The 285,987-nt window shown below is 43.3% G+C and overlaps 13 protein-coding genes and 2 long non-coding RNA genes across 49 annotated transcripts in view; 12 read left to right on the top strand and 3 right to left on the bottom strand.

Moving 5' to 3' along the window:
* Positions 1-8,568: 8,568 nt before the first annotated feature.
* On the top strand, positions 8,569-55,293 carry LOC125717743 (calsenilin-like). 5 transcript variants are annotated; one of them, XM_048990991.1, is made up of 9 exons: positions 8,569-8,656; positions 21,882-22,056; positions 46,213-46,337; positions 46,504-46,573; positions 49,429-49,499; positions 49,717-49,824; positions 49,938-50,042; positions 50,284-50,346; positions 50,873-55,293. In XM_048990991.1, exons 1-9 carry the CDS (start codon positions 8,651-8,653, stop codon positions 50,918-50,920), a joined length of 771 nt encoding a protein of 256 aa, XP_048846948.1. In that variant the 5' UTR covers positions 8,569-8,650; the 3' UTR covers positions 50,921-55,293. The 5 variants fall into 5 exon arrangements, with proteins under 5 accessions (XP_048846948.1, XP_048846956.1, XP_048846971.1 ...); XM_048991014.1 differs by lacking the exons at positions 8,569-8,656; positions 21,882-22,056 and adding exons at positions 38,103-38,158; positions 42,977-43,041 and having other exon boundaries at positions 46,217-46,337; XM_048990999.1 differs by lacking the exons at positions 8,569-8,656; positions 21,882-22,056 and adding an exon at positions 36,704-38,158.
* Positions 55,294-56,740: 1,447 nt separating this feature from the next.
* On the top strand, positions 56,741-80,937 carry LOC125717488 (solute carrier family 23 member 2-like). Of its 7 annotated transcripts, none has more exons than XM_048990494.1 (16): positions 56,741-57,013; positions 64,103-64,146; positions 67,114-67,313; positions 68,604-68,699; positions 70,065-70,181; positions 70,694-70,851; positions 73,699-73,787; positions 74,226-74,293; positions 74,529-74,710; positions 75,273-75,393; positions 75,539-75,695; positions 75,785-75,932; positions 76,394-76,499; positions 76,764-77,031; positions 77,341-77,436; positions 77,688-80,937. In XM_048990494.1, exons 2-16 carry the CDS (start codon positions 64,134-64,136, stop codon positions 77,945-77,947), a joined length of 2,079 nt encoding a protein of 692 aa, XP_048846451.1. In that variant the 5' UTR covers positions 56,741-57,013; positions 64,103-64,133; the 3' UTR covers positions 77,948-80,937. The 7 variants fall into 7 exon arrangements, with proteins under 7 accessions (XP_048846451.1, XP_048846477.1, XP_048846442.1 ...); XM_048990485.1 differs by lacking the exon at positions 56,741-57,013 and adding an exon at positions 57,058-57,507; XM_048990502.1 differs by lacking the exon at positions 56,741-57,013 and adding an exon at positions 57,569-57,663.
* Positions 80,938-83,234: 2,297 nt separating this feature from the next.
* LOC125717616 (ras association domain-containing protein 2-like) lies at positions 83,235-94,575 on the top strand. Of its 2 annotated transcripts, none has more exons than XM_048990764.1 (10): positions 83,235-83,402; positions 86,656-86,738; positions 86,975-87,050; positions 87,511-87,662; positions 88,395-88,489; positions 88,628-88,773; positions 89,236-89,389; positions 89,632-89,753; positions 89,850-89,947; positions 91,847-94,575. In XM_048990764.1, the coding sequence occupies exons 1-10, from the start codon at positions 83,250-83,252 to the stop codon at positions 91,914-91,916; spliced, it is 1,149 nt and encodes a 382-aa protein (XP_048846721.1). In that variant the 5' UTR covers positions 83,235-83,249; the 3' UTR covers positions 91,917-94,575. The 2 variants fall into 2 exon arrangements, with proteins under 2 accessions (XP_048846721.1, XP_048846722.1); XM_048990765.1 differs by lacking the exon at positions 83,235-83,402 and adding an exon at positions 85,703-86,053.
* Positions 94,576-95,488: 913 nt separating this feature from the next.
* On the top strand, positions 95,489-98,519 carry sprn2 (shadow of prion protein 2). Its single transcript, XM_048991092.1, has 2 exons — positions 95,489-95,676; positions 97,260-98,519. Exons 1-2 carry the CDS (start codon positions 95,491-95,493, stop codon positions 97,785-97,787), a joined length of 714 nt encoding a protein of 237 aa, XP_048847049.1. The 5' UTR covers positions 95,489-95,490; the 3' UTR covers positions 97,788-98,519.
* A 1,909-nt stretch (positions 98,520-100,428) lies between these two features.
* Positions 100,429-101,911, top strand: LOC125717905 (uncharacterized). The gene is made up of 3 exons (XR_007384693.1): positions 100,429-100,632; positions 101,245-101,362; positions 101,875-101,911. It is a non-coding gene; the product is annotated as an uncharacterized LOC125717905 (long non-coding RNA).
* Positions 101,912-102,656: 745 nt separating this feature from the next.
* On the bottom strand, positions 102,657-108,857 carry LOC125717543 (prisilkin-39-like). Its single transcript, XM_048990600.1, has 2 exons — positions 108,612-108,857; positions 102,657-107,032 (listed from the first exon to the last, which is right to left on the bottom strand). The coding sequence occupies exon 2, from the start codon at positions 107,023-107,025 to the stop codon at positions 105,451-105,453; it is 1,575 nt and encodes a 524-aa protein (XP_048846557.1). The 5' UTR covers positions 107,026-107,032; positions 108,612-108,857; the 3' UTR covers positions 102,657-105,450.
* Positions 108,858-112,248: 3,391 nt separating this feature from the next.
* On the top strand, positions 112,249-134,978 carry LOC125717090 (histone-lysine N-methyltransferase NSD3-like). Of its 4 annotated transcripts, none has more exons than XM_048990073.1 (23): positions 112,249-112,617; positions 118,109-119,121; positions 119,305-119,455; positions 119,544-119,698; positions 120,494-121,033; positions 121,185-121,299; positions 121,379-121,479; positions 121,643-121,688; positions 121,944-122,074; positions 122,280-122,399; positions 122,476-122,602; positions 122,779-122,976; positions 124,405-124,584; positions 126,555-126,704; positions 127,995-128,151; positions 128,846-129,048; positions 129,182-129,294; positions 129,552-129,821; positions 129,957-130,073; positions 130,269-130,410; positions 130,600-130,706; positions 131,427-131,631; positions 131,712-134,978. In XM_048990073.1, the coding sequence occupies exons 2-23, from the start codon at positions 118,153-118,155 to the stop codon at positions 131,945-131,947; spliced, it is 4,533 nt and encodes a 1,510-aa protein (XP_048846030.1). In that variant the 5' UTR covers positions 112,249-112,617; positions 118,109-118,152; the 3' UTR covers positions 131,948-134,978. The 4 variants fall into 4 exon arrangements, with proteins under 4 accessions (XP_048846030.1, XP_048846038.1, XP_048846021.1 ...); XM_048990081.1 differs by having other exon boundaries at positions 119,302-119,455; positions 126,681-126,704; XM_048990064.1 differs by having other exon boundaries at positions 119,302-119,455.
* Positions 134,979-135,978: 1,000 nt separating this feature from the next.
* plpp5 (phospholipid phosphatase 5) lies at positions 135,979-141,922 on the top strand. 3 transcript variants are annotated; one of them, XM_048990940.1, is made up of 8 exons: positions 135,979-136,281; positions 136,891-137,008; positions 137,176-137,284; positions 137,664-137,754; positions 139,305-139,368; positions 139,819-139,943; positions 140,584-140,754; positions 140,844-141,922. In XM_048990940.1, exons 2-8 carry the CDS (start codon positions 136,941-136,943, stop codon positions 141,011-141,013), a joined length of 798 nt encoding a protein of 265 aa, XP_048846897.1. In that variant the 5' UTR covers positions 135,979-136,281; positions 136,891-136,940; the 3' UTR covers positions 141,014-141,922. The 3 variants fall into 3 exon arrangements, with proteins under 3 accessions (XP_048846897.1, XP_048846887.1, XP_048846907.1); XM_048990930.1 differs by having other exon boundaries at positions 135,980-136,258; XM_048990950.1 differs by having other exon boundaries at positions 136,259-136,374.
* Positions 141,923-143,203: 1,281 nt separating this feature from the next.
* Positions 143,204-159,921, top strand: ddhd2 (DDHD domain containing 2). 12 transcript variants are annotated; one of them, XM_048990292.1, is made up of 21 exons: positions 143,206-143,540; positions 144,316-144,429; positions 144,558-145,185; positions 146,972-147,164; positions 147,875-148,068; positions 148,292-148,381; positions 149,759-149,879; positions 150,196-150,285; positions 150,476-150,617; positions 151,419-151,627; positions 151,869-151,936; positions 152,227-152,349; positions 152,444-152,539; positions 152,766-152,924; positions 153,082-153,108; positions 153,921-154,076; positions 155,818-155,920; positions 156,023-156,187; positions 156,538-156,633; positions 157,946-158,120; positions 158,308-159,921. In XM_048990292.1, the coding sequence occupies exons 3-21, from the start codon at positions 145,042-145,044 to the stop codon at positions 158,387-158,389; spliced, it is 2,433 nt and encodes an 810-aa protein (XP_048846249.1). In that variant the 5' UTR covers positions 143,206-143,540; positions 144,316-144,429; positions 144,558-145,041; the 3' UTR covers positions 158,390-159,921. The 12 variants fall into 12 exon arrangements, with proteins under 12 accessions (XP_048846302.1, XP_048846249.1, XP_048846258.1 ...); XM_048990275.1 differs by lacking the exon at positions 143,206-143,540 and having other exon boundaries at positions 143,547-144,429; positions 144,558-144,680; positions 144,951-145,185; XM_048990301.1 differs by lacking the exon at positions 144,316-144,429 and having other exon boundaries at positions 144,951-145,185.
* A 490-nt stretch (positions 159,922-160,411) lies between these two features.
* Positions 160,412-190,530, top strand: LOC125717513 (transforming acidic coiled-coil-containing protein 1-like). 4 transcript variants are annotated; one of them, XM_048990550.1, is made up of 14 exons: positions 160,412-160,513; positions 172,562-172,758; positions 173,856-173,959; positions 178,974-179,886; positions 181,751-181,805; positions 182,709-182,859; positions 184,215-184,264; positions 186,174-186,308; positions 186,531-186,607; positions 186,713-186,756; positions 187,050-187,210; positions 187,312-187,418; positions 188,636-188,756; positions 188,959-190,530. In XM_048990550.1, the coding sequence occupies exons 2-14, from the start codon at positions 172,595-172,597 to the stop codon at positions 189,025-189,027; spliced, it is 2,151 nt and encodes a 716-aa protein (XP_048846507.1). In that variant the 5' UTR covers positions 160,412-160,513; positions 172,562-172,594; the 3' UTR covers positions 189,028-190,530. The 4 variants fall into 4 exon arrangements, with proteins under 4 accessions (XP_048846507.1, XP_048846517.1, XP_048846525.1 ...); XM_048990560.1 differs by lacking the exon at positions 160,412-160,513 and adding an exon at positions 160,524-160,717; XM_048990542.1 differs by lacking the exon at positions 160,412-160,513 and adding an exon at positions 162,762-163,047.
* Positions 166,941-169,048, top strand: LOC125717910 (uncharacterized). The gene is made up of 2 exons (XR_007384695.1): positions 166,941-167,629; positions 167,985-169,048. It is a non-coding gene; the product is annotated as an uncharacterized LOC125717910 (long non-coding RNA).
* Positions 190,531-200,580: 10,050 nt separating the features above from the next.
* On the top strand, positions 200,581-227,832 carry plekha2 (pleckstrin homology domain containing A2). Of its 2 annotated transcripts, XM_048990688.1 has the most exons (13): positions 200,582-200,785; positions 205,571-205,657; positions 206,387-206,550; positions 213,459-213,515; positions 213,775-213,823; positions 214,625-214,722; positions 221,564-221,695; positions 223,114-223,242; positions 223,379-223,447; positions 224,286-224,356; positions 224,469-224,532; positions 225,993-226,070; positions 226,414-227,832. In XM_048990688.1, exons 3-13 carry the CDS (start codon positions 206,410-206,412, stop codon positions 226,765-226,767), a joined length of 1,242 nt encoding a protein of 413 aa, XP_048846645.1. In that variant the 5' UTR covers positions 200,582-200,785; positions 205,571-205,657; positions 206,387-206,409; the 3' UTR covers positions 226,768-227,832. The 2 variants fall into 2 exon arrangements, with proteins under 2 accessions (XP_048846652.1, XP_048846645.1); XM_048990695.1 differs by lacking the exon at positions 205,571-205,657 and having other exon boundaries at positions 200,581-200,785.
* A 1,006-nt stretch (positions 227,833-228,838) lies between these two features.
* tm2d2 (TM2 domain containing 2) lies at positions 228,839-234,759 on the top strand. Its single transcript, XM_048991106.1, has 4 exons — positions 228,839-229,397; positions 229,579-229,666; positions 231,456-231,571; positions 233,283-234,759. Exons 1-4 carry the CDS (start codon positions 229,156-229,158, stop codon positions 233,494-233,496), a joined length of 660 nt encoding a protein of 219 aa, XP_048847063.1. The 5' UTR covers positions 228,839-229,155; the 3' UTR covers positions 233,497-234,759.
* On the bottom strand, positions 234,164-250,805 carry htra4 (HtrA serine peptidase 4). 2 transcript variants are annotated; one of them, XM_048990666.1, is made up of 9 exons: positions 249,164-250,799; positions 241,687-241,786; positions 240,204-240,408; positions 238,699-238,893; positions 238,520-238,552; positions 237,563-237,677; positions 237,410-237,467; positions 237,138-237,233; positions 234,164-235,601 (listed from the first exon to the last, which is right to left on the bottom strand). In XM_048990666.1, the coding sequence occupies exons 1-9, from the start codon at positions 249,582-249,584 to the stop codon at positions 235,436-235,438; spliced, it is 1,389 nt and encodes a 462-aa protein (XP_048846623.1). In that variant the 5' UTR covers positions 249,585-250,799; the 3' UTR covers positions 234,164-235,435. The 2 variants fall into 2 exon arrangements, with proteins under 2 accessions (XP_048846623.1, XP_048846633.1); XM_048990676.1 differs by having other exon boundaries at positions 235,459-235,704; positions 249,164-250,805.
* Positions 250,806-284,438: 33,633 nt separating this feature from the next.
* The window catches only part of LOC125717586 (uncharacterized), a 3,096-nt gene continuing 1,547 nt past the window's right edge, over positions 284,439-285,987 (bottom strand). For all 3 annotated transcript variants that reach the window (XM_048990717.1, XM_048990726.1, XM_048990709.1), the window contains 3 exons: positions 285,771-285,938; positions 285,567-285,662; positions 284,439-285,381 (listed from right to left, as the gene is read on the bottom strand). In XM_048990717.1, the coding sequence (XP_048846674.1) occupies positions 285,073-285,381; positions 285,567-285,662; positions 285,771-285,938 (573 nt within the window). In that variant the 3' untranslated portion in view covers positions 284,439-285,072. The remainder of the gene's footprint in view (positions 285,382-285,566; positions 285,663-285,770; positions 285,939-285,987) is intronic.

Below are 285,987 nucleotides of genomic sequence, written 5' to 3'. Positions count from 1 at the left end.
ATCTGTGGCTGCAGTCAAAACAACTATAAATGGCAAAAGTCTCGTATTTTGTTTGGTTACTTACAGTTAAGGTTAGGGCTGGGTGGGGGTTAAGGTCGTCATGTTGGCATTAGGGTTTTGCCCATAGATTGAATGAAGAGTCCCCACAAAGACATAATTACAAACCTGTGTGTGTGTGTGCGTGTGTGTGTGTGCGTGTGTGCGTGTGTGTGTGTGTGTGTGTGTGTGTGTGTGTGTGAGCGCACGTGCCTTGTAAGCCTTTCTTTTGTATTCGGGGTTTAGCATGTGGATATCAAAGTATACTGTGCTTGTAATTGTAATCATAGTTTTCATATATTCTTGTGCTCCTCTTCTGACTTCACTTCAGTAGCAGTACGAAGAGATATATGGGTTTCATGTGGAAGAAACTTACCTAAGAGGTTTACTGCACTCACATACTTTGAACAGAAGAGAAAGAGGAATGAAGGACAGGGACAGTGGATTAATGGTGACAGATGCCTAAGGCCAGGTCAGCATGCAGTGTTACATGGAGTGGATTAGTGGGGCAGCTGGCAGATCAAGCATGCAGTACTGGACCAGTGAGCAGACGTGCTTCTGGAGCTACACTGAGGAGGCGGCTGGCTGCTGCATCCCTAATAGATCTTCCTGATGGACGGCCATTGTGAGAGCGCCGCTAAAATACACACCTCTGACAACTGGATAAACCACCACCGCCACTACGACTTCTAATAATAATAATGATGATGATGATGATGATGATGATGAGGATGATGAGTATAATATTGTATAGATAATAAGGGGGAGGTGCGTTACTCAGCATGCTCACCCTCCATGCCTGGGATCAGCAGATCACTGGTTTGAGCTCCAGCCTCGGCAGAACAGTCACATGTCTGTGGGCCCTTGAGCGAGGCCCTTAACCCCCAGCTCCAGGGGCGCTGCTCATTAGCTGAATCTGCACTGTGACCCCCCCCCCCCCCCAAGCTATGGCAAGCGAGATGGGGTCGCCAAAGAAAGCATTCTAATGTACCTGTACTTATGCAAATGGGAAATGAAGAATGTTTGTTTATTGTTGTTCGTATTATGAGAAAGTGGAATAGGAGGATGATGGAGAAGCCGGTTATTATCCACCAGCCGAGACCTGGAGTCTCCCAGTCGTATAACAATCTGCTCACACGGCCTGTGACTTTAATGCATGTAGGTCTGCTTGAATACATCCCCGTTTATGTACAATTTAAAGGCTCAGTGTCCTGTTACCGATTCACACGTTACACGTGCAGCGGTCAGATGCCGAGCTTTGCAGTGACTACTTTTATCATCCCCCATTGATAAATGTCCAAAATAAAATATTATCTGCTACACAGGTTTTTGTTTTTTTTTTAATCACCACAAATTATATGTTAAGATTACATTTTTGTATTTTGTCATTCTGAGCACAGACTCTGATAAAGTAGATGACTTCTGGGGAAAACGCAATAAAGGCTGGGAGATGAATTGACAGATGCATATGAGAGATCAGTATGCACTTGTGTCATGCATTTTTAGCAGAAAAAATCTGTGGCACTAGTACAATAATATTTAGCATGACATTTCCAGCTTACTGATGTCTTAGTCTTTAATCCAGTCCCTGCTCCAGCTTGATTGAGGTTAAAATAACACCAGGCTGGTTTTTAAAGATGTAGTTTTATTTAGCTAATAATAGTTTGGTACACTCCGGTTTCCCCACACAGTCCAAAAACATGCTGAAGCTAATTGGAGTTGCTAAATTGCCCGTAGGTGTGCATGCGTGAGTGAATGGTGTGTGAGTGTGCCCTGCGATGGGCTGGCCCCCCATCCAGGGTTGTTCCCTGCCTCGTGCCCATTGCTTCTGGGATAGAAGCGACCCCCCGCGACCCAGTAGGATAAGCGGTTTGGAAAATGGATGGATGGATGGATAGTTTGCTACACTGACTTACACGTTCCTATTCAGATATACAGTTCCTCATGAAAGTTCTGAAACCATAATGTAGTTAAGGTCCATTTATTTACTCTCGAATCTTCATCTAATCAAAACCCTTATTTTTCATATGCAGCAATGACGTTATTTGGATGAATCAGTGCTGGGCTCCAGAAGCATATCTCAGACAGCATAGGGCTCTAGGTGCGAGAACTGTCTTTGTTAACTCACATTGGTATAATTCCAAGTATGTGAAGCATGTGAAAAAAACAAATCTGCTGCTTGGATACAGAGCCCAAAGCTGTACTAACGGCCATGTGATTTCTCGTATGAGATTGCCATAGTTGTGATTGGCCAATCAGATGCTGTGTGTTAGGTCACGCCCTCATCTGGTTTCAAAACTAATGCCTCACTGCATTCATACTGATCTCTGGTGAGATCTCTGGTGACCAAGCAAAGCTTCCTGTCCAGCAGCAGCCGTCTGACCTCACCTCTGTGGAAATGTGATCATGAGAAACCGCAGCAGCCCCACAGTGCTGTGTCTCCCTTTGTGGGCTGTGGGGCGAAGACATCGGTGGGCTCTCTCAATCCGTCTGACTATGTCGGCTTCGGTATGGATGTAATTATTCCCCAGAAAAAGTATGTTGTCTCTGAAATGACAAGCCATGGAACACAAGGCATATGAAAACACTCCTCGGTAAGAGGAAGATACCCCAATGGGGATGAAGGGAGCCGATCAGAGCCAAAGAAGGATCAGGAGAGGAAGATCAGGGAGGGGAACCTTTAAGGAATCCCTCAAGACCTGTTTCTTCCAGGAAAACCTCAATAAACTCATCCAACCACTGACCTGCTCAGTCTCCATCTCTTAGCCATCGATTATGTGTTGTTATGAATACTGGACGCTGTCTTGCATTTCTCTCAGCAGCATGGCAGAACGGTCTAAGGTGCTGGTCTAAGACATTGGAGGTGCAGGTTTGAATTCCACTACTGCTACACCTGTCTGCCTCACTTTGCTTTGGACAAAAGCTTCTGCTAAATAAGTAAATGTGGTAGGAACCTAATCTTCATTGCGTTTTTAATCAGAATAGCTCTCCTGTAAGGTTTCCTTTCCATTGGTGCCCTACATTGTGTAGCTCTTGCTCTGATGCTGACATCCGTTTTTTACTGGTCATGCATAGGAACCTCCCTATCTGCCCTTATCTCTACTGGGGTCCTTGACAGCTGAATGCTTTATACCTCGCTTGTCCTCTGCTTCGGACAAAGGTATTTGTTAATTAAATGAATTTAAATACACCAGTGAAGGAAGAGAAGTATCTCTAAAGACGTCTAATGTCTAATGTGCAGAAAACCGGCTCACCTGTTTAATCAGTCTAACATACACAATGTCATGTTTTCCGCTACTCTTTGCCGGAGGCTGCAGATCCCTCCTTTCCATGTTCAGCGACCCCTACTGGACAGCTTGCCTAATTACAATAATCATTTATAACATCAGCAAACTCCCCACAAATGGGGAGAGACAGAGATGCATGGGTGGAGATTTGGGGGGGGGGGCAGTGAGGCACAGTGGGAGCTGTACCCTCCGAGTAAAATTGAGTCAAAATTGCAATTAATTGGCATTAGGTAGATTGTGCTTTAAGTGTTTTACCTGGCTATCTAACAGGTATTATGCACAAATTTAGCAATTGTTTCTTTGGTCAGTTGTTTGAATGCAGTTGTTTACCATCAAGGCTCAGTAAATCAATAGTTTTGCAAGATTATAATTGTGTCGCATGCTGGCATTATGCAACTTTGCATATTTCTTTGTTGATACACTATAGGTAGACAAAACAATAGCTTATGTGTGTATCAAACATGTGCGTTAACACACAGGGTAAACGAGAATGACCGCTAGTGACCCCTCCTTACTGCCCCTCTGTACTCCCAGGCTGCTGGGACCCAAAGTCTCTCTTTTTTGACTTCTGCACAGCCAACAGTTTATACAACTGAATAAACGCCAACAGTTTGTTGCTGCGTATGAAATTACCCAACTCTGGATTAGCTCTGACCCGAGACAGAGGTGTGAAATGTCAAGATGAAGGAGGCTGGTAGGTTGAGCAAAGTGTTGCGGAAAGTTTGCTCAATCGTGGATTTTGTGGTGGTGCAGCGAGGATAAATAAAATGCACTCCATCTGAGTAACAAGGCTCATACAATCCAAAGGCTGAGTGTGCTGACGCTTTAGATGCTCCTCGGCCTTTACGGCCGCTGGCTTCCACAGTGCTTCCAGTTTCTATGTGCCAAACTCCACCTGGTCCGTAGGGCACTAATCCAACTAAACTATGCTGAATTACATACCTTCTCTCCTTCTACTTTAATCACCTGCATTGTACTGTACACTCCCCAATTAAGTTATATTTTGAGGCTGGGGATCACATGAACGTATAATGGATAAGTGATTGGATGATGGACGGAAAAATCGATCTATGTAACATCAAGTTTATAAATAAAAATTAGCTCCCAGTACAAAAAAATGACTTAAGATTCAATAGCTGCCTAAACAAGGTAAGTATCATCAGGTATGTAAATCAACAGGTAACAAGCTAACCATTCAAATACAATCACCATGCTGATGTCTGGATGGCTATTTAATTTTTGTTAATCTTCTGAATACAATTTAGGCATTAGTGCAATACGTCGCGCCAGGATCTAAAGAGAGCTCAGAGGTCTTCAGGACGAGTGCCGAGTGCTCATTAGGGTTATAAAAGCATCACAATATATTTCGGGGTTCATTCGTATACTGAAGCCGAATAATGCACAAATTAACATAAATTTAGGACCACAGTGATGCCTACATGTGGCAGTCTTTTAAAATGGTGTCAGAGGGTAGCAAGAAAATTAAGGATCGTCCTAATGAATGAACCCGAGGGCAATATTTAAAGATATTCAGGCCTTCTCTATTGTGACTGTTCTCCTTGTATTATTTTTGTCAAGCATATTGGGGGGTATGTTATCATGGTTTCATTGAGGAAACTATTTGTTCATAGTCATTGCAACATTGTGAACTGGATAACTTAATGAGATCCCTTAGAAGCTGCACCAAAAGTGGGTATTGAAAAATAACAATGATTTTTAGATCACTGGGTCACATTTTAATTTATGTAACAAAGAACGGATTAAATTGCATGCTTTGTGCGCAGGGATTTCTGGGACATGGAGTTTCTGGGAAATGCAAGAAAGTGTGGGCTGTATCTATGTATTATTCAGGATAGTCAAGTACTGCATATTTCTAGTAGCCTGTTCTCAGTCTTTGATAAGTATTTACATTTTCTACCATTTAACCCATTCACAGCCATATCGTGTATTATTCCACATTACCTTAGTAAGGCAGTTACTATCAGTTACTATCAGCTTCCCTCATTTAGTGACGCTAACATGGATAGCTAATAAATTCATACATGATATTTATAATGAACTATGCTTGTATTCATGATGAACCAATTGTCCAGTCCATTAAAAATCTTTAGTGCTTATGAAAATGAATATTAACGCATTGGGGACCTTCCGATCTTAAGTGCACAGTCTTAAATTATTTATGAGCATCTTTAGACAATGAACTGGAAAACATGAATGAATTCAAAAGGTATAATTTAATGACCAGTTCTAAATCTGTATTTTTAATAACAAATTACAGTTTCAAGAGAGTTAAAGGTTACAAGTTCCGATACGGAGGTAATGAGGTCCTTAAAAACATTACAGACTCACACAGTCACATTTTCTCCTTCTGAAATCGAAGTCCATCATATTATTTAGTTTGAAAAGAATCCACTAATTCCACTGTCTTAAAATACACTTTTGTATGGTATCTGCATGCATTGCATGGTATAAGGAAGAAACAGCTAGTGTTGCAGCTTCTTAATGTACATGTTTGTGTGTGTATGAATCGTGGGGTTTACACACTTTCAATGAAGAATTATGAGGTCTTTCTCCTCCAGGGACCTCAAACGCTGCTCTAGCTGAAGCTACGTGGGATAAAAATAACCACATGCTCTGCGGAGGCGAGACAGACCAGTCAGCTGAGCCAAAACCCAGAGACAGACAGACCGACGTGTGGAAAGTATTGCTCATAATAATATCGCTCTAATACCAGGAAACCATTTGGCACGATGCGCCTTCAAGTCATGCTGCGTACCAATTTAGGGATGTCATCACACAGGAAAAAGGAGATCCTTTATTCTTTGTTTTATAAATCTCGTGAACGTGTGTATATCCTTTATTTGGTTATTTCGCTAATGGACACATCAATTATGGGTCGTGTTGACACCCAATTTCCCCATCTGCAATAATGATGAATAGGATTTATGTGCTAAGTGAGACGTCTGTTGCCTAACTGATTCCCTCTGTTTCCCTCTGTCTGCTGCCCAAGGCAATACCGAAACCCAGCTGCTTCTGTGCAACACCCTTCTCACATTTTCTCTTAGTTCGCTGTTCAGTCCCTTTCCCTCTCTCATTTTCACTAATCTCGCCATTATGCTCTCTCTCTCTCTCTCTCTCTCTCTCTCTCTCTCTCCCTCTCTCTCTCTCGCGTCTCTTCCTTTCACTTCGGCTTAGCGTCTCTCTCCCGCTTTTCTTCATCTCCGTCTCTCTCCTTCTAAGCATCTCTGCCTCCTCTACTTAGCAACAGTTTCCATGACTACATACCCCCCCCCCACAATAAGCCACTGACAATCCCTTAAGTTATGTCTGATTCCTAATGCATAATTTCTCGGAAAACATTTTCTGAAATTATTTGGTGCCAACGCGTTTTATACAATACTGTAATAGAAAACATCACATAAACAGATTACAAAAGAATAATTTCCACCCCACTACTTGAAAAATAGGCATTTACCCTTCTGTTTTAATAAAGTTGGCTGTGCATGTCAAGAAGGAATGTTTCGGTATTAGAACTATTATTAGAATGTATAAATAAAATCGACTTAGGACTCAAAAGAATCCCGATTGCGCTGCAATATTCCTTTTTTGTTATACCAGGAATATTATTGAAAACTTAGGTAAGCTATTTGTGCACAGTTTTTTTTTCTAATAAATTCTTCCAATAGGCCTCAATGCAATCAATGGTCGGTTGAACTGGAACTTGTGAGCAGAATGAAATGGACACAAGGGCTGCTTGCCCGCAAGACGAGGCGATAGTCAAGAACTGACCTGGGTACTCCGCGACAGCAGGGGAGCAGAACCGTCCAGTTATCGTGCAGTTTTGCTGCATGCTACATATGCTGCAGTTGTTCTACAGAAAACCCGCTTGACTAAAAGTAGCATCAAGAAGCACATACGGTGTTGTCATACGGTTATTTTATGACAGAGGGTCACGGAGCGTCACTCTTCGTATCTAGGTGCGTCTCTGCAACTCTTCCCACTCAGCACTGGAGACACGGGCAATACTGACAGACGATGAAAGCGGTGATTCACATTTGTTCACGGAAATAGCGGATGACTTTAACAAAAGTGCTTCTCTGGTAGATCGTTACTGTGAATGTTCAAAACATTCTATAGAACTCATATAATTATCCTTCTGACCCGCTTCTTTCCAGGTCGTTTTGGGTAGATTTATCTTCCAGTCCTATTAAGTAGTAAGAATAATTGTAATATCATTATTATATTTTTTTGTTCATAAAAGTAATTAATATAATCAACCTTAAGTGTGGGCGTGCAGATTAGTACATCTAACAAAGAAATAGCTGGAACTAGCCCGATGAGGGACAGGGCAGTCATTTCCAGCACAATTAGATGTATATTCTCTTAACAGTTTAAAAACGTTCTTCATATCTTGTAATAAATACATAGTTGCATTTATAAACTGGAAGTTTAAAAAAATCAAATATTTCGTGTTAGTTATGTTTTCATTTAGTACACATATATAAAAATCCTTATGACAATGCCTTGAATGAATGGATTTTGCAACTGATGGACGAGCAGACCTAAAGTAATTATGGTAGAGATGACAAATTATGAATATTTGATTTGTTTTTAAATGATTTTGCTTTCATACGAGAAACAGTTATGGAAGAATTTGAGTGTGACATGAATACCCATGGACCCATCTTACATCTTACAATACCTTGTATGTGACTTCTCATTTTAATAGATTATTTTCTGTATTCGTTACCTGTTAACATTAGTTCATCTTCTGTAGCATTTCCCCATTTTAGCCACTATATTTAGCCCCAGGGTCTCTCAAAAATGATGCTAACATGTTTAGGGGATTTCAAAATTATTTTAATTGCCATTCTACAAGATCTTCACGCCTTTGATGGTATTTTCTTTTTATTTGGAGTTGCTCGGAAAAAAATGAAATGAACGAAACAAGCAACTCCGCCATGTGCATTAACCGAATACCAACATAGATACCGGTTTTGATATTTTGTTTTGGTTGTGCTATAGCGTCAAACCGAGATTGCTCGACTTACAAAAAACATTAAATTAAATCAGTTTCATTTGCGTTAATCGATGGTCAACTTTTATGTGTGTTTCATTAGCAAGTCTATAGTACATGCTGTGCTGATTGGGAATCCAGCAAGACGAAGGAGGGAATCCCCCCCTTCTAGCTTTCCCTATAGAGCGAGGTAGTGAAAAGCCGGGCCATTTAATCGCGTTCCAGCAGAGAAGAGCGGGGTCGATCTAGAGATCGTGAGAAGTCAGCGCAGTCTTCGGCTTTCACGCAAGAAGGTATCGCCGAAAACAACATGCAGGTAAATATTACATGAGCAATAGTAACAATAGAAATTCCTGAAATGTACACGATATCGGGATTTTTAATATAAACGTTTGAATACTATGGTTCAATCCTTATCATTAGACAGCTTTTAAATAGTCTTTAAACAAAGATTAAAATGAATCTGTATTCATTTGGATAGGTACATTACTGATAATCGACTGTCTCATTTAAAGTTCGGTTCGCTTCATTATTTTGGTTCTTTTGACTGAGTTTCATTTAGTTAAAACTGCTTTTGTTGTTATGACAATGCTTTGGATAGGATTCGGTTTCCTTGATTAAGGTCTGTCCTATATCGTTATGCATGATCCTGTTTGCATGCAATTTAAGTTCGCATCTGTTTGGAGATCCAGCATTGTAGTCCTTGTTAGGTTATATCATTGCAACGCGTGTTATATAGGTTACAGTTATTTAGAGATTCAACGCTGTTAATCTTGTATGTTTTTGCGATTTTTTTGGACACCTTTCAGAAACATTCTGGGGTTCCGTTTTAGTGTTATTTGGCGCGTTTGCCCCCTTCTCTCATGGCGGGTGCACGGCTCCCTTCAGCAGCTGTTTCGGATGCTTAAGGAGGTCACTACGGGCAGCCAGCCCCGCGCTGACACTTCAGCGTTTTGGTGCATCACGGAACGTCTCAGTACGCGGATCCGCCTGATCCGCTGCTCCCGATGCACCGAAGACCACCCACTTGTTTATTCCTTCATTCCTTCAAAAGGCAAATTCGTTTATGTGTCAATTAAAGGTTATGAGCCCCAACTTCCTCGCCGCATTTCTTACAGCGACCGCTATTCCTAAACTGGTTGTTTTACTCTATTTTGTGATTCATGATTCCATTCTGATTAATGTCGACTTTGCATGGTAACACATCTAATTTCTGATTTCACTAATTACTGCACGCTCTGAATTCCAGCGGATTGTTTCAGTAGTTTGGCCAGATCTTACTTTTCTAAATATTTTGACTTTTTTTTTTTTTAGCAAAACATGAACTAGTCAAATAACCTGAATAAAACACATTTATGTAATGAATATTTACATTAGATATACATTTATACTGCTTCTCATTTGAGGAGTTTACATTCCAATTAAAATGTAATTTAGAGGTTTGAAGGATGAGGTCTGTTTAATTGGTCTAAAAATAATTATGGTTTATTACCCAATTTGATATTTCTAACGTTAGTATCATAATCCAATGGCCCAATTAAGACTAATGATTTAGAAATAATGAATTAATAATCGCGGTCAAATACATCACTCTTTATTTGTTTAATAATCTGATAAACAGTGGTTTCAGTGATGAGGTAGGCATGAAGTCGTGAGAAATATTTACCTTAGAAAAACAGTTTGAAACTCAAGCTGAATAAAGCGAATGGATATTATTTAATGTTGACTTAATCGTGTTCACCCAGGCCACAGCCTGAGAGATCGATGCTGGTAGGAGGAAGGGACTGGTGACTTTACCTGGTTAGTATAGTAAGCGAGAGGCGCCATTTGGACAAGCATCGCCGTGCTTTTTTTATGTCTTTACGCAGGTGGATTCTAAAGTTGTCAAAACCCGAAAAACCCTCACGTGGGATGTTCTGTTTCAGACGCTGGAGTGGATTCACAGGAGAGGGTAACTCAGTCTGTAGGTGTTGGATATATATGGAGGGCTTTTGGTCTGTAATCACGTGATGAGAACTTGAAAACTGCTACTATAACTATATGTATACTTGTAACAGATAAAAAACACGTTCTCTCTCTCTTTCTCTCTCTCTCACTCTCTCTCTCTCTCTCACTCTCTCTCTCTCTCTCTCTCTCTTTCGAGATATATATATATATATATATATATATATATATATATATATATATATATATAACCCCCCCCCCCCCATATGATGTGTGGGGTATATTTCCTACCAGTTTTTCTTGACGGTTTTACTGTGGTTTCATCACTGATTTGTCATTTAGTGCAGCTGTTGAAAAGTGGCCAGTGCCTCTGAATCAGGTCTGGCTGTAGTAAAGGTGCCTGTGAGCCTGTGAACCTACTGCCCTCCTGTCTGTGCAACAGTCACCTTTCTGTGAGCCGGGAACATTATGATGCGCGTTAAGGTCTATCCTGCAAAGCAAGTCATACATGAAATGGTGTGAGGCACTTTCTGTCTGCTCATGGCTTTTGAACAATTGCATATGTAATTCAATTGTGTGATTCAATACATTTTTTTACCTAAATAAGAGTAGTAAGATATTCGTTCGAAGATATTCAGTGCAGTGGTAGACCAAACCCCCCGCAACCCAGTAGGATACGCAGTTTGGAAAATGGATGGATGGATGGTAGACCAAACCCAAACTGCATATGGAAACAGTCTGAGTGAGGCATTTGGTGACATGCTTGGAAATGTGCACAGAGGCTCGGTGAGTAGAAATGTTGCTTTGAATTCCACCCCCGCGCTCTGTGTCTGAGGTTTGCATGTTGTCCTTGTGTTTGTGCAGGTTTAGACTCATAGTCAAAAAACACAGGGGTGCAATGGTGTGTCTGAATTATCCTGCCCTATATGCCTGGCTCTAGGCCGACCTTGTGTTTGGACAGGCGGTTATCAAAGATGGATCAATGGACCATGTATCTGGGTTGTGTAAAGGAAATGGGACAGACTCTACATACTGGTGTAGAGCTTAGCGATCATGCGTGTCGCTCCTGCTCCAGGGCGGCCAACTTTGGTCATCTGGCTGGCATGAGATTTTCAATTCGAGACAAGTCTGCACACATATTACATGTATATAATTTTTCTTACCTTGTAAGTAGTCTGGAAGGTCTCCAAACTACCCCAATGCTTTAAGTGTAGCTAATTTTAGGTTTATAATGGAATAATACAGATTTGCAGTAAGATTTCTTGCATGAGCAAGAGAGTCTGAATGCGTGAGTGTCACTCCAGATGCATGAGAGTTGGCAACCCTGTTACTCTATAACTCAGATTAAACCTCAGCTGGTCCCATTTGGTCAAATATTCATTCATTCATTCATTCATTTGAATACTGACCCCTTTGAGATGTAATTTTGTCACAGGTAGCTCATCCAGTCAATCAATCACATAGTAACAATCCTGGTTCATACAGTCATGTATTACTGTGTGATCAGCTCGCTGGGGCCAATAGGTGGATCCGAGTGAAATGTACGTGAAGTAGGTTATGGGGGGGGGAAGGGGGGGGACACAAACCTCATACCCGCAGCGGTGCAGCCAGGGTCGATGCATGAGGCGTGATACCGCCTATGGTGTTTGTTTGGATTTGTGAAATATGAGTCAGACGAAATGAACAATGCCTAAAACAATTCAATATATGCTTCTGACAGCTCCGTATTATTCAAAATTATACATTGGCGAATGTGAATGCTATATGCTGCGTAGTCATGCATATGAAAGACAGTGTGTGCTGCGTTATTTTCTGATCGAATCCACAAGTACCTCGTTATTATCACGTTATTGTTCCCAACAACAATAGTCTGACGCGGTGGAAGCACCCTGCAGGTCGACGGCAGGTCCCTGGGAGACAGACGAGCCCTCGTTAATAATTAGGCAGGAGCAGAGGTTAAGTGAGACCCTTGCCTCCTGGGGACAGGAAGATGGAGCAGGTTGGATGCTCGCTGTGACGGCGCACAGACCTAAAGGCCCAACAGCCCCATCGCTATTTTTAACGGTCGCCTGTTTTGTGCTGGGAATAATGGCTTTATTGTAGGCCTGCCGGCGGGATGCGTTTTGAAGGTGCTACGCTCTGGGCACCAGTGCTGAAGGTGTGAATCTCTCACTGGACGCCAGCTGCGCCTTACCTCAGCGGTGTATCATGAATACAATCGATGTCAGCTTGAATGAGACACCTGAAGAGGTTTTTAAATAACTTGAAGAGAGACAATCCATCAGCAGAAGAGCATTACCCCCCCCCCCCAGGAATATTAAGTGATAGACGTTCTTTTGGAATAAATAGTTGTCAATGTGCTCTCTTTTTGAACACTAACGCTATTGTGCACAGCCGACTTCCTGAATGAACTCGGGAATGGATGCGCCCACAGCTCCCATAGTGTCCATTTAGTGTCTATGGTGGAGCTTCTGTGTTACTGCGCTCAATGGGGAGCGTTTTCACTTTGCGCTCAGGGACGAACAGACTGTAAATCAGCACATAGACGAGCTCCTGGATGAAAACAGACACACAAATGCTACTAAGCTCGCCAATTTCAGCATAGAGCTTTTCCTGTGTCTTTTTCAAGACAAGTCACGATTATCATGATTGATCGGTACAAGAGGCTGATATAAAATGCATTGTCCAGTTTTATACTGTTTGCCGTAAAGTGGTACATTTCAGAACTGTATTGCAGGCAGAACATCTGCGGCAGTGTGTTGAGCCCTCTGCATTTATTGCCCAGTTCTGGAACACTGCCATGTGGTCTGAAGTCAGCTGTTTCTTCTCTGCTATTGTTGGTTTGCTTGAGGATCCTTACCTTAGCAGGTATTTTCCTATTCATAGGAAAAGTTACCTTGCAGCACTTCCAAAGCAGCTTGCATTGTGGGAATTGAATTTACTGACATCTGGCCACATGTTTGGTTCTTTAACCTCCCAGTGCTTCGATTCCGTTAAATATGAGACGTGACAGGATGTGTGTATGCAAGATAGGACCTGACCCAATCACATGCTGACACTCAGGTGGGCCAGACCCCCTGAACAGTTTCACATGAACACGCAGAGCAGCAGGCCGCCCACTTGCAGATGCTCGGTGACGACACGTAGGCCTCACCTCTTGCCATGAAATGAAGGTGCATGCTTTAGCGCAGTCACACAGTGTCATTATGGCACGTTTACCGCAGTCGCTATTTGGATGCGGTTCCAGTGCTGTGTGGGTCTGCTTCCTTTTTTTGTGTTTCTCCTCCTTTTGCCTGTATATTTTTTCTGTATGTGGTGCCCTTGGTCAAAATTCCAAAATCAGATCTTCGTCTTGATCTCCTAACACTGCTGAGATTGTATTTCAGATGATTTCACATCATCTACAGCCTTTGCTGTAGTAATATCTGCTGTTCTTCCCTATGGAGGCCAGAGGCAGGGTCTGCCCCTTTCAGGAGAGCAGGCCTGGAGCAGACCCGCTGCTCACCATCTTCCCAGTCCACCACTCTCCCTCATCTCCCTGACCTGCCACTCACCCTCCCCCAGCCCACCACTCATCATCTACCAGGCCCGCCACTCACCCTCATCTCCCTGACCTGCCACTCACCCTCCCCCAGCCCACCACTCATCATCTACCAGGCCCGCCACTCACCCTCATCTCCCTGACCTGCCACTCACCCTCCCCCAGCCCACCACTCATCATCTCCCCGGCCTGCCACTCTCCGTCATTTTCCCAGCCCGCCACTCACCCTCATCTCCCGAGCCCGCCACTCACCCTCATCTCCCCAGCCCGCCACTCACCATCTCCCCGGCCCACCAATCACCATCTCCCCGGCCCACCACTCACCATCTCCCCAGCCCACCACTCACCATCTCCCCGGCCCGCCACTCTCCCTCGTCTCCCCAACCCGCCTCTGTCCCTTGTCTCCCTGGTACACCACTCACCCTCTCACCCTCATCACTTCAGTTGTCCAGTAGCTCAGCCACTTCTCTCCTTTGTCTACTCGGCTTGTCACTCTCCCTCGTGTCTCCAGCCACCACTCTTCCTCATCTCCCCGGCTCACTGTTCGCCCCCATCTCCCCAGCCTACCACACTCCTTTGTCTCCCCAGCCCATTGCGGTCCCTCATCTCCCCTTCCCACAGCTCACCCTCCCATCGTCATCACTTCAGTTGTCTGGTAGTCCAACCATCACTCTCCCTCGTCTCTCGGGCCTGCCGCTCTCCTCCATCTCCACTTCCCGCCACTCGCCCCCATCTTCTCAGTTGGTCTGACAAGATTGTTTTCTGTCATATGACTCACCCGTGGGATCCGTAGCTCTGTGGCTGGAGCCGCCTGCTGCGTCTGGGGGGTATAGGATTACAGTATGTACAGTGCAGTGAGTCAGGAGCCCTTGGAGTGGAGCTGACGGTATCTCTGCAGGCATCACTCTGCCTCTGTGCCATGTTTATGAGCACGCGTGCCATCGGTTGTTTTCTGACAGTTAACCCTCATACAGTCACCATCTCTTCCAATGTCCTGCCTCAGGAACCCCCCCCCCCCCCCCCGGCAGCGAGGCCAGTAGCAGTGTGGGTAGCAGTGCCATGCGCATCTGAGGTCTTTTACCCGCTGATGAAATGGGGGGCCATTGATAATGGGAGTCTGAAGCTGGGTGGACGAGCCCTGTCCTGTGGTGGGAAAAGCAGGTTTTTAGTCCACCCCCGTTTCGCTGTCTGACAGGGTGGGGTTTGACAGAGAAGTAAGTTGGCATGGGCATGGGGGAGGGGGCGTTATTATTATGTCATTGCTGAGTGTGCATTTTTATCAAATGTGACATGCATGTTTCAAAAATCCATTTCTACAGCTCGTCATTTTCCCAGAACTTCACGCATTAAAAGCACAGGGATGGTAAAACATTGTGGGATGTTTTGAAATATCCTGCTGCCTGCTGTCCTCTGAGTCGGAGGGAGGACAGGCACAGTCAGAAGTACACCCGGGGATATTTTGGTGTTTTGGTTTTTCCTGATGTTTTTTTTTTTTTTTTTTTGCTGTCTTTTTGACCAACAAAATCATGGCACCCCAGTGCCATGTAGGAGGTGGATAAGACCCTGGATCCCCACTCTCGCTGTCCCTGTGGCAGACGTCCCGCCTCTCCCAGAAGTTCCAACATTCTCCCATAAAGTGACAGCAGCTGTCATGACACTCCTGAATGATGCACAGTGTCCCGGAATTGTGGCGCTCAGCTATTCAGTGGCAGTCAGTTTAGCTGGCAAGAAGTTACTGCTGTAACATTATACCAACATTATACAAGCGTAATTCAACACAACAAGCATAACAGCTGATAATGCATGACAATAAATAACAGGAAATAGCACCACCATTGACAAACACTTATCGTGTTAACTCTACATGTTAAAGATGGAGGTAGAACCTGGGGAATTAGAGCATCAGTACATTCATCGTAGCAGCTTTCGCTGTGTAATTAGCTGCTGGTGAGTATCCTAATTGCCTGCAGGTGAGAACCATCCTTGAGACTTGTGGCCCAAATGCTTACGATCTGCTTAAGGTCTGATTCCATCTGCCAGAAGGGAGGTGGGAGTGGTCAGTGCAGAGTCACCGGAGTCCAACAACGGCAAGCGTTAAATAATTGACTGGCCCATATACAGCACCGCTTCTGGGCGGAAACGAAAAACTCCACACCGAGGGTGAATCAGCACAAGCTGTTGAAGGCCAGCTGGGTTCATGGCATGCAGGAGTCACGGTCCTGTAGTGATAGCGAGAGGTTTGCAAGTGTGGGTCTTTACACTTGGGGGGGAAGGGTGGACCACCTGTATTTTGACCCAAGCCATGGATACACACGCCAACACATATTAACACCAGACTAATCCACTTCAAGATCCATTAAGACCCCTCTAATAAGACACAAACAGTATAATTGCATTCCCACACACTGGCACTTGCAGAACGCATCTATGGCACGGAGTTATTTCAGCCACCAGAGGTGCCTGGGCAGATGTGTCGCCGGGCGGCCGCCAGCTGACCCCATTCCTCGTCCCCCGCCCTCTGCACTCGCTCTCCATGGTGACCGTTTCGCCACTGCGGGCCGTTTGGACAGCGCTTTCGTCTGACATGTCCATCAGCAGGATCTTCTCGAACTCGCATCCTATCACAGAGAGGGCAAGTTTTTCCACACCTACTTTGGAGGGAACAAAATCTAAGAAATAGGATTATAGAAATAATTCTTTAGAAAATGCAGTGCAAAACAGATTTTAAAAAACAATAAACAAATCTCTATATGACTCCTATTCACACCTGAAATGTCCTGACCTGGCAGTGTGGAAATGTCACCATCTGTGCTGACATTTCCCAGTTCGGTCGTCTCCCATTGGACCTTCATGCGTCTGTCCAGCAAGGACTCGCTGCCACTAGCCCACAGCCATGTCACCTGTGACGCCACCATACCCCCCCCCCCTCAAAGAGGCCCTCCCCACACCAAGCCAGCCGAACATAAGTCACAGAAACAGCTGCATAATTGTTTCTATAGCTGGTGATTTTGGTGCCTGACCGGTTTTATATTAAGCTTATGGTGCTGGTTAAGAATATGACTTTGGTTTTGCCAGATTGGTTCTAGTTTATGAGATATTCAATAGTCCATTAATTAACGCAACACATTTGAAAAGCATTCAAGATTTGCGAGAATATTTTTATTTTAGTTACAACTAGTAAGTAAACAGCCTAACACCATATAAAAAAGAAATGAAAAATATCTAACGGTGACAGGGAAAAGTTATGTATGATTTAATTCGTTAATACAATATCAATTAGTTATTAATTGTTATTAATGTCAATGCTTCACAAAACACTGTTTATGCGATTTCCTGTTATGTGTGTCATCAGGACAATCATGTTGGAGACTCCAACAGTCATCTGCCATCACGTGTATGTCCCCTCTGCCTTGATATCTCTCCTCCATCACCTTCATATCCTGGTGGAACCTCTTGCCTTGTTCCTCGCCAAAGTCTCCATGGTTATCTGTTTAAATGGCTATGGAGATAGTGCATCTTCATGCTAATATTAACTCCCAAACTTCTGAAGTTAGCAAGCATATCTTGCACCAGTTCATCATACTTGTCTGCTCTGTCATTACTCAAGTACTGTAGTTCTTCACAACAGAGACAAAACTCTTCCAGGCCGAAGGCTCAGTGTCATACACGCATTTGGCAAATGCAGGCTATTCTTGATGAAGTCATCATTTTTACATGTATTTACTTACTTCTTAAAACAGAACTTTTTGGGTATAAACCAAGACTGGGTTGACAAACTTATACTGTAGTTGACTTCTTTCCTCTGCAAATTCACAGTTGAATTCTGTCTTCAGAAAGTCGCTTTTACAACACTGTAGGCCTACAAATTGAAATACACAATCATTATATGGGATATTTCATTACCTAAGACACTGTTAAAGAGTCAAAAGACAGACCAAAAGCTATTGCATTTCTTATCACACACAAGTCTGATTGAGTGAAAGCATTATTTTCATGGATGTCCATTATCTCAAAAACTAGAACCAATTCAGCAAAACTAATTGGATTTTTGAATTCAGCACCTTCAAAATACCATAAATCCATTCAGAAAGCCTTGGGACCTGAATGAATGAGACTGTAGCTGCTAACATATTTTAGTTGGTAGTAAATTGTTATGCTCTGGTAACACATCTAACATTGCTGCTTAGTTATTAGTTCTATTTTTGATGAATGCTTAGTTTAATTACATTTTAAAACATCTTCGAGGTTGGCTGCTTTGTTTAATTAGATGTGTGGATGTTTAAAGCAGGCTGGTGCGATAGCTAAGTGGGTAGTGCTGTTGCTTTACATCTCTGGGGAGTGTTCTGACCCCGACTCTCCTGTGTATGTGGGGGTGGGGTCATATATATATATATATATATATATACCAGTTTCCTGGTCCCCATAAGGGAAAATTCTATTTTATAGAAATCCATGACTGCGATGAAAAAACTAAAAATGCAAAAACTCTTTGTCACGATCGTCCGGGAAGCGGGCGAACGCGCTGGCAGGCGAGCAGGCAGGAAGCAGGCGAGCAGGCGTAAGCAGGGTGAACGGGGATTTATTATAATAACGCGGACTGGGGAACATGGCACGCCGACTGACATCACGTAACATCAATGATGGACAAAGGACTCGGGTAAGACACGGACTGAAATACACAGGACTGATTGAAAATAAGCAGACACAGCTGGGTACAATCCGGGAAACACACGTGGGTAAGCAGGGGGCGTGGCACACAGGAGGAGCCGACGAGCAGGTCATGACACTCTTGTATTTTGTTTGGTTACTTGTGGTTATGCTTAGGGCAGGGTGGGAGTTAAGGTAGTCAAAGTTAGCATTAGCATTCTTTCTATAGAAATGAATGAGCGACCCCCAAAAAAGATATGATTGCATGGCTGTGTGTGTGTGGAGTTTGCATGCCTCGAGTGGATCTGTATATGTGCCCTTCAACGCATTGGTATCCCATCCAGGCTGCAGCCCTGCCTTGTTTTCTGTTCAGCCTGGGTCGGTACCCCTGACAAAGAGCGTTCATAGATAGATCTTTAAAACAAAAGCAGCATGATGCAGCCTGAGCGCTGCCTTCGCTGGCTCTGGCATATTGGCCAGGTGTGGTTTGAGCGTGTGGCTGGTGTCCGCCAGGCCTCGGCCTGTCCTTCACACTGCCGCTCAGCCCTCTGTGAGATCAGCCTTCACTTTCCGTTTGGAGGGAAGGATCAGATCTGCCTCCGCTGCTCTGTGTTTATTTATGAGGAGCGGCTGCTTGCCCCTCTGCTGCTGCTGCTGGATTTATAACTGCATGCCCCCCCCCCCCTCTTCGCTTTTTAGCTGTCACCTAGGCCTTATTCCAGAGCCCGTCAGCCCCCTAAACACAGCTGGATGGCCAGAATCGATGGCGAATACGTCACCCAGTCTCCCTCACTGCTTTTTTCCGTATATAAGTAATGCACAGTATTATCGACATGAACATTGAAATAATACAACCCCCCCCACTCTCTCCTTTTATATGTTGATACCCAGCTGGTCTTGCCTGAGCATAATTATTTTCCGTTCTACATTTAACTATTTTTTCTCTTCTGTACACATGAAAGGGTTTTCTGATTAAAGGGTGTATATGTTTGCTCCCCCCCCCCCTCCCGGGGGGCTATTATGTAACACTGCCCATTTGCTCCATCACTGTAGAAAGTGCAAAAATAGTTACAGAGGCTTATTTTAGGTAAAGTGGGTTTTATGTAATTTTTACGTTTTTCATTTTCCCCTGAGGCCATCCGTCTTCGTCTCTTTGCTCACACTCACTGGGCCACAGTAGAGAGACACTCATGGTTTTCCTCCATTAGTTAAATATTTAAATATAAATACATATTTAAAAAGCTGGAATTCTGAATGTTTGAAGGCCATTAGTATTTCCTCAGCCAACTCCCTGCCCCACTCTGACTCTCCCACCCGCCTCCAACCCCTCTCTGACTCTCTCGTCTGCTTTTCTCTCTGTTCCGTCTTTCCTGAATGCCTCCTGGCTCTGCTCTGACTCTCCCGTCCACCTCCCGGCTCAGCTCTGACTCTCCCACCTACCTCCGGCCCCTCTCTGACTCTCACGTCCTCCTCCTGGCTCTGCTCTGACTCTCCCATCCATCTCCCGGCTCTGCTCTGACTCTCTCATCCACCTCCCAGCTCTGCTCTATCTCTCTCATCCACCTCCCAGTTCTGCTATGACTCTCCCGTCCACCTCCAGCCCCACTCTGACTCTCTCACTCGCCTTTCACGTCTTCTTTGACTCTCCCGTCTGCTTCCTGGCTCTGTTATGACTCTCCCATCCACCTCCTGGCTCTGCTCTGACTCTCCTGCCCACCTCCCAGATCTGCTCTGACTCTCCCTTCCACATCCTGATTTTGTTCTGACTCTCTCGTTCGCCTCCCAGTTCCGCTCTGACTCTATGGTGTGTCTCTCGGCGCTACTCTGACTCTCCTAAATCTCTGTTGTCTTTGACACCATGGACTCAGTGCTCACCCACACGAATAGAGCAGCACCTTTGTTGGGGCATGACTACTGGTCAATATCCCTTTTATCCAGAATACTGTTACTGAGTGGTTTCCACTGCGCACGGATTTGCGAGGTAATCCAGTTTAATTATGCAGATGACTGCACAGCTTTTCAATAAGCAAATTGAGGTGTGCGTTTTCTGACACTAGGTAGTCTTTCACGACCCAAGCCTTATTGTTGCATGGTGTACAGCCAAATGTCTCACACCTGTATTGAATAATAAGTGTGACCCTTTTACTGTGTATATGATGCCTCTCGACATTTCCTATGCATCTTGCCTTGCTTTTTGAAGTACCTGGTGGGCACAGAAATCCTGCATACTGTATCCAAGGACACATTTTATAATACAAGTATTGCCATTTAAAGCACAATTTACACCTTCTGGTTTGAGTTGTCCATGAAATCCAAAAATCAGATTTTTTTTTGGCCACCTGCAGAAGGCCTCGGAGCCAGAAGGAGCCCATCCTCAGGCATCATTGTGGACATAGAGTATTATTGTATTATAACGGATTATTCTTCCCAGTTACCAGTGTTCGGGCCAGTTGTGATCTTTAATTAAAGATGTTTTTTAGAAGTGTGAATTATTAAGTGCAGCCTGACCTGATTGACTTTGGCTCAGGGATCAGATGGGACAGACAGTGTAATAGGCTGCTCACTTTTTAATTTTTTCAAACACAGACACCAGGACACACACCTGCCCCTCGCATGCACATCCTCAGCCACACTGTCCTGCAAAGGCTTGTCCGCAGGGGCTGTGATGAACGGACAGATATTACTGGATGTTTGATAATCCAAATTTCGTATTTTGTTCTCAGAATAAATACAGACGCTCCCCGGGTTATAATGGTCCGTGTTACGATATTTCTACTTTTCTTTTATCAGCCATTCTTGCAGTCACTCTCTATCTATATATAGTACCACCACAAAATCAGCCCCATATATTACAATATATTAGATGCTTGAAACTAGAGGATCGTGCCCTTTACTTTGCTAACGGCAGACAGGAGGGTGTAGTATTTGAGCTGCTGAGATAATGTCTAGTGCTGGGCTAGCCGAGATCAGATGGATGGAAAATCTGCAGATACGGCTGCAAAAACAAGCTTGTTAGGTCATAGACATTCTGCGATGGCCTTGGAGTGTGTTACCTCTGCAACAGAAGGATTCCCCCACTGTGATCCACTATTTTGACACGCTTCCTGATCTTTGGTAATCCTCAAGGCTTCCTACACGCCCTCCCTGACTGGTCTGTATGCCATATTTTACCCCTTGTTGCACATTTGCTCTCTGCCTTTGGTCTATAGAAAATGTGGTTTAATGGCTCTTTTGGAAAGTAATTTTTCTCACAGTGTGAAAGCTGCCCCGGCCTAGAGAGGCAGCCACTTGTTTTCAGGTTTTCGAATAACCTGCCAGTCTCCCCTAAGCAGCGTGACCTGCCTCCCCCGCTCTCTTTAGACCTAGATAAGCGTTTCCTCTCTACACCTTCTGTCTCTCTCCTCTCCAGGGCCAAAGTAAGGTGGTGGACGGCAGCCTGCAGGGCGGCGCTAATGGCATGGAGCCCGGTCCTGCGGGACAGAAGGGAAGCGGGAAGTGGCAGAGGCCCCGGTTCACCCGCAAAGCCCTCATGAGGTGCTGCTTGGTGAAGTGGATCCTGGCCAGTACTGCCCCTCAGGGGCCAGGTAAAGGGGGGCAGTGGGCAACACAGGGTCCTCTGTTTATGCAGAACGTCTGGGTGAGACGGAAGTGAGGTCTCTCTTCTCTGGTGTTAAGTGTCCATATCTGTCAATCTAGTATCAGTGTTTTGACCCTTTTTGCATGATTTTTGCTGACTGCCTGGGTTGTGTCTGAGCTTCCTGTTTATGGTGGAACAGAACTCTACCCCTGCGGTGTTTTGGCAGAAGAAATTATGTGAAATTTTAGGTCATGGCTATGCCTCTTTGAGTCACCTGCATAGACTCACAGAGACGAGTCACACTGCCCTTAGCGAAATGAGCTGGAGAGCGGTGACTGATAGAGCGTAAACACATACAATTTAAATGTCAAAATGGTTTGTTTTCAGACATTAAAAACAAGCTCTACTTAGTGCCTTAATTACATATTGCCGTAGTTCTAATTAAGAAGATACCAGCTGTGGTAGTCGAAAGTATTGATTTTCGCCGATTTGCTCTGTTACGTGTCTTTACGATGTGTTTACCCTTATGCTCAAATCTTCCTTTTGTTTTAAAAAACAGGGTTTCTGTATTTTATTGTCACTGTCGCTGGTGGCTGTATTGTGAAGCGAAGGCTGACATATTGAACTAGTCCCAGTAGACCTTGTTCATTAACGTGACCGGTCAAATAATTAGCTTTCTGGCGCCATCTACTGTTTGTTAACGGAGCACGCAAATAATTGCTTAGGCAGTTACAGTGTTTTCTGCAGCAGCGTTAGGATTCCGCCCCCCCACCCCCCCAGACTACTCATGTTTGTTTCATCTTCTAAAAAATTCAAGCAAATAGCCTATACCATTTTAAAGTTGTGATTAATCGCGATTAATACTGTGTTTCCGTTCATGTATAAACATAATAACCCGCATAAAAGTATGATGGTATGTGATATTGTGGGAATTACCTTCATCGTATTGATTTGGGGGAGGGGGGGGGGGTGCAACCTTGTGCCCTCGTGCCCCCAAGATAAGTGCTCTGTGATGTTTAGATCCTGTCTTGGTACAGGAAGCACACCTTAATGAGTGAGTAATGGTGTCAATATAGGGATGGACATGCAGCCTGAAACAGACTGAGCCTTTGGTTTTATTTCCCCGCACGGCTTGTCTGTTACCCTTGTTACCTGTACATTTTATTTTTTGCCCCGTTGCATCTGAGAGAAATAGCCAGCAGGTTGGCATAGGAAGAAGTCAAAATAACTAAAGTGAGGTGGTGGACGGCAGCCTGCAGGGCGGCGCTAATGGCAAGGAGCCCGGTCCTGCGGGACAGAAGGGAAGCGGGAAGTGGCAGAGGCCCCAGTTCACCCGCAAAGCCCTCATGAGGTGCTGCTTGGTGAAGTGGATCCTGGCCAGTACTGCTAATTGTACCATATAGCTGTAGGTAAATGTATCTTTTAGTCTAATTTAAGGTACAGAAATGGATTCTGAAGAACATCCTCAAGGTACAAACAACATTAATGTACCCCAGTGGTACACAACTGTTCCTCAGAGGCCATTTCTGTATGTTGAAAGGTACAATTACCAACAGCTAGGGTACCCTTGTGGGTACTGCCCCATTGACAAGCAAAGGGTACAAATACTCAGTGTGGGAAGCTGGAGGGATGTGACCAGAAACATCCACATCACACAACCACCATTCAAAACTTACAGTTCTGTTTTTGTGACTTTCACTGGAAAGACTTATTGGCCAGTCAAGGGTGATGACCTCTGCCAGTGAGACCCAGGCTCAACGTCACCTGCAGGGGGAGCTCAACACCAGGCAGGAGTTTGAGTCCTGATGACAGGATGGTTCCAGCAGCAGTTTTGCGAGAGGGGGGCGATTGGGAAGGCCAGCCTGAGCTGTGGTTCTACCCCCCTCCATTGTGGCTAGGCTGCCCCCAGTGGACCACTGATCCCCCTGTGTCACGGAGCTTGTGAATGGGAGTTTCTCGATTGGCTGGATTATCCTTAGACTTTGAGGTAATGAGAGACGTGCAGTATTGATCAGAGTCCCATGACCGTATTCATCAGAAGGGTGGGCTGAAGTTGCTCCGCTGTTCCTTCAGGCTTGCCCTGCAAGGTAGCATCCCTGGTCTATCCTCAGCCTGTCTCCTGTATGTCCCTTTTCTCTCCACAGAATGTCTTTGTTCTGTCCCTCATCTATCGGCGGTCTGTCCCCAGTCTGTCCTGTACCTGTCCCCTGTCTGTCCCCAACCTATTCTTTTTATATCCCCTGCATATTCCCTGTCTGTCCTTTACCTGTACCTGGTCTGTGACCTGTATGTCTCCTATTTGCCTCTAGTCTGTTGGTGGTCTGTCCCTAATCTGTCCTTGGTCCATCCTCATTCTGTCCCTGATCTATGCCCTGTATGTATGCTGCCTGTCCCCTGCCTGTCCCTGGTCTGTTGGTTATCTGTCCCCAGTATGTCCTGTGCCTGTCGCCTGTCTGTCCCCAGTCTGTGCCCTGTATGTCCCCTGTCTGTCTGTGGTCAGCCCCAATCTGTCTACTGTCTGTCCCCAGCCTGTGCCCTGTATGTCCCCTGTCTGTCTGTGGTCAGCCCCAATCTGTCTACTGTCTGTCCCCAGTCTGTGCCCTGTATGTCCCCTGTCTGTCTGTGGTCAGCCCCAATCTGTCTACTGTCTGTCTCCAGTCTGTGCCGTGAATCTCCCCTGTGTGTCCCTGGTCTGTTGGTGGTCTGTCTTTGTTGACCCTTTTTTTGTCCTGCCTACGTATTTTAATAAGTTCATTTTTTTATTTCACTGATAACTGTCAGGAATCTTTTGTGATGAGTCTGCGGTCTCATGGGTTAATATTCTTAGGAGCCTTATCAAGACTTAAAGTAATTAAAAGAGGTTCCTGAGAGGTTGGCAGAGAAAATGGATTTTTAATTGGTCTTATTACATGTGGGATAATGTCCATAAGCCTAGTGGAGATTTTCATGTGCCTGATTTGCCTGGTCTTATGGGGATTTCTCAGCTGAGTCACTGTCTCTAATTACTGAAATATGCATCGTTTAATTTGGATCTCTTCCCTGACAGGAGCGTTTCCTTGCCTGTGAGCTCATTCCTTCATGTTTCAGAGTGGGTGTGTTTATTTCCTCCGTTTGTGCACCTCTGTCTATCTCTTCACTTCTGCCGAGATCTCGCTCAGCCTTTCTCTCCATCTCAGTGCCCACTCTCATACCTCTATCTCTCACTCCTTTCTGTTCCTTCCTGTTTTGTTCTTGTGTATTGGGTTTTGTTGTTGCGCGACAACAGGCCGCAGTACCTTAAGCTCCTCACCTGAGATACCGTGTATCAGGGTCACGTTCTATCCGGCCCATTTCAGTAGCACTACTTCAGGAGAAGCTTCATTTTGTCTGTAGTTGTAATATGGGAGTATGGAGCACTGGAAGGTACTTTTAATGAAGAATCAAAAAACGAAATAAAAAAAAAATTTTTGGTCTGAACAGAACCAATATTTTCACATTTCTGATCTTGTGCTCCCTAAACCAGTAAGTGCAAAATTACAAACCTTTTGTATACATCTGTAAAGGCCAAATTGACTTTTTAAGGTGTTTGAGTTTTATTTATAGGTCTGTCTTTGATATCTTTAGGCACACAGAGACTGGTTGATGTTAATACTTAATGCTTAAACATGTCTGAGGTATCTAGCTAACATTTGCCATCTGGCTTTTCCCCTGGTTTAATTAGGTAGCCTAATGAGAACAGTATTTTTTAGCATAATTAGCTTTAATGTCTAGAAACCGTTTATAGCAAACAAATGTACTTCTGTTGATCCGTGAATTGTGCAGTGATGGTGGTCAAAAAAGGTGGAATCTAACTCATGTCGCTTTACAATCAGCGGTTCAGAAGCACCTCCTGCCTGTAAATGATACATTGAATGAAAGCTTGAGAGATGTGCTGAGTTTGGAGATTAAGACAACTAACAAATTCAAGGTCTCGTTAAGTTGTCAGCTGCACAGAACAGAAAAATAACATCTTATGAATTACAGATATTTTAAATTAATGCTCCATTCCGGAACAATTTAAAATAATCATTATTTTTTATTACTTCTGAGATACTGTTCATTTGATGTGTCAATGGGCCTTTTCTGGATGTATTTTTTCATGCTTTTCCATGCTCCAAAAACAAAGAGCAGTGTTAAACTCATGCAGAGTCTCTGAGGTTCAAAATAGCAAACTCAGGTGGATGTAACATCTCAGAAAAGCCTTAAGCTGTGGGAGGGGGGCTGCCTCTCGTCCTCATGCACTCTTTCAGGGTTTAGGTTGATCTTTTTGCTCTGGCTCACCACCCTGTGCTCCCCTTCTGAGGCTCCGCTCTTGCCACTAAACCCCACAAAGTACCGCAGCCAAACCAGATCTTGAATACCTGAACAGAATTCTGCCTGGTGCTGACCTGTACTCTGTGAGTGCCGCTCATACTTCATACAATTCTGCTAAGCTGTTCATCAGTGTTTCTAGGACAGGGAGCGGATTGCATTCTTAGGGGAAAAATGATACAATGTCACTGTTGTTGCTAGTGTGAGGGATGTAGGTTTGTTTACAACATAGTAAATTCAGCTTGGGAGTAGCAAATTAGCATAAGCTTTAAAAGAAAACATGAGTCAGGGGGTTTATGATTCGTGATGCTATGTGCGCCTGGCTATCATGCCCAACTGGCATCAAGTTATTGTAATTTACCTTAGTTATACTTCTGATTGTGGTGCAAGGTGAAGTGTCATTGTCGGGGTCTGTCCCTACCATGTCTGTCATGTCCCCGTTTGGCCAGCAGATGTCGCTGCCCATCTCATTAACTTTCCTATTCCCAGTCATAATGTGTGGATAATTAGTTCATTGATCACACCTGCCCCCCATGTAACCCTCGTTATCCATGCCCTCACCCTGATCCTTTGTCAGTCATTGTAGGATTGTTACTGTCAATGCTCTGTATTGGTTCCGGCATGTAGTTTGTTTCTGTGTTGTTCGTTATAGTTTTACCAGATTCGTCCCTGTGACCAGGTCAGACTTCTCCTCCCTGCCTCCTGTTTAGACCCTTCGTGATCCTATGGTTCATACTTCTGTTTGAGTGTTTGTTCATATAATAAAATCCCCTTCAGTTTATCCTAAGCTGCAAATGGATCATCACTCCTTCCTCACACTCATGACAATTACTATTAAACCATCTTTCCCATTCTAATCACGTGTCACATCACTTCAGTGACAATGCAATGAAACAATATAAACAGTAAAGATGTAACAGCTTATATTTTAGAAAAGGCAATGATATGCAGAGGTAGCTGAAGATACCTCTTTTGAAAGCTTGAAAGTAGTGTGAAATTTAATATTCATTGTATTTTTACTTTTCGTCTCGGGGCTTATCTTCAATGCTTGAGATAATGTTCTCTTTATCATAACCAAAGTGCGCCCCCGTGTGGACACTGTTAGTCATTACAGAGGAGCAAACGCTCCTGTCCATGCCTGCTTGGTCATGTGAGGAGGCTCAGTAGTGACTAGCTTTCTGTGTCATTTGCAAATGAATCTGTTCATTTAAATATGTTCAAATATGTTAAACATTCAACCCTGAACATTCATGGAGCACACTGGAGACTGTACCAAATCCGCTTTTATAAATCTATAAGTCTGTAATATACTTTAATTCAGTTCAAGATTTCAAATTTAATGCTTATTGGTCATGTGTGACTTCTGCATTGGAACTGTTATTGGTTCAGCACGGTATACAGATGCAGTATGCAAATAAATAATAGATGTACATTAGAAAAGTGCTCAATAGCGTGAGTAACAATTATACACATTACATTTATCATTTATTAAGCTGACGCTTTTGTCAAAAGCTACTTACGATTGAGAAGGCAGAGTCAGCCAGTCCTGGGAACAGTTGGGGTTAGAATCCTTGCACAAGGGTCCAGTGGTGACATCATTGCCAAGAACAGGATTTCCGACGACCTTCCAGTTCTCGACACTTAACCCGTAGAGCCGCACATTGTCCCACAGTACAGGTTGCATAAAGTGCAGGTGCACATAGTGGAGGACTGGTCTGCATTTAGCTACTGATGATGTTGACACCGGGGGCGGCATGGTGGTGCAGTGGTTAGCACTGTTGCCTCACACCTCTCGGACCCGGGTTCGAGTCTCTGCCTGGGTCACATGTGTGTGGAGTTTGCATGTTCTCCCCATGTCGTCGTGGGGTTTCCTCTGGGTTTTCTGGTTTCCCCCCACAGTCCAAAAACATACTGAGGCTAATTGGAGTTGCTAAATTGCCCCTATGCATGTGTGAGACTGAATGGTGTGTGAGTGTGCCCTGCGATGGACTGGCCCCCCATCCTGGGTTGTTCCCTGCCTCGTGCCCATTGCTTCCGGGATAGGCTCCGGACCCCCTGCGACCCAGTAGGATAAGCGGTTTGGAAAATGGATGGATGGACGTAGACGCCTCTGGGGTTGAAACTGGTAGTCAGCATTTGATAATGTTTTACATTAACTGCACTTTCATATTGCATTCAGAAAACATTCATTATCAGCATGTAAGTACATCCTAACATAACTTAATAGCTTCAATATACATTAATAACTAACATTATATGATAATGACATTGTAATCATAAAATCTTGTAATGTTTGTTATTAATATATATTAAAGCTGTTAAAGCATTTTAGGATACTTAGGATAAGGTGTACTTACATGCTGTTGGTGAATGTTCTATGAATGCCTTATGAAGGTGCATTGAATGTTTTACGAATGCATTATAAAGGCATTATGAAGGTGCAGGTAATGTAAACATTACCCAATGTCCTTTGGTTAACCACTCAAGACTATGTAATTTGGTTTTCAGCTGTAAATTGTAGTATTACATCCGATACAGCATAAACATCCTAGTCTGATCCGTAATGGAGCCAATCCAATGTCATACAATACATTTCAATAATATTTCATATTATTATAATATTTCAAATTTAAATAGCACATTGCAGTACTGAGCTGCCACATGGCAGTGATCGGCAGCTCTACAGTATATCAGGCTGCCTACAGTCACATGATGTTATTTATACATCTCCCTTTGTTGCCATGGAGCTCATGCTGTTTAATGGGAACATCTGCTCATGATTCACTGCAGCTATGACACTTCTGCACATCTGCATGTGGGATGCAGCACCTGCAGCTTTCCCAGGTCATTGGGGTGACTTGGCTTCTCAGTCCCCCTTTGGGTATTTTACTGTATTATCCAAGACTAATTTATGACCGGAATCGAGAAAACGCATCAGCACCAGAATGGCGTGCAGGTGCTGCATTCCACCACCGGAGGGAGGCAAAGAAAGAAATTTGGATTTTGCACAGATTTTGAGCAGAAGTCGTCTGATTCCCCGGGAAGTTTTTGGATTGAAGCAGAGACATAAACAAGAGGATGCTGAGAGCTGGATTTGTGTAGGACACGTTGATCCAAATTTTTTAAGGATGAGGAAGAATGAGGGTGAGAGAGTTAAAGAGGGAATGAAGGCTTTATAGACAGGGATACTAATCAGAGGAATGACCTGTTCTGTCGGGGCTTTGGGTATGACCCAGCAATGCTTAATACCATGGAATGAGAAGCAGAGAAAAGGGGGGAGAGGTCTGTCGGGGGGGGGGGGGGGGGGGGGCGGGGGGTTGGGGGCTGTGTTGCTATATTGGAAAGGTCTTGCTCTTTGGCCACAGGCTTTTATGTCTTTTGCCCCTTTTGTTCTCCATCCTCTCTGCTCTGAGTCAAAGCGGACCCCACACGGGGTCCAAACAGACTAGGCGATGGGATGCTACCTGCATAAACAAGATGTCCTGCTGCACTCCTGTGGTCCCTGCTTGGGGAAACCAGCCCCACCTCTGGCCAGTGTTAGCTGGGCAGCTTTTGCTCCTTTGCTCTGCCCCTTGTTCAGTCGCATTATATAGCCACTGAGGGTCTTCAGCTTGGACCGTTTGGGTGAGTGTCACACAGGAAGTCTTCTTTTCTTTCCGTCTTTTTGGCATTATTCCCGAGACTCTGGACAGGGCTGTGAATCCCTCGGGGGCTCTGATTGGCGATGGGGGGCTTGATGGGCTCCCTGTCTTTGGAAACGCGACGTCGGCTCTCCTGTCGAAGCTTCCTGCCCGCGTGTGGCCACAGCATGGCGCGCTACCATCGCTCAGGTACCGCAGCCTCTTCCTGTGTCACTGAAGATCTCATTGAGTCTCTTCAGGCATTTTGTATGGACAGACCTTTTGGGATGAGGGCTGTTGGTCGTCTTTATTACACAGCTCTCTGTTTCTGCAAGTAGTGTGTTATACTAGTCAGTGATTTCAGTTCAGGTGAGTTTTTAATTTTTTAGACTTCAGTGAGATATTAATTGAAAGTGTCACGTGATGCAAATCGTGACAATGTTGAAGGTTAACGATATGAGAATTTGAACCTTTTATTTAACAAAATGGGAAATGTTTATTTTATTTAGTAGTCATTCATTGTTTATTTAATCAGCTCACTATTAAGGTCAAGACTTGAGTAATTCACTGAAATTTTGGATCAAACAGCTGCATTCTACCAGGCTAAAATCTCAGCCTCAATGTACAGTCCCTCAATACATGCAGTTAATGACAGAATCCCCAGTTTTTTATAAAAGTAATATGTGCACAAATCTTTAATTTGCACAGTCTAGTTGTCTCAGTGTTACTGGGTAAGCTTAATTCTGTTTGTCTATTATTCCATCTGTCTGTCTGTCTGTCCATCTGTCATCTTGCAGTCTGGGTGTCTGTTAGTCCATTACTCACCAGTTTTTTGTCTGTGTGTCTGTTAGCTTGTCACCTACCAGTCTGTTTGTCTGTGTGTCTGTCAGTCTGACTTCCACCAGTCTGTGTGTCCATCAGTCTGTCACTCGCCAGTCTGTCTGTCTGTCAGTCTGTCACCCATCTATCTGTGTTTCCATCAGTCCCTCACCCACCAGTTTGTCTGTCTGTGTGTCAATCAGTCCCTCACCCGCCAGTCTGTCTGTGTGTCCATCAGTCCCTCACCCGCCAGTTTGTCTGTCTGTGTGTCAATCAGTCCCTCACCCGCCAGTCTGTCTGTGTGTCCATCAGTCCCTCACCCGCCAGTCTGTCTGTCTGTGTGTCCATCAGTCCCTCACCCGCCAGTCTGTTTGTCTGTGTGTCAATCATTCCCTCACCCGCCAGTCTGTCTGTCTGTGTGTCAATCAGTCCCTCACCCGCCAGTCTGTCTGTCTGTGTCTGTCAGTCTGTGAAATTGCCAGTCTGTCTGTCAGTCTATCACTCTCCAGTCTGTCTCTCTTTCGCTCTCTGCTCCGCTCTGCTGCTCAGGCACCTGCAGCAGCGACTGACTGACTGCATTGCTCATATTTCACTGCCTCCTCCCAGTGAATGGAAACATCAGGTAGCTGCTAACCAGCTAACACTTCGTGGGGCTGGTTTATATACTCATCAGGCCATTAAGCTGGCTTACAGCATAATACACCCACAAAATGAATAATTTGTAATGACAAATGACAGGATGTATTTCATGGGGAGCAGCAGGCTAAGTGTCACTTTATAAGTTGGTTGCTCGCTATCAGAGGTGGTGGCTGTGTACCTGCAGCATGCATCGTCTGCCCAGGGTGCCAGCTTGCTGGGGACCATGACACCTGCGTGTTCAATTTATTTCAACCACTGACATTATCATACTGGGCTGAATTGGGACCTGCTTGTAAGATATATTTAGGTATCTGGTTGGTATGGTAACACTGCACTGCAGTGTGCCTCTGCGCACATGCATGTGTGTGTGCCTCTGCATATGTGAATGTGCCTCAACATGTGTGTGTATGTGCCCCTATGTGTGTGTGTGCGCCTCTGTTTGTGAGGGCCTCTACATGTGGGGGTATGTATGTGTGTGTGTGTGTGTGTGTGTGTGTGTGTGTGTGTGTGTTTGCCTCTGCCTGTGGGGGTATGTGTGTGTGTGTGTGTGTGTGTGTGTGAGCCTCTGCGTGTGAGGGTATGTATGTGTGTGTGTGTGTGTTTGCCTCTGCGTGTGAGGGTATGTGTGTCAATGTTTGTGGGTGTGGACCACATTCCCCACCTTGTTTCCCAGGATAGGTTCTAATCGGGTAAACAGTTACCGAAGATGGATGCATGGATGGATATTTAAGTACATATCAGGCCGCTCTTCCCTGTGGATCACTGAGTGCTCAAGGCTGTAACCCTGAAGCAGCACATCAGTGTTCCTGGAAGAACCTGCAGCTCTTCTTTTCTCTCTCTCTCTCTCTCTCTCTCTCTCTCTCGCTCTCTCTACCTCCACCTTACCCCTCTCTCTCTCGTTGTCGGATGGGCTGTGATCCAACTCCTGGTTAGCGGTGCTCCTCTTGTCACCTCTTAAAGCCTCCTTCCTAGTTGGAGGTCATTGCCCGGGTCCCTTGATGGCGCGGATGTCTGCAGCTGACACGTCTCTCTTCTCTTTACCTCTGTGTCCTGAAGATTAATTTGTTTCAGTCATGAGAGGTTAGTGATGATAGCGTTGCCCATTCTTTAAACTTAAAAACAATGATGACATTGTTCACTTGTTAACTGTAATAATCTGTGGAAGCCCAGTGTGTACCACTGATGCCTCACACCTCCAGGGTTGGGGGTTAGAGTCCCACCTCACAGACTGACTGAGTATCAGAAAGTCCCCAGCACTTGACTGGCATCCTGAGCTGTTCCCTGCCTTGTGTTGCCTAGAACTCCAGCCGCATGCTTGCAACCCTGCACAGGAGAAACAACTGGAACTTTCATTTTACATGTATTATAACTTTATTGACATATGCTGAGCACTCACAAATAATGTTGCATGTGAATGTTGCAAGGTGTTCCGCACTGGGGGCGTGCACTGACTTTTCGAGGGGCTGGTGCTGCAACGGGGAGGCATGACGGAGTATAAATTTTGCTAAGCAGGGGGAGTCCCCCTCGGTAAATTTAGCTGTCTCTAAGTGATCGCCAGTTATCGAAAAGGGGGGTAATCATCATTCAGCCTTTGGTCAAAGGTTGGCAATACCTGAATGTCCACGCTGATGTCAGCATGTGCACCTGCCCTGTGATCCAGTGGCACCCTGTCCAGGATGCCCATTTGGAAAAGCCACTGCATGCCACTCATTACACCCCCCAGTGCATATGGAACCCCATGCAACACTCACATGCAACATTATTTGCACAGTATGCAGTTCTGGAAATCCTGGAACAAAATTTTCAGTTTCACTCATTTCCCAGTTTATGGGTGTGCGCCTGTGTAAAATATACTTTTTTTTGTTGCAAACTCCGGCGTGGTTCTTCTCTGCTTCTCATTAATGAAGGGCTTCTTTCTTGCTTTATTTCTTTGCTTCAGCCCTGCTTCTAGGAGCCTGTTATGAACTGTCCTAGCAGTGCACTTCACACCACTTATTGTTGTTAATGTTAATGTTTCCCATTCCCATTCACTTGAGGTCATCCTCTGATTTACGAGGCACTGCCGGATAAGTTGATGGTCATCGCTTACATAGAAAGTTGCTTCTGCCCTCTAGCTGGCTGGTTTTTGGTTACTGCCAATGTCTCCTGCTTCACCTTGTTCTCACGTACTGCTGTCTTAGAAACGTTGAGCCTGGAAGCAGCCTGCCATGCAGTTTAGCCTTCTGCCAGCAGAACCAGGATTAAACCAAGATTTAAAAATGCAGATTTAAAAAAATATAGGGTGGTCTCTTCATTTTTTCCGGACTGTATGCTAAAATAATTGCTCACAGTGGGGATAATACTGCACAGCAGCCTGGTGTTTTCTGCTGGTGTGGACTGTGTCCACTCACTGCATTAAAAAGGCATAAAGTCAATGCTGTTCAATGCCTTACCATCCCGAGTGGTCATCTGCATCCCATAATGCTGCTTTCCCCCCCTGGTGGGTACATATGGATTCCAGGAAGATGACAATGCATCTGTTAGTGGGTAATCTTTCAACTGAGACCACAATGGCCTATAGTTGGACTTCAAGGCAAATGCAATGTCTTCCTGTGCCGTTGCTTTCCATCATTCACTGGATCTTCCTTAACTGAAGTGTAGTTTTGTCCCCGAAATGAAGGCAGTGAGGTGGGCAAATAGCTTGGATGGACAGGGTCCTCCTGGGTCGCAGGGCAGGTGCACAGGCTGACATCAACATGGACATTCATTCCAATTTCCCTAACGGGAGGAGTGGGTGCCAAATGTTTGCCGGGACTCTAGGCTATAGCCTGTGCAGTAATATGCTACAAACTCAGAGATAAAATGCAAACTCACATACCCAGAACAGGTGGTTGGAAGTGCACCCACAGCCCTGGAGGCGTGAGGTCATCACACTGCCTTGGCTTGTTCCCTTATGGACAGGCAAGACAAATTTCAGCCTGTGTGTGGCAAGTTTCCATCTCTTTAATTTTTTTTTCCCACAGAGGAGCTGATCCCAGCTCTAGAGCGGGATGTTGTGTCAGCAGAAGGACTATATTTTAAAAGACGAGTTAGTGGTTTAATGGCTTTTTGCAATGGGATCAAACAGCTGCATTCTACCAGGCTAAAAGCCCAGCTCTATTTCCTGTTTCCTGAGCATTTGAGAAGCCCACATTTAAGCTAGTCTTCAGGTAGTTTGATGTATTCCTACCAGAAGACCGTATATTTCATACCGAAGTCACTCTTCTGGTTGTTTAAAAGGTCACTTGGCAGAAAATATGTTCTCCAAATGTTGGTTGGCATTCCTGTTCTCCTGTGAGCCTCCTGAGAGGTGGCTTTGCAGATATTTAGTCTACGAAATGACCGATGACAGGTCTCAGAGTTCAGTGAAGAAATAGATGTTTGTCTTGCCAGTTTTCATCCAACATTTGCAGCTCCATTAAAATATTGTTGCTAAGCGCGTTCTAATACCTTTTGCAAATTTATCGATCCACAAACTTACGGGGAACATTCTGGGAAACATTTTTTGAGTCCTCGAGAGTCCTAGAGGAATGATCCGAGGAACCCGTATGGTTTTAAGGTGCTTAGAAACAGCTTAGACTTTCAGAGTGCCTTGATCATCTTGCAGGGCTTTTGTGTTCCTAGTCAGAAACTGGATCATTTTCCTCCTCTGCTTCGTCTTTCTCCATGCTCTACAAGTCTCTGTCCAACCCTGTTTTTTATCCCTCCCTAACCTCCATCCGCTGCCCGGCAAATTGTCTGTCTGGCGCGATCCCAGTCTCATCTTTGCTGTTATCTGAGAGAGAAAGACAGAGGGAGGGAGAGTGAGTGAGAAAAAAGACATTGATCGATTCTCTGGCCCCCCCCACCACCCCCCCGGCTTCCCCATCTCCCACCATTACAAACTCAGTGCATTAGTAAGTGCAAACTCATCAGCCATTAACTCTGCCCTTTGCCTCTGTTCCCTGGCAGAAAGTTATGCACTGAGCGATGCTGTGATCTACTGACAAACAGCCTGAGTGGCTCCCGGCTGCCACCACGTGTGTCGACATGGCACTTTCTTGATGACGCTGACGTACGACATTGGAGCAACGCGCAACAATTCAGGCCCCCCCCGACATGTTCCCCCGCAAACAGCCACTGCTGGCGGCGGGCCAGTTATGACTGGTGAATCTGAGGTCTCAAAAGCTTTCTGGTGCGCCGGTATTGACCACTTTCTGCTGAAGGAAATGTCCCCTCAGTGGCCTTTTGAGAACAGCTGGGTTTAGCTCCTCAATGAAAATCATGCCAAATCATCTAAGTAATGAGCAGAGGTGGAAATTTCAGGGCCAGAAAGTAAAAATCCAGACCAAGGTTTTGTTTCAACCAACCCGTTTAGTTCTCTGTGACTTTTTTAGTCAACTGGATGGTTGAAACGAAATTTTTGCTTTCTGGACCTGAAATATCAACATCCGATCAAGAGATATTTCTTTTTTCTTTCAGGACGCACATACATAACCGAGAATCAAACTGCTGGTAGAAAATGAACCAAAAACTGCCATAGATTTAATTATCTATTGTCATGAACAGATGAAGTGTTTTGTCTTGATCGTGTACTGGATATGTAGTTAGACATTGGATAGATTAATATAGAATTTGGTCAAAATGTGCCTCCCAGTCCGCAAACCATCCTTTTGCCTTTGTTTCATTGGGATTGACAGCTCGCTTCAATACAGGCTGTCCTATAAAAGTACTGGGAACCAACTTCTGTGGATGTCGAGGATTTTCTACAAACGATGCATCTCCATTCATCCACTATGTTCGATTGTCCAGTTGGAAGACTTCTTTTAAATATGTAACAGTGCATTGTGGGCCACTCACATGTATATTCCAAGGTCTATTTCCAGAATTGCTCATTTACTGAAACTTCATGTCTTTGGACTGAAGGAGCCCAGAGGAGCACCAGGAGAACTGGAGACACGGCTGGGGCCAAACTCTAGCTCCTGGTTTTTTTTTTTAAATATGATCTGAGCACTACAGTCATGAAACCGCTGCTCTTCTGGGCTTTGAGGAATCACCTCTCTGTTTTCCTACCGTGCTTTTTAAGGCTGACATCTGAGGAGCAGAGGGAGAGCAGAGGGGAAGGTAGGGGTTGGGGGGAGTCCCTGGAACCTGATCCTTCATCTCTCTCTCTCTCTCTCTCTCTCTCTCTCTCTCTCGCTCTCTCTTTCTTTCTTGCTCTCTCACGCCATCCCGGAGTTTAGGAAAAAAAGTCTTTTCCCCTGACATCCAGGCAGATGCCCATCCAAGGAATGAAGCTGGCAGGAAAGAGATCGGGAAAAAGGGAGGGATGAGAGGGACGTAGAACTTCTGGCGGTGCGGAATGCGGGGATGAAAGCGGCCGGTGAAAGTGGAGGAAGAGAGAGAGACTCAGGGCTGAGATGGACAGAGTGAGTGAGAGAGGAGTGCTGGACGGATGGAGAACTAAAGTGTCTGACTGGACAGTGAAGGGTGGGGGGTGAGAAGAGGGAGGGAGTTAGAGAGAGCAAAGTGAAAGAAGAGAGTGAGGGAGCAGCCCTTTGACACGGACACCGGAGGAGTGAATGTGGCAGAGACGCGGGACGCCGCCAACGTTGACAGAGCACGGCGGGTTCATGCCGCGGGGTGGCCGTGGGAACCGTCCTGCTGTCCCATTGGCGGCTGGAACACCATGGGCAGGCATGGCTGATGTAGGAGACACCTGCTAGGAAACGACAGCAAATGGACCAAGTTTCTGGTGGATTTTGTAAAGGACAGGCGGAGGCACTGAACGTCAGGCGGGCGCGGGGTGAGCAGCAGAGCTGCACTGCAGAAGATGCATCCACGTTGTGTCTCTTTTGAGATGTTGCCGGTGTGGAATACGCTCAGACATATCCGGCATATATGCTTGGGGCCGTGATTTTTTTTTCAGTAAATTATAATGTTTTAGTTCTTGAATGACTGAATTGGTTCATAAACTGGGTGTAACTGATAGTGACTGGATTTGCATCCAGTATTTTCCACCTGGATAGTCTCTAGCATGGGGCTCGTTTTCGTATTTTACAGTCCTACTGAACTTGTATGTTCGTTAATAGTGCTGCCAGTCGGCTAGCGTGTTGTGTTTCCTGCAAACTACGTTCTACAGCCTAACAGGCACAAAGGGAATATATATGAAAACATACGAAAATAACATGACTGTCCGTATTCATTATGAACCATGAGGATTGCTCTTTGTGTCTTGTCCAGCAATGTTTATCTGTCCCTTGGGGCCCTCTAGCTCCGAAGCAAAAGCCAAGCACGCACACTTTCTCTCGTGAGGCATTGTGATTTTGGGAGAAAACACAGTGATATGTGCATCGCAACAGCTGCTCAACTCCTCTCCCTGACTTTGTCTCCTAGGAGGTTCTAGTAGGATGGGCTTGGGAATTAGCATTACTTCAGGTTCTAGTCTGACTGTCCCACAGAGTCTGCATAGAACCTTCCCCAACTGCTTCCCCCTGACTCTGACCAGCTCCGCTAGTCCATTCTAGCCCTTTCCGTGGGCCACCCCGGACCCCCCCTTGTCCACTCTCCTGGCCCACTGTCCCCCCCCAGCTTGCCCTGCCATGGGGATCCAGGGCATGGAACTGTTCGCCATTGGCGTGGTCGTCATTCTTTTTGTGGCTGTTCTCAAGCAGTTTGGCATCCTGGAACCCATGTCTCTGGAAGGTAAGACTGATAGATGCGCAGCTTTGAGGAGTCAGGTCAGCCTTCAGGAATACATAGCCTTGAGCGTAACAGCAGGAAGATCACTGGCAGTGACAGCAGTATTAAGTGTCCTGGTCCTTAAATACAGACCCTGAAGAATTAATGCAAAAGCACTTTCCCTCATGATGCAGCTTACAAATACATGTGAACTGTAGCCAAATGATTAATAAGTGATAGCCTTATAGATTTTACACATTTGTTATTACAAATAATAACTATCATTATACTAAGATAAAATGACATGTATTGAACATATATAGGCTCTGATCTCGAAAGGGTGATGTTTCTTAAGTGACATATCTGAAATATGACATTTTTTAACAACCTTTTCAGGGAATTTTAAAATGATTTTTCTATCCTATTCATCCCCTTCTTTCTGAAACATTGACATCAATAATTTCCTTAGCCAGCCACAACTTAGCCGTTTATTATAACATTTTCCGAATCAAATTAGCAGTTTCGGCTTTCAGTTGAAGTGAAGACAGGAAGATCCTGCTAGTCTGCAGAAATCCAGGGAGTCCCGTGTGTTAATGTTAGCAAAATAAAATTAAGAGCTAAATAAACCTCAGTGCATTTTCCAGTGGTCATGGGTCACAATTTATCAGATGCTGCCTGCTGCCTGTTACTTGGCTAACAATTATGGCGTCAGTGCATAAGATGAGAGACAGTGACAGGGTAATATCTCTGCAGCGCTGATTGTACTCTGGTTATCTCTGTATCTCTGGGATGAGTGATAACTGACTACAGGGCAAGGGGCTACACTATCAAAATAATCAGAGCTAAACTTAGAAGGTTAATATCATTCTGGTGTCCTGGTGTCACTCGCAGGCACGAATCGCCCTCCTTCGTGAATCTGCTGCTTTGCAGTGAGGCACATGAAACATAAGCTCTAGAAATGTGGTTTTTTTTTTCTGCAGTATTACGTCATGAACAGATTTTTCGGAGACATAAAGATGTAATATGCATTGTGGGTCACCACATATTCCTCAGTGACGACACCACTCTCTGCCTTCGAGTTTTCGGAGAATTAACTTTATGAGATGACATATTTTAATAACTGTGGCCTTTAAACTGTCATTTACTCCAAAATTTAATGTTTTTCGTATTTTTCCATTGTTATACTGTATGGAGCTCTGTAATCCATTTAGTGTGAAGCAGGTTGGTTTGCTAACTTGCAAATCGACTCACATGGTTTTGGCATTGCTGACAAATTAACTATTGTTTGTAGCTTGCAATGTTGTTTGACAAATATCTGACTTCATATTATCTATAGCCACATGTCTGTCACATTTACTGTTCGGCTGTTAGGTAGCTTCAGGTAGCATGCTCCGGGTTGCACGTACTTTATATTTTAACAAGGTCACTAGATGATATAGTGAAGTGGTTTATTACTTTAGACTTTTTAATGGAGCAATTACAGGTTTATGTCTATTTCCTTTTAGCTGAAAAAGGAAGCTGGTTTAGTTTAACTGGAAACCGGAATTCAAGATTACTTGCTGGCTGGTTCAGTGTTAAAATGGTAATAAATGTTAGTTATCTTCCTGAGTTATCTTACTCATCCTAACATCCCTATATACCCTCTTTATTTGCCCTTTTTCTTGGTTTTTTAGTGTATTCATTCCTGTCACTCCTGAGCGATGCATTAGCTCAGTGTGTCCCAATCCGGTCCTTGGGGACCCAGAGTCGGTCTATGTTTTTGCTCCCTATGAACTCCCTGCCAGACAGTCCACATTTTTGCTCCCTACTGGGAACTGGTAGGGAGCAAAAATGAACGAAGACCGCACTGGGAAACACTGCATTAGCCGATATGTTACCCAGAGTGGCCCTGCTGCACCTCATAAGCTGGGATCCAGCTTCACAGACTGCCAGCCAGCCAGCACAGTGGCCAGTCTGCTAATGGCATCAAGCTCTAGATGATCAAATAATAATGTCCAATAATGAATCAGTAATGCTGATACTGTAGATTCCCAAACACCCATCATACTACCTCAGCCCCAGTACTTCTGAACATTTGGACCATATACCCCAACCAGCATAGCTTTGCCCTTCCTGCCTCACTCATGACTTCCTCCTCTGCCATCAAGAAATCCCTCCATTTCTGCACATGAAATTGGCTATTTTCGCCCCTTTCCCCTCACCTCCCTCGCTCCCTGTCTCTCCTTATTTATCTGTCTCCCTGCCTTTCTCCCACCCAGAGAGCCAGTGCCCACACCCTCTGTCTAGCATTACTTGCCATTAATTATAAATGCAGTATTGAGCTTGCTTTCTTTACTGCTGGCTAAATATGGAACCTGCAGCCGTTTTGTAAGGAGCCCTGAAGGACACTGGCTATCCCTGGCCCCCAAGTGATAATACCGTCATCCTTCTGCTGGTTTTTTTTTGTATCTACAGCTACATCCCTTTCTCACCTCCATCTCTTAAATCCCTGGCCTGAAACCTCTTACTTGGCTTATCCCCCTCCCTTTTATTTTTCTTAATTCCATCTTTCACACTCAGTCTTTGAGTATGTCTCTTGCTTCTCCACGCAATTAGCATCACATGGCTGCAAGCTAGCGCTCCAACCAGTCCTCTCATTTGTCAAACGATTCTGGCTTAGTTTCTGCTCTGTTGCACCCTAAATGGAGCATGCAGACCATGATGAGTACGACATGAGATGTTTAGATAAGGCACTCAGGAGAAATCTCTGATATCCACTTGTCTGTTTACCCCAGTTACATCTCCTTTTAATGTGACATCATGTGTAGATCATGTGACCTGGGCTTCCTCTTTATATCACGCGCCTAACCAGACCAAGCTGGCTGTTACTGCCAAATCATTAATGCTGCAATCTGAACAAAAAAAAACACCAAAGACCATAATGCAGGACCCGTTAAAGACCCCCAGACAGATGCAGCTTGCCAAAGCCTTGATGGTGGCATTTGGAGTATGCTGTATGTTCACACTGGCAGTACCACTTAGTTTCCGCTCAGTTCAGTCACTGTATTTGTTATATTATATACTATCCTAGAACGAATAAAGGCAGGTAAATTTTCTGGTAAAATACTAGCCAAATGGGGGCGGCTTGGTGGTGCAGTGGTTAGCACTGTTGCCTCACACCTCTGGGACCCGGGTTCGAGTCTCCGCCTGGGTCACATGTGCGCGGAGTTTGCATGTTCTCTCCATGTCGTCGTGGAGTTTCCTCCGGGTGCTCTGGTTTCCCCCCACAGTCCAAAAACATGCTGAGGCCCGTAGGTGTGTGTGTGTGTGTGTGTGTGTGTGTGTGTGTGTGTGTGTGTGTGTGTGTGTGTGTGTGTGTGTGTGTGTGTGTGTGTGTGTGTGTGTGTGTGTGTGAGAGAGAGTATGCCCTGCGATGGGCTGGCCCCCCATCCTGGGTTGTTCCCTGCCTCGTGCCCATTGCTTCCGGGATAGGCTCTGGACCCCCCGCGACCCAGTAGGATAAGCAGTTTGGAAAATGGATGGATGAATTTAAAGAATGACAATATTTAGCTTTTGCATGCTATTTTGAGAGGATTTCCTTGCAGTCACGGTCATTGTTTCTGGGCAGCTCTAAGATTTCAGTTTACAGACACAAACACGCTCTTATGTCGCAGATGTGATCCTACATGTTTCTGCGTCAATATCAGCTCAGCTGGCAGCAGCCTGCACGTGTGTTAGACAGAGCGTGCCTGTGAATACCATTCCACACACGTCTGGTCACTTAAGTCTGATTAAGGTGACGTTTATTTAAAGAAAAGCATGCCTTGGTTTTTATCCTGTAGATAATTTTATTCTTCAACAGCTCACAGTTATGTAGATAGTTGATAGGTAAATAATAAGTAACTAAAAATGCAGAGGCCTAACAAACTGTATACATGCATTACCATCTTAATATTTCAAATGCCTGATATATATGACGTACCTTTCTGATGATTTTTGAAGAAATTAAGTTTTTGAGGACATCAAATATGGTAACACTTTGCTCAACAGGGCACAAGTAATATAGTATTATGCTATTACTTATGTATTAATTAACCACAAACTAAATCTTAGTTGCATACTAATCTAGTGATGGAACTACTAAGGAATTACTGAAGGAACAAGTAATGAGTAATGCAGTAATTGAGTTTTTATTAAGTATTCGTTCTCTTCCAACTATGTTGGTGTTACCAATACATCTTTGTGTGAGGACCCTGCCCCAGGCCCACACCCGTCAATGAAATTTATGGAAGTGGACCCACCCACAGAGCAGATGGAATTCGTACCCGAGTAACCCTGTGTTCTGCATGCTGGAAATGTTCACATTCCTACTAGTATTCAGTTCACTGCCTAAAATTAATACATAAATTCTATTCTGTTGACCTCTGTTTGCCAGATAATGAGGCTTTTATTTATATTGAAATACTATTCTATGAAGCTCTGTTCGCCAGGCCTGATGTATGCCGTGCACATGGTTTGTTTAGCTGATCAGACAAAATATGTGCGACAGTGGGGATAGTGCAGCAATGCCCAAGTGGGCCACAGTGTGGCGATAGCGTGTCAGCTTATTTTAAATGCTCTGTGGTAGTTCTGTGGTTTTATTCATCAGTCTTTTTATTCTTGGGATTATACCTACTCATTAAGGCTGTCAAAAGGCAACTTCGAGAATAATAGCAGGTAATGATGGAGGGGAAATTCTTACTCCATGTTTCGTTCATTCAAAGTTTATACACAGTTCCACTATTCCACCTCTTCTATAGTCTTTTGTTACTCTGTTACTACTATTCTTGCCTGATGCAAACCTGCCATGGATTTTTCTGTTAGCAGTCAGCACTAACCACTGGCCACAGGGACCCTTCGTAACTGGACAATATGAAATCAAGTTGCTGGTGAGTTGTCTCTCCACCATAACAGTAGAGTGTTGAAAGGTAATATCCCTCAGTCAAAATGAGAGTTAACTGAATACACTTAATTTAGTGCCAGTCGAACCTTAATGGTAGCCCTTCTGAATCTTGTTATTCATTTAATCCTAATTGTCCTTATTGCTGAAGGAATATTTTTTCCTTCGCTGTTCTGTAGATTGTGGGGCTTATTATGACTGCTGTTATTCCGCACAATGGCTATTGACAGGGGGGGTGGGGGTGGGGACAAGGACAGTTAAGTCAAGAGTACAACAATTCTGGCAAGTGTGACAGTTCCCCAGACAGAAACTCCACCGGTGATGCAATGTCTGAAACCTCTTACGTTAATGAGCCCAAGAGTATGATGAGAACAATTAAGAGGAAACTGGTTCAGAAGGCTGGGGAGATGGGAATGAGGCCACAGACTAGATCGTTTTTACAGGTTGTGTGTTTTTAAAGTGCTTTTATATATCCTCGTCGGCGTACTGCCCGTGTTTGTACCGGTGCCTTCTGTGCGTCAAGCGAAAGGTGATTCCTGCTATCTGCTTCAAGAACTCTCGGAAAGAGTGGACAGTATCTAGGAAGGGATGTGTGTGTTCATCAATACCAAAAATAAGACCAATTAGGTACAAAAGTGTATGGACAATGACTTCTTATATTTTATTCTGTAGGGCATATAATTGGTGGTGGTGGGGGCTGGATTTCCTTCACCAATGGAGAGGTGGAGAGTGAAAGTATAGAATAGGGGGATTGAGAGAAACAAAGGAAAGATGCTGGGACAAGGAAGTGTCATTTGCTGTCACAGGGGACTGTAATATTTTAGGACATTATAATTAACATTTCTTCTATATTTTAATCATCATCAAAGTAGGAGGGATTTTTTTCAGGGAGTGAGGCTGTTTTATTCAGATTTGAAGGAAGAGTGGACCGAGCCAAGGAAGACTAGGAACATATGTGGAGGATTGGTGGACTTTTGGATGGTTCTCCCTCTAAGCTTGTATTTGGCTTATTTTTCTCCTTGAAGATTTCCAGTGTCTTTTAATAGGGATAACTTGTTTATTTAAAGTGGAATAAGCATATATATTTTACTAATAATTCCATCTGCTCAGTTTATAGAGCAACTTTTATTTAATTTTGAAGATCATCAATTGTGAGTATGTTCCACTCACTAAAGCAAGTTAAATGTTGATGTATGCTCATTGCTTGTTGTTATCGACGTTTGAACTTTAGCATCAAGGTGATTTCATGAGTAGTTGAGCTCTCCACCACCAGCAGATAGACTGACGCACAACAGTCTTCACAGGTGAGAAAGGAGGTTTGCAAGCGTGAGGAAGACTGCAGAAGGAGAGGTAGCAGCTGAAGACGAGCCAAGGTTTTTAGCAACTGATGTACTGAGCAACTGAACAGGGACAGGGAAGAGTGTCTTTGAAAGAGAGACAGGGAAAGACCACGAAACCAGAAGGATGAGCGTCAGGTGGGAAACTGAGGGCTTGCAGACGGTGGGAATTGTCTGCCTGGTCTTCATGTTCCTCAAACTGATGCACCTGCTGGGGCTCATCGACATCACAGAGACAGGTGAGGGAACAGGGTGCAGCACCAGAGAAGTTACCTGAGGGCAGCAGTGCCCTATGAAAGTGGCATATCTGTAACGCATTAGCTAGGTCTCTCATCAGCAGTGAGGTGGATCACAGCTAATATCATAAGTTCTTGAGGAACTTCACTTTGTCTACAGTCCATTCATCCAAGTTAGGAGATGCATAGCAATTCTGAATGCGTGATTACCGTGGCTCTGTAACACAAGCCCTTCTTGCTGTTGTCGTTGGTGTTACGGATGGTTGACCGTATCCCCGCATGCTGGAGTAAACCGTAAAGCCACCGGCTTTGTCCGTCGCATCGCTGCATCATCTTCTCTCGTTCCTCTTCCTCTTTTTGTATCTGTAGTCCTGTGACAGATTTCGGGAGGTGTGCTGTTCTGTTTAACTTGTTCTCTTCCCTTTTTTCCTCTCGCTCTTTCTGTCTTCTCTCTCCTCCTGTTACTGTCCCTCCCTGTCTCCATGTCTGTGTATGTCCACCAGATGGTGAGTATGTGCACGGGGTGAATCCCATCTTACCGCGAGTCCCTCTGGTCCTCTCCTCCTGAACTCTCGTTCCCTCGCTTGGCTCTGAGTACCTCTGTGTCCCTTGGTTTTTCCTTTTCTTGATATTTTTTTTTTTTTTAGTTCTTCTTCCTGCTTAAAAGGGAAATTCCACCTAAAGTCAACAATATATTTTTTCTTCTATCAATAATCTACATTAAATTAAATCTTATTTTATTTTATTAAGAAACAAATTGATTATTTTCATATTCTGACCATCTCACATGGTTCCCAGTGTATATTTCATGCTACGGCAAAGTGTTGTTTACATTTTCGGTGCATCAGGGGTTAGTGGGACATATCCTACGGAGGCCTGTGTTTGAAATGAATTACACGATTTGTGAATAATTTATAAAAAGGCTGAACAAATCATTGGATTGATAATATATAATTATATATGCGGAGGTGATATTGGATTGTGTGATTTGCACAAGATACAATTTTCCCCATAGATTCACACTATAATTTGGAATGAAGAAATTTGTTTGTCATTTTAAAGATCTTTATAGTAAATATTTGGTTGATGGAGGACCTTCTGTGAGGGTGCCCAGATCGAGCATGGCCAAAAGCACCCCTTAGCCACTTACATAGTTGGATCCATTCATTTATATGGTTCCAACTATGAAAGTTGCTAATACTGTTAGCAACTACGCTTTTGGGAAACATGCTCCCAGAATATCACTTATCCTGAGGGGGTGGTGCGGTGGATCAGTGCTTAGCAGGATAACCTCATACCTCCTGGGCTATGGGCTTGATTCCTGGCTCTGTGGGTCCAGGCTGGCTGTCACCCTGCACCGGGGAAGCGGATATACAAGGTGGATCACCTTAGCGTGGAATTCCCCTTTTATTTCTCTGATCTTTCTTCCTTTCCTTCTTTTCCGTGCTCTATTCAGTCTTCCTTTGTAACTCTCTTTTATTTTGCCCTCCCTGCTGTCTCCTGTCCTCACTCCTGCTCACTTGCCCTTCCCCCTTCCTCCCCCCATCCTGTATCCTGCCCCCCCATCTCTTTCTCCCTCACACACAGACAGCAGTGACAGTGACCTGGAGCTCTCCACGGTGCGCCACCAGCCGGAAGGACTGGAGCAGCTGCAGGCCCAGACCAAGTTCACCAAGAAGGAGTTGCAGTCCCTCTACAGGGGCTTCAAGAACGTGAGAATGGACCCTGAGGCTGACTTTAGTCGGCGTTGAGGCTGGGGGATTGGGGCATGTGGCCAGGAGTTAGAAGGGGAGACACCAAGTGCTAGTTCATGTGTTATTGTTATTTTGGAGAGTGTACTACTGGCACAAAAGCTCCTCTCCCCCCTCCCCCTCCTAGGAATGCCCCAGTGGCCTGGTGGATGAGGAGACATTCAAGACCATCTATTCTCAGTTCTTTCCCCAAGGAGGTGGGCTAATCTTCTAAAATATCACATTGTTCTTTTTTAGTCCTGTTCAAGTCGGTAACACAAAGTTCAAAGGGAAAGGCTTGCTGAATGGTCAGGATGTGGTTAAGGCCTTAGCTGGACTACGCAGAACAAGCCAGACCATTCTGTAGGATCAGCTGCCAGGATAAATAATGCAAGTATAAGTAATAAAAGATGGATGCTGTAGAGATATATACTATAATCTTTACTACATGGAGAATCCATTATTCTCTTCCCCAATGTTATAAATACTGATGAACCTTACCAGAAAACTGTCAATGAAGATGCCTACCTCATGCCACCATTATCTGTGCTTACGAAAGCTTTTAAAAGTTTGTGTAAATACTGAGATGGGGTTTAGTGCCTGTCAAGCCGCAGATGCAGTTTTCCGGGGCTGTAAACTGGTGGGGGTTTAGATGCTTGAGGAAGCTGGCAGCCGGTTGATGAGTGGGGGGGTCATGCGGGCTTAGAGGGCATCTGGGGGCACCAGCAAAAAACATCTCGCTTATAGAGTCGTGATGTGACAGGCGTCTTTTAAAATCAGGCAGTGAGAGGTGTTAGAGTTGGTTCAAAAGGATTCATGTAATAGCATTTAATGTTTTGCATGCAGTTTTGATACCAGAAGGCATTACACTAACGATAAATATTAATAGCATTAGCAATATATCACTCTTGGCCCTTTATCTTTCAGTTTAAAACAAATTTTTACATTTTTGCCCTCTGATTGTACTTTTTTGTCCCAATATTTAATATTAAGAATTTCCAAAGAGCAGGTAGAACTTTCATAAGGTTTAGCTTTGATTGTATTATACTGCTAAACTCTACTCAAATCAAAATGAGCCTGTCAGCTTGCTAAAAATTAGCTATAAAAGTATGCAAAGACTTGATTTAAGTTGTCTCGGTCTGGTAGCCTTTGAAGGGTGTGACTATGTGTGTGATCTGGGTAAACTCAACCTGGCTCTTTAAACATTGTTCTACTTGTGAAAGCAAAGCAAAAGCTTAATTTTTGGGATTGAGTTAATAGTATGCAGTGTACCGTGATTGAGTCATATGTATTTTGGCCTTGATCCCATAAAAATGCCTGACACTGACCCTCTTCTCGATGATGTCATGACCACTTGCGTGAGATTTACTATTGTGCAAGGTATCTGGGTCATTTTGTTTCTGTGTTTGACTATAGTTCTTTTTAGTTGTATCAATCTTTATTTCATCATAAACAGCTCCATATAGATTAGTATATCCCAAGTAGTGATATAACCATTTCAAACTAAAAGCTGTGGTATTTTCATAGTGAAGTGCGGACGTCCCTGTGACTTCTAAGCTTACAGTTAATGACCCTAATGGCTATGACTGGGTTGCAGAAAGGGGCTGTGAAGTTCAGTGTATATAGTCCAGCTAGCTAACTTTTCACACTTTATGTAGAAGCCTGCTGCCCAACTATTTTAGCTACTATTATTAGGCACTCAAAGAACTTTTTTAAAGCTAGTTATCTGGGTAGAAAGTGTATATTTGCTCAGAAAAAACACAGTTTAACATTAGAACATGTGTAAATTAAGAATCACACAATATAAACTAAAAAGAATTTCTCCTGTTCTCCAAAAAGTTACTGATATCTAGTTGGATGCTAGATGAACACCGATTCAATTCCCAAACCTCCCTTCAGGGGCACCTGAGCCATTCCATGCATTTATTAAATTTCACAACCGGCTCACATGATCAATCAATCGATTAATTAATTTGTCAATTAACTAATCAATTAATTAATCAATTAATATATCGATTACTTAAATAATTAATATCGGTTAAATAACTCAGTGATGATGATATTGTTTGCCCTACGAGATGTGCTAGAAGTCGAGGGGTGACTTTAGGAGAGGTCTTGAAATGGTTAAGTGTTAAAGACACACTTTGACAGCCATAAAATCATAGAAGGACTGGATCGTCTAAGACTTTTGCACAGTATCGTAGATCCATTGTGACTTAATGCTAGTTACACTTCTTTCATAAGCTCTTTGAAAAAAAACAAGTTTTGTGTGGCTAATTGTTTCAGGTGAATATGTGTATTCTGTCCATGTTGCATGGTTTTCTCTGGGACCTCTGGTTTACTCCTACAGTTCAAAGGGACTGGTACCCCGTAAATTGTCTATAGGATGCATCCTACAATGGACTGACAGCCCATACAGGGTGCACCTCTTCCTGGCCCTCGGGGAATGAATAAGTAGGTAGTGGTTATGTAGAGAGCTTTGTGGACCTCTGTAAGTCACTCAAGCTTGCGTGGGTGGAGAGCAGCTCACAAGACCATGGCTGTGGGGAACATCATTTTTAGTCAGCCCTTATTCTGTAGTTTGCTGGTTTCTTTTGGGCTTGGTGTAGGTGTTCGAATCAGACAAGAAGCTACATCCCCCGTCTGCTGCTGTCTCAGCTCAGAGTTCGTGGTTTGATCCTTATTTTCCTGTCATGCATCACCTCCCACACATGATCTGGACAAAACAGAACGTAGACATGGAACAATACAGGATATCTGCAACTCTCTAGTCTCCCAGCTGATTCAACATGATCATTGCCATTTTTTCCACTTTTCCCTGGACTTCAATTGACCTACTTTCACATCCTACCAAATATCCAAACATGGACATAGGTTTCTAACTCTCAGAGGACTGACATCCTGCATAACATATCCAAGGCCATACGGTCCGGGATAGCCTCCAGGCATCTGACCAGGATAAGACGTAAATAGTATTGACCTTTATAATATCATGTATTGCATATTTTTGTTGTGATGTGCATGGAATCTTATCTTTATACAGAGATCACACCCAGGTGCTCTTTCTCTCCAGATGCCACTACTTATGCCCACTTCCTGTTTAATGCGTTTGACGTTGACAGAAATGGGTCCATTCGCTTTGAGGTGAGTCTCTCGCTCTCTGTGTAGAACAGGTTATGGATGACTTATGATACTGCCTGTCTGGACTAAGCATTGACTCATCCTGGTTAAACAAACGTCATGCTCAGCCTGTAATTTTGCCAAGTAGTTTGTCATAATAGCTGAGCTCTACTCTGAAATTACAGGGGTGCAGAGCAATATTGATGTCATATTGTTATGGGGATTTGGGTTCTTTTCACAGGATTTTGTGATTGGGCTGTCGGTGCTTTTGAGGGGGTCCGTGACGGAGAAGCTAAACTGGGCTTTTAACCTTTATGACATTAACAAAGATGGCTACATCACCAAAGAGGTAACCAGGGATTAAGTGTGACTGTGTGCAAAGGTAATGCACAGCGTGACGCTGAGGTTGGCATTCTCTTGGTCATCTCAATGGAGACCCTCTTCATGTATGTTGGCCTACAGGAGATGCTAGCCATCATGAAGTCCATATACGATATGATGGGCAGATACACCTATCCGATGGTGCGGGATGATGCCCCGTCTGAGCATGTGGAGAAGTTCTTCCAGGTGTGCTTTCCACTCCATTTGGTTGACCAAACATGAGCTGGTACCTGGTGCCCAGCGTCCTTGTAAAATCTGTCCATTTTTCCCCATTTCGGCAGTTCTTGTGTATAGCGCTCTTTTTACCATCGGTGATTCCTATCAGAAGCAACTGTTTAGATTTCAAACTCAAATCAAACTTTTTATAGAAAAAAGGAAGCGGCAGATCTACCAGCCATTTATGTTTCTCCTTACGCTTTGTCTTCAGAAAATGGACCGTAACCGGGACGGCGTGGTGACCATCGATGAGTTCATTGAAACGTGCCAGAAGGTACATCTTTGGTAAACTAATATGAAGGAATATCTCCCTGAGAAATATATGGTACAGCGGTACTGGTGCAGTTACACAGCAGTACAATGATAAATAGCTAGCTTAGCATTATTTAATGCATTGCTTGATACACCCTACTATTCTCACCCCAGCTGGATTGTACTTTTCATCAGAGCAGGGAGGAATGCTGTGATACGTGACAAACACATTCACGTCTTATTTACAATGAGAGGCACAATTGCTTCACATTTGTAGGGTTGTGGGTTTAACCCCTGCTCTCTGTGTACATGGACAAGAGGTTCTTCCTGTGTACTTTTTTGCTAAAGATTAGGGCCAGGTGAACCGGTCATTTTATTTTGCCCTTACTGTGTAAATGACCTAAGGATTGTGAAAGTTGCCCATTTCACCTTGGCCATGCTTAGATAAGTAGCTGCTGAAAATAGATTGATGTGTATTTATTGTTCTGATGACTGTATACATTTATTGACCGTCAATTTCTCACCCCCCCTTCTCTATTTGTGTTTAGGATGAGAATATAATGAGCTCAATGCAACTCTTTGAGAATGTTATATAGGACCAAATGGATGACCTGGCTGGACTCCCCCACCCTCATGCTCATAAGCCCCCTCACCACCATTCTAAAACCTGTCTCATTCTCCCTAACACGGGACACTGAACTTTCCAAGGACCGCACAAAAGGTGACAAAAGGTTTTATAAATAAAATATGTAGCTATCAGAAGCAGTCGACGTACGTGCAACAATCTCCTGCTCAAAACGAAAACGAAAAAACAGCACTTTGACTTTTCATCGCATGGAAATTATTTGCTTGAAAAGGTGAATGAAACAGAAGACAGAGACCGAATGCTTGCTGCTTCAGATTAATGTTTTTCATGTTTTTATTAAGGACTCTGGAAAAGAAACCTTTTTCCTTGGATACCACTGCGAATATTAGTAAATAAGAAGGACAGCTGACGAATGAAATTCTAGTCCTCGCTCCAGAACAGGGTTCTTTAGTAAAACAAAGCTTCCACATTTCTCTGCCCTGGAGAAGAGGACCATATTACAAATAAAAAAGGAAATTCCAATTACCAGTGGCTCTTGGAAGACATGAGACTTGAAGAATCTGTTGCTTATTCGAACCCATGATATGAAAGCAGAGGAATTAAGACTGACGACCTTTCTGGTTATCTGGTCTTTTGTCTGAACTCCTTTCTGTGTGGTGTTTGTTTGCACTAACAAATGGCTGAATGTTGGTGTTTTCCCTGTATGCCAGGTTGATAGCAACTCCAACATGCTGGTGGGGACCAGAGGTAAATGTAGGCATTTGTAGATAACCATGCAGTTGTAGCGTAGAAATCACACTGTGGTAGGTTATGAAGAAGCACTATGAGTGTGATGCCGTATTATCTTGGATTGTGGCTTGGCCCAGGGATGTGGAAACTTACCCGGAGAGCTAGCTCCTCTATTACCCGACTGGTTGGGTTCTCGCAAGATCCAGGAACGTGCCTAGGGGGTTTTGTGATTGTGTGGCCATGTGACAAACATTCACCCTAGTAAAATAGCTTTCTGTGGTTCGGAGGAAATCTCTGAGTCATTGTCTCAGGCTGTCTTAGAGCTTACCTCATCTGAGATCCAATGCTAAGTGTTTCATCCTGGTCTTGACATCATGGCCGACCTTCTGGATTCAGTTCAGCCATCAGCCTAAACTCACCTGTTGTTCACCATTTGCTGTGCATGTGCATTTATCAATGGAGTACTCCAGTTTCTGCAGCGACCCTGCTTGGCCTGCTAGTGACAATGCAACAAGTCATGGCAATCACCTTCTAGAAAATCTTGAAACTGCAGAGGCAGTTTTCTGGCACATGGAAAAAAGCAGAAATCTTTCACAAACACAATAACAAAAACCATAGTACCTACACACATACATAAAAAAATATTGATTCACTTTGTTTCTTTTTATCAGGCTTATTGTATCGTTGTAACACCAAAATGGATTGTTCAGTGCTTTTATTGACTCACAGCAGATAATCCTTAAAGATGGCGTTTCTGGTGGCCAGGGAAGGGGAATGGACTAGATTACAAGCTGACTTCTGCATTAACTCTGGAGCAGGGGGATTACCTGAAGGTTCAGCAGACTCCCAGCATACCCTGATGCTGGTTGGAGATGCGTGACACAGTAATCCCCTGGCTCACAGGTTCTCACAGGCTCTGTTGAGCTGCTCTAAATAGACACCAGACAGGCACTCCCTATACCCACACGGAGTATTTCACCTACTTCAAAGACCTTTGCCCTTATGCTCCCAGAATCAGTTTGGAAGCTACATGGTTCTTCCACATCCAGTCTGCTCCATCGTGCCTGATTTTCGCTGACGTGCAGAGTCAAGTTGTGGCAGCAAATTTAATTCCCAGGTTATTGGCTTGAAAAGTGTTTTTTGTTTTTCCTTAGACAGCACTAACATTTTGCTGCAAGGCTACATCTACTCACAAAAGAGCCCTGTAGCTTAATTTTATTGGCATGTTCTTCCTTAGTCCTAGTTGGTTACATCCAGCAAAAGTTTTGCATGGGCTGCTAAAGCTTATATCACTCAAGAAGGAAACAATCAGACTACATACTGTAATAAATACCCAAGTAATGTCCTCACCCTCAATTACAGACACCTACATTTACAAATGAAGTAAGCAGCCTCACCTTGTCTTATTGCACAAGAAATTATGGTGGGTTTGATGCTACTATTATGTCTCTGTGCAAGTCAGGGCCAGGAAATAACAAGCAGTGGTAACAAGCGCATGACCTCCTTCTGTTTTGCTGGCAGCTTACCGCTCGTTCCGTTAGCTTAGCGGTGCAGCGAGCTTATCGGCAGCTGCCCAGACAAAACATGTATTACACACTGGACTGGCTTGGGAGCCTGCAGGAAGCCCTAAATCAGGCCCACATCAGCGCTGCATGAGGACATGTGCAAATAGCAATTTTGGCATGAAACTCATTTTTGTATTTCCCTTGCTTAAGGGAAGTGAAGAAAACAACAAAATTAAGGCAACATAATGCAAACAATTATATATTGATGATACAAAACAAAGAACAACAGTGTATTTATCCTAAAAGTGGGCAGTAATTAAGGAAAATAGAAAGTACGGGATAGAGATTTTATAGTATATGAATGGAAGATGAAGTAAATTAAAAATAGTTTTCCCTCTCTTTGAATCATTAACATGCTGTCTTGCTAATGGCACACTTATTCGTTTCGGTAACAGAAGGAGAAAGCTCTGTGCAAACTGTGTGTACTTCAGTACCATTGCTGTCCATTGCTCCCTGTGTTTGTCTAATCTCCACACTCTCAGGGAAGGATCCATCATCTCCATAAACTGCAGAGACATCTGCCAGAATGACTTTGAGCAACACGCTTAAGCTATTTCTGTCCAAGTGTATAAAAAAAAAAACACTTTCTGTAATGTTGTTTGGTTCATCATCGTAAGGGAGCACCTGATCTCCTTCTGGTGTTTAATCACTGCTGAAGATATCTGCTGTTTATGATCAGGAACTGCTGGATGACTGCTGTAGAGCTTCCTGTTTGAGATTTAATCCCAAGGTGCCTCTTCCCAAGCAGGTGAAGATGCCCTGCTACCTTGTCAGGTGTTTGACTTACAATGGTTTGGTTTTGCAATAGCATGTGATTCTGGTAATGAGTTCCAAAAATCCTTATTTGTTTACCTTATATATTTTCTATCATTAATATCATTATCATTAATAAACATGCAAATTTTTGTACTTTGTAGGCTAACATTAGTTTTTCCCTCTGTCATCTCCAACAGCATCCACCCATCTAACTCTAATCCTTGGACCAAATTAAAAAATTAAATAAAACTGTTGGTTTAGAATTTAGCACATTTCCTATATAAAAAGCACACTATGTTGTACATACATAGGAGTTCAATTCTGTGTCTTTAGGACAATAGCAATGGTTACGTCAAGCACAGCTGTAAAAGTCTATTCTGAGGGTTGTTTAAATAACAATTTACCTCCACTAAATTAATGCCAATCTACCTTTTTCCGCTGTTGTATTTCCCAGGTTTTTGAGTTTCCTGGTGGCATTGGCAGATTATAGAGTTGGTGCAGCAAAAGTTTCATCACATTTTCATAAAATTTGTTTTGCTAGTTACATTTATAGAAGTCATTCCTTGTTCTATAATTTGCAGCATTTAAAAATGTTTTATTAATTCCTGATTGAAATTTGATCGCACTGTTTTTTTTTCATCTGTGGGAACACAGTCTCTCTAGAAAAAAAAAACTTTTCAGCATATTTCGGAACATTCATCTTGACAAACCATCAGAGCACGGCTGTGTGAATCACAGTATTACTGCTGCAGCACAGAAGAGCAGACAAGCTGAAGCAGGTCAGCATTAAATCTGCTCATTTTCTAGCTTCTGTAAGGAATTAATTACAACTTTCATGGTACATCTGCCTTCTGGCACATACCACCCAAGCACCAAAAACTCTACCAAGTACAGTATCCTCAGTAAAGTCATTATTATAAAACAAAGACCTTTATTTCAAATGAGAAGACTAATCAGAAACCTCAAAAGAAATACGTTGTCAAACTTTATCTGTATCTTTAAAAGTTTAATTGTTTACAAAGTAATTAAGAATTGAATTTCCTGGGGGAATTAAATGCAGTGACCACACATCTTAATGTATGATGTTGCACATTTGGACTGTGTATAGTTGAAGATAAAGTTAAATACTACTCTGAGCTTTGTATAATAAAAGACTGTACATTAAAAGCACTAAATATTTTATCTACAATTTATTTCCTTCAGCTAAATACATAGCTTGTCAGTAGCTGTAATGTTGGGTTTGAACTGTTTGCTATTGCCCCTTCCTATATATCCTGTTTGTTCTGCATGATACTGCTTTAGTTACCAATAAATCATTTTATTTGTGATTGTACGACTGCTACCTTTGTTATAGTGTACTTAAGATGGACTGGAATTTAACCAAATGAGAAAACAACATTTGAAATAAATAAATATATATAAATAACTTGTTTTTATAAATAAATATGCCGTATTATAGGACTGTTTATGACTGTTTTCACACCAGATAACTAAGTTGGAATTATGTTTCATTTGATATGACATGATGGAAATAGTATGGAGTGCCACGGTGCCTCACATCCCGAGATTAGAAGGTTTGAGTCCTGCTCCGTGTGTCTCCCCTTCTCTCTGTGTCACATGGATGTCCTACTGCAGTTTGTTCATTTGTGTCTCTAAGTTGTCTATGGCGTATGTATGTGCTGTGATGGATTGGCATCCTCTCCAGGATGAGCCCTGCTTCTTGTCCTATGCTGCCTGAAACAAACTCCAGGCCTCATAGACACTGTATTGCAAAGGCAGATGGAAAACTGATGGATATAAAGATGTGCTGTCTATTTCAGTATTAAATAAATAAAACACTAATATTCTTGTAACACTGAAATCCATCCATCACATTCCCACAAACAACAGGCAATTTAGAGACACAAATTTGCTTAAATACATGCCTTTGATTGAGAAAATCAGAATACACAAAATGAATATTTTCGGTTGACATTCGAAAATATTCTGAGAAAATCAGCTCGCATACGCAGGATGGCTACTGACAATCACTTTTGTGCAGTTCTACAGTTTACCACTATGTGTCGCTAAAGGATACTCTACCTGGACTTTCATTGGGAAGCGAATGGGGACGTGCATTTCACAGGATATAGCTGTAAAACTGAAATACAGTTACATACATTCAAAAAAAAAAATCATTCAACACGTACAAATTATCTGCCTACGAACCATAAATATCCAATTTTCTTTTTCAGAAATTCCCAATACTATACATTCCACCCATTCATATTTTTAGACATCACTTGTCCTGGTCAGGGATATGGGGCACCTAGAGTCTTACCTGATATCGCAATACAGATATTAAGGTAGCTGTATTTAAATACTTAAACATTATCAAACATAATTTTGTCGTACGTAGTTTACATTATCTTCTAAGAAGCCTGTCAATTTCACGTTTGAGACAATACTGAATGAATAGCATTACTTTTGAAAAGAAAATGACTCCCACGTAGGTTAATACTTTTGCCATTTCTAATTAAAAAGTTTTTTTTATTTTATTCTATGGTGTAAACCAAGGCAGTTATGATGTGTGCCAAAATAACGACGAGCAGACGCCATTTTGGCAATTATAAACGCCAGAACTTCCGAAAGAGAAGCCGATAAAACCACTACAACACAGAACATGTGGAACCAAAAAGCTGACGAAACGAAAGCTACGTCAAGGCGCTCGCTGCTTCTGATTGGCTGTGACGTCCTTCCAGTGACGGAGCCGGGAAGCAGCTAGCGGCGCGTTTAAGCCGCGCATGCGCTGTAACCGACACCGCGTATGAACTGGCTGCCTGTTCACTCAAGGATATGCGTTAGTGCGTCGGTGCATACACATAGTCTAGCTAAAAACTTTAGCGGCTATTATTTTTAGTAGCTGTTTTATTGTTTAATTATCGCTATATATAGATGAGCACTACAGCGGGCTGCTTAGTTCGTGCGCTAGCTAAGTCACCGAAGATAGCCGCGTAACGGGAAAGTAACTACGGAGCTATCCAGTTCTTGCGGATTTTAGCTTCGGCAAACAGGTGAGCGAAGCTTTAATCACACTATAGCCAAGTCCGTCCTCAAATGCTGTTTATTTTTCAACATGTTTGAGCTGTGAATTCGTGTTGTGGTGTGTGATACGGAACAGTGGCATCGCCTCCTTCATCACCATAATGCTTCGGTTTTGCCCGGGCTCCTGGGCGTTAAGTGTCCAGGTATGAAGTCATATTCATTAATGACTGTAAAATAATTTGAATTATTGTACTCCTATTAGTAATCTTTGGCTACATGGTGCCCAGCGTGCGGCTTCGACAGGGATGAGCTCCCCCATTCAGCGCATGTGTGACCTCTTTCCGGCATGCTGTGGCTGCACTGTTCCTCCAGGATGAGCTCAGACCGATCCGTAGTATTGTACATACGGAATGAGGTTAAATGCATGATGGTGTCCTACACGGCACCGGCTCACTGTAGGTCAGATAACGGAAAATGCACCGGCGATGGGTCTCAACAATAACGGGGGCACCATGTGTTTGAGGTAGGCGGTACGTCGCGGAGATCAGGCTGCCTCGTCACAGGATGACACCCAGGTTTTATGTGGATGCGATCACGCAGTTTCACAGTGCTCGACCAGTGTTTGGACCTTTTGTTTGTGTGGCAATTTCAGATTATGTGCACCTTCTACTGTGTTCTTGTAAGTATTGAAGAATAGGTAGGTGCTGTTAAATAAAGCGCTGTGATCGGAAGACACCCAGCACTGCTTTAATATACCCCTCGAATAAAGACTGCTTTCCTCTCTGGCCTTTTGCTAAAATTATGTGTGCTGGTTTCTATCGGTCCGACGTTAAAAATAAGAAGTCGTGTCACTTCGCACAAAGCGAATATAACTGAGGAGTTCATCCTGTCCTCGGATAAATGTGCTTCCATCGTAGGTCTGGAATTGCTCATTTTTCCTGTTGCCTAAGTAGAATGAGAAATACCGAAGGCAATTTACTTAGGACGGACATACGTTTATGTAGTCTTTTCGTCTGCTTTTTTTTTGTTCACTGCATTCATAGCGCATATTTGTCGCGGCTTAGCGACGCCTCTCCCACAGGAAAGTGAAGTTTCTTTCTTTCCTTGTCGTTTTGTTTTAATACGTACTTCGCTAATCTTCTCCTAATTCTACCCTATTTGTAAAGTGTTAGCCTGAAGATAGGTTTGTGGTTATCGTTTTAAAGTATTCGCAGTAGTTCACAGATTTAATGGTTTATGTGTGGCAATGTGCCCACAAGGGCAAAATAACCTGATAACCAAGGTAAAAATGTAAGGTGTGAGATTTCATTCTTGTAAAGCTTGATATGTGCGCAACCTTCTGCTATTATTGTTTATGTCCGTGGCGCTTCCTGTTCTCAACACATTGCTTATCTTCATTTGAACGTAATTACTCTGATAAAGTAGCTGTATCCTTGTGCAAAGCCATATTTGATGATCCACATTTGAGTTAATGGTCGTCGTCTTTTTAAAGTTCCCCCAGCTGAAGTGGGACACAAACTTGTACATGGTATGATGCCTGCATGTCCGATTGCCGAGCTGTGAAATGAGACCTCAGGCTTTTAATGCCTCCCAGTAAGACTGGTGTCCTGAATCCTGTCTGGAGACTTCATACTCACAACCTGCTTGTTTAACAAATTACAACTTGGGAAACCTTTTGTTAGTTAAATCTCTCCTGTGACGTTGGGTCTCTTTCCTTGTTTATCTCGCTGTTCCTGACCCAGGATTCACTCACTGTCACTGTGCACTTGACTCACCTTCTCTCTCCATTTGCCTCATGACCATTGCGTGTTATTTATTTTTTATTTTTTTCTGTTTCTAGTGGTTCTTCATTTGGCATCTATTCCATTTCCCTGCCATGCCATCAAGACAGCATCTCTTTCTTTCATATACTTTTTGCACACAATTATTCTTCTTATATTGACATATCTTTTTAGTTACACATTCTATTTTTCAGAATTTTTCCTTTATTTGTATACTGTGTACTTCTTTTGTCTGCCTGCACTGCTTTTACCTTGTTTGCACAATGTGTTTTGTCTTTGTGTCTTGATGTTTGACATTGTATGTATGTCAGTCTGGTCACTATGTTCTTGCTGTTCTATGCACCATAATTTCCCCCGGAATCAATAAATTTAATCTTAACCATAACTGGACCCTTTGAATAACCAGCATTTACGAAAAGGCTTGTGTGTAATAAAATAAACATCCTTTATTGGCTTGCTTACTAAGGGTAGGCTCTAAGAGTGGGTGATTATGAATAGTAATCACCCTGCATGTTTGGTGCTTGTCTAGTTAAGACACCAATCTACCAATCTATGTGGCTTTTCCCATAAAATCAAGTCAGCTTCTGCTGTTTAGCTGCAGATCCGTGGATGTGAGTTGACTGTTCCACAGTTCGCCATGTGTGTTGGCAGTGTGTTTCAAAGCTTGTCCCAAGTAGGTTTGCCTATGAAGATGGCAGTGTCTGAAGTAAACATGTGTGTATGTCTTGCTTCCACCCATTTTTGGTGGTTGGAAATTGAAAATTTGTGGGTTTGTCTGCCTAGACCAGCAAAGGTATTCAAATCTGCAGGTTGCTCTGTAGGCAGGAGAGACCCGAGGTGACCTGTGAATCCCTTGCTGGTGGGGGGGGGGGGGTTTGATGTAGACTTTTATTTCTACTTTGTGCTGAGGGAAGTATAATCATATGGTTGTTCCAGCTCGATACCCATATCTGCTTAATATATAAATAAATTAGGTCGTAAAAGCTGCTCTTCCAATCAAAACCATCAGAGATAAATTGCACACATGTATTTCCTGTGTGTGCAATAGCTGATGTGCAAGCTCATATCTAAAGCAGTACACTTGGCTTAAATGCCAGAAAGGTCTCCATTTTAAAAAAACATTTCGATTATCTTTAGCCCTTCTGATTCATGTGGATGATAAGACACTTTTTTTGCATGCATTTCTGACAGCTACTCTTTGGGAGGCTTATCTCCCAGTTTATAAGTAACTCAAAGTCAGCATGAAATGATTCCTTTTAGCCTCTTAACACAGCTTTTCAAATCGTATTGCATATAAAGGATTTGGGCTTTTCAGTGTTCTGTTGTGCTGATGTATCAGCTTCTACCCTGTAGTGTAGAGGGAAATAGTACTCTTGTTTCCCACAGATTCTGCCGACAGATTCTGCCTGTCCTAAAATCCAGTCCCAGAAAACGAATAGTTCAGTGTCCCGAGATTTTTTCGTTAAGAAACGGCCTTTTATGTCATCGCCACGCATCCCGACTTATCCGTGTTATCGACGGAATTATCTTGTGCCATAACTTTGGTTTAGTCGCTCATCCTCTCTCATCATCAGTGCCCAGTTTAAGCGTTAGAGAGCTTCCTGTGTTGTCACTCCTTGTTTATGGCCGTGCACTTGATGAAGTCGATGTCATTGAGGTGGGCACCCGCGTCATTTATTGATTGGCAGATAGTGACGCGAATGCCTCTTTTCAAGCGGTGACCCCTGTTTTGCCAGGCACCGGTGATGACATGCATGAGCTCCCAGTGGTCTCACTGCTACGGTCCCCGTTACTCAGAGGTGGCCGGCTTTAACAGCGCAGCCCAGGCTTTCATGACTGGCCCTTGTGCCTGCCAGGGTTCCAGTGGGACACGTTCCGCTTAGCAAGCTTGTCTTAATGAAATATTTGGTGAACCTTTTGCAGCTCCCATGCTGCCTGTGGGGGGGACTTTATCGGCACCCTGCCCTTTGTCAGCGTGAATTAATCTTCACATCAGAAATCAAGAGAGTAAGTGGCTGAAGAGAAATGAGGCGTTCAGCAAGATGGTATCTTTGTATTCGAGGTCTCCTTATCGGCAGCGAGGGCTGCGTAACCTTCGCACTTTCTTGCTGTGCTTTTTTTTTTTTATTCTCAATAAGCATGGGTGGGGGAGGCTTTTGCTCAGCCTCGTTGCTGTCCCCACTCAGGGATGTGCTCCCTTTACCCTGGTATGTGGTCCTGAACTCTGACGATCTCCACAGGGGGTGTGTGTCTGGAAGCGAGGCGGGGGGGGGGGGATGCAGAGAGGCAGGTGGGTTGCCGAGTGTGAGGAAATGCTGCCCCTGGGGATGGGGGTGTGGCCCGCCAGAATTGGGGGTGGCTGAATTTCAGAGGGCTGCATCAAAGGGTGTATCAAATTGCACCCCTCACCTGTACATCTAGGCTGCGTGATGATTTTCTTCCAGTGGGCCATTCGTGTGGTGGACTGAAAGCAGGCAATTAAAGATGAATGTGAGAACAAAAGGAGTATAGATGCGGGTGCTGCTCACATGACTGTCTCCCTGGCTCTGAGGTCCCCGATGCACAGTCTTACTTAAACCTCACCTGACCTTTTGCAGCCTCCCATTGGTTGCCCTGTCAGGGGTAACTGGGCCCCGCCAAAGACAGTGGGGACACACAGCTGCAGGGCCACAACTACCAGCTCATCTTCCTTGTACTTTTTATTCTAATTTGGCAGTATAAAATTAAAAAGACATTAAGGTCTGCCCTGCGGTTGCCTGTTAAATCAATCTCCCAGGTTCTCCGTCACCAGGGGCTCCATGTCGCCACATGCAGTGTGGGGGTGATAGCAGCAGGCTTCCATAAATCTCTCCCCACTGCAGGACTTCCTTGGGGGAGCCGGTAATACGGCCAGCCTGTGCTTACGCTGATGTCAATTACAGTGAAGGTTGGGGGTAAGGAACTATAGTAGGGCTGGGCGATATAAACGATCGTCATGTAACATTTAAGCACTAAGAAAATGAGAAACTTTGACGAACTGGTGATACAGAACATTGTTTGATAGCATGTATCATGGAAAGAAATGCATCTGTAACCAATAATATGGTAGTCTTTAAAGAATGGGCAACCTATGCCGAACAGACTCGCTGCAAAGTTAGCTGAGTCAGCGGGCAACGCTGCACACTGTTGTTTTGGTAATACACCTCAGTTATAGAAGAGAGGGGTACTTCCTATGGGGAGTCTTCAGGTGTTGAAGTAAGCGGCAGCTATGGAGGATAAGAAGACGTCAGTGGTTAAATTCTGCTGAAAACTTGTGCCAGCTAAGCCTGGATATACTGTGGGCGTAATACAGCACCTTCGAGCAGAACAGACATAATGCAAGTGCGGCTGCAATTAGGGCTCCCAATTTTCATCCCAAAAAATACAGAATGCCACCTCCCTGTTCCCCAGCAAAAAAAAAATGCCAACAATGCATTGGGGGAGGGGGGCATTAATCATGAACTGTGTCCTGTATTGGTTCAAAATGTAGCACAACATTTTATTTTTCGACATGGCATGACCCATAAAAAACGGGATGGGTGGTAACCAGCAATGTCAAACCCGCCCCCTGGAATGAGCTGCCAGGCAGGCAGAGAACAACCCCAGTACCCAGTTGTACAGTCGGGTTTTCTAGCGTTACGCCCGACAGCCACAAAAGTTTATTTTTGTATTATTTATTAGAATGAGATTTCAGTTTATAGTCCATTCACTTTGTTGTGTTTTCATGATCTGAATCTGTTTAGAGGGAATCCTGAGGGAATTTTAATCAAAAATAGAGTTTTCTTCCAGTAAAGAAATAACGACTAGAATCATATTGTGATAATTACTGACTTCGAATGATAAGTAAAGAATTGTGTTACAGCCAACCATCATGGCACAATACTTTATCTTGCCATTTAAAAATGTAAAACTGGGCAAAAACGCCAATAAAGATGCAGTCTGTGTGCTGTCGGCGCCAGCTGAAGGAAACGCTTCCAAGGATACGGCTTGTCGTTCCCGATACATGTCTCACCAGGAGCGATGGGGATCCACCCGCTCTGAGAGCTCCACCACTTTGTGGGCTGGAGGTCAGTTCCATGTGTTCTTGTGTGAGAAACCCCCTTCCCCCCCCCCCCCCCCAATGGTTGAAGACCGCTGGGGAGGGGGGTGCGGTTTCACTCATCTCCGGCCGGCAGGGTTCATGTCATCCTGCGGTAGTCAGGTGGTCACGCTGCCCTTAGAGTCCCTCAGCAGCTCCTCTGGCTTCTGATGGTCACTTTTAGAGGATCTCTTTCTTCTTTATGGTTCATTTCTGCACTCAGAATTTTATTTGCATGTTTTCTTCCCTTGCGATTTCCCTGCGAGGCTGCTGTTGCCTTTATTTAGCCTGATTAGTCATCAGTTTAAATCTGTGCCAGGGTGGGAAGCGAGAGGAAAGGTTAAGCGTGACTTAACGTCATTACTCTCCACTGTTTTCCTCGCTCTCTTGGCTCTCAGTCACTCTTCGCCTCCCCCCCTCTGCCCCACACAGTGGCGCTCTCTCTCTCTCTCTATCTCTCTCCTCTCTCTCTCTCTCTCTCTCTCTCTATCTCTCTCCTCTCTCTCTCTCTCTCTCTCTCTCTATCTCTCTCTCTCTCTCTCTCCTCTCTCTCTCTCTCTCTCTCCTCTCTCTCTCTCTCTCTCTCTCTCTCTCTCTCTCTCTCTCTCTCTCTCTCTCTCTCTCCTCTCTCTCTCTCTCTCTCTCTCTCTCTCTCTCTCTCTCTCTCTCTCTCTCTCTCTCTCTCTCTCCTCTCTCTCTCACACACACTCACTCACTCACACACACACACACACACACACACACACACACCTGTGTAAATCAAACCACTGCACCGCTATCTCCCAGCCAATCCATCCCTGCACAGGTTCTGAGGCAGGACCCTCTCTCCCTGGCATGTTCTGACCAGCCTCTTTCCAGGGTTCTGCTCCATTCCCAGGGGACTCGGCCCCTCGTTTGTCTCTCCGGAAGGGTCTACTTACACACAGACAGCAGTGATAGTGTGGCTTTGTGAGCCCAGTGCCGCCCCTGGTGTGAGATCAGCCGTGACGCCCCTTGTTCCTCTGAATCAGTAATTAAACGACGTGCTGTTGTAATGCCGTCATCCTCGTTTTCTGATGCGCAGTGAACCGTGTACAAGGCCTGAATTAACTTCTGTCTCACTCCTCCTCTTCTTATCCCTTCCCTGTCCCTTTTTACTGTTCCCTCTTCTCCTCTCTCTGTCTCTCTGTCCCTCTGCCCCACTCCCCGACCCCCCCCCCCCCCCCCCCCCAATGGTTCCCCGTTCTCCCCCCTCCGAACAGATGTCCCCTGGCACGCCGTTTTCCCGGAGCGATGTGTGAACTAGGTACATGCCGACGCTGCCCCTCAACCCCTCATGGTCATGCAGTTTGCCTTGTCTAGGGTCATAGGGTCAGGGCCAGTCATACCCTCTCATCACCCCCCCCCCATCTGTGCAAGGGAGGTGGAGGGAGGATGGAGAGAAATGCCAGACAAGGATGAGCCAGGTTGTGTGTTTCTGTGTTGGGGTGGCCTCGGCAGTATGGCTGCACTTAATGAGTCATGGTTAGGATTATGATTTGGAAATACTAAGTTTTGAAGAATAACGTCTCAGTTACCATAGTTTAAATAGATTAAATTGTACTGGGGCACAATAGTGATACTTCATTAATCTCCATGGGGAAATTCTCTCTTCAGCAGCCCCATCTTGCTCTCCATGAGACATACCAACAAAGGTGAGGGCAAGTTTGGGAGTCGCAGTGCAGAGTTAACTTGCGTGCAGCGTCCCTGCAGCTCGGGTTTAGGGGCCACGTGGCATCAGTCTGCCAGCCCTGGGATTTGAACTGGTGACTATCCAATCACGGGCACGGATCCTAACCCACTGAGCCGGACACATCCCCCCCCATACGTCATAAAAAGCATTAAAGCTGCTTTTATGATGGCCTAGTGTCTGTGGTCTTTGATCCCTACCTATCACACCTGTGAGTCCTCAGGAAATAGTTTGTACTCTGGATCCTCCTCAGCCCCCCAAAAGTGGGATATACACTGCTCAAAAAAATTAAAGGAACACTTTGAAAAGACATCAGATATCAATGGGGAAAAAATCATGCTGGATATCTATACTGATGTAGACTGGGTAGGAATGTGTTAGGAATGAAAGGATGCCACATCGTTTGATGGAAATGAAATTATGAACCTACAGAGGGCTGAATTCAAAGACACCCCGAAAATCAAAGTGAAAAATGATGCGGCAGGCTAGTCCATTTTGCCGAAATTTCATTACCGTAACTCAGAATCATACTCAGTAGTTTGTATGGCCCCCATGTGGTTGTATGCATGCTTGACGATGTCGGGGCATGGTCCTAATGGCACCACGGATGGTGCCCTGGGGGATCTCCTCTCAGATCTGGACCAGGGTATCACTGAGCTTCTGGACAGTCTGAGGTGTAACCTGGTGGCATCGGATGGACGAGACATAATGTCCCAGAGGTGTTCTATTGGATTTAGATCAAGTGAGCGTGGGGGGCAGTCAATGGTATCAATTCCTTCATCCTCCAGGAACTGCCTACATGCTCTAGCCACATGAGGCCGGATATTGTCGTGCACCAGGAGGAACCTAGGACCCACTGCACCAGCATAGGGTCTGACAATGGTTTCAAGGATTTCATCCCGATACCTAATGGGAGTCAAGGTGCCGTTGTCTAGCCTGTAGAGGTCTGTGCATCCCTCCATGGATATGCCTCCCCAGACCATCACTGACCCACCACCAAACCGGTCATGCTGAACAATGCTGCAGGCAGCATAACGTTCTCCATGGCTTCTCCATACCCTTTCACGTCTGTCACATGTGCTCAGGGTGAACCTGCTCTCATCTGTGAAAAGCTCAGGGTGCCAGTGGCAGACCTGCAAATTCTGGTATTCTATGGCAAATGGCAATCGAGCTCCATGGTGCTGGGCAGTGAGCACAGGACCCACTAGAGGAGGTTGGCCCCTCAAGCTACGCTCATGAAGTCTGTTTCTGATTTTTTTGGTCAGAGACATTCACACCAGTGGCCTGCTGGAGGTCATTGTGTAGGGCTCCAGCAGTGTTCATCCTGTTCCTCCTTGCACAAAGGAGCAGATGCCGGTCCTGCTGATGGGTTAAGGACCTTCTACGGCCCTGTCCAGCTCTCCTTGAGTATCTGCCTGTCTCCTGGAATCTCCTCCCTGCCTTTGAAACTGTTCTGGGAGACATAGCAAACCAGGCAATGGCACGTATTTATGCACTATCCTGGAGGAGTTGGACTACCTGTACATCCTCTGTAGGGTCCAGATATCGCCTCATGCTACCAGTAGTGAAACTGATCGTCGTCAAATGTAAAACTAGTGAAAAAACCATCAGAAAAGATGAGGAGGCAGAAAACTGCCAGTGGCCTCCACCTGTTAAACCATTCCTGTTTTGGGGGTCGTCTCATTGTTGCCCCTCTAGTTCACCTGTTGATAATTTCATTAACACCAAAGCAGCTGAAACTGATTAATGACCCCCTTCGCTACTTAACTGACCAGATGAATATCCAAGAAGTTTAATAGACTTAATGCTATACTCTGATTAAAAAGTGTTCCTTCAATTTGTTTGAGCAGTGTAGTTATTCAGTATTAGTTCAGTGCATCATTACATTATCAAGGACAGGACAGGGTATGAATGGGGAAAGGAGAAGCTGAAAGCCGGGTGTTCAGTCAATACGAGGTAATATGTGCTAGCAGCAGGAGAACAAAAGGGGCTTGACCTCCATGTCGCCTTTGTCTTTATTGCCACCCCCCCGCCACCACCCCCCCCCCCCCCAGGCTTGCACCATTCCCGGCCCCTCTGCACCCTCCTCTCACCCCTCTCCTTCCCCTAATTGCTGCCTCTCCTTGCAAACCTGCTTCTCAATTTCCTTTCGATTGCCCCCTCTTTTGCATAATTATCTGAGCACATGTGTTCTCACCTTGACCGTTTCCCTGGTGATGTGAGGAAGGCAGCCTCCGGAGACGGTCCCCCTTGTAGGCACTGAGGCAGTGGCGTCCTGCTTCCCTGTCATCCCTTCTCGCCAGCGGGGCTCCCACAAGGAGCTGTGAGCTTAGCCCTTGGTCCTTGGACTGCGAGATGCCGTCACCTAAAACCCTGATGCAGAGGGTGCTCTTTTGGGGGTGGTGATTTTGGTGCTCTTGCTCCAAATCAGCTGGGGCAGCAGAAGTTAGGATGGAACTGCAGTAAAGTTGGTGAATGGCCGTGATAATTGCCCCCCAAGCAGTTAATCCATTAATGTGGTGTTTTTTTTTTCTCCCCCTGCAGATGATGTTGGTGAGCAGCGCTTGGGACATGTGAGCAGTCTGCTGAAGAGCGAAAGCTGCTTGGGAAGGAAGGCCAGTGAAGAGGGAGGCGTCTGCATGGGCGTGGGGAAGAACACCACCTCCAAGGGCGTGGATTCGGGGGCAGAGGGAGCCATGTACGAAGAGGAGAGCAAATGCACTGCGGACTTCTACCCTATTCCTGTGAGCGAGTCTGTGTGTTCGTCTGCCTGTGTGTTTTACCATGTGTCTGCCTCTCTACCTGTCTGTCTCTCTCCATCTCTCTTGCTGTCTCTCTGTCCATCTCTCTCTTTCTCTGTCTGTATCTTGCTCTGTCTGTCTCTCTTTGCCTGCCTCTCCTTCACTGTCTGGATCTCTCTTTCACTGTCTGTCTGCCCCCTCTCTCTGCTTGTCTCTCACTGTCTGCCTCTCTCTCTCTCCATCTGTCTTTCTGCCTGCCTTTTTTCTTTCACTGTCTGTCTGCCTCTCTCGCTCTCTCTCTCTCCATCTCTGTCTCTCTCTCTGTCTGCCTTTCTCTTTTACTGTCTGTGTCTGCCTCGCTCTCGCTCGCTCGCTCGCTCTCTCGCTCGCTCGCTCTCTCGCTCGCTCGCTCGCTCGCTCTCTCTCTCGCTCGCTCTCTCTCTCTCTCGCTCGCTCTCTCTCTCGCTCGCTCTCTCTCTCTCTCGCTCTCTCTCTGTCTCGCTCTCTCTCTGTCTGTGGTCGGCATTTCCATCACAGGAAAACCTCCTCAGTCTCTGCTTTCTTGAGCGTCCCGCCTGCGACGCTTCCTCCTGCTCTCATTTGCTTGTGCCCTAGCTGAATCATTATTGTTGGCCCCCCACCCCAATGTGCTCCCCCCAACTCCCCAACCATGTCTGGGCTCTCTCCTCACCTGCATCAGCCCCTGCTTTCCATCGCCAGGACCCCCAGGCTGACTTCGGCTTCGCCACTCGCATACAAGCCCATTTCACGCTGCTTGTTGTGGGATCACTGTCTGCAGCCAGGCTTCTGTGGGGATGTATCCTCTGGTGACCCGGCAGCGTAACTCCTGAAGCTGTCTGCGCCACGTTCCAACACCCCCCCCCCCCCCCACGCTTTTCTGTGTTTTCATGCCGCTGTGCACCTCGCTGCTCTGTTTATATATATATAAAGTGTTCTTGTGTGTAATCGTTTTTGTGGGTTTGCGGAGGCGTGGTCTTTGCATAACTGAACGTTTAGGAGAGGAAAGCATTTTGTCCACGGTTGACCAGTGATCAGTGCTGTTTTTTTGCTGCCTTATTCATGGTAAGTATGGTATCCATGGATGTGTGGATATAAGTTGATGCATCCAAAGGAAAAGGAAATTGTTGTGGCAAGCCATAGCTCTCACTGTACGATACTAAACCGCGGAGCTTAAAAATACCAAAAGTAAAGAATTCAGTATAGTAAATAGTTACATGTGTATGTGAGGTCAGGTGTGTGTGTGTGTGTTAAAGGTGTTGACTTCTCGCGCAGGTGGTGGTAAACGGTGTCCAGGCCGTGTCGGAGCAGGATGCTGAGGACACGCAGCTCATGGCCATCTATAGCAAGGAGATGGAAGGTGGCGAGAAGGTGGGTGCCGTCCTCGGGGTCCTGCAGCCGTCCCGGCGCCGCTGAGCCCCGCGGTGTGACGTCGTCTCAGAGCTTTGGCGCTCGGTGGTCAGACATGAAAGTCCTTCTTAATTGCTCTGCGGATTCCTGTTTTTATCCCCTTTAGTGCTTATTTACCACTTGCTGTTTATTCCAGGAGTTATTTCGGAGCTTGGTTCTTATGTGTTGGCACCATCTTCCTCACAGTCACTCGCACGAGTTCTGCTTACGACCCATAATGCTTAGCTGGCCCCCAAAGGCTATGACGGACCTTGCATCTTTATTGTATTCTACTTTCTGTCTAAGTTTTGGTGTATGATCGTGTGTCAGCATTCGCCTGAGATACCATCAGCATTTACTGTCACCTGCTGGCTGAGCTACTGCTTTAGTAATGAGGAGCCACGTTTCCTAAATTGCTCTCATTGAGTATTCGGACTGGATGCCGTCCTGTGCCTGTATGCTCTGCTCATGGACCCCCTATCATGAACCTGCAGGGCATTAACTGTTACACTGCAATATGATTATTTATTTATTTTTATTTTTTTAGCTCTGGAGTATCGCATTCAGCTGCCGGGACCTTCTGGTTTAGATGCTTTTCAAGCTTTTTATCTGCAGAAGAGGCTACTTGTATAGCTGTGGTGTCCAACCTTTATGTGTTTTTGGTAAAAGTAGCTCTGCAACAAACAAACAAACAAAGCTAGCGAGATACTGAGTTGACTTTATAGTCTCTCAACCGGAGCAGGAGGTCCCCTCAATATTTTAGGGGGAATATATTAGGAATGCATTAAAGATCGACTTGTCAATCACGAGTGGTTGGTGGTCTCTGCTGTACAGGGTGCTGTAAGCGTCTCCATTGAGGGCGTGAATGTGACTGTTCAGGTTGCTGAGGTCAGGGTGCGTTATCTATACGCAGCATTCCGCACATTGATGTTGGCAACGCACGATTTGGGGCAGCGAGGCTATGAGTCAGTTGATCGATCTTTCTTCCCATTAATGATAGTAACACCAGCCGTCCACTGGCTGCTGGTCATTCTACGCAGCCGTCTCTGATGGAAGGGAGTGAAATGAATCTGTGCTGGTCATAGGTGGCCTGTTTGAGACCAGACAGGACAAGACAAGAAAGCTGAGAAGGGCAGGAAGCTTGCCTGCGTTTGTGTGGTTTTGATAGTGCTGTCGCAGCTAGAGATCTATTATTGGGCGAGAATTCTTAAAATTATTCTGCTTTATTGTTTTATATTCTGAGCACATGGGAGAGTCGGTAAGATCTGCTGTTGCTTTCAGGGTTGTGCGGTCTGGCCTTCGAGTACGTCAAGAGTCAGCGGTCACTGTTTTCCCGTGTGTCCGCAGAGCTCGCTGTCGGAGACGGTGGACAGCACAGGGAGTATGGACAAAAGGGGAATGGACATGATCTACACCATCGAGGACAAACCCCCCTGGTACCTCTGCGTCTTCCTCGGGCTACAGGTGAATATGCGTCGCTGCAGACATGAGTGTGTATCCGTAAGTGTGTTTGTGTGGAGGAATATATCATACCCGCAGTGTCTCATTAGAGCATATATGGAGCTACTCTCATGTCTTTTAGAACTTGGAGATGGAATTTAATAGATTTTTAATGTAAAAGAATATGAGGAGAACTTTGCATCTGCCTGTTAGTGTTGTTGATGCCTACAAACAAAGCTGCCTGCTTTGTATGTCCCTCTTTCTTCTGCCCCTGCCTTGCCTGCCTTCCTCTCTTGCTTGTACAGTTCGTATGTTTGCACCTTAATCTCTCCTCTGTAATTTCGTAAAGTGCATCATTGTGTCTGATCACCTCCCCGACACCCATGGTCTCAAAGGGGCAGGAACATGGTTTGAAATGTTAAAGAGCAGCGTGTTTGTGTGAGACACTCGGGTCGGTGATGATGCGCGGCTGCAGTTAAGGGCCTTGCGGGCCCTGGGTCCTGGCCCTCTCCTTACTCGCCTCTTCCCCCATGCAGCACTACCTGACCTGCTTCAGCGGCACCATTGCTGTCCCCTTCCTGCTCGCTGAGGCCATGTGCGTCGGCTTCGACCAGTGGGCCACCAGCCAGCTCATCGGCACCATCTTCTTCTGCGTGGGCATCACCACCCTGCTGCAGACCACGCTGGGCTGCCGGTACGAGGAGCTCCCGTCGGACCGGGCGCAGCTCTGGCCAAAAATGTCCTTCACACATGTTCATGAGTGACTTCTGCAGCTGTGGTTTGTAGAGAGATCCACACTGGAAAATAGTTGTGCAACTGGATACGGTGCAGGGCGCAGGCAGATAAGACCACACAGCAGCTCACTGTAACGTCGGCAACAGTGAATTTAAGGGGGCATAAAGTCAATCTGGAGCACTGTATCCAAAGCTGTTTATTTCACTGCAAAGATTAGGCCACGTCTACATAGTGGATCCTTCTCTTCACTTATGGCTGTAGTACTTTCTAAGTTAACCCTCCGTTAAGCAGTGTGAAATCCTCGAGTGATTCTTTAAACCTCCATTTAGAAGGTCCTTTTTTTGGCCTCGCTTATCCATCATTTTTGTATTTGCGCACCTCTTCCTCTGCAGAAGGACTCATTCAAGGACGCTGTTCTGTTGTCTGTGTGACTCAGTAAATAAAGCTCCGTCACGCAGGCCTGTCTCTGCCCCCCAGCCATGTGGGGCTGGCAGTCACCACCATTGCTGTAGGAAATCCAGACGCTTCGCCCCGCCTGCTTCTTACCATTTAACGTCTTGCTCTTCATAGTTCAGTCTAAATGCAGGAAGATGGACTGTAAGGGTTCACATTTAATGTTCCTATATCAGCTGTTTTATTTACTGTGGCTAGAGTCTGAATGGAATAAAATAATAAAGTTTTATGTTAGTCATAAGTAAGTAGGAATACTTATTATCTAAGTGCGTCTCCTGACGATTCCTTGAAGAGGGATTAAATAAAATGACTGAGAAATCAGTCAACAATCAAGTCTAATTACAGTCACTCTGGATTTAAACCAGTATACTCCATCATCTGCAGGATTGGATCACCGATACCATTAGAGAATGATGATTAAGAACCAGTATGACCAGAGAGCCTTGCCTCTTAACAGAAATCTTGCTAATGAGCGTGTTTAAAAGCTGTACTCCTCAGTTTGTGGGAGTGTGTGTGTATGGGTATTGTTCGGGTTTTACTCTTTTAGTCTCCATATAGTTCCAGTCAAAGCTATAATGGCTCTGGGTCCTCCTGGGGGGCTCATTGCTGGTACCCACCCCTACAGCGTGCTGAGTCAATGAGGAGACACCAGTACGCTGTGGTGAGTCACAGCCCCTAAGTGATCAGCTCAGCGTTTCGGCGTCAGGGTCCTGGCTTTAGCGCGCAGATCCCCTTTCACAAGCACCACTTATCTCCGGGTGCTTCCTTGTTTGGTCTCTGGCTGCACTGCTCTGCCCTCTCTCCCTCTCAGATAGCGTGCCCTAGCAGCCTGTCGGTCTCATGCACGCCTTCATTCTCTCAATGCCGGGTTTGCTGAGGCTCCACACACGGTCTGTCTTGTGCACTTTATATTGCTTTGGGCTGAGTTGCTTTTACTCCGTAAGAATAATTATGCCGCTTGAGTGATAAGCCTTATGCCCACTGGGAGGGTGGGGTTTTGGGCTCTGCCAGGCATTGATAAGGGGTAGCTAAGCTCCTTTACCAGAGTGCCAAAACAAGCAGGATTAACGTTATCAGTAGATCAAGATGCAGAGGGAGAGGGGCCTGTTTACCAGGCGGTGCCACCCCCGAAAAGCTGGTATCCAGGCCCCCACCCTCCTGCTGCTCCCAGTGATGTCATGGTGCCAGTACTGATCTCGTCTCGTCTGGAAATATTCGCTTTCAAGTGATTCGTCTCAAGGGTTCACCCACCGTGCCGCTTTTAAACTGTCCTTGCGTGCAACATCTGCACGAACACCACTGGCACAGGACGTCCGTCTCCAGGGAGACGCAGAGGCAGGATAAGGGCCTGCGTATGTGTTCGATGACTCATTGTGAGAAGTCAGACCAGTGCGTTGGCTGCCCTTTGTTCCAGGGAGCCTGACGCAAACGGGGCTGTTCATGCTTTCTTGACGAGGGGCAGCGGCGGCTCCGTTGGTTTTTTTGCGTGATTCATTGGGCCCTTTGTGTAATTGCTGTATAACATCAGTGGTTTTTGATCTGTGCTCTTTGACCACCCTGGTTCCCTGACTTTGTCACCTGACCATCTCCAGATCCTGCGCCATTTGGTCAGGGTCCTCCTGTTGCGTTCAGCAGAAAATATCGAACAAATAAGGCACCTGCTGATTTTTCAGTTATTTAAATGCAAGACAATTCAACCCCACTTAGCCATGACTGATTTAATAATTAGTCAGTGGCTTTTCTCCAAATCTTTTTAAGGAACTTTTTTTTTGTAAGGCTGCATATTTCAGCTATGCGTATTGGCTTAGTTCCCCTATTTATAGCCTAGTGTCTGCTGGTTCCCCTTGAGGTTGGGGGATCTCATCTTTAACCCCCATGGCGCCCACTCTTGTTGAGTATCCTCCATTGATGATTTCTTATAGGGTGAATAGTTGGGCACAGTAAGGTGGCTGTAAGGTCCTGTTGCACTTTGGCTTCTCCCCCTCACCATTTGAAGTTCCTTCTCTCCTTCCTGTCCTCCCACTTCTTGTGAAGTCTGACATGCAGTCACCACCAGGCACGTGCTGTGGTCAGATCCGGTATGTCGACATTTTGACGACTTGTACTAGCGTCTAACAGACGGTCCAGAGGATTTCTTTTGGCTTCATTTTCATTCATTTGCACTTTGCTCCAGAGTACCATAAGCTGGACCTTTGGCCCATCGGGCAAGTTCTTGAACATCTCGTGGAGACAGTGCAGCCATTCCCTGTTACTCCAGTACCAAAATCTTTAACAAGGTGCAAGGTACAGGTGGTAGTCAGTCTCTGCTGCCCCCTTTGCTGAGCCTTCATGGTCTTTTCCTTTCTCCCCGCAGCCTCCCCCTGTTCCAGGCCAGCGCCTTTGCCTTCCTAGCTCCTGCCCGTGCCATCCTGTCCCTTGAGAAGTGGAAGTGTAACACTACAGGTCAGATGCACATATATCTTAGTGTTTATATACAGAATTATGCTACCTTACCATGATGGGGGGGTCCTTTTTGTTCATTTTCTATTACTGGGTTAATAAAGTTGTCTGAAGTATGTCAAGAGCTCATTGGGTAACATGAGTAGGATGGGGGTTCACATACAAAGACCTGGAGTCGGCCTAATCGGGGTTTCTAAGTTCTGCGTGTGTGTGTGTGTGTGTGTGTGTGTGTGTGTGTTTCGCGTGTGTGCGCGCACGCGCTTGTTCACACTGCAGCAGACTGGAATCTCTTTCAGGGCAATCCACTGTCTTCCTTGTCCCTTATACTGCCTGGCATAGCTTCCAGGCTCCCCATGACGGGTGCAGAGTGATGTTTATAGTTCTGCTTTGGGAATGTCTGTCATAAATGCAGTGAACTTCTCTTCTCCTTAACTCCCTTAGTCATTCCCACGTTGAACAGCACGGAGTTGCCAAACACGGATCATATCTGGCACCCGAGGATACGAGAGGTGAGTGTCTGTGTGTGCGCGCGCGAGTGTCTGTGTGTGCGCGCGCGAGTGTCTGTGTGTGCGCGCGCGAGTGTCTGTGTGTGTGCATGCTTGTCTGTGTGTGCGAGTGTCTCCCTCTGTTATTGTGTGAATCCACATTGCCGAGCCTGACTTGCTGCACACACATTGCATTTGTTGTTCTCCGGTAAAGCTCCCTTGTGTGCCGTTGGCTGTAGCCCTATCTTCCTCCCCGCAGATTCAGGGAGCCATCATCGTGTCGTCCATGATCGAGGTGTGCATCGGGGCCCTGGGCCTTCCAGGGATGCTGCTGAAGTACATCGGCCCGCTTACCATCACCCCCACCGTGGCCCTCATCGGCCTCTCGGGGTTCCAGGCTGCAGGGGAGAGGGCAGGCAAGCACTGGGGCATTGCCATGCTGTGAGTACGCCTGGGCGCGCCGCGATGAGGCGGCCTGTCCGCGTCAAGGTTTATGCGGGAATCCGGTTCCGGGGCTCGGTTATCCTCAGGAACCAGGGTACACCTCTACCTCCTTGTCCTTGACAGCAGACATGGCAGCGAGGACCTGCTTGATTTGGTTTATTATTATTCTCTAACTAGCTCAGCAGCACCCCCTAGTGGCGAGAGAGAGGCAGTGAGGCCATATCCAGTGTATGTTGGTATATGGAGTGTTTAATGCTGATCATTAATCTTTCAGTGAAGCTGCTAATATCAACCAACTGATGGTAGAAAACATCTTGTTGATTGCGTGGTTTATGTCCCAGACTAGAGTACCAGGGCCCTTTTTATCTCATCGTCCTTCCTGGCAATAACATGCTCTTGCATGTAGAGATCAGATGCAGAATCATTTCAGGTGGGCGGCACACTGACGATCAGATGGTCTCCCTGTTGTGACCAGAAAGGGGTGTTTGTTGCGGTAACCCTTTGTCTTTGCGGCAGTCTTGGTGATGATCACGGTTGACAGAGCAGCCTGTCCCCACAGGACCATCTTCCTGGTGCTGCTCTTTTCCCAGTACGCACGCAACGTCCAGCTGCCCCTCCCCATCTACCAGGCCAAGAAGGGTTGGACCTCCTACCGCCTTCAGCTCTTCAAGATGTTCCCGGTGAGAAACCACCCCCCCCAGCTTTACCGCTAAGTCCCAGGACCCAAGATACGGGCCTCGCATAGCTGAAGCACCTGACACTGCCAGCTTCTGATCTCTCTCTCTGTCTTTCTCTCCCTCTCCCTCCATCTCGCTTCACTTAAAGATCATCATGGCCATCCTGGTTTCCTGGCTGCTGTGCTTCATCTTCACTGTGACCGACGTCTTTCCGCCCAAGAGAGAGCAGTACGGCTTCTACGCCCGTACTGACGCCAGACAGGGAATCCTCACTGTGGCCCCGTGGTTTAAGATCCCTTACCCCTGTAAGTACGCCCTCCTTAGGTCAACGCCCCTACCGTGTCGCCACCCCGGTTGACCCTCTCTCTTGCGTGTCTCCTGTGCCCACTGCCAGTCCAGTGGGGCCTGCCCACCGTCACCACGGCCGGCGTGATTGGCATGATGAGTGCCGTGGTGGCCAGCATCATCGAGTCCATCGGTGATTACTACGCCTGCGCCCGCCTGTCCTGCGCCCCCCCACCGCCCGTCCACGCCATCAACAGGTACCCGCTACCCAACAGGTCGCTAAGTGCAGTTTCTTGTGCGCTGTATCCCAGCAAATTCCCCTCTCACTCTCCCAACCCTCCTATTTTTGTCTCTATTATTAATTATTATTAATAATAATAATAATAATAATAATAATAATAATTAATAATAATAAATAACAATAATAATAATATTATTTATTATTATAATTATTATTTTCTGTGCTTATTTCTCCAATGCTACGCACTGTAATCAGTGCATGTTCTCTCCTCTCCAATACTACAATTTGTCTCTTGTGTACTTATTCCCTTTGTTTGCCCCACACTTACTTGTCTGCACGGTGTGTTCTGTCTTTGTTCCTTGTTTGTTTGGCACTATTTGTCTGTATGCTGCGTTCTTGCTGCCTTATGCGCCAGAATTTCCCCCCCGGGGATTAATAACGTCAATCTCAATGTTTAATCTTCATCTGTTTCCTCAGAGGGATCTTCATCGAGGGGGTGTCCTGTGTGGTGGACGGTATATTTGGGACAGGGAATGGCTCCACCTCTTCCAGCCCCAACATCGGGGTGCTAGGCATCACCAAAGTATGGCCCCCCTCCCGTGTCACTTCAAAACCATGAAGCAATAAAATGGAGAATCTACTCCCCCTAGTGGTTAATTAAAGTACTTGTTGAAACGTTACCTTCTTTGGGCTCCATTGGTAATTCTTCTGTGAGCTAACACCGCACAGTCAGACAGAACAGGAGATACGATGTATTTTTTTAAGAGTCGGTTCCAACAGCAGCTTGTCTCCGTGGAAACAGCAGTGGTCATCATGGTGTCCGTTTTCCCCTGCTTCCTCTGCTCAGGTGGGCAGCCGGCGCGTGATTCAGTACGGCGCCGGCTTTATGCTGCTGCTGGGCCTGGTGGGCAAGTTCAGCGCGCTGTTCGCCTCGCTGCCGGACCCGGTGCTGGGCGCCCTCTTCTGCACGCTCTTCGGCATGATCACCGCCGTGGGTCTCTCTAACCTGCAGTTCGTCGACCTGAACTCCTCCCGCAACCTCTTTGTCCTGGGCTTCTCCATCTTCTTCGGCCTGGTGCTGCCCAGCTACCTGAAACAGAACCCGCTGGTGACAGGTGGGCACTGCGTCTGGCTGCAGCTTTGGCCTGGAGTGGGGTTGCGGGATACTCGGGTGGGCCCGGCAGACCGGTTTTAGTTTCAGACTTTCCAGTTACGCTAAATTCTGGCCCAGCTCTGGATCGTATGAGCCAGCTTCTGTCTCGTCCCTTTCAGTGGAGCTATTCTAACTTCTCATATTGGTAATGGCTGTGGGTTCAATTCCCAGGAGTGTCTTGAGCCTCTTATCCCCACCGGCGTCCACACATACATAGCGGCCCTGGTGGACTCCTGGGACCCCACTAATTGCCTCTGTCTCCATCCCTCAGGCATCATTGAGATCGACCAGGTGCTCAACGTGCTCCTGACGACAGCCATGTTCGTCGGTGGCTCCGTGGCATTCGTCCTGGACAATACCATTCCTGGTAAGAGCCGCCGGCGGGGTCCGAATCGGTCTGGGATTGGTGTTCACTATCATTTGGAATTGCCGATATGTGCTCTGTGTCATGGCAGGGCCAGCGTACGACGAGCTATGGAATTAAATCAGGTTATGTATCGCTCTCGCGGCCATCAGTTTCATAGTCATTTAGGAGTCGTTTCCCCCGGGTGTGTGGTGGGGATGGACCCCACTTCCTGGTCCAGAGTGCGTTTCCATCTGGGTTGTCGTCCTCCGCAGGCTCTATGGAGGAGAGGGGCATCCGCAAGCTGAAGAGGGGCTCCGGCCTCGGCACGGCCGAACTGGAGGGCTTGCGCTCTTACGACCTCCCGTTTGGTATGGCCTTCCTGCGCCGCCACCGGCTTTTCCAGCACCTTCCTATCAGCCCCACCTTCGTGGGCTGCGACTGGGACGTGTCACAGGGTCGCTGTTGGAGGCGCGGCAGCAGAGCGGGTGGAGCACGCGGAAGTGGCGCCGCGACGGCTGAGGCTGGCGTATAGCGAGCGAGGGGCGGGTCATGGAGCCTGCCGGTGCCATGGGGGCGTCACACCATGCCATCCCCGTCCCCCCAGCGGGACTGAGCCGTGCTTCTTCTGCACCTCTACCAAACCCTCAGCTCCGCTTTATTATTCATTCTATTGCCACTTTTTTGGCTGCTAAATTATTACCTGTTTGGTCTTTTGTTTGAATGCATTTTTTTTATGTACTTGTACTTTAAGAACAGGCCAATGCAAAAAAAAAATGTTTATTTTCATCTCTGCCGCCAAAATACCAGTAGATTCAGACTGAAGGACTATTAATATTTTTTTTGTGTGTGATTGTGAATGAGAACTGGAAGTAAAAGGACATCGACGGAATAAGGGAATCGCTCCCTCATGGGGCTTGTGGGACGTGCTGTCAGCCGGTATTCAGCCTGACGTCAGCGTCTGCCGGTCTGACTCTCAGCACCCAGGGGTCAGGGGGCCCTGTTTTATTTTCACTTCTAATTTATCATTTTATTTCCTGTTTCAAAAGCAAGCCTGCACTGCTCTTAAGACGTAGGGACAGAAGAATCCCATCCCCAAGGAGAACCACAACAGGGGAAGCTCGATACAAACACTTATCCATGTTTGTCTGCAAACACACAAAGAAACACACATGTGCACAGCAACATGCACAGATCGCGCATGCAGGCAAGATCATGTTAATGCTAATGGCTTGTGCTGTTTATGCAAAAGAGTAGATTTTTTTGACCTGCTTTAAAGAATGAACGCGGAGAATGTCACCTTCGATCTGATTTGCAATCTGCTTTTTTTTCCTATTCATTTCATTTTTTGTTTTGAAAACAGAAGTGCTGTTTCAGGACAGGAAAGCGTTTCTCAGATAAAATTTCCACGCAGCTCTTTTCATGATTGGAAAGTGAAACGGGCTGTACAGGGTAATCCTTGCATGATTATTATTTTTTGTGGGGGGCCAAGGGGGGGCTGCTTGACCACCGATTTGCCGATCACAGTTCTCTGATTAGTCTTTAAAAGACATTTAGACCCCTTCTCTAGGTTCTGTTGATCTGGTCCATCCATCATCACGGTCGGGATAAAGATGCATGTGTGATGGGGACGGTCCACAGCGGCATGATCCACAGGACGACAGCTCAGCAACACACTAACGATCACACGTCACGGTTCTGTTTCCGTTTCCATTACTCTTATTTTTACACTGCTTATTCCCTAAAGACACTACTCCCGTTCAATCTGTCTGGGCTGGCTGTTCGTTTGACCTGGAGGGGGGGCCCCACATGCAGATTATATATGTAGTTCTGTGTCATATGTGTTCTGTTAGTTTCCTGCACTGAGACTGATCCATCTGTAAGAGTCTTTGCAGGCTGCACTATGCTGGTACATGGCAGATGCAAAGTATCGTATTATGACTCTGCGATTGGCAGACGGTGGACAAACGGCCGTTGTTTGATCACTGTCTGCTTGAACTGGGTTTGCAAAGCACTTACTTTCCGAACATTCCCACCCATGTATGCAATGGAATTGTAGCTGTAATTTGTAACATTTGTATCCAGGGCACCAGAGCTTACATTTCCATCTATACTGATGCACCAAACATTTTCAAGATACTACAAGGTGGTTCCAATGAGTAGACGCTAAGCTGAGCATTCAAACTTGGCTTCTAGAGAATGCTACCGGAGTGATTGTTAATGCATATTTATTTTATTTATAATTTGTCAGTATTTTTTCTGGTAGTGTTGCATCTTTGCGTACTCGGTGGCTCCCGTTTTAGAAGTTAATTTATTGGAGTATAAAGTTTACTGTCTGATCCCTTTACTGAAGAAATTGAGCAGAATACTGCATTTGGTGCTGGCAGTTAGCACAGTTAGTGTGCTTCTTTCCTTCAGCTGCCAGAATAGACAGTTTATAAGGGAAATGCTTTGCTTTGATTCAGAAGCGTCTGTCCATATTTTGCAAAGCTAGTAATTGTAAATGGTGCAGTTCTTGAGACCATAGGGTGTGGCGTAATGATTTCTTAAGATGCCTCTGTGACACGCACAAACGCACACTCCCTATGGATGGTGCAAATATTTAGACTTTAACTGTTCTTTAACTTGCTTTCTCTCTTTCTTTTTTTTTTGTTCCATGTTCTGGGCATAACCCTGGATGTTATTTTAGTAAGCATGAGTGGCACTGGATGGTAATTTCTCTTGCTCTTTGTTGAATTATTATTATTTTTATTTGTGGTTCCTGGTTTTTCATGGACGCTACTGTCATGCCGTTAGCTGTGAATGCAAACTGGGGCAGTGACAGAGGCGTCTTGTCATTCCAAAGAAAAAACCTCCCAGCCCATCTCTGAGCAGACCTGAGGCGTGCGACTCCGCAGCCTGGGGGGCCGTCTGATACCAGTCTGCCGATTTTAGGTCCGGCAAATACAGCCCGGCATTGGTGTTGGTGCCTCACAGGGTCTGTGTCATATAGCGGTGCCACATCTGGAATCTCGAACCCTGGTCACGATGGGGCTACGTTACCAGGAGGCTTAAATAAAGACCCTTTCAGTTATTTTGAAGAGGGACACGCTGTAGACTTTAAAGTACCTTTTACCCGTTTCACAATTGTTTGAATTCTTTGTGTTTTTTACAGACAAATGTTTAACACACATCCATTTGTATGGTGTCATGCTGCCCAGGTCACCATTTTGTTCCTTTTTTTATTTAAGAAATTAGGAATCCTGTTTGCTTTTTTAAAATGTATTTTTATTTGTAGACTTTTAGTTCAGTGGAATACTTTTTGTTAGCTAGAATTTTTCATATTGTATTTTTCTAACATTGCTTCTTGTTTAATGTTAAAAACATTTCAAGTTGACAATAAAACTCAAGACAAAGAAATATATCTATATATTGAATTGAATAGTGTGATACTTGGACCAGACATTGTGTAAACTAATAGTAGCGACAAATGCTTTTATTCTTTGTTCCTAAAGCTGTTTAATAAATGATGTCATAGAGTGAAAATGGCCTTTTCTGATGTATATAGTCAGAGATGAATCAAACATTGGCAGAAGATACACTGTATGTTCAGCTGGATTCAGGTAATGCAAGACTTTTTGGCAGGTTTACTGGTCTAATACAGCAAACTGATTGAAAATCAGTGTTTATTGGGCTTTTGCATGCACTAGTTAGGTCACCCACTGCCGGATTCACGTGGCGTTCGTCAGTTCTGCACAGTGAGGGATGTGCGTTCCAGTGTTTAGCCACATGCTCTATCTCTTGTGCAATTTCTTCCACCCTTCCCCTAATTTCCTGTCACATTTATAAGAAAGAGTTACTTTGTCACATAGTCGTTTACAACTGAGGTAATCATACCAAACACAGCTGTTTTGGCAAAATGAAGAAATTCATTATGAAATTAACTATAAAATCCACATTTAATATAAAACCTAGTGTTGCACACTTACTTATAAAATAACCTGATAAATTCTGACATAAAATTGTGAACTACATTAGCAAATTTCAGGTTAATTATTTTCCACTGCTAAATTCATAAAAATGTAAATGGATGAAATGGTAGCAGTGATCGCTAATAATTCTGTGCTTGTTTATGGGAAATATGTTTGTGGTCAAAGCAGTGCAAAGCAGTGGCATGCGAACTTTGGGCATCCATGGTCAGAATTTCTGTTACTACGACAGGGTTTACGCGGGTTCTTAAAAAGTCTCGAATTCAATAATCTGAATTTTAGGCCTTAAAATGCTAGAATAATGGATTATGAAGTAATCGTTACTTTTATAAAGTTGCATTAACTTAAAGCTCACTTTTAAATGTGCTTTTGGTAAAGATTTGTATTGATCATGCTGTAACAAAGTTACAAAATGAAATGGAAATGGAACCAATAACCATTAACTGCAAACTGTGTAGCCTGTCAGAATTTGTCGGTGGACACCCGGCTATTCAGTCTGTCTACAATGTACACATGTGACATGTATCTTAGTGAAATGTCCTTAAGGTATACAATATAAACTTTTATTGCATGTCATTAATACAGAAAATTTTTAATTGGACCCTCTGAGCCTGACAGATTTGCCAGCAATGTAAAGGGTATATATCCTATCATTTCGTTTCCTTTGGTTCATAATGCAGTTTAACTTGCTTCAGTAATTTAAAGTAACATATGAATGGTCTCCTGATCCTCCCCGAAAAAGGACCCATCGACCCTCCGTTAGGCCCCGTTTCTGTGGGCCCCAGCGCAGTGGCTCCGGCTCGCATAACGTGCCACATGATATGACGTCACATTTTCTTTAAATTTGTTTATTTGTACGTTTTGTCCCAGCTGACTGGGCTGAAAACCTCCCAAACTTGCCATTTTTTTACATGCCTTTAAAAATGTTTCATGTTACATATCTATAGAATGGGGCAATATTGCTTTCAATGGAGGTTCTAGCGTGGGCTCGCTTTGGGAGTTTTAATTCAGCAACTAAAGCGATTCTCTTTCACTTTTGCGCTCCGTACTGTGAGCAACTCGGCGTGTCAAACAGGTGATCAATGGCGTGCGGAGAGTCACACTACAAAACACACAATTAAAATCCCTATCCGTGGAGAGAGAGAGACATGCGAGGAGTGAACAGATGCTCCATGAAATTTTAAGACAATTAAGGAGATGAAAGTATATGGGGTTAAGCACACTGTCGGTCATGAGCACTGCGGCAGTGAAACAAAATAAAGCTCTTTATACATATATGAAATGATAATTTGCAGTTAGTACTTCATAAGTAAACTAAGACACATTTAGAAACATTTTCCATTTGTGCAAAGAACTTTGAATTGACAATGCACTTTAACAGACATTAAATTGCATCTTCCACCCGTTTATTCTGGTCAGTCGTAAGGGATATTAGTGTTATTAATGATATTATTATGACTAATAAAGAATCATACGCAGTGTATGCAAACAAAACATAGTGTTAATATCTGTTTAAGAAATTACTTTCGGCTAGAGAGCATGTATTTTCACATGTTCTATTTAGATCTAATAATTTATTTGTGACTATTTCATAAATTGTTTACTCGAGAGAAATTCACAATTTTTGACTTTGTATCAGGTGGTTAAAGTGAAGCGGTGTCCCAGCGTGCTGAACCCCACACTCCAGAAACCTTTCAGCCGCAACGTAAATCTTTATGGCAGGACGTGGCTCGCTTGAGTCCGAAGTAAAACGCCGCGGTGAAGCTCATTGTTTTCGGGATTCCCCCTCTCCGCCACGGCCGCGCAGACAAAGAGCAGCCGGGCGGCTTGCGATTGGAGGCGCTGGTGCCCGGGGTCCCGCTTCGGCAGATGGAGGACAGGCTCCAGCACACGCCCCCATCGCGTCGATTGTCTCCGTGGTCAAGCAGAGACAAACAGATCTACGGGGGGCTCAGTGGAGGGGCTGGGGAAGGAGAGGCGCCCGGAGCGGATCTCCGTAGGTTAAATCCACCTAGAGATAAAGTAAGTATCGCCCCTTATATACAGATATACCTTAACTAGTTGCCGATGTCCTAGCAGCTCCATCAGGCGTGGGAAAAGAAAAGCAGCCCCCTCTGCGCCTCTGTTCAGCGGCGCTCGTAAGGCAGGACACGTACGGCACATCATACAGATTAACCCAAAATGCACTCGGGCTTTAATCGGTAAATGCACGATTTAAAAACGTTTTAATTTATGAACTTTGTCTGTATTTCTTGGGTAAACTATATAGACGTTTGCACTGAAAAGACAAATGAATCTGAATTGCTTTTCGTGAAATGCTACAAATCGTGGGAAGAATTCACTGTACTTTGTAGCCGTCTTACATAACTTAGGTCTGATTTTTCGATTGTCATGACAAGGCTGTCAAAACAGGTTTAAAGAAATTATTTTATGAGACCAGATAATATTGCTTCCAAATTTGCACGGATGCAGCTTTCAATTTAATGCAATTTTTAAATAAAAAATGGTAACATTTATAAAATTAAATTCTCTTTTTAAGAATTACTTTGGCATTTGAAGTCAGAGAACTGCCGATCTGTTACAGTCACTTTAATTATTGTTGGATAGCATGGGTTAATGTAACTATTTTGTTTATATCAAGTCAGGCTGGTTTACAGGATTTCGCTGTGGACTTATTGATATTTGAAAGACCAGGATGCGCAGTGGTTGCTGGTCCCTGAAATTCCTTTCTGCACGTGAAGCTCAACAAAGGGGCACCACAGCAGAGTAACGCTGGACTTTTTAGCTCCCTGACCTGATTGTCAGTGCACAGATGTTTTGGGGGTAACCATGGCAATGAAAACAATGCTAAAGCGGGGCTCAGAGCCACAGGAAAATCATGTTAAGCTTGGAAATAAATAGGGAGTGTGTGTGTGTGTGTGTGTGAAAGGGAGTGTGCGTGCGTGTGTCTGAGAATGTGTATGTGAGTGTGTGTGGATTATTGGGTTATTGAGGGCAGTGGAGCAGGGAGTGAGAGGAAGACGGAACGTCCAAGTGAGTAAGCGGATAAAAAAAAAAAATGTCTGGCCGATGGGAGAGATTATAGCCACGCGGGCGGAAAAACAAGGAGGAAGGGTGGACTGCATCTCCAAGGAGGATGACTATGCCATGATGTCCCGGCCAGCTCTGATGTGGCAGTAAGCAATCAGCGCAAATCTGTCTCTGGGGACTGTAGCTCAGGCTATTTCTGGGGCAGCCACCAGTAAAAGCTGCCAACATCTGTAACTTCATCTGGAATGCTGACTGACATGCCGGGTTTGGGTCAGGCCGGGACGGTTTTTGGGGAATAACTAGACGGCGGAAATGTGCCTTGCAGAGAAAATAATTTGTGTGTACGTGAGCATGGGGGGGGGGGAGAGACTGTGAGATGTGATGATGTTGGTGCTCAGTAGCTACTACAGAAAGGTTTGCCAGAGCCGTTAAGCTACTTAGGGTCATGTGAACGCCGTCCGTCATCCGCACACTGTAGCTTTATTTCCGTCTGCATGCTAGTACTTTTGGTGACTGACCCCGGGTGCTTCCAAAAAAAAGAATAGAAAGTCAGGGAGAAGACCAGGCGCTGTGAGACGTGGGAGGAGAACTGAGTGTGGCCTGCCTCTACCATCCATCATGCTGCAGGGTGTAAACCCCCCCCCCCCCCAACACGCCCTCATGCCCCGAGACAAGCATCTCATTCATCAGTTCTGATACCAATGAGAAAGGTTCCTCTCTACACTCGCTTTGTGTTGTGTTGACTGTTCAAGCGTTTTCTTGACTCTCAAGGCATTTTCGTCGAGGTCAGCTGAGTCGAACGCTGGGAAAAAAGGTTATCTGACACTGTTAGGCTACTGGGGTTGATTGGCTCTGCATGTGGGCCAGAGTCCTGCACCAGAGCAATGCTAAAAAATCCAATTTGTTTGTTTTTGTGTCTCATTTGGTCGCAAAACCCTGACTGAGGGTTTATGTCATATATCGGTTGAGCTATTAATGGTACGATGTGGTGTGGGACTCCAGCTGCCGTTCAGTATTCCATAGCACCTGGCTTGAGTGTCTTGTGCTGTCTGATATGCAGATACAGATGAAATTCACCAAAGAGGAGCTCAGGAATGAAATAAGATCCATGCTGGTATGTTTTCAGTGTCTTTCACTGCACATGTGTTTTGCTCATCAGAGTCTTGGGCCGTTTGTCGTTGCCTGCTTTTGTTATTGCGGGATGTGTGTGGGATGGGGGGTGGGGGAAGGGGTACTGTTTCATCCACAAGCGTGTGTGTGTGCTGTGTGTGTGTGTGTGTGTGTGTGTGTGTGTGTGTGTGTGTGTTCAGTCTGTGGGGGTTGGGCTGTCTTATCGCCACATCTGCGAGCCTGCAAAAGAAGGGAGGAAGTCTGACTGAGTGTTGGCTTCCGGTGTGGGTTATTGCAAGAGGAAGGGCTGCATCGTTGGTTGTGGGGGGAGAGGGGGGGGGTCAGTTTCGTGACTCGTCCGTCCTTATAAATCTGGAGCTCGTTCGGGCTGAGGGTCCTCCGCTGTCCCCCGCGTCAGGGCTTGACCGCCTTCCCACGGAGCGCCTTGCCAGCTGTGTGATTGCCCTTGCTCCCTTTCCCGTGCTGCACCTGCTTCCGGCCCCTTTCCGATGCGTAGGGTCACTTCCTGAACGGTAAGCTCCTCATTTTCTGGTTGTTCGAGTGTCAGCCTGTTCCTATGTGTGTGGGTTGGTTGCGAAGGCGACTCTACGGGACTCTGAGCTGGGCAGCTGCTCCGTACCAGGATCCTTGACTGGGATCTCGGACGGCTGCCACGCAGTTGATGACAGGGGCCCGGCAGTGATCGGCCCTCCACCTGTCACTGCCTTTCCGGAGCTTTAAGCAGCTTCCTCCCGGTGATCACTGACAGCTGAACAAGACCACCAAAGTCTATTACTTCTGTCCCAGAACTATGTGATTATCTCTGCATTCATGGGTGTATGCAGGTCTTTATCTATAAATGCTCATTCATATAATGCTATGTGCAAAGTTAGTGTTTCTGATAGTGACTTTTTTTTTTTTTGCCCCAGCATGTGGCTGTCGATATTCTTTTGGCTTCCGGATCTCTGCTGTGTCATAAGCTGCGCCCTTTTGGTGATATTTAAAGCGTAGCGTGTTGGGGGCAGGGGCTCCTCTTGGGTCACAAGGCAGCATGAGACCAGTTAAAGAGTGTGTGTGTGTGTGTGTTCAACCCCCCCCCCCCCTGCTTACCCTGCCCCCTCTGCCTTCTCCACAGTCTCTTCCATGCTCTTCCAGCTCTGTGAGGATGGGTGACGAGCAAGAAGATGTTCAGATTGGGGAGAACAAATTTATCAGCAAGTAAGGACTGACAGCGATGCCCTTTATCTGACAGCCGTACCCTTTATCTATGTTATACTCGGTTAAATATTCCTTGTTGGTTCCTTTATTTCTTAAAAATAACCAAACGCTTTGGCATAATCACTCATGGGTTTCTTTTCGCGTGTTTGTTGAGTGTTATTTGTTAAACTGAGGCATGGAAGGTTTTTTTACGATATCAATTGTTTTTGACTGTAATGATCTGTGTTCCTCTGCAGAAGCACGTTGCTGTCACACCTGAAGACATACAATTTGTACTACGAGGGGCAGAACCTTCAGCTCAGACACAGAGAGGTGAGGCTGACGTGACCCCACCTTGCTATTTAATGTTACTGAGACACCCCCTCCCCCCACCACCACCATTCCTCTCAAACCATTCACCCGCAGCTCCATCATCTAATGACAAGTGCATCACTGCTGGGATCAGGTGCTGTTTAATTTACCCTTCATTGCCTCTGCTTAATAATTCACCAGCACCCGAGGGTTTAGGGCCTACGTCAGGGCCCTTGTGGGTGCGCAAGTGCACAGAGGCGTGTGAAGGTGGATTTTCAGTACGTGTAACCGGGGACATTAGAGTGTGTGCGATTTTGTATTGTATGTTCCTGCTCTGTGCCTTAACAAATGAGAACGGAGATGCTTTTATAAGATGTTTGATCCTTTTGACCTTTGATGGTATTTTCTGATAGCACAAGGCAAGCTGTATGATTAATGAGTGGGCAGGGCTGTAACAGTGTTCTTGCCACTGTCAATACAGGAGGAGGGGGAGTTGATTGTGGAGGGGTTGCTCAACATCTATTGGGGTTTGAGGAGGCCAATCAGGCTTCAGATGCAGGATGACAACGAGCGGATCAGGCCGCCTCCTTCTTCTACATCCTGGCACTCAGGTTGCAACCTGGACGCACAGAGGTTAGTGATTATTTTGCTGGAGCTAAAACCACCAAAGGTCAGCTATTTCTGGCCCAGAATGAATGGTCCCATCATGAATGACTATAAAGGTTTCCAGTGATGTTGCATTCACTGTTAACGGCGCCCATGGACGTGCCTTCCTCCGTGCGTATGCTGATTAATAAACAGACTTCGTAATTAGTTGAAATAAGAGGGCCGTTCATTGTGGAACATGTGTTCCAAGTGCCCCTATTTTGATTTAAAAACAGTATGCAAAAATTAATGCAAAAATTATTACACCTTAATAAGAAATTGTTTAAGTACAGCTCTGATGAAAATTGCACTGGGTTTAGGTCATAATCAGCCTCGTTCCGGGGTAGGGAGGGAATTTAATTCCTGTCATGCAGCATTTCCCCACTGTGGCTAGGGGCCTCAGTGAATACAGACCCAGGCCTCACTCAGTGCGCAGGGATCTGGGCGACTGCAGGGCTGTGAATGGGCCGACATTATTGAAACCTCCAGCCTGCAGAGCAGGAGGCGGACGGCTAGCAGGGGCTGGCAGGTCTTCACGCCCCCCTCCCTGACATGGATGCCATGTTTGGAGGAGGAGAACTATGGTGGGATTAATTGTCCTTTCAAAACTGGGGGTTGGCGGGTGACAGGTACAGGCGAAGAAGTACCTGTCGTGCTGGTTGGAAAAACTAAATCAAATCTGACAAAGCAAAAGCAAATGGACATTTTGTGTGCCACCAGTACGGACGGCTCCAAGCAGGTGCCCCCCGCCATCGAGGTGACGTCGTGCGATGACCAGTTGAACAGCCCCACGGTGAAGGAGGAGGAAAATGCAGGTCTGGGGCTCTTTTTGCCGCACGCATTTGAGAATGTCTGTTCATGTCAGTTCTCCCGTTATTTGATATCTACCTGGGGATCGTGTGCCCGGCCTGCTCTCTCTACCCTGACACGCTGATTCCCCGCCATGTCTCCAGGAGAAGATGATGACAGTTCCTCCCAGCTGCTGAGGACCAAAAGTGATGCTGGGGTGTTTAGGAGAGGCACTCGCCGGTCGCCTAGTGACCAGCGGAAAATCAGGCGGAACAGATTTTCCATCAATGGCCATTTCTACAACCACAAGGTAAACCAACATATACTCCAAAATGATAGCCGCTGCTACCAGCTGGGTTGGGAGGTTTACATTAAAAAAGTATCCTGGTTCAACTGCTAAATATCTGTTAAAAACTATCCATCCATCCATTTTCCAAATCACTTTTCCTACTGAGTTGCGGGGGGTCCGGAGCCTATCCCGGAAGCAATGGGCACAAGGCAGGGAACAACCCAGAATGGGGGGCCAGCCGTAGTCAGTAACCTGATCTAAAAATCACTATTCTTGTAACAATTAATCCCCATTCTGTTCTAAATGTTTCAGAAATCTGATTGCCTTTTATTCGTGTAACTGTAATAAAATAGTTACTGTTTTTGAATTCTGAATACGTAACATTGTTCGATGTATTCCGTTATACACTAATCCTGACTACTAGCTAAAAGTCTTTCTCTTGTCTGGATGTGGCTGTGACTATTTGGGTACGACTCCCCCCAGACGGCTGTCTTCACCCCCGCCTACGGCTCAGTGACCAACGTTCGCATCAACAGTTGCATGACAACACCCCAGGTCCTCCGGGTCCTGCTGAACAAGTTCAAGATCGAGAACAGCCCCGACGACTTTGCCCTCTATCTGGTCCACACCAGCGGTGGTGAGTATGCGTGCATGCATGATATGCGGGCGCAAGTCTTCTCCTAACCGCGTGTATGTAAATTACTGTGCTTGTCCACAGCATCAAAGTGGTCATGAGCCTATTTATAAATATACAAACGCTTGTGTGTAGCTGTGGTTTAACAAGTAGGAATGAGAGCGCAGGAAAAACCAAAATGCATGCATGCACAAGCACGCACGCATTCTGTGCAATGGAGCAGAATATGCGTCTGCTTGTCTCAGAGCGCGGGAAACTGAAACGATCAGATCACCCTCTGGCGGTTCGAGTTCTGGAGGGCCCATGTGAACAGGTCAGCCGGATCTTCCTCATGGAGCAGGACCTCGGGGAAGAAGTCACCTATGATGTAAGGGCCTTTGAATGTGCTTCCTGCTCTCTTCCAAGAGAACCTTATGGGGAATCTGACTGGTTAACTGAATGCACTGACTATTCTTTCCACTAGGTGGCACAGTACATCAAATTTGAGATGCCCGTTCTGCAGAGTTTCATCACCAAGCTGAAAGAGGAAGAGGACAGAGAAGTGCAGAAACTTAGGACCAGGTAGGGCCTCTGCCCACAGCCAGTGCTCACAATAGTCATTTCATGGTATGTACAGACATTCCTCTACTTACGAATGAGATACGTTCCGAACGGCTGTTCGTAACTTGAAATGTTTGTAAGTCGTTATTCAACATCATTTTTAGGATATGCGCAAGTAGTAAGAACTACGACGCCGGAAGTATGCACGCTATGCTGCTGCGTGGCAGGAGTAGCGGCCAGAAGTTGTACTACATGGAATTGGCGCACAGAAAAAAAAATTATATTGCGGACAGGAAACGGGAGCCCAATGAACACAATTTGTACTTACAGTCCTCTTCGTTCGTCTGTCTGAAAGTTTCAAAGTTGAAAGTTCGTAAGTAGAGGAGTGTCTGTATTTGCAAGGGCTGGACAAAACAATAGAAACCCCACATGAAAAAAGGCTTTAATATTGAAGTCACAAAATCAAAATTATAAAGACAAAGGTGATTCATATGAGGTTGAATGCAAGTCAGAAATATACTTTAGCTGTAAGAGGGGTCAGACGGTTAACACTGATATGTGGGTTTTCAGAGCAACATTGCCCAAATTACAAGTACGCTATTATTTAGTGTGTCGAAGGGACTGGCCTAATCATGCCATATATACTATATCAAATAGGGACAGACTGCATCGGCAGAGACAGATAAATGCTTAAGAGGATATTGCTAAAACCATTAAACACCATGAGTACAGCTTCAAAAACTAACACAGAACTGAATCAGCACCTCTGTGACCCAATCTCAACATAAATGGTACATCGTGAGTTTTGCAAAGCTGGAATTTATGGTCGAACTGCCCTTTGAAACTGTATAGATATATATACTCGTATAGATTTGCCATTGTACAGACACATCATATCTAGTTTAAGAAGTACAAAACCTGTATCTTGTAACACTGGGAAGAAATAATATGGTCGGAAGAATGATTTTTCTGCCTTTTTCTTACAACTGAAAACTATTAGAGATGATGGGAGATCAACAGTGGTTTGGGCAGCCATCTGATAGGAATCATTAGGTCCAGTGATTGCACTGTATGGTTGGATAACATCCAAGAAATATGAGACCATTTTAGAGGATCAGTTGCAGCTTATGCTGTAAACTCTGTTCCTTTACAGTGCTGCTTTTCTAAGAATGGAATTGAAACATTTATTACCAGTTTGCTGGAAGTTGTATTTGATACAGTTCTGCTATACATTCCTACACGGGAGAGGGACATACATTGAGAAGGACATGTAGCGCTGACATAAATACAGTGAGAGAACAAGGTGGCATGGACAGCGCAGTGTCAAACATTCAGTGAGCAGTGCATTTGGAAAGAGGACAGTGTGGATACTCGGGCATGGACAGATAGGGTTGGATATTACCTGAATATCGATATAAATCAATATACTAGCTGCATACAAACAAACAAGCAGATAAATAGGGAGAAATATGAGGAAGTAGGATCGCTGGTGATAATATGTCCTACCGAGTGACAGAAGTCCTGTGTGAAGTACAGTGAGGTCAGGGCCACCCGACACATATTCAGGGGGAATTCCATGAGATCCTCCTCCTTCTGTGGGCTCTCTAGTCACCCGATCTGTACATCAGAGGATATGATGCTGATCCTTATTTGGTCCTTGACATTAATATATTGTTCGGGTTTTTCCATTGTTTTGTCTATCCTGTGTATTATCTGCACTGTATAAACTTAAATCCACCAACTCATGTATTTTAAACGCCATTGACTTTGTGTTTATTTGGGTCGGTCGCCGGTTTGCTAAAATATAACAGCCGGCTACTTTCTGGTCCAAAATTGAGACTAGTCACATAGGTTGTCTGTTTCATTGCTGTGGCTGTTTTAGTTGCATTGACAGTTCACCTCTATTCATTCCTCTTTTAGGTACGGCACTCTGAGATGCATTATTGAAAAGCAGTTGCAGTGTTTACCCGAGGGCACCACCTGTATTTGAATGCCCACAGGACATAAAATGCCATTACTTCCAGGTTTTAATTTGCATTCCCACATCCCCAGCCTCCCCTATGTTCATGTCTGAATTTGCGACCCTTGTATGCCCAGGGTTACTAGGATGTAAACAAAAACAATGCACAAGTGCTTTTAAACAATTAATTTTGCACAAGCACAAATACGTAATATCTTAATTATGCTTGTGGTGTTTGATAACATATGACTTCAGGATGAGTTGGTGCCAAAACACCCAACAAAACACGGCTGAGCAAAACTAAAATAAACATACAACTCACCCTCCTGACTCCTTGGAGAACTTACATAAAACAAAAACAAACATACAGCTCATCTTCCCGGCTGGCTCCATGCAGAAAACCAAACAAAACAAAAGAGGCCCCACAGGAGAACGATACATCATATGAACGAAAAGTGACGCAAAACAAAGGGTCATACAAACAAATGTCCAAAGACAGCAGTCTGCCCAGAATGCCAAGAAAACAAACCAAAATCCATGAATCCAATCCAAGTCAAAATCTAAACTGAAAAAAAAGTCGCAATCTTGATGTCCCACCCAAATGAATGACCAAACCCAACTCTCTCTATCCTCCTGGTCTGTTATCTTGAGTAGCGTCCAGATCTTTCCTTGAGGGATGCAGGACTTCTTTCCAATGTCTTCAAAGGCCATTAGCTCATAAGATGTGAAAAGTTTGTCCAGTCAAGGCCCCACAACCAGGGGTTCTAACACAGAGGACTGCCACCCTATTCCATCCTGTCTTTGTTTGTCTATGATCCGTAATGTGCTCCCATGCACCAATAAGTGAGGAAACCCAACATGTTAAATGCGAGTTCCTTTCCCGTGGAGAGTAAAGAGACAAGCTCATCCATCTGGAAGACAGCCCTTGGCGTTACAATAACTTTTGGAGCTGATCTGAGCCTGAGCCAATGGACCGGTGGTGCACAGGGAGTTACTGAACCTAAAGTTTCATTTGTTTTCCTATTAAACATGTTGAGAACATGCACTTACAGAGACTGTTATTCTGCTGTGGGAACAATGCAGCCACTCTGGGATACTGGCTCTGTCTTCCTTTGGATTTCCGCTGAATTGCTTCCATACAATCCAGGAGATGGATTTCTCAGTGTTTCACTCACTGTCTTGAAAGAGGACAATGGAGCTCCGACATGCCGTACCTCTCTTAGCAGAAATCTCCTTACATTTGATCTATTTGCATCATGCATCTGTGTGTTTTGAGCGTGATCGTACCTTTGCTGGAGTAGGAGATTGTAAAAGCACAATTTCTAACATGTTCTCACACCTACCAGCTGCGACTGTACTCTCCCTGAAGAAGTCTTTCCCTTGAAGAAAGTGACAAAAAGTTAATGGTACTTCCACATTCCCCGAAAGGCTGATATCAAGTCATTTCCGGCTGTGTACCTCCTTGCATTTCAATAAATCTGAGCATATGTGTGCTTGTCTGTTTGGACAATGTATGGAAGCTTCCAGATGGAATTTTTGGGGCAAAAGCAGGACTCAGCTAGCTCTTTCTCAAATCAGTTCATATTCTGTTATCTGTTTCAGTTTAACTCATAATTAATACTCTGTGATTGAGCTGTTGGTTATTGAAACCATATTACAGTGTAACCTCTAGCACTCCAGACATATTGCATTTATTTTAGTTGAATAATATGTCAAACTTTATAACAGTAACAGTGAAATTGTGTTATTCTGGCTTTAAAAATTAAAAATGTGTCATTTGAATTGGTCATTTATTAATATATATTTGATTACAGTTGAGCAGTTGAGTAAGCAAGGAACTGGTTCAAAATCAAGATCATCCTTGCGACTGTTTTCAATGCCCACTAATCCAGGAGAAGGTCACACTGAGCCTGTAACCCTGAGCAGGACGTAGGGGCACCTTCAATGGGATTCCTGTCCATCACCATTTTGGGCAATTCAGAGACAATTCACCTAACTGCATGTTTTTGGACTGTGAAAGTAAACCCCAGGTAAACATGGGGAGAACATGCAAATTGCACATTTATGGAACCTGGACCGGGAATGAAAACTACAGCCCTGGAAGCATGCGAGGACAGGGCCTCCTGGAAACTGTTTTCAGTCAAATTTACTACTCATTTAATATTTTCTAAAAACGGTAAACGATCACATATAGCCGATTTATATAATCACAGGTTGGATTCTCCTAAACTAATGCAAAATCAGTTTAGCATTTTAGAGGACGGTGATTGGTATGACATTATTTTAAACATGATTCAGCAAAGTCAGCACAGATTAATGAAAAGCTCAGCTACAAAAGTATTGGCACAGAGTTTTGTCGCTCCGTAAAGGGGCTGAAAAATAGCTTAAAATCCTAGCTTAGATGCCCACTTTTGGATTCTTTTAAAAGGTTATTGTTCATTCCTTTCAAAGGTCTGACATCCCAGAACAGCTTCAAATGGTTGTATGTGTGTATTTTTATGGACTTGATATGTAATCTCATGCCACTTTATGTTTGAGTTGGATTATTTCAAATGTGAAATCATCATTATGTATGTTTAAAGAGCAGGGAAACCTTTGTGGAAACTCTTGATTATGAATGTGTATGCAGCATACTGAAATTGGATTTGTTTGATGGAAGATGATTATTTAATAAAAATCTTGGATTTTCCCTTAGTGTTCACTGATGTCTTAATAGAGAATATCTATAATTTACTTGTGTATATTTTGTTTGCTTATTTTTACAGGATTCTGTGTATTATACCAAATATATCAGATAGTGGTGCGTGCGTTTTGGTGGTAGCTCTGTGGGCTAGACCTCTGTTCTAATGGTCATATGCTCGCTGGTTCAAATTCCATGGTTGGTGAGAGCAGGCACATCACTGTATCAGTTATACTCAATTATTGTTAAAAGCAAAAGATTTTACATCACAATGTTGTGTTGCGCATTGATTTGTTTATGTCCATGTAACCTGCTTCAAAATTTTAATTTAAAGGTTAAATCTGATTAAGTGATGTCCTGTTAGAAGAATATGATGTTATCAGTCTGTTATATTATAATCAGCCACCGTCTATAGACACGTCAGTAACACCAGTCCTTAAGACTACTTTTATATGATGTTTTTGCTAATTTGTTAGCGTTCTAGTGTATGAGATGGTGCAAATAACCCAGCTGGCTAAGATTTAGTCTATCATCGGATCGGTTATTTATGTTGTACTGGGTCAAAGGCTACCTCCTAATTGTGTCTGTCCAGAACTCCAATATTTTGTCTTAAAATTAGTGTGCAAGCACCAGAATGTCTGTCCCATCACCATATTTTTTCTGTTCAAAGTCAAACCATTAGCCTTAAATCAAGACCCTAAACTCTGAAAAATATGCGCAGGCACCCTGGATAAATGGCTGATCCTGCACTCTGACGCCAAGGTTCACTATCAAGCAAGAAGCGATTATGTGAAGATTGAGTTTCACTGTACTTGGTACCTGTACAGTGACAATTAAGGCATTGTCTCTATGAAAGGGGGAGGGGTGCGGCTTTGCCTATTAAAGGACAGTGACTGTAAGCTCGTTGTTGTCAAATCCTACCCTATGGGGAGAGGGGGTGGTAATCAGGCAATCGGTAATGCTGCTGAATTAAATACAGTCTTGGCACACCCCCTGCCTGGGCATTGGCTGCCACATTTTGGGGGACAGCTACAAAAACGGCCTCTTTTACACCGGGAAGGGCGAGTCAAAGAGCATCACCATCCCTGGCAGGAGCAGCGCGGACAGCAGGTAAAAGGCCATGTTTTTCAGTCAAGCTGTTCTTTAGTTTCTGCGAACGATTGCTTGTGTAACAGTAATGCATATTATTAAGTGTCATTAATTATATTATTGTGATAACCTAGTCTTCAATGTCTAAGACACATTAAATTTAGCAACTATATTTTATTATTATTAGAAATAAAAAGATTTTGCATCAACGTATTGTATCGCACATTGATTTTAATTACGTCCATGTGATCAGGTTTAGAAAAGATATGAAATTTAAAGATTAAATGGAATGAAGTGATTAGACGAAATGTTGTCATTGTGTTGCACCACCATCAGCCCCCGTCTACAGACATGTGAGAAGTACCAATCCCTTTGACTTCTTTCATATGATGCGTTTACTCGGTTCTTAGCTTTTTGGTGTATAAAATGATGCAAATAATCCAGCTGGGTAAGATTTAGTGTATCATCAGATTGGGTATTTATATTGTACTAGGTCAAAAGGCTTTGTAGTTAATCCTAATCCTAACAGAAAATCTGTCTTGTTGCCATATTTTTTTTCTCACTTCAGACTTTGACTTCAGACTTCCTTCACAGTCTCATTTTTAATACAGCATTGAGTCAAGTTTCATACTTTAACAGAATGCAGTAAATTCAGCTCAGTGCATCCTCCTTTACCAGGTATTCACTTATCTGTGCAGAAATGCAAATTCAAATAAAAATTATTTAGTCAAACATAAAGTTACAGGAACATGTGATTGTATTTATATAAAAATGATAATCTCTGCAGTACTATTTTTTTTTTTAATAAGTTAGCAATGACTTCACAAATAATTAATGATTGGTATTCCTCTCCTACGTCAACCCATTAACAGACAATGAAATCTGAGAAGCTCTTCGAAATAGAAACAGTATTGTCTGAACTCAACAATAAGCTATGATTTGTTATTAAGCAGCATACAGTCATCTATAAATATCATGAACTGCTTTAGGTTTGAAAGTCACTTCATATGTTCATGCTGGCTAACCAAGTTTGTTTAGGCAACAAAACATCCAGTTGCATTTCTTACATCCTCAAATAAATTTAGCTAATTGACAGTGCAGGTGTAAATTCTGAAAAACAATACTGACTCCCAAGTAAACTTAGATTAATCGTCATCATCATTTACAGGTAATTGAAAAACAGTGTCATTTTTCCATTTGCAAGTTTATTCATAACCAATATAGTTAGGGAAATTGATGCACATGTGTTTAAAAAGACTGAATATCAGACATTGAGTGTGACACTGTCCATTAAATCAGTAAGATTATATTAATATACCAAGATTTTGTTTCAACCAGCCAGTTCAGTATAAAGAGTCACAGTCACAGAGTACTTAGCTGGTTGGTTAAAACAAAATCTTGGTCTGGATTTGTACTTTCCACACCTGAACTTTCCAACTCTGTACTAAGGTAGTAAGTTTCTCCTGTGTAAATACACTTCCATTCTGTGAAGGAGAGTATCCACTGTATTTGAGGAAACATAACAGTGTTAGATCATTTCTAGAATTTACATACAGTTCTGTCACATAAAAACCAATCGCATGCTCATGTTGATGTTGTTGCAGATAACTCCAGAGATGATTGGCGGGCGCAGACTCTTTCTCCTGTGGGCATGGACACTGGTGATGACAACCCTGTGTCCTCCTGTCCAGGCTAAGAGGGGTGGCATGAGCTGGGGGGGTAGGGGCATGGGTGCTAATAGAGCAGTGGGTGCTCGCTACTCACCCATGCAAGGCCCAGGTTATGGGGGAGGGTACGGTGCTGGAGCCCCCCCCTCGTACAGCAAAAGCTCCTCCAATACAGGGCTTAAGATGGCAGGGGCGGCCGCGGCCGGGGTTGTGGGGGGGGCCATGCTAAGCCGCGGAATCAGTTCTATGGGACACCCGCGCTATGACTCTGGGGGCTACGGCTATAACGGATATGACCGATACGGTGACTATCCCTCAGGGGTCCGGCATGGAGACATTGCCTATGACGTGGAGTTCCACAACGGGACTTCGGGAGACCATGTCAGAGGACGTTCCTCTGCCACCACCCTGCCCAACACCTTCACCATCATCTCATCGCTGGTCTGCTTCCTGCTGGAACAATGAATAGGGATAGTCCGGTGAAAATATTATTTAATTTCTGTGAATGATTACATATTTATGGATGCTGTGTTAGTGTTTAGTAATCCTGCATTTTCTGAGTAACTTTTGCACAGAGCTATTCATAGAAATGAAATATGTTGTATTAATCTATGAATGCTTTTGTACTGAAACTTTGATTTTTATGCTGTCTGTGTGGCCTAATTTAAAAGTGGGACAAAGACATGATTAAATGTAATAAGGTGATGTTCAGGTAGATGAATTACCACCATCAGTCCGTTGTACCATAATCAACCAGTCTACGAGTAACAGCAGCCTTTTTGAATTCTGTCATACAATGTGATTTTCTGGTTAGTGTGAGAGATGATGCAAATTATTTGGCTATGTAAAGATTAGTCAGACATTACCAGAGAGATGTATTGTATTAGATCGAAAGGCTTTGGAGTTAATCCTAATTATGTCTGTCAATGACTCCAATATATCGTTAATAATATAGTTAGTGTGCATGCAGCAGAATTTCTGTCATCTTGCCATTCGTTTTTTTTTCATATCATAGCAGAGAAACAGTGATCTTAACCTGCACGTTTTAATAGAAGTGATATAGCAATAGATAAGGTTACAACGTGGCTCTTGATTGCAGAGAATCTTGCCTCAATGGAGCCTCTTTGAGTAGGTATTTACATATATTTGCAAATATGTATGCAGAAATATTTCAAATAATAAGCTGTTACCCCAAAATGTGATTGTTTATCAGTGATTTACTTTGCGTATTCTCTTTTATTTTATCATGGTATGCAAAATAGCTTTTCAGAAATACTTAATGACTATTGGCTCTCTGTTCTGTCAGTCTAATAGCAACTGGGTGCAAAGTAATTTGAGAAACCCTCAACAATGGGATGAAGGTAAAACCTTAACTGTACAATGCAGATAATGTGAATGATTAGCAACCAGACGTTAGAAGATGGGTGGATGGAAGAAACCAGCAAAACGGTATGTTTTTGGACTCCAGGAAGCAAACCAACGTACCTGAAGGAAACCTCTGTAATAAAGAGAGAACATGTAAAATACAGGCACACACACACACACACACACACACACACACACACACACACACACACACACACACACACACACACACACACACACACATTAATTAGGTGTATATATCTTTGTGAGAACTCTCCATTAATTTCTTTGGGCATAACCCTAATCCTTACACTATGACAGCCGTAACCAATTAACCAAACCAAATACAAGACGTTTAGCATTTTTAGTTGTTCTTTTATTTCTTTTTTGCATTCACAGATTTTTATAAAATCGTGTTTCCCCTTGTGGGGACCAAAAAGGTCAAAATAACAGGTTTTTATCACATTAACGGGATATTTGCTCTCCACAATATCCATCCATCCATTTTCCAAACCGCTTATCCTATTGGGTCGCGGGGGGTCCGGAGCCTATCCCGGAATCAATGGGCACGAGGCAGGGAACAACCCAGGATGGGGGGCCAGCCCATTGCAGGGCACACTCACACACCATTCACTCACACATGCACACCTACGGGCAATTCAGCAACTCCAATTAGCCTCAGCATGTTTTTGGACTGTGGGGGGAAACCGGAGTACCCGGAGGAAACCCCACGACGACACGGGGAGAACATGCAAACTCCGCACACATGTGACCCAGGCGGAGACTCGAACCAGGGTCCCAGAGGTGTGAGGCGACAGTGCTAACCACAGCACCACCGCTCTCCACAATATTCAAATAAATTATGAATTTCATATTCAGGGGTTAAAGCGCACATTTAAGAATGTTATCTCATTATTTCGACGACAGATTCACTCTTTTCTGTTAGTACACTGCATTTCATGCGGTAACCAGGTGGTAGAATCTATAGATCAGCCTTATAGGAGGTTACTGAAATCAGTCAATGTAGTGTTTTAACAACGGAGGCATGGTGAGGTGCGTGTAGACGCTACCTCAGTTCTCCATATTTGCAAAGTACAAAATTGAACTTTGGACGTATTTCTTTTTCTTCATTACAGATAAATATATGGCAAATTACTGTATAACTACAACTTGGCTCATACACAGCAACCATTTATCAACGACCTGAACGCTAAGTGATGACACTCGGCTGTAGTTATACTATAGACACCAAATCAATCAATCAATCTGTGTGTGTGTGTGTGTGTGTGTGTGTGTGTGTGTGTGGCGGTATATATAAGACGAAATAAGTTCCACATGGGAGCACTGTTTTGCTTTGAATCACCGAACACCTTATTCCCCAGCTGCATAATCACTATACATGACACTACAGTATAATCCAATGCAGAACACTAAGCACTAATTACACACAACTGTTTACATTATTTACATGGCTGGCACCGGACCAACATGCAGTATGTAATTTATGAATGGCCTTACGTGCTGGGGATCTTTTTGGTCTTGATCAGTGGTCCGTATCACGAAGCGAGATTTGTTTGCCGTGTAACCATTATGAATTCGTTTTCATCGCCATTTTTGAACTTCGCCAAATCCTGATTGCTTGAGAGAAGAAAACATCTTTCTGAATGTTAACTCGGTTAATATGTTTTTGTTAGATATTGCCATGGCAACGAGGCTGTCAGGTGTGTGTCACAGAGCTGTAATTAATGTTCCGGCGATCGCGCCAATAGGGAGCGTGCAGACTATAGCAAAAAAGGAGCCGTATATTTGTTTCATTTTTTGTTAGGTCTATTGATAAAACAAAAATAAATGTACGTATACAATTAGCCATAGTGGTTCCTCCTCCTCACTCATCAGCCGCCGGCGAAGAGAAGAATGAAAAAAGAACGCAACGCATAATGAACAGGTACGGGTGTCAAATGGACATACAGTGAGCATGGGAGTCGTTGGGGTCTTTATTAAGGTGCACATTGTGCTTGAAGACATACTTGCATTACACGAGCATGCAGAATGAAGTGGCTCTTGGTGATTAACATGCGACACGAACCTACTTTTCCTGAAGTGTAAAAAGTACATTAGGAGCGAAGTCACGTGTATTCTACATTAAGTCTCTTCATTCTGCATGCTCGTGTAATGCACAACGACTGGCACACACAGTTAGCGGCTAGATAACTTTTAAATTAAAGGTACCCATTTAAAACTGTCCACCTCCATTTACTTATTGAAATCTGGCAAGTTATTTTGTTAATCCAAAAAACCCAGGTTCACGACACCCCGCCCCCGGCCACCCCCAACTTTGGCTGAACACTTCGCGGGTAAAAAGGAGAACGGATGTTTTTATTTTATTATTAATAATCTATTTCCAGTGGAGAGATCAAAATAAGAAGGCGCAAAATAAGATTTTGTTTCAAAGCAGAGCGAACAAAATGAAACGTGGTCAGTGCAGGAAACATTCGAGGATGAAATGTTCCATAAACACGTCTGAGGGTGGCTCAGCCTCTGCTGTGTTTTCCCCCAGGACTTGGCAACCCTGCCTTTCAGTGTCACGTGAAGCACTCCCCACTCCCTGCCACTCCCTCCCAGATCCTGGCATGCGGATGGAGATCAACTGCAGTAAGGGGGCTTCAAGACTGAAGGTTGTACTGGATTCACATGTAGAATTTAGGGAGGCAAAGATAGAATGGTTCTTTAATTTATTGTGCAGACTTTCTTAAAATAACCTAATGTTTAATAGCTTATCCAATCTATTTCAATTTTCATGATAATTTTGTTTTTAAATATCCCATCTTACACCTGTTGGTTTTGTGTGTAGGTCAGTGGGTCAGGGATCTGTCAATGTCCAGAAGGTTGAGATTCTAATCCCATGGCCACCTTTAGGGCCCTGAGCAAGGTCCCAAGTTGCTCCATGTAAGCTAACTGACCCGGTTCTATGAACCTCACTTGCACGCTGCTTTGTAAAAATCGTTTATTGGAGCAGTTTCCAGGGTTAAGGGTCCAACAGTGAAACACTTGCTCTGCTAGACATGGGATTCAGATCAGCAACCTTCTAAAGACAAGCAGAAATTCTAAAGTACACAGCTATACGCTGTACCAGCATCACTTGACAAAACTGCATTGATGTTTGTAACTATCTTTATTCCTTTTCTAGGAACCAATGGCATTGGAAAGAGTTTGACATTTGGGGGGGGGGGGGGGGGGGCTAGTTTGCCCTGGCATTGGGGAGAACTGATGTGTATCATGACATTGCATTGGCCACACATGCAACAGTCACATCATGAAAGAATGTGATGTTAAGATTAAAGATTACTTTTGAATAATAAAGATTTAATTTTAATAAGACTAACACTTTAGGTTATATTTTCAGAACTAAACATAACCAAATAAATACAGCTGATTCATGATCAATAAGTTTGTCTGATCGAGGACTACAAGAAGTCCTGATTAGGTATGTGCTTCATCTTCTCACTCTGCATGTGCAGCAAATTGGCCTCAGTACCACAGATTCATAATAAAAGGCAAAGATCACACTCTTAATTATGTTTTGGGAAGGGGTGGGATCTGCCAATATTGAGGGGGACACCCCCGCCCCCAGCACCCCTACTTCTGATGTCCCTGTTGGTTTTTTTTTTTTTTTTATTGTTTTCCAAATCAGACTTTTTGGGGGGATAAGCTTGTTACCTATTAATTTACATATTACAGTAGAAACAGGCAGGATCATACAGACTTTAATTTTAAACCATAGCTGAAAATGTTCCAAACGAAATTACTAATAAAACATCTGTACTTGAGCTGTAGCTTCACACATACAGTTCGTTATATAGCCATGGTCTGTTCGGCTGCTACATGCAAGTATGTAATGGTCAGTCTGCTTAAATTCTCCCGCAGGCTAGTTTGATTTGGAACAATGAACAGAACCATATGACACAGGAACAAGGAAGGAACTCAGCCTTTATTTTGGTGTTGGAGTGGAGAATGGTTTTCAAAAACAGCAAAGAAGAAACAAAACAAAATTCCAGCATCGGCACAAGGGGAAACACAACGAAACAAGTGCCGAGTCGTGCAACAGGCAACGACGAGGTACAGGGGTGGGGACAGAACGCTGTTACATGACTGGTAGTAAGGCACAGGTGGAATGAGTGTCTTAGCCCTGATTAATGTCAGCCACACCCCCAACTTACAAACATGTAAATAAGAGACAGAAAGAAACCAATTCTCCAGTCCTACAGTCCATGGCAGTTTTAAATAAGTGGCGTTACAAGGAGAAAATAATGCTTGGGGATTTTTATTTAATATATACAAACACAAACAAGTGACAGACTTACTGGCAGTTTAAGGAAACCAAAGAGTAAGTTTTAGAATTCACAGGAACTTTATTATGTTCACAAGACAACAGTGTCCTTTCAGACAGTGCAGATCAAATATAGAAGCTTATGTCTGTTCACACAAAATTGGATGTAGAAAGAATCAGTACACAGAGGCATCCTAAGGAGTATCTATTGCAAGTATAAGTAGGGGATTTTGCCATTACCTCTTTTATAGGTGAGATTGCTTTAAATCTACAGCCATCTGCTCTTAGAGTGTAAATTTGTGTGTATAAAAGATGTTAAGCTATATTAGAACTGAAGTTAATGAACTTTCACTGAAATACAGTGAAACACACAGGCTACTCTCACCTTCTACATTCACCTTCAAGACATGTATGAAATACAAGTATGAAACAGCTGCATACAAATGATACACTGTAGAAAAGGGGTACGCCTCATGGGCCCTGGGGGTGAGGGACTGCATTTGGAAGCCTGGAAATGGGGATTGTATGAAATTAAGAGCACTTAAGCGACAGACATCCTGGGACAATGAGAGAGGCGTCGGATGTGGTGGACTGAGATAGACACACTGATAAACACATCTACTACATACACATTGCACATGTATCTTCTCCATGCATTGTATAGGAATTCCTAAATATGTTAGCCAAAGTCATAATGATTCACAAAAATGACAAATGTGCTATGTCTTCAAATATGACGAATCTGTGACTTATTTCTATTCCTCACATTCATCTTACTGAGTTGAATACACACATTTAATCTTTTTTGGTGTCTTACTGTGACTCTGAAAATTACACTAGGGAAGAGAACCTTGAACATCATGATCGGTTTCGTTAAAGGACCCAGCATGTGTCTGATCACGTCCAGCCTACAGTGACAATGAAGCTGCCTTTGGGAACCAGTATCATGTTGAAGGTTTTTTTTTTCTTTTTACCTGAACATCCATGAAACAACCCATTATTAATAGTACAATACCAAAAACAGTAAGGAATAAGCCTGATTCTAGGTCTGCCATGCAGCATACACTAGGAACTTTTGTATATATTATTCGTCTCAGCATATTGTTTATAAATATAATATTCAGTAATTAAAAAAAGTGCAAAAGTGTTATGCCCATAAACAAGTGGATCGTCTAGCAGGTCTGAATTACTTTCTGGCTGCCTACGCCTAAAATGCTACAAAAACTTACAGTACACATTGCCGTCAGTTCTAATGATTTGCAGATAACATTGCAGCCGGGAATTAGGGCTGCACGATTAATAATTTTTAAATCATGATCTCGATTCCTACCTCTATGCAACCTCATTCTTACATGATAATGATTGTGCAGTGTTAACATTAGCAGAGATATCTGTAGCATAAAACCAAGTGCTCCTCTTTTCTCCCTAAGCTGTACCAACAAATGACAGGACTGTCTTACACCATGGGACGAATGGTACACACAAAGAGGGATCAAATCCGAAAATAAATCTGCGTGTCATACGATGAAAGAAAAAGCTTCAAAATCATGAACAAAATGATTCAGACTGGAGAATACCCTTCCGGTTGGCTGAGAAAGAGGAAACATTTTTCCAACCCTAGTTTGAGCAATAATGTGGAGCTCGTATTAAAAAAGGGACCAAAAGTGAAATTATCTTGCATACAAAGACAACGGCATAGTATGACAGCATAGTATGACACTCATGGTTTGCAAAAGGTGCAGCTCTCTAGGAAAACAATGAATCTGTAGAAAACCATTTTAAAAGGTGTTATAATTAAGAATAGATGAGTTTTATGTTTAGCGTTTCTTGCAGATGAAGAGGTTAAAAAAAACGAAGCTTGCCCTTTCCGTTCTGCAAAGTTGATGACTGTCCCATTGTCTTTATGAAGACGGAACCATGTACTGCAATAATGCAAATAACGACGGGAGAAATGAATATCTCAAGAATCATGAGAGAAAAATGTGATCTAAATTCTGATGGAAAAAAAAATGTAATTCCTATTTTACCCAGACTCATGCAGCCCTAGCTGGCATGGGAACATTTTGTGTAATTTTTTTTTCCCATGAAATCAAATGTCCTAAATTGTTTAATATTTTTGTCCCTTACCATGGTAACCTTGTGACTAGTTACGTAATGTCTAGTCATGTACATGCATACGAGTATTGTGTAGTATTTATCCAGTGATGCAATTTTGCTCCATAATTTATGCCACAGTTGACTCCAGTCAGTTGTGAAAATTTAACTGCAACACAAAATGCAGAAGGGCCTACATGAAAGGAGACATGGCAGCAGAATCCATACTGGCGCTCGGCTGGAGAAGCTGTGACAGGGCGTCATCCTTGAGTACGATAAATCTCCGGGCTTTGCGGAACATGATGGTGTGAGCTCTTCCCTTGCAAGCGCTTGACACGTGCATCACGCTAGCGCAGGAAGGCTGGCCAGGAGCAGGGCAAAGCCGGTAAGAAGAGCCAGCAGCCCCTGGCTCAGGGGGCACTGCAACACCCCGCCCGCCTTGGTATTGCTGCGCTCCCCAGTTTGTTTCTCCAGGAAGCGCTCAGAGTAGACCACGTACAGCTCCACGCAACGGCGCGCCTTCAGCTGCTCTATCAGCTCAGGGTAGCCGATCTCCAATATGCTCACCGTATCCTCGTCATCCTCCTCTTTAGCATCGGAAACTGCCGGAAGCATGGGCTCCGGGCTCCGAGGCCCCTGTGTAGATGACACGTTCCTCGCATCGTTTGAGGACATCCCGATCGTGGAACTGTTAGCTGTCGTAGACGGGGCCTCTGCACCACCCCCACCACCAGTGCCAACGATGAGGGCATCCCCTGGTGTATCCTGCTTGGCGGTTTGAGCATCGCCCTCTCTGTTGTCTTGGGAGTTGAGCGCCTGTAGCAAGTCTGTCCGCTTCATACAGGAGTCCATGTAGTTCTCATACGATTGTGGAGGCGGCTTGAATTTGTAGTCGCGGCCAAAATCGTTTTCATCGGTGGAAACTTTGCCGTAGCGGCGGTACATGTACTGATTGTAGTAATACTCCTCCTGTGGACTGTTGAAATGGAAATTAGGCCGTGGGAAACGCCCTAAGCCGTAGCCCACTGCCATGCCGGCCATCGCTCCAACTCCTGCTGCCAGGGCTGCGTTCCTGCCAAATCCCTTGGATTTCATAGAGGGACTCATTCCCATGTTATTCACTGCCCGGGAAAACGGCGAACCTCCCATTCCATACCCGCCGCCATATCCGTAGCCTCCACCGTAGCGCGGACTCAGGATCTGATTATTAGGGTTCCAGTTTGGATACCCTCCACCTCCGGCTGGGTAACCCCCAGGAAAACCACCTTGCTGTCCCCACCCTGTCGCTCCCCTCTGAGGGTAACCTCCGGGATAGGCTGCTCCACCATGGTAGACTCCTCCTCCATACTGATTAGGATAACCTCCTGGATTCATACCTCCTCTGGCTGGGTACCCTCCTGCCGCTGGGTACCCACCCGCTGCGGGGTACCCTCCTGCCGCTGGATACCCGCCCGCTGCGGGGTACCCTCCTGCCGCTGGATACCCACCAGGATTAACACCACCTCTTCCTGGATACTGGTTAGGGTACCCTCCTGCCGCTGGATACCCGCCCGCTGCGGGGTACCCTCCTGCCGCTGGATACCCACCAGGATTAACACCACCTCTTCCTGGATACTGGTTAGGGTACCCGCCCGCCGCTGGGTATCCGCCCGCCGCTGGGTATCCGCCCGCCGCTGGGTATCCGCCCGCCGCTGGGTACCCTCCTGCAGGGTTTTGGTTTGGCTGCCTGGGGTACTGCCCAGGTTGCATGTGTGTGCCCTGTCCTGGCTTACGTGTTCCTCCTGTGTGCCCTTTGCTGCTTGAGGATTTCTTGCCAAAGCTAAAGCCCCCACCTCCTCCACGCTTTGCCCAGCTGAGGTGACCTTGCAACAGCAGAAGGACCACAGACAGTAGCAACAGGTTTGACAGCAGCCTCATTGCTGCACTGCAGGTGGAGACAAAGAAGGGAGAAATCAGTTAAAGGCCTCCTCCGAAAGCTCGAGTAAGAACCAGTGTACTGCAAAAGGAAAACCTACTAGGGCGGCATGCATCAAAAATGCACCTGCTTTAACCAGCATCAAGTATTAGATTCACAGGAAAATGGTAAAACACTAAGAGTTAAGATACAAGACTCTCTAAAGTTTTAGATACCGTTAATGATATAGTGTTAATGATATATTTTGGTTATTTCTACTTATTATTATTATGTCATTTAGACATTAATCTGTTTCATTTAGATGTATATATGAAGTATTAATACACAACGAATAATGAAGTATTAATTGTTTGTAAAGCCATTCAAATGTTAGTAGGAGATGTAAGCTCGATTAAAATTATATATTTTAGTTTTAAATTATTTTGTATGTCTGTTAAATCATTCCTCCACTAACATACTACATAAATCCTTGTTTCAGTAAGTTTCATTTAGTAGATACAGAATATAGGACAGACAAACCTCCCACAGGGCTTCAGTAAAAAAAAGTAAAGTACACTTCGCATTATTGAAAACGTGCTTCACGGATACTCTTGTTGCGACCCGTATGCCAATTTGTTTCCCTAAACACTGACAGCAGGGCCACCGTTACACTAGACCTTACGCTAGGTGACGTTAGGCGCTGATAACTGGACTCAATTATTTATCACGCGTAAAAATATTTAACAAATGTTCTAATGAAAGTTTATTAATTAAAATCACAACAGTACAGCATACAGCAGTAGATCCGAGTTTATGCGAGAGGTCCCTATGGAAAATGAATTAGAAAATTATAGAATACGGGAAATAAAATAATAATAATAAACAGAAATGTAGATAAATGTACAAATATCTATGTTGAGTCTGTGGGTGAGACGATGCTCTGATACCGACAGATTCGATAATAGCATTTACACCCCCCCCCCAGCCACCCCACCCCGATTTCATTTAAAATAAGTCGTGTTCGTAACCGTTAACCTTATGTGTAAAATAAGAGAATTGCGGCTCCGCTGTTAATGATGACATAGCATTATATGGCATTTATATTGGCTATGAATGTTAGTGCGATCGGGAAAGACGTGTTTTTTGTAAGCGCGTCATTCCCTTCCGTCCGAGCTGGAGTCCGTGTTACTAATAGCCGCCGTCTCCCTTTTAAAATGGCGTTCGTAGACGACAATACTCGTCTTTATTACTAAAATAACAAGCGAAACGATGCGATTATTAGTAGTCTTTATTATAAAGAACGTCTAATTTATTTACAATACACCAGCTTACCCGATAAAACTGTAAAGAACGTTTCTGACCGATATGGTGTTCTCTCTTTAGTATATTAAAGTATTTATCAGATATATTTTTATATATACATTTATAATAGTTATTTTCAAACAATGGCACGTTATTCTCTCTGTCAAACGTATTTATGAGGCAGATAAATCCATAATCGCAACACGACTGATGGAATGTAACGAAAGCGAAATATAATGCGAGTTATTATAAGACAGACTAAAAGAACACATTCATTTAAGTTTAATTTAGAAGATTGATGACCTACCTTGATCTTTTAGGTTAAACGCGACGTCTGTGAATAGCAACACTAGAATATTCCGGTTGGATATGCCGTCTTCTAACAATTCCAGGGTTAGCGGCTGAACATGACTGGAGCAGAAACAGGAGCTATTTAACGGCCACGTTTTGATACGGTTGTCTGAGCCCCTATATCAATGCGCGATTGCCTTAAGACTTACGGTAAAGACATGCACTCGTATGGGAAGATAAGCTCGCCTTCGCCTGATGCTTCTAGTCCATCGCTTAAAGGAGCTGCTTCAATTGTCCATCGGAAGTATCTCTATGGGAAGTACTACATAAGAAAACTATTAGTAGTAAGTAGTTTTACTCAGAAAAATCTCTCTCAATATGACTGTTTTTCATGGTGTTTCTTAAAAACCAGATATGGGTTTTTCGTATTTTACTAAACAGACCGTTTGGTACGGTGTAAAATAAGATGGGTTATGTTCAATAGGCCAATATAATTAAATCGTCCACTGGAAAGACACACTTGCACACTGTTAAACCATCACCATACTGAAAAAAATATGTTTCCGTAAATTACCATTTTCCCCTTTTAATACAATTTGCCAACGTTTTTTTTCTGTACGAAAATGCTTACCTTAACTATATCAAATACCTAGAATTACTCAGTTTGAGTGAAACGCCGCTGCCAAAACAAGTCCTTTGTAGCATCCATCCATCCATCCATTTTCCAAACCGTTTATCCTACTGGGACGCGGGGGATCCGGAGCCTATCCCGGAGGCAATGGGTACGAGGCAGGGAACAACCCAGGATGGGGGGCCAGCCCATCGCAGGGCACACTCACACACCATTCACTCACACATGCGCACCTACGGGCAATTTAGCAAGTCCAATTAGCCACAGCATGTTTTTGGACTGTGGGGGGAAAACCGGAGTTGTGTATTTAAAAAAATGCAAAAAGAAAAAGATGTAAAACAAACCAGAATAAATGATTAGATAAGGCATTTTAGCATTAACCCTCCACAAAAACTCTAGCCAACATCTGCTAAGTAAACATATCCTTTGAACTCCTTGAGAGGACTGTATAGTGGCCAAGGTCAGTTATGAGGAGGGCTTGCCGGTGCTTTGAGTCCCCAAGCTGGTCCCCAAAAAAGTTACTGTAGGTTAGCTTATGATTAAAAAATTCTTTGCCTAGGTTCTCTTGAGAACTTGTGTAAAGACCAGAAAACCGCTGACTAAAAGTGATTGAAACTGTCAACGTAGATGGATCAGGTAGTATCAGCATATAGAACGTGAACGTGTCCTGATATTAAGGAAATTTTCAAAAGCCAGAAATTTAAAATGAATTTGGAGCGATCTTCCATGTAATTAATCATTTATTAAATTGAATACTGAATAACAATTCAGATTCACACTGGCTCCTCACCTCAAATGTTCTATTTAAATAGTTCTTAATTGCTACAGCAACTAATCTATTCAAAATAATACACTTATACATACAGTTGAAGAGGAGATGCTGAAATGCATGGTGCAATGGGATCACATGCATGGCCCAAAAGGGACCAAGCCACCAGTCCAGAGCTCAGCAGCTGATATATTAAGCGGAGGTGCTGATGGAGAGGGTCAGGGTGGATGTACTGGGCTCTTTTCCCTGTAGTGACTAAGAGAATTCCTACCTCCTCGTGGCAATGGATTTTTTTTACTAAGTGGCCGCAGGGGTACGCCACCCCCGACCATACTTCAGTGACCACTGTTGGGAAGCTCATGGAGGAGTTCTGCTGTTTCAGTGTGCCAGAGGAGCTGTATGGCAAAGCACAGGTGTTTGGCCCCCCCTACACCCTCAAAGTGATGGTCTGGTGGAGCAGTTTATTTGTGCACTTGCACTGTAACTCACCATTATGGTTACCCACCACCGGTATGATTCGGGACCACCACCTGCCCTTGGTCATGTAGGTATATTGAGCTGCGGTGCACGCTGGCAATGCTAATCCTTGAGGGGGAGCCATGCACGCCGGTGGACTTCATGTTCGGGCTGCCCCGACAGCCGGAGGTACCAACGGACCCAGATATGGAGTACCTGTGGTCCTCCAGGAGTGTCTCAGGGACGTGCATGAGGTGGCCTGACAGCATCAAGGTTCAGCAACTGCCCAATAGGAGCACGTTTACGATGCACGTAGCCGCGGGCAGGACTTTGGCATCAGAGACCCAATTCGGGTGTATTGCCCTATTGGAAAGAAAGAGCAATTACCCAAGCTGGACAGTTACTGGCGGGGACTGGGGGAGATCGTCAAGTGTTTCTCTGATGTCATCTATTACTGGAGTCCTGAATGTCTGAAGCCCTGCATAGCAACCGTCTAGCGTCGGATCATCCCCTGGACTCCTGCAGCAGCTGAGGATAAGGATGCAGCAGAGGATGAAGACATCCTGGGGACTCTGACTGTGACATTACAACTGCAGCGCAAGCACCAGTCTCTGCAGCATTTGTGAGACTTTGTGGTGAACGTGGGGTCTTTGGGGTTGGGTGACTGCTTAGGTGGGGGCAACGTGACACAGTGGGGCAAGGCAATGGAGACTAAAATTATTCACATACCAGCATGCCTTGCACCACATATTCATAACCGTGTCAATAATCATGAATAACATTGTAATTGTGTATTTATGTTGTAAACTGTAAGTGGTGTCCTGTTGCGATGTAAGTGCAGAATGTAATGTTTTTACCGTGGTGTGCTTATGGTTGCAATGGGGTTACCCTGAATGTGATTATTGTGTAAGCTGTTTGCCTGTCTCAGGCATTATTAGTTATTTTAGTCTTGCGCTACAGGACCTGCTTGCTTTTTAAAAGAGCAGACCCATGTTAAACATTATCCACTTCATTGATCCGGCTGTAATATATGATGCATAGTGTTAAAGATATGCGAAATACTGTAAGGGATTCATATATGTGAAAGTGTTGAAAAAATTATAATCAGAACAACAAAATAAATAATTTGAAGTAACACTTTCGCTATTCTCTGTCCATATAGTGAGAAAATATATACGTACAATTAGTGTTTTGTTGAATCATCCAGCCTTCCTCCGAAATGATTTTTGTACAGCATAACTCTTGATGTGTGGCATCTTGACGCCTCACATGAGGACTGCATTATCTTGCCTGCAGTTTATAAAATGCCTGTTGTTTGGAGGTGTGGCAATACAGTAATTGCACCACATTTGCAACTGCATTGCACTTCTGACTGATCTCTATGCATCAGCCTAGCGAAGTCTGTCCGATATTTAACGTACATTCACTTCATAAAACTGTTTAAATTAATAGCTTCTAAATTGCGTACAACCATTTAAACTGCAATACATTACCAATTGATTCGCGCGACTACATATTAGATTTGAACAGACATTAAATATCAGCGAACTGCAGAGTAAGTAATTAAAATTCATTTTCGCATACTACATAGCATGCTCGTATATGGCCAAAGGAATGTAATAAATCTGCCATCCTTTACAAAACACTTTCTTCTAGCATCTTTTTGCTCACGATGCTTGCAGAAACAAACCAGTTTTGTACGTACAGGGCTGTAGTAAAAATACTGCTTTAGGAAACTACATTTCCCAGTATCCCTTTCAGTTTTTGCACTCTGGCCAATCGGGAGCTTGAGATTTTGGCGCTGATCAGACACACAGGGCCTGAAGCAGGGAGCTTTTGTTACAGCTAGAGGGAGAGAGGGAGGCAGTAACGTTAAAATACATGGGAGCAAGATTTCTTTAAATTTCACACCAACGTTAGGACAAAATACAAAAACCCTCAAACGTTTCCATATAAAAAATACCGGCCATGGGAACTGAACGCTGACCGCGAATTACACCCTCTCTCCTTTTTAATGAATAAATTGGAGTTGGCCAAAGAAGAGGCCTGTACTTTAGCGAGCTAGCTGGTATTTTCCACGCTTTTGTTGTAGCTAGCTGTCTTTTTAAAGTGTCGCATCGGGAGGCTCTCATATTGGCCGTTTGTTTAGAATGGAAGTCGCCGAAGGTATTGACATTTTCGTTTTACTCTGTCTCTTCCTCTTTCTCTTTCTCCCTCGTTACATTACGACAATCGCATCGCCGCATCCAAGCTTGGCTGTTTCAGTTGATGGGCTGAGTTTTTTCCCCTCTGCCTGTAACGAGTGTTTGTGTAATCTGGCCAATTTGATTTAAAGGGACGTGGGCAGCCATGTTGGTAAACTGGGCAGCTGTCTCCTTCTTCGGCTGTCAGGCTGTTTCGGTCTTCCGCATTTCGGCAAGCTCTTTGGGGCTGCCGAACCGGTAACAGGGACATTGATTTTAATGCGAGTATAAGCAGTACACGTTTTGTCTGAGTTAGGGTATGGTAGTGCTAGTTAGGATGGCCGTTTCGCGCAGTTTGCGGTAGTTTTTGTGAAACATCTTTCTAAATCGTCACACTTTCAGCCTGACGATGGAAAGTGTGAGTGCGTGTGTAGTACTTCGCCTACTATGTGTGCTGTGTGTGTTTTAGTGACTTCCTGATATATGGAAGTAACAAAACGCTGACACCAGTTTTGGTAAAAGAAATTCGCATTAATTTACAGGCATAAACACTTGCTTATTCAGCTTTAGATTGGAATATGTCGAGATATCACGAAGGGATATTTATTATCATGACTGGCTGAGCATTGTGTTCAGATGCTGCTTAATCAAGACAAGTGTTTATGCTTAAATCACGGTGATGCAGTGGAGTTTCAGCACGTATGAGGGTCCCGTACATCGTTTACATATTGCCGTTGCATACCAGTTTGTGCTAAAACTCACTGCATCTTCTATGTCGCAACAGAGTACAAGAACATAATATTCGTCATCTGAAAATTGTACTTTTTGTTAATGTTAAAAAAAAATTGTTCGGCTAGGAAATGTATACCTACATATTTACACCTATATTTATATGCCATACTGCCCCAGTACTAGCAGACTGATTTACAACATTAGGCGAAATATGGAGGTAATTTGCACCATAATTTATGTGAATAGAATGCATCAGTGATGTCCTTTTTTTAATCAAACAAATCTGGTGAATTTAGCTAGAATTGGATTTTGGTAATGGGCTTATTTCACCAATCTTAGCAGATAATTGTAAACCCACATGAAGTCTAGCATGCCTGAAGCATCACTGGGTAGGAGTGTACTGATGCAGCGGCCCTCCGAGGTGGAGTTCCTACCCTAGGTTCTGGCAGTGCTCTTACACAGGACAGTCCTCTCTCAGAGCCCATTGTGGCTGTGGGCTGAACGAGAGGATGCCCGGCATCCTAATCGCTTCCAGTCCAACAAAGCGCCGACAGTCTGCCTCACGCCTCCATTCATTTCTTCCGGAAGCGCCCTGTTAATTTGAAGAATGTGACAACGTCTAGGTCTAATCTTGACATGGTTTTAATTATCTCTGGTATAAAGACCACTTGTCGACATGCTGTGCTGGTCTCCTGTGAGATTGCCTGGGTTTTTGTGTTTTTTTTTTTTTTTTGTTTGTTTTTTTCTTTAAATAAAACATTCTTTTTAACCCTATGTGACATTTGTTGGTCCAGTAAAACTAAAGCAATTCAGTTCAAATTAGGGAACATTAAAAAAATAACTGACAAATTTATATGCAGCCTGTGCCAACGGATGCATAAAAGTGGAAGGTTTTGTTTGAAAAGCTGAGCACAGCACATAACCAAGTGAACATTAGTTCAAAACCCAGGATGGTGTTACTGGTATGCTGGAGTTATGGACTCTATGGGAGTACGGATGTAACAATGTATAGAGATGTTAATAAATTTAAGAAATATCTAAAACTGGGTCTAAAATTCACTACAGGTTTTTATGTGCATGATAACCTGACACAAGGCCAATGCTGAATCACCTGCTTTCTATTAAAGCACTTCAATGTTCTTTGTAGTGCATCAGTTACTCCTAACAAACCTGTCAGAATTAGAGCACATTTTTGCCAGGAAGAATAGGGTGGGGGAGAAGGACATTCCACTATGGAAAACAAATGGGGGGGGGGATGAGCTATCCTTAAAGGACCCATATTACAATAGCTACCATATGTACTTTCAAAAAGTTGCTTTTCTTGGGGGGGGAGTTTCCTAGAAAAAAATAATGAATTTTTTGAAAGATTTGATTAATTTTTTCGTTCAGTCAGTTTTGGGGTGTTTAAAAGGTTTTCTTTATTAGAATGGAATATCGGATTATGCCAGTCCTGGAGGGCCAGAGCCCTGCGCATTTTTAGGTTTCCCTCATTTAACATACCTGATTCAACGCCTTGTGCTAATTATCACACAGCTCTTGAGCTGAATCATGTGTGGTAGAACAGGAAAAGAGCTAAGCTACACAGGGCTCCTGCACTCCAGGAATGGAGTTTGACACCCCTGGATTACACTGTGGTTTGGCAGTAGCCATGGACTGACGAAGATGGTTTGGTGGTGTTTCTTTCTTGGCTGTCAACGCTATCTGATTTTTTTCCCCCTCTGCATCTTCAGATAACTACATTGAATGCATACCATTTCTGTAGTTTTTCATAGTTAAGATTTTCATGCCTGGAGATATTTAAAGCTTTGCTTGGAAGTAGTACACCTATCTTTGGTAAGAGATGTCTTAGTTGCTGAATCATATTAGCAGAAATTAAGGGTGATGTTTTGATAGCGAAAAGCTGTCTGTCAGCTATTGTTTGGTAAAAATAACATTGGCTGCACAGGTTTTTCTGTTACTATAAAATAAGGTCCTGAAACCATAGTTGACAGACATTAAGTATAAAGATCCCGTGACCTGCCCAGATGTCTATAGTAATATTTGCCTTCCTCAGGCTATGGCAATGGATATCAGGCTTGGTCCTGAGAGAACACTACGTTTGGCAATTTTTGTTGCAGTAAAACAATTAGGCCTTATTGCAGTTGATTAACATATGTGTTTTATTTTAAGAGCTGAAGTGTGTTTTTATTTTTTAAAGTTTTTTTTTCCCAGTAATGATCATTAATTATTTCCTGTGTGGTTTAAGAGACGTCTCTAATGGCTGATATTTATTCAGCTTTAGTTGATTGGATATTTTTTCCAGTTAGAAGTCCACAAATCAAGAAAACCAATTTAAGGTAGCAAGTACTTGAACTTTTAATTACACTTTAGGGGGAGTTTCTTCAGGGGCTGCAGCTTTCTGATTCCTTGTTTTAATATCTAGGTCCTCGTTTTGTAATGGGCTGTTTGTTGGCTTTAGTTATACACTTTGGAGTCCTCCAAGCTGTTCTCAGAATCACTGGATAATGGACATATATTTCAGTTTCAGAATTACTGTCAGCTGTGTTTAACAATACTGACATTTTGACAAACTACAGGTGCTTCTATCAGTGTTTTCAGGATAAAATGTGACTGGAATCTGAAGAATGAAAAGGCTGTAAATTTTACACAGGCGCAGATTACATAAAATTTCTTTAGAAGTAAAGCTATTACATACTGTGAATAACAAAGTGCTTCTTCAGTGCTTCCAGTTTAACAGCTGGAAACAACAGTCTTGTGGCAATAAAGGAAAATCGGTCTGCACAGTTACACCCGTGTGAATTTCAGAGGTTTTTTCTACAAAACATTCATTTTGTAACACATTAATGATTTGATTTGAAACATAAGATGAATTGTAAGAAAAATGTATGATGCTGAAGGTGTTTATAATTTCAGTTTTGGCCGATATTCATTAATAATCACGATATTGTTATTGGTCTGAGGTGTCATTCTTGGCTGATATTGCCAGCCAGCATTTAAACCTCACTATCAGTATTAAATGTTAGCAGTACCAGAGCTAAAGACATAGCTGTTAAAATAATGGAAATGATTGTGTTGGACAGTCAGTGACGTTTACTAGTGGAGGGCAAGGGATTTCATTGGCTCATTCACCACTTAGACATAGGGCTGCCACTTTCAATCTGAAGGAATAAGAGCCACCCGGTCTCCAGTAATAAAATGTAGTGAGTGAGGGCATTGATTGCACGCTCCAAAAATACAAGACAAATCGGAACCCAAATCGGATCAAAACCTGGCTTTGAATTTTATTTTACAATACGGGGTGGGTGGCATCTCTACTACGAAAGATCTCAAAGTAGCAGCCTGCGTCGTGTTTCTAATTCATCCTTACGTCTGGCCAGCAAATCAATCTTTCCACAGAATGAAAAACAATGTGACGTAATTCCACTGCTAAGTCTCACTGCCAGCACCCTTCCCTGCTTGGCTCAGAGGTTAGCTGGTTGTGGGTATTGGTATTAGATAATTAGACAGAAATATATTGGTTATGAGTATCTGTCAGAATGGGTCACCGTTAGCAAAAAGTTACTTTTAAAAACATAATATATGTGCTTAAGTATAGGTATTGAAAGTATTTATATAGCAATATCAGACAAACATGTAACATTGTGCAGCTGAATACTAGTTGTGATGATGCTGTTTATTATACTCAAATGTTTTGGATGGATGTTTTGGAAAATGACCTGCAGTGCAAATCCTGTTTAGTGAAATGATTTGTTGCGATAGGAGCCATTATAATCTGCAAGGTTGAAGCTTTTTTTTCCCTGAGGTTTCAATTTTTTTTTTCTCCCCTCTGATTAATGACGTGTTACTTTTATCTATGAAACGATTTGTCACTTTTGCAAAAAAGTGAGGAGCATTTTAAATGAATGTTGTCTCTTTTTTTGTTATTTTTAAGTGAAATTTTTGTTTTGTCTCTGGGATATAAAAAAAAGTACAGGCAGCCATCAACTTGCATCCACATTGCTTTTGTCATTGTATCTTGGTCGTTATAGGGGGAGGTCAAATATTTAACATAAAATACAATGTCACACATTTAACTAAACCTCTACAGATGCAGCACAATCAGTTTGTTTTGGTTTTTGCCACATGCTGCACACGTGGTAAAATACGTCTGTTGATGTCCACTATGTCTGCTTCGGATGTCTGCCTAATTTTGCTATGGTTCTCATGGTATGTGAGTACAATTGGAAATTGCTTGATAGGACACAAGTTGAGGGATGACTATTTTTGTGTGATCACTTAACCCAACACAAACGATTTACCTGAACATGAGCTTTTCTTTACAATAAGCATGCCTGATTTTCACGCTTTGGCATGGCTCTGCCAGCAGGGGTGTGGTAGAGCGTGTTGAACACGTGTTTGTTTTTGCCTGCACTGCTTACGATGGCTCGCATGCAGCCTCAGCTCAGCTGTAAGAGACACTCCTGTTCCACACAAATTGGTAAAACCTTCTTTAGGTATTTTTCCTGCTGGATACTTTGGCAGTAAAACCTTAATTTTCGTCATTTAAATACTTTCATAATCCCCCGCCCCTCTTGGTTGCATCCATGAAAATTAATAGCAATTTTCAGAAATTTTAATACGACTTACCGTGCAATTTTAAAATGTCAGGCTAAGGTTTGAAAACATTTAACTGATTAAAAGCCACAAGTGTGATTCTGATTTCACCAACATCAAATTTCTTTGGTTCATGTTTCCTTTGCCAGGCCCTGAAAGAAAAAGGGAAAGTTAAGGATGCCGCAGCAGAACAATGGATTTCTCCTTCTCTTTCATGCAAGGGATCATGGGAAACACAATTCAACAACCGCCTCAGCTCATTGACTCGGCCAACATTCGGCAGGAGGATACGTACGATGCCAGCAGCAACCTGGGCGAGAATGGAGGCCGTTCAACTTATGATTCAGCCTTGGAGTCTGGCTTTTGCTACCCTCCCTCAGCCCCTGAAGACCTGCCAGGTGTCACAAATGGCTACCTGCCTACAATGGGCCTGTATGAGTCCCAGACCAAATATGGCATGTACTCGCAGTTCCCCAATGGCTCCGCTAATGGCTACAGTGCCATCCGCAATTATGGAGATCACTATCTTGTGCCAGGGGAAGGTATTGTTCTGAGAGCCCCTGTTGTCCATGAGAAACCTCCGCCTTCTTCCTCACCAGTTTCCCATCCACACCATCACCATCAACAGCAGAATCATCTTCAGAGTACCAACAGCCCCCTACCTTTGCACACACAGCATCACCCTCTTCCACCTCATCTCATGCCTCATGTTGTGCCTCCACCTGTAGTCCTGCCCAACTCCCCTCCAGCTCCCTCGCCGTTGAACAGGACGCCACCGCACCCCTTAGCTCTAGTGCCACTGCCATCCAACTTGTCCAAGAAGACTGGATCCCCTGAGATCAAACTGAAGATCATCAAGACGTACCATAATGGCCGGGAGCTGTTTGAGTCAGCCCTCTGTGGCGATCTGCTGCACGAGGTCCAAGCTGGTGAGACCTCTCGCCGCCGACACGAGCACAAGAAGGAAAAGAGGAAAAAGAACAGTGGCCATCACAGCCAGAACACGGAGCCCGAGCTGCAGAAGCTGGAGCAGCCTCAAGGCGTCTCCTCTGTTCACTTGGAGGAGACAGTGTTGCGGGGACCACAGCCGTGTGAACGGAGGGAGGAGCTGGATACACCCAGGAACTGCAAAGGCCCCAACGAGGAAGCAAAGGATCCGAAAGTGAGTGCAGGGTGATCTGTGACTTGCCGTTTATCAAGAAGGGTCATTTGTTTTTTGTCAATTAAAATTTGACCTGTAATCTTCAGGATGTTTGTTTCCGCTTATTCCTCATGAGTCTAATGCAATTTATTTATTTTTTCCCTTCTGTCCCCTCCTTGATCATTTGGTTGATTGACTCAGCAGTACTTTTCTACGGTACCAGTTAGCACTGGTGATTTTAAAGACCATGAGGTCGGGGACCTGGTATGGGCTAAGGTGGGGACGTACCCTTGGTGGCCTTGCATGGTGTCCCGCGATCCTCAGTCCAAAGTTCATACCCGGATAAACACCAGAGGTGAGTCTACCTCCCACCTGTCGCAGAGGGTCACAGATGGGCCCTGGGTTCTTGTTTTTCTCTGACCCACGTCTGACCTGGTTCACAGGTCACCAGGAATACCACGTCCAGTTCTTTGGCAGCGTGCCAGAGAGGGCATGGATCCATGAGAAGAGGGTGGTGGTGTACCAGGGTCAGCATCAATTTGACGAGCTGCAGGCAGAGACCCTGCGAAAAACCTCCAATCCTGTTGAAAGGCACAAGGTACTCTGCCACGTGTGCCCACGGCTTTTCAGGCTCCTCAGGTCCTTAAGCTTCCGATTTGTTCCATTCTTATGGCCAATATCCAATTACTATTTATTTATTTACCAGATGCTTTTATCCAAAACAACACAGTCAAAAGCAAGGTCAAACAGCCCCTGGAGTAATTGGGGTTGAAGGGTTTTGCTCGAGGGCCCAACGGTGAAATCACTTTGTCGATTCAGGGGTTTGAACTTGCAACCTTCTGGTCACTGGCACTGTGTTTTAACCTGCCGAGTCACGCACCCCCCCATACATTTGGTGGAGTTATCGCTTGGGGGCAGTGTGTGGCTCAGTTGGCTAAGCCTCTGTACCCGTGATGGGAAGGTTGCCGGCACGTCTGTGGTTTCTTTGAGCAAGGCCCTTGACTCCCAGCTCCCTGGGCGTGGCAACAGGTGGTTGCCCTTCTCAGCCATGCTTGCTTTTATGGAGGTGAAAAGAGAATTTCCCCATGGGGATCAGTAAAGTGTCAATTATTGTTATACTTGTTCTTATTATTATTATTACTGAATCTGGGTCTGTTGCCACCACACTACTATCATAAAGCAGTCAAGCTGTTCACCTCAGTTGAATAGCTCCCACATCAAATGGTATTAGTATGAGACACATCATATTGATTATCTTGGAATATAATCATTCCTGTATATTGTACATTGTCGATGGTGAATAATACTTTTGGTGAACCTTTGAGCTCTTCTGATCAAGGACATCAAGGATTTTGGAGATGCTTACACACCAGGTTTGCTGTGGTCTCTGCAGCTGTTGAAGCCCATTCCTCAAAGGGAGCGTGTGCAGTGGGAAGTGGGCGTTGGCCACGCGGAGGATGCCTTTCTGATGACACGGGAGGAGCGCATAGAGAATTATACATTCATATATGTGGATGAGGTGCCGAGCACCTCACCGCCTCGGGCCGCCAAGGTGGGAAAGAAGGCGCGGCGATCCCGTGGCAGTGGCCGGGAGGACAACTCCGGCTCCCCAGAAGGAGAGCAGCGTTCCACCCGGCAGCAGCCCCGCCGGCAGTCCAGCCAGAGTACCAAGGGGCCTGAGGAAGATGAAGATGAGGAGGAGGAGGAGGTGGAGGATGAGCAAAACCGCCAGTTTCCGGTCCCCAATGAACCCACGGAAGCCCAGCAGCAGTCTCCTCCAGTGAAGACGGCCTGGAAGACGGCGGCCGCACGCAAGCTGCTCCCTCTTTCTGTCACAATGAAGAAGCTCAATGTGGAGATGATAAAGTGTGAGTGGCCCTCGTCCAGGGAGCAGGCCCTCTCACCGAGGAGAATGGAGGTGGAAGGCTGGCAGGTATGTGCGATAGCTTTGGCCGAGTCTGGCGTCCTGTTCAGTGTTTTCCAGACCCTGGGCTGCATTTCCTTATATTTGTATATGGAATTGGTGTGAACCAACAAAGTCTGAAATGTCGATTGTGGGGAGTCTTAGTGATTTTGCTCTGCAGGACTGTGGCAGTAAGCCAGAGCTGAGCTCCAGAGAGCAGCAGCGACTGTTTGGCCCCCTCGGCCGGAGGAGCGAGTCCAGCCTTATGCAGCACACGCTGATTGAGGCCCCTGCAGGTAGCGGCAAAGTGCTGTGGCTTTCCTGAGAAAGGCCCCCAAGGCACAGGGTGGTGCACTGAGAGTCTGCCTCCCACAGGGCCACTGGAGCGCAAGCAGCAGCGCAGATCGGTGCGGAGCCGCTCAGAGTCTGAGAAAGGTGCAGAACCTGTCCCAAAGAAGAAGCTGAAGAAGGAGCAGGTACGCGGCTGCTCTGGCCCCATGTGACGCCTGTTTCCTGAGCCATATGCTGCAATGAATGAATCCTGGTTGTGATCTTTAGGCAAACACTGACTCTGCCCCGTGGGCGGAAAAGTTTAGAAAATTTCCACTTTTACCCAATATTCTTGTCGCCTCTCTGCAGTCAGAAATGGTTCCACAAACAGCTTTGAAGACTGGGTCTCAAAAAGGTATTTGACTCTTAGCCTCAGTCTCTATCCCTGCATTATGTATTTTAGTCGGATCCTTGTGTTCTAACGATTTTACGGTTATTCTCGTAAGGATCTGCATTTGCTGCATACCCAACAGCAGCAATCACGGATCTTTTTAAACCAAGGTTAAAAATTGGAGGCATTATTCTCACAGTCATGTGTGAAGGACCTTTCAGGGAGTACTGCTGTAATACGCTTTGAGGTGTACAAGAGTGTATCTCCTCTCTCCAACAGGGGCCAGCGAGATCTCTGACTCCTGCAAGCCCTTGAAGAAGCGGAGTCGGGCCTCCACCGACATGGAGACGGCCAGTTCCCAGTACCGTGACACCTCTGACTCTGACTCAAGGGGCCTTAGCGACCCACAGGTATGTTTCAAACGGGTAGTGGTCCTCTTTTTTCTTTTTTTTTTTTTAAGGACTGTAGCGCTTGGCCAATTCCAACAGTTTCCTTGAGAAGTTTCTTGTCTGCTTTTGGCTTAACCAATGAATGTAAATGTGGCAAATATTGTTTATAGATATTGTTGACCACCTTAAAGCATATGAATGGATTAAGGGGCTGCAACATGCATAGGTACTCTTCGGGAAGGGTTTGGACAGTCCCATGGCTGCAGATGCCTCAGACACGCAGTCGGTGGACTCCAGCCTGTCCCGGCAAGGTGGCGTTGCCTCTAAGAAGGACACGGTCTGTCAGGTAGGTTCCTGGCCGCTCGCTCGTAAAGGGCAGATGGTTCCCAGGTGACCATGCGTGTGCCTGTGTGCCTTGGCAGATCTGTGAGGGCTATGGGGATGCCCTGGTGAGCTGTGAAGGTGAGTGCTGCAGGCTCTTCCATTTGGAGTGCCTGGGCCTAATGTCCCGACCAGAAGGGAGATTCACCTGCTTGGAATGTACCAACGGTGAGCAACATGCAAGTATTGTGATGATTTTAGAACTGGCATTCTGTCAGTTGTACATAGATTTACTGTGTAGTATTTCACACTTCTGTTGTTGGCTTTGTCTTCCTTCCGCATCTGATTCTGAGTATGAAAGATGTAGCTCACTTCTTTTTCTATCTGCCCCCCTCCCCCCCCAGGCTCCCACAACTGTTTTTCCTGCAAGGACCCTGGCGGTGACATGATGCAATGCCTGGTCAGTGGCTGTGGCCGCTTCTATCATGAGGCTTGTGCCCGCAAGCACCCTGGCACCTCCATCGAGCCCAGAGGCCTCTCCTGTCCTCAGCACTGCTGTGCTACCTGCTGTCTGGAGAGAGACATGCAGAAAGCCAGTAAAGGTATCGTCTTTCCCAGTAGATAGCCTACCTGTTTAATTGTATTCCCTGGACTGGGAATATAGTGCTCACAGGAAATCTTAGGGCGTTTACTTAATGCAGTAAAAATGTTACAAATTTATTTGTTTTATAACAAAAATCATTACTTTTATGCATTCGTTTACAAAAAAATGTCACCGTAGAAAGCAGTAATTTTATGTGAAACATTCAAAAAAATTTTTACTCAAATTACAGTTCTGAAATAGCTAGTTTATTGACAAGCAGTCTCATTGGTTGCTTTTTAATTAGTAACACCTTTGTAATAACAATCATTATGCAATACTGTGTTTAGTATCCCTTTGGAAGCCAATGACTACACTTGCAATTAATCGTTAAATGGCAAGAACAGAATCCAATCGGTCGAATCAAGTGTCAAAAAACTGACACTTAAGAAAATGTCTGTGCAAGATGTGTTTTTCAATGGACTTTAGTTAAGAAACAAATACATTTGCAATATTTTTACAGAATTAAGCAAGCGTCCCTAGACTTTCTGTGAGCGCTCTATAAATGATTTTGGGATGGGTCCACTACCACTGCGGAATACATTTGTCTCGTTTTGACAGATCTTTTTCGAACTTTGCAGAAAAACTGTATGTGAGGCCTGGGAATGATCAACTTTTGAGACGATTCGCACCAAATTGAAGCAGTATTGCATAATGATAGTAAAGGGTAGTCTCAGATTTGATCTCAGTGCGGTAACTCAAAAACTATTTCATGGATCTTCTTGATGGAACTTTGCAGACGCATTAATTTTCTAATTTTGTGACAAATTACACCAGAATTGAACACTGCTTAGTGGCAGCAAAAGGAAGAAAACACTTGATCTTCTGAGTGTGGATGTTAATGCCACTTCACAAAAACATCATATGGATGTTGATTTCATTTTGAGACAAATTGCACCAAAATTGAAGCAGTACTAGATGGCAGCAAAGGAAGGATAGGGTGACTGCACTTTATCTTGTGAATGCAGTAGCTCTACAAGTATTAAATGGATCTTTTACGAAAGTCTCAGGAGCATTGCATTTCTGATGATCTGGAGGTTATTGTATTTTGAGACAAATTGGACCAAAATTGAAGCAGCACCACATAATGGTGGCACACTGATTACATTTATACAAGTCACACAAAGTTGGGCTTTTAATAAAGTGGGGAGAGTTTGCAAGGGGGAAAGAGATTCTAAAGGTTTGGACATGTGGGAGGAATAGGGGTTAGATGGGCTGAGGGGTGACGGCCCCATGGGAGGAATACATTGTTTTTTCATTCCGACACCCTTTAGTTTCTGGCTCTTGTACACAGGCTTTTGTACCTTTTCATACCTGAAGTGAGTTGAGATTGTATGTCTGTTTTGTAACACTGACAGTACCTGTTGGTTGGTTTGTTTCTTTCTGGCAGGTCGCATGATGAGGTGTATGCGCTGTCCCATAGCCTATCACACGGGTGATGGCTGTATAGCTGCCGGCAGTGTGATGATCACGCCCCATGTTATCGTGTGTAGCAACCATTCCAGCTCCAAACGCAATGGACACTTAACCTCACCAGTAAATGTAGGCTGGTGTTTCGTCTGTGCCCGAGGTAGGCTTCACTTCTCTCGGAATCTAAGTCATCCCTGCGGAATGGAGTTGTCATGACGATGGTGGTGGTCGTGGTGATCTTATGATACTTGTCTGTGAGATGCTAGGCTGTCAGGGGCTCAGGAGGCTTGTGTGTCATCAGCAGGCTTCGGCTTAAGAAGTAACACTGAATTTGCAGCACACAAGACTTCACTTGACCTGATTGGCTTCACTGTGCTGTGATCTCTTGTGTAGTGAACGCATCCAAGTAAATTACTCATGCAGCTCGCCTTAGAAGATACTTCACATGTTTCTAGTCCTGTAGCAGCACCTACTCTCCACCTTCTCAGCTTCTTTAAAGGGGTAGAGGTGTCACAGTGCATGCTCATTTTTATTCCAGTCGAGATCTCAATTGCTTCTTGACATCTGCATTAATTGCAAGGGTTAGATCCTGTTAATAGCCTTCCTTAGTGGAGGACCATCATTTTACAGTTAAATCCATTGTGAATCGATTACACAAAAGGTATGAATAATAATTCTTGAAACATCGTCCTTAAAATTTGTGTAACTAAATGTTGTTCAGTGGCTCAGGTTGATTATGTAATCAGTGATTTCATACAATGATAAACAACCATGTCCTTTTACGGGGTGTTTACATATTTTTGTGAGAAACCAATAAGGTTTAGAGCTCACCTGGAGCATCACAGCATTACAGCCTGCCAAAAACATTCTGTGGCTCCAAAACACGCCCACCGATTTTTCTGCTGGTTTGAGCCCCTGACTAGCGCTTTTTCGGTGTCATTCAGGATCTCCTCTCCATTTCATATTAGTTTGACAAGCCTAATCAATTGATCCTTTCAAAGTGAAAACTGACAGTGAGTAGTATCATTGTTCTTTATTTATTTTTTGCTAGACCTTTGTAAGATGATTCACATGCTCCCTTCTGTTACAATGTTTCACTGATTTAATGATGTTTGGACCAGTTTCAGGGATCGAATAGTGTGCGTGTTTTTTGATAACATTCCTTTGTTAACACAAAATGAATTGTAATTCCAGCAGTGACTTTGGAAATTTTTTATCTTTTTATATTAACTGATTCACAATCATGTTTACATGTTTATGTAACTAATCTGATGTGAGTGTTTAATGTGCTTGATAACGACTTTTTATTTGTTTATTTATAAATTTACAAACTATACAGGTAGTGGACAAAAAAATGGAAACTCCATGTTACTGAGTTTTAGGGTTTTCTCTGCCTCTCTGTTGGCATGGATACAATGCCATACCAAAGCCTAATTTTAGGTGCTTCCATAAGTAGCTTTGTTGCTATCATGGAATAAGTGACTTTCGGAGCTGTTTTTCTAATCTCTGTGGGTGTTGTGTCTGGTTTCTGAAGAGATCTGGGAATGGATTGCCTCAAACCTGGAACAGTGTGACACATTTTTATGTACCTTTCCTTGCACTATTCTATTTTCTTTTACCAATTGACTGAGATTCATTCAACTCTATTACTCTCCTCCAATAATCTGGGCCCTGTCTGCTTTGGCAGCACTGAACTCATGGTCAGAGTTATGCTTATGGTGTCAGAGTGACTGACTTCTCTCTTGACAGTTCTCTTTATTAATCTATAACCCAAGATGAAGCGTTCATCATTTTCTTAAAGTTCTGTCTGCAATCAACTGTTTCTTTGTAACTTATACCCAAAGTTACCCTCATACCATCAATATTTGCAACAGGCACAGGCATGCTGTATGATTTTGAAACGCTTCTGTATTTTGGCCATTTTTTTGCCCACTACATGTAGGTGATGTAATTTGAATATAGAAAATGAGTTAAAGAATTGTTGAATAGTCTGTCGTTTTAAAGTACTGTCAGTTTTATTCTTGTTCTTCTGTTTCCTAACATTTTCCATGTTGTAACGTTTGTCTTGTTTTCTGGAATCATGGGTAGTTTCTGCTGGCTCATTGCTCTTCCTGTTTGTCTCATATGTAGGGCTGTTAGTGCAGGACCATACTGACAACATATTAAGTTCTTATGCGTATAAGTCGCACTACCTTCTGACTGAGTCAAATCGCGCTGAGTTGATGAAATTACCTATGATTCCTTCTTCTTCGTCAGCTACCAAAAAGAATATTGGGAAAGGTAACAGAAATGTTTCTTCCATTTCTCCTTGCTGTGTGTCCTGTCCATCCCGTTCTTTCGCCTTGCGTTTCGGCTGCCAGCGGGCGGGTCGCTTCAGCCTGGGGATGCTGCTTTTCTCTTACTGCAATGCGGGGCTGTGTCACCAGTGGCAAGTCTGTTGTACAGGTGGAAAGTGGATATGGCAGGACGTCACTGCGTTTGGCTTGACCTGCCTCCGCTCTGCTCCTTGCACCAAGGCCATGGCACGGTAGAGTCAGTGGCCCCAAAGCTGATTGATGAGAAGTGGCCTCCAGCCCGTGCTTTCAGTCGCACGCTCCTGTGTGCCCTGCCTCCGCATTGCCGTAAAGCCCTCGGCCTGCTGAGAAAAGCATTGGGTGTGGGGGTCACCTGGGTGTTTTAAGACCTGTGCTGTTTTGACCGGCGCTGCTTTTCGGGTCCCTGTTTTGAAATTTCATTCTTGTTTTGTTCATCGCTTGTCTTGCGGGGTGGGGGCTTTCTGACTGCGCCTTTGTGAACCCATATTACACTGTCCATTAGGTGGGTGTGATTGTCACTTTTAAAATAACATCTTCAAATCTGATAAACAGATTTTGTGAATATAAACATGAAATTTATGAAATGTTTTTAATATTTAAATACAATTTATAGCATATAAATGTCATTCTGAGGCTTTTTTTGAAGCCCAGTTTTTGAACATTTTAGTGTAGAGGATTCCTAAATGTAATTGTTATCCTGTTTTTGGTTCTCTAAGTTCTTGCTTGTTGTTGGATACTGTACAGAAATACAGGGAGGGAGAGGGAAGCGCTGCATGTCTGTCTGGTGCCTCTCTTCTGCGTGTTCTCACTTCCCTTCGCCTGCGTTTATGTGCCATTGTGTCCAAAGCCTTTCCACAACTGCTTCATGGATTCAAGGTTTCTTATTGGGCATGGGGCCTCAGGTATCTCAGTGCCCGGAACTTTCTGGAATGCTGACAGTGAGCATTCTAATTCAAATGGCAGAACTGACTCAGTATTAAATGGCAAAAGTGCACTTTAGAAGCTCGAAGCAGCTTTATTGGCAATTACACCGTCATTGTTCCACAATTTCAATTATCCTGGCCCATCATAAAACGTTATACCTCCTGGCCAATGAGATCACTGTGACTCGGTGTGCGCATACATGCTGGGACATGGTGTGGAATTCATGGAGTGCTACTTGGGATATGGTTTACCGGATGGCACCCTCTGTGGCTGCAATGCAGACAATGCAGACATGCACGCCATGACCACCGCCTCCCATGTCCCTGTGAAGGGGGAAGACTGCTGTGCTGCGAGTCGTGCCCTGCCTCCTTCCACCCCGAGTGCCTGAGCATTGAGATGCCGGAGGGGGCCTGGTGCTGCAGCGAGTGCAGGGCGGGGAAGAGGCCGCATTACAAGCAGATCGTCTGGGTCAAGCTGGGCAGTTACAGGTGAGGGCTGCAGGCGCACCTGTATACGCCACATGAGTCACGTCTCGTCCCAGTTGCTGTTCTTGCTTCCGTGCAGAGCATGGCTTGTTAAGTATCTGTGGCCATGTCCGGAAGGTCATGGATTCGAATCCCATAACTGGCAGAGTTATCAGCTCTGGCTGGTCCTGAACTCTGATTATCACGTTTGTGTCACTTTGGCCAGAAGCATCTGATAAATAAAATACTTTCTCCTTCTGTAGTGTTTGATGGATGGGCTACTGAGGATTTCAGCAGTGTTTGGTAATTGGTACAGCTTCTTAGGTTGGAATAATGTGGCCCAATAATGTTTTCCATCCATACATCCATTTCCATTGAGGGTCATGGCGCCTATTCCATTGTAAAGTAAAACAAGCGGCCTTCTCTGTTACACCCAGGCACCCTAAGCCAGGCTCTTGTCATATCGCATGGCCGATTATTTAGACTTGATTGTCACTGACTGTTACCTTCCTCTAGTGTTTCAGTTTTTCCTCGGGTAAATTCTAGTGTTAAGAATAAAATGTGACCATGTAGAGGGATGCTCTGAGGTATGGGCAGTGTTGGAAGTGTACCATGGGAAGGAATGTTTTAAATGTGAATAGAGAGAGACTGCCCACCTACTGGTGCTGCTGTTCGTGTCTCTCCTATCCTTACCTACTTCTCTGACTCTGTTATACAGGTGGTGGCCTGCAGAAATCTGTAACCCCCGCCTTGTCCCTTTCAACATCCAAACACTGAAGCATGACATTGGTGAGTTCCCCGTCTTTTTCTTCGGCTCCCATGACTACTACTGGATCGGCCGGGGCCGCGTCTTCCCCTACGTGGAGAGCGACAAGAACTTTGCAGAAGGCCAAATGGGCATTAGCAAGACATTCAAAAAAGGTAAGAGACGAGCGTGCCTCTCCCCCTGTGAGGCCCTCAGGAGGTCTGCCGGCTTGCTCGTGAAGGGGTCTTTGGTGCTGGTGCAGCTCCTCGTGCACTTCCACGTCGTCTCGTGACTCTGTCCCCACTGCAGCCCTTGAGGAGGCAGCTAAGCGCTTCCAGGAGCTGAAGGCACAGAGGGAAAGCCGGGAGGCCCTGGAACAGGAGCGCAACTCCCGCAGGCCCCCGCCCTACAAGTTCATCAAGGTGAGGCCCCTGCTTGCTAGCCTGCAGAGGGGGCCCACCTGGATGGAAATGGTCCTATTTGGTTCAGCTAGTTTCTCTGGAGATGCTATCTAGGCTTGTATACATCTCATGGAATATTTATCACTTAAAAGAACTAGCCGTCTTAAATTATACTTTATACAAATTATACAAATTGAGCATCGTGCTAAAAAGCAGCCGTAGTGAAGCAGACTGACCAGTTTTGTGAGGGTCAGCTTGTCCTTGTTATTCTCTCACAGTCCAACAAGCCTGTGGGAAAGGTGCAGGTGCACATAGCAGACCTGTCAGAGATCCCGCGCTGCAACTGCAGGCCGACGGATGAGAACCCCTGCGGCCTGGACTCGCAGTGCCTCAATCGCATGCTGCAGTACGAGTGCCACCCGCAGGTGTGCCCCGCGGGCGAGCGCTGCCACAACCAGAGCTTCTCCCGCCGCCTCTACCCCGAGACAGAGGTCATCAAGACCGAGGGTCGGGGCTGGGGGCTCAGGACCAAGCAGCACCTGAAGAAGGTGAGTCTGCAGTCTGGGTGCCCTGTTCCCATGAATACCACCCGCTCATAAGATGGTACGAACCACTTCAGCGGGTCACACATGACCAGACTGTGGGGCGCTTTGCAGTTTGCCGTACACTTTATCATTCCCCAGGGAGATTTTGTGTTGGAGTATGTGGGTGAGCTGATCGACTCAGAGGAATGCAGACTGCGAATCAAGCGTGCACATGAGAACCACGTGACCAACTTCTATATGCTGACCCTAACCAAGGTACTGTCTCGTGCAGGGAAGTTGCATGCCATCTGCTCAGTCATTTGCACATATGTGCGCCCTCAAATCCCTCGCACTTATTAGTTGTATTTACTAAGGGGTTCTTAAATTTCACTTATTGCCTTTATATAAAAACAATGATGGATTATCTGAATGCTGCAGCCGTTGAGTGGTGTGACTCCTTCGGCCCGACAGGACCGCGTGATTGACGCTGGGCCCAAAGGGAACTTTTCTCGCTTCATGAACCACAGCTGCAGTCCCAACTGCGAGACGCAGAAGTGGACGGTGAATGGGGACGTGCGAATTGGGCTATTTGCCCTGTGTGACATTATGACTGGTGAGAATCGCCCTTTTTCCTTGCGTGTGTTTTTTTATTTTAAATGTATTTTTCTTTGGCGCTAGTGTTTTTCAGACGCTGACACACTTCAAGGTTTGAAATGCTAGAACATTTACAGAAAAATTCCATTGATAATGCCCCCTTGTGGTCAGTCTTAGGAAGGTGATTAGTTTAACACATTTGTTGCAGAGACTGAACTAACCTTCAACTACAACTTGGACTGCTTGGGCAATGGACGAACATCGTGCCACTGTGGAGCCGAGAACTGCAGTGGCTTTCTAGGGGTGCGGCCCAAGGTATGAGTCCTGCCACACTGTTGGCCAACTGATCAACAAAGTAGCGAAGGGGCACGCAGTCTCAACTCCCGCAGAATAAAAATATTGCTGGGTCACTAGCTTTTGGCGCTTTTCCGCTGCCAACAAGAACCCAGGCCATACCCGAACCATACTGCGAACTGGAGATTTCCCATTATAAAGTATGTTAGCCGTAATAGGTTGAGGTGGCCCAGCTTACTAGCAGGGCTCAAAGTGTGACCAAAGTGTGACCAGACTGAACAGGCTGCATCAGCACCAACTAATGGGTCATAATGCAGTGTGGTGCATTTATGCATTCTCAATAACTCAGAACTTAAATTCCAACCTCCTACTTAAAAAAAAAAAAAAAAAAGTCCTACAGAACGGCTAAATGGAATTTTAAAAATTTACGCAAGCAAATGCTGCTTCCATTCGATTCTCACAGACATCCTAGCGGAAATCAGCACTTCATAAATCATGATGTGCACAGTAAATAATCATCTCTCCAATTTTACGTCACTGTCGCTCTCCTATCCTGACACTGCCTTTACCAGTCCGACCCTTCTGCAGTGGAACGCGAAGTGAGCTGGACTAGACTCTTAGCGGTACAGCTCGGGTCGGTTCCTGTATGCCAGTGGAAAAGCACCATCAGATGCAGATGTAACTGCGTCACTCTTGACTTGATGGCAGTGTTGACACCCTGGTTGCCCCCTGACCTCTCAGAGCGCGGTGGTGATGGAGAAGGAGGAAAAGGCCCGCAACGCGAAGCTGAAGCCCAAGAAGCGGAAGCTGAAGCCGGAGAGTAAGCAGATACATGAGTACTTTTGCTTCCGCTGCGGAGAGGGTGGCGAGCTGGTCATGTGCGATAAGAAGGACTGCCCCAAGGCATACCACCTGCTGTGTCTCAACTTGTCCAAGCCGCCGTTCGGTGAGTACGCTTGTCCTAAGGCCTTAGGCCGCTTGCAGGTGCCCGTTGGCTTCCTCTCACGGTCTTGTTTCCCGCCGCAGGTCGCTGGGAGTGCCCATGGCACCAGTGCAGCGTGTGCCTGCGTGCCGCCTCCTCCTTCTGCCACTTCTGTCCCAACTCCTTCTGTAAAGACCATGAGCAAGGCATGCTGGTGCCCTCCGCCCTGGATGGACGTCCCTGTTGCTCCGCCCACGACCCCCAGAGCCCCCTGGAGCCCCGGTCAGCAGATCTCAGCCGAGTCAAGGTTAAAGAGGAGCCTCCGGAACTGGGAGAGTGAGGGTCCCCCTCACTGTTCACCTGCAGAATTGTGGAGGCCAGGCGGAAATAAGGCGTCATTTTCGTATAAGATAAGAGGGTGGAGTATAAGCATTGAAACTTGCAGTGAGGAAGGCGTCACACGTGCCACGGGGCAGACTGGCGTCTTAGACTCAGCCTTGGCGTGCAGGTCGTTAGAGAGACGGGAACAACTAGGAGTGCGTGGCAGCTCAGCCTCTGGCAGTGCACATTTACACATTGTGAATGATGACTTTTATTACAGAGAAAAGCCAGGTGTATGTTGACCTTAAATAGAAGTCTGCTTCGTGTTTTAAGCCTTGATACCGTTTGCATTCCACTACCTTACTGTGAATCGTGGGAGTGCGTGCGGGTCATGTGAGCTGGCTGGACGACGTCCGGGGAGCCTGACGCCTGCCAGGCCCTGAAGGAGGCGCCACGTCGAATGCGCTCCTCTCGTAGACACTCAGCGGGCACTTCAGGAGCATCCTGCCGCAGGAACCTCCTGCGTTAAGAAGCAGCCTTGGGAGGGAAGAGACAGCAAACACATTTGGGGACTGAAGCATAAGAAAAAAAATACTGTGCAATCTAAGGAAAAAAAACACTACATTTCACGATCATGGCTGGGCGTACTGTTTTAAGGGGTCTTTGAGAGACTGCTGTCAGTGTCCGACGAGTTTGTTTACCATGGGATTATTTTGATATATTTATAGATGAAACAGTATTTATTTATGTTTACACTCGCTTCCTGTCAATCTTTCAGTTACAGGAGATCCACCACAATCTGTTTGTTGAACGGTTTTACAGTGTTGGTGACCTTTTAAAAAATCGCTTTTCAGGTTTCAGGTGAATTATGTTCACATATTGCGTGTCATATTAAAAATTGTCCCGCCATGAAGTCAGCTTGAAGTTTTGCCAAATTGAAATCCATGTAGTATTTGTCCCTATTGGAAAAAAAGCCCCTTGAGGTATTATGAAATGGGTCCATCGTGGACAACCGGAGCAGAATAAGCATTTAAAATGATTCCCTTGCCTGCTCCATACATTCGTCCGTTTGATAAGCCCTGCAACCGTGACATTACAGATGACCGTGGTAATCTTGGGTCAGAATGTTATATGGCTTTTCTGAGATTGTGATTTTAATCCCCAGTCATAAAAAGAATTCAAGTATTCTGACAGTGCTTTGAGGAAAATCAAACGTCTGATCTCTTGTTAATACCCCCCCACATGTCTTATAGATGGGTAAAAGTAAAGCAAGAATTTCCAGGAAGTGAAGCAGTTTTTTGTCTTAGGTTTTTCTTTCCAGCAAAGATTACTGCAGGATTTGCACATTTTACCTCCAAACAACCTCATTGCATAGCTATTAAAGGACTTTCTTTAATTCTGTAGAAAAACTTAGAGCGGTGATGCACTGATACAGCCTCTTACGGTATCTTGACAAATATTTTACTATCCTTCTCCCCCAACCAGCTGTGTCCAACTGCACAATCTTCAAATTTTTTGAATGTTGAATTGGACAGGATTTAAAAGTTTTCCAGAATATATCCCTTAATGCTACATTTTGCAGTACCAAACATTAGAATATATCTTGAAAACTTTGCCCTTAAGTGCTGATACACTGCCGTTCCGCATATAGTGATAATTTCATACTGTTAGATTAGTTCACTCAGATAAACTGCTAACCGTAATACAGCAAAAAGCACCATCTCTATTCGAAGTGTTAATATGAGATTTTGTTACATTGTGATGCCTTTCCTATGTCCAGTGTGTAGAGTATGTTACCCGATGTTGACTTGTGTATCGTACATTATTTTTCATTATTTTCCCTAGTGTCTTCTTTGTGTCTTTCTATGCCTTGAAATCTTTTTAATCAAATGCATATCACATTTTTTTTTTTTCCTCCCATAATCGCAATGTTTAGTTGTTTAGCACATGATATTGAGAAATGTATTGGCTCGCACCCTTTTGTATCTGTTTTTTAGATGCAGTATTTTTAAAACACTAATAGAAAGATGACTTTCTCGATTAACCAAAACTAAAAAAAGGATGTTTTTTCATGAGCCTTGTATTTTTGGCAGTAGTAACTTTTTTCTTTTCTTTTCTTTTTTTTTTTAAAAAATGTGTTGGATCTGCTGCCGCTGAAATAAGTCCTCTTTCTGGGTGAGATGTTCACCTTGCCTTGTTTAATGCCTGTATTATGATAGCGGTGGAACATATTAAGGTGAAAATGTGGTCGTGGATGTGTTCATCCTCTGTGTGAATGCGTTGGCACTTTTAATTTCTTTTTCATACAACTATATCTGACTCTCCTGCCCTCTTCCCTGGTACATACGTGAGCATTTATGTTTATAATACAACAATCATATAAATCATTTTGGGATTTTTTTTAATCCTATCATTGCAGTGTTTCTGAAAATGCTTGTAGGAAACAGGTCCAGCAATTTTACAGTGGTCTCTGTAACATTTTTATGTAAAGTCACTTTACTCGTTAGGATGTTAGATTTTTTTTTAAATTCATGTTTACTTGAATTTTTGTTCATTGTGTCTCTTATTTAGCAGTGTAATGTACTACAGTAAATGTGAAATTAATGTCAATTAGTGTAATTATTTTATTGGTGTTGTTACATATGGGGGGGTAACCAGATGTGGTTTCAAAGCCTGGGAATCCAGAGGTGTCTTTTATAACTTTGTTTCTCTTACCTTCAAAAATCACAAGACATTGAAGTTTATCCATTTTATGTCTTTACTTTTTATTTTTGTATATTTTTATTTATAAAATTGTAATGCTTTCTGACCTATTTTTACACATAAAATAGTGTGAATGCACATTAACAGTCTAAACACATCCTTTGTTGGTTCTATATTTTAAGTGCACACACGCATTCACGTGCATTGTAATCTGGCGGGAGTGCACCGTAGTGAACCACTCCGTGTGCTACGTGGTGCATTGTATTTTAAAGCCCATTTCAAGTCAGCTTTCTGTAAATGTCAAATGTATATTCTTTGAAAACATTAAAGAAATGTTTATACATGTATCCTGTGTTGGTGGGTAGGATTTATTTATTGTTGCATAGAATTTATTATTTTCTAAAGGGTTCTAAAGAAAATGTTTAATATCTGTGCACATTAGACTGCTTAACCGGACAGGGACTGTCCAAACGCAACGCACACGCACAAAGGATTTTGCCCGTACTGGCTGGGTGTCTCCGTGCGATCCTAACCTTTCCAACTTTGTCAGATTATGTGGAATGTTGCTATTGTTGACAAATGTGACTCATCACCACGAAATGAGTCTTATGGGTGAAATTCTACCAGTGCTACTTAAGACTAATTTCGTGGCGACGGGTCACAAATTCTGATCAATTGATTTTAATTATATGCTCGGAATATCTTGGAAAATATCTTTAATACTGGCTGATGAGACTAATATTAAACTTTGACAACTCGTACGTAGTGAAACATCCCTAGAACTTCTGCTAGGGAACAGTTTATCTATTGGTGTTACATTACACATTTTAAGAATGAGATTATATAACGGTGGCATTTTGTTCTATTGCTCGGTTTGTTACTGCATAACATAAAAGAATGATGCTCGTTCGGATTTGTACATAACACAACACATCTGTCATGTAGTGCTTATATTGCCTGTAATTTTGAGTTTATGGGTGTGCAACTATAGGACTTTTCTCCTGTTTTGTATATTACCAACCAATCTGTCGTTCATTTTATTTAAGATCATTTTGGAAAATAAAATGTTATGTTCCTCCCAGAGTTCGATCGAAAAGGTTTCTAAATTACATCCCTGAACTTTGAACGGTTTCAGGCATGGCTGAGGTTTGAGTTCAATAAAATTGTACTGAACGTTTCCTTTTGTGGCAGCCTTTCTGTCCTATATTAAGTAAGAAGTTATGCGTTTGAACTTATTGATGCTATCTACGTCTATCACTGGTTATCTGGCCCAGATGACTCCCAGAGTCTGTGGTGGGCGTTCAGCATGCTCCCCCCGCATACAGAAACCCTGGGAACCCCGGCGGCGGCGGCACTGCGCCCATCTTCTCCGCCTCGCAGGCCCTACAGATGTCGCCACGGTAGTGTGACGTGGCTCAGTCTCTCTTCCTCTCCAGGCGCGGCTTCCCTTTGAAAAATACTAGCGATGCGACCGGTTTCGGTGAGGCCATCTTCCGGATAGACGCATCGGGGAATCCTTGCTGCTCCGACTGCAAGCCAGAGTATCAGAAAGGGGGAAGGAGGGAGATAGCAATCGTGCTTTGGATGGCATAAAAGAGTGCTGGAGAAGACACTGACTGCGGGGGAGGTGCGGTCGGCTGCAATTGGGGGGTACGGGCAGATTTTGCTAATCGCATACAAGAACTAAGAGTCTCGTTTAATTTGTGAAGCACCCTCAAGTTAGAAATTTTTAAAGCGTTTTGGGTAAAAACATACATGGCGAGATTGGACTATAATCGTACTTAAGGCTTGCTGGCACGATGACATCACGCATAATGTTTGCGTGTAACGCGGAAATGCATAGTCATTTAATATTTTCTTACCATTTATTCACTTACTGCTTTAAGTAATCGTGCGTTTTAACGTTTGCTAGGCTAAATGTTATATATTTTCAGTGATAGTAAAAACAAATAACCGGTTTAAATCCATTCGGGATAAGTACTTAATTTGCTTTGTAACAAAGTTAAGCGTTGCACAGAATATAGTAGCTTGTAGCGACACTTATTAATTCTACAAATCTGTCATGCATCACGTTATTTTCAAGACCTTAGTCCTACATTTTCAATTGAATGCCACTGAATTTTTAAGTAACATTTTCACAATTGATATATATATATATAAGTTTTAGGAATGCATGTCATTTAACTGGAAATTCATTTCCCAAAGTGCGAAGCAGTTGTTCTTTTGAATGCAGTGCTTCATCTCGCGTATTTTCTCCAGGTGCCGAAGGATATGGATTTTCAAAAGTCGTAATTTGACCAGGGTTAAAAATGAAGTCTCTGATGCGCGGCTTCATCTCAGAAGCATTTGTTCGACTTCTGCTTTTAGCCGTGTTTCTGTAAGTAGGCTATATTTCTATGCGTGAACAAATGTTTGGTTAATATCTGTATTTTACGTGCAAATTAAATGAACTAAGAATTGTAAGATTGGTGACTTTGTTGATGCTGACATGAACTCATGAGCTTGGATTGGATTCCCATTAATTTTCTTGGTCTGTTTTCTCAGTGTTACTGAAGAGCTTCCACCATTTATTCGTCAGATTCAGCCAGAAGAGCTCTGGCTTTACAAGTATCACCATGTGGAATATGACCGTGTCCCCACTACAGCAATGTTTGTGAGTGTCATTGCATCTGTGTGAAAACCTGACTTTTGCATTTCCCAAACAATTGGAATAAAATTCTTATTTGGAGATATTAGGAGAGTATGAGTGCACAAATCAAATCGCAGACCTCAAGGGCAGAGCCCTGATGATTTTCCAGCCTTCCTTTATCTGTGAGCCAGCTGTGAAGCCTATGTGGTCAGTCAGAATCAGTAACTATTAAGCTGATTAGGGAGGACTGAAAACACGGCCTGGATTTGGAATCGAGGTCCAAATTTGATGAGCCCTGTTATTGGGAAGCCCTATAGAGACCCTAAGGTCTATTTTTACTTTGGGTTCTTCAGAGTGAGTATCTGGTTTTAACCATGTAGTGCCTTTCCCCCTTGTTTGTCAGAGCATTGCCTGTTTAGTGCCTCTGATAGTCATCGTGCTCTTCACAATCCTGTGGAGAGCAGACAAGGGAGACCTTCGCGAAGCATTCTTAGGTAAGTTTCTGGCTTGGTCTTTCCTGCTTATCTTCTTGGCAGCCACTGGTTATGAAGGTGCCATGAAACGGCCTATTCAAGGTTGGAGAGATGATATGAAATTATATCAGCTAAAATGCAGGCATCTGTAGAGCAGCTGTAGGAGGCCTGCAGACCTGTGTCATAAAGTGGCGTAATTGACAATGGTAACTCTGGTTTATGAATGGGAAAACCTTCAGCAGGGAGTTCACGGGTTATGCCCCAGTTTAAATGAATCACTTATGGCTCAGTGCGGGTGCAGAATGGTCGCGCAGTGTTTCGAACCCCAGTCCCAGAGGTGCTAGTCTCTGCCCTGGCTCCCAGTGTGGAGTTTGCATGTTGTCATGGGGTTTCTTCCTGGTACTCTAGTTTCCCCCCCACAGTCCAAAAATGTTATAAGGTGAATTGGAGTTACCAAGCTGCCCATGGATGTGAATGGTGTGTGACTGTGCCCTGCGATTGGTTGGCGCCCCATCCCTGAATTATTCCCTGTATTGCACCCTTAGCCTCAAGGATAAGCTCCGATCCCCCCACTACCCTGAACAGGATAAGTAGGTACAGAAAATGGATGGAGAGATGACTGAATGGGTGCCTGTGATCGGATACCATTCAGTTAGAATTGCAGGGCTGGCTGACTCACGCTGCCCTTGGGCCCCTGAGCAGGGCTCTAGTCCCCAGGGCCCATGACGCTGGCTGACCTTGCATTGGGCCCTCAATCTTACTCTTACTCGTTTGTCTCATGGAGACTAACATGGAATGGATGGAAAGTTAATTTCCCCACAGAGACGAATAAGGAATTATTGTTCTCTTCTTAGTGATCATGCATTAGGGGTAAGGGGGTCCCCAGCTCTGTTCTGCTTTTACTTGGGGTCCCTAGTTTAAGGAAGGTTTAAAATCCGTCAACGCTCAAACCTCAGAACATGCCATCCAGGTTCTAGCCCTGCTTTTTACCCTAGATTAGCTGGAATAAGCTCTGGGTCCCATCCCTGCCTAAGTTGAATAAAGAGGACTGTAAACAGTGATGCCCATAGGACTGAGAGTTGAGTAACCTTTAAGAAGGTTGTATGCCCTGTTGGTTTTGCATGAAGGATTACATCTCGGAGAGCAATATGAGATGTTATAGGGCTACATGCTGACTCAGTGGGCACCATCACCTCACACCCTGTGGATGAGGAGTTTAGATCCTGCCACTGCTCTGTGTGTGGAGTTTCCATGCTGTCACTGCGTTTATTCCAGCAGTTTAAAAAGCATGCAGTTAAGTGAACTGGTATGTCTAAATTGCCTGTAGTGTCTATGACTGTTCGTTGCGCTCTGTGCTGCTTCGGATAAAGCTCCAGGCTCCCCGAGACCTTGTACTGAATAAGTGGTTAGAAGTACTAGACCATCCACAGTAAATGTCTGTTTTGTTAAAAACAGTTATTCTTAATTCCCCATTGGGGGCACTTATCAGGTAGCCGTGCTGGACACCGAGCAAATCGATTGTGCATGCAGCTGATTGAATGTGTACCGTTTCTTTCTGTTGTTCATCACAGCAGTAACACTGGCCTTGGGGCTGAACGGAGTATTCACTAACACGGTTAAGCTGATTGTTGGCAGGTGAGCACCAGGCCTTCGCGTTGCATACGGACTTGTCGCTAAGCATTAACCTTCGAGGTGTTCAACATGGGATAAAAAATAAACTTGACCAATATTGAGCTTTTTTGTAACTGCAGTGGACTTTTCTGCATAATAATAAAAATAATAATAATGATGATGATATTTTGTGTAAAATCTGCTAAGAAGCTCAGCCTAGCAGCACTTGTGTCTAGTCTCTTCTTAACAGCACGTATGTTTGTAATGTGCTATTTTCTCCATTTGCATGGGGCGTCTGCTAAATAAAAAATTTATATCGATGGAAGAAGCTTCTCCTCATTATGATGTCATTCAGCTTTTCAGAATGTGTTTTGTATTTGAAGATTTTTTTTTTTTTTTTATCAGTATTTAAGTTTGATATTTTCGAAGTAATCTTTGATGGGTGATGAACTGAGCAGTCTGCTTATGCCTCAGACCCCGGCCGGATTTCTTCCTCCGCTGTTTCCCGGACGGGAAGGCGAACCCTGAGATGCAGTGCAGTGGCGACCTTGACATGGTATTGGAGGGTAGAAAGAGCTTCCCCAGTGGACATTCCTCATGTGAGTCCCGCCTGTCACCCTTCACTTATGAGTGTCTCTAGTACAGTGCCAGTCAAGAGTCTGGACACACCTGCTATTAATGCATTTATCTCTATTTTAACTGTGTTATTCATGTTCTAGTGTTGAGGCAATAACGTAATACATACTGGATACTGCAATGACCAAGAGAGGTTCAACAACTCAAGATTTTCTCAAATTTTAGACTCTAATATAGCTCCCTTTCGCTTCGCTGACAGCACTGCAGACTCCTGGCATTCTTTCAACCAGGTTCATGATGTAACCACCTGGAATGCTTCTCCAACAATCCCGAAGGAGTTTCCACAAGTTGGCTACCTTGCTCTTAGTCTTTGATCTAACTCATCCCAGACCAGCTCTATAGGGTTTAGGTCAGGGGGATTGTGGGGGCCAGGTCATCTGTCACAGCAGTCCATTTATTTCCTTGTTCACAAGATAATCCAGTACTTGCATAACCTCACGGGGTGCTTAGGGCTGTTACTGAAATGCTTTTCAGTTGGCGTGTCCTGGCTCTTGACTCATTCTGCATGCGACTTTTTTATTTTATTATTATTGAATGCATGTCCCTGCACATGCGTTTGCCTACCTGCCTCCCTCATGATCATCTACCTCATCCTCCCACTAGTTGCCTTTGCTGGCCTGGGCTTCACAGCATTTTATCTGGCTGGGAAGCTGCACTGCTTCAGCCCGGCGGGACGAGGCCAAGCTTGGAGGCTGTGTACCTTTCTTACGCCTCTCATCTTTGCTGTCATGATTGCTCTCTCCAGGACCTGTGATTATAAGCATCACTGGCAAGGTGACATTCTCGACACGTTCGGTGTTTCTTCCAGAGATTTCAGATCTGATGATCACTGAATAGTTGTTGTGCTTTTTTTTATTTCCCAGACGTGGTGGTTGGGTCATTGCTGGGGCTGGCTTTCTCTTACCTGTGCTACAGACAGCACTACCCAGCCCTGAATGACACAGACAGCCACAGACCCCTGAGAAACAGAGAGGCTCTTCCTGCTGCCCAGGAGCGCAAACTGGTTAATTCCAACCACATTCTGCCCTTATAGGTTTTCTGCAATGTGGTCACTTCTACAAATCCTTTGGGGTGAGTGTGGATTGGGGACAAGGGTAACTGTTATTATGGTCACAAACCTACCTGTTTGGTTTTTGTCCTGTTATTACATTAGTGTATGTGCATATGTGTGTGTGTGTGTGTGTGTGTGTGTTTTTTTTTTTTTTTTTTTTTTTTTTTTTTTACAGAACATAGTTCTGTTTGATATGTAGCTTAATCTGTGTTGGCATCCATGTCTTGCTTTAAGTGCATAAGATCTATGGAGCTTCAAATATGACTTGACATTTTGGAGTCTTCCTAAAACTGTTCCAGGAAATGCTACCTGGGAATGCAGTGGCTGCTGAAATGTGTAGTGTACATTCCCAATTGTTCAACCTAATAGTGTTTCAATAGATCGTTGGGGAATTTAAGTATTTAAGAATTATAGCACAATGCTGAAAGGGACCTGGGCAAATGTATACATTTATATTTATGGTTTTTGAAAATGTGGAGCTCATTGTATATGTTAAGCTTTAAAAACCATGCAGTGTCATTTATTGTGAAACTCTAAAACCTGTCATCTACAGGAGATTGGAAGATAATTGCTCATTTTCTATTTTTTGTGTAATTTTCTTACATTCCTTCTTACAAGAACCTTGAAAAAGAAATGAAATTCCTCTTCTATGTCCATATACTGTTGAAAATTAGTAAAATACGTGCAGTGTACTTGTAGAACTTTTTTTTTTTATTATCTATCCTGTGCATTTTCCTTTTCTCAGCTGAATTACCTTGAAATCCCTAACATAACTTGGCTGGCCAGTTCAAACGCATTTGGTCCCACAGGTTGTGGGTTATTTCTGGGAATACTTCTTACTGGTGCTGTTTGAAATAAACATACATGTGAGACATGTGTTTCCTTACTAAATGCCAGCTATATTTCCTAGTCCATCGTGATTTCACCTTTGGGAAATTGAGAATTGGTTAAACTACATAAGTAGGTATTCTTTGGTCTGATTCCTTGTACTTTTTCAGAAAAGTACTTCAGTAATGTTTATGTAGGTTACATAATGTTGACTTTCTCCAACAAATTCAGGAACTCCTGTTAAATGACAGGAATGTCACTAGAGATTTTTAAAAAAGGGCTAAGCCTTTTATGTGGGGTCTGATTTTATTGCAAATGAATGAGTACACATACACACTATTTGAAATAGTCATTCAATTATCAATTTTAATAGTTATTAAATTTATTTTAGGGGCTAAAATAGCCTATATTATAGAATTAATGTATATATTGTAATAGTGTATAGAGAAGCAGACACCTATTTAATAGGTTTAATATTTTCACTTTTTTTCCTCATTAGTATTTATAAATGTAATTGTTGTGTGATACATGGGGCAGATGGAATTAACAATTATGGATAGAAATCAAAATTCTTTTTAGAGAATAGGTTATTTTGAATTTGTTCATGTAACAGATTTGTCTACTTCCTATATGTGCCCTTGAGAGGTAAAGTGGGCTATCCCACAAAAACAAAGTTTTGAGAAAATAAGCTCCAAAGTTGAAATTTAAAAATAAAAAATCTGTGTGCCTAAACACTACAATTTATATATTACAGTAGCACAGAGGTATGACTTGGATAATAACTTATCCAATTGAAAATATTCAATAAAAAGGGGGTAGGGGTCAAAAATGTGGGATAACCCAGTTTACCTCTCAAGGGCACATATGTCCCTCTTGAACAGGTCTTAACTCCAGGGGACGTTTGTTAAAGCTGTGTGAGGTAAACCTATCATTACATCGATGTTTGGTGCAGTGATTTTTTTGGGGGAACCGTCATGTGAGGAAAAATATTTCTTATTGAATTATAAGTATATCAACATTGTACCATAACTACTCATGTTTGTTAAGAAAACAAACCTAGCAGGTTAACGATTCCAAACATGAACAAACCTTGGTGTTACATCATTTTAAATCGTGAAATTGTTGCATCTTTGTCACTGCACATGTAAGCCACATACTACACCACTAGATGGTGCATTTCAGTCACGGCCGAGGTCTGATTCTCTCGTTCAGTATCCTATCTGACGCTCTCCTTCGTCGACTCACTCACTAACCGGGCACAGCAACTTACACAGTTGAACCCATTCACCTGCATGGTAAAAATACATAATATAATTAAAATGACAGACGTGCACAAATACCAATCATAGGTCAAAACATCGCTAAATTTGGCTGAATTATAAAAGCCATAAATGTTGCTAAATTGAGAGCCGTTTGGAAGTCGAAATACCCAGCTCGTATTTCTGAGCTGAGCCAAATGATCCGGCTCACTAAAAGAGTAGAAATTCCCATCACTAAACTGTAGGCGTATACATGCAGTGGCAGCATTGTTTCCAACCAATCATATGCTCGCTTACAGCACGCCCTCGTATGCGTCACCGGCGCTCACTGGTCGTAATCGAGGAGGGAAGTAGCGTTCGTGGTATATTTCTGAGGACAAGCGGAAAACCGAAAAGAACGAAATCTTAGCAGGGAAGTGAATGTGAGTCTATGGTTACTTTATAGGACTTGTTCCCCGCGAACGAATTGCTCATGAACGTCACACCATTACTGAACGGTCACTAAGTGAATGAAATGAACGGATCAGTGAGGCGACCGGCATCATTCGGTTTATTTTTTAATCTGAAAATGGTGGCAGCCGTTTGCCTTCCATATATCTTATGTTACTGTCATGAAAATGACGTCATACTATTGACAGTACTCACTTCTTGTTTTGTTTATACCCGTGACGTTCATGTTGTTTCAACAGTTTTATTATTGCACTTTATAAAATATAATCTTTTATGACCAATTTTTCCATAAAAACATATATGTTAAATATATGTTAAAGTGACATGAGAAACAGACGTACAGTACTTAGAATCACGAATTAATTTTTGAGAAAGATCATTTCGTTTATATGAATTTTTCATAGATAATGTTATAACAATGAAACCATCTTATAAAACATTTAATTGTGTTTTATTATGAACATGTTTACCCAACACAATGCAATGGTATTTTCATGATACTTTCTGGCAGGGACGAACACGTTAGAAGGCTGTAGTGGGCTCTATCTATTCTGAACGCTGTCCTTTATCCTTGCAAAGTCACGTTAAAGGGGGCGCTGAGTGCTTCGCTCAGCCCCCCGGCCACGTGACCTCTGAACGCTTGATGGGTGACGTCACCGCACGGCGCTCGGTGGTAGGGAGGTGATCGGCAGTGAAGCGGCATCTGTGTCAAAGACTGACCGATGGCCACCCCTGCCATTTGCTCAGGTTGATTCTTTCCGTTCACGGCGATGTAAGTCTGCAGTGCACTCCCTGCCCCAGCTGCGCGGTGAGGGAACCGGGGACCGTGGTCCCTGGACTCGGCTCCGTTTCGTTACTCAGGTCGGTTGCATGTTAAGCCGGTTAGCTAATGCGGTCGAGCCGTATGAAGTCATGAGCGTCTCACTCGGCTTTTGGGATGCGTTATTATAGTGTAACAAGTATTTTGTGATTTTCGTTTTTATCTGCAGACACGAGTAATATGCTGGCGATTAATAACGAATAATAAGGAGGCCCTTTTCCAGAGTATCCGAATAACATATGCAATGGGACCCACACCCATCCCTGTTATGGACTCCTCAGACCGGGAACATGTGTGTATAACATGATGTCTTAGGTCACAGCAGGTTTGGGAGCTGTCATAGAAGAGCGACGCGATTTTATGGGCGTGGTGTCACTGCTTCCATCAGTAGATTGTCGGAAGCTAATCAATCTTACTGGTGTATTACCTTATATTGCATTATATATTTATCATTCTGGTAGCTTATATTTATGCCTTGTTCCAAGTCAGGCGAGATAGCGTTGAAAAGGTGGCTTGAAGACTTGTTTATGCAGACCTGTGTGGAAACCATTGATCTTGACAGATCTTTAGAAGAATAGCAGACCCTTTGATACTGGAGCCACGTTATCCTGAATACTTGGAGGTGCAGCTGTGGAGCACAGAAATCCTGCATCATGTCACGGGGTTCAGGAGAGTCTGGGAGCTCTGTCCCATCTGCACCGCTGATCTCTGTGCAGGACCTCTCTAATCCCCCAGGGCCATCCTCTCCACTCCAGCAACCCGATGACCTCATCTCATCTAGTCCTCTCACTGACCAGGTTAGCTAATAGCTAGCAATCGCTGTTTCTTTGCTGTGTGCTGAAGTTCTAATAATTCCTTTATTAGTCTTAGATTTGTCTACTGATTATGATGTGTAATGTGACATTTCAGAAGTGGACAGCTGGTGCCTGTATGTGACATGAGAAAATATATTATGGGCAATAATGTCTTGTGTGTAAAGAGTTAAAGTCCTCCATGGAACAGTCACGTGCCTGATTCGGGATGTGCGAGGGAGAGGCTCATGAAAGTGGCGATGTTTCATGCTCAGGAGAAGTTTGTAGCTTTGGCAAGCATTTATATTTTTTTAATTAACATGTGAAAGTGTCAGTTTTGTGTAAGGTGTGCTTGGACATCGAAGCTGTTTCGGAAATAAATGCAAAGATCCTTGTGTAATTCGCTCCATTTACAAGAAGTCAGGACGAGTCAACCAAACAAACTGGAAACTTAAAACATTCTGGGTTATTCTCAGAGTATGAATGTCGGGTAATTATATAATGAGACATACATGGGCATGTCTGGTAAACATACTGTATCAGCACCAGGCCCTGTAGAGCGATAAGTAGGCTCGCTAATGAGATGGGCGGTTTTTGTGTTTGAGATTTCAGTGTGACTGTGTGAAAAAGCAGATGTAGGTTGCGTCAGCACTTCAGGGAGAGCCACATGGTCACCTAGCCTTGGGTCGCAGCACCCCATTTGCAGAGGCATCCCCACATGCATAGGAATCGCCTTTGTCACAGACGGGCCAAAGAAGTCCCACATTGTTGCTGCTGGAATAAGGCGGTGCTTTGTAGTGCCCTGGCACTCCTCTTCCCTGTCTTGTTTTGTTGTTTCCTCGCTGTCGCTGGAGACTGCAGAGTTCAGCTATTTGGGCTGTATTGAATTATTAAAGCGAAGCCTTGAAACCTAAGGAGGGGCTTGTGTTTGGATACCTAGTGCAGTGCGTGCTGAGGGGAAGGTAAGCCTTGTCCTGCGCCTTGTCCTGCGCCTTGTCCTGCCAGGTGGCTCTGAGGGTGCCAGGGAATGTACCTCTGCTGCATGCTGTGAGTGGGAAATCTTACCTGTTCTCTTTCTGTTCATTTATTTGAGCTGATTATTGGGGTGTTTGTGGTTCCTGGATAAAATCAGGTTCTCTAAAGTTGGGTGTAATTACTCAGTATTTGCTTTTGATTGGAGTGGAAACATTACAAACTTGATTACTGCTGTTAGAAGGTTGGATTAGAGTAGTAGTGTGTGTGTGTGTGTGTGTGTGTGTGTGTGCACGCCTGTGTGCATGTGTGTGTGTATATGCTGAATAGGATTTCATGTAGAATCTGCTTTATTATTTGCTATGTTAAACTGAGGTGCTGTCAAGCAAGAATTTTGTTATTTTTTAACTAAAAGTAATGTCTTAGTTTTAATTTGTATATTTGTATCATGACCTAGAACTGATCTGCTGTGGCATATTTGTAATGCGGAGCAGTATAATTAAATAATTTTGGCCCTCATCGTATTAAGCAGTGTTACCCATTTCCATAAAGCGTGCGTTAGTCTGTGTTGTGTTGAATTATGTATTGCGATTAGTTGCTCAGATTCAAATGGTGAAGAATGAACATTTGTTACAGTGAGATCATATTGCATTACCTACAATTTTAACTATTTTTTATAGAGGTTTATATTCACTGAACGAGCTTGAACATGAAGCTAGTTGTCTTTTGTCTCTTCTCCAACTTTCTCTGTCCTAATGGTCCCTCCGTACGTGCTCACCTTGTCCTCTTCTGATTGGTTGTTGGTGTTTTCCCCTTTCAGGTGACAGTCACCGCAGATGAGACGTCCCCGTCATCGACCAGCTCCTTTGAAATGATCGACATGGAGGCTGTTCCTCCGCTCTGTGAACCTGTGCAGCCGCACTGGTTCTACTGCCGGAGGGCTGACACCAAAGACTCCTGGATGCCCTTCAGCAGGGAGGACTCCCAGAAGCTGGAGCAGGCCTACCTGCTGAGTGAGTCACGTCAGGCCGCCTGCCTCTGTGGAGTCTGTGGCTGGTGTGCCTGGTGACTCTTATTGGTTTGATTTGTGCCATGACCACAAGGTGTCATTACTAATTAGGTCAATATTGGCCCGAGGGACCTCCTGGACAAACTGGGATTTCACTGGGATTTTTTTCTATTATACACATAGCTAATGAGAAACTTTATTGCCTTTTCACACCAATGCTGAGCCTATAGCTAAGCTCAGTGGACCAGGTAATCAATATGATTATGAATTTTTCAGCTTTTATTCCTCCTCCGGCTTTGGCGCACGTTGTTAACAAGCTTCACTTGAGTCTGTATGTATATAGGGAGCATGTGTATTCTGTTAAAATTTTGGAAGACAGGAACATTTTGAATATGAACCATATGATATAATTTTATTCCACAGTCTAAATTAAAAATATCGAAAGACATAAATTGCATGTATTTCCTGGATTCCAGTACTGGATTTTCAAAAAATAAAAGCAAAAGCAAAGACTCTGCTTTATACAATTAGTGTCCTTTATTTGCAACCTTGGTTTAAGGTGAACTCTTGGGCAACTTAGTAATATACACAGCAACAGACAACAGCTGGTGATTATCTGACAAGCGTGTATGTTTTCAGATTGACACATTTCCCGTCTATTGGGCGAGGGAAAGTCATGTGACCGAGGCTTTGTCATGGGTGGTGATTGCCCAGGTGGCCAGGGTGAGGAGGAGGTGGTGGTTCCCACGGAAGGCGAGCGCTATGACGTCAGGCTGAGGGAGAGGCGGCGCTATGCCGTGTACTGGGAGCAGGCGCCCACCGAGGTGCGTCGCTGCACGTGGTTCTACAAAGGTGACAAGGACAGCCGCTTCCTGCCGTACCCCGAGGACTTCAGCAAGAGGCTGGAGGTGAGGCCTTGCCACCTGGGGAGGCCTGGGGGAGGGTGTCAAGCCCACTGCCAGTTCGGAGTCCATTTACTTTTGTAGCCTGCGGGTATTTTGTGGATGTTTTTTTTTACAGATGATGTTCCTGTTTTTGTATTCAGCTTTTCATGAATGTATTTATTCAAAGGAATTTCCTCTCATGGTGTTTACTTTCAAACTCCATGTCACGTCTCTTCTTTCTTCACAGGATGCCTACATGATTGCCGTCACTTTGGATGAGTGGAAGAGGAAGCTGGATTTTCCCACTGGGGAAATGGTCATCCTGCACAACCCTAAGGTAAGATTTCCACCGGCAAGAGCGCGCTTGGGCTCCTTCTGGACCTTCTGAGCTCGACCTGGCTGCTCTGATTCCTACAAGAAACCACGGTTAGCTCTTTATTACCAGCTCCTGTCTGTCAAGGAATCGCTCTGACTTCACAGAGCATGCGACTTGTTACGCTGTAAGGTGCAGGAGTTTGGGTGAAAGCCTGACCTGCACTGGGAATGTAGATCCCAAAGGGGAACTTTATTAACTGCCGCACATAAAATGAAGAACAACTTTTAGATGAACCAGCCACACTGGTTAGAGGCACCCCACCATGTTCTAACGCCCAACTCCATAAAAGACCAGGCTGCCTAAGTGAATTACAGTACATACTACAGCCTCTGCAGAATGTGCAGTTCAGTTGCTGCTGGAATAGAGCAGGGCTATTCAAATCGCGGCCCTCAAGAGCTCCTGGTTTTCCAGCCTTCCTTCACCCGTACCTGTGGGGCCAATCAGAATCAGTAGCTATTAAACTGACTACCAGGTAGGACTGAAAATACGGCTTGGATTTGAAATTGATGGCCAGTTTTGAAGAGCTCTAGTATGGACGATAAAGTTAAAAATTTGGGAAATATTTGCTTGCCAATATTGAGAAACTGGAAATTTGTTCTCTGACTCCTTCAAAAAAGTAAATGGAATAGTGTCCAAAAGAGTAAAAATGAGAAATGCCATTTTGGAGAATAAATTGCGCTTGATTGTGGAAAATGGCAGCTGTAGTAGGAGGCCGTGGTCATGTGACCCTGCAGCAGAGACTGGGGGGGGGTCTGCTTTCCAACAACTGGCTCCTTTGTCCAGGCCATCTTTGCAAGCCACTTTCCTGGGTGCAGCTGATGTTGTGTTAATGACATATGGAGGCCTCAGCTAGAGAAGAGAAGTATAATTAAAAGGGCTTTTAATGTGTCGATAAGTAGTTATGATAACATTATTGTTAAGTGAGATGGCAGCATAATAACACTGTGTGAGCAGAAGATATTTAAGCCTTTGGGAGGGAGCCTGAGGCCTTGGACAGCAAGCAGAGCACAGTATAGCCGAGAGTGGCAGTCGCACAAGATGGAAACACTGGCTCACAAGCTGCTTTGAAATCAGAAGCCATTCTCTGCTCAGCACATTTTGCTGTAATCAGCTGGATTTTACTCCAGACTTAGAGAGAATGTGTTTGATGCATGATTAAGGACAGTCAGATTATTCCTAAACCAGGTTCTTTTCATACGGCTCTGAGAGTCACAACTGCACACAGCTGTTATATATTCTACCCTAAGACTGATAATGGTTTTGCACAGACAGGAAATCGCCAAACTGACTGGACTGAAGTTCCAGTCATTGACCTTCCTGTTCTGTGGCTGTCTCCAGCTTATTATGCAGTACCAGCCCATCACACAACAGGATGAGTGGGTTTCTTCCCCCTCGGAGCAGACACGGCCCCGCACTGTCAAGAGGGGCTTGGAGAACATCTCTGTAGAGATCCCAGATGGTGAGCTCCTCGTCCTGCCTGTGATTGTACATATGACCCTGTGGGATTTCTCTAATCAGTATGATGTTGGGAGATGGGTGGGATGTGGATCTTTTGAATGACCTTGTACTAAGACCAGTAGATGAATGTACATTCACAAGCTGCCAGTTTGAATCTGTAACACCAATGAGTTTTTAGATTTTGAACAGGACACTTGAGTGAATCGGATTTCCATATCTGCATTGTGTTGGCGAGAGACAGAAATGCTGACATTAATTCCTGGGGGTGATAAGTGGGCTAGTTGGATGGTTACTGTGTGTGATGGTTTGAATTTCAGGGGAGCCGGAGAAAGTGGACCACCTGGTGTTCATGGTGCATGGTATTGGTCCTGCATGCGACCTGCGGTTCCGAAGCATCATCCAGTGTGGTGCGTATGCACCCTCCACCCCGATCATTGTCTGTCAAGATGTCTATATTATGTATAGTTAAAAGGGACATTGCACCAGAGGTACCGGAAGCACACATCCAGGCCAAGATTTTGTGTACAGCAAATTGCCATGTTGGACTGCTGTGGCTTGTACGGGTCTCCTCTGATTTCCGCCTCTTCCCTCCGGCAGTGAATGACTTCCGCAGTGCTTCCCTAAGCCTTCTCAACACACACTTCAGGAAGGCCCAGGAAGAGCAGGCAATCGGCAGAGTGGAATTCCTCCCAGTGAACTGGCACAGCGCACTGCACGGGGACGCCACGGGGGTGGATGAGTACGGACGATTCGCACCAAACCTAAATCTTCACTTAATTCATATGTGTGACTGGGTGTTTTAAAAAATAATAAGCAAAATAAGATCAGCAGTATTACTGTTACGTACATTGCCATTATTCACATAATATCAAGCCCATCCATCCATCCGTCTCCTGACTGCTTATTCTGTGCAGGGTTGCAAGGGGATCTTAAATCTATCCCAGGCAGCACAGTGTACAAGGCTGGGATTACCAGTCATTACCAGGCACGTGCGAGGGGGTGGGGGGTGGAGCCTGTGCTCTGGTCTGCTTTTCCTTCTTTAACCATTGAGCACCTGCCCCTCAAAAAGTCTTTCCATAGCCCTGGTGATTACTAACATATATAAAGACACAAATCCATGTTGAGGCAGTAGGAGACTGGAAGGCTTTAATTCGCAGTTGGTATCCCAGTGATGGCAGGGTGCTAAATTCAAGGTCTTTATTGGCCATGTGCAGCAGGAACATTGGGATGCTTGTTCATTCAGTCTAAGTCAGTTACAGACTTAAGGCAGTACAAAACAGTACAGAACAGACCAAACAGTCCAAAAACTGTAGAATGACTAGACAAAGTAGTCATGATAAAATGACTGATAAAGTGCAGTAATGGTGCAATAATATGAAGGTGCCATCGATATGCCAGTCATGGGAAATGTGGTTGTTAGAGCTGTGAATGACTGGGGGAAACTAGCTGTTCATGAATGTCAGTCGCCTCTCAGACGCAAGGGGGTGAGGAGTTTGTGACTGGGGTGGCCAGGGTCCTTACGGTCTGCTCCTCGATCCAGGGACATCCAGAGGATAACGCTTCCCAGCATCAGCCGCCTGCGCCACTTCACCAACGACACCCTCCTGGACCTCTTCTTCTACAACAGCCCCACCTACTGCCAGACCATCGTAGACACAGTCGCGTCCGAGATCAACTGCCTGTACCTCCTGTTCTTGCAGAGGCACCCGCAGTTCGCCGGCACTGTGTCAGTGGCGGGACACAGCCTGGGTCAGTCTGCCTCGCCTCATACTCATCTGACATTTCATATTTATGATTCACAGATATTCTCATTTGAAGAAGTGTTTTTTCACACCAGACAACACCCTTATCTGTTGTGGTTTTACACATAATGATTATGATAATGTGGTTTTACATATTATGATTTGTCAATGTGAAGAAAGACATCTTGGTGCATTTTTAGGTTCCGGCATCTTCAAGACTTGTTCTTTGCATGGTCATTGTATTTCAGGGTCCCTCATCCTATTTGACCTCATGACCAATCAAAGAACAGGTCCAGGAGAAAGCAATGGGCTAAGGGTAGGTATGGAAGCCATGACTTAAGCATGCAAGATTTAGGCGAATGGTCAGGTTCTTAGTTAGAATAGCCTGCAAAAACGTTTTCTTTGGATTCTCAAGAAATAGTCCAATAATGACAGTACATGTGCATGTTCCACTAGCTGGAACATCAGCTATACTCTTGCAAGACTCTTGAGAAAAGAGTACAACAGCATCTATGTTTGCAGATAGACTATACGTCTACTTCTGGGCGTGTCAAACAGTTAAACAATGCTGCTGAACACAAGGGCTGTCTTTCCTTACTCTGCTAGGGGAAAGCCGATACTGATGGGCCCCCACACGACTACAGGAGTCTTGAGGAGGCTCTGAAGAGGATGGGCTTAGAGGAACTTATTGCAGTCTTTAAAGCTGAACAGCTGGACCTGGAATCTTTGGTAGGCGTTTGACTTGCCCATCTCTAATGGATGGTTGCAGATTGGGTATACACAAGTAGAAATTTCGTAATTGCCATTTTTCCGGGTCAATTAGGCTTTATGCTCAGAGAGTGATCTGAAGGATCTGGGAATACCGCTAGGGCCACGTAAGAAGATTCTCAACTTCATGAGCAGGAGATGGATATTACAGGTAAGCTGATTTTGCAATAAGAAAGTTATGTATGAGTTACTGTACATCTGTGGCTCTTTAGCACATTGAGACCACAGGTGTTTTCATTCATTTGTAGTTCCTGCTTATCATTTCTATAATGCCTTTTAGCTCCTGTATCCAAAGAGGAACAAACAGTCGCCTTACAAAGAGTCTGTGCTGTGATTTGTTGTTGTAATTGCACCGTGACCCTCCTTCTATCCTTCAGGATCTAAAGGCAAGAAGTCCATTGCTGGCTTCTGGACAGCAGTCTTCCACAGAGGGAGAACAGGCCTCATCCCCAGCTCCCCTTGAGCACCCCTTCCTGCGGCCTGTGTCCACCACCAGTGCAGTAGACTATGAATACTTTGATGTGGGAATTGGACAGGTAACCATATCACCCCCACACCCCTCCCTCCTCAGAGCGTTTCCGCTCAGGTCTTTTTGCACTGGCAGTTATTATTTTGAAGTTTCTGGGGCAGGGAAACCTAATTTAGGCCCTCCTGTTTTACCCCCTCACCCTTCCCATCCGCCTTCCTGGATAGCCGAATCTGGGCATTGCCACCGGGCAGGTTGGTGCAACTGCGGGGTTCCAGGAAAGGGAGCTCCTCCATCCTGTCCTGTCCACCTCGTATGAAGTGAAATCTGACCACGTTTTGTCTGTGACATCACTGCTCCAATCATACATGAGTTTAAATGGTATTTCCCTTTTGTTTGATCATACCTGGGAAGCCAGATGAATGGGGTTCGGATTTGGGGACTAATCCATGGTCTCACTGGAGAACAAGCAGCCAAAGTGAAGCAAACTGAAGTATCCAGAAAAACAAATATTATTTGGGCCCACTTCTGGCTCCCAGTCCATGTGGCGTGTCACTTGGGCCTCACAGACTGTCACCGGGCCTCCCGTCCATTGTCCAGTCATTGTCCTCCATCCCCTTCATGGTGCTGGGGGGGTGGGGGGCAGGTGGACAGTGTTTGTGTGTGTGTATTTGTGCCATTCAAAGCACACTGGCCCAGGTCTGTTGTGCACCAACACTGTTTGTTGTGGTGAATGCTGCTGATTTGTGCACCTGAATGGCAGATGGTTCGTTAATCTCAAGTGTTTTTAATTTCCTACTTGTGTGAATCGTAAAAATTTGGATGTGTGCGTTTTAATGATTTAAGAGAACTTTCGGTCGAATAATTTCTTTTTAAAATACATTTTTTTGGATCACAGTTCTTAAAGCAAAGAGGGTTCTTGGCAATCTTGCTGAAAATTACGTTTTCTGTTGTACAGCCGACAGATGAGATGTTTGGAACTGCTGCTTCTCCTCCATCACTGCCCTGGTGTTTCGTTCCTCATTCTATATGCCGCATTCTCATTTTTACATGAATTCCCTCACAGGTGTCCATCAGCTACCCCCAGCTGGCCTTCCACCCTCAGACCTTCTTCGCTTTCGGTTCCCCCATTGGAATGTTCCTCACGGTGCGAGGTCTCAAGCGCATCGATCCCAGCTACAGCTTTCCAACCTGCAAGAGCTTCTTCAACATCTATCACCCGGTAGTTTTTGCACCCTGCCTCTCTATATGGCTGTGAGTGAGTGAGTGGGTGAGTGAGTGGGTGAGTGAGTGAGTGGGTGAGTGAGTGGGTGAGTGGGTGAGTGAGTGGGTGAGGTGAGGTGAGTGACCGACCGACCACTATGTTGATGTTCATTATCTATTGATCTATCGATCTGTCTACGTACAGTAGACCCCCCCCCCCACACACACACACATTAACTGGCCGCTTTATTAGATACACCTGTTCAACTGCTTGCTGAAGCAAATATCAAATCAGCCAATCATAAATGCAGCACAATGTATAATATCATGCAGATATAAGTCCTGAACCTCAGTTAATGTTACATCAAACACCAGAATGGGAAACAAAGGCGATTTGCAGCGTGACTTTGAACGTGGCATGGTTGTTGGTGCTGGACGGGCTGGTGTGAGTATTTCAAACTGCTGATGATCTGGGATTTTCACACACAACTATTTCTAGGGTTTACAGACAGTGAGCTGAAAAAACATCCAGTGAGAGGTGGTTCACTGGGTAAAAATGCCTTGTTGATAGCAGAGGTCATAGTAGACTGGCCAGACTGGTTCAAAATGATAGGCAACAGTAACTCAAATAACCACTTGTTACAACCAAGGTATGCCGAAGAGCATCTCTGCATGCACAACACATTGACAGTGGGAATGACCAAAAACCAGCCAGGTAAAGGGTAGAAGCGACATTCTAATGCCAGAGATGGCCATTAGCTCATCTGACAGTTTCTCATGATTGTAGGATGACATCAAGTGACCTTCAAAAGGAATGGGAAACATTAAGTTCAGTTGTAAAGTGCACTGCTAGGACAGCTAGTATCAGGCTCCTAGAAGCAGGAGGTTCCATAAAGTAAGAAAGAAGCCCTTCATTAATGAGAAACAGAGAAGAACCACGCTGCAGTTTGCAGAAAAATATATATTATTCACAGACGCATAAACCCGTAAAATGAAACACAAAATTGTGCTGTGGCCTCTTAATTTTTTCCTGGCTGTAATTGAGATGCCCCAGCCTTCCTGAGTATTGTTGCTGGCCATATCCATCCCTTTATGGGCACCGTGTTCCCAGCTTCTAATGGCTACTTCCTGCAGGACAACATGCTGCGTCACAAAGCACATATTATCTTACATTGGTTTCTTGAACATGACAATGACTTTGCTGTACTCGAATGGCCTCCACAGTCACCAGATCTCAATCCAATAGAGCACCTATGGGATGTGGTGGAATAGGAGATTCGCATCTGGAGATTCGACCCGTATATATATATATATACACACACATGCGCACACACACACACACACACACACACACACACAAGAAAGAAAGAATTTAGTGATCAGTGGTCATTGTTGACACACCACAGCACACAACAATGAAATGCGTCTTCTGCATTTAACCCATATGTTACATAGCAGGGGGCAGCTAATTCAGCGCCCGGGGAGCAGAGCTTGGGGGTGGTACCTTGCTCAGGGTACCTGAGTGGTGCCTTGCTGGTTGGGGATTCAAACCTGCAATCTTTGAATTACAAGTGCGCTTCCCTAACCATCAAGCCACCACTGCCAACAAACACAAAAAGTACAGCTGCTTCTAGCATATTTATACTATGCACTTTTGGATCAGATATTTCGTTGACTGACTCTGTGTATTTTGCACAGTCATGATAAAGTTCAACATAATCTAATCTGTCTTTGCATTGCATCCACTTTCCTGCTTGCAGTTTGACCCAGTTGCCTACAGGATCGAACCCATGATTGTGCCTGACATGGAGATCGAGCCCATGCTGATCCCCCACCACAAGGGCAGGAAGAGAATGCACCTTGGTGAGCTCATGCTTTTGGTTTCGTCTTCGGTCTTAGTTGCCATGGAGTATGGTGATTTGCTGTTGCTTCTTATTGACCATCACTGATTGATTTCGTCTTCAGAGCTGAAGGAGAGTCTCACGCGTATGAGCACCGACCTCAAGAACAACGTGCTGGGCTCCCTACGCACCGCCTGGCAGTCCTTCTCACGGCTACCCATTGCTGCGCTGCCCCCTGTGGGCGAGGGAGAGAGCAACGCGTCAGGGCTGTCCGTACAGGAGATGGAAGGTAAAGGATCAATTTGCAATTTTTTTTTTCCTTTTCAGTATCTGAGAGAATAATTCAGCAGAGCAATTAAAAGGAGGCCATATTCATTTAATACCCTATTGCTGTTTTCATTTCACCAAGGGTACGTTTTAGTCTTTGGAGGATTTTTATCCTTTTGTAGAATGGGGTCATCAGCCAATTAAAGTTGTCTTGGTTAACTAAAAAAAGCCCTTGGAACAAGTGCCCTTGATATGGCGCTATGGCAGGCCTGTATATGGCTGATCCTGTCAGCCTCTTCCTAATTCGTCTCTCCTCTCTACGCCTGCGGTGCCTTGGGCTCCGTTGTGGCTGACTTTCCCCTCTTTGCTCAGCCGGAAAAGGCACTGTCAGAAGGACAGACTGTAAGACAGACTTTTGGAAAAAAATTATGGAGTGGCCTAAAGTGATTAATTTAAGTTACTTCCAAGGTAAGCCAGGTAACTCGTCGCAATGTGTTGGATTTTTATTCCCGCTGTCTCTCATCTGGCTACGGAAGATGCTTTATTTAAGAAAATCTAAATTTATTTTTCACAAAGGGTGGGATTTGTGATAATGATTGGCACAGAAAACTCCTGCCGTAAATGTTCTTTTAAGTCTAACTGGCACAAATATATATTTTCCAATATGCTGTCAAATTCGAGGGCCATCAGAAATGACATTTTGTATCAGAAGATTACTTCTGCTTTTGGGTGAGACGTGCTGGCTCAACCTTAAATAAAGTGTAGTTCCCTCCGACTTTCTGTCAGCTTTTTTTGGTCTCTTGGCTTTTCACGCCCCCCCGCTTCCTCCTGTCCTTCCGGTCTGAAGCCTACATTATTGGTGTATGTGAAACCCATTCTCACATACAGACCTTACAGCCTGTTCCTGAGAAACCCTTTAAGTTTCCTGGGGCAGGGGGGGTCATTTCCCTCAAGCACCTTGTGACTTCTTATATTGTGCAGATATAAGAGCCACCCATAAGGGAGGGCTCCTATTTTTGTCTTCTGTATGTAAAATGTAAATATTGAAGCATTATATTCCACACTCCAAAAAAACAGGTTTATTTTGTTGTAGCACACAAATGTGTAACATTAATTGGTCAATCACCAATGGGAATTCTCAGTACCATTTGTGGCATCATTGCATGCTGCCATCTGTCATTTGGAAGAGGCATTGAGCAGGTCTTCTTTAATTACTTGGTTGGGGGGAAAAGACACCTGAGCTATTGTGTCTCTGTTTATGCTCCCTTGTTACAGGAGCAGGCATGATCTCTGCATTCTCCTGCTAGGATTCTGCCAGTCTGCTTTTGCTCTGTGTCTACAGTCCACTCTTTGCTGCTTGCATGCTGACACTCATATAAAGTGTTCTCTTGATGCCATTTGGTTGACTTTTATTGCATGTATATGAGTTTAAAGCATTCGGTTCGTCAGACCGCTCTACAGTGGATTGGGGATCTGTGTTTGTCGCCTTGAAGACTTGTCCAGTTGGGATTGGTGGTGACTGGCTGCAAGGCTGTTTTCATGAGATTGTAGTTCTTTAGATATATGAAAACACAAATGTTGTGACAAAGCCTTATTGCTGGTCCATCCTCTAACAATGTGGTTTTTACTAGATGAAGTTTGAAACAAGGATCATGCCTGTATCAACAAATCAGAATAAATGTTTGCAGAAAAAAACATACAGCTCTGTCATTCCCCAAAAATTCAACTCCTTTTGTTGTTTTTTGGTTTAATTTGGCTGCTTCTGCTTCCACTCCTCCAGGCCCAAAGGTGGAGGAAGTAGAAACGACTTCAGCTGCAGAGAGGCAAACCGAGGAGCAGAACATCAAAATCGGGATGTTAAATGGCGGCCGACGCATCGATTATGTGCTGCAGGAGAAACCGATAGAGAGCTTTAATGAGTACCTGTTTGCCATCCAGAGCCACCTGTGCTACTGGTGAGTCAGTGAAGAATGTTGTAAGAAGTCCTGATGTCACTAACGTTGAATTCTACATGCTCATTAACAAGCCAGATTCAAAGCATATAAATAAAACATCAGGAATCTCAAGGAAGGACAAACTTTGGTTTTGCTGTCCCGAATGTGTCAAGTCAGCCACAAAAACCCTGTATGACTTCTTTTGCAGGGAATCTGAAGACACTGCTTTGCTGGTGTTGAAGGAGATCTATGAAAAACTGGGAGTCGTTTTGGAACAGCCTCAGTCGTAGTATGGATGGAGACACCTTGGACTTAGCTGCGTTCTCGAGGAACTGGCTGTACATTTTTGCCGAAGTAAATGCTCGCACCGAGCCTGTCTGGCAACGGCTGCTTGACTTTTGAAGCTGAAGATCTGGAATCCAGCAGACATCTGTTCCTCAGATCAGTGGAAATTATTAATGGGATTCACACCATTGACACATTGGGTTGTGGAATCTTCTATGATCATTCTGTTGTTGGACCATCAGACTGTTAAAAGGGAATGTCTGCTTGTAAGTTTATAACCTGCCTGCAAACGTATCTTTTTTTAATTTAACGTTAAATTATTTTTATTGATGTTTATGTTGTATAGGATGCTAATTTTGCACATCCTGGAGCTGGAGCATGCTAACTGCCATTGTGACTCGCCTCCATCACTCCTGCAAAGACTGACAAATTTCGCTGCTCCATTAACCCAGAAAAAAAATGCAGCTCTGTTCCACTCGATCCTTTTGTCCTGCATTCAAACGCACAGAAATATCTTATGCCACTAAAAATGGTTTTCTTTGTGTTTATGGAAGTAAGCTTATGCTTAACATAAAATAAAGTGAATGCTAATGAAGGGTGTTTGTAAAAGTGACTGCTGTGTCTGCTACCTGTCTCTTTTACATTATCCAGAGAGGAAAGGCAGCAGTTCCCTCTATATCTACCGCTGTATTGCCATTTGAGGACAAGAACTTGCTGCTATGCCCCTTTGGCTGGGTGATGAAGGATTTTTGGCTAATCGTGTGAACCATTTCTCCGAGTAGCCCTTCAGAAGCACAAAGAAAACCCTTTTTTGTTTACCGTTTGGTCTCGCTCTCGCTGTTACAGAATAAGACTCACCCTGAGCAGGGCATCTAGTAACTAGCATAACTCTTGGGGTCTGATTATGCGTAATTTTGTATTGATCTGATCTGGTGCTGTGACTATGGAGTCCGGTCATAAACTGCTATTCAGCTGGAACATTTTAACACGGACCGGTGTGTCCTGTTCGACTCCATTCAGTGTATGTGTTACAGAAGCCTGTCTCAGAGAAAAGGCCAGCCTTTGCTTTGCATTGATGTTTGGTCTCTGTAAGTATGAAACTCCCACTGTCATATGCTCGGTTTACGTTTGTCTGTGATATAATTATTTCCAGGATAGGTGTAATCTGATGACTATCACATTGTACTATAATAAATTTCCCAGTCGTATCCTGTCAAAAACAAGTTTTTTTGCCTCTTAATTAAGGTATGACCAAGTCCTTGAAGCCTTAAAAAAATTTCATACAGATTTTAGCAAATCATTTTAATTCCCAAACTGCTTGCTCTGAAGCTACCAAAATAAATGAGTTCCTGTAATGGTTGGGATCAAACAATTAAGTGTAAGATTTTCCATATAAGAAGCACAAAGTGACTCCACAGTGTAACTGCCTCTCTATTTCAACTTCGTTTTGATTTGGAAACAAGAAAATTATTTTGTATTTATGTATCAAACAGTATGTTTACGTATTGTGTATGCCATAATAAACGTAACCATAGCATGTCTGTCTTTTCTGGTGTTCGTAAATTAATCTGCTGATAATGATAAATAACGACATCAAAGTACATTATGTTATCTACATTTCTTTGGGGTGTGTCAAGTGTAGATTACACATTTGTATTTACTGATACTTTTGCATAGTCAGTGAGGGATCATATTACGTCCTACAATGTAATGCTCCGATTGTATCAAAACTGTACATCCATCTACATACCACGATTAAGTAGAATAATAGCAGAGTATTTAAATTAGCCAGTTACGTTACCAGTCTTGTTTATTAGACTCACTGTGAAAAATAATAATGTACTTTGTTAGGATTTCAAAGACTTCGGTTCCCATATGGAACGATAAACTGAACGAAATTAATCAAGCAAGCCTTTGCGCATGGTCGTGCATGTATCTATGTGCAAAACTAATGCGAAATACGGTATCGCGTTTTCATAGACCTCCGCCAACTTGTCATTACTTGCATAATTAACATTAGTAGTATACAGCAGTGATAATGAGGTGTGGGTGGGAGCTGATCCTTTTGATTTTTCCTCCGTCAGAATCATTTAAATTGATCAGGATTTTATTGCATTGTGTTAAGGACGGTAAGTGAATTTTCAAGAATCCGTAACACATCTCAAAGTTTTCCGTTTATGTTTTTTTCATTGACTTGTAGTTCCTTCACAACTTGTAGTGCTGTTGTAGAGGTTAATCGTTAAAGGCGAAACAACCAGGCGGTTTAATTAGAATCAACACTGTTTACGCACAAATTGAGTTAATTGACTAATACTCCCCTAAGCCCCCTAAAGGTAGGAATATTAACGACGTTGGGGTTTTTTTGGGGGAGGACAAAAAAACGAAGAAACAAAACACGAGGTCGGACTGTGAGGTCTGTCCTACAAAATGTGTGAAAACTACTCTTGTATCCATTTTAGAAACTTTGTACTTGATCTGCTGGACCTGATTTTCAGGTTTCCAGTTAAATCTAACGTGGCTGATGACCAACTAAAATGCGTCTTTAAACCCCCCGGGGCATCCATTTAAACTTAAAGCTTGCCTTGCGATAAAAATGGGTGCTTTGAACCAAATCGAGCTTTTCCCATCGCAGGAGGTCTCTGGGGGTAAAGAGCGGCCATGTGAAGCAGTTACGTCATGACTTATTTGGAACAGACGTTTAGTTAAACGGTCAGCCAACATGCAGAACTTGAACTGTTATTACAATTATATATATATATACAAAGTTATTTTAAGGTAGCATTGTATTTAAGTCATATGGAACTCGATCACTGGTGTTTGCACGAGTGTCTTGGCTGCTTCTCTCTCTTATCTCTGCCCTGTGTTTTGGCCTCTGCTTCCCCGCAATCGACATCCACCCGCGGTATTCCATCTTAACGTGTTAAGCGCAGGCACTGAATTTTACGCCTCACATGCTAGCATTGGAGCTCAGCGTTTGTCTCTTGTGTAAAAACTTTGCTCCTGTGCTTTGGCATGGGAGAACTGCATATTAATATTTGAATGGTGTTGATGGGTTTGTAAGGATAATGTTCAACTAATGGGATCAGTGTCTTAACTGAGCTTTCCTGGTTTGAAGGTCCATGGGACATTAATTATACCTCCAAAGCCAGGATTGCTGAAGGTAGTGCAAAGCAAGTCTGCTTCATTAAATAAGATCTTTATAGAAGGCATACAGCCTGAGATTTTAGTGGAAGTTTATGCATTGTAGTGTCTAGTGTATTAATATGAATTATAAACCCATCTCAGTTTGTTAAATCTTGTACAGGAGAAATATTCAATTAAAATATTCATCCAGCCTACACAATCAACCAATGACCTGTAAGTTAAGGTCCCTGATTACAAAATATTACGTTTATATGACATGGAAAGCACAGATATCAGTGTTAATGGCTGCAGTTTGTTATCTTGGAGGTCTGCACAGTTTTCTGCGCGGTTCCTTTCCGGCTCATGCCTATTAAATCAGTGTGGGAAACTGAGAGACCTTTCTGCATTCATCCATCCATCCTCCATACCACATGAACTCCTGAGACCAGCTGGAGCGTTAACCTCCTTCAGTGTTGTACTTGGCTGAACTTCATCCTTGTAAAGTAGGGCTTCCTGACCTTTCGATGGCTGCGCGTGGATTTGAGTCATACAAAAATGGTCATTTTTGCCAAATTAACCAGCTCCTCCCCAAAACCCCCATCCTTCTGCAGTCTGCTGGAATACTGACGACGGACTGGGGGGTGGAAACCCTGTTGAATTTGGGGTTAAACACAATACAGGTTTCTACATTATGATGGAGCAGAATTGGGCCGCTAGTTAAATTAAGTCTGTTCATATCTTGCCTTATGGCCATTTCTTATGCATTTTTTCCATCTATTACACTGTGACGGTCTTGCTTATAAGAGAAAATGTAGGCAGCTCTGCTTATAAAGAATGTACTTCTATTCTACATATGATGTGCTTTACAAAGCCTCCCTTTTCTTCCTCCTCACAATAATCCCCCCCAAGCTGAAACCAGGCCCTGACCCTTTTGTTCTCATTGTGTGGGTGAGTATGTGGGGTTTCTGTAGCTTGACCCCTGAGCTCCAAGTCAGCAGGGGTCCCTGAACTGGCCTGTGGCCCCTACTTGGCATGATGGTTTCCTTGAGTGACTTCCCTGTTTTGCATGCTGATGTGCATGGGAGCCACCCAGGCAAATGCAGGCAAACTTGGGGGCAGATATTGTATCTTGCCGTCACCAGGGCATCGTGTAACTAAGGAACGCCTCAGGGCTGTTCCAGGCTGTGGCTCTAGAGGCAGTTTTTCTCGTCTGGTGGCCCGCTGGAGCATGCAGTAATTCCCCGGGTGTGTGTGAGGGGAGTGCCTCAGCTGGAACGGGAGGCGGGCAGACAGAGGCAGGGACGAGTGAAGGAACTGGCAGGGCAGCAGCACTCCTGCGGCAGAGTGAAGACGCCTGTGTAGCCGGCTGGAGCGTAGGCAGGCCTGGACACCGGGACTCGGCGTGTGCCTGTGACATGAAGAGTGTGTATGTGCCTGCTGCACCGGGACGCTGTTGAGCAGACGAGATGGGGGGCTCTCTTAGCCAGCACAAGAAGAGCAGTGGGGTGGCCAGCTGCCCCCGGCCAAAAAACAGCAGCATGTAAGTGTTTCGTTTAATTTTAATTATGATTCCTCAGCATTTTCTCTGAGAGATCTTTAGAGATGATGGGCTTCACTAAGTAGACTGTGTGACACAGGGAGTTTGTCTTGGATAAGTGAGAAAAATGGGACAGCATAAAGATACTAGGACGTTTTTGTCATTTTTATTTGTGCTTTACCTCCTTTTTGGTAAACACTGTGGTGCCTTGACCCCGTGTTAGCAGCAGTCAGACCCGTGTGTTTCTGCCTATCCTTGGCGACCTACGTTTGCATATCCCTGACACCGTGCTGGAGTGTAACCGGCTGTGCAACCTAAAGTGTGCTTTGAAGACGTACTCTGTCAAACATGGGTTAACTACCAGCTGTTGTTTAAAAAGGAAGTTTTATTCTTGCTGCATTCCTGTCTTTTGTGAACCCCCCCTCCAAAAAATGCTTGTTTATTTGGATAGTGCTCTAACCCCAGCTGATTTTATCCATCCTGTCCTAGGAGTAACTAAGTTCTGGTTGTATGGGATTTACCTGTCCTCAGGACTGCTAGCTGCTTGTGTTTCCCTCCATATCTTGGATTTTGGTGAACGTGACCAAAAAGTATAAATTTACACTTTGCAACAGCCCTTTAATAGACTGTCATCCCATTCAGGGTATACCCTTACTCTAGCTGTTATATATTTTTTTCAAAATATGTGACGAAAGCCGGAATTAGAGTCCGAATTTCTAGCGTTTAACTTCTGTGTTTTACCTTACGGTGCAGTAAAGTATAAAAACACTACTTTGTCAGCTTTGGAGAGGGAGGAAGGGAGGGAGGGAGATAGAGACACTGGGTCTGAAGATGTTTGATATTTTTAGAAAGTCACAGGGCACCTTGAGGAAAGAGCTGCTGACACTGTAAACCATAAACCACAGCCATTACCTCCACCGCACTTAGAGGCAATTTTATAGGCCTTGGCACCATCCCGCCATTTTACGGTCTCATCTATGCATCAGAAGGTGAGACCAGGAATCCGATCCTCTCTTGAATTGTTTCCCCAAGTTCTGCCTTTGACTCCTTCATTGGTTAACCTTCCGCATGACTGCCTGAGCAGGACCCTGCTAACTAGCTATTTCCATGTGCTCCTTGTAAGGGGAGCAGTCTGTGGCTCTGTGGGCTTGGCCCCTTTGCCCGTGATTGGAAGGTTATTGGTTCTAATCTCATGGTTGGCAGAGTGATTTCACTTCTGGGCCCATGAGCCAGACACTCGATTGGGATTTTGCTTTTGGGGACTGGCTAATCCTACTCTCTCAATTGCATGTCCATCTGCTAAATAAATGTCACAGACCTTAGTTTTGGATGCATGTGTGCCGACAGCCTTGTGCAGCTGCTGACCTGAGTGGTCCCCCCCCCCCTGTCTTGTTAATGAACTTGGGAGCTACGCATCTGCATGAAAATGGGGAGATAATGGCAGAATGCAACGCTACGGTTTTCTTCTAAATGACATTGCTAAAAATAATGAGCTGCCTCTGCGCTCTAAAAACTTTGAGGTGTGATGACCTGTTTCAGGAAAACCACAAAGTCCTATCAAGTGACGTGGCCTACATTGTAGACCCATAATAGAAAAATGTCCCCCTACTTGAAATTAAGGAATGGTCTTCCACGGGACTCCTGAAAGCAAAATATCTATGAAAATTCAGTGTTTAGAAGCCAAAGAATAATCCATCCTCTAAACGTTATCCTGGCCAGAGTCATGGGGTAAACCTGGATGTTTCCCTACAGCATACAGCGCTAGGCTGGGGTACACTCTGGACAGGATGCTAGTCTTTGGAGAACAGACTAATTGACTTTTTGTGGAGCTTGGCAATTGGGAACTGAGCTTGTGGTTGTGTGTTTTTTTTTATTTTTTTATTCTTGGATCCTACATAGAAGCAGTCGCACATCTTTGTGTAAACCAACAGACTTTGGAATCCTGTAGCCCTAAATGGTTAGCTTGTGTTGGTCTGTCTCCTAAAGACCCCCAGCCTGTTTCTGTTTTAAATGTTTTGTCTAGTCAGCAGTCGGAGCGTTAGGATAATGCCAAGACCAACTATTCTGTAAATTGATATCTTTTAGTAATTTATGAATGTTTGGTGTATCTGAATGTGAATTCATGCCTTATTAAACTGCTACAGGTCGTTATTTGTCTATGAAGGGTGATGGAAGATCTGTAGTCGAATGTACCGATTGACGTGATAGTGGTGTTTAGAATAAATAAGTTGCCAGCCCATCCCAGGCTCAGTAGTAAGAGGCAGTTTTAAGTTTGACAAGCCCAGGTCAGGATCCTTTTCACAAGTACTTTGATTAACTACCAGTATATTTAAACACTTTTCTTTGGTAAATTTGTAGAGGGGCAAAATGTATTATTTGATAAGGAAAATTTGCGTTGATGTAGTACTGTTTAAAGTTGGATTGCGAAACTTCAAACCCAGAAAGTAGTTCTGTGATCTCATTAAACATGGGTCCTCCTAACTTCTTACCCAGACACCGTGAAGTCAGTGCCACTGAAGAAAGTGTTCGTCAACAAATATTGATTAACCTGTACATTTTTTCTAGTTGTCAATTTAAAAATTTTCTTTTAGATCATCCTCATTGTCGTGGTGGGCAGAGCCAGAGGTGTAGCTCAGGGATGAGGGATGTGGAGCTGCTCAGGTGGCTGTTCTGTTCTGGGTGGAAGAGGGATGGTCTTCACTGGTTAAGGCAGCTGCTTCGGGGAGAAGCTCGGGACCTGCCCATATATTTCCATGATGCAAAGAAACAGCTGGGTTACTGATGTGTCCCAACTTCAGTTTTGCATGACCAAAGCCCCCAGTGTGTGGTCCCGCTGAGTGACGATGGCAGCACGCTCTGTGAGCCATGCCTCTTCAGCTGTTCTGTGTGGCTGGCAGGCCCATTGCTGTCTGTCAGGTGCTGCGCTGCATTGTCTCTCAAAGCTCTTTCTCTTCAGTGCAGACCTTCCTGTCTTCATCTCTCATCTTACTTTATCTTCTTCCTGATTGCCAATCGTGCTCAGAATTTGAGACTGTATGCATATATTATGGCCCGATCAATGAAGTTCACAACGGTGTCCTCTACTAATTGTGGCATTGTTACTGAGATCGTTGTAGTGAATACTAAATGAAATCCACCATTGCTCAGTTATAAAAAACATTCGTTTTGGGGGGTAATTGTTATTGAAATTCGACATGAAATTACTTCCTGGTAAATTTGAGCAAAGGCTTCAGTACGGTAACATCCTTCCCTGAGCTGATGTCAGCTAACCTCTGGGTAACAACTGGGTTTGTCCCATTGAAAAAAATTGGAAGATGTTTTGTACAATCCCATTGGCTTCATGTTCCCATACCTTTATTTGTCTGGTGTTTAGGAGTCATTTCTACATAAAAGTTTTAATTCAGCAGTTCTGTCTTTTGGGTATTTGTACTTCAGTGTGTTGAACAGATTAACACTTGAGGTTCACTGTACAGTACTACATACATCCACTTGAGTACCGAGGTTTTTTGTGAGTGGGAGGACCATTTTCCAGTTCTGAATTTTTAACTCTTCAGCCTTAAAAGGCTATTGTGTATTAAACGCACGTGACTGCATTATGAATGGATGCCTTTTGGATTTTAGGCTGCTCCTTGCTCAAGGCAATGGAATTATGTCAACTGCCCACAGAATGGGCGTTAAGACAATGCCTTCTCACAGTTATACTGTTTACTGTATTTTCCCAGCCCACCCAATTAAACACACCTGTTGTTTGGCTGTTCATCAATACTTCAACATGCAATCTTACCGTTTCTGTTGCATTCTGCTGACAAGCTGTTGTTCATGGGGGGTGCTTTCAGTTTTTTCCTCTCATTATTTTCCTTGCACGCTCTGACCTGCAATATCACAGACTCATTTTAAGTGACTGCCAAGACACACCAGGCATCTCAAGGAGATGCACGGTTTGGCTTAACACCTCCTCTCCTCTAAAGGCGCTGCTGTATTCAGGACATATTTTGACTGCTGTTTCTGCTGAAAAGCTGCATTTTTGTAGTTTGTCTGATTGACCACTAGGTGTCCTGCATTTCCCACTTATTCACTTTATGTGTGAGCACATAGGAATAGGATTAGACTACAGTATTCATATTCAGTTCTTTTTCTGTATTCACAATTTGTAAGAGGGCTTTATTTCTCCAATTGATGCATTAAAATCCCTTGTTATGCATAATTAGTAATGTTGGAGGCAATTAAGATCACAAGCTAACGTTTGTGTTAGCAGTGATGGTGAACATCAGGTACTGCGTGTTATCTTAGGACAAATGAACAGTGGCGGCTTGTATATGTAATATGGAGGCCTGAGAGAATTTAAAGCTGCCTTGAATGTGATATGCATTGTGAGCTTTCTGGCCAGCTTGCTCAGCACTTGCTGGAGTTATTTTTGTCTCTAGAGGAAGGCATGTTATGCAAGATGTTTGTTCCTCAGACTGTCTGTAGCCGGCTCTGTTTTCAACCTACCCAAATTTTAGTTTACTTGGATGTAAACACTGCCAGCCATTCCACAGGATCTTGCTACTTCGGCTGTCCTGCAGCCCCAAAACAGCTGTAGGCGGTAAGATAATGATCCCTCTCTGTTTCAAAATATTTATCCTAATCAGAGTCTTGGGGGTAACGGTAGCCTACAAATAAACTGGCATGTGACAGTTTGGTATACTTGGTGGCACGGTCCACTCAAGGAACTTCTTATTCTACATTACTGCTGCAATGTGGGACACCGACAGCCCTGCATTCTCCTTTTCTGAATGGAAAGGGCTGGGTCAAACTCATTTTGTTCCTTTCTCAAATGATTAGTACTGTTGGTGAAGACTTGGAATTAAATGGAAGAGGTTAAGCAGAGGAGTCTGAATAGCAGCATGAAGGCTCCGGGCAAAAGTAGGGCGCTAACCCTCTGGTTTTCTTAAATTTAGACCTGTGGACATGGAAGGTGAAAGGAAACTCCAAGGGCTGGAGGTGTGGCTGCTTGTAGGTCCAGCAGTGTGGTCATTCTGTCCAGGCTCCTCCCTCCTTTCTTCATGGACCAAAGTCAACAGCGGGCCAATCCCTGGATGCGTGCTAATGGATTAGCATTAGTAGTCTGATAAATGAACTATTTATGCTTTTTATTTGGATTTTAAGATGCTTTACTACTGTACTGTGAGGTATTCATAATGTTTGTGTGGAACTGTGGTAATACAATTCTGTTATTTTTATTACATAGATATTAACCTGACTTTTCTCTATGCTTCCTAGGATTGGCTCCAGGCAAATGCCACTAGAGAGCTGTTATGTCTATGTAAGGGTCAATATCCCAACATTTTTACTAAGGGTGTATAGATATATTGTGATGAATCGTTTAGTGTAGCGATTCTGTTGCGTCGATCTGTAACTAGCATTAGTGGTCTGCAAATAATTTTGAGGAATGTAGAGCGCTGAGTGTGTAGGGTGGGGGCAAGGCAGGGTTCAAAGTTTTAAAGAGCTGGGAAAACTTGTTTTTGTGAAGCCTGGGCTTGCTCAAACCTAATTTAGGCAATGGGGGTTTGCTTTTGGGAATTCATAGCATTGTACTTGACCAAGTTTCCCTCTTTCTTTAGGTTTTTCTGAGGCATTAATGGAGCTAAGCCTTTGATGGATAGCCAGTGTTCAATGGGGCAGGGCTTTTCAGATATGAGGCTGTTTGGGTAAATGCATTTGGAGGATAATGCACAGTAACTCAAATGTTCATGTTCAACTGAAGCATGCATTGCAGATCCTTAGAGGTGGCCCCTTGCCTAACATTTGGTCTGCTGGGACTTTTGGTATGCATGTCTTTATTTAATTTCTTCTATAACTTTCAGAGACCATAACTTTCCCCTGACCACTTGTCCCAGTGTTATTAGGCTTGGACCACATTAGTTAAGTTAGTCTTAGACAGAGGGATTGATATTACTCAAGGTAAAAAATGCAGCCATGCATAGTTTGCTTTACTATAAACTAAATATGATTGTTTATCCTGTCCTTGAGTTTCATTCAGCCTGAATGAACTGGGTTGCCGCTGGTCCTATAACAATTTCTCCAATGCCTTTCTAATGCTACGCTATGTGATGCTATCATCCTTGTGCAGGTTTGTTCAAAAGTCTTTGAAAAAGCTCATGCCTGATTCTTTAAAAAAAATAATACCCTTATTACAGTCCATATTGTGGGAGGTGGGTGCTTTTGGCCTTGTTTTGGCTATGCTTGCTTGTGTAAGTATTACATGAGTGAGCTGAAGCTTCTCATTCCATTATAGGAAGCATGGGATGGTGCGCGTTTCTCCTCACGAATGATGTGAGTTATTAGTGCTAATGAAGCTGTGACAGAAGAAGATAGATGCTCCGATTGCATTTTCCAGTTGGCAGCTCAGCAAGTGTTGAATTAAATTGGTCATTTAAAATAGTTCTTGGGCTAGTTCCTCTACAGACAACTTCTACCTCACGTCTTGCACAAGGGTATTTCCCATAAGTATTCTGGTGCGCCCTAGGTGAGATTCTGCAGAGCGCCCCCACACACACACTCGCAGCAGCAGAAAACAAATTTTACCAATTAACTAATATTAAAAACCTTTCAATGGCACAGGGTATCTAGCTGCTAACTATCCAGCTTGCGTGTGGTTCACAAGAACTGGTGAAATATTTAAACTAGTGTAAATAACCAGTGTCACGGAACGCAGCTCGAAGGTATTTCCTCCTTTTTCTCTCCACTAGCTCTTTTGTGGCTCTTATTTGGGTGAGGTCAGGGCCGGCACATATATCAGGCAGCATTAGGGTGGGGAGCAGGGGGGCCAGAGGGGCATGGATACCATGATGGATTCAGGAGACTTAGCACTTTGGAAGGGTCCCAAAATTCCCCCCCCCCCCCCCCCCCCCCCCCCCCCCCACTCTGCAAAATCAGCTGAGCAATTGGAAGTGAGCAGGGGGTCTGCGATGTTTAGATACTCGCCTGGTGAGAAGGGAAGGTGAGCTGAAGAGCGGGGTAAATATTGTGCATAGAAACCGAGTTGGGTGATGTAGCCAAAATATCATATCACGATATATTTGTCTATACACACACACACACTATAGGTAAAACCATAGTTAATGACTAATTAACTAGCAAGTCTATAAGAATCATTGCTTGTTTCATTATCATAATAAAGATAATTATGAAGGTATATAAAATACTGTGGATATATTTAAAAAAAAAAAAAAACCCTGACTCCTACGAAACTTTTTTTTGTCGCTTCGTCTACAAATACACGTTTATCGATTCGCTCAATAACTGCACACAACTCAGTTTACAACATATTAAATCATGTATAATTGAAGGCATTACATGTAAGATTTTAATTTTTGCTTCGGTCTGAAGCGTTTGCTTCCGTTTGGTTACTTCAGAACGTGCGAGAAGCGTTGAGTCTGAGGGCGATGGGCTCGCGCATGTACGCATAGCCAGACATTCCGCGTGCCTGCGCTTGAGCGATAACGTTTTTGGTGGTAAAAAGATAGTTATGCTGCCACCTGTTGTACAAACAGTACCTTTGCAAAGTTCACAGTAGATTGGTCCACGTCAAATTCCCCACATACAAACCATGTACACAATCGACGTGGAACCTTTTTTAATATCAGTTCTCCTTTATCAGCCATGGCGCACACGCCAGATACAAGAAAGTTGGCAGCCCTATGTTAGATCTATTGACACATAATTGTCAAAGAAGTGATCTACGCAGACAGCGATGAGATGTTATGTAGGCTGAGATTAACTTGTTTCACATCGGTCTGTTTTTGTTGTAGTACTGCATGAACTGCGAACACGCGCGCACACGTGATAGGCGTTTGCCGGTTTGTTCTATCATTCTAGTAAGTGTTAAGTATACTTGTAACTGGGCATTCTTAGAAGTTCGGTTTAGCCGACATATGCCTGGTCCCGTGCGTTTGTAATGTGCTATTTGCCTTACTTGTACGGCGCTTTGGACAAAAGGACAGCTTATAAAATTGGCCATACCTAGACCGACTGCCTGATCAGAGCGAAATCACCATTTGTGGTCACTATAGCCGGTCCTTCGGTGGATCGCTAATATTTATGAATACACTCCTGCTGGATTTTCCAGACATTTTGCCCCTTGTGGTTGCAATGTGCATTACAGCATGTGAAATGGCAGAAGGTGGCAGTCTTCGTACTTCAGTCGCGTTGTAACTCTCCTAAAAAAGTTTGCTATCTGGCCTTTGGGGAGCATCGTGGTTAAGACTCTGGGTGGAGGCAACACTGCATATATGAGATGAAAGGCTATTATCAAGATGCCTGTTACAATGAGGTAGTGTCTAGAGGATAATCCTATCATTATATTCTCTTCTGTAATGAGGTAGAATAAGGCCAAGTGTTGTGTTCAACAAAGACTGTCATTCAACTTATCAAAAGAGCCAAGTTAATAATTACCTACCATGCAAAACACATAACCAAAGTCTCATTATGAATGGTTATTTGGTGGGTAATATATCAATAAAATTTTGGCTGTACCCTAAAATTTTATTTAGCACAGTAGCTGGTCAGGCTATCAGTTATGTATTGATAGTATAGTCACTGTACATTTTAATGTCCCAAAAGTGCTCAGTTGGTGATTTGAATTTACAGCAAAAATATGTAGCGCTTATGATCTATTGTTTTTCCCAAATATTATGCATATGGACATAAGGAACCAATTCGTTCATGTAATACAGCAGTTTACTATGTCTTGATGAGAGTTAAACTTCCCTTTCTCTAGCTAATGCTGCACACAGAAATGAATATTGTCCACATGGCACTGCTTGCTGAGCTGAATCAGGGAGGCGGGTAGGGGGGGGTGGTTGGTTGAGAGCTGCACCACAGGGGCTGAGGAGTTAATGAGAAGCCGATGTCGACTCCTGAATCACCACTGGTAAATGTGGATGAGCCGTGCTGAATGCCGGGCTGCCTTCCCCTGTTAAGGCGAAGGGGGGGGGGGGGTCAGGGTTTGCTAAGCCAGTGTCTGTCAGTATGCTGAAGATTCTTTTGAAACTAAAAACTTGCACCTCCCCCCTCCTGCTTTGACAATAGTTTGGCCCTGAAAAAGCAAGAAAAAAAGAGGGGGGCGGGGAGCTAGAAAAACTCACTGGTTGGGGGGGGCTATCTTGCAGCCAGCTGATTGCTGCGTTGGTATTCCAAGCTAGGAGGCTGAGAGGGAGCTGCAGGTACAGATCTCCTTCCCAGCTTCTGAAGTGAAGAGGCTGTGAAAATAAGTAACGACCTGCAGCTGGAGGCTCGTTCCAAGAAGGGAAGGGCCTGGCAGTGATGAACTGGGTGAACTGAAGGGAGTGTGCACAGAGGAAGTGAGGAGGCAGTCACAGCCGTTGGGCTGGTGGTGTGAAGCCACATCCGTGGCTTGCTCAGAGCGAGAGAGCGAGAGAGAGAGAGAGAGAGAGAGAGGGAAAGAGAGAGCGAGGCAAGCACACTGCTTTTAAGTCAGTCTCCCTCTCCATCTTGCGGACCTTGTCAAATCCAGCTGAGATCTGGAACGAAGGAGGCTCAGAGAAAGATGTCCTACAGCCCGTGGTCCGTGCTGTCGCCGATCCAATGGGCAAAGTGGACCTGGTCAGCTGTCAGAGGCACAGACGGGGAGGAGGAGGACAACGAGGGCCAGGAGACAGGCTTGAAGGATGACAAGCAACATTCCCTGGATGACAGGTCTATGGGCCACAGGCGAGTTGTTTTCACTGCCGCTGCGGCAAGTCTGCAAAGCCTGTTTTGCTGTGTGTGGTGGTGGGGCTGGTTTCTTCACGGTTATGGGATTCCACCTGTTGTTCGGGGCCGGGAAGTCGTTAGCTTTGAGAGTGTGTTGAAGGGGTGGGTTTAACGAATGATGCTGTGTGGTTATGTCCAGGCCCAGTGCGCTCCATGTCTAAATGAGTGGATTTGTTCTCGCCGGGTGCCTCTCCTGGAATTTGCAAGGCAATAGATGACGTGAGTGATGAGGCTGGTGTGGAGGGGGCCTGAAGTACTGCTCACCCTTTCGTGGCTGCCTGTGATGATGATGTTATTGTGCTGGAGAGCAGCTATTAGAAACTCCTTCATTCAAAACACACAAATTCAGGTCCTACTGAACATCATCATAAATATAAGAGGAAATGGGGGTTGTGAACATTTGCCTTCAGTTGTTTGCCAGCCCGGGATGGGGAAGGGAGGCTTTCTCAATGTACTAGTTTCCAAGTAACTGTCGAAGATTAGACAGGGCTGCTGCGTGTGGACATGTGGGGGAGCAGGAGCTGAGATCTTGTGGGGAGTCTAGGTGTTAATGGCAGGCATAAGGAGCACAGGTTCTGGAGTCACCATCTTTCCCATGGAGAAGTTTGTGTCCTTGTGAGTGAGGAGAGGAGACCCCCCCCCCCCCCCCCCACACATACTTTTTTTTGGCTCGCAGGATGGGTAAGGGGGTGCAGCTGAGGCATGCAGACAGAAGCGGTCCTTGTTTCTGGTCTTAGAGCGGGTAATGCAGGTGGTCTGGGCATCACCGCGCTCTTAGTGCTTTGCCCTTTTTTTGGGTCAGTGCTGACTAAGCAAGCCTTTTCTTTACTGGAGCTGCTTTTAACTTTTATTCGTGACCGTCAGCTTGAGCAATGTGTCGGGTGGATGTAGGTCTCTAGAATAAGCACAGTTCTGTGCTAACAGTTGGATCTTCACCTATTTCCTTCCTGGTTATTTGGCCACAGCTACATCTGGGACTCTGGAACTATTGGCTGAATTAGATGATCCAAATCAGCTGGAGAATGTTAATATTTAATCTTTCATTTCTCATGTAGCTCTGACTCCGAGGGAAACTTTGAGACCCCCGAGGCTGAAACTCCCGTCCACGGGCACTTGAAGAACCTGTTAGAGCAGGAGAACGCCGCTGCTGTCTGCACAGGTAACCCCGCTGCTCTCCTGCCGTCGGTCCACTGGTAGCCCTGCCGTCTATAAGCCTATTAAAATACAACCGCCCACGTGTTGCAATAATCATTAATCTTTATGCAATAATCTTTATTCCTTTCACCCCCCCCCCACACACACACACACACACACTTCATTCAGTAGCATCATCATGGTTGCCAAGGTAACTGAGCAGTGCTCAGATTCTGTGTGGATCCTGGCCTAGTTTTTGTTTTGGCTCAGGAAGGTAAAGAAAGCTTCCATCTAAAGACCTGCAACAGTAGTTCTCTTGATGAGCAGTTTGGCTTATTGAATCGTCGTCTGGATGTCTGAACTTTCCTCTGAGCCAAGGTGCATATTCTTCTTCATGGGATAGTGTGAGGGAAAACACTGCAGGACTACACAAGATGCCATTGTACACTGGCTGGGGAGATGTTCAGTGCTGTGTGTTGCCTCATTATAAGTTTTCGTTGCTTCAACACATTATTTGCTTTAGAAAATGGACAGTCAGCTGTCAGGATTAGCAGGGATGCTCTGTTTTGCTCTGGGTTATTAAAAACATGGATTAAATACCTACACTCGGTATTTTGGGTATGCTGAGAGAGAACAAGAGCGGTCCATGATTCATACTGCAGCAAAGTGATGTATTAATTTGGGCTGGATCACTACCAGCTTCATGGACCTTTACAAGCACGTAAATCTTGGGTTTGTGGCCGTCTGAGCTGTGCACAGTGGTGGAAATCAACTTCTCAGAAATGACCGTGCAGTTCCATTGCTAGCAGGTTTGTCCATTAAAGTTTTACAACAACACTAACACCTGCAGCTGCCTAGTGTGATTTTCTTTCCACATGAAAATGTGTTGTCAGAAAATAAATTTAAGTTGACTTCCACTTTATAGTCACGTGTACAGGCTAATAATGTGTTCACATTTTTTATATTTCTGATGGTTGCATTTTTGAAATAGACCTGCCCCCAGCTCAACCCCCCCTAACACAGTTCTGTTCTGTTTTTTTTTTTTTTTTTTTTTTTTAAAATCTCACCTACACACCCTCTACAATTTCATTGGGGCCCACCAGGAGGGTGTGCCCCATAGTTTGAACACCTCTGCAGTAGAAGTAACCATTTCATGGCAGAAGTCTGAGCTATAAACAGGGTTGTGTGTAGTTCAGATGCTGTTATTCTACATCCTGGCATCCAGGTGATTCGAAGTGGCCTTTTAGCACCCTATTTCCACCATATTTTCTTCCTTGGCATCTTCACCAGCCATAAAGCCAAAACAATTGCTTTGGCATAAGGATTAGACTTACATCCTCCTCGTTTATAGATGACAAATGTTCACCATGAGCTGTTTTTGTTGGTCCATTTTTGATGTTCTTTTAAAAGATGGAAAGAGTATCTGAACTTAGTGCTCAGAGGTCAGGAAGTACTGTAAATGTGGCATGTACCTCGATGGTTAGAAGGTTATCCCGGAATCCTGCACACACACCGCTCCTTCGTGGATAAGATTGGCCACCCCTGCTTTAGACTATGGTGTACCGTCCCCCAAGGAAGGGAAAACCCATCACTTCCAAATTGCTGGGCCCATGTTGTGCAGGATGAGCTGTCGAGTGAGAGCAAGGTTTGTGACACCATGTGTTTGTCTCTGGCTACTCGCCGATCCGCAGAGAGCTGTTGGCTCAATAGCCATCTTCTGTTCCATTGTATTTCTGGAGTTCAGGCTTGCGGTTTGGGTTTTTCCCACAACAAAAAAAAGAGCTGTACAAAAGAGCCTGATTAATCCCTGAGGCGCTGAGTGGACCCACGGCACACATGACTGGACCCCTGAATCCCCCCCCCCACATACACACAGACTATGGCCTAATCACACCCATACTGAATTATGTAAAATAAATCCTGTCTGCTGTGTGATGAATACCCCTTTGAGATATATCTGTTTCAGTCCTCCTGTGATTTTCAAAATCCATTTTGTTGGTGGGCTATAGAGAGAAGGCCTGTGTTCTCACGCCGCGAGAGACCTTTTTTTATTTTATTTTATTCTATAGTGACTCATCACTCAGGCTTGCCTGTGTTTTGATGAAACTGCGAACACTTGTTAGACATTTCTGGAAAGTGAAACACCCAGTTCTATTCTTGTAGCGGTAGTTAGCGTAAGTAGCATGTTAGCACTCAGTCCACAAAGTGGCCGCCCATACGACAGCTGGACGAGCCCCACCGGCTCTGTCATCTTGCGCTTGCACTCTGCACTCGGGGCCCAACAGGAGGAGGCGATGCGGGCATGGCAGTGCATAATTAAACCTTAACTGATAGCCACAAGCGGTGCTCAGAATTGCCCAGAACAGCCATTTAAATCTATCTAACTGAAGACTGCTGGATGCAGGCTAAGCAAATCTGGCTAGTGAAATGTGTTTATGATTCCTTAATCTTAGGTTTTAAGTTGGATCCAGGTGCCAGGGATGAATGGATTTAATGACCCCCCCCCCCCCCCACCCCCCAATCCCCATACCTTTCTTGGTAGCGAAGCTGTGCCTTTGTTTCTCTCTGTTTCTACAGGAAGATCAGTTACCACTGGGATGGCATCCCCTGAGAATCATCTCTCAAGGGTAGTTTTTTTTTTTTTTTTTTTTTGCGACAGGCTAGCCTGCTTTCTTTGCTTTAGATCACTGCTGCAGTCTCTGCTCTGCATAGTGTAGGGAGGCCTTGTGTCACATTCATCCTGGACCTTTTTATTGGTGCCTGGTCAGGTTACTTCCTGAGGAAGTCATGGGCTTGGGAGAAGGAACAACTGCGTTGCATGTTCTGATGACATGTAAACAATGGCCACTTCTCCGAAAGTGAAATGCATGTCAACAGCCAGTCTCAGCTGCATCTGAGTCCTGCTCTGGGAACTGCAGTCCGTCTGATGCCGTTTGCTGTTTCTGTCCTGCGGCTTGAATCGCAAAGGCTGCCCCTCAATGGCGTCGCAGCCATTGTAAGAAAGATTTATCTACCCGGGGAGGGATGCCTACAGGCAGAATGTTCTTGTGGTCTCTGGCGCCTCAGCCATAGATGTATTCCCTCCCAAATGCAGCCCAGTGAAACCTTCCGGCTGTGGGGAGTGGAATTGGTTCTCACCCAGAATCTCTGAAGAATCATCAGCCTATTTTGATAAAAAAAAAATTTACAGTAAACCAGATATTTTCTGGTCTCCTAGCAACCAGCCTTTAGTGGAGAACAGTTTTTCCCTTCCGATGTTCAGTATGACTTCTTACTTAATGGAGGATATTTATTGAAAGGCATAGCATTCATCTCTCCTTTTCACCTTGAAGCTTTCTGATACCGTGAATTGTAAGACACCCCCCCCCCCCCCCGGCTCTAAAAGTTAGGCCAAATTTCAGATACATTTGTGATACAAGTGCAAGTCCAGGTCATTACAAACATGTTCTTAAGGTACTGAAAAGCAGGCACAGTCCCATGAGACTGTTTGTTTATTACTGAAGATTATGGTCAATCTTCAGCAGCTGTCTTGACAGGGTGCTGCAGGCTTCACCACCTCTTATTCTCACTCTGTCTCCTGGTCTGTGTTCACTCATAAAATAACTTCTCTTGTAAATAGTTTCTCTCTAGCCTCCATTAACGAAGCAGCTGGTAGCCCTCTGTTAAGTCAAGGACTAAAGGGGTGACTCAGCGGTTTAAGCCTCCATGCCTGTGATCAGAAGGTTGCTGGTTCAAGCCCAAGCTTTGGCAAAATAGTCATCTCAATTGGGCCCCTGAGCAAGGCTGTTAACCCCCCCACCACCCCCCAGCCAAAATGCTCCAGGGACACCAGTTAAATGACCAACCCCAAGCTTTGCTATCAACTTTGTTTGTGCCTGTGAATGTGTTTCAATTGAGAGTCAGATGGGATTTGTGAAAAGAAACACTTCATTGTACTTTGCAAGTGGCAAATAAAGGATCATCAGATTTTTCTCTGGTGTAGCATATTTTAACAAGGTGCGTAACCAGAATCACCCTGTTAATGATGTATAGATATCTATACATATAAATATGTTTTAATGAATGCCTTTGGATAAGGCACTGTCTTGTAGGGACTATCTTTGAGATAAATACAGTGAGTGTGATCACGCCTGCCTTTTGACACGTCGTAACCTGGCTTCCTCGATTACATAGGAAGTGCCTGATTGATGTCACTGTCGTGCTCAGCCCCTGACCAGATGCACCTGGAGGATGTTGCAGAGTGTGGCGCTGGAAGGTGCCTCTCTCTTCCACTTAGGGCATTGTGCTTTCGGCAACATCAGGCAACAAGAGCCATTGTTATCCTGTCACCCTGCTACATTTTGACCTTACAATTCCTTCAACAGGCTTCAAACACATGCTCAGCTACTCTGTACTTTTTTACATTAAGCTAATAATGTCTTTGTCCACTTCTATGCGTATAATCTGCTTAATTTTGGAAGAAGTTATAATGTGTATCCGATACATCCAAATCTTGATTCTCTTTTTATAAAGGGTCCTATCTTGATTAAATTTTTTCTGCTAAAATTGAGAAATAAAAATATATAGTCCAACTCAGTCACTGTATTCTGTCCTGTTTATTACATCCAAGGATGCCACAGATATAGTCGTTCTATTGGACGACTGTGGCCTTTGGTTCAGGGCTGATGTCATCAGACGGTGCCCAACCCTTCCTGGGTGTTTCGATCCTTAACCACAGCACCCTCCAGTTGGCAGGTTGGCAGGTCCTGCCTTCTTCCTCCCTGCTATGCCAGAACCAAAATAGGCTCTTTCTGCTGCCTCCCCAATCCTGCACTAAATTATACACCTTCCATGTTGACAAGGCATGTTTCTATCTCATTTCTCTCACCTGCATTGCAAAACAACATTAATTTTGGGAGGGGCTATATTGTGCTAGGAGTTATGTTTTGTTGTTTCTGCACTTCAAATTTACCCCCCTTGGGGATTCATGGGAAACCCTTCAATGATTTGTACTGGTTTATTCTGTTTTCAGCGTAACATGCTTGCTCTCCGTTTTTTAGATCTGCTGGGAGATGATAAACGGCTCTTCTCCAGCACTGTTGGCCTGGACAACTCATTTCTGGACAAGAACTCCAACCAGAATGAGCTTCCCCTGGCCTCCCAGGCTGTCCACGTTGCCAAGGGCACCCCTGTGCTGACAGAGGCAGTGGATGCTTTAAACAACCTTCAGTTCTCAAAGGGCTCCAGTACAATCCAGGGCCAGAACCTCAACCTGCAGACTCGTGGCATGCAGCTGGGTCTCGACAACAGGCATACTGATGACCTCCAAGAAGATGCTCGTGACACATCACAAAAACAAAGGCCTGCGTCTCTTATGATGAAGGACTCCCTTAACGGGCCAGACCCTAATGAAGTGGATGATGATGTACCTATTTCCAAAGCCTTTGACCTGAATCAGATCAATGGTAACGCCAATCCTCTGGTAAAACCCACCCCTGGAGATCATATGCAGGAACTTGGCTTGGAAGACAATGCAAACCCAGAGGAGGTCAGCAAGCCATCCGGCAGGAGTCTGGGAAAGATGCCCGACAGTCGTCTCGGCCCCAAAAAACCGACGGGCAAATCTGCAGAGCTGGAGCCAGGACCAGTTAGCAGTCAAGGCTCAGGTGGAATTACCTGTCCTAAAGCCTCATACAACTTTGATGCTGGCCAGTTGGACGACCCCAACTTCAACCCATTTACAAACAAAGCCAAGATGTGTGACTCTCCGCCTCTCCTCAAGGGATCTTACAGTTTTGATCCAGACTGTGTAGACCCTTTCAGGTCATCTAGGAGATTGGATGGGGAGGACTTGCTGAAGAGCCCCCCTTCAGCTGAGAAAGTGGCAGATGACCCAGTGTGCCAGAAGCTGAATTTCCTTATTGATGAGGAGGGGATGGCAGGACAGTCACAGGGCAAAGCCAGGGAAGTCATGTAAGTGTGTGCAGATTCTTCAGTGACAGCTCTCTTGCGTGAATGGTTTTGTTTGCCATGTTATCAGTTGGATGCCATTTTGGATGAATATGCTTGCACTGGCATCCCATGGAGGGTATACCCCAGCCTTGTACCTTGTGCAGCCTGGGAGTAGCTCCAGGCCCCCGTGTAACCCTGTCCAGGGTAAGTGGTTAGAAGATAGATAGATGGATACGCTAATTATAGGATGGTAATCACAGCTGTTTAAAAAGTGGTTCTGTTACTAACTTCACAATTGTATAGGATTCTATTATTTTTAAATAATTATGCAAGGTCCCAAAGTGCTTGGCTTTGTCCAGACTTTTCTTAAACATGAGTGAATAAATAGGGCAGTCGTGCTTGTTAGAGTCACGCTGTTTTTTTTTAGTTTGACTGCTATAGTCTCTTAGTCAGTGATTCCTACAGTCTGTCTCTGTTGACTCATCCCTTGTGATGTCTAACTGCACCTATGTGTTGGGTTGTCTAAGGTAGTCTTTTGGTCTGTTTTCACCAGCATTGGTTTCTATAGCTCATAATATTCACCTGCTGTTCCTAGTACTGTAGAAATTTTTATAAAACATCAGTCTTCCAATTATTTCTTTAATTAGATTGGATGAAGTAGACTTGGATCAAGACTTGAATTCTTATGCTGATTTGACATTGCCTTCTGTAATACCTTGTTCAGCTGATTAATCATGTTTAAATATTTACTCTCCCTTTTGTGGTCAAGGGATTTTTGTTTATCCTTTTAGTCTGATCAGATTCTGGTGCACATCTAAATCCTTTTTATTGTCCTCTCTAGTCCCCAGCATGTCGGTCTCCTTTCCTAATTAAATATACAATGGTGGACAGGATGATGTAAGCACAAACCAGTATTGATATCAAGGACCTAATAAGGAGTAAGACCACTCTTTAGAACAGCTTCAGTATTTTATGAAATACTATCATACAAATCCTGATGTGTAGCATGATATTCGGCCCATTTGAGAGGAAAATGCTTCCAGTTCATTGAGGGATGTAGAAGTTAGAATTTTACTTTACAATCTCTGCTCCATTATTGGTATTTCGATCTGGTCTGGTGAATCCATGGAAGACATCTGAATTCATCATGGTCGTCATGAAACCTCTTGAATATTTTCAGTGGGAGGGATAGTAACATTTTGGAATATGGAACCAGTGTCAGGAAGCAGTGTCTATTCCATACTCTGCCTAATACGTATTTCTTGGCCATTATCAGACCATGCAGAGCAATGAACTGGCCCTAATGTTTCTCACAGGATTTTTCCCACTTGGTCCGCCATGTTTAACAGTTGCTGGTAGGTATTTGTGGTGTGTGGCTACGTGGGCTGAGTCTCTGTGCCGGTGATCAGAAGGTCTCCAGTTCGAGCCCTGGTCTGTGGAGAATAGTCACATGTCCATGAGCCAATGAGCAAGGCCCTTTACCCTCAGGTGCAGGGGTGCTGCATGTTGACTGACTGTCCTGTCATGTGCTGTGCTGTTACCCGCAAGCTTGCTTTCGCATTTGTGTCTCATGAAGAGTATAGTACACACATAATACTAATTAAGAAAGTGATTAAGTGAAGTTGGGGCAGATTTTAAATCGATGTATTTTCTTTTCTTCCTATTTGTACACAGTGATGTCCAAGTGAATGATCCCGTTTTGACTGGTACCATCCAGCTTGGGAGTCATTTATCATATAGGTTCCTGGCGTTTTGATGAGCACCGTTCAGAGCTGACAAGTAGTTATGGTCCAGTGGAAGTTTACTATTACGCACTGTCTGGACAAGCAGAGCCCGATCCTCAAAATTCCTTTAGGTGATCTTTGTTTTATTTTGTTTTTTAAAGGAATGCCAACAAAGGAAAGAATGAACAGCAGCCCCTTGTGGACATTTGTAGTCAGGTATGATGGCAGTGTGAGATGGTATTAATCAATTATCCGCGCACTGTACGTTGGGTTTAATTGTAATTAATTCATGAACATAAACTACTTGCTTACATTTTGGCTGTAACCTAAAAATGTTAGTTACAGAGTACTTAATTTTTTTCTGAACATTCCAAATTGGCTTGTATAGTGCCACCATGTGGACAAATGGAGTATACACATGGCCTAGGTCCTGTATGCTCCTGCAAAGTCAACTGAATGAATGAATTGTCATAGATCACATGAAGAAAACTAGCAGCTACATTATGGAATTTTTGTTTCTATGCAGGTAGAAGTATCTGACATTCCTTCCATTTTTTTTTCATTAAGTGTCATCACATATAAATAATGATCATATACTTTTGGATTTTTGTATCCAGATCATTTATATTTTTCTCTGACATGAGCTGCTGGAAGCATTAGCTTATTTATCATATGCACATGTGACAGCACAGTGAAAAGCCCATTCATCCCACATACAACACAGTGTGAAGGTCAGGGTTCAGTGCTCCCTGAACTGGGGGTCGAGACTCGGGTCTAGTCATTCCCACGGTCCCTAAGGGTCCAGTGCTTGAGCCTCTCTCCCCACTGTACCAGGTTTTGTTCTTCCCAAAATCGCTTATTGTGCTGACAGCCAGATTGACCCGACTTTGCAGCAAACAAATTAGTCATCCCAAAAGCAGCAACCTAGTTTCCCAACCTTGGGCTGAGTGATTGTGGAATTCTGATAATGGACTGGTTTGTTTTTAACCATTCATCCTCTGTATGTCCTCATTTATACCTGGCAATTTGCAATAAGGTGCCAGTGCTAACATGCACAAGAAGGTGACCAGTGTCATGTGCAGTGCAACGGGCATCTGAGCACACATTTGCTGTTGACAGGAGAAGGGGCCAAACGTGGCCAGCCGCAGGGTCCATGCCACTGACGAGGAGAAGCTGGCATCCTCTGTGTCCGGCCAGAACCCCGGCAAAACCGAGAATGGCTGCTGTGAGGAAGAAGATGAGCCCTGCAAGAAGCGGCTGGCTGGGAAAGGTTTGGCTGTACTGTCTGCTCTTTACCTCATGACCCATTCAGGAGCTCAGACTGGAGGTTTATTGCTACCGTGGTCTGTTCTTCCCTTGAGACCTCCTTAAGCTTGCCTCGTCTTCGGTCCCTCCTGGTCGGTTCCCGATTTGGTGCAAAATTTTACTTTCTTCTTTCGTAAGTCCCAAAGTGCATGTTTCTCCTATTTCCTGTAATTTTAAAGTAATGATCATTTAGCTGAAGAGGGTACAAATAGTGTTTCAGAACTTCTTGACATTCCACTTGGTGAAGAGGGCCGACAGAGACCACATTAGTGTGGGTAGCAGAATGTTTTCTGTATGTCCAAAACAAATACATTTAGCCTTCATAGACTCGGCTGACACTTGTACCCTTTCGGGGAATTAATTATCTGTTAAGCTCACAAGGAAATTAGGTGGCTTCCCAGATTAAGCACCACAAATGTTATCAGGGTAAAAGGAGGGTCATCTATCTAAGCAGGGATTGTGGAGGAAGGCAACACTTTTTGTTTGCTGCTAACTGAACCTCGCCCTATCCCGCTGTAACTCTTTCAAGGCTCACTTCAGCCCCATTAGATATTACCTGCTGGAAATCCAAATTCAGAGATGCATGCTAGGAAATGCAGTGTATTGTAACATCCATAGTTCTAAAATGCAGATGCTCCCCAGCTTACGATGGTCCGTGTTACGATATTTTGACTTTATAACAGGTAAATGTTTTTCCCTTTCAGCACATTATTCAATGAATTACATGTTTTATTGTAAAATAGGCTTTGTGTTAATGATTTTGCCCAACTGTAGGCTAATGTAAGTGTTCTAAGCATGTGCAAGAGAGGCTAGGCTATGCTCTTATCTTTGTTAGGTGTATCTTGATATTTCCGCCTTACAATATTTTTGTCTTGTGATTTATTTATTCATTTATAAGGTTTATTAGAAAGTAACCCCATTATAACTTGGGGAGAGGCCGTATTTGGAGTTTCCATAATGTATATAACTGATTTGAGGAACAAAGCTGTTCTGTGATAGGATTCCTTCAGGGGTGACGTCTGTGTTTCACTCGTGATATTCAGCTGCAGTCAGCCAACAATAAATTTGTTTAGTAATTCAGACGATGGTTGTATTCAGAATGAAGTCACATTACCCCCCACTCCCTGTTACTGCTGTACCACGAAAATATTAAGATTAAGGTGTGCCTGGAATGATAGCTGAAGTTGTTTAAATTAAATGCATCTATGCTATTTCTTCCCCCGATGGATAATTTAAAACCTACACAGGCCATCAGCCTAAGGTTTACATTACATGCTGATTCTCTTTACTGAAAAATCAATGATATGCTGTGTTCTGTAGGGATGGAAGTAACAACAGGAGGTCCAGAAGGTGCAGACATGTACAATGGGGTAAGTAGAGCTCTTGTCTTTGACCATTTGAAACAAATACATGTGGTTTCTCCATAAAACAAATTAGGTCATTATTATTTTGTGGTATTGAATTATATAGAGTATGGAAGGAAGTATGGATGTATAGTAGGGATGGAAGTATATAAAACATACTCTGTCATTAGCACAGTTAGCTACAAGTAATTGATTTTGTTAGTTCTCCCACTAGATGGTGCTAAACCTCCATTAAAGCTTCACAAATGACTTTTGCGTGCATGTTGTTGAAATTGAATTATGCAGTGAGCAAGGCTGAGATTAACTACAGGATGAAGTACAAATCATGTGAGAATTTGGATACTGCATATTTAAACAGTGGCACAGTGGTTATCAATATAGTCTATAGAAAAATTGTGTGTATTTAAGTGAAATATCATCGATGGGTAAATTTTAAATATCAAACGACTGCCAAACATTTGATGAAGCACAGTGAAATGACCAGGGTGTGGGTAACAAACTCTTGATGAGCTATATAAACTTAAGTGTTCTGTTCTGCTTTCATAAAGAATTTAATTACTGGCTAGAATGGAACGTGTCTGTCATCTGGAAACCATGTCTGGGTAATGGAAATGGTGGTCATATGGTCAACAGCGTAGTGATTGCAAATTAAAGCTTTGAAATAAACTGAACAGCATTTTTCACACTTTTTTTTTTCTTAAGACTGAATTTCTGTGGTGATTGGGGTCTCATTATTGCTACAATTATAAAGTAAACTAATGGTCTTCCAATTCCTTCAAAGACTCCCAGGGACAGAAATTACCATGGAAACATACTGAATGAAAACTTGAAATAGCCTTTCCACTCTCATCTTTGTGTAAAGCCCAGCTCTTTGGCTTGATTTTGTCTTGCTTAGAATCACTGGCCTGACAAAACACTTGAATACAAAGTATTTAAAAATGCTGGGGTAAAATTACTTCACGATGCTGATACCACAAGCTGTGCAATCCTCTCTGATGGCCATAAAAAACTAACTATGCTTTTCACTTCAGAAATCCTAACACTATTTTATAAGCCCAAAACGAGGAAATTGTTTGTTCACAGCTGTATGTCTGTAGTAGTTTACAACAATATTGAGGTTTTGACAACAGAGATGATCACATGACCAGAATCCCGATGTACTGAGTTAAGCCCATTGATATGTAGATGCTGTTACCTTTCTTCATGTTAGGACTGCTAACCGTGCAGGTTTGTTTGACAGCGATCACATAACGTGACTGAAATGGTCTCCGAATTTCGCTGCTGAGTCTGAGCTGTGTTTGCAAACTCTTTTTGAACATGTAATCTGCATGCACACAGAATATGTTTTTATTACATTGTGGGGACCAAATGCCCCCCACAATTTGATGATAACCTGTTATTTTGAAGTTGTGGGACCATTTTTCAGGTCCCCACAAAGATCTGTGAATGCAATCAAAAAACTAAAAAGAAGTTTGGTTGCTTATGGTTAAGTTAGGGCTGGGTAGGGGTTAAGGTCACCATGTTGGGATTAGAGGTTTCCCCATAGAAATGAATGGAGAGTCCGCACAAAGACATGATTACAAACCTGTGTTTGTGAGCACTTTCTGATGTTTGTATTCCTTGCCTAACTTTTGTTGCTTCTGGGATGGGCTCCTGACATCTCCGACACTGTGCAGGACAATCAAGCATGGATGGATGGATGGATGGATGGATGGATATGTTCCTAGTGTATCAAAGACTGCAGCAGCCTAAATGTATTCTTAGCAGTAGCACAACAAATAAATATTTCATTGCTCTATGTAAAATCCCAGGCACCCCTAGTGTTGAAACAAAAGCCGAGTTGTAGAGCATATTTCATATGTAAACAATGATTTATGTTGATCCCCCCTCCCTGTCTTGTTCCCCTGTTGAACAGCTTGATGACCCCTGCAAAACTAAAAGTGCCAAGCTGGCTGGAAGTGAGAGTCACGACAAAGGAACTCCAGTTCTGGATAAAATCTGTCTCAATGAGGCTGACAAAGAGGCTGTCCTCACTCTGATTCGGGAGGAGGTAACCGCTCACTCTGTCTCTCTGTGCTGCCCTTTGAAAGAAGGCACTCTACTTGAAAGGGGAACCATCCGCAATGTGTGAGATCAGCCAAGTCTCAGGAACGATGTCACATGGTTAACAGGTGTATGGGGGAGGAAGATAATACGGTTTGTGTTCCCTGTGCAGCCTCTACCCCATTTCACACTGTCCTGTCTTCTTGTGTTCATCTTTTTTTTTGCACAGATTATTACGAAAGAAATAGAGGCCAATGAATGGAGGAGAAAACATGAAGAGAGCAGACAAGAGGTCCTAGAAATGAGGTCTGCTCCTCCACGCGTGTGCTTACTGACAGCAGTCTGTGAAGGGTAGATGCACAGATGGTAGATGGATTGACTGGGCTCAATTTGTGCCGGTTCCTTTTGTAGAAAAATTGTTGCGGAATATGAGAAGACGGTTGCGCAGATGATCGGTAAGTTATTGATTCGCTCATTTTATCATTTGTACCTCTGTCATCATCTGTGTGTCCCATCTTTGCCGTAGTCCTGCACTATCTGCGCACATATATTTGCACATTTTTTAGGAATTGGTTTGCCTCATGTGTGGTGTCTTGTTCGGCACTGTGTGGGTTCACCTGCACTTCATGTTCCTTCCTGCTGTATGCACCAGCTGGGATCAATAAAATTTATCTCGTCTTATCTCCCACTCAGTGAAATCTGATAAGGATCTTAGTAAAACTGTTGTGACTGTGTGGCTTCCTCACAGAGGACAAGCAGCAAGCCGCAGTGAGCTCCCAGAGCACCATCCAGCAGCTGACTCTGGAGAAGGAGCAGGCCCTGGCTGACCTCAACTCTGTAGAGCGCTCCCTCTCTGACCTCTTCCGGAGGTACGAGAATATGAAGTCTGTCCTTGAGGGCTTCAAAAAGGTATGTGCATCTCGGCAAGAGGTTAAAAGCCATTTTATGCCATCAGTGCTGTCACCTCCACCCCCTGTGACTTGAGGACTTCCTTTTGATTCTATGGCCAGAATGAAGAGGTGCTAAAGAAATGTGCACAGGAGTATCTGACCCGAGTGAAACAGGAGGAGCAGCGTTATCAGACCCTCAAAATCCATGCTGAGGAAAAGCTAGACAAGTAAGGTTGGAGCTACTCGTATGGCACATCTACTGGTCGGGAGGCCTAAACGATCAAAGAAGAATAGGGAAGCATGTGTGTTCCATGCAACATTTGTCGTATTGTTCATCAAGCATTACAGAACCTCATGACATCTGGCCCTGCTATCCAGACACCGGTATTGGAGTCTCTACGACACCCCATGTCATCCTGCACCGTGTCTCAACGACTGGCATCAGCTAGACTATGGGTTCACTGTCCCATGCGTCGGCTGCCGTTAACACCAGCGCACACAGCTGCGTTGAATCTTGGTTCTGCATTACCACATATGACTGGTGTGTGTGTGTGTGTGTGTGTGTGTGTGTGTGTGTGTGTGTGGTCATGCTGAGGGGAAAGGACCAATCCTGTCAATGTTGTGGAGAGAAAGACCAGCGTTATTCCTGACAATATGGTGTGGGGTATGACTTCAGGTCATCTCTGGTAGTGACTTGGGGGACCCTGACAGCACAGCACTACGTCAGTGACATCCTGCGTCTGCATGTCTTACCCCTCCTGAGACAGCACCCTGGTACAGTCTTTCAACAAGACAACGCCCATCCACAAAGGGCACGTGTGTCTATGGACTGCCTGTGTTATGTTGAGGTCCTCCCTTGCCAGCCAGGTCCCCTGATCTTTCCCCAATCGAACATGTGTGGGATCAGCTCAGACCCAAGTCAGTCAGACCCAATGCCAATCTGCAGGATCTCGAGGTCCAGTTATAACACCTGTGGGCCGACTTGCCACAGGAGAGGATACTAGGCTGTACGACTCCCTTCCACACTGTATCACTGCATGTATTCAGGCCCAGGGGGGTGCCACGCCCTACTGGCCTGGGACCAGCCATGTGCCCATACTGCCAACTCTGTTGTCCATTTGATCTGATGATATAATCATTGCGATAGTCACATGACCTTTCACCACGTGCAGATTCATTTCATTTCCACCACTCTGGGTGCTTAACTTTTTTTGTCACTGAGTGTATATGCATGTATATAAACCCTTGTCTCCAGCTCCCCCTGTTTTACACTGTCCTGTGTTTTGTAATTTGTAGTGTTGTGCAAACCCTCCCCTAGCCACTGCTATTGTATTTCAGCTTGTGGTCCTGAGGAACATTATTTCGTACCACTGTCTACCTGTATATGCATAGTACAGCAATGCCCTCTTGACTTGACTTGACAAGGAGAACATCTTTCTATCAGGGCCAACGAGGAGATCGCCCAGGTCCGTTCAAAGGCCAGTTCAGAGAGCATGGCTCTACACGCCAGCCTACGCAAGGAGCAGATGAAGGTGGAGTCCTTGGAGAGAGCGCTCCATCAGAAGGTACAGTACAATCTCATGTTTCATTCCCACTGGATGGAGCGGAAGGTACATGGGCCGTGTTGGATGAATTTTTTGCTCTTGGGTGCTTTAAGAAGATTATTTGGTCATTTTAAATGTTTCATTCGGAGTTGTATTGCACTGTTTAAATGTCTGTGTTTTTCCCTTCAACGTTTAACTAGTAAAATATTGTCGGCCTTTTTAGAATCAGGAAATCGAGGAACTCACCAAGATCTGCGACGAGCTCATTGCCAAGATGGGGAGACCGGAGTGAACGGCGTCCCTGACAGCATGTCGTCCCACCAGCCTGCCTGTGACTCCAGGGTCCAGCTTATCGCAGCTTAACACGCTCCACGTCGTCAGATAACTAACTGTGTCAAAGCCTCGCTTTCCCAGAAATAAGGAGTTGGTCATTTTATATGCCTAATAACAATTGTTTTTCTTGTTTGTAAAATGAGCAGAGCAGTAATAAGGACCAGTAGCCCATGTCATCTGTGAACCTAACATCCTCCCCAAATAACTTGAATTTGAACAGAAACGCAAGATCTGCAGAAATAATTTAACGAAGAGCAGATAGACAAACCCCCTAATTAAAGCTATTGTGCACATGTGGCGTGTGTTTTGTAGTTTTTGAATTAGTTGTCTGTTTTTGTTCTGCACGTCATTCACACTTTGAAATCCCTGCTTTTTTGGATGGCTTAATGGCATAATTACTAGTGTGGAATTCCAGGAGGGACTTGGGAGATGGTTGTTTTTTGGGTGTGATGGACAGTGAGCAGAGGAGATGCTGGCTTTGGATCTATTACTGTGTAGTGGGCGAAAGCTCATCTGAATCACTGCTAATTCAAGCTGTGTGTGTGTGTGTATATAACAGGACGGAAATCTGTACTACTTGCCTTTTGCGAAGCGATGCTTATTTTTTGAGGCACTGAAATGTAAATAAATTTATATTTAAAATGGCAAATGTTTGCTCTGCACCTGGATGAGCCATATACATGCATCTGGTGGTTTCACAAAGCAGCCTGACAAACTGAAGCTGCATGTGTAAATGCTTCTGCTCAGTCTTAGTTACAGTCTGGTACCTAAACCGCTTAATATTTAGTCAGGGCAGCACTTCCTGTGCACCATGTGTTTGGTATTTATTATCACTGCTAGCTGTGTGCACCTGCCCAGTTAATCTCAACGCTGTGGCACTGGATGCTGTTCAGTGGTGCAGAATAACTATCTTTAATCAATTAAATGACTTTGCTCCCCAAATTCTAAACATAACTAAATATTTCTGGGTTTTTTTTCCTCCCTTGTATCTTGACACTAAAAATCCACGTATGTTTACATGCTAAATACCGTAATTTGGGAGAGGTTTTCTACAGCCATATTCCTTTTTTTGTTTCCATGTTGAATCCTTTCAAGCAGTACATGTATGTTAAATTTTACTTAATAGAGATCCATTTTAGTTCGTGACAGTGATAAATGACACTGATATTGCTTGTGAGAGGGAGAGTGAGAGCATTGTGATATATGTATTCAGTGTCCCCAAGCATGTCATAAGCACCATGCAAAGGTAATGTTTCCCATCCACCACATCCACTCCCCTTCCTGCATCATCACAGCCATCACTGTCATTTATGTGTTGCTCCCTGTCATTTTTTTGTATCTTTTTGTTTTGTTTGTTGAATATTCTTCCATTGTTTTGTATGCAGTCGTTCTATACCATTTAACAATAATACTTGTAAACTGGGTGCACAGATATAATAAATATTTTCCATAATGACCTGAATTAGATTCTGTGTGTATTTACCTTTGAACACTGATACGGGAAATCCAGAAGGAAAATTTGGTAAGTCAGTTGGCCCTTTTGTTGCTGCCACCTCAGACATCCTCATGGTCTGTCCTCGCGCTTTTTGCCTCAGTAAAGTTACCAAATATTTTAACAGACTGATTCTCGAGGTTTTGTTTGAGAGGCCAGAATTTTCCACCTTGGCACTGCTGAAAGTGGCACATGATGATCTGCAGGGACACCCCCTCTTCCTGGTGAAGGACAACAGTGACTAGATATTTCTACATTCTCTAAGGAGATGTTGGCAAACACACTTTCCCTTTGGTGCCGCAAGGTGCCGATGGGGTAACTTGCATCCTGGTTGGCACAGTAGCTCACATCTACAGTGTTGTGACCTTTTGGCAATAGATGACTTGAAAAAGACTTGAATCGTATTCAGAAAAGCGGGTTTTTGATCATTTTCTACAAACGATATGTTTGATTTAAGACGACAGACATATGTTGTGATTTAAGATGGCACAATACTTTCGAAAATGATCAGCCGATCTTTCTCACATGTCCTTATAGTTTCATGTGAACATCTGTATTAACTTGTTATGGCAAAATCGTTTAATGCATTATGCAGAAAAGGCCATCTTATAAATATTAGTGCTTAGCAGGAAATCCAGGTCAGGCACCCTCCAGAAAGATCTCCATTTTGGAGATGCTTGACCCTTTGGGCCATATCTGTTGATTTAAATTCAAGTTGTGAATTCACTGGCAGCAGTGACGGTTACGTGTGCCACCTAAAATGGGCATTAGCAGCAGACCTTCCAATGACCCTCAACGAGCTCCAGTTTGCACCCAGGACACCTGCTTCCTACTGTGGTTCTTGTGGTTCTTGCCACCCTTAACTTGCTCTGAGTGTGTCTGATTAAAGATGGAAAGGTTCTCATCTTAGTAGAATGCCATAGGTTTTTGTGGCAGACTTCATATTTTGTTTAGTGTTCCCTCCCCATACGAGCCTGGTAATTACTGGCAGCGGCCTCTTGATGCCAGCCCCTGTTCTAAAGGGTCTCTTGAGGCTGTTCAGTCAAGTACTAGAAGTGCTACATTTTTTGATTATATGGCTGCACATCGAAGGCTTTTGGGAGTTTTTGGGGTGACTTTTGCCTGCTGGTGGCACAGTGCCTGGTATATGGGGACCCAGATGTTTTAACTGTCAGCTTATAATAAAGGGAGTCTGTGATGTGGAAAAGAGCCACAAATATGTATCTCATGTAATCAGTTGTGTTTCTTGGAAATTACTGAAGATGAATAAAGTCCTGATTTTGTATTCAGCAGATATTTCCTCCTGTATAAAAAAGCCTTACATATAATTATTGGTTTAATGATTTTACTGGAGGGGCGGCATGGTGGTACAGTGGTTAGCACTGTTCGAGTCTCCACCTGGGTCACATGTGTGTGGAGTTTGCATGTTCTCCCCATATCATCGTGGGGTTTCCCCTGGGTACTCCGGTTTCCCCCCACAGTCCAAAGACATGCTGAGGCTAATTGGAGTTACTAAATTGCCCATAGGAGTGCATGTTTGAGTGAATGGTGTGTGAGTGTGACCTGCAATGGGCTGCCCCCCCCATCCTGGGTTGTTCCCTGTCTCGTGCCCATTGCTTCCGGGATAGGCTCCAGACCCCCCACAACCCAGTAGGATAAGCAGTTTGGAAAATAGATGGATGGATGGATGGATGTATGATTTACTGGATGAATCATGATTAAGTTTATGTTTAAAGAACTGATTTACTTTACTCTTGGTCATTAGGAAAATGCACGCAAGGGAACGGGACATGGTGTCAGGATTGAAGCTTTGAATCACACCTCCTGCTCTGTAGGTGTGGAGTTTGTGCAAATTCTCCCCATTACACAATATGTGTGTGCAAAAACACACATATTCAATGGCATCTGTAGTACGTGCCCTGTGCTGGTCTGGCATCCCACCTTATGTCCTGTACTGCCTGGGATAAGCTCCAGGTCCCCTCTTCCCAGGACCCTGTACTGAATAAGCAATTGGACCACCAATAGTGGGCAGCAGTGACCGTTTTATGCTTCTGACAGTACAAGACTGTGCTGCATACAAGGGTCTGAGAAACAGTGTTTGCAAGGTCCTTGGCTACTTATAACATCCATCCATGTAAACGTGGTGATCTGAGCTATCGCCCAGCCCACAGCAAGTAAAAAAAAAAATAGCTAATGTACCGTGGTTAAAGCCGCACGCAGCTGCTCGTGACGTCATGTGCAGTTCTCTGGATCCCTCACAAGGTGTCAGCATGGTGCTCGATGTCACAGTAGCAAGATTTTCCATAAACTTAAAAAAAAACAATCAGTGACATTATGAGAATAAACGCTCCCCCATCCCATCCATCCATCCATCCATCCATCCATTTTCCAAACCGCTTATCCTATTGGGTCGCGGGGGGTCCAGAGCCTATCCCGGAATCAATGGGCACGAGGCAGGGAACAACCCAGGATGGGGGGCCAGCCCATCGCAGGGCACACTCACACACCATTCACTCACACATGCACACCTACGGGCAATTCAGCAACTCCAATTAGCCTCAGCATGTTTTTGGACTGTGGGGGGAAACCGGAGTACCCGGAGGAAACCCCACGACGACACGGGGAGAACATGCAAACTCCGCACACATGTGACCCAGGCGGAGACTCGAACCCGGGTCCCAGAGGTGTGAGGCGACAGTGCTATCCACTGCACCACCATGCCGCCCCCGCTCCCCCATCCCCTATAGTTTTAATATAGTCAGGACATTAACTAAGATTGCAGTTCAAGGAAGGCAACCTGACCATCTTATATTTCAAAATCTAATGTGGACCCATAGTGGGTTGATTTCTGCTGTTTCAAGTGTGTTCATATTTTGAATTATTCAGTTCTTTTTTATTTCATATAAGGTATTCATCTATTAATACCTTTATATTCATGGATGGACAAAAAAAACACACAGATTTGTCCCCCTTTTTCCTCTGTGGCAGCATCTGAAGTTTCATTCATACTCTGCCCTGACCCGCATTTATTGGCTCCCCCATGCATCGTTGCCTCAGATATGCTGTGGGGGTGTGGATCGGGCTGCGGCACTGTGTTTCGGCCTGTGCTTTCTCTCTGGGACAGTGCCAGCAAAAACTCCCCCAACCCCCTTCCCCCGTCATCACCAGCGTACCCCGTTCCCCAAAACATGTGGTCCACGGGGCCTGGATCAGTGAGAGTTCTGGTGCTTTTAATACCCCCGGCCGGACGCTGCCGCTGACTTGCTGGGAAGTGGTGATTCAGCGGGCCTTTGCGGCTGCCGGCATCGCCAGACCCCGCTAACGCCGTCCACATGTGCACCGGGAGAATGTGCTGAAGCAGCAACAGCGGCGTCTTTCCAAAGGGTGGGGGCCACAGTGCACAGCGCCTCCCCCCATATTGGGAGAGCAGAAGTGCTCCTCCTTTTTGGACAGTGACAAGCTACGGCCTGAAGATGGCTGCCCCCAAACCAGTAACTCTTTAGCATGACTCGATTGGTAAAACTGAATAAACAGATGCCACCACAAAGCAGATGCTACTGTACTTCCTCCATTCTAATTATTTGTGATCGGCTTGAGTTAAAATATACACTTTATTCACCACAAACTCTCTGCTAGCCTGATAAACATTCATTCAAGCAAGATCAAAACACGAGGCTACATAAACACTCCCATCTTAATATAGAGATCACAGAAGACGAGAGCATCCACTGTTGACGTACCCCTGTACCTCTTTTCTCAACATGGAGACTAATCCAGTGAATCATCCTCATGTCCAGCCTGACCTCAAGTCTCCTCCATTTCACATTTGTGTCTTTATACAGGAATTGTTGTCAAGTCCTGCACCTTTGGCACCTTCTGTAGTGATGCACGCAATGGAAATTGTGACTTCACCGATAACTGCAGCAGCCCCCGCAAGGCTGAAAGCCACAGAAAGCTCTTGGTTCAGCCCTGCCCCACCCTGCCTTTAAGAGCCCCACTGGTCAAGCTGTTCATCAAGAAGGTATGAGCAAGTCAGCCCCTACTTATTTGTGGGTGAGGTTGGTTTGGACTCTTTCATGAATAACTTGAGGTGAAATAAACAAATACGAATATTGGTTACTATAACAACGGCTTCAGATACTGAGAAAATGGCTATGCCAGATTGGATAAAATATATGAAAACTCTTGGTAGATCTCTCTGATGTAGTTTTTCCATTAAACAAAAATAACATGCTTTTGTTGACACCTGTTGTCCTGTAATACTTCCGTGTGCTTCTCTAACTTATAAGCAGAAGGAAAATCAACATGTACATATTTGCATAGAGTGCGTATAGGATGTCATAGTGCAACCGATTTGCACACTTATAGTGTGCAGAATTCAAACTGATTCACATGCAGACTGATTGAAAGCCTGCTGTGTGACAGACTGGAGCTCAGTGCTCCTTGCATGATCCACAATAAAACCCTCTTGAAAGATACCAATAGCACAGAGGGTACCCCACCCCCCAGATTTGTGTTACCTGGATCCATCCCTAGAGGCATGCCTGGGGGTGCCATTCTTTGGTGGCTGGGTGACGAACTTAGCCTGGCTGTCTGCATATGGAAATGGCTTTGTGCATCCATCATTCAGGCTGACCACTGTGGGTTAAAGAGTAGACACATTGCAACAATGTTACCCTTTGTCCGGAGGTTTCAATGGCCCTTTGGACCAACTTTAATGGTCTGTGTTGTAATGGCAACACCTGATTTAAAGCTCCGTATTCTGGACATTTAGGCGAAGAAATGGCTGTCAAATGATTACCAGTGGTGAGTTGCATTTGGCCAACAGGGAAGAGATGCGACGGACCTGGGAGGTCTAGGGAGTTGAGTTAGGATTTATCAAGAATGTGTGGCATCCATTTGACCTCATCTGAATATAAACTCCAGCATGCACTTGGATTACTGGTGAGTGTGAAGTGGCTGGGAGGAAGAACAGCGCCCCTTAAGGCACTCGTATGGTACTGTCACAGAAGAGAGTGGGTTACTCCCTTCACATTAGCAGTGAGCAGCTATTGGAGGATTTATGTACAAGATTACATTCACTACATTATAAATAAGATTTGAGGCTTGACTCAAAGTTATATAAAGGGTTGGATGAGCAGGTATTGAAGTGGGCTGATAGGTATGTGGGCGGACAAAATGTAATGTGCTCGGAAAAATGTATGATGGGGGACCCCCGTCACAGTTTTTTACTATATTATTTTCCATCTCAGTTGTTCACATTGTCCAATCCTGTCAAGTCCGATCGTATGAAGACAAAGACTCAAGACAGCAGCTGATAAAGGAGGTATGCTCATTTGGGGGGGCAGTGTGTGATCTGAGATTGAGTGACACAATTCGTCAATTTGTAAGTGAACGTTCTGCAGAAGGAAAGACTTCCGGCAATTGGGGGATTTCGGCCTGCTAGCTGCCTAAATGCTGTAGGGTGTCAACAGTAATGAATAAGTTGACCCACTTGCTAAATTTCACTTGTGAGTGGAAATTAGTTGAAAAAAAAATATGGATGCCCTGGCATCCTGTCCAGGGTGTTCTCCTGCTTAGCACACTGTTCATCATGGATTAGCCATGGATATCTGGTAAGCAGATATGAAAGAAGGATAGATAAAATATAGACAGGATACAAGGGTGCATTGGAAGAGCACATGCTCCGCCTTCGAGGCACACTAGAACGAGGGCATCTTTTGGCCTTTTTTGAGGTCTCTTGGTGGCTTTATCTACAGTCAGGCCCATAAATATTGGGACATCGACACAATTCTAATCTTTTTGGCTCTATACACCACCTCAATGGATTTGAAATGGAATGAACTAGATGTGCTTTAACTGCAGACTTTCAGCTTTAATTTGAGGGTATTTACATACAAATCAGGTGAACGGTGTAGGAATTACAGCAGTTTGTATATCTGCCACCCACTTTTTAAGGGACCAAAAGTAATGGGACAAATTAACAATCATAAATCAAACTTTCACTTTTTAATACTTGGCTGCAAATCCTTTGCAGTCAATTACAGCCTGAAGTCCGGAATGCACAGGCATCATCAAACCCTGGGTTAGATCCCTAGTGATGCTCTGCCAGGCCTCTACTGCAACTGTCTTCTGTTCCTGCTTGTTCTTGGGGCATTTCCCCTTCAGTTTTGTCTTTAGCAAGTGAAATACACACTCAATCGGATTCAGGTCAGGTGATTGACTTGGCCATTGCATAACATTCTACTTCTTTGCCTTAAAAAACTCTTTGGTTGCTTTCCCAGTATGCTTCAGGTCATTGTCCATCTGCACTATGAAGCACCGTCCAATGAGTTCTGAAGCATTTGGCTGAATATGAGCAGATAATATTGCCCGAAACACTTCAGAATTCATCCTGCTGCTTTTGTCAGCAGGCACATCATCAATAAATACAAGGGAACCAGTTCCAGTGGCAGCCATACATGCCCACGCCATGAAACTACCACCACCATACTTCAATGATGATGTGGTATGTTTTGGATCATGAGCAGTTCCTTTCCTTCTCCATACTCTTCTCTTCCTATCACTCTGGTACAAGTTGATCTTTGTCTCATCTGTCCATAGGATGTTGTTCCAGAACTGTAAAGGCTTTTTTAGATGTTGTTTGGCAAACTCTAATCTGGCCTTCCTGTTTTTGAGGCTCACCAATGGTTTACATCTTTAGTTGAACCCTCTGTATTCACTCTGGTGAAGTCTTCTCTTGATTGTTGACTTTGACACACATACACCTACTTCCTGGAGAGTGTTCTTGATCTGGCCAACTGTTCTGAAGGGGTTTTTCTTCATCAGGGAAAGATTTCTTCGGTCATCCACCACAGTTGTTTTCCGTGGTCTTGCAACTCTTTTGGTATTGCTGAGCTCACCGGTGCGATCTTTCTTTTTAAGAATGTTCCAAACAGTTGATTTCGCCACACCTAATGTATTTGGTATCTCTCTGATGGGTTTGTTTTTATTTTTCAGCCTAATGACGGCTTGCTTCACTGATAGTGATAGGTCTTTGCATCTCATATTGAGAGTTGACAGCAACGGATTCCAAATGCAAATAGCACACTTGAAATGAACTCTAGACCTTTTATCTGCTCCTCGTAAATTAGATAATGAGGGAATGACACACACTTGGCCATGGAACAGCTGAGCAGCCAATTGTCCCATTACTTTTGGTCCCGTAAAAAGTGGGTGGCAGATATACAAACTGCTGTAATTCCTACACCGTTCACCTGATTTGTATGTAAGTACCCTCAAATTAAAGCTGAAAGTCTGCAGTTAAAGCACATCTTGTTCGTTTCATTTCAAATCCATTGTGGTGGTGTATAGAGCCAAAAAGATTAGAATTGTGTCGATGTCCCAATATTTATGGACCTGACTGTACCTGTCCAAGTTGGGTACCAGCGAAACGTAAAAAATTCACACAGCCTACAGAAGAACATCTCTCTCTCTCAGAGGAAATATTAGCAGCAACCATATTGTTCAGAAAAAGTTCTATATTCTTTATCATGATTTCTGCACAATTGTGATCAGTGGTGGATCTTGGCAAGGACCTTCTGAGAAGGTGCCAACCCAACTTTTACCACTGCCAAAACCACCTTCATCCTCAGTCACAAATTCTACCATCTCGCCACTCGCCTCCTCACACACATAGTGGAATGTGGTGGTAAAGTCTGGTGGCGGGGGGTGGGTGGGTGATGTGGGGCTGATGTACCAGTAACAAAGCTTGCCTGGGGGGTCACATGGGCCCATCCACCACTGGCCATGAATACAGATTCGTTGAGAAAGATGAAATTCACAACATAAAGGATAACAATGCTTTAAGTAGATGAACTGAAGTTAGAGTTGGACAGGATATTATTCTCTTTTCAAATGTATTTATAAATTTAGGTTCTGGACCAACGTACAGGACAGAGGGCTGAATCAGAACTGTTGCTCAAGTAAGGGCTGAGTTTTAGTCATCTGTATGTGGTTAAGCCAGTAAAAAAGAAATTGAATGCGGACACTTTGAGTAAGTCCAACAATATTCAATCAAGGAAAGGAATCAGATCCTGCTTCCTCAACCTGTATCAGAAAAGGTGTGTTTTACAGGTGGGAAACACGAAAGGTAAGTGCACTGTCAGGAACTAATTTCTACATTTAGCTGTGTCTTCATTCCTAACTGTTGAAATCATGATGCGATTTCAGGAATGCAACTTGTTTGGTGAGTTTATTAGGGGAAACTGAAGCATCTAGAAGCAAATGTCAATAGCTATTAGTCGACCCCAGAATACATAAACGCCCCATGGAAGATACTGTATGATGTACATCGTTGCCGTAGATTACGAGTGGGTGGAATTAGCGGACTTGACAGAGGTGGAAACTTCAGATTTTTTTTTTTTTTTTTTTTGTGCAACCTCAGAATAAATGAAACCACCGGAAGTCAAAAGAGAAACAGATGAAACGCGATGAGAAAATGTTTAAATCTGAATCCTCATGCAGAGAAGGTCAGAAACATTTAGCAGGCAGAAGCATCATCACGGGTCTTGTATGAAGGCCTCTTGGCTGCTCCCCGAAACAGAGATTTCTGTAGGGCTTTACTGCCTAATCCTTCTCCTGGGGATGTGCTGGGCACGTGCAGAATATCACTTATTCAGGTATCATCCCAGTCTCTGGAAGGGCTTGAAATAGTTTTACTCCAAATATGATGTCATACCTCAAAGTTGCAAGGCATTCTATGGATCTTTTTTCCTACTCTTTAGGTCATTATACATATTCTGCATTAAGACGCTGTACCCACAGACTCGCCTGTCCCAGTGTGCTCCATTCTATACCATAAACATCACAGTTCTCTTTGCTGGCAGCCACAATGCAGGAGGAGTAGCTTAGCTGGTAGATCTTGTCAAATTAAATATTTCTGTGGAAAAAAACCAATATGATTACAATTGAACCTGGTTCCCAAGGAAACCTAAGAGGGGAACAACACTCAGAACTGGATCTGAAAGGGGGTGTAACCAATAATACTGAGGTGGCTAGTAAACAAACTTGCCTGATTAGCCAACAGACTAACAGTATGGCCACTATTGTGTAGTCAAACCTGATAGACCAGTTCAGTGATGTAAGTCTAGCTTTTATCTATTACCATGATTACTTATCCTGTGAGTATGAATTCAATTTGATGTTATTTCAATTGTGGATGAAACGGGCAGATGAGGATTTCATGAAAATTGTTAAAACATGTTTTATTTCCCCCTCTATCTTAACTATAAATAAAACAAAGCATTGGAAACACAATAAGGAGAGGTGTGGCTGGTTAATAGGGTCTTCATGCCCAACAGTCACTGCTGGCATCTTCTGTGACGAAAGCAAGAATTATTAGATGAGGTAATAATATCTGTTACCAGCATCGCGGGATTCTGAATCTGTAATACCTGTGAGCAAAAGAGACATCTTTTCTAAATACTTAACTTTAATCAGCTACTCGGAAATAGGAAATTAGTTTCACCAATGATAATGCACATTCCTCTACTTCCGTACTTATATATGTAATCTTTCTTTAATGTCATTTCTGTGTCCATTTCTGTGATTTAAATTGAAATCGTGAAAGTTATTTCGCCTAGTCCGAAAGCAGCAACAGCTGGTCCTAAATGTGACGTGAAAGATTTTCACGTAGGAGTGGGTTTAAATCCCAGTTCCTCTAGTAGCATATGTATGTTGGACATTAATCAGTTCATTCGTTTTAATCTTAATCGCAAAATCCACGAATGCTTGAAATATGTTACACTGCGTCGCTGAATGTTACCCAGGCGTAAATTCGTCAGTAAACCTTTCACAAAACTGTACATTTTCTCGCAAGTCCATCAGTCAAAATGGGACATAAACTTAGATGCGTGGGTTATAAAAATTTGAAAAGTTTTCTTTCAACGAAATAAATAACAAGCGCATCACTAGTTTCTGGTTCTCTTTTGGAAAAAAACTAGATCATATCCGGGGCTGGTTTATTCTAATCTGCATCGCTTTACCCGGAAAAAAGACTTCAGCTTCAGCGCTCATAACCATACGCGGACGAGCCCGGTTACTGTTCGCAGGAAACATAAGCGCAGCCGCTTTTATTAATATAATATGGAAAGTTAACGTCTCTGCTTAATAGCGCAGGAACTCTCTGAACTACTGGACTTTGGACAACGAATTCCCTAGAGAGCACAAAATACTTACTGTTCGGGTAAGTTACTATCATTTTTAGGTTTATTTGCGGATTGCAGTTAGTGGAGATCTGGATGGTGTGGTAGGTCAAGTGCTACACAGGAAACTTGAAGCTGCGAAAAGTTGTTATGGGAACAACACTTCAGTAAAATGACAGCCTTCCAGATGTCCACACTACAGCAATTTACGACTCCCTGTTATTTAAACTACATAATAGAACTCTAACATATTTCAGCAGATGCGTAGTGTGACGAAAGGGTGCTACATGGTCAATTTATATATTTTTCTTGGCCCAGTATTAATCCCTAGAATAGTCTAACCACTATTTTTGCATCATTGTGAAATTCCTAACTGGTGCTTTTATATGAAACGTTAAAACGATAAAAAGGTACATACCATAACAATTTTATGATTATTTAAATCTTGGTTATGAAACTCTTCAGTGTTCAGTTTTTGAAAGGCCACTTTTCAAATATGTAGTATTTGCAATGTATTTTTATTTTCTAAGTAAAAACGAAGACCTATAAATTACTGAATTACACCCATCCATCTTCTAACCGGTTATCCGGGTCAGGGGCGAAAACAGTTATTGATTTTTTTTATTATTATTATTTGAGAAGCAATAAGACAATAATTGTAACTTAAACTGAGGAGAATGCATTTGTCTTTGACAAGTGCAGATCTGGTTTTATGAAAGGTTTAATTTTCAAAAACGTTACTCTGCTAGCCTGCGTGTAATATGATATATCACTCAGTGATTATATTACTTCTGAATAATTTCCAATGCATTGAAGTTCTCTGTTTATGTTGTATATGGTGAATGATATTTACACAAGCTACCTCCAGTTTCAAGTTACCATGCTTATGGAATTGAAAGCGAGTTGCAAACCATTTAAGTATTTTAAATGTATGAAATAATACTTTGAAAATTATATACTCTATTTACCAAATCAACTTAACGTTGCATATTTAAAACCATTACACAAAAGTGTTTGCAGATAGGCCTATTGTGGGGAAGGTATTAAAGGTGGTTAGATAATTGATTTGATTATCATAATGCTGTAAAGCGGTTTAAATCTAGTTTTTCTCCAATCCCATTATGTTTTATTTATTTTATTAGTGTCAATCTCTTACTTTAAAGCCATTATAAACTGAAAACTACCCTCTTTTTGTCAGTTGACTATTATACTTCTCCAAACAGATAATTACCAGCCTGGTGAATAATTAGAAAACAGGTTCCTAATGACAAGGTAGTTATTGGCAAAAGACGAGTGACTAAATGTGACATGTTCTTACATGTAATGGTTTTAATACAAGATGTGAGGTAGGCCTCTGCTTTTTTCGTGTAGAGAGGCCTCATCGCAAATATCTGACTGAAGCACCGGTAGGCTACTTCTATTATTGCAGTACTTCTCAAATCCCGAAATGACCATCGTGTCTGAAAATTGAAAACTGGTTGTTCTTTTGAAACCCATGACTGTCAGATGGGGACTCACTGGTCATATTATGTAAGAGCTCTTCTGAGGCAGGCTGTTGTCCGGCGTGATGGTACTGAATGCAGGGGTCAACACCATGGTGAATTCTAAACAAAAAAAAAACACACACCCATGCAGACGTGGTATTTAAGAGAGGCTATGTTTGGTTTTCTATTTTTTCTCAGTCAACGGCTACAGATGAGTTTTATCACAGATCATCAGGTTGAGGATCCTTGGATGAATTCCTTACAGTTCCGTAGCCAAAGACCAGGGGTGTCAGACTCCAGTCCTTGGGGGGTGGGAGCCCTCTAATTTAACACACCTGATTCAACTCCTTGTGCTAATTACCACACAGCTCTTGGGCTGAATCATTAGTGGTAGAACAGGAAAAGAGCTAAACTACACAATGATGTCATTTTTTTTAACAGAAGCTGGAAACTAGAATAAAATACTGTCACATTATAGTACCACATATGATCCGCAACTTTAGAAAACACAGACCAATGTATTTGAAATTATTCATGCATTTTGACAAATCTTTATTTAAACTGGCAGTTTAATGGAATGTCATATAATTATGTTTATTACAACCAATTGTTCTTACAGCTGACACATGTTAAGAAGCTGAACCCCAGGTAACATCATGCATGTCTGGCCCTGGAATAACGTCACATCTTGCAGGTTAAATTTCTGACTGGATTCTGATTCTGATCAGTGTACAGTGTCTTTATTTACAGCAGTATTCACCGTGCCTGTGTATTCGAAGTGTGGTCATGGTCCCCTGGACAAGCTCTCTCTCTCCCTCCCTCTCTCCCTCTCTCTCTCTCTCTCTCTCTATATATATATATATATATATATATATCTCTCACACACATACACACACACACCTATCTAAATGGGGACCATCCATTCATTTCTATGGGAAAACCCCTAATCCCAATCACGACACCCTTAACTGCTAGCCATCCCTAACCTTAACCATAAGTAACCAACCAAAATACAAGACTTTTGGCACTTTTACTGTTTTGATTACATTCACAGATTTTCATAAATTGAGGTTATCCAAATGGGGACCTGAAGAAGTGTCCCCAAAAGTAAGGAAGTTTCAGGTTTTACTGCACTTTGAAGACATTTTGGTCCCCAAATGTGATCTATGCAAACCCACACACACCCATGTTGGCATATCTACCTAAATGGGAACATTCCATTAATTTCTCTAGGAAAAATCCTGATTCCAATAATGACACCTTTGACCCTACCCAGCCCTAACCTTAACCAAAAGTAACCAAACTAAATACAACAGTTTTTGCATTTGTAGTTTTTTCATTGCAATCTATTTATTAAATAGAGTTTTCCCAGTTTCCTGGTCCCCATAAGGTAAGGTATACCTGGACACACACACACAAACACATACACATGTGGAGTGGCACTGCTGAGCGATTACTATAATGGTCCCTTTCATATTAGTGGTAGGCTGCGTGCCATAGCCTAGGAGAAGAGGCTAACTGCCTCATCGCTCTTACTGCCCATCGGAGATGTGATTAGGGACCCGGCACACTACACAAATCAAGGGGATATCCTGAGTGAGGCTCTTGTGTGTATGTGTCTTAACTTTATCACAGGCTTAATATGGGATTCCATGTGACCAGCCAAGCTTTCCTCTACAGAGAGCATTAATTTGACTAGTGGAATATGACTAGTGGTTGGATTAGATTTATTTTTACAGGTGCTAAATACTCTTCAGACAGAATTTACATGTGGTAACAGATCAGATCTTGTAAGTAGTTTTAACTAGATGAAACTTGATGAAACCGTTAACGAAATCATCTATCAGTGTCCTCATTTTTATGTGACTGTAGAATGTGTGTGGTTCAGCAAGCAACATGTGCTATTTTCTTTGGTGATGTGAAAATAGTGTATTTTAGACTTCTTTGTTACTGGCAGGAGTTCACACAGTGCGTCATAATCCTGCCCCATCCCACAAGGTTAACCATTAAAAAACTTCTTCTGTGAGTCCGCTGTTGACTACTGTTGTAGGATTTGCTGACTGGAAAGAGTATTTATAGCAAATTGTGCGAGTCTTTCTCTCCCTAATCACAATAAGCAGATGTTAGGACTGACCCTATATTTAATAGTGAGTTGGCTATCCTGTGTGTTCATGCATTACCTACATAACAAAACACTACTCTGAGACTAGATATTGAACATAATGAACTAATGTTCATTATTTTGCCGTTCAATTTTTCCCCCTTCAATTTACAATTTGTGGTTACTTTGGTGATTGACAACCAGTGTTGGGCATTTCAGACCAAGATTTTGTTTCTACCAACCAGTTCAGCATAAAGACTCGGACACAGAGAACTCAGCTGGTCGGCAGTGATTTGTAGTTTCTGGATTTGCACTGGATTTGTAGTTTCTGGAGCTGAAATGCCCAACGACTATCAGTTTTTTGTCATTAATTCAGAATATGCGAATACCCTTAAAGAGGTCACTTATTCTTAGATGCATGTAGCCTTTTAGTGTATTAGTAGAATATTAATAGTAATAAGTGCTATGAGCCGATGATGAAAAGCGCCCTTTCGTTTGGAGGGTCCCCTGGCCCCATTACATGCTCTTTTATTTCGCATCCTGGCCAGTTTGCTGTCATTTCACACACTGCAGGCCATGTGGACTCATGCTGAGGAGTGACAGCCAGCTGGAGCTGTGCTCTTTCTGTCTCTGCTGGAAATTCCTGCACCATACGCCCAGGCTGACTGAAAGCCGCCCGCGTCCCTGCAGTCGTGCCAGTCATGGTCCACCGTAGCAGGGCTCTCGGCTGGTGCTGGCTCATGACGTAATGCGGACTGAGACCACGATCTCTGTGAAACGACCCTGGCTGCGCGTGATTCGGCCGCCCCAGAGACGTTCTGGGGGGGGGGCTGTGTGAATGCCGCACTGCTGTAGGGTGGAATCCTCGCGACGGGCATCATGGCTGCTTTTCAGCAGAGTATCTGTTCCTCATATGCTAACCATGACATTGTGCCTTTGGGCAGCCGCCTGCCTCCCACAAACCCGAAAGCAGGGTCACATTCTGCACTGGTCGTATCGCTGTAGCTAAATGAATAAGTGAGGCCCTTTGTCGTCCTGTGGGCTGTTCAGTCTGTCGTCGGTGCTGACAGTTGCAAACTGCGGCTGGTTTTGGGGGGATGGGAGAAGGGGGGGGGGGGGTCTGCTGGGATCTTGCCACATGTGCTCAGCAAGCCCATCATGCATCACAGCTTATAATCAATGGCTTTCAGAAGAAAAAAACCCCATGTAAAACCCCGCTTCTCACCCCACTTTTTTGGCAGATGCCTGGGCTCCCCATGAGCAAAAGAGCAGCGTGATATGAACGGCGGGTTGTTGTGCATGGCTGAAGGCAGATCAGGATTTTGAAGGTGATGGGTCGATTTTACTGGCATTTTTTTTCCTTTGTGTCAATGTACAGTGATGGGCCAGGTCGCTCGGAGGAGAAGGTGGCCTCTTGCTGCCCATTTCCCATGCAAAGCACGATATATTCGATGCCCATTTCATGGCCCAGCAATGACCTGTAGCCAGAGGTGGACATTTCAGGTCCAGAAAGTAAAATCCAAACCAGGATTTTGTTTTATCCAACCAGCTGAGTTGTGACTGTGATTCTTCATATTCAACTGGTTTGTTGAAAAAAATCTTGGTCTGGATTTTTGCTTTCTGGTCCTGGGATGTCCACCGCCGACCGCAGGTTAGATAGACGGTTCAGCAGCTGCTCCATCTCTCTGACCTAGAGCAGCAGAGATGGGACCTACATGTGAAGATCAGGATGCTTCGCTTTTTCTGTGAATGGAGCTGAGCTCATGTTTCACATCTAGCCTTCTAAAATGTGCCTGCATGCAGATACCCTAGCAAAGCATTTTTTTTTTTACAAAAGAGACTCAACACTGTAATTTTCCAGTCAGATGAATGAAATATTAATGGGTATGCGTCAATGGCTTGTGGTTTTAATGGTTAGGTCATTGCTTGATTTTTGCACAGATATGAGTTCACGCTTGTGTGTGTGTGTGTGTGTGTGTGTGTGTGTGTGAGAGAGAGAGTAATTTCTCCCATCTGAGTAAGGCAGCCATTGTCTTCTTGGTTACTTTCCGAAACAGGGTAATGAAAGAGAGCTCCAGGAATGCCTTATGTGGATCGAAACCGCCGTATATGCGGCTTCTTGGACATCGAAGAGAATGAGAGCAGCAACAAGTTCCAGCGGAGGTACTTCATCCTGGACACCCAGAACAACCTCCTGATCTGGTACATGGATAACCCCCAGGTAGGCCAGCGTTTCAGTGTCAGTGTCCATCAGCCTTTCTGGCATCCAAATACAGATGCTTTTTTTTTTTTCATTTTCTTATCCCCAAAACAACTCCAATCGGCTGTAGTGTGTCTGGCGTCAGTCTGAGAAGATACTGGATACCTGCTAGATATGAGGCAGATGGCCAGAAGATAGCTACACTGTTTTTTGGTTAAGGCCCCACAAACTACCAAGTGTTGCTTCATTCAAAAATGTTCTTCCCTTTTGAATATGTAGGTTGCTTGATTAAATAACATTAGCTTCCATTATAAGGTTTATGTTTTTATATAGCTAATATATCATTCATTACATCCATACGACATATTAAACAGTTAAGCATTTCTTGCATGAAAGGTTGTATAATTTACATCTACTTTTATCTACCTACAGAGTAGTTCTGTCTTATGTTTCCTTTGTGATTTTATCTGGCTTGTTGGATTTTTCTTCTGTTTATGCTCCTCCAGCTGTGTGAGTGATCATAAAGTAAGTTGTCTGTGTTCCAAATTGTAATTCTTTTGTAGAGGAAGTGTGGTCATGATATATGCGGAATACATGACGTTTCTCTGTTTGTACAGCATGGGAATTGTGTACTGCAGCCAAGCAACATAAGTGGACATTTGCAAAAACTTTTCAACACTGTTTTTGCACATTTCCTGTAACCTGAACTTGAGTTTTTTTATCCATGGGTTGTGACTGTAACTTTAGAAATACTACAAATAGTCAATTTTGAAATAATGGGCCAGTGAAGTTTGTCTATATTACAATGACTTACCATGACACGCACACACACACACACACACACACACACACGTAGGGTATACCTATGCTTATGGGGCCCGCTCATTCACTACTATGGGAAAAATGCTAACGCTAATTATGACAACCTTAACCCCCACCCAGCCCTAACCATAACCATAAGTAACCAAGCAAAATACAAGAGTTTTTGCAGTTTTAGATTTTTCATAGCAGTCACTGATTTTTATAAAATAGAGTTTTCCCTTATGGGGACCAGGAAACCGGTCCCCATAAGGGAAAGAAAACGGATATTTATTACGTTATGGGGACATTGTGTGAGGATAGGTATACCCGCTCACTTCCAATCAGAAGTCAAAGTGGCAAAGTACAAAATGTGCTTCAAACCCAAAGCAAAGGACCATTACAGAGGGCTAAGTAAAGGACGCCTGAGGCTCAGTGGTTTACAGGGACTAATGTTTGATTTTGTCCTCCCTGAATTTATGGGCCCTTTAATGCACGGACTTGAAAGGGGCCTCAACCCCCCAACCCCCCCCCAACTGACAACTTTTATTATCCCCCCCCCCAAGATGTTAGAAAATAGCACACTGATCAGGTCAATGCCCTTTTTCTCATGAGCCATATTTTTTATCAATGAAAAATAAATATTCATTTATATTCATGCAGCAGATTAGGTAAGTGCATTTGCTTATTCTTGAAATATGTTGTAGTAGACTGTGACAAGAAATCACTTTAGTGCTGGTTAAGCAACACTAATGATGCAGTGTGTACCGGCTCATAGGGAAGGTGGGGCTGGACAGGATAACTATTTTCCAGTGCTCGGTATCAGACAGTCAAGAGGAATGGGGCAGCAGTGAGTTAATGCTGAGAAAAGCTGTGCTAGACCAGAGGCGGATGGGGAATTTACTGGAATTTTTATGTGCTTATCTGCTGATTTATCTAATGGTGAGCTGTTTAGGCACATAGTAATTCAAACAAATCTATAGGCTGCACATATAGAGACACTCTAACCTGGAAATGGGGTAAAAAAACAAAAATAATAATAATAATGGATGCGTGGACTAATGAAGTGACCCCAGCTTTCACTGCAATCTGGTCAGCAGAACCAGAGATCAGGATAGTATTATAAGAGTAATTTGCATAATAGAGTAGGACAGCACAGTATTGGAAAATTTCCAAGTATCGCAATGTGATTTTGTTGTAATAAATATTGGGGTATTTAGAAAACAAAAAAAGTTCAACATAAATGTCTCACAAACCTGTGTAGGAATGATTTAAACAGCGATGATAAAAATAATTCTCTCAGAGAACGCATGCAGCGCTCATATTTTGCTTGAGGCAGTGGAGGTAAACTTGATAATCTTGAAAAGGAGTAATAATTAAAATAGCAAAACTTGCGATTTTTTTTTTTCCTGTGACAGAATGAAAATGTTTTAGCGAAACCTAAACTCTGCACTATAATGTCCATACTGAAGAAAAAGCCTGATCTTAATCTAGCTGGCTAATGTTGTAAGAATTGCATGTGCACAACATGCATTGTTAGTATTAATAACGCACATGGTCCAGCTCTTTAATATACTACAGCCCTTTTTCGAATTCAGTGCAAAAAACTTGCCTTGTGTTGTGATATCACGCAGCAGCAGTACCAGATTTTGCATCAAGGGAAAAACAACACCGTGAAGTAGGCCTACCATACTTTTGGTACTTTCATAAGGTACCATAAGTATGGTACCTGCTGCAGTGGAAAAGTGCCCTTTAAAGGGAATGCAGAATTATGGGACGCTTGAGACTCTCTGGGGAAATGTAGGCCTGCTTGTTTTTATCCGGCTGATGTAATACTATGCAGAAGATCCATTGTCATTTAGAAATGAGATGGCATAGAAGTGTGAATTGAGATCTTGGTTTTATATGATTTATTGTGCAGCCCTACATGGAGCAACAAACTCAGCTCATAAAATTCTACTTCAATCTTGGAACGTCTTAGACAGACCTTCTTGTTTCACCATGATAAAGTTAGCCTCAGATTCGATATTCTGTTTTACCAGCTATACTATCTTGTAACAAAAGCAGGCGATTTTTAATCACAGATTCTTGATGTCCAGTACTCAGATAATTAGTGTTTGATCTTGGTAATAGCTAAGAAAATAGGCCATTGCCGATATAACAAGTCATTGATTCCGCATTTTGAGTTCATGGGTTTGCAGATTTCTGTATGGGCAAATTGTAATCTGTTTTTGAATGTTCATATGTGCATTGCACATTTGCTTAGTCAGGTGTCCTGAGTGTACATTTTCAGATAGTGTAATGAGCAACTTCAGAATATCACCGATTGGGGTCCGAAAATCGGCTCCGATCCAGACCTTTTTCACAGATCAGGTATTGGCCATATGTGACCGATCCACGTTTGATACTTACTCATTTCATTTTTGGCAGTCTCTAAAAAGATAGTTCCTATTTTATGTTCAATCTATTTGTACAATCAATCGCATGACAATTATGCGAAACAACGCGTGTAATATGAAAAAGCAATGGATGATTTGGGAGTCGCTAACTTGGGCTGTTTTGGGCTAACCCTTGAATCTAATTAATGATAAGTATTTACCAATACTTCTATTATAACGAAACGGGAATATAGTGATATACACTGCATGTTAACACACTGGATCTGGAGTTGCTCAAAGGCAGTTCATAGCCATATCAAACAACCATATTGAGGTATTCATTATGCTCAGCCAATGCATCTAAAACCTCTATGCCATGTTGACTCATGCTAACCCATCGAGACTATTCAGTGAATTTACCTCTTATCACGGGATAACGTTGGTGATGCTATCACTGCATGTGAATTAGGCACAGTCTTCCTGGAAGTGTATTTCACAGACTTTGAAGAGAAAGAGGAATCTGTCAGGGGTGAGCAACCCCTTATCTCATCACTCGATATGTGGAAATGCGTTTGTGATATATTTCCACAACAATCTCTGACAAAAAAACATCACAGCTACAAATACAAAAAATTCAGAGAAGAATAAATAAACACAGTGTAATTTTTATATGCAGTCTTGCATCATAGTCCTAGTCTTTATATTTAATTATGTTTAATCTGTACTCACATATGGCATCTTTATTCCCTACCAAATAGCACGTATTTCCTTTAATTCTGTGATTATAATCAAACATCTGTTTTGTTACATTTTGATTTTAGTGTTATGTAATTATGTTTGCTATATTAATATCGAAGTTGAGCTGGAAACCTATTAAAATTCATAAATGCTTACTGCTTGTATACTTTTCTCATCTGTCAACAAAAAACAACCAGATTTATATTGCATACGGTGAATTTTGCCAAATCACAGTAATATATCTTTAAATGTTAATTCCTGTTCATAATGTACCAAAGCAGTAACAAGTTCTGTGCAGAACCTATGATTATTAGTTTTTGTATGAGTCCTGCTCAGCCATTTGCAGATATCTGAGAACCGATTTAATGCTAATAGAAGGAAATTAGAGCTACCTGCTTGTATTTGGGAAAATGGTTTGCTTAAATGAGAAAATAACTGAACTCACCAATGCCATCATTTGATTCGCAAGACTGCAATAGTTCAACGCAACTGACAAATTACACATTACAAAAAATCTTAATTTTCTTAGTTTAGTGCTTGCAAGATACCAAGGGTGTAGATTAAGGCATGGATTATAGGGACATGTACCTGGCAATATTGTGGGGGGACCGTGTGTTTATATGGGAACGGGGGAGTTTGGAGTTGTTTTGGTCCTGATCAATGCTGCAACCAAACCTTCGCCCTTGCAAGATACGTTTGATATTAGGCATTTTTCTATTATATGTACTAGTGCCATAAAATATCAGAATGTGAGGATGATTTCACATAGTTATATTTTCACTTTTATGTACGACTCTCATCAGAAAGACACACTAAAATAGGACATATGTGATGATGAAGCAGGGCCTAAGCTGTCAGACGAGATTGCGTTTTATCGGTCAGTCTACTGTCTTCACATATGAGCTGTAGGGTCCCGAATATGAGTGGCTGAAATGAGGTTTCTCTACAGGGATGTCGGGCTTGCTTCCATAGCAGGGAACCAGTTTAGTAGTCCACAGAAACATCAATATAATAGTGATCATTTATTCATCCCTGTTGGGAAATTGGGTAGTTTTCATGTATCCCATCTTGCTCTCCATGTATCCCATCATGCTCTCCATGTGTCCCATCATGCAACTTGGTGAGAGCAATTTGTGGAGTCAGAGCACAAAGCTGGTTAGTATCTAACATCCCTAAAGGAGTTGGGGTTAGGGCCCTTGTTGAAGGGCACAATGTTAGCATCACTCCACAGGATTTGAATCAACAGTTCTTCTGATAACATGCAAAGCTTCATAACGTGAGTCATAAGTCCTTGAAATGGAGATGCTGCCTCCTTGAATTGGGAGGAGTCAGCTGAGGTGATTCAGGCTTCTTTAAAAGATGCCACCTGTTTGGCTCCAAAGGGAACTGTTCTGGGCATGCCTCATTGAGCAGAAGCCTTGGAGAAGACCCAGGAGATTCTGGAGATATAATCTCCCGGCTGCTTTAGGAACGTCTGGGGATCCCCCAGAATGAGCCACACTCTCTGGTCTTGGGATAAGAGAGATCTGTTTTGACGAGATGTGGATGGAGTCATGTGAATGATGTCGAACTTATGCTGGTCAGGACACCGAAACATGTCCATTATATGTACAAAGGAAAAGTAACTTGCTGACTAAATAACCCAACACATCCTGTGGCTGAGAAGGACTTCAAGATGCCTCTGACCTAGGAGATTTTGCCCACTTGTTTCAAAGCGGACTGTGCTCAATCAGTCAACCAGTTTATTTTTATATAGACATTAAGACGTCATGAAGCTCTTTACATTATTCCTTCCCAGTATTTTCAGACAGCAAGCCAGAGGTGATGGTGGCAAGGAAAAACTCCTTCAAAGGAAGAAACTTTGAGAGGAACCAGACTCAATGGGGAAGTCCATCCTCCAGGACCCGACAGAGAAAATCCAAAATAACATTCTAATTTATAAATTAGAGTTTTGTATAGTCCAGGTATAAATGTACAGTCCACAGTCTGAAGTGGATTTGGTACAGTCCGCAGTCTGAAGTGGATTTGGTACAGTCCGCAGTGCTACTCATGACACCAGAGGTACTATTATGCATCATTTTAGATGTTCCTTTTAGAAGGAACTTACAGTACAGTGTTCATCTGGTCTTACGGATTGCTTTACATTTAAAATGGTATGGAAAAGTTTTTCTAAAAGAATTTGAAAGCCTGTGATTATACAGTTGTAAAAATATGGTTTAAACTGCAGTTGCACTTTATAATAATACATCTGATTCAAGTCTCTGTGTAGCTGTGTCTTTAGGTTCGTTTGGCTGTTTTTTTATCAGAAAGAAACAGCACTTCACAAATGTTTAAACATAACTGTAACATCTTGGGGAATCATGTCTTGTTACTGAATAATGTGTTTTAGGAAAATGAGCAACAAACTTCAGAATAAGCGGTACCACTTTACAATAGAACTACCTTTAAAAGGGGTTTATGGAATGGTGTATAATCAAGTCATTAATTAGGTTGTAAAGCTTTTTAAATCATTAATAGACAATTATATACAAGTTATACCACGGTTTTCTTTTGTTTGGCTGAATTATTCTCATTCTATTAGTAAAGCTAATTGGTTTGGCCACTTAGATAAACTACTTAAAACATTAAGACTTAGTGTTTGCAGAATCTAAATGCATTTGTTGTATAATTTTGTCTTTCCATGGCTTCAAATTAAAAAGGTTGGGGGTGGGGGGGTGGGGAGCTCCAAAATTTTGTTTGCATCTTTTAGGTAATTATTAGGTAAAGTGTTAAGTTACTTACAATTCTTGCTCTGTATTAAAGGAAACTATTAATGGAACATCTGCAGATTTTGATACATAACCTTTCATGACTACATAATGATGCTTCATGTTAGCCTCTTGAAAAAACAGTTGCAAATAAGTAAATTATAATAAATTGATATCTTTGATAGAAATTCTGTTTAAAATCTCCTCTAAAAATGTTTGGTTTAATTCTCTGGGAAGTAATTTTCCTTGGATGTAAATTTATTTTCAGAACTTGCCCTCTGGAGCGAATGCTGTGGGTAGCCTTCCTCTAACATACATCTCCAAGGTAACGCCCTGTTCATGCTGTTCTGTTCAAAGGTCCCTAATAAATGTTTCCACTAATATGTATTTATAAAGAAGTTAAATAACAAATTAGCTAGTTTACATGTATATGTACGGTTGGTATTGGGTTCAAAATAATAAAGACACGTGTACAAATAGCATACCATAGCTGTTACGCAAAAATATATTACTGTTTCTTCAAAAGCTTGACGTGGTTTTTTTCTGCCTTCGTGACCGTATTTCTCTTCCTGGCCTTGTGGCAGGTCAGCGAGGCTACAGCCAAACAGAAACCAAAAGCAGAGTTCTGCTTCGGTGAGTGGTGGCATCTGGAAAGGGCTGTTATCGCTTTCTGCTGAGGGCGTGGCCTTCGTGGGTGTACTCTGCCTGTGTACGGCATCCCTCACCGGAACATGTCATGCCTGCTTGCAGACTATAAACCAAAACGCACTGGGCTTTTGCTTCCAATTCCGTAGCTTCTCTTTTATGCCGACGACCCTTGCCACAGATATCTGCCCTAATGACAAAGCCCAGCAATTCTTGCTCATGGATTTAGATGACCTGCTTTTATATGTTGTTTTCCATGCACTACAGCCAGCAGATTTCCCAGAAAAATAAACATTCCTGTAGGGCTCTTTCTCATTTATTACAATTGGCATGCTATTATCAATTTATTTACCTGACAGTTGTAAATAATACACATTACCAAATGCTGCAAATTTGTGAGGAGCTGTTGACCGAGTTGTGTGATTAATATGTATTTTTATTAAATTTTAATATTGTATTTTGATGTCAATTTGTCCTTAAGCGTTGCAGGCTTTGTTGTAACGTCACAGGAATTATTGTGTGTATAAAAGGCCTTATGCTAACGTTTAGCTTCCCTTTTCTTTTTGGGATAATGTGGCTTCATTCTCATGAAAACAAAGCAACCATAACTGCAAATTATAGCTAGAGCTGAAGCCTTTCTTCACTTTGTTGGTTCTTATGTAAAAAAAAAAAAACTGGCAAAAACCCACGAAGGCTAGAGTCAGCTGATGCATAGTAACTTTTTTTTGCATCACATTTCTGTGTATGTGAGAATGCGTACTTGTGACTAATGTCCCCCTTCCCCCACAGTCATCAATGCCTTATCCCGTCGATACTTCCTACAAGCCAATGACCTTTGTGATCTGAAGGAGTGGGTGCTTGCTTTAAATAATGCCACTAAGATCACGGTGAGTCTCTTCTTCAACGTTTGTTTTTTTTTTTTTTTTTGATTTTACTTGTTGATATTATTAAGCATTGTGTACTCAGCTAGCTAATGTCTACGTAAACTAAGCAAGTGTTTCTGGAATATAAGCAACCGATAAGCCATAGCCCAAAGCACCAACACTGAGCAGGTGTAACCTACTTAAAATCATATAAGCAGAACATTGCAGAGGCTGGACATACATCAAGGGCGCAATGTTCTTTGTGTGGTCAGTTTGTCTCGTTCTCGGCCCATATTGCCTACTGTCAATCTTTGTCCCAAAGTAGCAGAGCAAGGTTTCATCTTAACAAAGCAACGGCACGTAGAGAATTATTTCTGATACTAGAGTGGCAGAGAGATGTGCAGACAGTCACTGAGAAATGCAGCTAGGAAGATCTAGCAGCTTTCTTGCTTAGTTCTGTTTTTTTTTTTTTGGTTTTGACAGTTTCAGGATTATTATAGAAAGACAATTTTTATATTACTTTCTAGTGACTGTTGACAGCACTTTAAAAATACATTTTATTTGCTACTTCTATCACAATTTAGTGTGCTTGTCAATCAAATTGTATTCTGCCTTGTTTGAGAAATTGTAGTGATATATTTGCATGGGCTTTGTTTGAGGTGGTATGTATGAAGAAAATGACATCTGACTGGTGTATTAGGGGTAGCATGTGATGATGGACATCCTGGTAATGGAAGGTGCAGAGCAGAGCCTGCTGAAACACTTGTGCATCTGTCTACTGATGGTTTATTTCCATGGTCTCCAGTGTAGAATAGATTTCAGAAAGAGAACAGCGTTAAGGCCCCACCATTGCTAATATGCTGTAAGCCTGAGTGTTTTTCCCTTAGACGTGATATTAAGCATGATAAATTCATGCAAATTTTTTCTCTTTTAATTTTGTTACTTCCTGAGCAACTGATGATGAAAGCGAATGCGTGTTTTCAGAAGCAAGTATCTGCAAGTATCTGAAAAGCACCAGGTCTTGCACGCCATGCAACCAGCGTGTTATATATGTTACAAGACATGCATGAGGAAGTGGATGCTGTACTGATAGTGACCATGTGACCATGGCACGTTGTGACAGTGCACGCGCATCAGCCCTTTCGCGATGTGGCGTCTGAGGTTGTCATTCCAGGGTGTAACTACGGTTGGCATGCTGCCTCCCTGATATATTGCCATTCTTTGAATGCAGGCTGACTGGCAGACTGTCCAGCTTTCGTTCTTCGTGCCCCACCCACTTCCTCATGCTGAAATGTATGACAATTTTAGCTAGGGAGAGAAAAGAGGAAGGCGCGCCCTGGAAGTGCACATCGTGTGCACCGCACGTTGCTGTCATGCCCCCGTGCCTTAGCCGTTTCATGGAATGCCATGAGCCCCGAGTATGGGCCTTTGGAGAAGCGTTCTCCATGCTCACTGAGTCTGTCTGGCTCCGTCGGCTGAAGCGACCCTCCGATGGCTTCAGCAGAATGACAGTTTCACTACAGGAAGCCAGGCTGAGGTCGCCAATGTGGTATCAAAAGGGAGGATGTCATGGCAACCAAAAAGATTTAGTAATGGGCTCCACTTCTAAATTTTAATATTATTGTTTTTTCAATTTAGCTGCCTTCCTGTGCATTACTTATAACTTCTGTGTAATTCAAGGAGGGTAGAGAGAGGCTAGCTGACCAAAGACGAATGATTTGCACAAACCTTGGAACACCTGGTGCAGCACCATGCCAGGAATTCAGTCACCAAGTACATGTATGTTCCCTTGGAAACCTTAACATTTTATGTAGCCCATAAACCTATCCTAGCTTAATAAATATACTTTATTCAGTAGTGTTGTTGCAGATAATCACTTTTCTTCTATGTAGTGTTTTTCCTAGAAGTGTTAATAACTTTATACCAACAGTTAATTTTTGATGGTGCCTGTAGCTCTGCTGATTTATGGCAACTAATTTCACCTCTTGGAATATATATATATATATATATATATACGTGCATACACACACACACACACACAAACACATATACACAGACAGACACACACAGACAGACAGACGGACACACACACACACACACACACACACACACACACAAACACATATACACAGACAGACACACACAGACAGACAGACGGACACACACACACACACACACACACACATATACACAGACAGACAGACACACACAGACAGACAGACGGACACACACACACATATACACAGACAGACAGACACACACAGACAGACAGACAGACGGACACACACACACACACACACACACACACACATTATATATACAGATGCTCCTCTACTTACTTAGTATTGGGGCACCTGGCCATTGTATCTACAGAAACTTTTATGACGTCCAATTCTAAAAAAATAGGCATCAATATGGAGTTGGTCCCCCTTTTGCAGCTGCCGCTCTTCTGGGAAGGCTTTCTACAAGCTGTTTGTAAGAATTCTTGCCCATTCATACAGAAGAGTATTTGTGAACCCTGACTCGTCTATCATGCTGCAAGGCAGAGAAGCATGATTTGTCACTCCACAGAACACGTTTCCACTGCTCCAGAGTCCAGTGGTAGTGTGCTTTAGTGATGTGAAGCTTGCATGCACCTACTTGGCCAGGGAAGCCCAATCCATGAAGCTCTCTGTGCACAGTTTTTGTGTTGGCGTTAGTGCCAGAGGAAGTTTGGAACTCCGCAGTTATTGAGTCAACAGAGCGTTGGCGACTTTTACTCACTGTGTGCCCCAGGACTCGGCGACCTCGCTCTGTTACTAAACACTTCCACTTTGCAATAATACCACTTAAAGTTGACAGTGAAATATCTAGCAGGGAAAAAAATCATGACATTAAAACTAAAAATGCAGTAGTCTGTCAGTATTGCAAAGCAGAACTTAATATATCACCACAGAATAACTGCAATGCAAATACGTCTTAAAAGAAGACATTTGGATTCGATGGACTTACCCAATAATGTGAGGTTAGCAGGGCCTGGCGAAGGCATCAAAGGCAAATGCTGAGGGGCATTCAAATCCATTCAAAGGGGGTGTCCAGATGCCGCTAAATGTAGAAAGAGAAGTGGAAAAAATGATACATTTTAACTTGTACTATATTTATTTACCAATAGTGTTTCACACTATTATTTCAAAATAATTTAAAAGCGTATTAAATAAGCAAATCTTATCAAATAAACGATAGGCCCATTTTTTTTGGTTTGCCCTCCATTACATATTATGTACAGGAGGCTTCTTTAAGTGATGCCGATAGTGTTCAATACGATTAACAGTTTCTAATTCATAAAGACATTATCATGTTAGAAAGACCAATGGCCTCCGGTGTCCAGAGAAGAAAAATGAGAAGAGGAGATAAAAATGGGGAAAAAGACGGAGGTAATAATGAATGATGGGAGTAATTACTGTGTTACTGTATGTGATCCATGGAGTTCAATGTTACTAGTTTACTTTGGATAATTCGACATTAGAGTTAGTCACCTCCTACCCAAGTCCATTAGGGAATGTTTTGGGAATGGGGAATAATCTACAACAGGGGTGTCAAACTGCAGTCCTGGGGGGCCGGAGCCCTGTGTAGCTTAGCTCTTTCCCTGTTCCACCACAAATGATTTAGCTTAGGAGTGGTGTGATAATTAGCACAAGGAGTTGAATCAGGTGTATTAAATGAAGGTAAACCAAAAACTGTGCAGGGCGCCAGCCCTCCAGGCCTGCAGTTTGACACCCCTGAGTGGTTACAGTAACACCCCCTACAACATAAGTTTAAGAAGACAGATTATGATCGTCTCGGAGAGCGCATGCAATGCTCATGCAGAAGTAGCAGCGGTAAACTTTAAAATGTGTTTTTTTTTTTTTTATATATTTACTAGATAATTTTGATGGGGTCGCATGGTGGTGCAGTGGTTAACACTGTTGCCTCACACATCTGGGACCCGGGTTCGAGTATCCGCCTGGGTCACATGTGTGTGGAGTTTGCATGTTCTCCCCATGTTGTCGTGGGGTTTCCTCCAGGTACTCTGGTTTCCCCCCACAGTCCAAAAACATGCTGAGGCTGATTGGACTTGCTAAATTCCCCGTAGGTGTGAATGGTGTGTGAGTGTGCCCTGCGATGGGCTGGCCCCCCATCCTGGGTTGTTCCCTGCCTCGTGCCCATTGCTTCCGGGATAGGCTCCAGACCCCCCATGACCCAGTGGGATAAGCGGTTTGGAAAATGGATGGATGGATGGATGGATGGATAGATAATTTTGAAAAGGACTCATCATTAAACACCATGAAAGCTTCCTAAAGTTTGTTTCCAGGGATTGTTTAGGCAGCTTATTGATGGTTCGATATTAATTATCATCTCACCCAGTCTTTCTCTGGTGCTGGGGTTGGCACCGACCCGTTTGAAAGATTAAAATGCATAAAAGCATCACATAAATTTGTGTACTGCATCAGGAAAATCTATTTAAAAAAATAAATTCACTAGGCAAGGCATGCCCAGACATGTAAGGCAAGATAAGACCAATTCAGTTTATTTATATAATTTTCTTGAGGTTTATTTTACCATAATTTTTTATTGAAAACGAGAGGTATGTTGTTAAAAGAAAGGTCCAGAAAGCCTCACCAAACATATTGAAACTAATCTTTTCATGGTTAAGGACAGCTTTGGTGGCATTCTATGACAGCACCACGCTTGAATTCACCGAGCTCTTCTGAATTGCCCATTCTTTCACAAATGTTTGTACCCTTGATTGCATGGTTAGGTGCTTGATTTTAATCACCTGTGGCAATGGATCTGAATGCAACACCTGAATTCAATGATTGAGAGGTGTGTCCCAATTCTTTAGTCTATATACTGCAGTTGAGAATGGTGTCTGTATGATTTAAACAGTTTATGCCTGGGTGTAACCTTAGTCTGCCAGCTGAGTTGACTTGGGGATCCAGATTTTATGGTTTGCTTGTTTACACACTAAACAGGTATGTGGACTTACAGGCCAGCCTATAGCGTTATTGTTCTTAAGGGAGGGTTGTGAGAATTGAGTGAACTGCACGTTTGGGACACACCTGTCAGCCTTTCGAGACTCTGACAGCACTTCTTTCAACTCCAGGAAGGTGTTGAGCTATAATAAAGAATTGTTTCATCAGTTGTTCAGATCCAGTCTGCTTTCCTTTCCTCTCAAACAGTCTGCTTGTTTAGCTGGATGGTCTGGTAGACATACCCAGGAAGTAAATTTTAAGCTACCGTTTGACGTCTGTGTCACTGAGGTCATCATAAAAGAATTTATGGTCTATAAGCTAGTAGGCACGAGTTGCCTTCTGAGCGGGGCGTTCTGTATAGTGACGTATGGCCGGACCAGACGATCTGTCTGCTCTGGTCCTTGCCCATAATAGAGGCTTATTGCTCAGCTGAACACCAACATTTAGCTCCGGCATCCTGCCATCGCTGACGCTAACTTCGAGGACATCGGTGCTGTGTACACGCACCGTGCACACTGTCTCCCCTGCTGTGCGATTGCTTCACACCTTATTCCACTGAAACTCGCTGCTCCTCAGCCATGATAACTCTGTCTGAAACTCTGAAAGTGATAGATGTATGCAAAGTTAGGGGATTTAGGGCAGGATATGAATGGGCTTTATGAAGAAAAAGTAGCATTTTAAAACAGATTAATAATATTGTACTGTATTGTGCATCTGTTAAAATATGTATATGTTAAGTTGACAGGGATTTCAATTTCATAAGTGCAGAAAACATTCAATATGCATATGCTGTATCTCTTATTTGTATCTGCTTGGATTGGATAAATGGCCAACAAGTTCCTGTTTATCAGGACATATTTTCTAACTTAAATGTTTTACTAAATTTAAGTGCTATTTTGGCTAACAGTGGTAGCAGCCTAGCAACCTGAATCCAAAATAGATACAGTGTCTAAATATTCCAAAAGGTGAAGCGAAGCAGCAGTTTGGCTGAATGATAAAACATAAGATGTGTTGTGTCATGTTATAGTTTTGGGTTTTGGTTCCTCAGCTGGGTCTGACTTTTTTTGCATAACTAATGGGCACAGCATTGTTTGTTGGTTATTTCATATTAAATAACCAGCGCCTTTTTTTGTAAATTGAGAGCTTTCAGTTTGAGCGCTTTCCCATCTGCGGTGTGGCAGGAAGTGCTGATGTATGTGCTTTCAGGCACTTCCTCTATACCCACTGCGTGCTGAAGGTGGAGGTAAAGTGGAAACTCTCCGCTGGCCTTTATAGCCCCCTCCCTCCCCAGGGGAACATTAATCCCAGTGGTATTCTACAGTTTTGCTTTACATGTTACACATTAGTTCTTCCACATGTAGGCATACAGTAGCACATGTTTAAAGGCAGGCAATTTGTGTAGTTCTTATGCTAGTTGCATTTTACATTCCCCCCCCCCCATTAATTTAGCTGAAATTATTATCTGTAGCAACTTTCCTCACTACTGAGGTTAAAAAAAAATCAACTTCCTCAATGCAAAACCCACATTGTCTTTTTCTGAAGTAACATCTACATATTTGTTGATGTATATGTTGTACTATAAAGGGTTATGATGATATGCAGCACAAAAATATGATAAAGTAGAGCCAGGGACTGAGGTAACGACTCGGCACCCAGAAGACGCGAGATGAAGCAGCCTGACCATTTCATAGGAGCTGACATTCTGTAGGTGTTGTGGTGAGGTGCCATTTGACACCTTGAAGTCTATAACCAAAGTATCTGTTGCCAGCCGCTGTGACGTCAGTGTCTTTGTCTAATGAGCCATTTCGAGCTTTGCACACAATTTCAAAAGGATGGCGGCCAGGTTATAGCCGATCACCACTTATCTTCTTCAGGTCCCGAAAGTAAGCAAGGCCCAGCCAAAGTCTGAGGTTCCCAGGTCATCAGCGGAGCACCAGCCGAAGAGGCAACAGGCGTACAAGACTGAGATTATCGGTGGAGTAGTGGTGCACACTCCTATCAATCAGGTACTACGACTTACAGTAACTGTGCTCACTTACTTTCCCATAAGATTTGCTTGCTTGGTAATCAGTCCTCACAAGCATAAACCTGAGAAGTTCTTTTCAAGCTCAAATTTCAGTTTTCATTTTAGTGACAAAACTGCGCAGGCTGCACAGGGTTATAATATGTTTTCCAACTTCAGGTGAGAGATGAGCGATAGGATGTCAGACTTTTCATGGAGTCACCGGGTTTAGTTAACTGAAGCACTAAAAGAGGAGAAAAAAAGCCAGATGAAGTTGTAGAGTGCAAGGCTGGTCCAGGCAGCAGTGACACAGCCCTCTCCGCACCTGCCTGCTTCGGCTCTGTGCTGGTACCACTTCCTGCCTCTTGCACTGTAGTCCCCTACAGCACTTCTCCTTCAAGGTCTCAGTACGTTCTTGCTTTTACGTTTGTGCAGATCCGCAGCATCCCCTCTCGTTGCACATTTGGGTAAATCTCACTCGCTAATGTTCCATCGTACAACCCTTCGGTTCAGGCTGCAAATTTGCAGAATGTACATTTTCTGTGTGTTCACTGCCATGTATGGTTTTTCTTTCCTACCAAGTTACTATGTATGTGGTTAACCCAGGGAGGAGCATGTAATACCTCATGCGCACAGTCATCCCCCACCCATCTCCCCAAAGCATGCTATACTAATGCTTGTCTGCCTTCCCATCAGATTTTACTGCACTCTGTAACCACTCAAGACCTTCATCTCAGCCTCAAATGAAAGTTTCAAAGACCTTCGAAAACTTTTAAAATGTGGCTATTCAGTCACGAGTGCAGTGGGTTACAGTACTCAGATAATTCAAGTATTCTGTTCAAACCTCAGATGAGTGCAGTGGCTTACAGTACCCAGAAAATTCACATATTCAGACCAAACCTAGGATGAGTGCAGTACGTTTTAGTACGCAGATAATTCAAGTATTCAAACCAAACTTCAGATGAGTGCAGTGAGTTACAATACCCTGATAAAGTATTCAGACCAAATCTCAGACGAGTGCAATGGGTTACAGTACCCAACTACTTCATTTATTTGGGGATGTGTCAGCAGTCCGAGAATCTGTGCCCGAGTCTGGAAGATTGCTGGCTGACCCTGCTCTCCGTCACCCAGATCCTCATTTGCATGTTGCCTTGAATAGAAGTATTTGCTAAATAAAGTAATGTAAATACAGTAATACAGTAATCACCTAGTTCACGTATTCAGCCCGAAGATGAGTGCAGTAGTTTACAGCACAGCTAGTTGCAGCAGCTGTGATATGACCTAATATGTGCTAATATGTTGTCTGAGCCAGAGGATTTCATGTAAGCGAAATGTTTTGTGTACATCTTTGTTCTTGGGTATGTGTCTGTATTTGGGGCGTGAGTTTAATGTTTGTATGTGATAGAGCTGCTCTGTCTGTAGAATGAAGGAGAGGACAATGACCCTGGTGACACCGGCCTTCGTACCCATGCCCGGGGACTGCCAAGCTCGGTGGCTGCCGCCAAGCCAGGGGTTGTGCGATGGGGCTTTTGCGTCAAACAGGGGAATGTGGTGAGTGTGCGACGGCTGCCCTACCAACCACGTGCTAACCCAAGAGAAAGCTCACGCAAAAAAGCAGAGTCCTTTTTACATGTTAGAAGATGCTATTTTTCAGGTACTATAATGTGATGCTTCATTATTCTTTCAGAGGAAGAGCTGGAAGCGAAGGTTCTTCACCCTGGATGATAGTTCTGTCAGTTATTACAAGTGTGACACGGTGAGATTCCTGCACAGGTCACTACTAACTAACAACACAGTGCTCCCAAGAGTCAGCATGGTGTCCCAGCAGAGGCGATTTCATGTCACACGTGTCTCTTGAAGGATTTCGTGGCCTCACATGGACATAAAAAAATATTATAGACGTGTATAACGGTAAACTTTGGACATTGGCATTTTCTGCCTCTATTGAAACGGCAATCCGTGTAGTTCTGCAGGAAGGATGTGACAGTAAACGTTGCTGCATTTGAATTGTGGTTTTGATTTAGTTTTGACACACTTGTTGCAACGTCGTTCCTAACGATCTTGAGAAACCATAACTGCAAGATTGAGCGATTATCTCCTCAAGCTGCGTTAGTGCCAAACTTCTCATTGCAGTTAGTACTTCAAGATGCATTTCACACAATTAAATTGCATTGTTCAAACCCCAGGGTTAAAGTTAAAGGCAGACGCACTGATGAAAATCCAGCCAGTGAAACCTTTTACGTCTTTCCACCTCTGCAACTGGCTTTATGAAGACCACCACCACCCACTTTGTACTGTGAAAGTCCCTTGTCACAAATCTCAGTGCTGGGGCGGTTAATGAGTCTTCCGTTCTCTCCTAGTAGTCACACTTTCTTCTTGTCTATTGCAGTAGTGCAAAAAGATATATCCAGCTATTTTGTGCATATTTGGATTTTTTTGTATTATGTATTTGTAAAGTTTTTTTTCTTGTATACATATTTATAAACTACAATTTAAGCCAGCATGCAACTGGATATCGCTTAGATGAAGTAGGAAGAAGTTTTCATCAAATTATTAAAATGAAATATGAGCGTCAATATATTTGTGTCTGCCAGGACAAAGAGCCTCTTAGAGCAATTTCTTTGAAGGACATCAGCAAAGTCCATGAATGTATGGTCAAATCAGGGTAAGAACATGTTTGATACACCTTGTAGTCTCTGCACTTCATTGTATTGTAAGCAAGTTGGATGCATGTGGGTAATTCTTTTATTAACACTATTTACTCTAACGTTTCTTAGGGAGCTGCTGTTGCGAGATAACCTGTTTGAAATCATCACAAGCGCTAGAGTCTTCTACATACAGGTAAGTCTGTACATGTTTGTCTTTATTTGGTAAATCATTAACATGAATGTTGTACTTTACGTTTATTCTAACTTCTTGAAATGTCTGTGGTACAAATGCCACAAATCTTTTCATTCTTTAATCTCTGCTGCCCTCTTTTCCATATGTTGAAAATTGCACTTTAGATGTAGAAAAAAAATGACTGTTGGGAAGCCAGCCAAGTGGTCTGATCATTAAAGGGGAATGAATTTAGTGTGAATCATGCGATTTCTGTTATATTTTAAAGTTATATCTTTATAATGTAATATATATATATGTGTGTGTGTGTGTGTGTGTGTGTGTGTGTGCGTTACTTTTATTCTTTTACTGGGTAAAACCAGTCTGACAAGATTGCATGCTAGCTAGATGCAGTAAACATTGTTAGCATGCTGTAAAAATACCGTAGTTCACAGTGGAAAGAAAATCTTGACAGAATGTGACATCTGCAGATTGATGCGGTTTGGTCATTGATCAACACAGGCAAATATGAAGGGTCAATTCGTGAATAGATGGGCCCCTCCCTCTCCTCTCTCAATAAGTAAGGCCGGGCATCAAAAGCGGGGGCCGTGTCTTCCTTGAGCAGCTGCACCTGTGTTTATGCTCACGGTCCGCAGGGTGCTCATGCTCCTGAGGTCCTGTTTACATCGTTGAGCTTCCTTCCATCTGTGTTTACGACAGGACTGAATTTATTTTTTTCGAAATGCTTTATCACCCATGTGTGATGTTACTGATGTTTTGTTTTTTTTCTACGATAACCTGCGTGTTTTTCTTTCTCGATCCGAAAAATAACGGAAAAAAATGACATGCTGAGCGTTCCCTGGGGAGTGTGGCTAATTAAAGGTCCTTATATAGTGTGTGAGACTGGCTTTGTGATCATTAACCAAGCCTTAAGAAGAACTTTAATCATCTCTGTGCTGACAGCATTAATGAACTGAATGCAGTGGTTTTAGTTTTACATGGTGAATGACTGGAGAAACACATCGAAACAACATAATTTTAAAATGTCCAATTTTTATTAATTCTATCAGGCCATAGAAGCTTGTAGAGAATCTTATTGTGTTAATCCTTTATCGCCACCTAGTCATCAGTAGCTGCCACTGCAGCTCGGCAAACACCCCCTGGACACTTCTGCAGCTGTGGGCGGTGATGAGGCTCAAGTCACCACTTGAGTTTTGAATCCCTTTAGTGACACTTGTTTAGTCAGATATAAATTTATAGATTCTCTCATCTGATGCGGCAACGTAACATTACATAACATAAACGATTTGTGCAGCTGGGTCTATTTGCTGGATTGATTAGATTGTTTATGGGTACCACAGCAGTCCCAGCTGCTGTACCGTTGCCTGCTATTCCATTTTGACCCATTTATATGCTTCATGCTGAGAAGTGGCTGCCGCCTGGATTTGGCGCATGAACAGTAAATACGTCTGTGTGTGTTTCAGGCGGACACCCCGGAGGATATGCGTGACTGGATCAAGGCGATCTCTAGCAAAATCCAAGAGCTGCAAGGCCCCGTTAAGGTAAAGCATGACTCCAATGACACTTTGCCAGTTTATTATCTATTAAACAATACTGTGCAAGTCCAATATTGAGAGAATCCTAGTTTTATTCGGATTTATTAACTCAAACAGTAGAATTGCGGCGTCTGTAAGAGTGTTGGAGATATCTATTTTAGAGGTTACACTCAAATTTGAACTCATTCCTTTAAATGTCCTCTATAAATCTGTTAAATATAATATCTAACAATAAAGGAGTGTACGGATGCTTTAGATAATGTGGTGCTGCTGTCAGTTATTCATTAATTCGTGCATGTATAGCAGTTATGTTTTATTGCGCTTCATCTGGGTACCTTCCTCCCTTTAGGAATCTCTCTTTGGTCGGTCCACCTCTTTGTATCGTGGCAACAAGCCCCCGAGTTCTGGGGCTCGAAGGATACAAGCGGGTAGCGAGGAGAGGAAGGCCACTCTCACCAAATCGTGCTCAGTGGCCCCATCCTGGCAGCCGTGGACCCCTGTGAACACCACCAGTTCCGAGCTGCTAGTGGTAGAGGAAGGGGAAACAGGTTTCAGCTCATTGCCCCCCCTGCCAGCAGAGCCCGGGAAGGATCTGGACCCAGCAGGCTCCCGACGTCGCCACAGATCTCAGCCGCAGGCTAACACTGACAAAGTTTTCCCCTTTAACATTGACGATGACGGCATACGCACCACCGATGTATAGACTGTGGCAAAGGCAAGATAAAATGAAACCTGCGTCGGTCTTGGGGTCTCGCTGCATTTTCACCACAGCTTTGTCTTGTTTTCCAGTTGTGCCTGTACTGGACACGCTGCTATGTCAGTGAAGGCTGGTAGTGATGATATACAAAAATAGGCAAAATGGTACATTGCAGACTTACTACTTATGCCCTTAACAAGGAGGCTGGAAAGGTACTTGAAGGAAGGATTGAGGAGGAGGTATAAACTTGTGAATACTCCTAAATTGTATTTGTTTATTCTCATTACATTCTATGGAACAGTATCTCCTATTTTTACTCTAATCTTCTGTGAAGAAAGTACTTAAACTTTTTTGTACTTTTGTTTTTTAAGCTTTCTTTTACTTTTAATGTTTTTTTAGTTGATATTCACATTTATATTGTTTTATTCTTGCTATACCAAGTTTTTGGTGATCGTATCACCTTTACACTTGCGTTGGCAGTGGGTTCAGTAGATAGTAGAGGACATCTGGCTTGCTTGAAGTGTATTTTTCGACACATTTTGATTTTTACACACATATTGTCAGATGTCCTTGAATGGAAAATTGTTATGCCTGTCTTGTTTTGTCAAGCTTTTCTGATTTTGTTACTGAACTCATTTGCTTAAAATAGCAGAATAGGAAGCTGTAAAGTGTTGAATGCTGACTAAATTGTTTTATTCGCCTTTTCTTACTCTAGCTTTCAATGTTTTCAATGTTGCTATATTTAGACATAAAGGGAGCCCATGGATTGCGAAATTTTTAATGAACAATTTGCCAACAGAAACTGTAATATTGAAGGAATATCAGGCATCGTTAAGCATTTTATATTTTATTACTAGGGAAATGCTTATTCATTTGTTTCATTTATTTTCCCATGTTTTATTTTTTATTACCATCAGCATGTTAAGACTACCCTGCCTCGTGCCCATTGCTTCCGGGATAGGCTCCGGACCCCCCGCAACCCAGTAGGATATGTGGTTTGGAAAATGGATAGATGGATGGATGTTGACTGTCATCACAATGGTTCAAAAATAAATGAAGGTTTTATTTTTACTTGATGTGTGGACAAGAAAATACAAAGAGTTTTGCACTAACACACAATACTTGTGAAGCAATTTCACAGAAAATTATACAGTATACCTTTGTACAATGAATACAATGCTTGATCACATAATGCAGTTTTTTAAATACAAATGAATCTTTTGATAATGTAAGTTAAAAAGGTCCAAAATTTTTGGTCTAAATTTGGAAAAGGTATTTAATTAAGTAACTGAGAGCGTACATGTGCTCCCTGTGTCGTCATGGGGCTTCCTCTAGGTCCTCTGCTCTCCCCCCACATTCCAAAAACATGCCAAGGTGAACTGGAGTTGCCAGATTCTCCATAGGTGTGAATAGTGCGTGTGCCCTGCAATGGGCTGGCAGTGGTTGGTCCAGGTTATTCCCTGCCTTGTGTCCATAGTTTCTGGGATAGGCTCTGGAACCTGACTAGGACGAGTGGCTACAGAAAATGGATGGATGGTAAAGTGTGAAATATGCTGGTTGGATTCAGAGTGGTTATGATGTAGTCACACTGACACACTGATACAAAGTGCTTTTGGTGATGCTTAGGCAATACTTTCCAAATCTTACTGTAATATTGATAATTAATAGCTTTAATATCCATTGTGAAAATGTCACAGATGAGGACCATATATGCTTAATGCAAACGAAAATTTTAATAAAAGTACACTAGCCTAGTAAATGTACTATTTGCATCACGATATGTGTACATTTTGCCCCTATAAAGTGCTGGGCCTCTTGAACCTGCACCTCCAACGCACCCTGCAGCTGCTACTACCATTACTAGCTACCCCGTAATAAATAATAATATTATTAACAGCATAACATTTTAAAAGACACAATCAAAGTTCTCTAACGATCTTCACCGGGCGATGGGAAAAGGACAATAAAACAAATTGCAAGATTAAATACTACACCGCACCACAGAACCAAATGGTAACGTAAATGAGAATGAACGGTGTGCAGCGGCGACACAGTTCGGGAGCTTCCGGTACGTGACGCCGGACAGTTCAGTCGTCATATCCGGTTCACGGTGGAATACGGAAGACGTTGGAGCAAAATCCGTTTCGGATAATGTTTTGGCTTGGTTTACAATTATCTTAGGCAAATTTGTCACTCATGTTGCTAAATTCTAATATTTAGCTGCTGCGCTTTCCGATCGTTATAGGTGCCTGAATTTTCGTTTATCTAGGTAGCCAAAGAAAATATATGCACATAATAGACCCGCATTGGTGTTTATTAGCTGCTTGCTGTACACCATGAATAGTCGTTGGATGTTACTAGCGTTACTGGTTTAGTCATTCATTTGAAGGAAGTATGTTTCGGGTTTCGGTGAGCTACGTTTTGCTGTGTGGACAGGTGCTCTTACTTCTGACGGTATTGCTATTGCAATGTTTGGAAGGTATCCAGTCTCAAAATGCGTCCATCACGCCTGAAAATCGGTTGGTGGCGAGTGTTTCGGATGAGCCGCTTAACGGGACGTTTTCCGTATCAGTAGTTCAAGGGAACGACTCCCTGGTGTATAATCCCCCATCGCCAGTTGTTCTTTGTAGCTACTTGTAAGTTTTTTTTCTCCCTCCGTTTATACAATTTCCCGTAACCACATTTAATTATCACTGAACTAATTTGATACGATCACTACCACACAATTAGATAGAATCGACGAGTATGAATGTATTCTTGATTTTAAGATTGTTTATGTGTATGTAAAAACGCGTGGTGTCGACTGTTTGTGAACAGACCAGATGAGTTCGTAACCTGTCAGGAGCCTGTGGACCACCAGGGCAACTCGACGGCATTCCAGGGAACGGGGCACGGTTGTGTGAAGGCAAGTGATTTTACCCAAAACTGGCATTTGAATGCGTTTAACCACAGCACTCGTTATATATAATACTATGAAGTGAACACTAGTAGTGTGGTTCAGAAATAATTACAACGCGTTTTATGGCTATTTTCTTCCATATTTTATTTCAAATTTATTTAGCTTTTTTTTTTTACATACAGATGTGCACAGTGGTATGAGGTGATGTTCCCTTCACGTCCTTGGTGCCACATACAGTCAGAACGGGGGTACATGTCCATGGATATATAGAGTAACACACAGCACAGTTCACGAAACAGGGGGTTCAACTTAAGACTACAGACCCCACATAATGTGGCAACACAAAATACATTTTTAAAAATACATTTTGAGCCCAAAGTGTGTTGCACATCTGTGACACAATGCATTTAGACAATAGTAGGGTACAGGCGTTGTGGAGAGGGGGCCAGCAAGGATTGGGGGTCCTGACACCTTCAGGGAAGAAGCTGTTACAAAGATTTGGTAACCTGGGTTGGTTGCTGTGGTAGCTTCTGACAGATGAAAGGAGGGCACAGAGTCCATGGGAAGGGGGGGGCGGTGTTTCGGGTGCAGGGTTTGAGGAAGATGTACCAGACTGATACAGCTGGCCTGGGCCCTCTACCAGGTGCCCTTGTAGAATGTGGTGAGGATGAAGCAGGGAGACTGCTGCACTCCCTTGGCTGATGCGGTGGTGTCAAGGGGCCAGGTGAGGCCATTTTCCCGGTGTACATTAGTCAATTTGTTGCTCATAACCCTCTCTGCCGTAGAACCCTCAAGGTGCAGTGGATTGTGGACAGCATGGGTCTTCCTGAAGCACATAAGTGGGTCAACAGTCCTTTCTTTTGTTTTCTCCACACTAAGGGACAGATGGCAGACTGGTGTAGGAACCAGCTGCTCCACCTCCACTCTGCACTGACTCATCAGTGTTGCGGATGAGACCCACCACTGTTGTGTTGTCAGCAAACTTGACAACACTGTTTGAGCTGTACCTCTTGTGGTAGAGTCGTGAGTCAGCGGGGTGAACAGAAGTAGGCTGAGCACAAAGCACTGGGGGGCGCCAGTGCCCAGTGTTGTGCTGCTGGAAACGGTCCCTACCCATGCAGACTGTCTGGCGTCTTTCTGTCAGGAAGTTCGGGATCCAGTTGCAAAGGAAGGTGTTGAAGTCCGGACAGCAGAGTCAGCTTCTGAGGGATGGTGGTGTTGAATGTTGAACTGAAATCAATGAACAGCAGTCTGACAGGTGTCCTCTATCTGTGGGGAAGGGGGCCAGGTGAAGTACTCGGGATTCGGGGCAGTGTGCGATTCAGCAGGTTAGAACTCTCTGGTAGAGTGATTTAATCTTCGGACCCTTGAACAAAATCCTGAAGCACATTTGCTTCAGGGACTGTCTGACTCTGCTGTCTGGTCCTCACTTTCATGTTGCTTTGGACATAAATGTCTGCTAATATAATGTAATGGCATACTAAGTGGACCTCTTGGGATGATAGGCAGTAGAAAAATGTTTGATTTATAACCAAATTTGCAGTGATGTGATGGTGTATTTCATCTGCATTGACGTGCTTTTAAAAGCGTATTTGTTGTAAAAGGGCTGCATATTTTTGTCCTGCATCTTGCAGGCAAAATCCAGGAAGTAGATTTTAATTATGACTGTCAACACTAAAACATGCCCCTTACTGACACATTTCACCACCACCCGTACCCCCAACATCATCAGTGCATAAGGGCCCACTGTGCACCACAATAATTGTATTTATTATGATGTTTGTTTTCATTGCAGTTTGGAGGCCAGGCGTATAAAGATGTGAACCACACACGAGTGATCTGCTACGCTCTGGATGGTATCGAGTGCGCTGGATCTCGAGAGTTTTTGAGAGGAAGCGAGCCTTGCATTAAGTAAGTCAAATATATCACTTTTTTTATACAAATAACCTGGTTGTTTCATGCTAAGATGCCAGCTAGTTAAATAGTAGCTACTGAGTCTGAGGATTCTCGGGGGGGATCCCAGCAGTCATGTTGTCTTCAGTGTGTCATTAGTAATCATTTTTATCCCATTCATTTACATTTCATTAAATATCTGTAAATTTATCTATGGGATGAACTAAAATCTTGACCTACAAAGAGGTCTAGCCTAGCCAATTTCAGCCAAGTAATTTCTGTAAAATATTTTTTTTACCACCAGGGGGCAATATTTCTAAATGAATTATGGTTTTGCTCCTGGTGCCTGTGGACTTTCCCAGGATTCATTTTAAGTGTCATTCAGTGGGGCTCATTAAAAAGCACAGAGACTGAGCTTTCTGGTGTGGGCTACTGTTAGAATAATTGCAGCTGGAGTTAAAAAATAATGGAACATTAAAACTGAAACTAACTGGCTGTGAATTGTGAATCTTACCAATGTAATTCAGTTATTAAAGAAACAGAGGTTTTCTGGGCTAGTGGGGGGTGCAAAAGTTTAGTAAGATGCAGAGAGCTTTTACTATATATAGCAGTAATATAGGTTTCAGCTTGCAGCTGCTGTAATGTCAGAGGAATGCTCAGTAAGCACACAATCAACATCTATTGAGAGTTGCATTTTTTACAGCGTTTGGAAATTGGTGTATGATTGCTGTCAGTGTCTTTCATAGGGCCAGTGGCGTAAGTCCTTTTTGTTTTGGAAGGTTTATTAAGTGGTAGATCAGGGCTGCTTATTCCGGCTCCTACCCGACTACCACCCTGCAGAGCTAAGTACAGCCCTAATTAAGCACACATGTAACTGGCTCTACTAGTGAGATGCTACGGAAGGGCCTGATTATCTGTATCAGGTGTGTTAATTAGGGCTGCAGCTAAACTCTGCAGGGAGGCGGATCTCCAGGAGCAGGATTTGGCTCCACTGTGGTAGATTATAGGTGCCATCATTTTGTGAACCATTTGTGGGTTATTGCTGCTGTTCTTTACGTGTATATTTCTGTCTTGAATTTGAAATGTGTTTGTGGTGTTGATTGCTGATTATAGAAGTGTTAAATGAAAGTGATTTGTAAATATATATTTAGGTTGTAGAAATTCAATGCAACATTCATTAAGCTTCAACACAGCATCTTATTCATAGTCAAGATTCACAACAGATTTTATGTTGGAAGCAGTAAAAGGAATATTTTTTATTATTTCAAGCCTGGCACTCTAATGTTCTGTTTCCATCCCTTACTATGTAGGACACAGTCTGTAGTCGGCTGTTTTAATATGGCTCCCAGTGAGCATTCTGCTCATCTCCTCATCGGGGGGGTTCCTAGGAACGCTATTATCTACAGACAGTCTGAGGTGTACATGGAAGGCACTGATATTGAACAATTCCGAGAAAATGTTATGCGCTAAATTTTCTGCCCGCTTTCCATACACATTCAGCACAGGTTGGAAAAGATATTTTAGATGGTAACTTTCTGGAAGAAGTGGCCAGTGCTGCCTTTGAGGTTTATGTTAGCAAAGCATCACTGGTGTATCTGTTAAGGATTGCGTCTCAGCTGACCTGCCCTGTGCTGCCAACTGTGATATGTCAGTGTGCATCTTCGTGCTGCATTGATCTTCTCCTTCTTGAGTCGCTTTCATTTCTCATGGGGTTCCTCTGCTGTTTCAGGTACACGGGACACTACTTCATCACCACGCTGTTGTACTCGTTCTTCCTCGGGTGTTTCGGCGTAGACCGCTTCTGCCTCGGCCACACTGGCACAGCTGTGGGCAAACTGCTCACCCTGGGAGGTCTGGGCATCTGGTGGTTTGTGGATTTAATTCTACTTATTACTGGGGGACTAATGCCCAGCGATGGCAGCAACTGGTGCACCTTCTACTGAGAGAGAGACCTTAAGGCGAGTGGTGGAATGTTGTTTACAGGCACCGTTCACTTAAGTTAAAATCAGTCATTTCATTTTGTTAGATATGTAGCATTGGAGGGTCAAGTGTGTTAAGCTCCAGTGCATTCTGGAATGTCCCTGGAGACACGTGGACAGTAATGTGTCACGTTCCTGGATTGATAAGCAGTGGGGTCAGAAGTGAGAAATGCATCGATTGATGAAAAACGTGAACTGATGCTCTGAACTGAATGAGGGCAGATTCTGATATTCTGCTTTGAATTTACAACCACACAGAGAAGTTTGTCTCTTAGGCGCTCCAACAGAATGCAGAAGCGCACTCTTGTTTGATGACTGGCTTTGCAGAGAAGCAGACCATACAACTGAAAAACGCGTGTCATGTTTGTGCCAACCACACTGACCAAAGTAAAAGGGCTCACAAGGACGTCTGAACGCTTTGACGTGCACACTGGTTTCGAGATGGTTTTTGCTATTCAAAATGTCTGTGTATACTTTACCTGTTGGTGATTCCATCCTTATCCCAGTTGTATGGAGAAATTTACTTGTACATTTAATTTCTTATTTATAATTTTATCAGTGTGTGTTCCATATTTGACAGCAGCGAGTATCTTTTAAACCACCAAACAAAGATGAGGAAAGGAAGCTGATGTCTTTGGATATTCTGTAAATTTAATGTGCAGTGAAATGTAGTGTTCACAATCAGCTTTTTGGGCTGTAAATGTACTTGGATATTTGTTGGTCTGTATCATTTAAAAATTCGATTTAATGATCTAAAAGGTATCTTAATAACCTCCTTGGTAGACACTGTACTTAAATTCTGTCCTTTAATCACTGGTGACCTGTAAGAGGATTAAAGGAATATTGTTCTATATATACTGTCCCAAAGTCTGCACAACAAATTTCTCTTTGTAAGATCTTTGTACAGTAATCGTGTGCTATGAAATGCTCCTGGCATTAATTATATACAGATTATAAACAACGCGGACACCCCGGATTTGTGTAAATTATTTTTTTTGGTATTCCACAGAATTGCTTTTTAGAGCAATATATCTCTACCCTGCTGGTTTGATTTGAAAATGTATGCTTTCATTTTGTCTGAATCCGTCTGTGTGTGAGGCAGCATGATATGCGAAGCAGTGATCTCTCTCCCTTTTTTATAGCGTTGGTTTGAAATGTGCTGCACTCGTTGGGCTTATACATTCACATGTGACACTGTTGGTGTGAATAAACAAATATATGTAAAAGTTCAGTGTTCACTGTGTGGGCTTTGTGATGATTCTATTAAAGTGTGCTCCTGGGGGTTCTGAGATTAGATCATTGTGTCCTACCTTTCTTTTAGAACGTGTGTGTTTTAAAAACATTAGATTTGCTGGAAATGTTACACAGTTGTGTGAGGGTCCTAGAGGCAAAACCCCATGTGTTTTAAATTATCTTTACTTATTTGATGATATGGGAGGTGTAGAATTTGCCCAGCCTCAATATGGTGTATTTGTTTAATGACAGAACATAAGATCTCTTAAAGGTCCATGATCCATTTTTTATATGTCAGCTACTCATATTCTCTAAGTGCTTGCTCATTGAGAATATTTAAATTATATATTTTTTTTTATTGTTTTTGGGCACCACCATTTAATTATTTAAAGTTTTTGTGATTCTGCTTTGTGTGTGTATATCAGGACAAAAAGACATTTAGGCACATAGAAATTATATTTTGAATAAAGTTCTGGTCAAAAATGACCAAAGTAGAACTTCTTGAGAGTGTTTATGCTTAGAAAAATGTTTGTATCTCATAATGAGCATTGAGGAAGGATTGGTTTTGCCTCCCACTATGAATGGTCCTACAAGGGTTTTGTCATTATAGTGTGGAAGGTGTGATAGAGATTGGTGGTACATTCTATTGGATACCTGGTTAGAGTCATTTCTAGTCTATTTCCTCAGGGATCACCGTGAGTGTCACTTCCTTGTCCAACCGCCGCACCACCACAGAAAGCGTTTCGCTGGACTGGACGGCCTGACTGACATCCTCTGTGGTTTGGATGAGCTCACTGTTGATGCTGACGATCACGTCCCGGTCCTTGATGCCGGAGCTGTGGATCACAGAACGATGGCAGCAGTTCAGTCGTTCCTGCGATACACGGTCCTCCTTCCCCACTCACATTCCGTTTCATGTGGATGACTTCTCCCCTTCACCTGATGAAAGAAACAGTGCCCAGAAATATGCTTTTGGACCAGACTGAGTCTTTATCGGAGACCCAGATGTGAACAGAACCAGAGAGTGTAGGGGGATGCAGGGGTCAAGAGAGGAAGTTACTTTTAGCGTGAGTCTCTGTGGTGTTTTAGCTTTGGAGCAAAACATAAAATTGAACCCCAGCTATGAAAGTGTACTTGCGAGATATAGGAAAAACATCTAGCCAGTCATCTCTGAGTGTTTCTCAGAGCTCTGGATTATGATAGGATTAGTTCGCCTGTTGCTCACGGCTTCGTAACTCAGTGGCTTTGGGAGCCACCAGTCTCACTGAATTAAGTGAAAAGAAATTACAGTGAAACCACTGAGGCATCATGAACGCCGCTGCGTCCTTCCTCCTTGTGGAAGCTGGAGGAAAATGATTGGAAATGAGGCCTGTGTGGGTCGGGGTGCAGAGACTCATCAGCGGCCTTGAGAACTCCGGGGGTTTGTGAGTACTGTCCCTGTAAATGAGTCGCTTCCAAACCTAGTTAACTCGGCATCGCAAATCCTTTTGGGGTGAACAAAGAGCCCGAAGGAGTCCTGCAGCGGAGAGGCCTGGTGGGCTTCCGGCCGTATTTCCCGAGGCTTTTAACTTAGGCCAACTGCTGGCACATCGTGCTAGATTTGCTTTTTGGATAAAGCTTTCGAAAAATGAGCCGCGTTTTTTTGCAGAAAGAAAATGTTGAGGGTTATGCACAGTTATTTTAATCGGCAAAAAATTCGGAAGATAAAAAAGACAAATGCAAATTTACTGACACCTATAAAAATATACAGCCATCCTCAAACCCCTTATCCTGTTCAGGGAGCCTGTTCCTCAAAGTGTAAGGTATAAAGCAGGTGCAAAATTCTGGAGGTGAAACCAGTTTATCACAGCACACACACTCATGATATGTGCAAATTCTATTATTACCACAAATCCACATCATGGTGTATGTGTGTATATATATATATATATATATATACACACACACACATACACAACATCCATCTACTGATCTTCTAATCACTCAGGCAACAGAGAGTACAAGATTCATGCAGAGCACAAGCTTCCACACACATCACTGTCAATTTAGAGAGACGCCACCCTAATCTCATTGGACTGTGGGAGGAAACCAAAGAACCTGGACTGAACCTGCAGGGCTCGATGCACAGTTACCGTGCAGAGAAGAGACGCAGACCTCCAACCCTTGAGGCCAGCGGTAACAGTGCTGCTCACTGAGCCACTCTGCCTCCCACCTAAAATCCCATCCTTCCTAATATTAACATGCATTTAATGAATATAATTAGGTAATGGGTAATAAATTTGCTGGCCAAGCATTGCCTCTAAGATAAGAATTTGCTCTCCTGAGTCAGGCACGAGGTTCAGGATACATGTGGTTGCAAAAGTGTGTGTTACCTGGCTGCAGCTGTTCCGGGGATCACCTCATAGACGTACACACCTGAGCTGACATCGGGAAAGTCTCTGTCGCGGTCCTTCAGATCTCTGATCAAACTGAGGTGAGAGAGCCACCCTTACCACGTTACTATACGTTTTACACTCCATCATCACTTCAAAAGATGAAAGGTCACTCCAATCCCGCTGGTAACTGTTCAATGATTACCTTTTATCTAGGTGCATGATCAGATTGAGGAGGATGTGTGGATGCTCCCCTTTTGGAAGAGACTTACCCAGCTGAGAGCTGAAGCATTCTCACTCCCATGTACTTCTTCTTTGGGAGTGTTTTTCCTAGATGCACGCATGACTTCGTTAGGATGAAAACTCTTACTGAACCAACGCCGTCTCGCTCGAAAAAAGGACAATATGGCAGAGATCCCACAAACCTTTCATTTGCCGGTCGTATGATTCTGCGAGGAACTGCCGTATTCTGTCCGAAGGAATCGCGAATGATATTCCTGCCGTGACCTTCAGCGTGTTAATGCCGATGACTTCGCCATCCTTGAAACAATTCAGAAGGCGAATGCTTCAGTGCACAGAAGGAACACAACAAAGGCCCTGCTCAACAGCTTGCTTGGATTCAGCCCAGAGATCTCATTGTCAGATACCTGTGATGCAGCGCGAGTCTCTGTTTTTAATATTAATTTAGACCCACCCGTTACTGCGGAATAAATGTAAGCTCAAGCTGAATAAACTAAAGTGTGTCCAAGTAAAACATAAACTAAATGAACAGCTTGCATTTGATGATCAGAAAAAAAAAAAAAACGTTTCAGTTGGAGGGATGCCTCAGGGTAAGAGCTTGAACCTGAGGGAACAGCAGCAGCAGCATCTGGCACCAAAGTGCACTGGCGTCTCGGTAAACAGCACAGTCCCTAAACAGCTCTCCCTGTGCAAATATGTAACAATGGGAAGCTCGGCTAAATGTCTTCTTGGCACACTTAGGTCTCAGCAATTGGTTGCCCTCCTGTTAATAATTCGCAGCAGAAAAACACATCGATGTGAATTCGGCTATTTTTTTTTTGTTTATCATCGAAAAGAGGGAGACGCCGAATTATCCTCCAGATTTTGCATGGGCTGTTCATTTGAAGCTTGCATCTGTACTTCTTCTGTTTGCTGGTTTGTTATGCTCTCAGTTTCACTAAAATATGTAATTGGAGTTAAGTGTGGTCAGACTGATTTGGCTTATTTAGGTTTGTATGATGCCAGAAAGCTGACATACGATCATGAAAAGTAAATGCATGCGAGAGTGTAATGGAGACCTTGAGCTGTTAGCTAAAATTTATCGTTTTTTTCGGATTGAGGTAGTATTAATTTTGCTACTTGAGATATAATGCTTAACTTACCAAGTTAACCAGTGGACCTCCTGAGTTTCCATACTGTAAAAAAAGAGGAAATATGAAGATTGCAATAAATATTTAAAAATACATATTTATAATATTTCAAAGCTGCAAAGTGACAAAGGTGCTAATCATTATAACTAAAGCAGGACAGCAAAGAGGTATGGCAGGCTATAAATATTTACGTTAATGATGGCATCAGTCTGGATGTATTCCATGTCAGAATCCTTGAGGCCCAGCTCATGACCTCCGCGCTGTGTGGTGCTGATGATTCCCGTCGTGACGGTGTTCTGCAGGGAGAAGGGGCTGCCCACTGCAACCACGAATTCTCCGGGCCGCAGATCTGATGATCGGCCCAGTAGCAGCACTGGCAGGGGATTCTGAAATGCAACGCGATCAGAATGAAGTTTAGCTAACCTGGCGGCCTTGTCTCAAGGTGACTCACTACTTTCTACATCAAGCACGTGCCTCTACCCGCGCCGTTTTGCAGAAGCTCCAACCTGCGGGGTTTGAGTATTATTGGGGCATGTGAGATCTTGACGATCGCTTTCGTAATGCCAGTGTTACCTCCAGCAGCACGCGATCTGTGAAGCCCTTAAAGATTCGCCACCACTTTTGTCTTGTCATCTGTCAGCACATATAAATATCCCCCAGTTAAGTTCGAATGTCACTTTAAGGCTGTTATCTTGACTGTTGCTGTCTATTGTAGCCCAATGCCTAAAGTGTGAATTGTTTGCACTGGAGGTGTGAAATATTCACTGCACCACTGTTTCACACTCCAGCTGACCTAAGGTGGCTCTGCACTGCAGCTGTAGGGATTAACAGCTCTCATGACCTGCTAAAAACACAATATCTCTGCTCTGCTACTGTATACCATTAAAACGATGCACCTTTTATCTTATACACAATTACATTTTATTACACTTCATCCACATATTAGTCAAATTTCACACTGTTAACTGAAATGAATGAATCAGTGAAATTAATTTGATTAAATTCATACTTCCAGGGCTGGGGGTTCAAATCCCAATTTCCGTGTGTGGAATTTGGACGTTCAGATGTGATGTGTTTCCTTTAGGTACTCTACTTTCCTCAAACAGTCCAAACAGATGCAGTCAGTCTGATGTCTCTACATTGCCCATTGTATGTGCATATGTGCCCTGCAATGGATTCACATCCTGTCCAGGGTGTACGCCAGCCTTGTGCTCTGTGCAGCCTGGGTTAGGCTTCGACCAAATTATGTAGTTAGAAGAGGAATTTTTTTATTTTCCAAAATTTGGATTTGCGGTAAGAAAAAAAATAGAAAAATAGAGATTCGTAGAAATAAAAAACTTGACTATTAATAGCTGGTTATCTAATGTTAAATAATCTGCATGTTTGTTGACTAGGAAAAGCCCAGAAGTTCTTAAACGAGCTCCGTGACACTCTTTATGCTGTTTCTTCCAGAAGAAATAATCACTCCAGAGAAAATCAGTCTTGGAAATGAACGTGTCAGGCAGGGCAATTTAATTCTAGTCACTGGCCTGCTACTGGAACATCCGCTGGGCTTTTTGGTTGAGAATAATACTCTTTTTGGGTTGCCTGATGGAAGTTATTGATAGTAAGCCAGTGGAAGTCAGCTGATGTTAAACAAAAAGACCAACGAGCCTGAAGGCATGAAATGGCAGCCAAGCCGCCCCGGGGGTCTTACATCTGACTCGATTTTAATGAGCGCTATGTCTAACTTCTGGTCCACGTCCTTGACACTGGCATCATACTGAGTGCCGCTTTTCAGTCCCACTCTGATGCGCTGTTTATTGGAGAGGACGTGGGCATTGGTGACGATCCAGCCGTCTTCGGACACAATGAACCCAGAGCCGCTGGATACTGGAATCTCCTGCTTGGAGAATGGCATCCTGGAAGTGAAAATAAAAATACTCTTTAGGCATGTCTGTTGTGTCAACAATCATACTCCAATAGGCAGTTCCCGGAAAAAGTAATGATTTTCACCAATTTCTAACACATTGCAATCAGGCCCGTTTTTGGGGCCGACTCTAACCCGGCACAAATGTAATCCTCTGAGTCCCTGACCGTCAGGGCCTTGATCAAATGCAATTTCAGAAGAAGTTTAGAAACAGTTATTTGTTGATGACTGTCAATCTAGAAAGTGTCAAAAAGCCGAAAATCAAGAATATTTTAAATAGCAGAGATTTTTTTTCCCCAAGATTGGTCACCTTGCTAAAATCTCTCAAAGTGTATGACATCCAGGAATCTGTATAGTAAAAAATGGGAGCCAAGACTTGGTTACTAAAAACATTTCGAAATAGCACATGGCAAATATAAGTACATTGTATGGTGTGAGCCTAGTGCTAATCTTTGGATGCAGTAGTGATAGTGCTAATGTATTGGGGGTGCTTTGTCACATCTGAACCTAGACGACTAATCACAGAGGAAACCAGGAATTCCCTCTGCTCTACACAAGCTGGGCTAAACAACCAGATCATGATCGCCAATCTACAACAGAATGGGTTAAAAAACAACATATCACACTGAACATCCCACCGAGATGTCCGTAAACCTACAAAATGGCACTCGGCAAAATTTCTCCCCGGTGCAGGGTCAAACTGCTCAATAACTATTGAAAGCGTTTTTTTTTCTCAGTTGTTTTTTTTACATAGAGGATGGTGATGTGAGGAAGCACTAAGGTAATCGAGGTGGGTTTAACCGAAAGAAACACATGAGGGGAAAAAAGAAGGCAAGAAGAATGATGAGGATGCAGGTTGGGCATCAGGGTGAAGCGTTCAGGAGGATGAGAGGGGAAAAAAGAGAAGCGAATTTCATATGAGGCTTAACGTGACGGTAATGAGACAGGAGTGGAGTGAAGGAAGGCCCTCACACAACACACACCCCCAGTCTTAAAGTATCAAAATACCGTTTCTTCACTAAGGCTGCCTTTTATATAAAACTCAGAACTGACATAACATCTGACAACATGTACTGCCGAAAGTAAGGAAACGTTAGAAAAGCAGAGAGAGGACAAAAACTGAGAGCCGCAGCTGACCAGGATCACCGCAGAGAGCTGCTAAAATGTTGCGCGTTTATTCATTTATAAATGCGGCTCCGTCTCCATTACAAACCATTAATAATGATATTCATCAGGATGAGGTAACAAGTGTGTAATGTGGCCGCCTCACCTAAGGAACAGCTCCAAATGGACCACCGCTGGGGCGATCTTGTCCACCACGTCGGCGATGAAGTTGAACTTATAGCGCATACTTCCAGGATTGTGTGGTCCTGAGAACACAGGGAGTGCTGGTGAGCCGATCCATCCATCTTCTATTCTGTTTCCCGATGTGGTCCTCGGGGCCCGACAGACAGTCCATGTTTTTGCTCCCTCTCAGATCAAAAATGTGGACTGCCTAGCAGGGAGCTCGGGGGGAGCAAAAACATGGACCGTCTATGGGGCTCTGAGGACTGGATTGGGAAACACAGCAAAGAGTCCTAATCTAGTACAAAGTCCTGGCGACCCTAGAGTCCATTCCAGCACAAGACATGAGGTAGAAGGCATCCTGAACAAGACGCCTGTCACGCATTCAGACACAATCACACACTACAGGCAAGAGCCAGAACATGCAATCATGCGTGTTAGGCCAGAACTCATAAACGCCAAAAGACAGATCTATGAATCACCAAAGGCTCTTCATGTTCATACAGATTTAAGTATTTGGGATCTTGATTATCTGAGGCTCTTTTTAATTTCAGGCATAACTAAAAAAATCTGACAAAGAATCTGACAAAGTTCTTTCATGATATGCAGCAGAACTTGGGGCTAGGAATGTAAAAGCTGTGTGTCTCTTTGCCTCATCTCTTTGGAAGCTGGAGATTAGCTTGTCAGATTTGTTTTTCCTGGTCAAATTCATTGCAGGTGCTTCTCTTTAGGACCATGCCAGCTTGTCTCCGGGGCCCCAAAGCGCAGCCTCTCCCCAGGGTAGATGGCAGAAGCAGGTGGAGTGAACATCACAGACAGTCCACACACTGTGGATTTATGTTCTCTTCTTGGAGGGGGTCATATATGCATTCTACAATTCATACTTGAGTTTCTTGTCTACGGGCGTTGAGGGGCAGGGCGGCATTATTTCCTCACTGCACTTTTTGGATTTTCAGTGACACTTGAACATGCTTTGTCCTTTTAATCGGTTGTAGCGTTTTCATGCAGCGACTTGAAACGGGCGGATTTTGTGTGTAAACATCTCAGAGAAAAGGCCTGGAAGAGACTGGAATAAACAACCTTAAACCTGCAATATAATAAAAATATTTTCACTCGCTTCGAACGTGTACCGATTCGCACTGAGTGTTGCTGTGATGCAGCCGTCACTCCATCGGAATACCAGTGCTGTTGTACGGATATCTCGTAAAGGCCCGACACATCGAGAGGTGTTGTTTCTTGTCATTGCCCCTGAGACTGACGTGAGGGAGATCTCACCATGAATACCCATGATTAGTGTCCCTCTAGGCTTCTCTGTCAAGGCATGATGGATGTGTTTGTAACGCTCTACCACCGTTTAAGGTCCTAGATTAGCACTGTGTTAAAGGGTTTGAGGTGATACGCACATGCGGTCGCTAGGATGCGCTGTGGGATGGCGTGTGTGTTATGATTTCAGACGCATGCTTGTGTTCAGTAATGGACTTCAAATTTACTGCATTCATTATTACTCATTTCCTATTTCTTCACTGAATGGTGCAGGCAATAAGGCCCAGAACACACAGGCTACGTGGTGTGTGTGTGTAGTGGTGGTATTGCTGAACTGCTGTGGGTGGTGCGGATCTGTGCATTTGGCCACACCGTTCGTTTTACTGCTGTGGTGTGGATCCGCGCGTTTGTCCACACCGGCCGCGTCGCTGCTGTGGTGCGCATCTGTGCGTGTGTCCACACTGCCTGAATGTCTGCTGCGGCGTAGATCCATGCATTTGTCCACACCGTCTGCATTACTGCTGCGGCGTGGATCCGTGCATTTGTCCACACTGCCTGCATTACTGCTGCACTATGGATCCATGCATTTGTCCACACCGCCTGAATTACTGCTGCACCGTGGATCTGTGCATTTGTCCACACTGCCTGCATTACTGCTGCACTATGGATCCATGCATTTGTTCACACCACCTGCATTACTGCTGCACCGTGGATCTGTGCATTTGTCCACACCACCTGCATTACTGCTGCACTATGGATCCATGCATTTGTTCACACCACCTGCATTACTGCTGCACCGTGGATCTGTGCATTTGTCCACACCACCTGCATTACTGCTGCACTATGGATCCATGCATTTGTCCACACCACCCGCATTACTACTGCAGGCCCTATCTTTCTACATTGGCTTTCCCATTGATAATGGTCATCAGTAACAGAATGTTTGATTTCAATTCATTATAAATTTCAATTATATTTAATTTAAAAGAAAGGTTTAGAAGCATGTGCTCAATTGTAATAAGTATTGTTACAATTATTATTATTATGAATCATATACATCAATCTCTGTATACTTTTTTTGTAATTTTTGTGTGAGCGAGAGCAGACCTGAAAACTACTGTGTTTCACATACTGTAATGTTGTATTAACTTATTTACATAATATATTCATAGCCTACACTGTGTTTCTGCTCTGACTATATACTACAGGTGTAGCCTGATTTTCTCCTTTAATGACATGCAAATGCCAAGATGGTTAAAATAATTTTTTGATGTCCGTGATATATATACTTGGACATTCAAACTATAGGGGAAGGTGCTGCTGTTATGATGTCAGTATGACTATCAACAGATCTTTTAACTCTTTGCTGAGAGTTAGAAATATTTATTTATATATATATATATATATATATATATATATATATATATATATAAATACACACACAGATATATTGTCTAGAACTAGCAATAGCTCTAAGATTGTTTGAATATAATTTCTTATTGCAATGGCACTAAACACTATAATCTTAAGCAGAGCTGCTTTCAGTAATAGGCAAGCTTTGACAAGAGAGAAATGTTCAATACTACTACAGCAGATATAACACAGAAATGAATTTATTGCTAAACAATTTCTGGATGTGCAACACAGTTGTGGATAAAACCATATTAGAGTTAGGCTGTCACATTAAACAAGAAGAGCATATTTGTAACTCTATATTTCATACCCCCGCTGTTGAAATTGTACTTCTTTTATATGTAATACATTTTTTTAAGACTTCCTGACCCTTTGTATGACTGGACACAAATGGCCATGTGGGCTGTCAGTCAATGGTGGTGAAATTAATACTGAGGAATGACTGATGCTTCTCATTGAACTGGAAACCGTGGAGCTGTAAAGGGGCTATTTGTCAAAGCCGACTCCCTTAATTTTCTCTAAATGGCTTTTTTTTTCTCCTCTCTTTTACTACCTACTAGAAATCACATGATAATGGGTCGCACAGGTTAATGTTAAAACATATGGACTTTATTGGCAGATGGTTTATTTGAGATCTCTGGGGGCTTGCAGTCGGCTGGGAGTGATGAATACCGTACATGTGACTCAGCCAACAAGCAACACAATCTGTGTAGCTCTGTCCACAAACTTTGTGAAGCAAAAGGTCAAAAGACAAATCACAGCCGTTCCTGTTATCCTTGTAATTTTCGTTGTTCAGACTTCACATGTAATGCAACTGCTTCATAATGTTACTGAGGTTCAGGAGAAGCAGGTTAACGATGTATACTTAAAAACATGGCCCTGTGGGATGACGTCTTAGAGCACTGCAATACTGTATTGTACTTACTGTAGATTCTTTAATTGCTTTTTCTGCCAGAATGTGCTGCCAAGCACTTACGAACTTCAGTTTCACTTCAATTCAAAATTGTGAATGTGATGATGTTCAGCCACAATGCGGCTATTAAGTTATGCAAAGACCTGCATTACTGGAAGCTACGAGGAGCATCGCTCCACGCGTCAAGATGGGAAGGTGGTTCTTTTCCCATTACCAACGCCCACATCCACGGTGCTGTACCGATTTAACAGGTAGTTACTTGTTAAAAGCCCCACAGACCCTGCTGCCAGGAATATGTTTTATTGGGAGTTGTACCCCGTCAGCGGTGCAGCAGTCATTCCAACATTCCTTGTTGCATACGCATCACTAACTTTTCGGTGAATGAAAAGGCTGGGGTCTCTCATGACTGAATGTCAACTGCTATAATCTCTGTAATTATGCAAGTTGCAATTCACTCTGCTCATGTTCAGGGAGTTTTGAACCTTTTAGTCTTTCTAGGGAATTTCATGTAAATAACGGAGCTTAAATAAAGTATAAAAACATCCTACTAGTCTGCGCTGATATAGATCAAGGCCTTCATCCTCTATTTTATTGTTCCAGAATTAAAAACTTAATAGAACTGAAATAGACAGAGGCATTTGGGATAATACATTAGCATTATTTTTCCATTTTATGCAAATAAATGCTTTGTAAAAAAAACAAAATATTTACATGACTTCTGTAAAAACTGATAAAATCTCCTGTGTTGAACCTCTTACCATTTCTGATGTCAAGTAAGAAATGGATTTATGTTTAGTGTTCAAAACTCTCTAAGCATCCATCAATCTCCATCTATAAGGGGGGGGGGGGGTAGTACAAGGAAGTATAATAGTCACTTATTAACCCAGTGCTTTCCAATCCGGTCCTCGGGGACCCACAGACAGTCCATGGGAGCTGGGAGGGAGCAAAAATGTGGACTGTCTGTGGGGAAGGACCAGGCTGGGAAACACTGCTATAACCAAATAGGTTTGTGGGATCTGACAAATCAATATAAGCCATATGTTAGACCTGGTCAGTCAGCTGTCCCAGGGCTGGACCTGGCCCTCCAGCTGCGTTTTTTACTGGTCATTTGTTTGGTTCTTACCAGCTAATTAAAAGAAAAATAAGTATGGATGATAACTTAGGTTATCAGGCTTGTAAAACACATCAGTTATTCTGGTCTTTTTCACCATACCGGTGTTACCAGGCAGTCACAGTTAGCGACCCAAACCGTCAGTGTTCTCAGGCTCGTGCTGGCTGCCATGCACTTTCCCGCTCTCTGGTCTCCAACACAAGTTATGTCTTTCTTAGACATGAGAAAAAAAAAACATGTGGCTCCCACTTGGAATGAGTCGAGCAGCCCTGCTTCAGGTGCCAGTTCATATTCACTCACACAGTTGCAAACGAAAGGAAAGCCAAAAGACATTAATTTCGCTGAGCCGTATTTGTTGGAAGTCAAGGGCCACAAACAAATAACCTGAGAAACACAAGAGAAGCAAACATTGCGTGTATGTGTCTCTGGTGTACGCGATGCAGTTTCATTTCAAGCAGAAAGGAATAGCGTTACGTTACTTGAGGACTTGATTGCCTCGCTGCCCCCGTGTGTGGGGGCTCCAAGACTCTGTGAGCACAAACCACCAACATGCAGAGGAAATCATCTAGAACGTTTTTACCTGGAAAACGCCAGATGTTAGGTGATGCATATCTATCATAAATTATTTCAGCAAACCAAAATTGACTGAATGTCAAATGTAATGCTGGTAGCTTTTTTATGAGTCTTATTGCGGGAAGTGACTGCAGGACAACTCTACAGTATGCATGAGCCAAAGGATTTTTGAAATCTGTGCTTCCAGTTTATCTGAAAAAGAAATGGAAATACTGATTTAATTCCTAAGTGACTTTTTGTTGGATTTTGTTACTGGGTGCCGTAGTCTCTAGCACTGATATCTCACTCCTCGTGAGTTGGTGGTTCAAATCCCACCGGCACCTTGTGTGTGCAGAGTTTGCATGTCCTCCCAATGTTGATTAGGTTTCCTACAGTCCAAGGACATTCAGTTAGGATAACTACTAACGGCAAATTGCCCATTTTGTGTGCCTGTGACGGAATGGCTTCTAGCTCAGAGTGTTTCCCTGCCTCGTGCCCCATGGGGCAGGTTTCAGGACCCCCATTTTCCACGACAGGTCATTGGAAGATGGATGCATTATATACTTACATCTTGAAATACACTATAACAAAAAATATTATGGAAGAGGTTCTGGTAGGTGTTAACAGACTGTGTCTTCTAGCAGATTTTTTTAAACTAAGAATTACTGTCTTTAGAATCCCATTATATAGATGATAATAAACTGCTATAAAAGTCAAAAGTGTTACGGCACATGGCATTTTGGACAGTAGTGTCCCAAAGGGAAATAAATTAGGTTACTGAAAGATTTACACCTCAAGCAGTGGTATTTTTCTGCAAATCCCAGCTGCCTGCAGCAAACAGGGAGTGCAAGCGCAGACCCGCAGCTGGGCTCCTGCAGCAGCAAAGCGTAGACGCAGTGAAGGCCTAGTCACTGCTCACTTATTGAAACACTGGAATATTATCATCACATACAGAGGATCTCTACCCACTTTCAGTTTCAATTTGCCAGGTAATACAAATAGGTGAGCATCCTGCCACTTCCAAATACCACATTTTTGTCTCCAGGAATCCCTGCTTTAAGATTTAATCAGCACACACAGGCTAAGGCTACACTGTTGGTATGAGGTATTTACCCCTCCCTTCCCTTTCAGAACAGAAACATTTAGCCGTCTGCTTTGACATTTTATTAATTAGCATGGTGTTTAACGTCATAATATTTAACAATAAAGATTACAAGTTTTTTTTCTCTGCCACTGACCCTATTATTGAACAAGCACACATTGTAAAACATATCGTTCTGAAATGCCGCCACCTTCTATGGAGGATTTTTTTTTCTTTTTTTACTGATCCTCAGCTATTTGTTATGTGAGCTTCATGTCTGTGAACTTACACATAACTTCAGCACATACCCATCCATCTTCGCACTGTTTATCCAGCATAGGGTCCCAAAAAGCCTACAGCCTAAACCAGGTTTCCCATAAATCTTGGTACTTTGGTAACAGCGCCCAGGTGATACTGACGTGTCAGGAAATGACACTTAAAACGCTGTGACCCGCACATTAGGGAAAAGTACATGAAAATTTTAACAGGAAAAAAAAACAATCTCACCATATAAAAACATTTTAACAATACCTATAAGGATCAGTCACTGGGTTTATAACATGTATAAACCTATTTTGGTTAAGAATTATTCAAGGTAGTACATTAACTTCTTATTTATGCTAGACATATGCACCGGACATACGCAAAAATATGGCTAATTTTGCCACTTAAAGATGAAAAAACTTGAAATGCGTTCCTACCGAATTGGAACTATATTTAGCACAAAATATCAGTTTTAATCAACTTATCGTATAGTTAAATCTAGATGACCCACCTCTGTCCATCTATCAGGAGTGTAGGAAGTAATGTAAACGTTTGTAATTTGGCTTGTTTTTAACTTGTTCGCAAAGAAACTACTGACCGAGCGTTGCTGTTGTTCCTATACTTATTATAAAGGCTACAAAATCTGAAGCCACTAAGTTTTCAGAAACAGGCAGTAAGAAAGACCAAACTTTTCTCCATTTAAATAGATATGTTCCAGTTTTTAATGCAGTTGCATAAAGTGATTAAGAGTATAAACTCTAAAAAAAAAAAAAAGTATTTTAGCGCGAATCAAATTGAACACATTGTACGGTTTTTGCTTTTACATTAGTATGAGGAGACTGCAACGCAACTGGGGAGCGGCTCACCTGAGTCGCAGCTCCCCCGCTGGATCAGGATCACCCGGGGGGTCCCCTTCAGGTCAGCTCTCCTGTTTTCGGCTCTCAGGCGGCAGACACTGGGGTATGTCCTCCAGTCGCTCCCGCACACGGGTTCCTCGGAACTGCACACGCAGGATCCCCGGTGCTTTCGCCTGCTGCTCTTAGAGTACCTGCAGACCATGCCCACGCCGCACACCCCGGCTCCGCGATCGCCACAGACGTCGCCCTCTCCGGACGCGCAGACCTGGCAGCAGCCGCAGCGGTCCTTCACCACGCCGTAATAGCACGACTCCGGGCTGGGAGGACAGGTAGAGGAGTCGCAGACCTCTGGGCAGTGCGTTTGCCTTTTTCGGATTAACCTCGAGTCAACCACGGAGAGGAAGAAAATACAAGCCGCAAACTTCAGCATTTCCACACTATCAAGAGAAAGTAAAATAAAAGCGACGGGAGATAATGGACTATCTCGGAGATCCCCTAAATATCAGTTTTGCGCAATTATCCTTCGTTAACAAAGATCATCGTAGCAAACTGAATTTAAAAATCTATTTTATATAACTCACTAGTAACATAAGCCTGGCTCGTGTAATGTAACAAGGGGAAAACCAGTGCATTAATTAAGTATTAACAATTTACTCAAAATGTGAAATTGAATGCTGTTACTGTAGTTACTGCCTTATTCTAATCTCGTCCCAAAGCCTCTGAGTTGTAATGTCTCTAGGAGATTTTCTCAGGAATGCATTATTTAATTCCCCACGCTGACCGCTTAAGGAGGAGGGCCCATTCAGCGCAGTGTACAGCGCAATTAATCAAACTTCTCTCCGATGAACTCTAATGGATACGCTTAGCAATCCATTTATACAACATCTATTAAACACACGCACACAATTATTTAAGTGGCCAAAAGTTTTCCCTGAGTGATATTTTCAACACGGTAATCCGACAAAATGTGATTATTTGAGCAATTTGTGTCCAAGTTAATATGGTGCATTTTTTACTTAATCACAATTACCACAATATAGGCTACTTGCCTAGTTGATGGAATTTTGCATTTCACTTGATGTGGTTTAACCTCCTCAAAATTTAATTCAAACAATTAACAGAAGTAGAGATAAGAATGGCTGCTAGCCAGGCAACCAGGGTTGAACCAAGGCTGCAAACTGACGCACCTAGCGTGACACTCACGCTTTCAGACTCATGCAAGAAATCTTATGGTAAATCTATATTATCCCGCTATAAACTAAAGATTGCCTACATCAAATGCGCATAGGGAGTATTCAAGCCTATGGATTAATGACAAGGCGATAACAGTTACATACATGGAAATGCATGTGCATTGTCTCGAATTGAAAATCTCACGTCAGCCGGCTGGCCAAACCTGGCAACCCCGATGAACTCGCGCTTCATATCTTTATGTCCGATGACTAACATGTGGCTGTGTCAACCTCAGTATTATTTAAATGCCTTTTATAATTATATTGTCCCCTTGTCTTCTGCAAACAGCTACATGTATTATTACACGGTAAAAGATTCTTCCTTTCGATTCTGAAGGCTGCGGTGAGGCTGAGGACAGTTCAGTCCCGTGTGCCAGCTTGTCTTGTCTTTGACTTGGCAGCTTAGGGCTAAGCAGACTCTGTGGCGAACTCCAGCGCCAGAAATCCTCCCACACACCGTGCGCTAATGAGGCTAAACCCCAGGCCCTGCAGGTGGCACTGTTGCTGCAATGCAGCCAGCTGCAATTCAATGCTTCAGTCTCCCTGCTCTGGGTTTTGCCCAAATCCTCGCTTGCGTTTTCCTGGGCTCTGGCCATTTCCACTGTCTCTCGCCCAACTGCAGGAGAGGGACAAACCCTTCAGTGAGGAGGTACAGTCGCATTTGGCTCATCCTCCTAACTACCCTGAGTTTGCTTTGTTTTACCTTCCAGAATATACCAATAAGATTCAGCTCATAGCTGTGTTAACCAGTGGATTACAGGAATAAGAATGGTTTTCAATGATTTCAGTGACTTAAGTCAATTGGCAAATACTTTATTCTGCTTTTTATTCATAATTTCATTACTCAATGCCTTGTTTTAACCAGTTTTCATGGCCACTATGCTTTGAAACCTTTCTCATTCAGCGAGGCCCTTAGTGGTAGTTCCGTTCCCCCCCGCTGATGTTTAACAATCTGCTCCACCCGCTGTTGTCATTTTGGCAGGATTTGAGTGTAAAACTTGAAGTAAAACTTTAAATTATAGCATGGTACCTATAGGTATTTCTTATAAGAGGAGGCTAATGAGGAGTTAGCTGTCATGAACACAGTGTGTTTCTGCAGGTTATGCCTCTGTGACTGTGATCACTGGGTTGCTGGTCCAAATCCTCTGGTCGACAGAATAGACACGTCACCTTTGGACCATCAAGCAAAGCCCTTTCAATGCAGAGCTGCCAGGTGTATAGGTGACCCTGCGATCTGGTCGTTGGCTGCACTCACATGTATAAGTCTCATAGCAAGATGGGCTACACCGAAACTGACGAATTCCTATGTATGAATACTGTCATTATTTTGAATGGATGAATGATGTGAATGGTTAAAATTGTTCTCTCATGTTCCTATGTGTAACAACCACAGGACATGGATAACGAATGTGTATGTTAGCAGTGTACCCGTACATGTATTCGTCCCGAATTTTTTCAGTAAGGGTCTTTCGATTTGGCACGCATATGTACCGAACAAAGGCAGCAAATGTGGAACCTTTGTGTGTTTGTGTGTTTCCCCTGAGCAACATTTGGAAGTCGCGCCACTACGCATGCGCACATACATCCTAATGTGAAGCTGGAAGGTGTTAATGCCAATGCAAGTATAGCTTGGGTATTTTTACAAAAAGCTGCACCATAACGGATATTTATTTTGCTAAATGACTCTCACAGAATTCAAGGGCTGCTTCTGAGTCTTTCCTCATGTAGGCTGCTGCTCTCTAACCTGCCTTCTTACCTACTGTTCTTAGTAGCACATCTAACAAAACAGGCAAGTGTGCGTCCTGCTCGCTATAAAAAAGCCTTGATGTCACCTGACAGTGTCACCTGACCCTCAGGTGGGGAGACAGCTGTGTGCTGATGTTTTTAGCATGTGCATTGTGCAAAGTTCCCCAATTCTGATCCTGGAGGGTTAATTTGCAGCACAGTTTGCAGGTTTCCTGGCTCAGATACACATTATTTAGCTCCCCAGCCAATTACCAGGTTTAGTAAGTGTGTTTGAGCTGGGAAATCGGCGAACTCTGTCGCAAACTGCTCCAGGACCGGAATTGGGGAAACAGCCTAGTGTGTTAAGTCTAAAACATCTCTACAGCTGTAATCACCATTCTTCTCTTCTTTATTGTGTGACAGAAGTTCTTTTGTGAGCCAGGATTTATATGGCAGAAAAGCTGTTTCTGAAGCTACATCAAAATCATCAGCTCTTTGTATGAAAAAAAGAGAAATGCTGTATGTATATAAGGCAATTTAGTGGCTTTGGGGATCCTTTCCCTGTCGTGTGTGGAGTTTGCATGTTCTACCTGTGTGTGGAGGTATTATTTAAAGATGTGGTTAGGCTAATTGGTGCCTCAGAATTGTCTGTAGTGTGTGTGTATGTGCATGCTTGTGTGTCCTGTGATGGATCCGTATTCTGCCTGGGATGTATCCTTGCCTCGTTTCCTGTTGCTGCCAGGACTAGGCGTCTGACCTCGAGCAGGATAAGCTGTTAGAAGACGGATGGATGGAAAATGCAGTTCAGAAATCCTTTAGTTTTTATTGTGTGCATTGTAGCACTGTTTGTCAATTAAATCTGTGACCATTATATTTATTTAACAGACGGGTTTGTCCAGAATAACCTACAGGTGAGAACAGCTTGGAGGCAGACAGCAGGTCAGCCAGTACCCGTGGAGCAGCTGGATTTAAGGACCTCTCTCAACAGCGATAGGATTATTCTGTCACAACCTTCTGGACACCAACCCCTACCCTGCTGACCTTTCAAATCTGAACTTTATTACTGATAGTGGAAGTTCCAGTTAGATCCCAAGGAAAAACGTACTCAAGATTATAAACTGGTGGCCTTTCTGAGATGCAGGTTCCTTAAATACTTCAATCTGCTCTCTATTCCCCTTATTTTCTTCCCGACTACTTGCAATATGCTGCCTTACTAAGGCCAACTTTAAAGCCAATGACTTCAAACATTCCATTACTGGTGACTTAATGAAAGGTGCCTTTACAGCTGCATTTGGACAAGTTGTGGATAGAGTATGAGACTGAATGAATGAGAATAAGTTAATATATCGAGTGAGCTCAGGATGTTGACTCAGCCTTGCTGTCCTGACGTGCTGTCATTCATTCTGTTGAACGAAGCTTGTCTCTTATAAGCAAACCTATATTACATTTATGATTTAATTTTCAAAAAAAAAAAAATGCTGATGCATTTTTTTCTGGAAAGTCTGTTGCATGGAATACGTACTGTACTAAATTGAAGAATGATTATTTTTTTTCCTGGTATATCTGTCATTATGCCATATCATTCATTAAATCTGAACCTAAGGCAAGTTGTAAATAACAGAATACTCATAAATATTGTTGGGTTTATTCATCACAGTCATAAATGATTGTTATATAAATATTTGCCGGCAAAACTTGGCCTTCGATATAGCCGAGTTTGCCTACTATTATACTATTGGTATTCATCTGTTGTTAATACTACTATGTGCATTAAGGTTTATTTTCTTCCAAGAAGTAACCTTATATGTCAGGCTTAAAAAGATTATAAAAATTTTATGAGTTTGAATATATAAAGCTCAATTCTTAATACTAATAGAAATTAGACAGTAAACAGAGAGGTATTTGAAATGATTTTAAAAGCAGCTATAGATGAGAAAAAAAAATGTACCTGTCCACCTTAACGAGTAGAATGCCAAGATTGAGCTGGGCTGCATCCATCTACCAAGCTTGTGACATCAGGTTCCTGGTGGAAAGACCAGGAACTCATCACAGGTAGCATAGGGCACACGGAAGGGGTCCATGTCAGGATCAGTGCCCGTCCAACCCTGTCGTATGTGTCTTGTACCATTCTGGCCAACAGGCATCGCTGGTCATCCTGCTTCCCCCCTCTCTGTTTTGCAGCCCATCAGCCCCTATTGTGGTTCCTAGCCCCCCTGGTTGCCACGTAGCTCAGTGGGTTGTATGTACAGCCTCAGATGCTGAAACCCTCTGGCCATGAGTTTGACGTAGGCTGGACGCCAGCCTCACATATTCTTTAATATTTATTGGTTTTCTGTTTCCTTAGTGTTTGTTATTGTTTACATTGGTGTCCCTATTTAAGGTTTACCCTGCTGGTGCCTGGTGTAATTCTGTTCTACTTGTTCTCTGCTAAGTTCCTAGTCTTTTCTAACGTTAGCCCTCAGTGTTTGTAAGTGATCCCTAGTTCCTCTGTTTGTAATTATTCCACCTGTTGCTTGTTGTTCTGTGCCTTGATTGGTTGATTTTGTTATGTTCCACACCTGCTGGTTAATCCTTATTTCTCTGTGTATTTAAGTGTCTGACTTTGTTAATTTCCTTGGTCAGTCATTGTCGTTGTTACTTTGTGTTAGTAGCTGTGGTTACGCTTGGTTAGTCTAGCTCCCAGTATTTTTGCTGTCTCCTAGTGTGTTATTTTGTGGTTACTTTTCAGTTAATTCCTATATTTCCTGTTTTGTTTTTCACCTGTACGTTCCCTTTATTTTCTGGTTTCTGCTTTGTGTTCTGTTCCGTTTCGTTAATAAACTCCTTTTTGTGTGAGCCGCTCTGTGGATTCTCACCATCTTTCCACCTGTGCCATGCACAGCCACAACAGTACATCCTGGATGGGATACATGTTAGTTCTACATTATTATAATGCTGATGTGGTAAAAAGAAGGATTTTGCCTCACCTCAAGAAGCAGTAGTTATATTTCAAAATCACATAACAGTAATGTAGACCACCTCCAGCTGCAAGAAATCCAGGTGGCCCCCACCTCCATTACCGCGTTCCCCTGGGCCAAAATGGAATACCTAAACTGTCTGTTTATGTATTTGTTCGTTTGTTCATACAATTGTTTATTGATTGATTCATTTGTTTGTTCTCCATCCACCTGTTCATTCATATTTTTACCACTTGATTTAGTCCACAAATTATGCCACTATCTGCCGAATTGTGCGACAGCAGAGTAACCGTTACCTGGCTTTTCACTGCCTAACATTATTGGTATGTGCAGCAGGCAGTAGATAAATCTTCAGCTTGACTCCTGTGGGTGTTGCGTGTGAAAATGTTCTGTCCAATTTAGTAGTGTCAGAAACTATGCAGGAGATGCACTAAAACCATACTTGGCAGGTGAAGGGCACGGAAGGATACATAGCTATCTGTCTTTTCAGCTGTTCAGAGGCAAGGGAGAGATTGCTATCTAATATGATAATTTTTCATCCATGACGTTGGGTGAAAACGAGTGGCTGAATTCTGCCAGTGCCCAGTGGATTTATTTTAAGTGAAAGTTTTCTCTGCAGAAAGCTGGAAAATGCCACAAAAGCTTTTAACATCTGTTGCGATGATAGGTCCCTGGTGTTCGGTTTAATGGGGGGTGGTTCTATCATCCATTGTATTCTCATCTGTTTTGTCAGTGAGCAGTACGTTATGTCACTGACTATTTTTTCAAAAAACACATGGGTGTAAAGACATTTTCTTAATGAAATTTGTCAAAAAAGTAAATGTTGCCATTACAAGGCCTTGTAGCTGACATGCCATTTAATTCCATGCTTTTGTTGTAATCATTATGTATAAAATGCATATTCACAGACCTTAATGGCTGTTGAACGGCTGAATTAAAAGCATAAAGTAGATCCAGAGATGTTTGATCAGTTTTTTTGGTACTATACAGGCAATATGAAAGGGGTTCACTGCTGCTAATGAAGGATTCAAACTGCTGCAGTAGATAACTGTCCCAGTGCCCTTCAGATTAACTTTAAAGCAGTGATCAGTCGCAAAATCTTTCACCATGTTAAGGCCACCCAATGCCCATAATGGAAAGTAGACAGCAAGGTTCCTTTTCTTATAATCAAACTGATAAAATATTAACATAAATCTAATCATAATGTTTTTGAGCTGTTACACTACATGCATTAAATAAGCTTCAATATGCTATAAAACACTTTCCATTTGCATTACTACAGATTGACGGTTAAATGCACTAGCAAAGCTGTCACCTGTGTTATATATGCAGGCAATTTCAAATGTAAATTCATGCATGAAGAAATATCACAGAATGTCATATACACTTTTTTTGCATGTGACAAAACATTGTAAAATAAAAAAATCATCTTTCAGGAGATTTTTCAGACATTAATTTCAGAATGAGGGAATACACTGAATTTTCACATATGTGGATTTTATAATTAGGGAGGAGTTTCAGCCAGAGACAATTTCAGTCGAACACCATGTGCACTAATTTCCTGACTCACTTCTGATTCATCTGCCGATCAACAGCTAATTTCTCATGCGGGTGCTTCTCCTGTTCTTCCCCATACCGCGACTCCTCTGCAAGCAGCGCATTGATGTCGCAGCTACTGTAATCAGCCGCGGACACATTTACAACAGCAAACTGAATATTCCTCACTTTCTCTGCAGCGCTTTGATCATGCAGGCAGGAGCTCAGCACCAAACAATCTGCCTGCAATGCCTGTGTTGCGCAGGGATGATTTATTATCAAAAAGTTTGATTTCACAATAAAAAAAGAAATGGAGACATGATGAAATGTGTGCTGTGGAATTAGATTTATTGCTAGTGCCAGGGCTTATTTTTAAGCATTACCAATGTGCGGGGATCTCTTTCATATGTGTACACATTCTGGAGGTGGGCCAATATTATCTTATTTAATTGGAAAGAACTGGATTTCAGTCACTGATCTTACAGGTTTTTTTTTTCATTTGAGTTATTCATGCATTTAAATGCAGAGGCTGGATTATTTCTAGCAGGTTTGTGTTAACTAAGAGTGGGGTGTCACAGGTCTGCCTAGCGATGGTGCAGTTTGCAGGCAGGTGAGACTTTCAATGGTATTATCTTGTGAACAAAGATAATCAAGGTGTTTTCAGTGCGAATATCCAATAGGGAAGGTGTGTTAGAAATTACCGCAGACCGCAGTCCTCCTGCAAGGCAAGGTATTTCAGCTTATGGCTGATATGAAAATAGCAGTTCTGCCATTAGTTTATGTACTTGTATTAATATTTCTGTTTTGATATGGCTGGTCTTCTTAATAAGATGAAAAAAATGTTACATTCACACAAAATTTTCCATTCATCATCTTGCTGAATAATAATGAGATTCAGATGCTACCAAGGGGCTTATTTTCATGCTTCCTGTCCCCTGTGCCGTTTCATTAGAGCTTCGAAGCACAATCTGCTTCAAGCAAGCAGCATTTTGTTTCCATGACGACTTGGTGTGTTTGGTTAATATGAACCACTTAATTACCAAACCAGCTGAATACTTCTGGTTGCTTTTATGGAACACCATTCATCTGAATCAATTCAATTGAATTTTTAAATTGAAACGGTTCATGCTTTGTTGTATCGCCAAGACATGTAAAATAGTTGGTGATATTTCACCCATGAAGCAACCTGAACTCCCTCACATTCAAATGAGCACATTTTCATATTAGTGAGTGACACTTCAGCTGGTTTGCTTATTAAGTGGTTTCTAAGAGGGAAACAGACCAAATCTTCATGGAAACTTACTTGAACCAGTGTGCATGGTGCAGCCTTTCAAAACCGGTGAACATACGGGCCACCAAAAGCAAGACAATGGGATAATGGCACCATCTGGACAGCGCGGAGATTTAAGTAAGCCATCTTAACGATGTTCCGATCACGTTCCAAGTCAAGCCTCATGCCTATGATGCGGGGTCTAGAGTCAAGTCCCAAGCCAGTGGAGTGTGGTGCAAATATTTGGCAAGTTAAAACAGCATTTTCTCTCATTAAATCTGCACAGACCACACATTCAAACCAATCTCTTTTATTTGTTACCTTTTGTCTTATTTGTTATCATTGCATTTCCATAATGTGAACAGAATGGGCATCCCTGTGTTCAAGTATAAAGATGGGACTGCAAAGACAGAGAGACAATTATAAGTATAAGGAAGATGACTGTGCGATTGCCTTTAAAACAGATAAGGTTTGAAATGTTTCTCAGTGAAAATTCACTTATGTGCTACATTCATTGTCGTGAACTTGAATGTCAAGAAATTTGGCCAGACGTCCTAAACCTGAAGTTTGAATTAGAAACAGATTGCTCAACACTGTATGAATGATGGCAATCCATTATTAAAGCACCTTTGTAAAGCAGCACTGACAGATCATTATACAGGCAGATCATTAAGTAACAGCAGTCACGGCACTGCAGGAGCTCAGCAGTGTTTTTGGCCAGCAAGTTTCATTCCTTAGAATTCTGTATCACAAAATGAGTGTTATCAGTTCCTTCAGAAATTAATTTCATTGATACAGGAAATGTTTAAATGGAACTTTAATATGCTGATGCTATTTTTGCTACAAAGTAGTACATTCTATTCGTAATACAGCACTTAAAAAGTCACTTATAAACCCTGAGCTCTTACCAACTCTTTTATCACTGCTCATCAACAGATTGAAGCTGAAGTGAACATTGTCTGCTTGAAATGAACAGGTCTATTTTTACTGTGCACTTCTATGCTAATTTTACAAGCACATGATAGCTAGACTGTGGATAGTACCTCCATAATGGGGCACTGGGGAAATGATATAAATCAAGCGATTCGACTCATTGGGTCGTTTATAAATGGTTCACGTGTTTGTGTGGCTTTGTATTTGCTCGACACTTGATGTGCACACAGTTAATGCATGAAACACTTTAGCAATAAGAAACATCTGTCAGCTGAGATGATTTATGACTTAACGTGGGAATAGAAAAGGGTGAGGGTACTTAGGTGCAAAGAGAATAATTAAGATTCTGTCAGAGAAGCAGATTAGCAGGGTTTGCTTGTGTATTTGCGGTATTTCAGTGTTTCCTACATTTTTGACAAAGTATATGAATGATGGTGAAAACTGGAAGGGTGTGACTGGGAGGAACAACCTGTCCAGTCTGAACGCAAGCGGTGCTCTATTATTGGATTTCTGTGTCAACCACAGTTTGTCCATAACGAACACCATGTTCGAACATAAGGGTGTTCATCGGTGCACCTGACACCAGAGCACCCTATGCCAGAGTTCAATGATCAATTTTGCAATCGCATCTTCAGATCTCTGTCTGCATGTTTTGGATGCTCGGGTGAAAAGGGGATCTGAGCTATTAACTGATCACAACCTGGTGGTGAGTTGGATCCAGTGGTGGGGGAAGATGCCGGATAGACCTGGTAGACCCAAACAGCATCCCAAGGGAGTCAGAACTTATCCTGCATCCCAAGGGAGTCAGGGGACATTGAACCTGAATGGGTAATGTTCTGGGACTCCATTGTGGAAGTGACTGTGCGGGGCTGTAGCCATAAGGTTGTTGGCGCCTGTTGCGGTGACCTGGTAGTGGACACCAAAAGTCAAGGAACCTGTCAGGCTGAAGTAGGAGGCCTTCTGAGCTTGATTACCTTGCAGGACTCCTGAAGCAGTTGACAAGTACAAGCAGGCCAAGCAGAAAATGGCTTTGGCAGTTATTGAAGCAAGAACTTGGGTCTGGGAGGAGTTTGTGGAGACCATGGAGAAGGTGTTTTTTTGTCAACCTGGAAAAGATTCTGGAAAACCATCAGGCAATTCAGGAGTGGGAAGCAAGACTTCAGCCAAGCTGTTGACCTCAAATAGGGAAAGAGTCGGGCAGTGGAAGGAGTATTTCAATGACCTCCTGAATACCACTGATTCTTGAAGCTCTTGAGGTGGTTGGGCTGTCTTGGCTGACATGCCTCTTCAACATGTTGTGGAGGTTGGGGACAGTACCTTTGGATTGGCAAACTGGGATGGTAGATCCAATCCTTAGGAAAGGGGACCAAAGGGTGTGTTCCAACTTCAGGGGGATCAAACTAATCAGCCGCCCTGGGAAGGTCTATACCAAGGTACTGGAGAGGAGGGTCTGCCCATTGGTTGAACCTCAGATACAGGATGAACAATGCGGAATCCATCCTTGTCACGGAACGCTTAACAAGCTCTTCACCCTCCCATGGATACTAGAGGGTTCGTGGGAGTTTGTCCAACCAGACTACATGTATTTTGTGACATACGGTCGTGTCCCAAGGAGGGTCCTGGTGGGGGGCACTTCAGCAGTAAGGAATATGGGTTACGGGGTATGCTGTTGTGAGCCATCGGTTCTCTGTATAATTGGAGTGAGAGTTTGGTTTGAATTGCCAGTAGTAAGTCAGACTCATTCCCAGTGGGTGTTGGACTCCACCAGGGCTGTCTAGGTTTTTCCAAAGGCCAGAGGGGGTCCGGTTTGATGGCCTCAGGATCACGTCATTGCTTTTTGCAGATGATGTGCAGATGATGTGGTCTTGTTGGCGTCATCGGTCTGTGACCTGCAACAGGCACTGGGGCAGTTTGCAGCTGAGTGTAAGGCAGTCGGGATGAGGATCAACACCTTCAATCTGAGGCCATGGTTCTCGACCCGAAAAGGGTGGATTGTCGTCTCCTGGTGGGGGATGAGTCACTGCCTCAAGTGGTGGAGTTTAAGTATCTTGGGGTCTTGTTCATGAGTGAGGGAAGAAGGGACTGGAAAATCGACAGGCTGATCAGTGCAGAGTCGGCAGTAATGTGGACACTGTTCTGTTTTGTTGTGGTGAAGAGAGAGCTGAGCCAGACGGCAAAGCTTTCGATTTACCAGTCGATCTGTGTTCCTACCCTCACCTATGGCCACAAGCTTTGGATAGTGACCAAGTGAGTGAATGAGATTATGGATACAAGCGGCAGAAATGAGTTTCCTTCATAACGTGTCTGGGCTCAGCCTAAGTGATAGGGTGAGGGGCTTGGACATTTGGGAGGGGCTCAAAGTAGAGTGAAAGGAGCCAGTTGAGGGGGTTCGGCCATCTACGTAGGATGCCTCCTGGATTGCTCCCTGGGGAGGGAGATCCAACCAGGAGAAGATCCTGGGGCAGACCCAGGACATGTTGCAGAGATGGATTTTGACAGAAATTACAAAGTTTCTTCTGCAGTTTATAATTTCACGAAATTCAACATATGACTTTTATATATTTTTGAAAATACATAAAATAAAATTTTCACTGCCATTTTCATTACTAACAGTTACGTTCCTGTAATTCTGAAGTCTAATTTATATAGATTAACTTAACCCTTTGTCATCAGGCCCAATAATTGTAACTTTGGTGACACCTTCTTGCGGATGTGAGCTTTCGTGTTTCACTCACAGAATTTACTCTATTCAGATTTATTTATTAGGCTGATTTACTGTTTGCCAATAAAAAATGAACATGAACATACTTTGATTTATTGGTGTAATTTAATGAGTTCTATATTATGGTGAGGGGACAAGGATAGAGCTAGTGGATACACTAGTATACCATGATTTCCATGACGTAATATGAATTTATTGCCTTTAAATATTCTATTCTAACACTGATCTGATCCTATCTACCAGATACATGCATCATTTATATAACAGAATGAAATAGTAATTTTGACTTTTCCCAACTTAAACATATTGTAGCAGTATTGGGGTTTGAGGTGTTTTATATATATATGCATGCAGGTAATTTCAATACATGCACATTAAATTCCTGTAATTTATGTATAGTGGAACCTTGGTACTCGAACGCCTCTTAACTCGACCAACTCAGACGTCGAACGAGTCTGTTGAATTTTTTGCGACTTGTACCTCGACCGATTCTGCTAAAACTAGTATGGGTCAAGATGCGTTCAGTTCTACCAATTCGGACCCCGAACGAGTCGATCGAGAAAAATCAAACCGCAACTCCACCGAAAACTTGGAAAGGGACAAAACAAAACAGACTCGCTGAAACTTGTACAGATCGAGACGCGTCTCTGATGGACTGAAACAAAGGCAAACGGACCTACTGGCATGCTGATGCTCTCGGAATCGCGGTACCTCTCGACTGAGTTCGACGTGCGAAAGCAGGCGTGATGTTCTTGTGCTTTATCTACAGTACATTTAGTTATACAGCAATCATGCCCCCTAAGAAAGTGAGTAGTGATACCAGAAAACCAAAGAGTTAAAGTAGTGAGAGTAAATGTAAAATTTAGAAAGGATTTGAATTATAGCGATACTCGAAGGTGGTGCTCGTGTGTCTGCTCTCGCTAAGTATAGGATTGTCATTTATTTAATTTCTATTGCTTTTGCATGTGTCCTTTTTCATGTGTGTATTAGTTTTATATTGGTTTTTAATGCTTTTTATCATTAGGTAGATAGGCAATCATTTGTGGGTCTGGAATGGATTAAATTCATATGTATTATTTCTTATTGGGATATTCGACTTGGACGTCGACCTAATCGCAACTCGACCGGCCTTCTGTAGCGAATTAAGTTTGTGTTCCAAGGTACCACTGTATTACTTTTTGGTGATGATTATTGTACATGTGTTTTAAAAATACCTGGTAAGTATTCAGTATAAAATGCCATATTGATCTTGTGAAACACCTTTCTTTGCCTCAAAGTTTTAAGCTTAATAGGGTCTTTACAAAAAGTCAATAGATCTCATAGCTTATAGAAGAGTGTCAAAAAAGCTCTGAAATTCAGAATATGATGGCGGCAGTCAGATAAAAGAAAAAAAACGTTTTCACACGTAATCATAGAGAACTGAGTATGTTATAGCAGAGCATGTGGCAGCGTCTGTGACGTTCCTGCAAAGGTCTGCATAGCTAGAAGGCAATACTGTGGAGGGATTTGGCAGCTTGTAGTTTGTCATGGAGCTGAATATTGACGTTAATGTCAGCATGCGGATGGAAATAAATTTTATGATTATACCATTATAATCATCATGTGGTATATTTCTTCTAACATAACTATTCTGGCTCATATTTTGTGTTAAGTAGTCCTACAACCAAAGAGAAAATGTAAAATTATGTGACATTTCCATAATTGGTACCCATAACCGCAAAAGTCATCTATTATTTTAGAGCGTCTGTCGGCTCATTCTGAATGCAAATCCATTATGTTTTCTCTGAAATACTCATAATTCATAAGCTCATTACAGAGGCTGTGAATGTGAAAGCACTAATCGGCCTTAGTGCAATTTCCTGATCATAAGTGGCCTACTTTCAAAAGTCAAGAGTAGCTTTTCCTTTCACTCTTTCCCTTTAATTTTTTGTGTGACTTTGTGTTACGCAGCTTGTGTCTAATTGTTTATGTGCAGATATACAAACAAATACAAAAATGAGCTGCGCTGTGAGATTCTGAAATCGAACCCCCATTTCTTTCTCCCTGATGCGGCGTTTGCATTGTCACCTTTTTATCATAATCATCTACTTACCAGAGGCCTTTATTGGTGCTATTGGCCACAAGGGGGCAGCACTCACCCAGTTTCATGAACTTTGTTCAGAGAGGTTAGCTTAAGAGACTGGGACAGGTCTCAAAAGAGCATATGATACCTGCAGAGACAAGTATACATGAGGATGGGCTGTGGCACCTCTGGGAGGTCATCTGCAGGGCTTCACTCAGGTTGGAGTCAGAACCAGAAGGTGAATCTGGAAGGCAGTTCTGTGACTCCACTAATGCATGTGGGAAAACAAGAAACTCATATCAGGTGACAGCTTCCTTTTGCTCCCCAGACCCAATTTAAGAATCTGAATATGTGTATGACATGGCAACAGCACATTGCAAAGACTCCAGGGCCAAGTGGCTGTTAAAATGAATCAAAGCGAATTAAAAATGAATGGTGAGTTAATTCAGAAGCGGCATGGGTTTACCTGAAGTATCGGTGCGTTATGTTTGGCTTATCCTCTCTGGGCAGGGCACACTTTTTCAAAATTCATCTCCTGAGTGGAGCTCTATACAGTCAATAGAAGGTCTCAAATTAAATTGACAAAAGGTTATTTTGGGAGATCCTTCTTGATTAAAGAAATATTTGCCTTCTGACACACTCCAGCCATCTTCACTTCCCTAATACTCTCGACTGTCCTCAGTGATTTGCTCACCAGAAATTAGGCCTGCAACAGGGGGATAACCCTTCTTTTGATAAAGGTTTCTTTACACGTGGCAGATCTTGCGGCTCGGTGCAGGAGAGCTAGCCGCGATTGGTGGAGCAGTACATCTCGCTCTCTGGGCAGCCTACACACCCGTGGTCACCTGACAAGTCTGTAAGAGGCAGTTATGCAGAATCCAGCTGGGACATTCCGCCCGATTGAAACCGTTCCCCTGGGGCTGATAATGCAGCTCAGGTTTCAGCAGCAGCTTAAACTATCGGACATGGTCTATGCTCAGGAGTGCTGTCATTGCCTGGGTCACTGCAGAATCCCCTGAAAGCCTCAAGGTAACCATTTTCATTCTAGATTCTGTGCAGTAAGGGGTGGGGCTAGCGAGGATATGAATCAGACCGAAGACGGTTCCTTATGTGAGGCACCTGACGGTTCCAAAAGAACATGGATGTCCATTAGCTTAATAACGTGTATTCCACTCTAAGGCAGGTGGCTCTTCACTGTGTGTCAGGGGCCACACACCTTGCGCTGCAGGACACGTAACTGTCTGCAGTGCCGTGGATGACAGCTTAAATCATCATCACAGCACTTGGCGACCAAACATTCATTTCTGAGAGCAATTTTTATACACTTTCCACTCTGCGCGTGCCATTTTTTTCTATTGCCATTTCCTAAAAATTAGTCAGGTTACAGGCACATTTATGAAATAAAGTGGTTGTAATGTGTGTGCAACATCCGCAAATGGCAGGAAATGTGCCAGGGCAGCACAGTCGGTTGTGTATCTGAGAGACGGATGCTTCAGCGTTCCTGTTATTTCATCCTAACCCTTATCAACGCTGAAGTTGCACTGCAATCTGGCTGTTCAGTGGAGCCTGCTATGATGACTGACTCTGAGCCATAATTAACTTCCTGCATTTGTAAACTGCTGGAGAAGGACTGAGAAGGGTGTGTGTGTGGCGGGGGGGATGGGGGGGGGGGGTAGGGAGAGGGAGTGGTTGAATTCCAAAACATAGAGAATCTTGTACAGAGATCCAACTCTGTCCTCTGCTGTGGTTGAAATATCAGAGACACCAGTGAAGCTACCTCTTCAGAGGCATTATGGGTAACAATTGGCTTGGCGACATAAAATAAGTGGTGGTGGTAGGAGCTGGCAGCCAGGTAGCCAGGTGGACACAGGTGGCCTACACTGAATGCTGCCTGGGAGCCTGGGAATTTTTCAAACCTCTCAGCTGGCTGCTTGGTTTCCAGCAGCTGAGCCTGATGAGGCAACTCTCCAGAGCACTCCACTTGAGCCATATGCAAGGGCCTGGAGCGAGGGCTGGGATCAGCTTCTGAGACGCCCATGGGCAACACTGAGCTCCAGTGTGCAGGAGTGAGCCAGACCCCAGCAGGAGCTTTTGCACTTGGTGGTGGAAACGCACATGTCTAGTGTCCAGAGTAGAGCAGAACTAACCATTTCGGCTGTGGTCCATTTCCAAAGTGAACTTTTCTGGCATCTCCTTGTGAACCATTGTTTCACCGTGATTCTGTGATATTACTTTTGATGATCCCCATTGCTGTAAATGCAGACACATCTTGAAGCTGACATGCATGGCCTTTAGATATCTGCCTTTGGAAATTGCAACCGAAAGGATGAAATGACAGAGCATCGATGCACTGTTACCAAGGTGATTTGAAGTGGCATTTACATCATGGAAGATTTAGGCAGAGATCTGTAGATGCATCACCATTTTCAAAAGTGAATTTTAGTAGTATTGGATTATACTGGGAAAACATACATAATAAATGTTATTCAGTTTGCTTTTTACATTTTATCTTCTAAATGGGTACAGGACACCAGTATAGGAAAACCACCAAAAAGCAGAAATACAACCTTTCTAGCAATGCAAACAAAATCAAAACTGGATCAACTTGAATAGTTCAATAAAGCTAAAAATTATATGAGAGTAATAATGGGTGCATTATCCACCGAGCTCTATACAGTCCACTTATCCTGGTCAGAGTTAAGGGGCGGTTATATTATCCTATGAAAATTAGACAACTGTCAGCTTGAATTAGCAAAGCTGATTTTCTTGAAAAGCTACCTTGTATGTTTAGGAAAACAGTGAAGATATATTGGTGCTGTTTGGGAGCAACATAGTTCTTTTAACTGCAGTATTGATATATCAAGCATAAAATTGTATGTAGCAAATAATATCATAATAATACAACATGTCTTAAGTTGACTGGTGCTTGCGATGTGTTTCTTTCACCATGCAAATATTTGTGCTGTAATATTGGCTATAGTCTCTACACGACTGGCATGTCCAGCTGAACTAGGGTCTAATTTTCCGAATTGACAAAGCACTGCTTACACATGATGACCTGGTTTCAGGGGTCAAACACAAACGTCCGATCATGAGACTGAAACGCAGCTGATGCATCGAGTGTTTGTTTGACCTTTTCCCCTCACCTCGACGGCAGATCCCCTCGCCATGAGTACGCTGACTTCACCGGCAGGAACATATATACTGTATAAGCATCTCAAATGTAAAGATGGGTGTTATTCTCGAAAGGGGAGATGAGACGAGGTAACCCCACGGTGAGGTATCGCTGTTTAAACATGGGTTCTTGTTATAGAGATCTTCTTATGCAACTCCGTTTGGCTCCAAGAACATCACACTGAAGCCATCTGCTTACTGGTTCCCATGGTTTGAGTGGGAGAAGATTATTTGGAGAAGATTTTATTCTTCATTAACACAAAACAACACAAAGTATAAAATTATCTCCATTTTTACCACTAATATTATAATTATTAACTGACTGAGTTGATGCTGACCAAAAACTTTCTGCACTGACATTCAGATATGTGTTAATCTAAATGCAGGGAAAGTACTGGCAATTAAGCAGATTTAAGTACAGTTATACATGACATGCATCAAAGTTAGATTAATTGTGGCGCATTAAAACAGTAGAGGTCTAATTTAGTTCTCATATCCAGTTAAATGACTGGGTTTTCATGGTTTATAGACCTAAGCAAGCAGCAAGCATATGCATTTCACTAATAAATGCACTTTACACAAACACGCACACACACACACACACACACACCCACACATGTAGGGTATACCTATCCTTATGGGGACCGCTCATTCACTTCTATGGGAAAAATGCTAACGCTAACTATGACAACCTTAACCCCCATCCTGCCCTAACCATAACCATAAGAAACCATTTTTAGATTTTTCATTGCAATCACTGATTTTTATAAAACACAGTTTTTCAGGAAACTGGTCCCCATAAGAGAAAAAAAAACTGATATCACGTTATGGGACATTGTGTCCCCATAAGGATAGGTATACCCGCTCACACACACACACATTTTTATATATAGCCATTAGTACTGGAGCATCGTTACTCATTTCCAGTGACCGCTCCTGGGTAACAGGACCTCCTAAATAACTACTGTAAATTAACAAAGATCTACACATTTACTCATGCATCCATAAGTAGAAATGGGCTAACAAACAGTTCTGCGATACAGCATGCCTATAACTGAAATATACTGCTCCCTGGGGAAGCAGCCATTCATGCATCCATTACTCCTCGATGCGAAGCGTAATGTGCTATGCACGCATATTATTTTACATCCCCCCCAACACACCTGCTAATGAATTAGCATCTCGTTAAGATTATATTTAGTATAGTATAGGGAGCTAATGTGAGAGCAACTGAGAGTGACATGGCTATGAATCAGATTGATGGCTGCTTGTCTGTCGGGGGTGGGGGAGGGGAGCAAAAAGGAAAGTAATAGTGTTGACACAGATATAACAGATGGGGGATGATTAAGACCGCAGCTTCTCACAAGGCAGGTTAATTGGATTGAAAAGCTGAAATATGTTGGATGGGGCGCCAAGGTTCTGATCGTTTAATGCAGCTTTCATATAGTTATGATACATTCCCGACCTCGAGTGATTTGTAAATTCTGTCACTGTTTATACGCAGCAGCCTGTCAGGACCAAATAGATAAGCGGTAAGATGTGTCCCTGAGTAATCGCTGTGGGGTCAGCGACTGTGTTAATGTGGAGTACCGGAGTATTGTGTGGTCCTATACGGAAGTAGGATCGCTCACATATTCGCAGTGTCGAAACTGACATTGACATAATATCTTTTTCCTGTTAATTGGCGTCATTCATCTTAAAGTGGTGACTGAAACTTTTCACTAAATCGTTCTCCCACTAAAAAATGGCCTGAGGTTATGCATATTATATTGTTCATTCATTGCATATACAATATATCAAGGATATACTTTTCTAATTACACACATATCAACATATTATGTCGTATTCGTAAGAAATATTTCTGCAGATTTTATGCGGCCCTGTGGAAATTAATTTTATGTTCATTTTTTTCCTAATCTTTGGACAAAGTTACAATCAAGTACTATAATTTGCTGTTTAAATTATAAGTATCACTAGCTTTTTGTAATGGTTCATTATGGCATTAGGCATTATATTGGTGAGGAGGGGTCACATAATTTAAAGCAACTATGATTCAGTGTTGTAAGATTTTTTCCACCTTGTATCACATTACATACAGTTGTGGAGTAATTTCAAACGAAGGCATTTTATTAAGAAGATACAGAAGTCGATAGAAGGGGCAAGATCCCATAAAAGAGAACAGAAACCAATAGTTATAAGAAACTGAAAGTAAACCCAGAGAACATCGTTTGGCATTGAAACAGCAAAACAATAAAAATCCAGTTATTTACAGTAATAGATGAGTTCCTGTGTTTCCCTGTCAGTCTCAGTTATCTTCAGCTGTTTCTCCTAAACAGGCTTATCATTCTGGAATGAGGAGCACTGGGGCACCGTTGGCGAGTGTAATCAGTATGGATCTGGCATGTGAAAACGTCAGATTTCTCCAGTTCAGCCCTGTGCTTTCGTTCTGTCTCCCACTGGCTATATATTCTAGCTACGTGTTTCATTCATTATTCTGGATGGATATGTAAGTGATGTTAAAGGGAATTCATTAGTTGCGATGGGCTACTGCTGTATTTGGCCTATTGCTGTCATGAAGCAAGTTGTCTGTTGAACAAGGTAGCTAGGCAACCCAAAGAGATGCCCTTACAACCCTCCCACATATCTGAGACTAAGCTGGGAATTAGATCAAAGGTATAGGAGGAAAAAGAGATTGTGCATGGAAACGTGCTCACCAGGGTGCTTTCTCTCCAGTCTCCCCAAACACCTGAGAGTTACCCCCCACTGTCCCTGTTCTGCCCTCTCAGCGAACCTTACCTAAAAAGTATATCTTTATTCTGATTCCCATAATACATCGTATGTAAGCATCCTCCCTTCTTAAATTGTCACTGGCTTTTACAAAGCAATAGAAAATCTCCCTCTGACTTAAACCTTTGATCTCAATTCATACAAACTTATAGACCACATGTGAGTGTAGCAGGGGTCAATGGAAGTAAATCAACACTCATTAACGGAATAGTATAGCATGTGATGGAGGCATGACGGCTCGGTGGGTTGCCGCCTCGTGTTCCTTGCCTCTGAGTGGAGTTTGCAATGATCTTTGTGCATCATGTGAGGTTTTTTGACATGCATCATGCATGTAAGTTAACTGGCTACTCGAAGTCGCCCAGTTTCCAACCTCGCACCCCACACGCTGGCATCCTGTCCAAGGTGTACACCTGCCCTGTGTCCTACGCACCAGTCCCCCCCCCCCCAACAGTGACCCTGTAGTGGGGAAGATGGATGCTCGCAGTACTCAGAATGATGGATTGTAGTTTTCAAAGGCAGAAAGGCACGTCAAATAATGGGATCTTGACAGAGGCGATTTTTTTTTGCTGATACAAAAAATGAAACGCCTGATAATCACTATGGTGACTGGTAATGATAAAAAAGAAATACGACAGTTAAATGAACAGAGAAAAGTATGAAAACATGGCAAGCACTGCCTGGACATTTGTCTCATGCAGATTAATATTCAGTTAAACCTCTGTGTAACATTTTTCCCCATTTGCTCTGCTGTCAGTCATGTGACTTTGGTGGGGGGTGGGTGTAATCTGTGTCTGTGACTCTCCAGCTGCTGTCCTGGATGTGGGCCACAGCGCTGGTTCTGCGGATGAAAGAAGAGGTACTGTCCCGACGCGGGAGCCTTATTGTGAACCGCATCCACGCCCAGCTCCTTACAAGGAGGCGGGCATGCATTCGAGAAACGATGTTCGAGTACGATCGCTCCTCGTCTGCCGGGAGTGATCAATAGGGCAAGGGGACCTGGCTGGGAGACGGAAATTAAAGCGTTCCACTCCCGGAGTGTACCTGTCAGGTTCCTCTCGGTTCTGCTGCTGTCACTCCTCATATCCACCGCTTCAAGACCTGCTTTGTCTTTCCCGGGAACTTATCCCTTCCTGAAATCCCTGCTCTTCCCTGGCAGCATGCACAAAGTACGTGCTAGCCTGCATGGCATTTTCCGCAAAGACAGGATTGTTGAGTAGTGTCAAAAATAGGCCTATGGGTATAATCATGCACACTTCCATGTCAGACTTCTTCAAACAAAGCAACAAGGAATAAAAAAAAATCTTTTGCCCATCAGTTTATTTTGCTGCAGGTGTCCTACTTAAATAGCGAAGTATGTTGCAAGCTAAACTCAATTCTGTCCTTCTAGGAAGTACTTTCTGTTTTTGTGTGTCATAGCACATATGGTGATAGCCGCATGCCATATTGAAGCAGTCACACTTTCCCCCGCACTTTCAATAATGCATGTGTGCTTTTCCTAAATAGTCCCAAGTAGAATTAGTGAGTTAATTAGTCCCTCCCTTGAATTCCGATGTCTTTCTGGTGGCTACTCAATAATTAAAGGCTCACGCCAGAAGACTTGCTCTAAGAAACTTCTTATGATAAGTAACCATAACGCAATTTAATATCAGCTGCAAAATTTTTTTAATGAGTTGGGTTTCCCACACTTTTAGTGAAATCTCTAGGGAAAGGAACAGCATGTCCTCTTGAGAGCCTTATCTTTGTCTCATATGGGTGTCTTTGATGGTCACTGTTATTTGTGATCTGTCAAAAACACTCATCTGTTTTGAACCTTTCAACATTTGTAACACAAGGTAAACTTAAGCTGTTCAAATCAACAGAAGTGGCTCTTCTGCCTCTTTATGAATGTCAGGGCGAGTATATTAATACACTACTCTCATTTCATGATATTCAATGTGACTTCAATGCAAGGAATCAGGAAAACATATAGATGTACACTGCCGTGGGCATACATGCGTATGTTTATGCGTGCTTGTTTGAGATGTTCGCCTTCCAAATCTTCCACTTAAGCATGTTTTCCCTGAGACTGAGGTAGACTGCTCCCATTCCAAGTGTCTTTCCTACCATATTTCATTTCTGGACACCGTGGAGATACGCAGCATGTGGTTTTTTAACCTGATCAAAGTGATCCTGCTGCAATATAAGCAATAAAGCAATAAAGGAGTCCCCTGCAGTCTCATAATGGCAGAGGTGATATTTTTGGACGCCAGTCTGGACTGCAGATCGATGGCCGCAGCTGGCAATTCTGCTCAGGTGCATCTATAGCACTCACAGGCACGTCACCTGCCCCCCCCCCCCCGCCCAGCACGACCGCCTCTGTGCTGATGAGTCCTGCAAGGCCCGCAGGGCGGATTCCTTTTGACCTCCGGGTGGGGAGGCTAGCTCCGTGGTCACTGGTGCTCCGCATCCCATCAAAGAGAACCTCGGTGCGCTCGACCTTGCGATGGTCTCTTTTTTTATTCTCCCCAATGTGTTGCATTAGGAGCTTAGGAAGATAGGGGGGAATGAAAAAAGACACAGGCTGTCAGAGTGAACATCATAGCTCTCATTGTTGGATTTTTTATCAACTACTCTGGGCGTCATGGTATAGAAATGCCTCATGATATCAAATTTTGCGCAGTTCTGTTTTGTCTTCAAAATCATTCAGGAAACTTGTATAAAACATTTTACGGAGCTTTGAATGAAATGTGGCATATTTTCGCCATATCCCTAGGGTGTTAAAAATCATGTTTATGGTGACATGGTTACAAAGCAATCACAGATGAAACAAAATGGACTTTCTGCCTAATCCTGCTTGGAGTGAACAGAAAATGAAGTGTCAGCCATTGCAATCATAATTAAGAGAGAATTCATGAACTGGCAAAAGTATGAAATTGTCTTTCCCTCTAACAGGGTAGCCAAAGCAATCAAAAATTACTTTTCATTATTTTTTAGAATATTGATTACATACCCAGGAGCAAATATATTTTTGTACCATGCATTTCATGGCACACTGTTTCAGAAAACAGATTAATATCACATGAATACACAACATTTCAGGAAGCAAATTAACATGAACATACAGCATTGATCGAAAATACAGTGGCATTTCAGGAAACAATATTAAAAGGAAACACTAACACCAGCAGCGTAACGGTTACTACAAGAAAGAAAAGGTATGTACAATTATCAAAAGTTATTTATCTTGATTGGATATGTCAGGTCTCCACAATTGTTCTGTGAAGCAGGAAGAGATGAGATTGCTTTAATTCAGTGGTTGTAAACTCAAATGAACACTCAAATGAACACTCAAATGAAACAAGTATTGCAAAAAATAAAAAAGCAGAATGGTTTTAGCATTCTCAGAACATAGCAGTTAAAAAGAGGGAGAAAACCTGCACTCATAGTGTTTCATATAATCATCATATATTTCACTTGATAATTGTAATAGATATTGGCGCTGACCTGGATTTACAGCAGAATACTTAAAAAGTATTAAGCTACATCAACCTCTACAACCATATCAGCCATCAATAACAGTCTATATATTAGTAGTAATCTACAATATTACATAACAGCCATTGAAGAGGTTTGAGTGTGAATGATTTGGCTCAACTTCAAATAATATACAGGCTGGCATCAGTCTCTTGCAGCTAAAACCATCTATGCAATCCATTACATGAAATACTTTGAATGTGTGAGCAGTAACAATGTAAAAGATCATAACGATTCATATTATGATACTAAGAACGTCTCTGGAACCTTTGCAGTAATGTTATGACCTTACACAGCTTTCCTTGTCCATTGCTGGCTAACTGCTGATGAACTCCTTGGATGCATCTGACTTGCTACAATATTGAACGAAAACTACAAAAAGCGCCGCACGATATTTCCCATTTTGCATGTCAAAGCTGAAAGGTAACTACACAAACTTTATTTCGAATGCCTGCCTTTACTTTTCACATTTGTGTCCAACCTGTTTATGCTTCTACAGAAACAGGTACTTCATGGGATCAGCGGAGGCAGAGACCCAATTCAAGCGAGTCATACGGTCAGTCTTTAAGTAATTTCACCATCAGTCAATCCTTCCACCTACCCATCTATTTTGTGGGGATTCCAGAGCCTGTATTGGACACAGGGCAGGGAACAACACACTACAGGGCACCCTTGCACATTATTCACACATGGGCAGTTTGATAAGTGTTCGAACTGTGGGGAGAGACCCCACAACAACATGGAGAGAAGATGCAAACTTTTTATCTCTGAGATCTTGAAAAGCACTATATAAAAAGAATGCATTACTATTAACTCTACACACATAGAATCATGGCAGAGATTTAAACCCAGGTCCCAGATGTGGGAGGTAACAGTGCTACCAACCGTGCCTGCATGCTTCCCCTTCAGCTACTACGATAAATGTAATAGTGATTAAGTTAATAATAATGTCATACACTGAATAGTATTTAATTTAAAAGTGTTCAGTTTAATACTACTACTTCGAAAAAGGCATATTGCATTTTAACAATGTTCAGCAATTCACATCTAAAACAATTCTAATGAAAATATTTGACTTCACTTTGCAGAAATCTGAAAAATGTTGTAAATCTAGCATAATTTTATAAGTCAAAATAAGTGCATGTCTTCCACAATGTTAATGCATCATCGACTAGACAATCAAGAAGCTAAACGTCTAAAACGAAAACCATACATCAACGATATTCTGGATAATGTACCAAGTCGCAACGGTAAATTTTGCTGATCGGGTGGCTTACAGGGGGGTTTACGGGTGGCGCCATCAACTGTGGATGTTTAGGTGATCGTCCCGTTAATCGTGATTAACTGGTTGGCAATTGCTGCTACATAAAAGTCGCGAGCAGAAATTTTGCAATAGCACAATGCTTTAAATCAGCACTGCAGAATTTAACCTTCTGACCCTAACTCTCCTGTAAAAGTGTTAGGAAATATTGAGAAAATGCGACAACATCACTAATATGATGTCAGCAAGAGCAGCGGGACATTTAACATTAAAATAAACTGCTAATTTGCACGGCTGATATGTTACTGCTAGTTTACCAACCTGTCTCTGTGGGTCTTGAAATGCTTGAAGTTGTCAGATATTTTTCTTCACTGTTTTTTTCCTCACGACCTTAAAATCTGAGTAACCAAACTTTATCATTTCTGTTATTGATGCCGCCATGGTTAATTCATGCCAGCTCACTAAATGGCATTCATGAATTAACCACTCGTATTGCCTGCATTGTGGGTGTTTTGTGGGCTTTTGTCATGTGTGCCACAGCATTTTTGAGGTTCCGATACGAACAGTCAGAAAGACAGTTGTGGAGTCTTTGATTACAGACAAAAAACTATGGTGAAAACTAATGTTAATTGCAGTGATAGAAAGTGAAAGCCATTTATAGTAAGTCTAAGTCAAGTCAGGGACGGATTACGGACCGGGCCAGCGGGGCCGCTGCCCAGGGGCCCTTGGGGTGCAGGGGGCCCATGGGGCCCCTAGCCCAAAACAATTTGCAACGCTTATCAACAATGTATTTTCGTTTGTCTATTTTAGAGGGCCTACATTCTTTGATCCTCTGCCTACAAGGGCCCCTGACCCTATAGGGAGGGCGTTTGGCTGCCAAGGGCCCTTGAATTGTGGTGGTTGTGGTGGTGGTGCTGGTGGTGGTGGTGGTGGTGGTGGTCTAGGTGGGGGGGGGGGCCCTCGCGAACGTTTTGCCCAGGGGCCCACACAACCCATAATCCGTCCCTGAGTCAAGTCACAAATCAACAATAGGCCCTATAGAAGTCTAAGTCAAGTTAAGTCAGTAAGTCTGAAGTCATAAACACTGAGGCTTGAGTCTGACTTGAATCCAATCATGTGACTCGGGAAGGCCACCTCTGGTAAATGTTGTACAATGATGGTGAGTCTCGTCTCCTCTGTGCAACAACAAAAAAAACAAAAACATCCAAGGGCCTTAGAAATGAAGGAGTTCAGCCAGCTTGGTTCTGACCAAGAGGGAAACCGCAAAATTCAACTGCTTTGAAAAGACGGCAGAGTGTTTTGGGAAAATAAAAGTAGGGGGTCATACAGTAACTGTCTGATTTGTTTTTAATCAAAGATTATAGGAAATTACTGGATTATATAGTCCTGTAACTATTCGGGATATACACATGAAAACAAGACATTATAGGTATAAGTACAGTGTGATATTCTGCTTTGTTTTGTATGTTACTGTCCAACATTTGCATTTTGGAAAAAAAATTACGTTGCTGTTTCTTGTTAATATAAATTTGTTTTCCGATGATGAAATTCTATTTTCTGTTAATTTGTTTTATAAATATAACAGTATAATAAATAAATAATAAATAAATAATATTTGTTAAATTCTTGCTGCTACTTGTAATTAATATATAACTTCAGGATAACCATTTATCTTTTACTAGTGTTAGCACTGCTGAAGGGTTCAAATACATCCACAGCGTTTCATTATCTTTGGCAAAAATCCAATTTCACCGGGTTCGTTCTTCCTCTATTACAAAGTTAACTCCATGTGTATGTGTTACTCTGAGCATGCTCAGAACAAACTTTTGAAAGACCCCCCCCCCCAGTTCTTCGCTGCTTTATTTCAAATGCCTTAGAAACCTCAAACCTGGTCTTGTTTTTCCAGCCAGCCACTTAATCCTCCTGTAGATCCCTCCCAATCCCATCAGTTTGCCGTATGTTGACAGAAATTCCCCAGTTATGCAGTATTGATTGCTGTTTTAACATCTAAAGGACTGACTCCTATCTCCTGTCCGCCATGCTCAATATTTTGTTCTCGGCTTACAATTCACATTTAATTAACCTGCTCACTCCAGACATAAATCGATATGTAGATCACAGAAATTGTTGGCATTTGGCAGAGCAATCAAGACAACAAACACGGCCACCGCCAGTACCAACATCAATTCACAATAGTTAAGTGGCTAAAGTTCAATCCGTGCTGTACCTGACCTTGTATTACAAATATGTCTGGGGAATCATGTTTTCTGCAGTATTTTGGCTAATCTCGCATCGAGTTTCTCCTCTGTTGACGGATGTGTTTGATTGCAAATGAGATACAGCAGAAAAAAAGGCTTTTAATACAGATTAACAAACTGAATTCACATACAAAGCCACAAGAAGAGAATTTCTGGAGATGCTTTTCTTGATTGGAGAGTATTCATCTATCATACAAAAGCCGTTACAAAGACAATGAATTCGAGGTTAACGGTCATGTGATGCATTTTGGAATTATGGAAATTCTTTTTGAAGGGTCTTCAACTGCTAGCGTATTCAGAGGGACTGAATTGGAGGAGCTCTATAGAAATAGCCCATGTCCACTTTGCATTTGTGCTGGGGTTAAATGAGAATTTGAAGAGAATTCAATACAATGATCAACACCTTATTTTAAACTGAAAGCAGATGTAAAGTTGCTATTCATTTTCCTCATAGCTTGAATTTACCAATTATGCTTTGGACAATCTCCTTGGTTCAAAACTAGATCATTTACAAATGATTATCAAAATGAATATGAGGGGAAAATCTAAAAAGGGTTATTTTAAACAGTGATTGCAATGTGGCTCTTGCGGTACAGAGATTCTACTGTGGTGGATTTGAGATCCGCTTAGTTCTGGGTTGACAAGTTACCCCTTTCTTTGGTGTAATTAGGCCTTTAAGATGGGTGGCTCTGTGGGACAGCGCCAGCGTCTGAGTTCTCCGACAAATAATTAATTTATTTCTTATTTTAAATAGCTTGACATTCAAAAGTTAAATTCACTCTGCTCTTCTTCTTTGACATAGAAGCGCGGAAAAAATTCTGTCTGATTTAGGCCGGACGGATTCAGATACGCTGCCAGGAAAGAATCACCTCTTTCTTCAAAGATTATCTTTGAAGATTGAGGCAACGTCGCAACTGAGACTTTGACGAGTCATGGCAATGTAAGGCTTAACCTATACTTTTTAAACATATATTAAATCAGATTAATGGCACAAGATAGGGGACTTTTTATTGATAAGAAAGATACTTATTGAAACTCTCTTGCTTTAGTATTATATTTAGATTTTTTTTTTTTACTGAAGTACATTTTGGCTAAATCTAAATTCCCAAAGGAATACATAAAGTTTCCCCCCTTATTGGCCACATAATTGATTACATTTGTCAAGCATATTTTAAAGGTAATTAGAATGCAGTACTCTTCTAATTACCGGATGCAAAGTCCTGTATTTAATTAAATTACAGTACTGCAGCGCTCCTGTCACATTTGCTGCAGTCCAGAACAGCACTGGTTGCTTGCTAAGGATCGATGACAGGTGCTCTGCTGCTGGCCAGTCATCCGCTAAAGGATCCAGAGTCTGAAAGGAAAATTGGGGGGTGGGCTTGATACCGGGGAAGTGTGTGAACGTTATTTGTTAACCTTTCTAAGGGGACAATCATAATGTGCTCTATTCAGCCGTTAGATGTTTTTTTAACCACTGGTGCTATTGCTTATTTAACTGATAAAATTGTTACTCACACATTCTGTGCTTATTATATTCCTAGACCAATTGACTGGAAGTAAATGTATTTTTTTGAGCATTATAATTTCTTTCTGCCTGCATGTTGTCAATGGTTTATGTACTTCATGTTTGTAAATCGAGCTATAACACCAGGGATCTGCAGAACTATGCGGTTTGAATGAATAAGGTAATTTTCTCACCTTTACCAAATCTGTGGGGCTTGAAAATAAAAATGAAGATTATGCCGTATTGTACGAAAACTATGAGGCTGCCATCAGCAGTGCCAAGCTCCCGCACAGCGATGTAAGGAGAGTCCCTGGGGCAGATAAAGACACGATTTATGGTTCTTGCACATTGGTTAAAGACAGAGAAAATGAGGTTATCAGAAGAGAGCTTTTAAAACTTAGCATATGGACAAATAAATACTAGGGAATATGCTAGATGAGAATGGTAAATAAACGAAATTTAGTACATAAAACATAGAAATACACTTGGCAGAACAATCCATTAAAATATCAGCAGGCTTTGCTCTCCTAACACGAGGGCTTCCAGATGCTTCCAAAGCAAGAATATAAATTTAACAAGCAACAGGTTGTACAAGGACATGTTCTGGTAATTGATTTACAATAAATCTGGCACCATTCAGTCTTTATCATTTTTATTTCAGGCGTATTTGATTTTTGTAATCGTATCATTCAATTGGTTGTTTTTCCAATACATATTGAGTTGAATTTGATATATGGGAAGAAGTCCAGATCAACAGGATTTGTATTGGTTGTCTGACTGTGAAAAATGAATCGGTGTCTGTGAAAAATGAATTCAACTTTTTCCTCTGGAAAAACTTCTGCTGTGTGCTGATTGAGGCTGGGGACATTAAGTCTGAATGGAGCATTCTCTAGGCCTGTGTTTCGTTACCCAGACCCCCAGACGGTCCATGTTTTTGCCCTCTCCCAATTGCCAGGGAATGAGAAACCCCTCCTCCAGGCCTCAATCCTTGCAGTGGCTGTAAATAACTACAGATAAAAGGCAGTGGTTTCTGTCATATTGGTCACCCTAGGACCAGTCATTAAGCTGAAGACAGAGACCTTTTAGGAACTCTGGGGTTATTGCTGAGTGTGGAAATATTACATGACCTGGTGTACAGTATATGCCCTCCCATAAAGTAGCAGCACAGAGAGTCACTGCAGTTTTAACTCCTATTGTGGTTAGAGGCTTCTGTAGTGAAAGGGATAGAAGGTAGATGAATTACATCTTGAAATTTTGAACATGCTGTATGTTACTTTCGAGGACATGGTTGACAAGGCCAATCTATAGAACAGTGGACCAACTCATCTGCTTTGTGCAACAATATGAGGATTCATGAGAATTTACTACTATGGTCTGCATCTGCTTTGTTGATTTGGTGAAGACATATGACTATGGAACTTCATTCTGTAGGGACTGCTGCAGAAATATGGGCTACCAGGGATACCGTACTGTATGTGTGCTATTTGGCCCCTGTATAAATATAGTATGAGTTGGGTAAGAATACTTGGCACAATAATTAAGCCATTCAGAGTAAATTACTCTGGCATACTTTTGGCATGCCTCTGTTCACGTTTGTGATTTTCATAGACAGGATATTAAGGGTCAGCCATGACTAGAAGAGTGTCTGGTGTGGAGGGCTAGAGGAAATCTCCCTGCCATTTGTAGATGATGTTCTTTAGGCCTCATCTGGCCAGAACTTCCAGGACACACTTCAAGTGATTCAGTATTGAGTGCGAAGCATCAAGCATGAGAATCGGCACCTTCAAATCTGTGGCCATGGTACTCCTTTCAAATAGTGTGGAATATAGTAAGTACCTTGGATCTTGCTCAAGAGGAACATGAGATCGGCACATTCAAATCTGTGGCCATGGTACTCCTTTCAAATAGTGTGGAATATAGTAAGTACCTTGGATCTTGCTCAAGAGGAACATGAGATCGGCACATTCAAATCTGTGGCCATGGTACTCCTTTCAAATAGTGTGGAATATAGTAAGTACCACAAGGAACATGAGAGTGCCAGGATTAGCTTGGTGACTGCAGCCTTGTGGGCACTGCAGGAGTGTGAGGTGGTAAAGTGAGAGTTATGTTGTTAATCCTTTAACCTAGGTGTTTATACTCGTTGAGTAATCACCAAAAGAACAAGATGGCGAATATGGGGTTTCTTCACCAGGTTGCTGGCCTCACTTCATGTGACATGAAGAAGTTTGGACATCTGGAGGAATCTCAAAATGAAGCTCATGTTCCTTCAGATTGAGAAGAGTCAGTTGAGGTAATTTGGGCATCCGATAAGGACGCTTTGCTCCCAAGGGAGCTGTTCACGGCACATCCCAGGTCTGAGGCCCCAGCGAAGACCCAGCAGGCATTGGCCAGTGAACCTGCTTGCCTGAATATGTGGCCTGGGGGAAAAGAGGTCGGATTGGATCTGCTGCCACAGGAAAGGCAGTGTGAAGGTGAAAATAGATGCAATGTAGTTACTACAGAAACGAAAAGACTATTTGAAATACCTTGGATGGTACTTTCTTTTGAAATCTCCACTTAAGTCCTTCCATAATAACAGGAAATTGTAACACATTCAGTTTGAAAACGGCAATAAAACACTGTCTTTACCTGGACCAATAGACATGTCAGTTTTGATATAAATAAAGAAAATGAAATTTGAAGTCTGTGGTTAGTAAGGACTTTGGCACATTATAGTCCTTCTGATCTTTGTATCAACACCTCCCATCCATCACAATGCCAGCTTTTGAATTCCATATTTCATTTCTATTTTCCAATATTCCTTGATTCTGTGAAAAGATGGGTAGTCCAGATGATAGTAAAATACTCACTGGCACTTGTATCAAATTGCTGCATTACCAGCTAAGCTCTACACACCAGGAAACAAACAAATTTTATTTCTTTTGAAAATCTATTATTTGGTGCATGCAAGTAGACACCAGAGACAACACAATGTTACAAAATTGACATGCAATTTTCCTTTAATTGCAACAATTTTTCATATAGTGTGTATTTGTCCTCGCATTGACCTGCATTCGCATTTACAACCAAGAACACGAAGTGCAAGTCAGTTTGGCGTCTCGATATTGTAGCTGTCCATCACTTAAAGATTACTGTATGAATACTGTATTATAAATTACATATGGATGGAGGGTCTTTATATGACTGGTGGAGCTGCTCCTTCTCCTACACCTGTTACACTGAGCGATACACCCACCAATGTCTGACTGTATCCAGTTTCAGGCATCTCTCATCCATCCATCCATCCATCCATCCATCCATTTTCCAAACCTCTTATCCTACTGGGTTGCGGGGGGTCCGGAGCCTATCCCAGAAGCAATGGGCACGAGGCAGGGAACAACCCAGGATGGGGGGCCAGCCCATCACAGGGCATGCTCACACATGTACACCTACAGGCAATTTAGCAACTCCAATTAGCCTCAGCATGTTTTTGGACTGTGGGGGGGGGGGGGGGTGGGAGTACCTGGAGGAAACCCCACGACGACATGGGGAGAACATGCAAACTCCACACACATGTGACCCAGGCGGAGACTCGAACCCGGGTCCCAGAGGTGTGAGGCAACAGTGCTAACCACTGCACCACCATGCCGCCCCGGCATCTCTCAATCAGTGTATATAAATCACCATGGACTCTGGATGTAAACCCGATCTGATATGACTTGATAAGGTGTAACTTGAAGTAACACTGTACATGAAAAATATGAGGGGAGTGTGTGACTCAGTGGGTTAAGATGCTGGGCCCAAGGTTCCTGGTTGGCAGAATGGTTCCTGAGTTGGGCCTGAACCTGACCACTAACCCTTCTTTCTGACCTGTACGATGATTACATGGATATTTTTAAGTACACTACTTTGCCATGCAGATATAAGCAAATCAGAGCTGTAATTTCAGCTACATGATAACTTCTGTCTGCCCAGCACAGGCGCCATAAATATAGCTGATGCTTCAAAATGAACGTACAGCTGTTTACAGACTCCAGATGTTTCATATTTGTTACTACTAATGACAGGTTGTTAGGTATGTAATTACTTTGTACATATAATGTGCTATAATTTCTTTCATAATTGTTGGGCGATGTGCACATATCTGTCATTACAAGCATCCTAATCCCAGTTGTTCTGGATATTAGTCTAGTTGCAATTTCAGGGGTTGTATGGACGCAGTGCAGTCCAGTGTTCTTTTGGGGTATCCAAGCACAACCAGGCTGTTTGGCTTTGTATTAACAACTGCAAAAGTTGTACAGCTCAGTACTGCTGGACACTGTAATGCAAGGCTGGGCAACTCCAATGCAGAACAGGGGGATCAACAGCCCCAACCAGGCATTCAGAGCAAGGCACGTGGCTGATCTTCCTATTGAGCAGAGCCGTCTGCCTTAAGCGAGGGACTGGGGCGGCCCCCTGTGAAGCAGCACACCAGCCACAGTGCCTCAGGATCCACATGATATTTTCCCACCTCCCCGATACTCTGATCATGTAAACATCTCCCGAGGTTCTGTCATTAAATCTGCATTGAGTAGAACCGATTAATATAAAGAGCTCTTTGCCTGTGGAGCCAGGTGCTGTTTAAAATGCCTTCAATAAAGGCTTGTTGTGCAGATGCATATCGTCTCTGGAATTAGCAGATTGAATAGCTAAACAAATTGATGGCAGAGTAAATGCATTCTGGAGGTCCAGTGCATCTCTGTGGGGAGGAATGGATGCAGGACTATCAGCAGGGAACTAAAAAGATTTCTGATGCGGATGCACCTGGGTCTTTGATTCTCACCAAATATGATGAGATGGTGAAGAACAAAGGGATAATAGCAGGAAAGCTAGTCTGGGCATGTCGCTGTCCTTTTGGTTATAATACAAGGAGCATCGGAGTCACCGCGGACAAATAAGCCAGGCATAAACATATGGGTGTGCGTTGGTTTGGCCAATCTGAGGGTGAATGCCACCTGCACACAGGGCTCTCTGGCCAAAAGCAGCCTGAATACATTTTGCAATACGTAACAAACCACTGTACCACTGTATAAGTGTCTAAAGCTTGACGTGTGATGAAGTTCCCCCCAGGTATATTGTCATCATCATTTAAACTGGTTTAAACTGCTTCTATTATTTATTTACAGTAGTAGCTGTTCCCTTACATTTTTATAATTGTCTTTTTTGCTGGAAAAAAAGAAATATTCCTAGAGCTGTTACTAATGGAACTACTTTACAGGGCTCATGGGTTAAAAAATGAACTGAACGCATAGAAATTCTATCTCCTTGTGACCTTCAAGTGTTGAACGCTTTCAGTACCTGAACCCTACTCACATGCCCCAAAGAAAAGCAAAATTTAACTTCACTTCCCCACTGTTCTCCAGTCAAGACCCTGTCTCAATAAAGTCAAATAAGCAAAAGCATATTACCACACAAAACAGAGGTACGCTTCTATTACACCACAGCTCCGTATCATCCTCAGTTTAACTGACAGGTAAGCAAGTTCCAATTGTCTATTTCAGTACATTTTTCATTTCACAGTCAAACATTTACAGAACACTGTTATCAGCCGAGCACAGGACACAGTGAATGAACAGTATTTGTGTGGAACGGCATCTTTTTAACAGTAACCATTAAATGTTATGCATTTCTTTTAGCAATGAAATGATTAACAACATTTTTGTTGGCAGTTGAATATAGCATAACTCATAAAACAATGGATGTCTCGTGGAAAGGATTATTATGAATTGTGAATACTGAGGCAGAAAGCTATACTAAGAGTACTACACGCACAACAGAATCAAAATTCACCAATACTTAAGCATACAATATTTATATACAAACGCACAGACACAGAAACAGTAACTGATCTTGTTTCATACAAAATCACAAATTATATGTGCACTGTAATCCCGAATAAGTTGGCAAAACTCAAAAAATTTGAGGTAATCAGTTACGTCAAATTGTTTAAGTTGTGAAATTATAATTTTAAGTAAGCAGAAAAATCTAGTTTTGAGTTTGTTGTACTCATGCAAAATAATTTGTTCTTACTTAAAATACCCAAGTTACCCTGTTTATACATTTTGAGATCAATTAACTTATTTTTTTCAATATCTCCCAACTTTAAATACTTAGTCACCCTGCTTATACATTTTGATAGCATTTAACTTAATTCTTTTAATTTCTCCCAACTTTAAATACTTAGTCACCCAGCTTATACATTTTGATTGTAATAATTTTTTTAAATTAAATTTTCCATTTTGAGTTTCATAAATGAAATTAACCAAATTCTAAATCTGTAAACACTATAAATGTATGAAAACGCATCTGTAATTTCAAGCAAACACACAATACCATTTTTAACATTTATTTTTAAACAAAAAATGTCCAACAGGTAATACCAACATGAATGTTTACAGTAAACATGCCTTCTATAAACATACAAATTTCTCAAAACCTTTAAAACAGTTTGTCAGTAACAGATTTACAATAAACACTATTTTAAAATGAATAAAGTATGCCCAGAATGTTAATACAATGAAAAAGAATAACAATACTTTCTATGGTGTTCTATTTGATATAACAAATCAACATGACACCTGTAAAGTAACCCTTTAAAAGGGTGAAAATTCTCAGGGGAAAAAAACATTCAGGAAAAAGTAATGCATAAAACCCAGTATGACTTGTAACAAAAAAATATTTTTGAAGAATTATTTTGTAAAATATTTTTTAACAGAATTTTACATGACCAACTTTGTTTAAACATGAGCTTCAAAAAAAATGATTTAGTTTGACAAAATTAAATATCCTGATTTTTAAAACATACATTAAGTCATATAAAACTTAGTCTTGCGGCATTCATAAAAAGAAATAAAAATAGTGCATTCTGGTAAGTGACTCCTGTATAGTTTAAACTACACGTACTGACATGTTTTTAAGTTACTGCCCCAGTGCCAGCCTTCATTAAACGAGAAAAAAAAAGTAGCTCTACATCAACTCATTCTTTAATGTTTGCACGCTAGGAGACAGTTTTCCGTCATCCATGCCGAGTAAAACTTTTTGCACAAATTCAAAAGTTTTGGCAAGTCCTTTAGGATATTTTAAGTGAAGAGCATACATGAATCCAAACAAGACAAGAAAGGCCTCTGGAAGTTGGCTATGGGTGGTGACCACTTCATTCTCCAGGACAACTGAGACCCTCACTGGATCGTAATGGATTGGAGCAGCAGCATTTTCATGAACAACTGTAAGCAGGGACACTGGAGCATCCTCAGTCAGTACTTCAGGATTATCAATCTAAAAAATATTATTCAGGGACATGTTATATTCATGTTAGAACATTATCAATATGACTGAGTCAATATTACATGATTCATCAACTAGTGATAATTACAAATATATTAGTAAGTAAAGGTTGCTCCTCAACCTTCACCTTTGCAATAGAACATGCATAATTGTAAAAACAATGAATGAAGGCTTACCAGGGTGGTCCTAAAAAATCCTATGTCTTTGTCACGCAGCAAAACTGGAAGACCTCTGATAACGGTAGTCCGTCGTGAATTTACATCATGCAGTTCCTGTAAAGATGAAAAACAAGAAGAAAAAAAACAACATCTAAATATCTGAAATAAAGAAAAATCTAATTACATTTTAAAGAATACTTCATCTTATGACAACAACCATACCTGCTCATCATGAACTTTCAAAAGATTAGCCAGGGCATCTGCTGTCTTGCCTGTCTTGGATGCTTTTTGCCTTAAAATGGTCATCAAACAAGGTAGGAGGTAGTCCAGTTGTGCATAGAATTTGTTGGGCAAATTCTCATTTGTAACACGTTGGTACTCTGCAAACAGCTAAATCGGACAAAAGAGAATTTTATAAAACAAACCCACATCAGAAAAT

Source organism: Brienomyrus brachyistius, chromosome 2, assembly GCF_023856365.1.
Source record: "Brienomyrus brachyistius isolate T26 chromosome 2, BBRACH_0.4, whole genome shotgun sequence".
NCBI lineage: Eukaryota > Metazoa > Chordata > Actinopteri > Osteoglossiformes > Mormyridae > Brienomyrus > Brienomyrus brachyistius.
Note: the sequence above shows the minus strand (reverse complement) of the source record. Positions and strands in the feature narration are given on the sequence as shown.

Bases quoted from the DNA above. Each gene is read 5' to 3' on its own strand.
- LOC125717090 (XM_048990064.1), top strand. From the start codon at position 118,153: ATGGATTTCTCCTTCTCTTTCATGCAAGGGATCATGGGAAACACAATT. The intron at 119,699-120,493 runs GTACTCTGCCAC...TGGTCTCTGCAG, and splicing joins ATCCTGTTGAAAGGCACAAG to CTGTTGAAGCCCATTCCTCA. The intron at 124,585-126,554 runs GTAGGCTTCACT...TCTCATATGTAG, and splicing joins GTGTTTCGTCTGTGCCCGAG to GGCTGTTAGTGCAGGACCAT.
- LOC125717513 (XM_048990550.1), top strand. From the start codon at position 172,595: ATGTCCTACAGCCCGTGGTCCGTGCTGTCGCCGATCCAATGGGCAAAG. The intron at 172,759-173,855 runs GCGAGTTGTTTT...TTTCTCATGTAG, and splicing joins GACAGGTCTATGGGCCACAG to CTCTGACTCCGAGGGAAACT. The intron at 173,960-178,973 runs GTAACCCCGCTG...TCCGTTTTTTAG, and splicing joins CGCCGCTGCTGTCTGCACAG to ATCTGCTGGGAGATGATAAA.
- LOC125717743 (XM_048990991.1), top strand. The intron at 49,825-49,937 runs GTAACCAGGGAT...GTTGGCCTACAG, and splicing joins ATGGCTACATCACCAAAGAG to GAGATGCTAGCCATCATGAA. The intron at 50,347-50,872 runs GTACATCTTTGG...ATTTGTGTTTAG, and splicing joins TCATTGAAACGTGCCAGAAG to GATGAGAATATAATGAGCTC.
- ddhd2 (XM_048990301.1), top strand. From the start codon at position 145,042: ATGTCACGGGGTTCAGGAGAGTCTGGGAGCTCTGTCCCATCTGCACCG. The intron at 150,618-151,418 runs GTACGGACGATT...TCCTCGATCCAG, and splicing joins GACGCCACGGGGGTGGATGA to GGACATCCAGAGGATAACGC. The intron at 151,937-152,226 runs GTAGGTATGGAA...TTACTCTGCTAG, and splicing joins GAGAAAGCAATGGGCTAAGG to GGGAAAGCCGATACTGATGG.
- LOC125717543 (XM_048990600.1), bottom strand. From the start codon at position 107,025: ATGAGGCTGCTGTCAAACCTGTTGCTACTGTCTGTGGTCCTTCTGCTG.
- LOC125717488 (XM_048990474.1), top strand. From the start codon at position 57,549: ATGACACCCAGGTTTTATGTGGATGCGATCACGCAGTTTCACAGTGCT. The intron at 77,032-77,340 runs GTGGGCACTGCG...TCCATCCCTCAG, and splicing joins ACAGAACCCGCTGGTGACAG to GCATCATTGAGATCGACCAG. The intron at 77,437-77,687 runs GTAAGAGCCGCC...CGTCCTCCGCAG, and splicing joins CCTGGACAATACCATTCCTG to GCTCTATGGAGGAGAGGGGC.
- tm2d2 (XM_048991106.1), top strand. From the start codon at position 229,156: ATGTTTCGGGTTTCGGTGAGCTACGTTTTGCTGTGTGGACAGGTGCTC. The intron at 229,398-229,578 runs GTAAGTTTTTTT...GTTTGTGAACAG, and splicing joins GTTGTTCTTTGTAGCTACTT to ACCAGATGAGTTCGTAACCT. The intron at 229,667-231,455 runs GCAAGTGATTTT...TTTTCATTGCAG, and splicing joins CGGGGCACGGTTGTGTGAAG to TTTGGAGGCCAGGCGTATAA.
- LOC125717616 (XM_048990764.1), top strand. From the start codon at position 83,250: ATGGAGGACAGGCTCCAGCACACGCCCCCATCGCGTCGATTGTCTCCG. The intron at 87,051-87,510 runs GTGAGGCTGACG...CTGTCAATACAG, and splicing joins TTCAGCTCAGACACAGAGAG to GAGGAGGGGGAGTTGATTGT. The intron at 88,774-89,235 runs GTAAACCAACAT...GACTCCCCCCAG, and splicing joins GCCATTTCTACAACCACAAG to ACGGCTGTCTTCACCCCCGC.
- plpp5 (XM_048990940.1), top strand. From the start codon at position 136,941: ATGAAGTCTCTGATGCGCGGCTTCATCTCAGAAGCATTTGTTCGACTT. The intron at 139,369-139,818 runs GTGAGCACCAGG...CTTATGCCTCAG, and splicing joins GTTAAGCTGATTGTTGGCAG to ACCCCGGCCGGATTTCTTCC. The intron at 139,944-140,583 runs GTGAGTCCCGCC...TCCTCCCACTAG, and splicing joins CCCCAGTGGACATTCCTCAT to TTGCCTTTGCTGGCCTGGGC.
- htra4 (XM_048990666.1), bottom strand. From the start codon at position 249,584: ATGCTGAAGTTTGCGGCTTGTATTTTCTTCCTCTCCGTGGTTGACTCG. The intron at 237,678-238,519 runs GTAAGTTAAGCA...AATTGTTTCAAG, and splicing joins GAGGTCCACTGGTTAACTTG to GATGGCGAAGTCATCGGCAT. The intron at 235,602-237,137 runs GTAACACACACT...TGTGATCCACAG, and splicing joins CCCGGAACAGCTGCAGCCAG to CTCCGGCATCAAGGACCGGG.
- sprn2 (XM_048991092.1), top strand. From the start codon at position 95,491: ATGGGGAGAGGGGGTGGTAATCAGGCAATCGGTAATGCTGCTGAATTA. The intron at 95,677-97,259 runs GTAAAAGGCCAT...ATGTTGTTGCAG, and splicing joins AGGAGCAGCGCGGACAGCAG to ATAACTCCAGAGATGATTGG.
- plekha2 (XM_048990695.1), top strand. From the start codon at position 206,410: ATGCCTTATGTGGATCGAAACCGCCGTATATGCGGCTTCTTGGACATC. The intron at 221,696-223,113 runs GTACTACGACTT...CTCTGTCTGTAG, and splicing joins TGCACACTCCTATCAATCAG to AATGAAGGAGAGGACAATGA. The intron at 223,243-223,378 runs GTGAGTGTGCGA...TTATTCTTTCAG, and splicing joins GCGTCAAACAGGGGAATGTG to AGGAAGAGCTGGAAGCGAAG.